Genomic DNA, 262,066 nt, shown 5'->3' on the forward strand with positions numbered 1-262,066 from the left:
TGTAGCAGTATTTTTAATTCGAGGAAATTTGAAAGTAGAAGACCACATGTCATACACACGTTTTTAAGCGTAAATCCATTTCCAATAATTTTATGATTTTTTAATGCAAAACCTATCAAGGCCTTGCCGATTGATTCGCAGTATTGCTAAATGAAGCAGAGAAAAATGAATAGAAAATAAATATTTGGGGCGGTGTTTTCAATTTGAGGAAATTTGAAAGTCAGCACAATAATCACGTTTTTAGGCGTAACTTCCTTTAAAATTGTATAATGATTTATGCAAAACTCAATGAGGCATTGCCGATACGCTGGTATGCTTCATAAAGCAGAACAAGAATAGTCTATAATAATTTTTCACACAAATTTACTTGAGAAAATATTACCATGCATTTTCTTTCTTTTTCTTTTGAGAACTTGTAACAAAAGCTCAGGTTGAACTCGGTCCATGCATGCATGACGTTACAGAAATCGAATCCCTACGAGATGTTGACCACTGTACCTTGTTCGCATTGGATTGTTGATGGGAATAGATCATTGACCTCGACTAGGTTGACCTCGGACTTGGACTTGTTTGGGGTTATGGCCGGGGTATCTCATAATGAATTGTTTTGTTATAACCATTATTGGTAAAACCACAATGGGCCATGGCGATCATGTAATGTATAGTCAGCGTCCCAGCGAGGATGCGCAGCAGCATGGCTTTATATATTCTAAAACACTTATGTTAGAAGAAGACACAACTATAAGAGATGTTAAATTTGCATCTGGTTTTTACCCATACACCGATGTGTGTTAACACTGTATACTCAGTACTTTCCCGAGTCCTGTGAACAAAATATATATCACAGGCATGTTACTCGGGTAGGATAAGAAAAAAACTTATGTTCTGAAACCCTGTTCCGAAACCTCTTCTTGGTTTACAAGCCAGTGGTTGGTTTAGGGTTACACTAGGCCTACCGGTAAGGATTGGGAAAATACTTGTGTCGGTACATAGGAGTTTCGGAACTTCCATGAATGTTGGAACATGTAAACCACCTTTAGTACCACTGGGATGAAAAGAGAGAGAAACTGAGAATGAATATTACAATATCGTCCAGCAGCATAATTTCAAGGGCGACGTGTGGGAATTTAAACCTGACTGTGTGATTCAGCAATAGGCCCTTGAGTAGGCTGCCCATTTAACCACAACCCGGACAACGCAATCGTTAACTCAAAAGCAACTTTGCGTCACAAAATTTATCAAGAAATCACAACAAAGATTCAGCATACCCGCCAATGTTCTTTTCCAGACCGTTGTTGTTAAGGGTTTTTTCTAGCCACAAGCTCAGAAGATTTTTGAATAGGTCCCGGATCTTGTAAAGCTGTTCAGCACGTAATGCACGGCCAACCAGAATTCCATCTATGCCATGTTTGTAACTGGGACCCACAGGTCAACTTAGCAATGTTATTCAAATTCAGTTGGGAAAACAAATCATTGGGGAAAATTCCACCAAAATTACCATAACGCTTTAAAACTTGGGTCGCACATGCACAGCATAACTTTAATTTAGTTTAATTGAATTGAAGAACAATGGAAAACGTACTTCTCCAGCCAGTTTCCTCATGCAACAAGTTGAAAATTAGTGGAACGGAGGGAGGGAGCTTAGAGATTTTCGCAAATACTCACTGCGCAAGGAACTGTTGATCGTTAGCTAGACCAGCATGCACCTCATTCCACGTGTAATGCACGCGCCGAGTGTTTGCGATAAGATCTATGCAGGATTCAACCCATCGGCATAATTGATCAGCCGCCTACCGCCCGATGGTGATATCCATGGAGGTTCGATTGCTACCTTCATGGTCTGGCATCATGGCACTGACAGTTGCCGTTCATTACCCCCCCCCCCCCCACCACGCCGAATGCCCTCCACATTGACCCATCAATTCAAAACAACACCAACTTCAACCCCCTTCTCACAGTCAGTCAATCCCCCGACCTCTCTTATAGACCTTTAGGCCTTACACGGTGCAGCCATCTTGAATTTCTCCCATTTATATCATTATTACCAAACCGAGACTGGAAGAACAAACTAGTCTGGTTCCTAATTGCAAGATGTTTATTTGCATGCATTATACTGTTATTCGATACGAGGAACATGACCAAGATGGAGGCAGTAATGATAAAGGTCTATATCACCCTAATGAAACTATGCAGTGAGCACTGGACGGTGAGTCGGCAAAAACAACGATACCCATCGCAGTGTAGAACAGTCAACCTTAGCCACTACAGGCCACATTGCTATGGGATGATTCAGCACTCATTCAGATACTCAACAGCTATCAAGTACAAGGATACACCCTTGAGCTTGGTGCATGCTTGTCCCATTCACCGCACCATATTTGCTGGTCTCATAAGTGATTCTGTCCCCTGCAAAACTCCAGCCGAACAGAAAGTATTCAGTATTTCCTGCAAGGTACAATGTATGGGTACGTTTGAACATGGAGCAATTATAACCAGGGGTCGATTTCATAAAGAGTTAGGACCAGTCCCAACTTAGGACTAGTCCTAAGAGATATCAAAAACGCACAGCTAGTCCTAAGTTAGAACTAGGAACTCGTCCTAACTCAAGATAAGACTATAGTCCTAACTCTTTGTGAAATCCACCCTAGAGTACATATTATGTAATATTTTTTTTACAAGGTGCTGTGGCGCAATACGCAGCCAATCAAATCAGGAACACTGGGGCGAACCCCTTCTATTTCAAGCATTGGGTCTTTTACGTGCGTTACACAACACACGGGACCAACGGCTTTACGTCCCATCCGAAGGACAAAGCATCATGGTTAAGTGTCTTGCTTAATGACACAACGTGTCACAACTGGGACTTGAACCCACGGCATGCTGAGCAGCAACACCAATCGCTAAGACACGCCGTGCACCGGTAGAGTTTCAAAATGGTGGGCGAGTTTCGGGCTTGCCCTTCAGCTGACGGTAAATAAACCGAGGATTTTAAACCAGAGGTCCGGGTCAGAGGAGGAGTGAAGATTACTGGCGTATATAAAATAATGATATTACGTTACAAGTATAATTTTGGTTGCAGAATGGGGGACTTTTGTGACGATAGGTGGCAGCAGACTCTTGGTAATGTGCGCGTGCTCAGAAGAGCAAATGAAAGTTCACCGGGAATGCGATTTGGCGGTCCTAACCAATAACTGTTTCACTTGAGTTGCCCATTGTTTAAAGGCACCTGGAAATAGGATTTTTTTTCTTTTAAACATAAGAGTATATGTTTATTAACAATAAAACAATTTTTTGAGTAATTGTTTGTCACGATTTATATGTTAAAAAAATTAACTAAGTGCTTGGGGGGTTGACTCCGCCTACCCCTTTTGTGACGTAGGAAAAGGAAGACTTTGCCTCGATCAAACATAGACCCCCCTCGATGCGTAGATAAACACACGTGCAAAAGGTACATGTAATTCTAAGACGTGAGTTTGTACGCTGCGAAAAAAGTTTTTTTTCTGGCATTTTTCCGGCAATGCCGACCAGGTGTATTGCTGCTGGATGCAGCAAAACAACTAAAGATGGGGTCAGTCTTCATCTGTTTCCTGCAGATCCCAAGTATAGGCGGTTGTGGGCTGCGAAAGTCAGATTAACTAGAGCAAAGTGGTCCGGTCCGACGTCTTTTTCAGCGCTGCAGCGAACACTTAGAGCCGTCGTGCTTCGAATACTGGATACACAACTCATTTGACATGACTAGAAGAGCCATTCTTAAACACGACGCCGTCCCAACAATTTTTCTAGCTAGTGGGAAGTCGAAGAAGGTATCTGAAAGACGTGACGAACTCAGAGGAGCATTTGCTAAACGTGAAAAAATTCGGGTAAGTTTGAACTTTGAGGGTATGTTTTTAGCTTTTGCCAAGTGACACGATTTTTTGTTGGTACCGCATGCGATTCACCGTGCGTGCAGGTCCTATGTGACCGTCCGCCCATTACACAGCAGCCATAGTGCGTGCGTGCAGTCTGCTCCGTGGCCGTATTTCTATATAATACGTAGGCGGACACACATCTTACAACCCATTTGGTCACTAAAAAGTCGCATAGCTAAATGAAAATAGCAGCAATAGCTTTTGTAAAAACCACTAGGCGTTCAACATGTTCAAGTTTCAATGTACGTATGTGTGTAAAATCGTGTCTAAATTTGTTTTGATGTGCCATGTTCCCAGACGTAATGTACGGGGGCCCGACTACAAATTTTCTCTCCAAATATCGCGCCTTGAAATACGTCACGAACAGCGCCCTCTCGGGTCGGGGCCTACTCGTAAATTTGTAAATACAATCAAAACTAAGATTTTTAAACCTTAGTTAATTTTGTATTCACATTCCTCTCATAAAAACACATATTTTAGTGACAAAAGCTTTATTTAAAAAAAATACCACTTCCAGGTGACTTTAATCACTGTCCAACGACCGAAACCGTTGTTGGATACGACCGCCAAAACGTACCCAGGTCTGTCTGGCGCCACCCATTTTTTAACCCCATAAACCATACATTGCGACCTTCAAATAGCAAGCTTGCGTCCACGCGACGCCTAACAAACAAAATATACACCAAACAGCGCCATTGTGAAGGTATTAAAAGTTTTCCCGTTATTCAGTCAATAATAATACACAAAAATTGCACGGTGTGTGATTACGCAAACCAACAATGAATAAATGAAAAAAGCTGTGAATTCCAGTCCATCCAAAAATATATTGAATCTAATTTTTCCTTCCTTTTTTTGCACAATATCTGTGTGCGTTCATGCCTATATACTCTAGTTTATCAAGTTCACATGACATGGCAGTATTTCAAATGAATAAATTCATTATTTTTCTAAAGCTAGACGCTGTCAGGTGAAAATAATTCACTAATGAGATTTCGTAACCAAATTATAACCAAATGGCCGTGGTTCAAATGACAATGCATGCACTCTGGGAAAAAAAGGGTTTTGAGAGCAACTTCGAAAACACTAAAGGACATAATGGTCACGTATTATAGGGCAAGGGTCATTGGGCCAGCATGAGAGAATAATTTATCCCGGGAACTCAATGCGTATCAGATGGTGAGAAGGGGGGCGGGGGTACTAAGAGTGAAGAATCAGATGAACGAAGACGTCTACTGCATAGGCTTATTTTAGAATCTGACCCGTTTTATCCCGCTATGGGGACAGGGCATTCAGTAACATTTCACCCCGCCTCTGGAACTCTCTGCCTCAACATCTCAAGGACACACATGACATCTCTCAATTCCAACATTCTCTCAAAACCCATCTCTTCAGATTAGCCTATGCAGATATAGAGTGAAATTTTCTTCTTGTTCTTTGACCAGCGCCTTTGAATGTTCCACAGATTTAGTGCGCTTTAAAAATGCTGTATTATTATTATTTATATAGGGATTAAGAAGGGAATTACAACGTATAGTTATACATCAGCCTGTGATTGATAGACAACGTTCCAATATGAAGTCCTCTGTTCGACCATGGAGCAAAATACCGCACCCACTTTATTCAATTAGCTAGCTCCATTATTATATATCCTAATAGCTGATACCGGAAGGCTACAAGGAAATGTACTGAGCTACAAATAGACCAGTTTCGAAACAAAACGGCTACGCACGACGACTGTTTGAAGCCCCATACCGAAAGTAGACGTTGTGATGATGCATAACATATCCCATGCAACGGCCGTTTACGTTGATAAATCGTGCACGCGTGAGAGGCTATTGGCTGAGAGTTGTACGCAGCGGGATGTCACTTTTCCATTGTGTTTCATCAAGGATGCACGGTCAATGACGTCATGTGAAATATATATATTAAAAGCCGATTTTCTATGTAGAATTGTCTGTTCCATGTGAAGTAACGTAGATTTTTTTTTAAAGAGGTAATTTCCCAATAAAACATGATTTAAATCGGAGAAAGACTTCATGCCTGAAGCCTTAGGCATCTGCAACAACGGTGTTTTTCATGCATAGTTTTTTTTGCAACTTCGTTATTGAGCCCAAACTTCCACAGATTTTTTATTTTATGCATATGTTGAGATACACCAAGTGAGCAGACTGGTCTTTGACAATTACTAATAGTGTTCCAGTGTCTTTAACTTGACCCGAAACCATAACACACGAGGAAAGTATACCCCAAAACAAACACAGACAAAAAACATCCACATCAAAACAAACACCTTGGTCGACCCTGAGATGAACACAAAGGGTTTAATATTATGAAATGGAAATAACTTGGAATGGATTGTTCACATTGATTATTATAGGATACCGTTTCGTACTATATTAAAGGCAGTGTGTCCTTTTGGTAATTACTCCAAATATTAATGATCATGACAACTTGTTTTGGTCATCAAAGAGCACAGGAGATAACATTGTTAGAAAACGGCATGCACTGAACCTACGTATATAGGCAGCATGAATGTTCACGTATTTTATGATTGCAGCGAATACCCAACGGCCGAACATTTCCCATGTCATTCATGACATGCACTAAGCTTGTAAAAATAATGGCGGACGTGTTCCGTCGACGACCCAAGGGCGTTTAATTTACTGCAGGGACGGTTTTGCACGGGGCGGCACAACTGTATATGCAAATGTGTCCGGGCGGACACAATTGCATTATGTAGCAGCGTCCGAGCGGACACGATTGCATATACAAAACCGTGTGCAATAATGTCCTCCGGATCGTATTGCATAGAGGACACTATTGCATGCGACACTGGCCGATCTCCGGCCTTTCGCCCAGGTAGTGGTTAATAAGCAAAACAGTTCTTTTCGAAAGTAAAGTAGTCTCCAGAAATCCGAAATCTACTCCGCGGAAGGAGGAGAAAGCAAGACAGGACAACATATATACAAGGATTTATTCAGGACAAGCTAAACACAGCAAAGTAGATATACACAGTGCTACCGCAAACTGAGTTGGAGGACTGGTCTCTTACAGTTAATACCAAAAGTATACCTTCCCTTTAAATATCGGTATATATGTTCACTGAAACTACGTGGATTGTGGAACCTTTGTATTCAGAAGGTTAAATTGATTCCAATCAATTTGTTTTATTTCACTACGTCATGACAAATGCAATCAAAATACCACGACTATAAACAATTACAAAAAGAGCACACTCATTAATGTTGTTCAATGTTCATTTTTTATTACAAAGCTTGACCCAAATTAAAACACCGCACACTTTCCAGGAAGGAAATCAATTTTCAAGAAAATCGAACCTTATGAATGCTATTTTTGTAAAGTGTAAATTATTCATGAAAGTTTTGTACTTGTATTTAAGAAGGATAAAGAAGGTTCATCTGTAAAAATTTTTAGAGACTTGACAATCTTGTACAAAATGCGAATATTTTCACCAGAGGTGGAGCAGATTAAACAAAGTTCCACATGGGTTGTGTTGTTTTAAATAAACAAAAATTAAAATATATACACAATGAACGTATTATAGTAGAAAAACAATGGCTGCACAACTCCCAATAAATAGGTGATACCAACACCAAAATAAATATCAGTTATTCAAATCATTTTGTGCTGATATTTCCATGTATGGAATTCATGCAACTTAAAATTTAAAAAGGCACATACGACGTTAAACTTTATTGTTAAAATTTTGTTTAGTATTTCTATTAAACCAAAAATATAAAATTAATATGCTGCTCATACTCTAACACCTCAATACAATTTAAAAAGTTACAAATTTTTCTTATTACGAAATAAATCTAAAATTACAATTTAACTTATGCATTGATTATCTCCTTTTTATTACCTGATCTACAATCTAGGCATTTTAGCTACAATATTTACAGAGTTATACTTGCACCTTTCTTTTGTACATAAATATTTCATAAGGATCAGTCCCTATGTTTTTAACAATTTCATAACTGAAAACACAGCTATACCTTAGGTCTACTTGCATACTTCTAAAGAAGTAAAATCAACATTCCCAAAAGCTTCTTATCAATCATCGAATGGACACGACTATTGGAAGCTCATTTTTACAGTCAAGTTAAGAAAAATAAAACTAATTCATATCAAATTGTTAGCTGATGAAAAAAAAACATCACAAAAACCCAAGTCCTACATTGCTGGTGCGTCTATACAGGATCTTCGTCTCGTTCCCTATTCGAAATGATAACACGTCTAACTGAATACAAAAGGGCCATACCAATCCCCTCAACCTCGGTTTGGTTGGGATCGCCTAACGTCACAAGGCCATATGGCCCATTTAAAGTGAGGGCTACACTCAGCAGATTTTATTTGGACTGTCAACTCAGATCAACTGCCACCAGGGGTAAGTTGCCACCTACTCTTGGGGCTGGATCAGGGTTACCCCTTCACAGTCCATAAAGGATGTAGGCTTGGGTATCATCCACTGGGAGCCTGGCTGGTGTAGAGCAGAATACAATACCTTCTAAACCTTCCACAAAGCACGGGCACTTAATTAATGTCATGACCGGGTACCGAACCCACACTCTGCCGCCGACAACACCTCATCTCACTAGACCGCTCGGCCACGACAAACTATAAACGCGTGGACCATAAATATGTTACCAGACAACATTGAAGTAAGACTTTTCAAGTTTGAATGGTGGGATTCTGTGGTTTCCTCCGGGGAAATAATGTCTTAAAGTTGATTTGTTGGACAGGCCAACCACCAACTCCAACCACCAACTTCCACCGCCACCGCAACGTTTAGTAAAACTTTCTTTCCAAAACCACAGACCCACAAAAATGTTCACATTGTCAGCACTTTTTGTCATGGAAAGTTTATGTACTTTTTTTGAGAAGATAATCCCTAAAAGTTCTTGACCCCCCCCCCCAAAAAAAAAAAATAAAATAATAATAATAATAATAATTCAATGTTGGATCAATAGGGAATGAATATTTGGCGAGACATTTCTGGCAAGATAGTCGAGCAGATATAGGGGAAGTATGTTGGGGGTGGGGGAGGGGTGTCGTGCCTTTTGACGAAGTCATGATATTTTGGGTTGTATATAGGAAAAAAGTTTTGTCGATTTGTTTTATAACAGCAAACAATCGGAAATCAGATTAAATTAGGAATCGTTTACAATTCTACATCTGCTTTTCTACAATCTACTATTCTGCGATCTACGTCCATGAGATCTTTCAGACCATTGCATTGCTGGAGAACACAAACAATTTGTTGAATCATAACATTAACATAATATATACATGTACATAGTAAAACAGTCCTGGTTAGAGTTTAGAATCAGGTAAGAAAATATAATAGTCAATGCCACTTTTCCCTGCAAAACAATTCAGCCATAATTGGATTCGAGACAAAATGGAAAATATACATGAAAAAGGAAGTTATATGGCAGTATAATATATAGTAAAACAGTCCTTGTTAGAGTTTAGAATTTTATAAGAAAAGATATATACATCAATACCACTTTTCCCTGCAAAACAATTACGCCATATTGAGTTGAGACAAAAAGGAAAGCATACATGGAAAAGGAAGGTAACATATAGCAAACATTCCTTGTTGGGGGTTTAGAATTAGACAAGAAATTATCATCCTTGTTGGGGGTTTAGAATTGGATAAGAATGTACGTCAATGCCACTTCTTCAACTGCAGACATTAAAGAAAGCAAACCATGGAGGTAATAGCAAATAACGCCACACCTGAATAACAAACTTGAGTCAAAACTATTAATTGTCTACTCGGGCATATTTTTTTTGGTCCATGAAAAGAGTAGGAACAATCTGTTGGAGTACTTTAAAATTACACTATTGCAGGGCAAATGGGTTTCGTGGACAGCCACAACCACAGGTGCACATTATTGTTCCTATTTATGAAACAGTTTGAAAACCACTGATGTAGCAGTTATTTCAATGTTATTTATATATCAATTAACAATCACTGTGTCAACGAAGAATCAAAGCATTTGAGTTTGTCGAACACAAGATCTGCAAAGTGTTACTCAATATTTATCTGTTTTTCACTTGGTGTCTTTGTAACAAAATGTGTACCCATGCAGGCCTGTAGTTTCATCTTTAAGAGGGCAAGGCTGTTTTCATTTTGAAAAAGGGCACTTCCATTAGAAAATCTTTAAGTCAATGGGAAACTTTTGAAGCGGCACCATGGCCAATACCAGGGCCCAATTTCATAGAGCTGCTAAGCAAACAAATTTGCTTAGCATGAAATTTCTTCCTTGATAAAAACAGGATTACCAACCAAATTTCCATTTATGGCATATTGCTTGTTACTGGTATTCAGGTGTTGTTTTTTTATTCTTATCCTGAAAATCAAGTGGAAATTTGGTTGGTAATCCTGTTTTTATCAAGGAAGAAAATGTCATGCTAAGCAAATTTTTGTGCTTAGCAGCTCTATGAATGTGGGCCCAGAGCATTGGAGGCATTGGCCTCCATGAAATTCCAAACCTGCTCATGACCGTTACTGTGTACCTACGGGTAAACCTTGTCCCTACTTTTTATTGGAATGAGAAATAAAGAACTTAAAAACAATTTATGCAAACAATTATACATATTAATCAACAGACAAGAAAACACTATGCAGCCTTTTTGTTTGAGGCTTACTCCAAGCAGAAGTTTTAATACCGAAAGCTCTGCGTACTTGCTAAGCTGGGCGAGGGAGGTGGGCGGGGCTTAATACCTTTCTTCTTCATGAAGGATGTGAACTGCTCCGGAACTTCTGCTAGGACCTCCTTGGCGAGGCGGGCCTGACTCAAGACTCTGTTGTCTTCTGAACTTTCAAAATCTCTGAATGGGACAAACTGAAAACAGAAAACGAAAAGAGAAATAAGAATGACAAAAAATGATTAGTTTACTTTTTATGAAGGAGTTAGGGAGACATATCTCCTAAACAAGATCAGGTTTTGTAGAATAAACAAAAGGGCTCTAAATAGAAATTAATTCTAGACTGAAAACAGAAAACGAAGGCAGAAAGAAAGTTGACAAAATTTACTTCCTAAACCTAAACCAGGTTTTGTATTATAAAAAAGGCTCCTCTAAATACGTAAACAGATGCATTCTAAACTGCAAACAAGAAAACAAATAAGAATGACAAAAATTGCTTCATATAAAGGATGGAGGGTGAAATATCTTCTAAACTAAACCAGGCTTTGTATAATAAACAAAAAGGATCTAAATACGTAAACAAATGCACTCTGAACTGCAAACAAAAAAGAAGGGAGAAATAAAGTTGACAAAATTTGCTTCTTTTGATTTTTGCAGGGTGAAATATCTCCTAAACAAGCTCAAGGTTTTGTAGTAAACAACAAGTAAACAGACACTTTCTAAAAGCATTTAAAAGCCGATAAACACCAAGGTACTATCTATTAAAGTAAGTAAACCTCTACTGCTAAATAAATAGCATTCCTACACGATAACAAATTAACCCAGAGCACAAAAGTCACAGTCTGCCAAGCTTTTAAACAAAATGGCCTTCCATTGGTATTTAGTAAATAGAAATTGCTCAATCCATCAAAATTTGTTTTCCAAACAGCACCTGTACATTCTCCGAACTTGGCAACAATCAAACATTTTGGTGTGAAACCTTTTCTCCTGACAAATTGTTTTGTGTAACTCGAAACTCAAGAAAAGAAAATTTGAATTCACAGGAGGGTGATTTGTTATTATATTTAGTATGCCCTACTAAAAACTTCTTAAGTTTAGGACAAACTCAATACCTTTGAACTTCAAACAGTACAATATTACAATGACAACAAAACAGCTTTTCCTAAGTTAAAACCCCCCAAAATGTGAACTTATCTTGAACTTGTCGACTATTGAGACTTGTCAGAGGGGTATAGAGGTATCAATTAAAGTCAGATTCAGAAAAGCTGGGTGGTTGAGTTATGGCATTCGGGGAATTTAGGAGGAATATGTGAGCTAGTGTGGTAACTAAAAGCTCAAGGATATGGGGGTTCATTTAAAGGGTTTAGAGGCACCATGGGATGGGGGGGGGGGGGGGCGGGGGGGGGGGGTGTAAAGAGAACATATGAGGTTTGTTAGGATTTAAAGGCTGGGGAAGGGAGGTGTCCACAGTTTCTGAGATGCAAAGATATCTTTTACCTCAACCGATAAGAATAGGGGCTCTGCAATAGTTCCACAGAGTTACTTTTATTGTACACGTCAACATTATATAGGATTTAAACAATCGAACAGTCCCAAAAACCAAAGGTATACTTTGCCTTCAACGAGTTCTCACTAACATGAAAAGAATGTTGTTTGGGAAATAGAGAGAGCAGTAATCTAAGCAGGACTTATTGCTCGATACCAAAAATAGATATTATGATCAAAGTATAGAGAGACTGGAATGTGTGTCCAAGGCAGTTTGTGAAATCTTAGGAGAGGCAACTGTTTCAATTAGCTGGATGTAGGAAGGGCAGAATCATGAACTGCTTTGTAGGTGACTATATGTATCTTTTTCTAGTTCTTTATAGTGTAAAGTTTCAGAAAAAATGTCAGGCGATGCGGTTAAAAAGCAAAGTATACGCTTTATTTTTAACCATTCGATTGTTTTAATCCTGTATAAATGTAAATAATATACACAATAAAATATCCGATAATTTCATTTCAAAAAGTTGTAATTTTTTTCAGATATCGCCAAAAATCTGGAGCGAATATGTCCACATAGAAATAACTATCCCTATTATAGGAATATACACAAGCTAGGAAGGAAAATACACAATCTGAGAAGAGTTACAGGTCTCAAATTCGACTTTGGGGCAGAGATTGCCCTTCCCTTTCAATAACGAAGCATACAGGCCTGCAGCATTATCAGCATTGGATATGTTTTTAACCAGATCAAATTCCAGCTACGGCCATGCTCTAGTTCAGATGGGAAATAAACCATGTAGGTGGTCTTTGATCTAGCTTATTACTGGGTTAGACAAATAGAGCTAACGAACAAATCTCGCTTTATGCAAGAATGGTTTGACAGACAATACAAACGATCATAACAATGGCATTAGTTTCACTTGAAAAAATTGCCGCCTGGAGGGTGTGCTTGACTCAATAAAACCAGTTTCTAATTCACATGACAAAGGATTAAATTGCATGGTTCTTTCCCAATGAGGCGTAACCTGTGTGGGTACCTCCATGGTACAATAATTAGCTGTTATGCAGAAAATCTTGCCCTTACACATTCGTCACTGTTAAATACAATCCCTGCCATATCTCTTTGTGCCCCCCCGCCCCACCCACCATGGCCCCGTGCCCCCTTTCATATTGTTGGCTTTCACTGTGTGGTCTGCGGCACAGGGAATATTTATTGTTATGTTGCGAATGGGTGGCCAAAGCATTTCGGCCGTGATTGTTTCACTTGAACGTCATAGTTTTTACAGAGATTCATGTCCGGGACTGTAAGACCGTGTCCGATTTGGAGGGCTACAGCTACGGCTACGGCTAGATGTCGCGTCATCATGCATTGAAGTATAGGACGCCCTTAGCAACAGTCAGAGCCGTATCCGTAGCCGCCAATATGGATACGGTCTAAGCTAGTAAGCAGATAGTACACGCTTATTATAATGAAATCCAAGCTTGGCTTCTGAACCATGAGCTAGCTTTGCCACACTTCCAAGAGTGCGTTTTAGTGAGACAAACCAAGCCCAACTGAGTCAACAAGTCAGTTACTGTTTGGTCTGAACATCACCGAAAACTCAACCAATGACCAAAGCTCAAACATGTTTCTGGTTTGTGGTTGCCAAAGCGCACTTCAGGGTTTATGATTGAGCAAGGCATTCTGGGAAAACCAAAAATGGCGCGGTGAGATGGAACACCACTAGGAAGGAGGTTGAATCTAACCTACCTGAACGATGTCTCTCTCTGCAAGCTGGCCCCTGGATGATACCCTGACTTCATCACCATCAAGTTCTTCCATTTCTAGGGGGGAAAACCAAAACAATTAATGTGCACTTGTAAGTTTGTTAGGGGCCTTTCACAATTATCATAATTTTCACAAGTGTACAAACCGTACGCTGGTTTTATTACCAGAAATATATAATTAAATAATAACAGTAACATAATTTACTCTTCAAAATGTTCAGTAAATGCAGGATGACAGTATATCTGTATCTAGATGTTAATAACTATTGAACTGAATTTAAATAGTGATGGCTAAAACATGGTTGGAAAACAAACTATAATTATCTATTTATTTTTAAATTGACAGACACTAATTGGGATACACTCGATTAAAGTGACCTATGTTCGTCTTTGGCTAGTTCTATTTTTTTGTTAAAACATCTTTTCAAGGAAATTAAGGCAAATGTACAGTTTCATTAATTGGTCATTAAAGGCGGCTTTAAGGACTAAGAGTGATCATACTCAGACCTTTTACTGTTTTCCTTTTTGTTCAGACACCAAAGATTGAAACCAAATAACGATTTATTTTCGGTTTTAAGAGGTTACATACAGCAACAAGACCTACTCACTGACATCCAGTTTACTCACAAAAACACGTGTACGCCGCTTAAAATGTTGTAAACATTTTAATCAAACAGCTTTCTTTTAAATAAACTCAAGTAAAATATCCCCTTAAATCTATTCCCCTCGATTGAAATTACTGTGATAAAAAGTCAGTTCTGGTTTTGATACACAAGAATCACATAATATGATAGGGGGTCCATGTTTGACCAGCTGTTTTTATGCCCCCCCCCCCCACATCCATTTTCATCAAATCTTTATATATAATTCCTTTGCCTATAATTGTTTAATATTGATATGCTTATATTGTATTGTTTATTTTGTGTATGGATTGGAAACAAAGTGAACTTAATTGAAATTACCACCCCTCCCCCTAAAACCCCCACCCCCCTAAAAAAAAAAACCTCAAAACCAAGCACTGCAATGAATGTAATCTTCCGCCAAACCACAATAAGATTCATTTAAATATAGCTTGAACATGTCCTACATGTAAACAGACTGCGTGGTATGTCCGCATTTGTCATAAGTTGATGTTAATAATAAATACATCAAACATGAATCAAGAAGGGCAGAGGATGATGACAGAAGTCCTCAAGACGGTTGCTGGAATTCAAGCTGTGAACGATGGAATTACCTGCCAGTGAACCTTGCAAGTGAAAGGGGCTCGCAAGGTTTTACAGTACAAGTTTATCAATCTGTGATATATACAGGTGCAGCTACGTATAGTTTTTGAAAGGGCAAGGGCACCAAGGCATTTTCTCCTTCAAGGGAAGGGCACCCTATGAAATTGTACAGGAGAATTTCAACGGCTCCCTCTGAAGTGCCATAGTTTTTGAGAAACAAGTAATTTTCCACGAATTTGATTTCGCGACCTCAGATTTAGAACTTGAGGTCTCGAAAACAACTATCCAAACGCACACAACTTCGTGTGACAAGGGTGTTTTCTTCTTTCATTATTATCTCGCAACTTTGATGACTGATTTAGCTCAAATTTTCACAGGTTTTTAATTTTATGCATATGTTGAGATACAGCAAGTGAGAAGACTGTTCTTTGACAATTACCAATAGTGTACCTGTCTTTAAGAATGGTTTGAATCTTTGCATTGGGAGGTATAGTAAGATAAAGTTACATGTATGCATGTATGGTGCAGGGAAGAAGTCATGGTTAATACATGTACTGTCTTATCTCAAATGCAACAACCATTATCTGTGGAGTATATTTCACTATAAGACCACACAGCCAACCGACTTTAAGATTATTCACATCCATCAAATCCTTCTCACACATTGCTGGCATTTCGTTGGCGCCTGTTCAACTATTCCTTCTTAGCGCGGGATGCGTGATGATACCCCTAGGGAGAAGCACTCCGGTGCCCTCCATGACTCGACCAGATGCATGCTAGCTGGCTGTCACAGTTATAATATTGGTGTCGGTTTGTGCCCATCCCATCGGGAACCGGGGAAATACATGCCCCAAAGTCATTGCCTTAGTGCCCTTTTGAGGTGCCCTACTATGGGATAAATGTTTTCTCTTTTACAAGAATGAAGTAGCAGGTCAACAATTACATACAAGCTACAACTACTAAGCAAATAACAGGGCTTTACTGTGGCAGAAAAATGTCAGCAAATGTATAGTAAATATCATTCATAAAATCCAACTGTAAGTTTTGTTTGATTCTGTTGGACTGCTAACTGCTTTATTACAGGCTTACCGTCATAAGTAAGAGTAACTATAAGGTGTTGGGCTGCCATAATAAGGTGTTGCATTTTGTTACAGTGGGGAAGGATTCAGAACATCTGGAAGTGTTTTTAAAGCTGATTTTTTACATTTATACCACATAATGCCAGAGTGAAATGTTTCACAAAATGTTTAGACTAATGTTCGCAGTCACCCAATTTTTGTCAATATCTTTGTTGGGGGGGGGGGGGGGGGTGCCAGTCAGGTGCCATTCAATGAAGCTTACATTCAACCAGCCATAAAGTTTATGATACAGCCTGGGGACTGGCTGTATTATTTCATCAGGCTGCAGTAACTGGTGAAAGTGGGCTGATAAATTTGGCTTCTTTTTTATCACGATAGGAAGCATCTGTTCCACAACAACCCAAAAATACTTCCAGATATAAACAAGAAATAGTCACGACCAATTGATGATCTCGATGACAAACGATGGGCAAAAAATAAAATATCACAACAAGAAACTCAACACAAGCTTTTAACGAAACAATTCTCGAACATGCTTTTCTCCAATTTGACACCAAGTCGTTTCAACACAGGTCAAACGTGCTTACAAATAAAGCTTGGCTGACAATGGAAGTATAGTGGGGAGATCAGGAGAAACCAGCCCCCCCCCCCCCCCCCACCACCATTCGAACTCCAGGAGAAAGATACATGTATATTTTTCTGAGGTGAAAAAACATCGCAAACTTTCTATCAAGTACACTTTCTTCAGAATCTAACTTTTTTCAAAATGTTTTGACAAAATGTTTCCCACTCCAGTTTCACTGTTTTCCAAACATCAGTTTCAGGCTTACAATGCTAGTGGTTCAGTGACAGAGTCAGAAATCAGGATCCCTGTGTGTCCCCCCCCCCCCCCCCCCCCCTTCCCACAACACCACCCCCTGCACCCTAACTGGGCCTATTTTGAATTCCAGATTCCTGTAATATTTGGTAACTTGGAAAACATTTTCTTGTTTGTATCTGATAAAAGAAAATGCCTTGAATTGTCAGAATTCCAAAAGGCTGTAGTTTCAATTTGTTGATGATTCGTTGCCTTTCGCAATCCAAAACATCTGGTTGGCATTTTGCGTAAACAAACTTTCAAGCAATAAACAAAGACAACTTTTTTGCTGGAACAATTCAGAGCAAGGAAAACCAAATCGTGGGAATGGGTATGGGAGAACCAATTCTTTACTATGATACAGGAATGTGGTTCTAACAGGTAAGATTTCCAATACCACTCCTTAAAACACTGGAGGTTTTTGCTTATTTTGCAGTTCTTTGACTGTCCATGAGGCAAGTTTTGTTTTCACTCTGTGTGATTTGTATCATTGCTTTGGAAGCAAACTCCATATTTGTTTTCCCAACACACATCCATCTAAAAAGAGCTCAAGGCGCTTTACAGATATAAAGATGTGAAACAAGAAGCCAATAAACATGCTGTTAAATATAAAATAGCTGTAAATAGAAACAGGAACTTCATGATGAACCCCTCAAAACATGAAACTAATAAATATCATGTTTTAGAAGGTTTTTTTTTTTCAAAAGAATTGTTACCTGAGTTCCTGTGTCTTTTGTGTGTAAATTTTTTAATATTTTGAAATGACAATGGTCTATTTGTGATTTATATCTGTATAAATAAAACAACTATTACAAGCAGCTCATTTATGCACTTTTGCAGAATTGTCTCACTAGGTGAAATCTGGTTTTTCTATTTAATCATCTCTGCCTCAGGAAATGGAATAGTCCAGATATCTGCTATTATTTTTTCTACATGCATGAGATGCATTCAATATTTGAATAATAGAATACCTGTATAAGCCATTCTGTTGTTGATAAACACGTTGTTGATAAACAAACTGCGCTGGTTGCATGGACAGCCAAATGGTTGCAAACTATAAATCAGGCTAATCATGTTGTGAACGAATATACCATTTTCTGCATGCTACCAATTTAATAAAACACATCCCATGATTGGTTGCTTTGTTTTCAACAAATTCAATTTTTGTTTTTAATAGTTGTGTGACATTGTTACAGACTGTGGTTTTGCTGTTTTTATTTTGCATTAATGGCTTTCCATATTTTCCAACTTCAGTTAGCAAATACTTGGGCTGTAACTATGCAAAGGAAAGGTCTATACGGAACTTTTAAGAAACAGAGAAATTCCTACTCACTTGAGAAATCTTCTTTGCCTACACCGACGATGATGATTGACATTGGAAGCTTTGCTGCCTACAAAGGAAAGAACAAATTATCATGACCAAAAAAGTTTTCTAAGATTTGTATAATTTTTAATGTAAAAATTGAAATGAGTAGAAAAAAAGTCAATGAAATTATTGCTGAAATAACTAAAGGAATTTCAATTTGTATAGCTACTTGGTCAACAAACTGTTAGCTGCAGACCGGATACTTCACGTAGGCAATAAAGTGATTGCCTCTGTGCCCCCTTGTCACTGCCTTGGTGCCCTTGAAATGATCCAGTTGAAATTTACGATTTCCTCATAGGGGGCCCTTTACCAAGGAGAAAATGCCCTAGTGCCCTTGCCCTTTCAACAACGAAACACACAGGCATTTATCTCTGATTGACTACTTGTAGAAGCAATCCTAAACTTACAAACATCTCAAAATCCAAAGAAAATTTACTTACTTGAACTATAGCTTCTTTAGTACTGTCCATATCACAGATACAACCATCAGTAATAATAAGCAGAATGAAGTACTCCGAACCATCCTGCTTAGCATGAGCAAACCTGTCAAAAACAAAAACAAAAATTTGCTTAATGCTCAACAATCAATTGATCAACTCATCATTCGGCTTAGACTTGCGTCCGTGGCTCCCTCTCATCTTCAAATTGAATGGGGGTGCACTCCTGGAAGCTCCTCTATCACCTGTTCTCTTTCAGTCGCCGCTATTCTCAGCTTGTTTGTTGGGTATTTAATAAATAAATAAAAAAAATTTAGTATTGAAGTAAACTTAATACAATCCGACAAAATTAATAAGATGTTTTTATTTGCTTGTCCACTTAAAAACAGTTAACAATTAATTTAAATGAGCATGTACATTTAAACCTTTGTAGAAAGTTCTTTCTCACAACTTTCTGGTCTTGCATAATAATGCTGGTCCAGTAAATATAGCCTCAACTACAAGCCCAGTGGATTTAAATTCGAGCCAGGGGCAGTCTACTATTGCAGAGTTGTCCCCCCTCAAACCGACAGCAATGATACTTCATACAATAATCTAAATAACTTCAAATAGATTGCTGTCCAATTGATGATTTCCGATACTTGGTGAAGGGAGTTTAAATTTAAGTAACTGCTACTTGAGAAGTAACCATGCATCAATGCCTTGGGCCCCACACCTGCATTCCATAACATGCTATCTAAGTGCCACACTTCAACCTGATGAGACCAGATAGCTCAGCAATCTTGAAGAAAACGGATTAAAGGGAGAGCACTTCACGCGCAATTTTCAAGACGATACGCGCACATTTCAGCCACTGCACAATTTTTGTTTCTTTTTTCACAAAAAAAAAACATTTTAAAAAAACACACCTCGATACCAACATCTCCCATCTTTGTTTTCAGACCTTTTGTTAAAGGGAACATGAAAAGTTATTGAAGCTAATAGCTCTTAAATTTGAACCTATTTAAAGATGATTTTGAACTTTTTATATTTTAAACAAGAGCCCCTTGCCCCTTCACACCTTTTTGGGTGGTGGTTGCTTTTGGGTAGTGGGTATCTTTCCTTGCCTTCCACCAATGTGGACCCTGGTTCGAATCCCACCGGGGCACTATGTGGATTGGGTTTTCAGTCCCTACTTGACTGCGTGGGTTTTCCCTTGAATAATTCTCTGGGGTTTTCCTCCCACATCTGAAATGAAAACTTCCTTCCTTGTCTGGATGAGCGGACGTAATATACATCGTCCAAGTTCACTATTTCAAATGTGTGGAAGGAGCTATACATGTCTGGAATTTCCTTTTACTTTCCATACCCAAGGTCTCATTAAAACAAAATTCTGCTTTTAAAATCAGGAAGTTAATGGGTTTTATGAAATTGAAAGTTATAATGAAATTATGTGTTTCCTCTTTGATAACATGAGTAAGAAATGTATATCCTGCTGAGTGGTGCTTATGGTTCTTAGTAGATTGTTTTTCACAAACGTGAACAATGTCTGGAAGTAGAACAAATAAATAAATGATGACTACTGACACCTACTGGTAATGTATACCTTTGGTTTTTAGGAACCGAATATGTCCAGGCAGGCAGAATAATCCCAAATAGGAATACATAATCTTAGAAGCTTTAAACGGTAGCACTCCAGATTCAAAATTTGGTGGCATATGAACTCATCTTGTTACATAACTTGCATAATTTTTACATAACTTACATAATATTTCTCACAATGCTGTATACTACCAAACGCTGATGTAGGCTTCTAACCCAAAAATGCCATTAATTTTAAGGGTGATTACTAAACAAAAACCTTCAGATTTCTTTTATTTTTAAACCTCCCTTTAAAAACAGGTCTACTTTCAATTCAGTTCAGTTGTGCATATTACTGCCATACCAAATTACTGCCATACCAAATCCACAAAGCTCTGCGTTACATGTAATCAATACTAAGCAATAATAAGGTGCGAAGAAAATAACATGGAGGGAGGGTCCAGGATAAGTCAAGGTTTGTAGCGAAGGCCTTTAAATTAAATTGGCCTTAGTCTCTAGAACAGTCTTCTACTTGCTCTTCATCCAACCTTGTCCGTCAGTTCTTTAAAGACACTGGACACCTTCGGTAATTGTCAAAGACCGGTATTCTCACTTGGTGTATCTCAACATATGCATAAAATAACAAATCTGTGAAATGTTGACTCAATTGGTAATCGAAGTTGCGAGATAGTAATGGAAGAAAAAAAACCCACATTGCACAAATGTATGTGCTTACAGATGCATACATTAATGAACGGCTTCTGGCCGGTATTTTAATATCTTATTAAGAAAGTACTTTTTTTCTCCAAACTACATCACTTCAGAGGGAGCCGTTTCTCACAATGTTGTTTACTATCAACAGCTCTCTATTGCTTGTTACCAAGTAAGTTTTTATGTTAAAAATTATTTTGAGTAATTACCAATAGTGTCCAGTATATTTAAGCAGGCACTTCCATTGCCTTTGCAAAAGTGCAAGTAAATTCTTGGGTGGTTAGGGGTGGCGCTCCTGCCCGAGGGTTCCAAATAATTCAGTTCACTCTAATTTCTCTTCCCTAGACAAGATCCAGAGTAATGCATATAAGAAGCCATTCATCCTGAACCAGATGTGCATGGCTTATTAAACATACTGGACATGTCCAGCATATAGGCCTAGGCTACGAAGATGAGAAATGCACCGAAAGTAAAAACGACACGCCACCTGGGCACAATTTCAAAGAGCTGCTTTAATAAGCAGAAAATAATGCTTGACACATTTCTTCTAAGCAGAAATGAGCAGGATACCAGTCACAACTTGTGCATGTGACATGGTAGTTTAGCTGGTAGCCTTAATCTGGTAAGCATAATTTGTTTGTGCTTAGCAGCTTGTTGTGCTTCAGAAGCTCTATGATATTGGCTCCTGGCTTCATTACTCCAAACTCATTAATTTGTTGGGAGGGTAGAAACCATCCAGGGTCCCCTCCTTCAAGACGGGTCACACATGAACAGTCTCATGATCATCGCAACAACCTTATCCCAGTTCTGTTATTAAAGGGTTTGGGTACTTTTTATTGGACACAAAACACAAAGTCCACAGATGTACATTAAACTTACACAGTTTGAAGACAATGTCGATAGAAAGCTTCCCTTAAAGTATAACTTGCTGAGGTGCTGTAGTTTTTAAGAAATTGGTGTCCCCCCCCAAAAAAAAAAAAAAATCTAAAGACAAAAATATTTTCAGCATGTAAAACCATGACAACCGCTCAATTGATGTAATCCACTCCTATATAAATGTTGATAAAGATATACAAATAATTGAAAATTTCATTTCAAAAAGCAGTATTTTTCCGCTTAACAGAGCTTTGTGAAATTAGGCCCTGATCTTAAATTTTGTGGGTAGAACGCCACTTTACAAATTCTCATAATGTGTTGCAAAAGGCTGTCATGCATGCATACAATGTAGCTATGATTCATCAACTGAATTTCTGACTGTCATTCTGATGATCATTCCACACATTCACACAAAGTCTTTCTCAATACTTCATTTCATGGTTCATGGGAGAGGGGTACGGCTCACAGTCACACCAACAATCCACGTCAATTATTGTAGGAGTAACTCAACCCAGCTCCATTTCCCACCCGTGCATCACCAAGCTAATCCACATCAACAGTGCTGCATGCAGCATCAGCGTTCAGATTTCTCCAGAGCATTCTGATCGAAACGTTGAGTTGAAACCAACGGTTCTGTTTAGAACAACCTCAAAACATTTAGAGATTATCATAACATGGGGTTACCGCAAACCTTTAAAGGCAGTGGACACTATTGGTAATTACTCAAAATATTTATTAGCATAAAACCTGTCTTGGTGACGAGTAATTGGGAGAGGTTGATGGTATAAAACATTGTGAGAAACGGCTCCCTCTGAAGTGACATAGTTTTCGAGAAAGAAGTAATTTTCCACGAATTTGATTTTGAGACCTCAGGTTTAGAACTTGAGGTCTCGAAATCAACCATCTAAACGCACACAACTTCGCGTGACAAGGGTGGTTTTTTCTTTCATTATCATCTCGCAAGTTCGATGACCGATTGAACTCAAATTTTCACAGGTTTGTTATTTTATGCATATGTTGAGATACACCTACTGTGAAGGCTAGTCTTTGACAATTACCAATAGTGTCCACTGCCTTTAATATTATAATTCAAATGTGCGGTCGGGTTGCATTTGGATGTACATGTGCACACAAACGGGGTCCGTTTGTAGCAAGTTCATCCTGTTTACAGACCTACCCAACTCATTACCAGAATTTAAGTAACTAGGTTCACACTATAGACATTTCCGGACAAAGCCATACGTTCCAACCAACCAAACTGTTTTTTTTTTTTCTTTTCTTAGGACACGTTCCAACGTTTTGAGAACTAGTTTGGTGTTACCCATTCTAAAGTGATTGAGTCTTGACAACAAATAATATATTGGTATTTTGAATACGCCCCTTTGATTGTCACACAGATAAAGTGCGCTTTACAAATGCTGTGTTATTATTTTTCAAAGAGTTCACCTCTTAGAAAATCCAGGAGTCAAAAAAGTGTCCTCACACTATTAATTCTCACCAGTGATTTCAGGTACACAGGTGTTAACAAAGTTTGTCCTGAAAGATGTCAAGGTTTTTAGAACCTGAAGAAATTTATTGCAGACTTGTTGAAAATAATAACAGAAACTGTTGACAAATTACCAAGTCATTGGTGCCAGACACTTGAATGGAAGACATTTATGGTCTCTGAAATAAATATTCATGGTCCCTGAGAAAAGTGAGTTATGAGTAAAACAGGGGCGAGAGTCATTGGTGTTGAGAATGTCTTCAACTAGGATTACCTGGGGCTTACACTTAACAGAGGTTTTTTAGACACAGCATCCAAAGGCAATGTCGCCATCGCTGTTACCCTATTTCATAAAAAAAATACATCCTATGATTTGTTGGCTAGTTTCCAACCAATCCATCACCAGTTTATAATATTTGTGAAACATTGTAACAAACTGAAGCTACCTGTTTTTGCTTGGTATTTACAGTTTCCATCGTTTCCCAACCTAGGTTGGCAAGAACTTGCAACAGAAATGTCTAATTGACCTAATTTCAGAAGAGTTCTGTTATACCTAGCCAGGCCTGTATGCTTTGTTTTTGAAAAGGCAAGGGCACCAATGCATTTTCTGCTTGGTAAAGGACACCCTATGAGAAAATTTCTACACAGGCATTTCAAGGGCACCAAGGCAATAACCAGGGGTGGATTTCACAAAGAGTTAAGACTAGTCTTATCTCGAGTTAGGACCAGTTACTCGTCCTAACTTAGGACTATCCATGCAATTTGTATATCTCCTAGGACTAGTTCTAAGTTAGGAATAGTCCTAACTCTTTGTGAAATCGACCCCATGGGGCATAGAGGGAATTACCATCAGGCCTGCCTATCAATATAAACACAACCAGCCTGTACAAATCTGGCTGGATGCCAAGCCTCTGTACTGTCGGTCATCAATGATTCTTTAAAGACACTGGACACTATTGGTAATTGTCAAAGACCAGTCTTCTCACTTGCTGTATCTCAACATATGCATAAAATAACAAACCTGTGAAAATTTGAGCTCAATTCGTAGTCAAAGTTGTGAGATAATAATGATATGAAAAACACCTTGTGTGCTTTCAGATGCTTGATTTTGAGACCTCAAATTCTAAATCTGAGGTCTCAAAATCAAGTTCGTGGAAAATTAGTTCCTTCTCGAAAACTTCAGAGGGAGCCGTCTCGCACAATGTTTTATACTATCAACCTCCCCCCATTACTCATTACCAAGTAAGGTTTTATGCTAGAAATTATTTTGAGTAACTACCAATAGTGTCCACTGCCTTAAAGACATAATACCTTCAACTTACAAACTTTAAGTGTCATATTGTTTATTTCTTTTTTATAATCTTTTATTTCTTTTTTATGTTTGTTGTGTTGTCATTTAGCCTTCGAGAAAGACTCTGCTAGGGTCGAAACGTCAGGCCATTAACTATTTTTTGCCTTTCTTTTTTATAACCGTACATTTATTCATAAATCAATATGGATACTAATCCCACTGTTATCGCCTGCAATGGTCGTATCTTAGCAACAGTCACAGCATTTTTAATAAATCTGTCAACAAACTCCCTAAGAACTACACAAGAGGACTTTGGGGAGTCTATTTCACAGAAATACAATGATTAATTGGAACAAGTGGTTGGAAACCTACCTCCACATGATGGAAACATTTTGTTAAAAAAAACCAAAACAAGAGATTTTTTTAACATCGTAAGTGATAACATTTCATTTAGCATTTGAGATCACCATTTTGAAAAACACAGGCCTGGAAAACTTTGAACCAACATGTTATGCAAAGAAATTTAATCTGTGGAGTGTTCAGATTGTGTGTACCAATTCTGGAATATTCAACCTGCTGGGACATTAACTGTTCTCGATTTTCAGCGATATATTAAAAACTGCAACTTTACCCCCTTTTTGTAATTTTCCTATTAGTTTTATTGTATACTTCTATATTAATACAGGGAAAAAACAATCGTACCATTACATATATTTTGCCTTCAGGAGTTTTTTTAAGTGAACCATAAGACAATTGCCATTTATTGTTTTTTAAATACGACCTTGGTTTTCACAGTTCACAGGAAAAGCAAGTCAATAACTGTAGAGTGTGCTGTTAGATAATGGCTAGTTGAAGTTGAAGTGGGCAACAGTGAAACTAAGTCACCCCAAGCCTGACAGGAAAAGCTACAGAGCGACTGATAAGCACTGACAACTTTGAATGATCTCATTATCCGAACCTTGAAATTTTTGTTGTTGTCAGAAACGCTGGCATCTCTCCAGGAATAGTGTCATTGACATCAAGCTACAAACATCTTTTATGAGAATCCTGGTATGTTTTTGTATACTGAACAATCAAGAACATGTTCAATGAAACTTTTTTGCAGATAGATAATAAGCCCAATACAAAAGGCAAGTCTTGTACAATCTTAATAACTTCATTTGATCAGGAAATATTGTCACAAATAAAAAAAAATAATAAAAAACTGTCAGAAATGCAGTACTCAAATACAGCACCAATACAATGTACATGTAGCAATCATCATCAGTATGAAAATATATGCAGTAATAATGGACTTCTAAAGGTAGACTGGGCCCGGTCTCTGGCGTTATTCACGAACCTCGAAGAGTGACGTCAGATGTTCAGGCTGTTCTAAAAGTAACTACCCCAAATGAACTACATGTGTTAAGTTTTTGCCAATAGAGGGCTCACTCTAGGTTCCTTAATAGACAACCAAGTCAGATAGTTTGTCATTTGTATAGAAAGATTGGTGAGTAATATGAACGAGTATGGTTATTAAGATATAAAGAGAGACATTATGCAAATAAATACAAACAAGCAAAACAAAAATAGACTGGTTTCGATGGACTGTGCACAAAATTTCAAAACAAAATATCCTGCTTAAACAGCTCTATGAAATTGGGCCCTAATGTCAAACTTTGAGGCTAATGAATAACTTTTTGGGGTTGAACAAAGAATTGACTAGAGTGGGATTCGAACCAACAACCTCCAGATTAACGTGCCGGCGCTCTACCGACTGCTCCATTTAGCCCTACATTGCAGATCTCCCTATTTTGTCAATGTCTTTGTTCGGGGGTGCCAGTCAGAAGCCATACAACCGTTAACTGCCGAATAGCTGGGGATCACACACAAATTATGATACAACCTACGAAGCGGCAGCCAGATGCAACTTTTTGTTTCAGATATCAATATAACCCACAAGGGAAACTCACTGGGTAAAATTTTATATGATTTTTGGGATTGAACAAAGAATTGACTAGAGTGGGATTCGAACCAACAACTTTCGGATTAACGTGCTGGCGCTCTACCAACTGAGCTATCTAGCACTATATTGCTAATGAATAACGTCAGATAACAGCCTTTAGAACCCAGGGGATTCCTGCCAGATTTACCTTTGACCTTGCTTGCCATACACACACCAAACGTGTGTGTAACTCTCAGTCTTGTTGTTATGCATTACGTCTATCCATTAGGTTTGTAAGACCAGTAAGCTGTTTTTCAACAAGTAGACAATTGCTCAACTGAAACTTTCACGGGTGACTTTTATATTATATTCCTCGATAGTAAATCAGCAAAACGTTGACAAAAATCAAATGATCTTTTGCCTTTAACATCATTTGAAATTAAGCCTAGAAGTGCAACCTGCTTAGCAAATTGCTTGGCTAAGCAGAAAATTACAGGGGGCACCGAACGCAACAGTTAAAACTAAAAGGCATTTTGAGTGGTAACCTCTTTCCGCTAAGATTTGTGAGCTAATCTGCTTATTTCATTTCATTCATTCTGCTTACAACTAAGCAAGATTCTGTTGCAAGAGATTCTGTCTCTGTGATTTTATTTCAGAATATTTTTCAAACTCACCTTGCCACATGATTGATGATAGGAGCGAAGAGGGTCGGTCCGTAGAGTTGAACTGTAGCCAACGCCTTCTGGTATGCTGCTACCACCCCCTCTATGCCCACGCAGAACGGGTCCGTCGGGTGACCGTTCTGGAAATTTACATCAACCAAAATACTATGAAAAATCTACAAAGGTTTGTCTACCCCCGGTTCAACACAGACTAGAGCCTTGAATGTGGATTTGGTTTTTTAGTCCCTACCTGACTGCGTGGGTTTTTCCCTATGGGTTTTCCTCCCACGTCTAAAACTGAAAAATTCTTCCTTGTCTTCTTAACAAAATGTTGTTGTGATGTTTCCATTTAGGATGCTTTGCGGACTAAATTCAATTCAATTGAAATCAATCAACATTTGTTACCATATTTGTCAAAAAAGGAGAATAATAAACCAAGTCAAAGACATTCAAGGACAGATCAAGAAAATAAATTAATGAAAATGAAATGAAAAAAATGTTTATAATATAATGGAAATGGAGCAAACCAATATGGAGGCATTTACAGAAGCCATAAAGGCTTGTTTTTGAAATGCCTGACAAAAACAAAACAAAAACAACCTAAAACAGACATTAACAATTTAACTCAAAGAGGACGAAAATAAATATGATATACATAATAATAATAATGTTAAACACAACTAAAATAAAGGTGGTAAAATAGCAAAAATGAAGACGGAATGAGGACGGAAATACGACTAATGATGCCTCAAACAAAACACTTACCATGAAGAATTCATGACTTACTCCCATATTTGGAGGAATTCTAGCACCAAAGCCCAGAGCAGGAAAGAGCTTATCGGTGTCGTAGTCTTGGATCACCTCTCCAACTGCCCAGATAGCCCTCAGGTAGGAGTTGGGTTGATATGGGTTCATGAAATGCAAGGACGATGTCTGCCTCGGATCACCTAGTGGGTAATAAATGAGAGTAGGCTGAGTTGGGTTGATATGGGTTCATGAAATGCAAGGACGATGTCTGCCTCGGATCACCTAGTGGGTAATAAATGAGAGTAGGCTGAGTTGGGTTGATATGGGTTCATGAAATGAAGTGATGATGTCTGCCATGGATCACCTATTGAGTAATTAAGGAGAGTAGGCTGAGTTGGGTTGATATGGGTTCATGAAATGAAGTGATGATGGCTGCCTCGAATCACCTATTGAGTAATTACAGAGTATTCAGTCAGGTTGTGTCAAAACTTCTAGGAGAAAGTTTTGAAATTTTCCTTGATGAGGTTAACAACTTCACATAGGAAGGGTGGCTGATTTGGAAATGGAGGGTTAAAGATACATGAGCCTGTATTTGAAAATGGGGGTTGAACTTTACATGGGCCTGTAATTTGAAAACGGGGGTTAACATTACATTCGCTGGTGGCTGTTTTTAAAATGGGAGATTTTTTTTGGACATCACATTGGCCTGTAATCTGAAAGTTGGGCTGTAACATGACATGGGCGTATAAGCTGATTTCAAAATGGGGGCTTAACATGACATGGGCGTATAAGCTGATTTCAAAATGGGGGCTTAACATTACATGGGCCTGTAATTTGAAAATGGGGGCTTAACATTACATGGGCCTGTAATTTGAAAATGGGGGCTTAACATTACATGGGCCTGTAATTTGAAAATGGGGGCTTAACATTACATGGGCCTATAATTTGAAAATGGGGGTTAACATTACATGGGCCTGTAATTTGAAAATGGGGGTCTGACAGTACTTGAACATGTAATTTTTAAAAGGGAGTTTAACAATACTTGGGCAAGTAAGTGGACAATTTGAGTTTATCAATGTATGGGCCTGGGCCCTGGCTGATACAAAACAAGAAGGGGGGGGGGGGTCTGGGGGGCAGAGAGGGGATGAACCTGAAACTGATCCCAAAGGAATCTAAATTGTATATTATTGAAGTTTCTTACCGTTTGAGGCAGTGAAGTCAACGGCAACAGTAAAGCTCAACTCACTACCACCTCTGATGTAGTCCAGGAAAGAATACTGCGGTTCAACTTTACAGGCAACGACAGAAACAAGACCAGAGTTGGCGTATTTCTTCTTCTTCTTTTGCTTTTCCTTATGGATCACCTATTAACCGGAAATAATATATAATTACAAATTTGTTAGGTGCATTACAAATATGACCAAGTGTAACAACTTGCCTGCCAGAAAGGCCCTGGAATGTACAATGTCACTCAGTTTGTAAACAGCAGTTACATGATCAATGGTTCTGGTAACTTAACAAAAAATAAAGAACAAGACTTATTCATTTTGAGGATCAAGTTTTAAAGACAAAATATTCCTTTAGTCTGTGAACCGTTCAGTTTTTTTAAATAACATATAAAGATAGATATACAATAAAATTAAGGGTGGAAGTGTTTTTGAGATTTCACCAAAGACTTCTCAATAATTGGAAGACACAATCTGAGAGAATTTTCATGCACACAATTTTCTCAGATCGCGATGTTTTTGAATCTCTCTCTCTAAAAGCCACATTCAATTAAAGTCACCTTGAAATAGGATTTTTTTTCTTTCAAACATAAGAGTATATGCTTACGAACAATAAAACTATTTTTTTAGTAATTGTTGGTCACGATTTATATGTTAAAAAAAAATATAAAGTTGTTTGGGGGGCTGACTCCGCCTACCCCTTTTGTGACGTCAATCGAGGCAGACTTTGCCTGCAATGCGTATAGTGTTACACGTGCAAAGTACATGTACGTCCAAGTCGTGAGTTGGTACATTTCAAAAAGTGTTTTTCTGCATTCAGCAGCAATACACCTGGTCGGCATTGCCGGAAAAAAAACAATTTTTTTTTTTTTGAAACGTACAAACTCACGACTTGGTCCGTACATGTACTTTGCAATTGTGTTTACTCTACGCATTACAGGCAAAGTCTGCCTCGATTGACGTCACGAACAGCGCCCTCTCGGGTCAGGGTCTACTCTCAAATTTGTAAATAACATAAGAACTGATTTTTTAAAACCTTAGTTAACTGTTTATTCACATTCCACTCATCAAAACACACATATTAGTGACAAAAGCTTTATTTTGAAAGATACCACTTCCAGGTGACTTTAAAGGGAATCATTTCTCAAAATGTTAAACATTATCAACAGCTGCAGTTCTTCTTACCAAGACACTTGTTATGGCCATTCACTTTTGGAGTAATGTCCAAAGGTAAATGAGAAATAATTTGATAGGAAGCGTGTGATTTTGAAGTAACTTACTGGATAAACGTTGGTGTTGCAAGGTCCCCTAGTCAACTCTCTTGTTTGGGTTTGAAACTCACCAATCAAATCATGCCTGAAAATTAAATTAAGAACGCAATAAATTCATTTGAATGTAGATCACAAAACTAAACTTTCTGTCTGTTATTATATTTGGCCATTTCATAAAGTTCAGAAACAATACTTGCAAACAAAGCTACAGGAAAAAAAGAAAGAAAAAAAAGGAAAACAAAATGTTTTACATAACTACCTGTAGGCCTACAGCCTAAATAGCAATTAAAGCACTGCCGCCGATTTCACAAAGAGTTAGGACTCGTCTAATCTCGAGTTAGAACTAGGAACTCGTCCTAACTTAGGATTAATCTTAAGGTCTGCATGCTACAGTGCAGGGTTGGGACTCATCCTAAGTCCGATGATTAGTCTTGAGTTAGGAAGAGTTTTGTGAAATCGACGGCTGGTCCTGACAGCAAGGTTTGGATTAGGGAACATGTGAAGAATAGATGAGAGATGAGGGTAGATTGGGTTAGGACAGGAAATAGGGTGGGAGAGGGGACAGCAGGGAACTAGAAACAGAGACAACCCAGTTTAAGCTGATAAGGCTTAACAAAAGTGGATTTTAATACTGTGACCTGAAAGTCTGTCAATCAAAACTTGAGATGAGAACATATAAAGAAACAATGCACTTTAAATGACACAGATAAATATGAATATCATAGAAATAATTAATGTATGTAAATAATAATAACACTTAAATATGGTACATATAAAACAGTTTGATGTTATTTCTGTTGGAAGTTTTACAGAAAAATTTGATTAAAGAAATGAACAATATTAGCAATGTCTGGGCATTTTCTGGTGATTATACAGAAGGGTGAGGTGGAACTTAAAATCTTCAAAAGGTTTAACTGACCCTCCATCTCTGTTCCAGTCATAGCATTCCACTTTGATCGTCCTGTCATAGTCTGCATTGCACAGCGCTCGTACCATGATGTTAAAAGGCTTCCATCTTGGATTCAATGTGTTCTTTATCACCTCCGTCTTGTGACAGATTGTGAAACTGGAAGGAAGAAAGATCAACAAGAGATATTTGTAATTCATAGATAGAAATTTGCATCGGGATAAATAATATTCGCTTTGGTTTACCCATATACATCGGTGTGTTTTAGCACTGTATACTCAGTACAAATCACAGGCATATTCAAACCAACGACCTTTGCAAGAGATAGTTGATCAGGTAGGATTTGAAATTTTGCCTGGTGGAAGTATAATAAGGCGAGTTTGCGGCAACACCATGTATAAATCTCTTTTTAGTAGTGTTGTCTCTAAAAAGAATCTCTTTTTAGTAGTGTTGTTTCTAAAAAGAACTGGTGGTTGATAACTGAATGTTTTGATCAGTATGCTCTGACCGTCATCAAGAAAGGATTATTTCAAGACCTACCTCCCATCTTCGTTACACCGGTAGAAGACGAGGAAAGGGTCTGACTTTCCAAAGAAATCCTTCTTGTCCAAATTTTCTCCTTTCAGTTCAATCATCAGAAGATCCTAAACAAAGCAGATAAAGATAAACTTAATATGACTTGGGGGTTGAATAAAAATTGCAGAGAGCGTGATTTAAACCTACAACCTCCAGCCAGATTATCATATGTCAGGTGCTCTACCAACTGAGCTATCTTAAGCAAATCACTATACCATATTGCTGAGATGGTTTAAGGAATGAATTAAGGCCCAGTGACCAGGGGAAATAATGTGAAGGCGCTTTGAGACGCCCTTCGGTTGTATAAAGCGCTATACAAAAACCAACTGTTATTATTATTATTATCATTAATATTATTACCAAACGATCAGTATAATCTGTTAGTTGGTCAGGCCGTGGGTTTGAATCTCACCAAAGTAATATTCCTGTGATTTTTTTTTCCACAGAGCTCAGGAAAATACTGAGTTTACAGTGCTAGAACACATCAATGTTTATGGGTAAAAGCAAAAGCATCAAACAAATACATCAATACCCTAACGGACCACCGAGATTGCCCAGTAGCTAAAGGCAGTTCAAACCCTAATTTAATAGAGGGGAATTTGTTGTGAATTACCTGGAACAAATTATACTGAAATTATTTCATTCCCGAAAAAGGCTGAAACAAATTCATTTCAGAAATTCAAAAAGAAAACCTCACCTTGCATGCACTCATTTCTTCTCCTTTGATTATAATCGTTCCGCTGTTCTTTTTGGGCCCTCTGAAAGAAATAGTACAAAATATTAACATATCACACACACAGTGAAAGTCAATGTTACCCTTGCTGGGCCATCGTCTTAGTGGAGTGAATGTCAATGTTACCCTTGCTGGGCCATCGTCTTAGTGGAGTGAATGTCAATGTTACCCTTGCTGGGCCATCGTCTTAGTGGAGTGAATGTCAATGTTACCCTTGCTGGGCCATCGTCTTGGTGGAGTGAAAGTCAATGTTACCCTTGCTGGGCCATCGTCTTGGTGGAGCAAAGTCAATGTTACCCTTGCTGGGCCATCGTCTTGGTGGAGTGAAAGTGAATGTTACCCTTGCCGGGCCATCGTCTTGGTGGAGTGAAAGTGAATGTTACCCTTGCCGGGACATCGTCTAGGCGGAATGCTCATGTGGCTTCACATTTTCACAAGCTCAAAATATTAAGCACATCCATAAAAGGCTTTAATACATATCATAGCTTATACAAATTAATTGACTTATAATGATTTACTTTATTGCCTTAATGTCAAACGTCAACTTGCCAAATTCTGTCTTTCTTCTGATAAACACCGCCACTTATTTCAACAAAACAGACAAACAGCATCAGGTTGTCAGTAAGAAATTGTCAATACAATGCGCTGGTAATACAGCTACGAAAAAGTAAATAAGTAACTTAATATTCCAAAAATCAGATCTTCCAGATATTAAGTCATCCATTCCTTGTAATTGTATGATTAGCCTTTTAAATGCTGCCCACTAGTTGAGCATAATTCTTTGCTAGCTCATTCATTTAGCCCTGCCCCCTATAGTAGCACCGACATCTTATGGATTGGGAGCACCCGCTTACCTCTCACTAGCCAGCGGACTATTGGCCAAAAAAGGGTCTCTCGGTTCAGCCACGAAAGCCCTCGTGGACTTGTCTACCATTTTTGATGTCACTCTTTGTAAACTTAATATTTTTAGTCTTCTTGTTTGCAGTACTGATTATTTGGTATTAAAAAAAATAAAAATAAATAAATGAATGAATGAATTATGGATGAACCCCCTTCCTTACTTGAGCGGCTTCTTGAGTTTGCAGCCGGACGAACCCATTATCTCACCCATTGTACACTCGGCACTGCCCAAAAAATCCTACAAAGCAAAACAAAATACGGTGAGAGTTATTTCTGACAGAAAAGTCTTAAATTGGGATCCAGTATCATCGGCACCAGAGATGTGGATCAAAGAGCCTGACTTATTTTATTTTGAGAAAAATACAGCTTTTTTTTTATAGAGCAGACATTAAAAAGTTCCATTTCAGACTAAAGTCTATATTTTCTCATCCCTGGCCAAAAGACACAAACACAAATGATAATCAACAAATTTTGATTTCTAAAAACATGCATTAAAAATTCCTGAAAACAGGCATTTGAAATTCCTGAGGAGAAATTAGAAGTATGCTCCACAAAAACACAAAGTATTGTAGCAATTCATGAGTTTTAGAACCATTCTTGCAGGTTTGATACAGGGAGGCAATTGCCTCAATGCCCCTGGTCGTTGCCTTGGTGCCCTTTCAAATGTTCAAGTAGAAGTTGACAGTTTTTACTGAGGAAAAGCTGCCTTGCCACGAAGTATCAAGTCTTTGCTTAGGAAATTATTTTCCTTTTTGAGAAAGACTAAGCCTTTATGATAACTGATGCATTCAACAAGATTTAAACTTACATGTTTCTTTAGGTCATGACTTTTGCAGTCAACGTCATATCTGTAAGGATTAACCAATAAAAAGGGAAAGTTACAAACATGGATCACAATATGAAAATCCTCAAATATTCAACACCTGGTTTTGGTAAATCAGTGCTTCAATTTGCCAAACAGACGTAAAAATCATTTTAATACGCAGTGCTTAAACAGCTCTTTATCACACTCGAGGGCACTTCAACAGGCTTGGTGCTTTTTTCTCCATGTATCTGGAGCTATGTTTGCATTATATGAGACATTTAGCATGTTAGATACATAAGAATACATGTATGTAATGGTTTAGAAGGTGCTGTGGTGCGATCTGCAACATCCATGCCAGACAACACCAGGGGAAACCCCTTCTCTTTTCGATAGTGTACAGGGTTTTTTTTCGTGCAAAAACACATTTGACCTGCTGCTTTACTACGTCCCATCAAAAAAGATGAAGCAATCATGGTTAAACGCCAAGCTCAAGGACACAAAAGTCCCGACCAGGACTCAAACCCACACTCCCCATAACATACATCAAAACAGTTTGCCTTTACTTACAACTCAAACTTCAGCCCCTGCCTCTCCTCAAAGAAGTAATCAACGACAAACTTCTTGACAAAGTTTGGGTTGAGGTTGTTCATGATGACTTCTGACCTCCCGAACTATTGACAACAACAACAACAACAAAAGTCCATGTTATCAACAATATTTTGAGTTCATCAGTTGGACAAATTTGTGTAGACATTTTCATAAATAGATTGCTGAACATTCTGTTTCTATGAACTTTTACAGAACTTCTGCTTTTAAAGGCACTGGACACTATTGGTAATTTCTCAAAATAATTGTTAGCACACAAAGTTTACTTGGTAGTGAGCAATGAAGAGCTGTTGATAGTATAAAACATTTTGAGAAACAGTTTGTAATTTGGGGGTACACATTTAGTTGGGAGGTCCTAGGTGTACGGTTTGTAATTGTGGCAATGTTGATAATTGTGAATGGCCCCAAAACCAAATTAATATTTACGTATGACAATATTATATCTATTTTTTACTCTGAACATATCTACCTCTTTGTATGCAGTACTTCCCATAGCTTGAGTATACATGACACATACTGAAAAAAAGAGGCAATGAAAGAAACAAATTAAAACACAGCAAAATTTACCACATAAAATTTAACCTCAAGGTAAACGCTTAAAAGACCAAAAAAGAAAATAATAATCTCAATACTGGAGGAAGTTGTTTGACTTTGTCAGGTGCTAGAAGTGCATTCTAAAGTTTTTTTTTTTTTTTTTAATTATTATATTTTATTACACCTCCACAACAGCACAATTAGTGCCGATAACAGGATGAATAGCAAACGAGTAGAAATCTTACGATTTAGATTTGGGAGGAAAAACCCAAATAGGGATTTAAATGAGATCCCCCTAATCTCAGAAGGCTGGACGGCTAATTCAAGGTGAGGGCTACACTTAACTGATTTGGACTTACAGGGCTATATTCCCCTTCATAGTTCGTATTTCGTAAGGATGTATGCATGGGTATCATCCACTAGGAGCATGGTTTATAGAGCAGAATGCACTACCTTCCAAACTCTTCTGGTTAAGTGCCTTACTCGAGGCTGGTCAAGTGTCACGACCGGGTATCGAACCCACACTCTGCTGCTGACAACACCAGAGCTTGGGTCCAGTGAACTAAACTGCTTGTCCACGACACACCACTTTATGCTTTGAAGAATTGCTTGATAAAATCATTCCCTGCTTATCTTTGGAACAGGCATACAAATCTTATCAAAACCTTATGATGACCAAGTCTCCTCAAGATGTTGAGTTAAAAACTACAGAAAATTTGGGAGAGTCTTACTCTCTACTAGCCAAATACACTAGGGGGTTAGGGTTAATATGTGCAAACATAAAGCTCAACAAAGTTTCAAGGCCAACAAAATACAGAATGAAAAGGAAAGTAAAAGGAAATATGGACGAAGGCATGATACATTAAGTGTGGAATGAAACTGTGTAGGCATTAGCAACATGCTGTATCTCATAATGCAGCAATTATGATATTATGCATTGCTTTGAAGCGCTATCACGATTAAAATAGTAAGTCTGGATGTATGTGTACAGTACACAAAACTAGTTTGCTGCAAAACACAATACATGTACTTCAGCATGGAGCATTTTTGTACAAGATACAACTCTGTTGCAAAATCAAGATACAATGTTTTTGCACTGCAAGATGATAAAAACTAGATTAAGGGACAATTTCTTTAATTGTGACATCATACTCAGCTACTCTCTACCCAGGTCTGACATTTTGGACGTCAAAATGCATGCTAAAAAATTGTGCATACTAACTGTCCCCAAAGGTCTCCCATTGGGTCAATGCAAGTAGATGTGACAAAAAGACAACTTGTTAATAAGTGAATGTTAGATGGGCAACACGCAATGGAACAAGTTAGACGTTACAAAATGTATCTAAGTCTACTTTGCTCACTGAAAATCTCCCAACTTGACCAAACATTTTAAACCAATCATGCACTAGGGGTGGACTTCACGATAGAGTTAAAACTACTCTTGCAGAGATAGGACTAGCCTTAGGTTTGTAATAAATCCTAAAGAGTCATAGAACTAGTTCTAAGACAGGACTATCTTTGTGATATTGACCTCAGTACAACTAATATGAGTAAGTGTGACTAAATGTGATTCACCAAATTTATCCCAAGTTCTTCTTTCCTTCAACACTATGAGGATGATACCGCATACCAAAATAAACGGACGCTTCATACAAGAGGGAGATGTTACTGTAAAAACTCCTGAAAAGTCTTGACTGTCTACCATGCTAAATAATAAATGACAAGTGCCTTTTGCATTCACGTTTACAGAGCATTTCAATTAAAACACACTATGCAACTTACTTGGATCAGACTTGGAAAATGTATCCATGTCCAGTATGTTTCTGCGACAAGAAAAATCAAGCAAAGACATTAATTTTTTTTAAACTAAACTTGCTTTGCAATCACGCAGTTTTGATTTCAGTGCCACTTTTCAAGAGTGTTTACACCAGTTTATAAGAGAAAAATGCAAACGACACAAAAATTAAAGAGCGATAAAAAAGTGATTACAAAATACAACAAGTGAGGTGAAAATTCTTACCAGGGTCCGACTCTGAAAGTGTATCCTTATTCAAAAGGCCCCTGTGCAGTCAAAATATAACATCTTGGTATCTTTACTATTGTAAGACAATTATCAGTTTCCGAATCAAGTAAAAAGTAAAGTCAATAATGGTTCATCAGGCCAGTGTTTATATCTGGTTTCATTGGCATTAAATGACTGAGAATAATCTATTCCGGACCTGGACACGATGCCAGTCCATCGCAGGTTACTCCCCAGCTCTCGCTGGTACCCACTTGTACTCCTGGGTGGAGAGAAGTAATAATGATAAAGTGTCTGGCTCAAGGACACCAGTACCACATACTGGCCCACCGCTAAAATCACTGGCCTGCGGTCAAGTGTTAAATTCCAGACCTGAATAGTAAGGGGTCAATTTCACAAAAAGTTAGGAGTCGATTTCTCTTAGGAAAAGTTTATGAGAAAAACATGTGGCTAGTCCTAAGTTAGGATGAGTTACTTGGTGTGCTCGTCCTCAGTCAAAATAAGACTAGTCTTAACTCTTTGTGAAATCCACCCCTGGTCTTATCACAAGACATAGTTTAATTATAGAGCTGTTGAGACAATTTAATTCTATCTCGTTTATTTATAATGTTTTGGTAATTTACCATTATTGTGATTTTAACTTGAGCTAAATTAAGTGTTCACACATTTGGTTGTGCGTATTGGGCTGTGCGTTCGAGGGGAATTATGCGCACACTTACAAACTGTAAGCGCGCACGCTACCAAAGGTGTTTACATTGTGTTCTTAACACTTATAAATAAACCAATCAGTTCTCTGGCTTCGGCAAGCTGCGTGCAGCACGTACTTCTGCTAGGCTTCTAAAGGGGACGAAAACTAGAGCTCGAGGCTCAGTCGTTCCAGACTCCAGATCGCCACTCAAGACCTCAAGACCATTCAAGACCTCAAGAACACAAGACCATTCAAGATAACACACACACGCAAATGATGCTACTCACTTTATTCATTGGCGAATCTCATTAGATAATTACTACAACAACGAGCAGCCACGCTACCATGTACTGCTGCGTGCGAATGAACCAGCGGACTGATTTAAAACAGAGATTACCTTAAGTTAAAACCGTTTAAATCAAGAGAGGACGCTATGTACATTTTGTGATTGAACATGATTGAATAAAATACACACTGTGTAGTTCCATGCTGTTCATGTCAACCCTCTGTTTGAAACAGTTGATTTATTTCAATGTGCCTCATCAGCGGTCTCATTAGTGGAGTGTAAGGACAATCCCCCATATGTTTCATCTTTCCCCTGTGGCTTCAGATTCCAGAGTGGCGGCTTGGTTAAATTAATAAGAACATACCCCCAACCCAAGGTTTAAGGAAACAATACCAACCTGCATGATACAGTGAGTTCCACCTTTGTAGCAGGCACTGGGTCCATGCTAAATGGTTGCATTGGTGGCGATGCCATGATTTACACCTAAAAAAACAGAGAACAAAATGATTATATATTTGACCCAAGGTTACAAAGGTGGTTCTACACCAGTATGTTGCAAATAATTATGGTAACCCACCATGCAACACCCTCATGTCCCAGGCCTGATACTACAACAAAGCTGATTGCCTCAATGCCCCCTGGTCATAGCCTTGGTGCCCTTGAAACATCTTCAGGGGGAGAAGATATTTACAATATCTTCATAAGCCCTATATGAAGAAATTGTAAATGCCTACTGAAGTATATAGCTGTGCCCTTTACCAAGGAGAAAATGCCTTGGTGCCCTTGCCCTTTTCAAAAACGAAGCATACAGGCCTGATGTCCATCCTCCATGACTGTCCAGAGGATGAAGGGAAATGATTATCACAGCTACTACCCCTAATACTATAATTAGTAGAACTATGGTGGACTTTCCGCTTTCGTTTCAGAGACAATCAATAGCAGAACAAACCCATAGTTATACTAGTAGGAGGATTACTATACCACCAGTGAGTAAGTTGTAAGATACAAAGTGTTTAAATTGTTAAATTAAATAACATTTTAATTTTATACAAAACTTATGACGGTCATGTGTGTTGGCGGTCAAGACTATGAAATCCCAAGACTCAAGGTGCACCAGACTGGTGTTTCTGATCAGCAGAGTCTGGGTTTGAGTCTAGCCTTGGTAGGACGTCAGTCAGTGCCACGTCTGTTTCCGTCGCGTTGCATGCAACGGAGGAGTCCAACCTGGGCTAGGTTCGAGTCCTGCTCTTGTGACTATTGACACTTCTTGTGAAGTTGTGATTTATGTGTCGTTTTTATTATTTTTGTTTTTATTAACACTATCAGTCTACACCGTCCACAGTACTCGTTGTACAGTTTTATTTTAAAGTTTACTTCTATTTACATATTAACATTAATAATAATATTAATATAAAAAAGAACACTTATAAACATAGAGCGCCGGTATCCGCCTATAGAAGGCGCTCATGGCGCTTGAGGAGAAAGACAAATTAGGACTGAGGATAAGTGTACTAAAACTAACTACCCTAATAAAAAGGCTTCATATATTATAAATATTAAATTAATTTTGTATATTATGAAACATGTTTAATTTAAATATTTGTTTACAGTCTGACAGTTTAGTCAGATGAGATAGCATGGAGGACGAAATATGACTGAGTAAAGCCGTATAGGAGTGCAGGTTTCCCCCGTGGCACGTCCTACTAACAGGCACAGCTATATTGTGTAAGGGGGTACATACCTGTACAATATTATGCGGGCGGTGTGAACGGTAGGTGCTTCCCCGACTTCTCCCCCACACGCCGGGCTGACGACGCGCCCGACGGCCTGCAGCAGGCCTACTCTACAGTACACGTCGATCCGATATCCGATGATGATCCGATCACCTTCCAGTCAGTGATGACAGCTTTATACTCTGCCACAAAGTCAGCTCAAACAGGATCAGTAGTTTAGTAAGAAGAGTACTCTGGAAAGAAATGCCTAGTACCGATTCCTAAAAATGTAACCTGTTTGGTTTCAAAACTTCCGCAAAAGTTACGCCCGTTCTGATCGATGTACGTGTAAAAGTCTGTTTTGCGTCGTACAGCAGTCAGTGCGTTGTGTGCCGGCCCCATGCGATTGCAAACAAACCATCATGGGTCTGGGTATAGTACATTTTATAGTCTTTATACAAGCTTCTTATTATTTTACTATCTTTGAAAACATACGTTAGTGCCTTTTATTAACAGTAATTTACCTATCATTTAACAAGAATTTTGCTGTAAGTTTTCTAAACTGGTTAGTGTTCTAATTTGTTTCAATCAGAAAACAACAAAGTGAGAACAAGTAGTGAAAATTTACTCTTGATTTAGTGTTAACTAATAATTACGACTTGATGTAAGACTATTCAAGGACTTCAGAAAAGGGCACTGTCTAAATTATCTGGGTCAGCACAACATGATGAGGGTCAGGTTTTCCAGGGGTTTCTGAGTCACGCGCAATGTCATAAAACTTGCCATGGAAATATTTATCTCTGTCATAAATCCCATGGTAGCCGAGTAAGGAACGTACAAAATTTAAAATAGGCATTTAAGACTTGGATGTTATTCAGTTATGACGTGAAACAACCTTTCCGGCAAGAAGTCAACTGGTCCATGTTTAACTTTCTGCGTTGGACCTGTCGAATTTGACTTGAGACACGTCTAAGCAAATAACTGAAGCAGCCCAGTTCTGGTCCTCTGTCATTAAAGATGGTTTGTATTACTTTACTTTCGGTTGTTGCAGCTTTCAAGGTAACTAATTATGTCTAATGTTACCATAAATGTTCGCTGATTCAACATAATGGCTGTATGAAATAAAGGCTGGGTTGATGGGTTAGTCTTTTTTTCAAGAATAAAACCACTGATGAGCTCTAGAGAATTACAGGAAAACGCAACGTTGAGTACTTCCCCAATAGAGGGCGCGTATGTTATAGCCATAAGCCATCAGAAAATGGTGTTCTGCTTAAAATTATGTAATTTTTACCTCCATGCATCGATCGAGCAGAAAAGACATTTTCTGCGATTTAATAATTGAGATACAATCATCTGAGACAGCGGTCCTGTTAATTTCATAGACTGAGGTAAATTATGGAAATTTAAGTAAAGGTGTTCAAATTGTTGTGATAATGTTTTGCAATTTTGAGAATGTTCAGTCAGCAGAGTCAGACAGATTCCTGTAGTGTAGGAACGACCACCAGGCAGGGTTGATCATGATGGCTATATTATGACTGCTTGGTGGAGTGCTACACTGCTAAGTATAATATTATGTATAATTATAACTAAAACTGGACAGACATGGTCTGTTACACTGATCTGATCGTTACTGGTAGTGGTAGTACGTAGGTCATAATCATGCATGGTGTACTCTCTAGCATGTCTAGCCGGCTAGCCCAGCAGGCAGGGTAGGACGTCTATACAACACTACAGCAGAGGATCAAGTCCAACCTGGCCTGGGCTAGGTGTACTCCTCTAACCTAGAACTATTTCGGTTTTGTTCCACTATCGTCTCCGCGAACGGAGACGTCCGCGAACGGAGACGATAGTGGAACGAAATCAAAATAGTTCTAGGAGTAGGCTAGGTGTTCTCCTTTTTTAATTTTAAAACAAATTGACGTCTGCAGACTGCGTTTTTTTAGTTAGTCAGTCATGTGTGACTGTGGTACGAAATACAGACCAGATGTTGTAAACATTTTTAATGAGTAGCCTACAGCGCCTACACCCACTGGGTCTAACGAATCACGGTTTATGATTGAATACGACACATACATTGGAGACAGAACTTCAAGGGGATAGATTTTCTTAGGACACTGGCAGTGTGAGTAAAAGCTGTTTTACAGTATAGCGCCCTCTTTGTTTGTAATGACAAGAAACCACAATTATATACATGTATATGAGTAAGTTTTTATTTTGTCATTAATTTTAAGAGTCATTACCAAACATTATACTCGGACCTTTTAACATTGATAGAGGGCAATAATTGAGAATGAGAATTCATTCAGTACACATTGACTATTATTCAATAGTTTATGTTTTCCTTTACAGAGCGCTGAAAAAGGATGGCCGAAATTGGGTCACTTTCCTCCGCCATCAAGGAGATGCCCAAAGATGAGGTGATCAGACGATTACATCAAAGCGATGCATTAGAACTGCTATCAAGAATCCCACCACTTCAAGGAAGGAAAGCTGCCGTCTTGGTGCCCTTATTCTACAAGGACGATGAACTCCATATCCTGTTGACCGTTCGATCTAAACATTTGCGAGCCCATGGTGGTGAGGTCGCATTACCAGGTGGAAAGCAAGATGAAACTGACGCAGATTTCAAAGAAACTGCCCTGAGGGAATCTGAAGAGGAAGTTGGTCTTCCTCAAGATGAGGTTGAGGTGATATCACATCTTGGTCCAGTGTTTGCGAAAGCAGGGACAATGGTTGTTCCAGTTGTTGGTTTCATCTCAAAAGATTTCAGTCCCGTAGCGAACCCTGATGAAGTTCAGGATATCTTTTGCGCTCCTTTGTCCCTTTTCTTAAAATGTGACGATCACTTAGGAAAGAACTATGGAAAACATCTCGTACATTTTTTCAATTTCTCTGACGGTGAGAAAGACTACACAATATTTGGGATGACTGCCTTTGTGTGTATTATTGTTGCAACCATTTGCTTCGCTAGAGGTCCTGATTTTGAGATGAGTCAAGAGTTCGACCCTGCAAATCCAATTAAAATGACTGAACTGTCATATATGAGGCGGGTTGCAATTGCAGATAAAGAAATAAATAAAGGCAAACTTTGACATAAGTAATTTGGACTGAGGCATATTACCCGGTTGGGATTCGAACCCATGACCTTTGCCATCCTAGAGCAGAGTGTCTGTCTTACTAACTAGACCACCAAGATTGCCAGGTAGCTAGAGGCAGTTCAAACCCTTTGTTTAAGCAGCAGGTACTGCAAAGATTTAACATGTTAAATTTGCCTTGTGTATTACAGAATGTTATTTGGTTTTACCCTTACTAAAAAGTTACTACACCAAAATGTGTTACCCATACACCCTTAAAGGCAGTGAATACTATTGGTAATTACTCAAAGTAATTATTGGCATAAAACCTTTCTTGGTGACAGTAATGGGGAGAGGTTGATAGTATAAAACATTGTGAGAAACAGCTCCCTCTGTAGTGCCATAGTTTTTGAGAAAGAAGTAATTTTCCACGAATTTGTTTTCTAGACCTCCAATTTAGAACTTTAGGTCTCGAAATCAACCATCTAAACGCACACAACTTCGTGTGACAATGGTTATTTTTCCTTCATTATTATCTCGCAACTTCGATGACCCGTGAGCTCAAATTTTCACAGTTTCGTTATTTTATGTACCGGTATATGTTGAGATACACCAACTGTGAAGGCTAGTCTTTGACAATTACAAATAGTGTCAACTGCCTTTAAAAGCTCTGTTTACTCGGTACTTTCCTGAGTTCTGTGAAAGATTCACACGTTTATTACTCGGGTGGGATTCAAACCCACAAACCATGCCATTCTAGAGCAGATGTCTTACCAACTAGACCACACAACTCTGGAAAGTATCGAGTACAGTATACAAGGCTTACTTACACACATCGTTGTGAGGGTAAAACCAACTTTGATATCCCGATGCAAATTTATTATCTATAAATTCTACTGTAGTACATGTGAACAAACTGTATGACCATATTTGTACGTAGAATAATTTGACTGTCCTTTTGTACAGACCATCTTTGTACACAAAACATTGGACCTACAGCATAATGTTGTTCCATCCGAATGACGTAACATTAATGGTTAAGTGTCTTGCTTTTAAAAGGAAACAAGTGTCAAGACCGGGGCTCAAACCCCCAAACTCCGCTGTTTGGAACACCAGAGTCCAGTGTTTTTAACCACTCAACCACGAAATGGAATAATCTTTGTACATGTACACTAACAAAACAAAAAATTCCGCCGACTATTCTGTTATACAGCCTAACTAGCAACCAACACTGTGTTCCTAAGTAAAAGAACACACAATTTTAATGGACTTTTTTTATAAAGCACGTTTTTTATTACTCGTGTATGAGAGGAAACCAGCAGTTGTTATGATTACTGTCTGAGAATTCAATTCCTAAACAATATGAAATACAAACATTCACTTTTTGTAAGCAAACAGGCTGAAGCAAATACAAAACATTTTTATTGCAATAAAATGGCTATAAAATGGCTATGTTTTAAATTGGTTTTAAACTGGTTGTTTGTTAGGTTGGCTCGTAATTATTTTGGCAATTAATGTTTTAATATATCAAATTAAATAAAATCTTCCTAACAGTTAATTTTGTGAATTAATATATTTGCAATTTCTTGTTAGCTTTGTTTCTCTTGTATTTGTTTGATACTAAATAGTAATCAACAAGTTAAATGAATCTAGCAGAAGTAAAGACCCTCGGGGATTAAACATTCATGCTTGAGAAATGTAGGTAATCACAATATTTTAAAATATCAATAATTTAGTTGGCTTGTGGTAACGGTGTCATTTCATGTGTAGATTGTTCTGATTTTAACTTGACTGTACTGCTATTGGTAGAGCTGGTTTTGCTCTATGGTTCTTCCACCATGGAGTAGATTTGGGAACTCGGGCACTTCCTAGTTCTAAAAAGAACTGCCATGTTTAACTCATACAATTGTATCACCTCTAAACGCATGTACAATTTTAATATTTATACATGTTTGTCCCACTTACAGATCCTTTTCGTTTGATAGGTGAACATGCACCACGTGTTGTGTTCAGACACTACCCATAGGAGTCCTATATTATACAAATCATGCAAAATCACAAGATGAAATCTAACCTTCGCGCGTACTGTACATGATATCATTCTTACTGATTCTTAAAAAAAAAAATTGTACTGAACCTTGCACTCGAACTCGATACAAAAATAACGTTTATAAAGACCAATCATTCACGACTGTAAGATTTTACACCGAGTAATGTATTGACTGCCTCCCTTCGCGCGTTTTTGCGTGCGTGCGATTTGGGGAACAGCGGAAATTCCTTTCACGGAACTTTACTCCTGTATCCAATATGTATATAGAGGAATTTTTACCCCAACCCTTTTGATTTGGGTCTGTGGTCATCCATGCGTAAAACCAATAGTTATCACGAGACTACCCGAAAGAATTGATTGAATAGAAAGTGTTTTTGCTTTATACAGCGCATTGATTGTACATGTACATATTATGGTATACCCATAGCAACTTTTCTCTATTCACCAAAGCTAAAGACATGGGAATTTCCCGCTGGCGGCCCTAGTCGACGGAAAATTCCATGAGCGAATGATCACGGAGAAAAAAATATTTAACATAGGCCTTGTCCGTGTGAAAATTTTTAATGCAGTCCATACACAAACAAAATAAATGTGCAAAAGGCACACAATCCAAGTCAATGCAGGAATCGGCCCTCCAAAAAATACCGAACCCCATCAAGCCATGACAACCGCTGCTTGTTATTCTCAATAATACTGGGATGATCACAATTAAACAACTCTTTATTGTGAAGGCGACCGAAGGCTTGAAGGCCAAAATTACCTTTCCAGTGGTTTTTGGAAACGCTCTAAAGATTCAATCCTGTATAATCATATTATAGGTTACATTCAAACTAATCTATATGAAATGTTCAGAGTTTTTCATTTACAGAACCATTAAAGGGGGGGGGGGGGGGTGATGGGCCAAAGTGGGGGAGGAGGAGCGAACCCATTATTTTATCTCATGAAAATCTTACTGCAAGTATGGGTTCAATTCCTGGATCTTTCTGTTCTTCGTTGTGTTAATTTTGTTGCCATCGGTGTTGATGATTTTTAATTGCAGATCCCTCCAAAAAGAAAGGGGGATATGGTGTGCCAAGGGCATTCATTCAAAATTCCACTCCGCGGTTACCCGGGGTTAGTAGTTTTTATTTGTGGGTTGTTATGTGAGAAAAAAAGGGCCCAAGGATTTCCCATGCGGGGACAATAAAATTTTAGTGTATTGTATTGTGTCATCATTACCCCCCCCCAAAAAAAAAAAAAAAAATAATAATAATAATAAATACTCTTTCTTGTAGCTATATTTTTTAGTTTATGCGCATCTGAACACATTTTTATGAAACTTTTCCGCACAATAAATGAATAAGTAGAAATGTTTTAATTTTTAATACCCTATACACTATTGGTAAGATCGAACAACCGAATTGTTCATATATTCACTCATAACTTTAGTTATAGGGTTCTTTTATCTGTGTCTGCCTTAAATGCCAACGTTTCTGAAATGAGTAAAACATCGAGTTTTTATCACACAATAAACTCAGTGTTTGAAAAAAAAAAAATGTCTCTTTTGTTCACTATGAAAAACTGTGACCTCGATGATCAATAGAATGGACTAAGGTTAAACTTTCGCAGGTTTGATCTAATTTTTTTTGTCAGCTCTGTATCAAATCTGTATAATACCTCGTAAATAATTTAAAATACAAATGCCTGATGAAAACCTGGCCCATTATATGTCCTCCCTCCAATTCTTTGCACATTTACTTGTTCTTATACTTAGCTAAAAATAAATTAAATTTCATCGGCTATAATTAATTGCCTTATTGAGTTACTTACTGCATTTAGTAAGGCCATTGCTAGAAAAAGTTTTAGCAGGGTGGCATTGATGGTGTTAGTTTATACTTGTGAACTGGTGTATGCAAGACTGAATTGTTTACAAAATTAATTCGTAGGCCCTCGTTGCTGTTCCATGTAAAAAATAAAAAAGGGGGTAGGCTAGGATATCGGTTATTTGTTTCCCCAGGGTCGAAAATGGAATAGATTTTACAACAACAAATTAAAACTGCTGAAGTTTTTCCACTCACGAAGAGCCGACTGGGTTACCTATCCAACAAATAATTTAGTCTGCTAATGGGTTCTGTTTTCCCTTTTGAGAAAAACACCTACAAAAGTCTTTACGGCATTATGTCATTTTCTATTTATATACCGCTACCCTGGCAGCAATGTAAAAATGCAGCCCATAAATATAATACACATTAGCACGTACGTACATTGACGTAGACATCACATGGAACTGACGTATATGCAAATTATATCCCATTGTCCAATGACGTTAGTTCAAAATGTCGTAATGGTACGCCCTTAACATACCTCGATATCCTAAGCCAATAAGAATACAGTGTTCACATAAGATGGGTTTAGTATCAGTTGCCGCGTCGACCGAGTAAGGTGTGCCAGGAAGAGAGCCAACAAACTACAGATTTTGTCAGGAGATTTGCTGATTTTGTTTTTAAATAAAATAAATCCAAGAAGGAGAAGAATCACCTATACTATGCAGGTGCAGTCCTTGGAACCTTTGGGACTGGATGTCTTGCGTTTACCGGGAGCATTAGTAGATAATTGTCCGAAAGGTGCGTGGATGTTTCATTTTTTTTGTCTAAAATTTGCTTCGCCGTAACACACAACACATGACAAGGACGTATTTACTGAATCTGCGAAAAAAATGTCTAGCTTTTGTACCATAAATGTTTTGCTAAAAGCCGCTAATAATATTGTTGTTGGGGGAAGAAATTCTTTCTTTACTGTTTATCAGTTTAAATAATATTTTACAAGCAAAATGCACCGTATTGTGTCGAGAAACAATTTAATATTCGTTTTTTGGTTTGCTGGAAATGAGGAAATTGGCAGCACCCAGCAATGGCGCCGGAAAAAGCCGAGTAGGCGTGGCCTAGGACTAGCAACCGCCATGCAAATTAGTATGGTTGATGGCTTAGCCAATCACCGGCCAGGATTGGCAAGAAGGGGCCCCATGCTGTGGATTGTTTTTGCATATAGCGGGTGTTCATTGCGCAATGGGATAAAGCATTGTAAATGATAATGTTCTTATGAACATAAATTTTGACAGCTATAATAATAATTATGGTAATGATGATGGACTTGAAAATATATTGCCTTAAATTCAGAAATGCAACATTTGATTTGAATTGATAAATTGAGTGGATGTTTGATTTATTTTTCAATTTTTGGTGAGTTTTTACATTTTTATTCCAAGAATTTTGGTTTTTTGTTTCAATTTTTTTAGCTAGCTATGTGTTCATATTCAAACTAAAACATTTGTGATTTATAAGCAATGAAAAACAAAGTGCACTCAAAATTGTAGTTATGTTTTAGGTTTGTAATTAATTGAAACACTAAAAGTAAAATCAAGCGGTTATTTGTGTTTTATTTGAGAACTTTTTTGTGTTCCTTCTTTACAGATTTCTCTTTTGCCTGGGATAACAGCAGTAATATTCCCGTAAATTTTGCTACCATTAAAGCCGATGGTAAGTTGTCAGATTTAAACATTTGTATATCAATACTCTAATTTCAATTCTTGGTGACGGTTAGTTGTTAAATTGTGTGTGTGTTTTGTTTTAAAGGGTTTAAGGTATCCAATTAAACTTGAAGTGTACAAAATAACAGTTGCCTAGCTACTAACTGTTTGTGACTTTTATATTTATATGTTGTTTATGTGCAAGTTTTGACGATTATTTAATTTATACATGGTATTAACTGCACAATCTGAAAAAGATTTCAAGTCCTTTTAGTTTGACACCAAAAAGTGTCGGTTAGGCTGGCTGCCCTCGTATGGGGAGTGAGGAACATCATAAATTGCTTTCAAACATAGAATTTCAATTGCGCTTAAGAAATGGTTGTTTTTCCAAAGCCCCTGCCCTCACTTTCTTTCAGATGACTGAATCTAAAAATTGCTAAAAAACTAACAACTCCAGATTTGTATTATTTTTGAAAAAGTGTAATCTATATATCTGTATTAAGTTGGTAGCTAGTACTTTGCATGCAAACGCATGAAAGTTGGTTTTAACCTATTAAATACTTCATTAAAGTAAAAAAAGCATTGGTATTAATTAACATATTTGACAGAAATTTTTCTTAAGTTTATCTTGAGCAATAATTAGTGGGCAAACAAAGTTAACACTGGGCTCTGTGTATTGACATTACAACTAAGTTACAACAAAGGAGAAAGAACATGTTTACTGACCTACAAGGTGTTTTTCAAGAAACAAATTTGAGCGGTTTCTGGTCATTGATGTAGTCTTCAAAAAAATGAATTCCCAAAGCAATGATGCCCTATCATTTTATCTGGTAAAACGAGTGACAGCTCAAAATAAGTTTCACTCTGTTCACTAAAATGTGTGCAAATATCTTTCAGTCATTTTGATTTGTCTGATTAATAAACAAAAAATGGGACTACATGTACCCGACATGGTATGGAGGATTATTATAAATATTAAATTTGTTTACTTTGGCATGTATTAATTTTTAAATGTTGATTATGTTAATAAAAACTTACGAATCTTAACTTGATAAATTAACTGTGAGTTATTGAGTGTTGAGAGTGAACTTGAAGATGCGTCGGTGTTTATTTCAGTGATCATTGTGTGGAATTCTTTGTACTTCAAAATTTGAATGTACATCAAAGCTGTTCTGTTGCTTGTTTTCAAATTGTATCGGCTAAAAGTAGCTGAAGATTTTTTGAGTTACTGAAATTAACACCGATGACCTTCCCACCACAAGTGTTGTGTGAGGTGGTCTCACCCGTAAGGTAGCCCTCAGGAAATGCTGTAGTTTTTTAAGGACCCAACCTGATAGTCTCTGCCTTTGTGTCTGCATTTTATGAAATATCCAGATCTTACTATGAACGTGGCCGCTTCAGACCAAACCTCAGTGAAGCCAGACACAGAATTTAACCCATTCTTGTCAAATGACAAGGTAAGTTACACAAGCTTGGCCCTTCTCATGGCCAGCCAAAATGACACTGACATCATCGATGGGACAGAGGTTAGCTCCTGTTCATCCTTCTCCTCGCCAATGTCTACTACATACTCGAGTGAACCTCCAAGTCCATTTAGCATGGACAGTTCCAGTATCGCATCATCTCCAATGACTGATGACACAAGCCATCTGTGTTTTGACGAGGACACACTTGCATCACTGTTGGAGGAAGACGCTAACAACAACGACCCAGGCTTTTTTGAAGAGGAGTCTAAAACAAAAGTACAAAGGACTTCCTTTGCACACTTATCTCCAAGCTCTGTGTCCAATGTATCAGGCAGTCCAGTGGACGGGTTCGACTTTGGACTTGCGGTGTCTAGCCCCAGTTTCATGTGTACGAACTTTGTGGCTTCAACTGTAAAGAGCAACTCTCCCGTAACGAGTGAAAGACCAGACACAAGCAGGTACAGTTGCGATGTCCATCCTCGGGCCCATTCAATCTTTAAAAGATTCACATGTGAAAAGTTCGAAATAATTCACATGTGGATCTTTTGTTTGGTTTGCTCTTTTTTAATACTGATCTCTCCACAGGTACAGTATAAACTGCTTCTTGCTATGTATATTGACTTTTTAAGATCACTTTTGTCAACAGCTCAAAACAATCATCACAACGTAAATCTTCAAAAGCAGCCACAAGAAAACCGCCCAGCTTAAACCTTAACTTTGCAAGTTGTGATGACAGTGTGGAAGTGTCCATATTGGTTCAGCCAGAGAAACATCATAGAGCGAGATATCTTACAGAGGGTAGCAGAGGGAGTGTCAAAGATGAGACACAACAGTCGTTTCCCACCGTAAAGGTAAATTGCTCAGTCATAAAATGCAACTTGCTTAATTTGTATCCAAAATTGTTTTAAGTATTCAAAATCCCAATCAACAAACACTTCCCAAATTTTGTAAGTGTTCAAAAACCCAATCTTTAATAAAATTGTGTTGCTGTAATACAATTGTAATGCTTCTGGACGGGCAGGTTAAAATATTTTTAAATGCGTTTTGTTTCTTTTACCAAAGCTGAGTGGTTTGGCTGACAAAAAGGACAATGTGACGTTACATGTGTACGTAGCATCTGACCAAGGAAAGATCAAACCCCATGGCTACTACCAGGCATGCAAAGTAACTGGCAGAAATACAACACCATGTAAAGAGATCGATGTTGATGGAACCACCGTCATTGAGATACCGTGGGAAACGGCCGACAAAATGGAAATGAGGTAAATAAAATGTTACTTATTGTCCTGCATCATGAAAGTGAACAAGAATGTGACATTGAAATCACAATAGGGCAAGCTTCTTTTAAACCACTTAATGTTGTCTCTTTTGTTGCTCTTTAGCATTGACTGCGTGGGAATTCTCAAGCTTAGGAATGCTGATGTTGAACAGAGAATTGGACTTGCAAGATCTAAGAGGAAGAGTACTACTGTACGTCTTGTATTCAGAGTCTTCATCGAGAAACAAGATGGCTCCATGCTCACATTGCAACAAATTTCATCACCGATCTGTTGCAGTAAGTACAATACATGCTTCTAGAAAACTCAACTTTCAATTGGCAATGCTTTCCCTTTTTACATGATATATCAATTGGAGTCTAATTTCTAAACCCTTCTATTTTATTCAGCCCAACCACTCGGTCATCCAGAGATAGTCAAAAAGAGCCTGACCTCATGCTCAGTCAAGGGCGAGGAGGAACTTTTCATCATCGGTAAGAACTTCATTGCCAAGCACACGAAAGTGAAGTTACAAGAACTCTGCCCACTTGGGAAGGTCCTTTGGGAAGGCAACTGTGAGATTGACAGAGCCCTCTTCCACAATGTAAGTTTTTACTGCGACGTGGATGTTAACATCTTCTAATTCATTATTGTCTTTCTGATAAGTTGTTACCATGATTTAAGCTTCTGTGAAATGCTAACCTTGGGTATTTGTTGTCTTTATTTTCTTTAGACACACATTGTGTGTAGAATACCACCGTATAAGTCGCAGGACATTGACCGACCGAAGGAAGTGTATCTGGTTGTTAGTAGTGGGCCTAACAAAGCCAGTGAGCTATACGCTCATCCAATCAACTATATGCCATCAAGTGGTAAGTACAACAATTTCGCCATGCCTGGCTGCAGTGAATTCTGATGGTCGTATTAAAAGTTTCACTTGTGTCAATCATCTTGATGAGATTCCTGCCATGTGTCTTAAAGTTTCTGAAGAAAAATAAATTATAAATTGATCAAAGAATTACAAACTGCAAAATCAATAAACAGCACAATCAATTTCAGGACTTGAGCTTAGCTCTTAAAATGAAGTTAGTCGAATTAATATGCTACTAAACAAATTTTGCCGACTTGGGAAAGCAAAAAAAAACTGATAAATTGAAAGCAAACTTGAAGCTTATTCCAGAATAAATTGTTGTTACCTATTTAAATGGCTTCAATTAAAATTGTCATTCTAATGAAGAGAGACACAAGGGACACAGAGTGAAATTTTTACTGGATTTGCAAGATGCATGAAGTAAAAATCATTGCGATTACAGCATTTAGATTTGGAAAGGAAACTGTTGCATTGAATTATTCGTACATTTGCTGTTCACAGAAGTGACTATTAAACCCAATACAAAAATATAGTTGGGTCCAAAATCATAAATCAAACATTTTGACACTAAAAAAAAAAAATAATAATAATTTGGATTGAGACGAAGTGTCATTCAAGTTGCACTTTTTAAAGTTAACATGAGCAATTGAATGATAAATAAAGCTGTAAACGGAATGCATGCATTTTTTGTTCAAAATAACCCATAGCAAAATAAACTAAGCAGGATTTGATACAGATTTTCACCAAAAATGCAACCTAAACTTTAAGTTTTTGTCATTTTTGGTTTGCATTTTATAGAGTTGATGATAAATAATAAAAAAAATATGGTGAAGATCATTTTGGCAACTATTCCTTGTATGCCTGAAGCATAGAGGGCAGCCTTTCCAGTTAAATTCAAATTGAGTACGTATCATTTGTGGAATTGACTCCCAAATCAAACACTGTACATTACTTCACAAAATTCTGCTTTGTTTATATTGCAATGTTGTTGAAACTTGTAAATCCAATACGATCTTGTTTCTATTGAAAATGTTGGTTTTTATTGCATTAACTATTCACCCCCAAAATCCATTTTGTGATATGCAAGTATTTATAAAAGAACTTGATCTCATTTTACCAAAAATTTCAGGATTTTTTCTTTTTATGAGACATCAATTGAGGAATCTTAAAAAATTATACATTTGGCAACTGAATATTTAATGCAAGAAAAACAAATCTGTGAAATTTATACTTTGTATGAAATGACCAGTGTTAATCCTGTTCCAAACCGTTTTTAAAACACTTACCAAAATTGGATCAGAAATGGAAAAAATTAAGTCATCAATCATTTTTATTGAAATTCAAGAATTGGAATAAAAGTTAAACTTCAATTGAGAGATTTTCGATCTGAGGAAGTAGCTGTTTTTGTTACGACTACTCTTTTGTACCAAAGAGGTTCTTGAAATTTTTATAAAACAGGATTAACACTGACCATTGGGGAAAAATCAATCAAATAAAAAATGCTTCACAGACCAACTCTGTTGGAATTTAATTGACTTTAAATTAAATTGAAGTACGTCTGAAACTCTGCACTTACTGTATCAATAACGAGCGTAACGTCAACTAGTTGATGGTGAAGAGTTTGTTTGTATTCAAGTACAAGTTCTTCATACTGGTGAGCTGTCAATACATGTTTTCTTGCTTAAGACACATTGGGAGGAGGCTTAGCGATTGGCTGGCACCCCATAAACAGACATGCTGAATTTGGCTTTAAAATATTCTGTAAAGCATTCTTTATTTGCATGTTATCATTGTCCAAACATAATTCCCATGTAGTTGCCCCAGGGTTGGATAGTTAATGAACTTGGGGTTGGGTTTTTATTCATCAAGTGAACTCTGCTCTTCCCTTCAGATTTGTTTGCCCTCGCGGCATAAAGCACACATTGTGCTGTGCTTCCCATAGCACTTGGCTGCGGCGTTAACTTGCCGTTAACGTTCATCTAGACCCGCAGTTGGATCACGGCTCAACAGTACAGTACAGTCAAATATCTTTGGTTATTGTTACTGAAATCTATGCTTGGTGTGGCTGAGAAAGGCATAAGGAAAACATTAGTGCTGATGCTAGTTGCTGAACCACTGTTAAACCTTTTGTTAACAATCATTTTACTTTTGTGAAGCTATTTAGCAATGAGTCTGTTTCAGCCATCTTAAGAAGATGACTCTTTGTCAAAGTCTCCATCAGCATTATAGTTTTGTTTTGCTTTGCTACCCAAACAAAGGTTGATGTACTGAAATACTATTCAAACTACTTTTGAAAATTGCTTAAAGTAGTTTCAAATTGAATCAAATTCAACCAAGATTGACAAATAGTTTCAAATTGAATCAAATTCAACCAAGATTGACAAATCGGGCATTTAATTTAGTTACTAAAGTGAATCTGTGAATTTATGTGACAAAGTTTCAAAGAGACATTCATTGAAATTCCTACCACAAACTGAGCTGTTCTGCTAGGGAGAAATAATGCTTTTAAGTGATACATTTTGATGTGTTTTGCGGAACATTAACATTTGGGATTAGTAGTAGCAGAGACAAGCCTAATAAGGCTTATTGATGCAAACTTTGATTTGTTTGCAGACTGGAGGAAGCCAGGACCTGACGTAACATAATGTTTCCCCAACAGGTTCTATACGCCCAGTTGCTGATGAAAGTCGTCTATGCTATCATTTTCCTCTTGACCATGACTGAACCTACTAGAACAGAATCAAAATAAAATTTCAAAAAAACTATCGGACAAAATTGATGGAGAATGACATGAAATGTGCATAATTTGGTCACTCCAATAACAGTGATCTCGAAAAACTCATGAGTTGTGAACCACTGGAGTCGTAAATCTTGAGGCAACTATTCACTTTACATTTTAAGGTGAAGGTAATTTTAAGAGTAGACAATTAGTTCAGGTTGCTAAATAGACCCTGCCTCAAGATTTGACTGGTTGCATGACGTGCATTCCCACAGGCTTTTTTTGTGTGTGAAATTTGTGCAAGCTGCAATCTGAATTAGAATCAAACGGAAGTTTAGTTGAGAAATTTTACATTTTGATTGTTTCATCATACCAAGAACATTTAGCCTGAAAGACGCACAAGAGAAACATTTTGTCCGCTGATATTGTGTGAGATTTATTTTGTTTGAATTGATTGTATCATCTGCTTTGTGGTTCTTTAGAGTTATCTTCAGTGTTTAACGTGTTGGAAGGACACACTGTTCTGGGGGGGGGGGGGGAGGGGAGGGGAATAAAGGAACACACAAAAAGCATTGATGATAGAATTTTTTCTGACTTGGACAATCTGTTTCAACTTGCGTGTCATGAGCCTGTGGGATATGCTAGTTTTTCACTGTCATAGTGAATACGTTTGTTCAAAAATTGAATCTTATACAGTTTTTACTCAAAATCTTCACGGTATATTTTGATTTTGTTTTAGAGATTCGACATGACATTGAACCCCTACCTCTTTATTTCCTTCTTCGTTCAAAACGAGCATTATTTCTGTGCTAATGTATTTTATTCCCACCTTTTTACAGAAACTGAGAGGAAGCCAGATAGTATATCTGCACATTCACTCTTGAGCAATACAAATGGTGAGATATTAACTGTTCTTTGAGATCTTTGTTTATACTTCAAAAATAATAAAGTTGCTCTTTTTAAGCTTCATGATTTCCAAACTACTGCAATTCGAAATGCATTTTTGTGTTAAACTTTAATAGATGATGTTAGCAGGTTAATATATAATCACTAAATTGTTTTTTTGTTCTGCTCTGATCAGTTCCCAGTATCCTTGAATCTCGTGAGGCTGTCTTGTCTACCATGGAGAAAATTCCCTCTAAACCACAGGAAGTAACGCCACCTTGCAAGATGGAAAGACAGCAGACGAGTTTTGCTGACACGTTAAGGGCAGCTGCTCAACTTGAGCTGAATCACCCGGGTCTTCTTGCCAAGCTAGCTCTCCATGAACCCAATGCATCCACTGTACTTGGTAGGTTAAAAACAAACAGTTTTCCCTTCAGGGTAGAGCACAGGTTTTCTGGTGACATGTCCTCGTCTTCATGAGACACTAATTATATTTTAACCACACTTTTCTAGGTTTTTTATCTGAACTGACCAAGACTGGAGCTTCAATTGCTGATCTAAGTGTATTGCAAGAGCGAGACGAGTCGGCCATAGATGGCGTTGTACAGACAAATAATGATGTGGTAACTGGTAACATTGAGGAAAGTGTGTTTGTTGTAGAGGAAGATGCATTCCAGGATCTACCCATTGAAGATGTTAACTTCCTTCTTAACTATTGGTGTGATGCGTCCAAACTGCCTCAACCAAGTGATAATGCCAATGACATGACATTGAATGATGGTATGATAACATATATATAACCAAAAGAAAGCTACAAAACCCCCGTGTGTGGCATCTTTAACTGTATTCTTTGTCTTAACCACTTTATTTTATTGGTGTACATATTTATACTTATCAGGGCTATGTAGTAAACATTGGTGTCAGAAATTAACATTTTGAAATGACCAAAAGGTACCTGTGACAAAGTTGTGTAAAAGAACAGCTGTGCATGTAAAAAAAACAGTTGTTTTGACTCACAAGACAGCACAAGCACAGTTTATACACTAGTATGTATTAAAATCAACGTCTTTTGTTTTGAGTATTGGTTGTGAGCAGTTATACACAACACACATCAAGTTATAGGTTTGCAGTTTTGTTTTAAAAAGAAAGAAACCTATCATGTGTAGGGGACTTTGTGTCCCTTGAATTATGTCGACTTCAGAACATTGCTGAAATTGATAAGTTGTGTGTAATTGCCTTTACCCAGACTCTAGCTACCCAATGTTTACTCGCCCTGTAATCCATCGTAGTATAGTAACAATGCTGCCCATATATTATCATTTTCACATTGTACAAATCTAGCTGTAGACGTAAGAAGAGAATGTTGTCTAGGATCCAGTAATGCCAAACTAGGCAAGCTTCTAACTTGAAACTTAAATTTCTTTACGAAGTCGTTCTTTTCCTGGAAAAAACCAAAGACTAAATTTCTTATCTTGAGATCACATCAAGTTTACAGGCCGATATTTTGTGTCCAGATTTGAGTTTCTCTGCGACACTGTACATTTTCCAAGTAGAGAAAACATTGTGGTCACTTCCAAGTAGAGAAAACAATGTGGTGTCACTGGTAGGCCAATACACAAGGGCCTACCGCACTAAAATCTTTTCTCTTTTTAGACAGCTGAACAAAGACTTTAAAATTGTTTATTTTCTTTTCAGTATGTTTAGAATTAAAGGAGTGACGTTTCTCTTGCACATTTGTGTAATTGGACAAGTACAATGGCATGACGTTTATTGTTGTCTAATGCTGATAATTCATGACTCATGATTATGTACTGTTACAAAGACCTGTGTAAAATGTGTTGTATTTAAACCCCAAAACTAATTTTCTAGTTTTTCTAGTTTTTATGTTTATGAGAAGTACTTTGGCTCTTGGTAACAGTGTGCCGATCACTTTTCAATCTTAATCTTTGTTTCTTTTCAATAGGAAAGATGTTGCTCTTAACTAGTATTTTAAAAGCTGTCAGAGGTTGCTGTCCTGCCTTATTGTTAATACATCTCATATTATTCATTAATCCTGAATGAACTTGTCCCTTAGGTCTTGTAGCTTCTTCTCACCTCTTGGGTTATCTCATTTTTCATTTCAGAAAACTAATTTGTATTCTCCTTTTATTTTCTTATCCAGTATCGAGCTTGTTATCACTGTAGTGTACATGGTGGAGACAATGAACAGCTGGATGCTACTACTGGTCTGGAGCTATTCTGAAGGAAAAGAAGAGCACTGTACATAATGTATATCATACACATGTAAATACAAGTGTATATTTTTCTTGTATAATAGAAGATTTTGTACATAGTAAAATTAACCTTGAACATCACAACTAATGTCATTTTGAAATCATTTCTAACTTGCAGTCACATGACATCACTACAACTCCGTGCACAAAACTTAAAAGCTTGGCTTGACAGTGTCAGAATATTTCGTTCTCGAGTTCAAATTTTTGATGTATTTTCTGGCACAAAATGCTTTTGTAATTAACACGCTATATTGAAAGTAAACCACGTGAATCCAAAGGCGCTGTATAAAATAAATGCAACAGAGACATAATTTTTTTTGAAACCGTTTTCATTTTTTTTAGACAAATAAATAACTTATTTATTTAACCAAGACAAGCTTTTGTATTGAATGGATTTTTGTACTGCTAGTGTTTACTAAACGTAAAACTAAACTTGTTTTGAGAAGCGTGTAGCAGAGATAACCCTTTGTGTTGCATGGGTAAAGAAGGACAATTTCCATGTTGTCATATTCAGAGGAAGACACTTGAAAGTACTCAAATGTTTACTTAAAATTTGTGAGTTTTTTGTGTGACTAAACATTGAAAATGTGATAAATTTCCTTTCAAAATGTACTATCAAAAGGCATTTGTTTTTAGATTGTAAGAATCCATCAAGTTAAATGGTTGAACTGCTGTACTTGCTTTGTTCCACTAAACAAGTTTGGTTTAACCATGACATCCAATGTCTCTTGCCACTGTTGTTAATAACAGCATCTTGTGTTCATGCTTTTTGTTTCCAGTGCAGAAACCCTTTACTTTGCTTTGTGTTCTCTTCCATTCATTCATCGTTATATTTTAAGTTTGTTGTGATTGTTTACCCATTCTGTTTGTATGGTTTATCCAACGATTTAAAATCATTGTCCGTCCCTCAAGCTCTATCAAACTAAAGCAATTATATCAGTTTTCCATTTCATTTAGTTAATCATTCATGCCATACTTTTCATGTAAATGACATTGTTAAAACCCAGAGCCAAGTAAAATACTGAATAATATTATATTGTTATACCCAAAATCAACATCGCTTTTTGTTTATATAGTGATTTATTAATCGCAAGCTAAAGTAAGCTTGCTCATCTTCAAATCATTAGCTGAATGTACTTACAGAGATAATTGAGAATCATATTTTCAGAGGCTTGGAGTTTGATTCATCCAGATTTGGGGACAACAATGTGAACAAGTATTTTGTTCAATGCCGTTTACTTTGCTCTCATTTCTGAGCTCAATATAATTTACAACAGGGTATTGTAAAACCTAATATTTTGAAATCTGATTAAAAATTTAAACAAAAAATGCTCAGTATAATTTTGAGGCTGTATACAAGGTCTTCAAATTGCCAACCCTCCGATCTCTACCTATGATATCAAGTTGATACCTTACCCGTTGGCGAGAAAACATAAGGAAGTTATTGACTGGAAAAACTAGCTACAAAAAGTTCACAAAAAATAACCATGATTATTATAATCCCAAATAGTTCTGTATAATCTTGTTTCAAAACCTAACAAAAATCTACTCGCCCAAAATTATTATCTGTGTGCTTGTTTGTATCGAGCTAGCTGTAATAACTGCGTTGATATCAGTTGAATAAATGGAGTATTGAACCAAATAAACTTGGCTGTATTATGGTGTTATAAATTTCTTGTTTCAGAATTGATAAATATTGTGGTAGCTTTAAAATATTATTGGTAGAAGTTAAGAAAACTTTTAAGTTGAAGTGCTTTTCCATAAAGGCACTGGGGTGGATTTCACAAAGAGTTAGGACTAGTCTTATCTTGAGTTGGGACGAGTTACTAGTCCTAACTTAGGACTAGCTGTATGTTTTTGATATCTCTTAGGACTAGTCCTAACTCTTTGTGAAATCGACCCCGGAAATGTTTGGTAATTGTCAAAAAGCCAGTATTCTCACTTGGTGTATCTCAACATGAAAAAAACAAATCTAAGAAGGTTTTGGCTCAACTGTTGGTCATTGAAGATGCACGAAAACAATGAAAGAAAAAAAAACCGCTTGTTGCACAAGTATGTGCGCTTCAGATGCCTGATGAGAAAGGCTTCAGTTTGAGTTCTTTTTCAGATTAATATATTGAAGTGAGAAATGACCTCTTTCTCAAAAACTACGTTCACAATGTTCATGCACGGTTCATGTAATCGGCTCTCCCGTAAGGACATTTGACTCGCTGAAGTGCAAGGATATTTGACTCGCTGAAGTGCGGGAATATTTTTTGTGGAAGTTCTATGTGGGCCAGAGGTTCTACCCCCCCCCCCCCCACCCCCCCATTCATCCCATGTCCACAATACTTCAGTTGACACCGTTTTCCTCTTGTACAGAAGTATATAAATACAAGTGACGCTTTCGAATCCGCAATCCATTCCCATGTCCAGACAATCCCCCATAAAGTTGCCGCCCTCAACAATGTACCCCTGTAAATTATGATGAGTGAGGGCGCAATTGCAGTGTTTTGTACCCTGACTTCTTTTAATAAAAGGGAGTGCATTAGCACTGGCATTGTATGTGCATGATTTGCACAGATGTTTGTGTACAATAGTGCAGTGCACACTCAAGTGTGCGACACCTGACAATCAGTCAGTCTGTGATGTTTGTGATATAATCACAGATTATTCCTTCCGATCCTCCATGATTTAATCGAGACCATTTTGATCCAAAAATGTCGGATACATGGAGCGACATTCAGGCCGTCAAGCGACGCCAGGAGAATTTGAGGGAACGATTACAGAGAAGGAAGAAAGAACGGATGGGGCTGATACCGCCGACGAGCGGCGCAAATGACGGGAGCAGTGCTGCAGTTGGGTCGGCTGCAACAACTTCAGGTAGGCCGTGTGTGGCGCGCGTAACTTGCCTCTCTGTGGCGATTATTCGGAGCATAGATATAGGGCATAGAAGATAGAGCAAGTTGGTCTTGGTGTTGGGATAGGATGGGATGGGTTTCAAAAGGCAGGAAAATTTCCCTATCCTGCCTAGAGTAGATCCAGAACTGGGGCGCTGTACTCCTTTTTTCGAAATTTTGACATTGTACAGCGCCCCAAATACTGGGTCTATATCCTGCCACTACTTCTAGAAACTATAAGGCTCCCCGTGAGTCTCATACAAAGTTATAGTTTCTAGAAGTATCCTTCCACCACTTTTCTTGATGAAATAAATTAGTATCTATTCTAAAAGCTAATTCTAATTTACTCAATTCAAATGAGAATATTCATTTTTCTTTTGGTAAATACAGTTTAAAATATAGGCTAGGTAAAATAGAAGTGGTGGCAGGAAAGGGAAATCTTTTCCCCTAACTAAAAATGTCCACATCATCAGGACGTGTATTGATTTTTTAATAGAAACTTAATTGGGGAGGGGGGGGGCTGAAATCCCCCCCCCCCTGCCCAACAAAAATAAAAGCAAACAAAAACCAACCCTCTCTGGACAAATAAACTATATAAAAATTAAAATATTGTTTACATACACTATACTATTACTAGGCACAACAATTGAGTCGATAAAAGTACTTTTCGTGATCGTGCTCATCAGTAAACATCAGTCATTCATGCCATGGCAATTTAATCATTCAGTGTTGGATTATTTGCTGGTTGGACTGTTTTAAAATTCATTTTTTTCTACAAACAGACATGTTGTATAATTTCAAACATTTCTTTTTCTCAGAATCTTCTCCAAATCCAGCGACTTCTTTTCAGTCAGCAAGTTCAACATCAAGAAGTGATACCAACAGTCCACTGACGGTTAATCCAACAGCGGTTGAGCACAAATTGGATCCACGCACTGAGAAGAAACTCCTTGAAAGGCTGTGTGATCACTCACTGTCACTCCCTGTGGACTCTGACAGCTTGCGTTCGACCCTCACCAAGGTGCTAATTATTTTTATTCTAAATCACTGGAATTCTTAGTTCATCAATAATAATACTAATTAAGTCATTTATAAAGTGCAAAAACACATTCACCCAAGGGGTGCGCAAGGCACTAACATGAGAAACAATTATTAAAAATGGCGTTTCATAGGGTGTGTTTTTAATTAGGTCTTGAAATGATCAACAGTCCCATATTTAACCACTAACTAGATTGAATATCCCTGTGCAAGCTTTTCTAACCTGAATATCTCAAGTACTTAATAACTCGCTTGAATATGAAAAATGAAGATTAGAAGACCATTCAGTTTAAAACTTCTAAAGTTCCACAATTATCAAGAATTTTTTGAAGAAAGATAACATCAGGGCATTGTTAAATATTTGTTTTCAATTTTGTTTTCTTTCCTATTCAGATTTTAGACTTTGATGTTTCCCAGGCCAGTGTTGAAAGTTTACTACAGAAATTCATTGCCCAAGAGCTTATTGCGTAAGTGCCAGAAACGGCATTCAAGAGTAAAACTTTGTTCTGTTGTTGTGTTTGATTTGTCTTTATCACAATTATAATAGCACTGCTTGGTTGTTTCTTGTGTAAGTTGATTGTTTATATCATAAATCTAAGTTGATATTATAGAATAATACTAGCCTGTGAAAGTTTCTTTTCACGGTCACGCTTTTGAGATATCGCCAAAAATCCAGAGCGGTAACTTATGTCCATGCAGGAAGAATAATCCGTAATTTGAATACAATCTCATAATTTTTTTGGGATAAAAGCTTACATTTTTTTTCTAAATAACCACACTGCACCCTTCGAGGTGAGATGTTTCTCCAAATACTTTATACTATCTTTAAGCTACTGTACTATTATTTCCAATTTCCAAGTGATTACCATACCTTAAGGGGGATTAGACTGGTGCTAAATGGCAAAAATTCTCTCAAAGGGGCACTCTTGGACACAACCAAGTAGTCTGGTTGATTTTCTAACTGTCAATTAAGGTTTTATTGCGTTAATTTTAATAGTGATTACCAATGACCAAATGTATACCTTTCCTTTAAGTGGGAAAGTTAAAAGCTTTATGTTTTTCCACTTCCAGTGTGAGAGAGGGCAGCACAGCAGATGGCCAGACATGCTTAGTGGTTGTGTCCGTAGAATATGGCAAGGTAAGGGGAACTACCTGTAGTCGGGGCCCAATTTCATAAAGCTGCTGAGCAGAAAATTGTAGATCATTTAGATTTGTTGTTTGTTTGATTCAGTCAGGGTTGTCTTGGAAACGTTAATGGCACTTTGGCTAACGCAACCCATAGACAGAGTGTTTGCAAGAAAAACCCAACAGAAACACTACATTGTTTATGTTTCCATGGTGACAAGTCAAAGGTGTGACTTATCACTCTCATAATAAACAAACAGATTTATGAATTAGATGCTCTTAACCATCTGGCCATGACACCCTACCTTTAATATAATAAGAATAATAATATCAAAGTCTCATACTGCACACGTATCTACCAACAAGGTACTCAAGGCTCTGAGTATAATATACAGACTTTCAGAAAGGTAGGTTATTGCAGTGATGGATTCTGAGACCCAATTATGTAGCACCTTATAAGGGTTTACAAGGTACATTTAACACCTTCTCCTGTTTAGGAGATGTTCAAAGTAACTTTAAATAACTTGTCCATTGTTGCAGCAACTCACTGTGCGAATCTCAGTTATCCTAATGATTGTTTTCCATCATGTTAGATTTCAGCCATGACGGGTGAGTTGAGTGAGAGAGATCGAGGGATCAGTCCAGCTTTACCACTCAACAGAAAGAGGAAGAGGGAAAGGTAAGGCCGTGTCCGAATTGGCGACTTCGGCTATAGCTACGGCTAGGGCGCGCGCGTCTGCCATTCTTCAACACTGACAGACGCGCTGATTTAGCCGTAGCTGTAGCCAAAGTCGCCAATTCGGACACGGCCTAAGACATTCTACTCTACTTGCCAGGCCTCTGATGGATGATACCCAAGCCTACATCCATATAGACAGTAAAACCCTGTTTCAGCCCCAGGAGTAGGTGGCAACGGCCCCTGGAAACAAAAAAAATTGTAGGCCTGTTGCATAAAAAAAAAACATGGGGAGTTTTTTTCTTGTTAAAACCCTCCTACTATCAGGGTTTTTCTCAAGACAATCGTGGCGTATTGTGGCTGAGCTGTCTAGTTCATCAGACCCAACCTCTGGTGTTGTCATCAGCAGAGTGGGTTTGATACCTGGTCATGACACTTGTGCCACTTAACCATAATTGCTTTGTAAAAAGTAAGTGCATTCTGCTATACCAGCAAGGCTTCTAGTGGATGATACCCAAGTCTACATCCTTATGGACTGTGAAGGGGGTGTTACCCTGTTTCAGCCCCAGGAGTAGGTGGCCCCTTGTCATCTGCAGGTATTGTTCATCAAACATAACAGTGATCAATTAAGCTTGTGTACCATATACATAGAAATTGCTTGATGATCACTGAGCCAGTGCAGCACACCACCACGCAAATTGCAAAGTTCAAAATTAAGTGATTTCAATTTCATGACTGACCAATGCATCAATGGAAAAATAGTAGATCAGTCATTCGTGGAATTTTATGGGGATATGTCCACAACATCAGATATAATTTTTAGTATTCAAAATTGTTGTTACGAATGCCCCTTTAAAAGCAGCGTCTTCCATTACAGGTCTCCAGGACCTAAGAAGCAGGAGGATGTTCCAGTCACGACCAAGACGCCAGCCTCGAAGGAGAAACAGCTTCAGAAGCAAGACGAGCAAGAAGCCCCAAAGCCAGAGGAAGATAACTTGCAAAGTTTGCTTTCAGCGACGTCCTTCAAAGAACAGGAGGTGGGTTCGCATGAAAACCTACTTGGGTTTTAAAGTTTTAAGATACTGCCTTGGTACTTATTGCTCGTCAGTCAGTCAGTTATGACTCTCCTCACTGTGTGATGATTTGTTTCGGTACCATGCATGATATGTGACAGAGGGCGTGACCCCCCCCCCAAAAAAAAAAATAAATAAAAATACTTTAAACGTGCCTCTGAAAAATAAAAAACGTTTTTCTCTCTGGCTTTGATCCATGGGGATATAAATGCTGATGTGTCTGGCTGCCAAAGGCTGCCAAAGGCTGCCAAAGGCTGCCAAAGGCTGCCAAAGGCTACCAAAGGCTGCCAAAGGCCCCTTTGCATCTCATGGTTTAAACAGGTTGTAGCCGCGTCCTGCGCAATTCAGCTTCTCAGCTGTGAGTAAGACCGGGGCCTTTGAACGGTTTACAGGAAAGTGTGCCTTATAAATGTTGTACTATTATTATTAAGGATTAACTACAACCTGGACAGAAGGTAGGAATTCGAACAGGACTACTCTCAGTTTGAGTTGTTTATTATTTTTTTATTATATTTTCACAATGTAGAATAAAGAGATGGGGCAGGAGTTATTTGAGCTTCTGAGTATACCGACAGCCAAGGAACAATCACTGGTTGAGAAATTCAAGTCGCAAGGAGGTAAACAAATCTGTTCTTAGGGGCCATTCAAATTTGTAAAAGTTTAAACAATTGGTATGAAACTGCTCTAGAACTCCAAAGGTCTCGGGTCCAAATCCCGCCCGAGTAATATGCTTGTGTGGTTTGTTCATAGAACTTGGGTAAGAACTGAGTAAACAGTGCTTACACACATCAGTCTATACGGGTAAAAACCAAAATGAATATTCTTTATCCCCAATGCAAATTTAACAGCCTTTATACAGTTTAATTACAGCTTAAAAAGTTTTCAAAACTAAATAGCTTCTTAATAACTTCTAGATAAATTCCAGATTAGTGGGCACGCCAGTCACAAGAAAGTTGTTATTTTATTCCTCAGGTACTGTGCAAGAATTCTGCGCCCACGGCACAAGAGCAGAATGCATTAAAGAAATGGGCCCAATGCATACATGCTACAAGGTAATCAATACAATTCATTACAGTTCAACATCTAAGTTTATCATAAACTTGAATTCCAAAGTCGGAGTAGAAAATAGATTTCTGTCTCAACAACATATACCTTTTAATTGTTGATTTAAACAAACCGCTCTGTGACGTTGCAATAGAATGGTATATTATTTTCTAATGCTGTCTTTTCTGTCTTTCGTAGCTACATTTCAGGCGGCTCATACACAAGCATACAGATGGTAAGTTGACGACATGGGTATACAATATTTTGGGGAAATATTTCACACAAATTGAGCAGCAATGTCAGAAAAATAGAATAAATAATTTCTTTTAGGCTTTTCTTAGATCATTTAATTCCCTGAAGAAATTTTTTGATGAGCATTTTAGTTTTACATCATGTTTGAGCACTGTATTTCCCAAACTTTGAATAAACCCTATTCTGAACTTATGTAGTAATTGAACTGCTTCTAGCTACCCTACTAGCAATCTCGGTGATCTAGTTGGTGAGACGACATGTGCTCTAGATTGGCAAAGGTTTTAGGGTCGAACCCCATGCAAGTAAAATGTCTGTGATTTCTTTCAAAGACTTTGGGAAAGTACTGTAAATACACATATCGGTGTAAGGGTAAAACCAAATAATATTCTTTATCCCCATAAGTAAATGCAACATCAATTAATGAAGTGTTGTTGCTTTTTTTCTTCTTTTTTCCAGAATCTCTTGGTGATTGCTCTTTCCTCAACACATGTTTCCACATGGACACCTGCAAGGTAGGTTGGCTGGGCTGGGATCTGAGCTAGATATAGATCCGAAGAGATTAAAAGGACAGGGAAAGACTTTTTTCTGTCGTCCTTGTTCCTAAAGTTAGCATTGTGAAGGCAAAAAAAGATGACAAATTATTGAAATAAATTATTATGTCAAACACACATCATTTGTTTTGAAGTACAAGCTCCCCCAAATAATTTTACACTGTATTGCAGGTCCGAGGCCAGTCAACTTATGATTGGATAAGTCTGACAGTCTTTGGTTTTTAAATAATAATACCCCCACCTCATTTCAGTCCTGTTGAGTATGAAAGTATCCCCACAAAATTAAGCAAAAACGGTTTATTTGTGTAGAAAGTTTGTTCACATAATGATTCTGGTCTTACAACAAATATGGTCTAGTACACAATTTTTAATACTAGCCCTGAAGTTTTGTGAATAATTTCACAAATTCGGGCCCTCGCTTGGCCTAGAAATGGCTTTTGTTAGGCATGAGTGCTACCTGAACCCGCTTTAATACAGTGCGTGGCATAAAATTCTGCAGTGTGGTGGATAGGGCTATATAACAGCTCTCTGGTAGGCATTATGAAATTAATATATAATTTGATAACTGTTTTTCTTGTGTTAATTTCAGTATGTCCACTATGAAATCGAGTATCCATCTAAGCCAGATGATGGTGGCCAGATTCTGGGAGCGAGAAGGGGTGTCCGCAGTGATAGCAACGTCACTATGCTTCCTGCTCAGGTATGGCATAACGAAAACTTCTATAGATTTTTTACTTTATCATTTGTTTTCCTGTTCAATTTCAGCAAATTTTAAATCTAATTTCATTAAAATGCTTTCAAATTATTATTATAACAATAATAGTATAATAATAAACGTATCTACAAATAAGGTATCTAAGGAGCTTGAATAGAAGGAAACATTTTAATAGGTTTTTGAATTTTTGGGGGAATTATGAGACCCATTTATGTAGCCCCTTATAACGGTTTACAAGGTGCTACAGTGCATTCAGCAGCCACTGCCATGAACACTGGGGCAAACCCCTTCTCTTGGCGATAAGTTTGACCTTAACGTGCATTACACAACACATTAGATCTACGGCTTTACGTCCCAATCCATGACTGAACTAGTCCGGCGGTCTTGTGTTTTTCAATTACAAAACAATACCAGAGTGTGTTATGTTATTATTTATCTGATAATCAGCCAACCTGGTTTAGGTGGAATTTGACTTAAATTCGGTTTGAGATGTAAAGTGTGATTTGTCTATGTTTTCAGTGGATACAGTGCGACATACGCAACCTAGACAAGACCATCTTGGGAAAGTTTGCGGTAATCATGGCCGACCCGCCTTGGGACATCCACATGGAGTTACCGTACGGCACCATGCAGGATGATGAGATGAGACACCTTGATGTTCCTGGCATGCAAGATGAGGGCTACATCTTCCTATGGGTCACTGGAAGGTAGGGAACCAGACCTTTATAATGGTCTAGCATGGTGTTCATCTCCTAAAATGCGCTTAGCAAAAAGAATTTAAGCAATATTTGCGGCTTCAGTAGCTAAATTGGCACCAGGTGTCCTTTCTTTTTCTAGTCTGCTTGCATTTTATTTTCATTTCTTTTTTTTTTAAGTACATAATTTGTCTATACATGAAAAGTAAGCAGGTTTTTTTCTACTTCATATCTCATGTTGTACAACTGTACATACTTCATTTTCACCGGTGTAGATTTGCTACTAAACTAGTATTAACCAATTCAAACAAGATTATTTAACAGTTTTAAAAAGTTACCTTTGATGTGTAGAATTTTGAGTCTTGAATATTTACAAAGTGAAAAAAAGTGTGTGTTACAGCGAACAATTTCCTTAGTGTAGCAGAGCCAAATGCAATACATAATGGTTCAGTGGCCTCTCAATATTGACATCCAGTGTGCAAAATAAGTTCAGTCTAAATGTTTTGCTATGCAAAGATGATGAATGAAATCGATCACTGTGATGAATCAAAATTGACTCCTGAAAAAATGGTTTCCCCTTTGTAGGGCGATGGAGCTCGGTCGTGAGTGTTTGAGTCTTTGGGGTTATGAGAGAACAGAGGAACTGATCTGGGTCAAGACGAATCAGCTGCAACGATTGATACGCACTGGACGGACAGGTCATTGGCTCAACCATGGAAAGGAACACTGTCTGGTGAGTCAATCAAAGAAACTCAGACTAAAGTTTAAAAAAATCATTGAATTGTGACTAAACTTGACTTGGGGATGACTTGTGACTTGAATTTAGGGGAAAACGACTCATGACTTGACTTGACTTGAGCAAAGTTTACTTGTGACTTGACTTGCGCAACAGAAAGTTTGTATTATCGCAAACCTTACAAGAAAACTGTAAGTGTAGGGAGATCGCCAACATACCGCTAGACGGTGGTAGAGTCCAGCACATAAATCCGGGGGTTAAAGAGTCTGCAAATCCTGTTCTAGTCAACTTTTCTTTGTTCACCCCTAAACTGTTAATTTATTTGGTTGTTTGTCTCAGGTTGGTAGGAAAGGTGACCCAAAGGGTTTCAACAAAGGTCTGGATTGTGATGTCATCGTAGCAGAGGTCAGACAAACCAGTCACAAACCTGACGAGATTTATGGGTTGATCGAGAGGTTGTCGCCCGGAACCCGTAAGATTGAACTCTTTGGACGCGCTCATAATGTCCAACCAAATTGGTAAGAAAATGTGTTTAAGGCACTGGACACATATGGTTATTACTCAAATGAGCATAAAAACTTACTTTGTAACAAGCAAAAAAAAGCTGTTGATAAAAAACAGCAATTTCTCAGCAATTTACCTTTGGTAAGGGGCAATACTATGGGGTAAAATATAAGTTTGTATTTGAACCTTGAAGAGGGCACTACAGGAAAAGCATAGGGCACTACGGCAATTTTGAGGCCTGCCCCTGGTAAGGAACTTTAAACTAAACAGTTCATTTCTGCTTTGTCAATTACACCATTATTCTCGATGCTCTATGTGAACTTATTTTAAGGACATGTTCCTTAATGCTGAAGCAAAGTCGTGATGTGATAATCAATGTTTTATCATCTGTTCTTTTCAGGATGACGTTGGGCAACCAGTTGGATGGGGTTCATCTAGTAGAGCCAGATCTAATCACACGCTTCAAAGAAGTCTACCCAGACATGAACGCTATGAAACCGCCACAAAAAAAAACGCCCTCTGGAACTTAGTTTGAATCTCTCTCTCTGACGTTGGGCAACCGGTTGGATGGGAGTTTAAAGAAGTCTACCCAGACATGAACTTTATGAAACCGCCACAAAAACAGCCGTCCTCTAGAACTTAGATTCTTAGATTTCCCTTGAATACTTTAAACCTAGACTCTATGGTACTTTTTATAAGTAGGTGTTCTTAACAGACAAGAAGACCACTGTTAATGGAGAATTTTGAAGTGCAGGAATGCCTTCTATCAAGAGAAAAAGATAATACATGTGAGGCCTGAACCTTCACATGGGCAATGGCTGTGATGTCAACAGCTAAAATCAAAAAATAATAATAATAATGGTGGCTTCTAAACTAAGCGCGTATCTGTCACTCAGTGACGCTCAAGGTGCTTTTCCTGCAAGGTATGCAGGACTACATTTGAATTATGAGACCTACTCCTTTTAACATAGCACCATGTAATGGTTTACAAGGTGCTGTGGCGCAATATGTTGCCAATCAAACCAGGAACACCCGGGCGAACCCCTTCGCTTTTCGATAAAGTGCGCTGGGTTCTTTTAAGTGCATTACACAACACACAGGACCAACGGGACCAAAGGATGAAGCACCGTGGTTAAGTGATTGCTTAAGGACACAGGGGTGTATTTCACAAAGAGTAAACACAAGTCTTATCTCGAGTTGGGACGAGTTTATACTCTACCTAGCTTGGGACCAGCCTTTAGTTTTTAATATCTCCTAGGACTAGTCCTAAGTTCCTAACTCTTTGTGAAATTGACCCCAGGTGTCAGGACTGGGAATCGAACCCACACTTTGCTGATCAGCCGTCGATTTCACCAAACTCTTCCTAACTTCGGATTAATCTTAGGACTAAGGACGAGTCCCAACCCTGCACTGTAGCATGCAGACCTTAAGATTAATCCTAAGTTAGGATGAGTTACTCGTCCTAACTCGAGATAGGATTAATCCTAGCGTTTCGTGAAATCGGCTGCAGAAACACTAGAGTTTGAGTTCGGTGCTCTTAACCACTCGGACATGACATGCTCTCATAAGAGAAGCCCTCACCTTGAAGTGACCTTCCGGCCTTGTTATGTTAGGCGATATTTTGAAAAAGTATTTAAAAACTGCCAGACCGGATACTTTGTCCTTTTCGTTCATGTAAGGCTATGGACATTTTTCTTGAACCGTAACATTTCTAAGGGAACCAGTGCGATAGTGAGAGGAAGGGGGGGGGGGCAGAAGTTTTAGAACTGCTTTACTCCATCACACGTTATGTGGATAAGTAATCAATAGGAACAGAGGTGCTTCGGTCAGTTGCTTTTACGATCACTGTAATTAATCTTTTGTAAAAAAAAATTATTCACAAGTGAATAAAGCAAGTAGTAAGCTAATTGTTGAGTTGTCTGTGTATTATTTTATTTGCATATAATTATTCAATTGCATATTCTGAGGAACTACCCCTTCAAGCTTTTCGCCCTTCCCCCAAATAGTCCGGTTGACAGATCTGCTATGCACTTCCCATCCCAACCCCCACCCCCCCTCCCCACCCCTACCAGACACAAGATGTCTGACTACCAGTCGGACTATATTGAAGTGTCCAGTCTGGCAGTGTGCTTGGTTAAAAACAGTATTTTGGAATTAAATAAATGTCAATACACAAAAATATAAACTTTAAATAGTACACGTTGCATGGTATTAATTTAAATGAAGGTAATTATTTTTCTCAAGTAGAGATATTAAAGTTGAATTCTAAAACAAAGTTAGGGGAAGACAACATTAAGTAACAAAACTTGGAATAAAACAAAATTAAAAGTCTCTACATCAATTTTACAACCTTTTTCATAAACTACTGCCTGGTACCAAATATTTTCTCATGTAATTTTTTAATGGAAATTCTTTGAAGTATCAATAAAGCTTCTCAATATTGTTCAAGCAAAAAAAGTTCATAAAAACAGAATCGCTGAAAAGATCTGACTATAGAGGGCGCCAATAGCGCACGTTTTTTAGAGAATAGTCTGGTGCTCATATCGAAAAACTTGTTAGTGGGAACACTTTCACTGATTTGTTTGGTTTCTGGGGACAATACCTGATGGGAATGGGTGCTTTCTGAGCGCAAATCTGAGGTAAGTTTGTTGTGTTTTTGTTCGATTTTTACTTAATTAAATGATTTTAATTTGTCTGTGGACCACTCAGTATTTTTGAGGGGTATAGTTGTTAATTTGTAAATCTTGGATTTGTTTTTAACGGGATGAATTTTGTGTATGGCTTAATTAATCGAACAAACATTCAGATATCATTGAGTTGAGATCAAGACTTTGATTTGAATCGCATTGATTGATTGGTAATCAGGAATAAAAAAGGGACGTTGGTAAAACGCGGAACGATTGCGGAACGACGGAATGGCGGAACGCTTTTATATACGATGTAACAGATTGTATTGCACGTATGTACATATGTACATACATACGTACGTGTATCCATGAAGCATGGAGGTAGAAATATGGAGGTAGCTAGATGGCAAGACGACTGTAGAATTTGCTGCATATATTCCAGTGTATAGAAAGCCTTTGGAATGATACTTTGTACTTACCAGTGCGTTCTTTCATTGGACAACTTGGCATTTCAAGATTATTTTTTAGAAAGGTTCTTCGTGCATGATGACATTATGCATTAACATGGAGCACTGCTGAAGTCCATGGCTGAACTACAACGAGTGTACAACTGTGTGTAATTTGTATGCATGACCCACACGCGCATACTGTGTATGTACATAGGCTTCATCCCCCTATTATGGCTGATGATGGTGCATTGCGCGAACGAAATATAAAGGGGGGGGGGGCATGATAAATGAGCAAAAACACCATCAAGGACGGGGTGCTCCACCAATTGCAATATACCAAAATATTCTTTAAGGACTCCTCTTTCATACTAGCTATCCAAAATAGTGGAGTACCCCGTCAATGAGGTCGAAAAAATTAGTTCTTTTGGCGGAACGTTTTTAATACACCATTAACACGTACAGTGCATAGCGCGAACTGAAACAAAATAAGGGGGGTACATCGACGGACAAAAACACCATCAAGGACGGGGTGCTCCACCAATTCCAATATACCAAAATATTCTTTAAGGACTCCTCTTTCATACTAGCTATCCAAAATAGTGGAGCACCCCGTCAATGAGGTCGAAAAAATTAGTTCTTTTGGCGGAACGTTTTTAATACACCATTAACACGTACAGTGCATAGCGCGAACTGAAACAAAATAAGGGGGGCACATGGATGAGCAAAAACACCATCAAGGACGGGGTGCTCCACCAATTCCAATATACCAAAATATTCTTTGAGGACTCCTCTTTCATACTAGCTAACCAAAATAGTGGAGCACCCCGTCAATGAGGTCGAAAAAATTAGTTCTTTTGGCGGAACGTTTTTAATACACCATTAACACGTACAGTGCATAGCGCGAACTGAAACAAAATAAGGGGGGTACATCGACGGACAAAAACACCATCAAGGACGGGGTGCTCCACCAATTCCAATATACCAAAATATTCTTTAAGGACTCCTCTTTCATACTAGCTATCCAAAATAGTGGAGCACCCCGTCAATGAGGTCGAAAAAATTAGTTCTTTTGGCGGAACGTTTTTAATACACCATTAACACGTACAGTGCATAGCGCGAACTGAAACAAAATAAGGGGGGCACATGGATGAGCAAAAACACCATCAAGGACGGGGTGCTCCACCAATTCCAATATACCAAAATATTTTTTAAGGACTCCTCTTTCATACAAGCTATCCAAAATAGTGGAGCACCCCGTCAATGAGGTCGAAAAAATTAGTTCTTTTGGCGGAACGTTTTAATGCCACCATTAACACGTACAGTGCATAGCGCGAACTAAAAATAAGGGGGGTACATCGACGGGCAAAAACACCATCAAGGACGGGGTGCTCCACCAATTCCAATATACCAAAATATTCTTTAAGGACTCCTCTTTCATACTAGCTATCCAAAATAGTGGAGCACCCCGTCAATGAGGTCGAAAAAATTAGTTCTTTTGGCGGAACGTTTTAATGCCACCATTAACACGTACAGTGCATAGCGCGAACTAAAAATAAGGGGGGTACATCGACGGGCAAAAACACCATCAAGGACGGGGTGCTCCACCAATTCCAATATACCAAAATATTCTTTAAGGACTCCTCTTTCATACTAGCTATCCAAAATAGTGGAGCACCCCGTCAATGAGGTCGAAAAAATTAGTTCTTTTGGCGGACATTTTTAATGCCACCATTAACACGTACAGTGCATAGCGCGAACTGAAACAAAATAAGGGGGGCACATGGATGAGCAAAAACACCATCAAGGACGGGGTGCTCCACCAATTCCAATATACCAAAATATTCTTTGAGGACTCCTCTTTCATACTAGCTAACCAAAATAGTGGAGCACCCCGTCAATGAGGTCGAAAAAATTAGTTGTTTTGGCGGAACGTTTTTAATACACCATTAACACGTACAGTGCATAGCGCGAACTGAAACAAAATAAGGGGGGTACATCGACGGACAAAAACACCATCAAGGACGGGGTGCTCCACCAATTCCAATATACCAAAATATTCTTTAAGGACTCCTCTTTCATACTAGCTATCCAAAATAGTGGAGCACCCCGTCAATGAGGTCGAAAAAATGAGTTCTTTTGGCGGAACGTTTTTAATACACCATTAACACGTACAGTGCATAGCGCGAACTGAAACAAAATAAGGGGGGCACATGGATGAGCAAAAACACCATCAAGGACGGGGTGCTCCACCAATTCCAATATACCAAAATATTTTTTAAGGACTCCTCTTTCATACAAGCTATCCAAAATAGTGGAGCACCCCGTCAATGAGGTCGAAAAAATTAGTTCTTTTGGCGGAACGTTTTAATGCCACCATTAACACGTACAGTGCATAGCGCGAACTAAAAATAAGGGGGGTACATCGACGGGCAAAAACACCATCAAGGACGGGGTGCTCCACCAATTCCAATATACCAACATATTCTTTAAGGACTCCTCTTTCATACTAGCTATCCAAAATAGTGGAGCACCCCGTCAATGAGGTCGAAAAAATGAGTTCTTTTGGCGGAACGTTTTAATGCCACCATTAACACGTACAGTGCATAGCGCGAACTGAAACAAAATAAGGGGGTACATGGATGAGCAAAAACACCATCAAGGACGGGGTGCTCCACCAATTCCAATATACCAAAATATTCTTTAAGGACTCCTCTTTCATACTAGCTATCCAAAATAGTGGAGCAAAATAGTGGAGCAACCCGTCAATGGGGTCGAAAGAAGTTTTTTTTGAACCCGTTAGTTGGGTAAAAATCACTCCCTGAGTTCGATCTATAAATCAAACTCTTTATCCGCAGTGCTATAGTATAGCCGTTGTTGCAACAAAGGAATGCTTACACCAGCGAGAAACATGTGCGTCTCCCGCATCCAGTAGGCGTTTTTTCTATTAAAATAAAAGTATAACATTGTATATAATTCTTTTCGTGCCTTTCAATCTATAATTATTAAAAGATACACCATTGGCGAGCAACATTGGTGTAGCTAGCTTTCGTTGAGACCGCAGTGTTTAGTCGTTCAACACTCTTGCGTTGAGTTGGCTCTGTATTGCTGACGCCGGGTGGCAGTTAACCCACTTTATGTAGATCCAAAGGTTTTTGTGAGTAAATATTTATTTATTTTCGGTGAAGGTGCCAGCGCAGGATATCGGGATTCTAAGTCATTATGGGGCAAATTAGTAGAATCTCTTGATCTTAAGAACAACCTACAAAATCGCAGGAGGGCATACTTCTCAATGAAGAAAAATTATTTTGGTGTCAAAGACAGTTTCGATGCAATAACTAATGACAGGTAAGTTTTTTTTTCATCAATTTTTGTGTTGATAATTTTTTATGTTATACAATTTTTACTATCGCTGGGTCGAGGTATTTCAAATCATAAAAAGTAGGCTTATCAATTTAACGGTTCCAGACACAAACAAACATATGTTGACGCAACAGTCCAGAACAAGTCGTCGCATTTGTCTCATAGTGACGGATCGGGAAAAGTGCATTCTGGGTAAATCCACCTTGAAGTTTTGGCGTGTATTCATCCATTGCTTTCATATCTTTCTATCATAGGCCTACATTATCACTTTCAAAATTGATGGTATGTTTCTAAGAATGTTTAAAAGGTATTTGTTTCGTTGATTCAAAATGAAACGATATCAAATAAACCAACCTATTTGTCAATTATGTAATAAACACTGTTCTCGTTTATACGCGCTTATTCGTCACTTTTTGTGCCCGATTTGTCGGTATGTAAAACAAACAAATAATGAAAATCTACGTGCCTGGGCTTATTCGTGAGCAATATCAGCATTAATGCAATTGCACGTTCCTTAACGTGTCGTTATTTTGGTTAAACATGATATTTATAATGTAAAATCCTGAGTAACTGGTCCATAACTTTTATTTTATTATTTATTTTATTTTTCATTTTATTTAATTTATTTATTCATTTGGCGGTGTGGCGGCCTCAGTGCTCTGGCGGTCTCAGAGCTCCGGGTGACGTCACCGGGGATTTCGGCACGCAGTAATCACAGTGTCAGATCTCTGGCGGCGTGCCCAGCTCTCCGGGATGACGTAGCATGCTGTTGTTGTGGGCGTGAGTCTCCGGTGCATGCTCTGCATGCATGCTGCGCTGACCTCCCCCATCCCCCTACCGCCACGAATAAATCTTCGAGACCTGTTTTGTTATCGTACGAGTGCTTTTTCGAGGGGCAACCCTAAAACCCTTTTTTGGCTTTCAGAAGAACCTTCTTTGTAATTCCCACTCCTCAAATACTTATTACGTGATTCTTCACAATACTGTCGCATACGCTCGATACCACACGACATGGGCGACGCCATGACAGCTTAGTCTGGCCCCCTGACCAAAGATTCCTTGACGTCTCTTGTTAAAAATCTTAGGTCAGGTATCACCCACGGTTAAAAATAGAGCATGACGCAACTTGTCAGGGTCCGGGGTCATTTCCAGGGAAACCATGTCTGCACTGTATCGTACTAGTTGCGATAACGTACCCTCCTCCCGACGGCCGCCAGGCCGGAGGGTTACGATATTATTTTGATCGGCAATTAATGACAATCTTGTTCAACACGTATTATTTCGACAGCTAGTCACCAGATTTGCCTCAATTTTACCACTTCAAAAATCATGAAACTTAATCCTCAGTCAATGTCTAATGAACACTCAAGTCAAAACACCTTTGAAAAATATTTTTGAAAAAAGGACAACTTACAAAACGCTTATTGCGCACAAGTTTTTCCCGATTCGTTTAGCAAATTCGTTAAATGCTACTAGCGAAGACACAACAGGCAGAAGAAGTGAGCAGAGGATTTTGGACATCATTTTTAGTAGATTTGTTTTAGTTTGGAAGGAAATAATGTGACACAATCGTACCTCCACATTAACTATCAACATCTCCTGTGTACCTCATTTGAGTTTTAGTTATTCTGAAGAGGTTTTTGATGCATTTTGAAACACTCATCTGTCCACAATTAAATGTCTGATTTTTTGTTGATTTTATAAAAAAAAAGAAAAAGAAGTTGGGCGGCGATTTCGAAAGGCCTTCTAAAACTGGCAATTTATTTTAATTTTTTTTTCCGGGGGAGGGGGTGGGGGTTGAGCTTTGAAAAATCTCACGCATAGCTGGCCACTGGACTTGGCATCTCTGACTTGTGGACAAGTCGTTTATTATCCCACGCGGTGAGATAGTCGAGTTGCAGCGAACTGCTGGTTGCGCGACTACACTACGACGAGCTGCCTGGAGTAGGGCAGCGCAGTAGTTGCGCAACCAGCAGTTCGCGCGCGGAGAGCACCGCTAGAGGTCCACGTTCCTTACGTCATCCCACGACGTGCATGTTATGTTACAATCAACAGTGGCGTTCAATCAGTACATCTACATTCTTTCCATGTTTACGTTCACCTCCAACTACCAGATCATCAATTTTTTGTGGTTTGGTTCTAAAGGCTGCACCATGGTTCAGCATCATTTTTCTGGCTGGCAATATTGAAACCAATCCAGGCCCCGATCACCACGTTTCCCACGCAGAGTGTGCTCTAAAGCTTGTACTTAATACCGAGGCACCAACGTCACTATTCTGTGTGAATTATAGTGATCCCTGTGTCAAAGAAACCTCCAGAATCTGCTCAAATGTTTCATGATGGCATTAAGCTATAACGAGAAGTCACTTTTGACATTGAGCCAGCAGACGGAGATAAAGAAGAGGACGAGTTCCCGAACAAGTCTAACTTGAGGGGAGGTTGATGATGGAGTGAGGAAACAAGATAGAGTAATAGCGCCAAGTATATTGATCCTGTGCCTTATATTGCATCCTACTTCAAAGTCTAATGATACAGATGGCAAGCATTCGAGTGACAGCAGAGGAGGCTCGTTGTAAAAGTCAACAAGGATCACATCAACGTGCGTCTTCATCGATACGTCTAGGAGCAACGTGCCAATCTATTGACTATAACCCAGTAGCAGTTTCAGCCAGAAGACTTCTCGTGAGAGAACCAAGTCCACACTGCTCTACGATAGAGTTTGAACTCAGTCGCGGGTGACATCATACTTCCTTCTGGGTTAGATGTATCCTTAGGTTCAATTGGGGACAGTGACCTTGAACCTCGATATGACAGTGGTGTTGATGCTGTTGCGAATGATGTGACAAAGATAGTGTAATCGTTTGTTCCAGAATCTGCTGTTTTTTTATGGCATCAAGCTAAAACGAGAAATCAGTTTTGACATTGAGCCAGCAGACGTGGACAAAAAAAAAAAGAGGACGAGTTCCCGAACTTGATCAGAGGGGAGGTTGATGATGGAGTGAGGAAACAAGATAGAGTAACAGCGCAAAGTATGTGACTATTGATCCTGTGCCTATTAATACGACGTACTATTCCTAAACGTATGGCAGTGTTGATATCAACAAAACAGCCAAGACTAAAAAGGTCGAGCCTCAGAACTAGCAGCCTAGTAAGCATAATTTCAGTCAGAAGTGTTTGAGTTGAACACTCATGTGTATGCACGAGTTTGGAAATGTTAAAACGTTGTCTCTCGAACAAAATGCATAGTCATGGTTGGACACGACAAACAACGTGTATTATTGCTTGAAACAATTTTTGCGAGATTCAACATGGCGTGCACTGACGCAATCATTGGCTTTTGTTGTATACCACTATAGCATGACAGCAATAACAATCGTGTCTCAAGATAGGATTAACATACTTGTGTAAATGAGTACATGTCTGTCGCAGGTTTTTACCTAGGTTGTTGTAAACAAGTTTGCTATAAAATAAAACGCAATGGACAGCAATTAATTTTGAAACGCTTCTCTCAGTGATGGTTACTATTATTATAATATTTCAATATCACAACAGTTGGAATGAATTTAGGTACAAGGTTATCAAATATACACGTCAATGGGTTACTGTGAAAGAACAAGTGCAACAACTCACAAGAAGAGCAAAGTCACAAATCAGGTTTGTTCTGACTTTCTCCTTCAAAGAATAAAATCATACAGTACACTTTAAACCACTTATAAAGACACTGGACACTATTGGTTATTGTCAAAGACCAGTCTTCTCACTTGGTGTATCTCAGCATATCCATAAAATAATAAACCTGTGAAAATTTGAGCTCGATTGATCGTCGGAATTGCGAGATACTATGAAAGAGAAAAAACACCCTTGTCACACGAAGTTGTGTCCTTTCAGATGCTAACTTGATTTCGGGAGATTTTAAAAATTCTAAACTTGAGGTCCCGAAATCAAATTCGTGGAAAATTACTTCTTTCTCGAAAACTACTTCACTTCAGAGGGAGCCGTTTCTCCCAATGTTTGAAACTATCAACCTCTCCCCATTACTCGTTACCAAGTGAGGTTTCATGCTGATAATTATTTTGAGTAATTACTAATAGTGTCCACCCTTTAAATTTCAATAAACTGAAGTTGTACAGTACATTCAATTTAGCAAAATCAATAAAGGCAATAGTAAAATTCGTTCTAGCTACTTCAACAGTAATTACAACTCTGCAAAATGACACCTGGTCAACGGCAATTAACCACTGGAACAAAAAGTTCGTAGTGGAGCAACGGCCACGATAGTGTTTTTACAAGTGTTTTTTTTTTGCTCATCCATACCCCCTTATTTTGTTTAATTTCGCGCAATGCATTCCGTGCTAATAATGGTGGCTGAAAAACGTTCCACCAAAAAAACTTATTTTTTCAACCTCATTGACGGGGTGCTCCACTATTTTAGATAGCTAGTATGAGAAAGGAGTCCTCAAAGAATATTTTGGTATATTGGAATTGGTGGAGCACCCCGTCCTTGATGGTGTTTTTGCTCATCCATGTACCCCCCTTATTTTGTTTCAGTTCGCGCAATGCACTGTACGTGTTAATGGTGGCTTAAAAACGTTCCGCCAAAAGAACTAATTTTTTCGACCTCATTGACGGGGTGCTCCACTATTTTGGATAGCTAGTATGAAAGAGGAGTCCTTAAAGAATATTTTGGTATATTGGAATTGGTGGAGCACCCCGTCCTTGATGGTGTTTTTGCTCATCCGTATACCCCCCTTATTTTGTTTCAGTTCGCGCTATGCACTGTACGTGTTAATGGTGTATTAAAAACGTTCCGCCAAAAGAACTAATTTTTTCGACCTCATTGACGGGGTGCTCCACTATTTTGGTTAGCTAGTATGAAAGAGGAGTCCTCAAAGAATATTTTGGTATATTGGAATTGGTGGAGCACCCCGTCCTTGATGGTGTTTTTGCCCGTCGATGTACCCCCCTTATTTTGTTTCAGTTCGCGCTATGCACTGTATGTATTAATGGCGGCTTAAAAACGTTCCGCCAAAAGAACTAATTTTTTCGACCTCATTGACGGGGTGCTCCACTATTTTGGATAGCTAGTATGAAAGAGGAGTCCTCAAAGAATATTTTGGTATATTGGAATTGGTGGAGCACCCCGTCCTTGATGGTGTTTTTGCTCATCCATGTACCCCCCTTATTTTGTTTCAGTTCGCGCAATGCACTGTACGTGTTAATGGTGTATTAAAAACGTTCCGCCAAAAGAACTCATTTTTTCGACCTCATTGACGGGGTGCTCCACTATTTTGGATAGCTAGTATGAAAGAGGAGTCCTCAAAGAATATTTTGGTATATTGGAATTGGTGGAGCACCCCGTCCTTGATGGTGTGTTTGCTCATCCATGTACCCCCCTTATTTTGTTTCAGTTCGCGCTATGCACTGTACGTGTTAATGGTGTATTAAAAACGTTCCGCCAAAAGAACTAATTTTTTCGACCTCATTGACGGGGTGCTCCACTATTTTGGTTAGCTAGTATGAAAGAGGAGTCCTCAAAGAATATTTTGGTATATTGGAATTGGTGGAGCACCCCGTCCTTGATGGTGTTTTTGCTCATCCGTGTACCCCCTTATTTTGTTTCAGTTCGCGCTATGCACTGTACGTGTTAATGGTGGCATTAAAACGTTCCGCCAAAAGAACTAATTTTTTCGACCTCATTGACGGGGTGCTCCACTATTTTGGATAGCTAGTATGAAAGAGGAGTCCTTAAAGAATATTTTGGTATATTGCAATTGGTGGAGCACCCCGTCCTTGATGGTGTTTTTGTCCGTCGATGTACCCCCTTATTTTGTTTCAGTTCGCGCAATGCACTGTACGTGTTAATGGTGGCTTAAAAACGTTCCGCCAAAAGAACTAATTTTTTCGACCTCATTGACGGGGTGCTCCACTATTTTGGATAGCTAGTATGAAAGAGGAGTCCTTAAAGAATATTTTTGTATATTGCAATTGGTGGAGCACCCCGTCCTTGATGGTGTTTTTGCTCATTTATCATGCCCCCCCCCCTTTATATTTCGTTCGCGCAATGCACCATCATCAGCCATAATAGGGGGATGAAGCCTATGTACATACACAGTATGCGCGTGTGGGTCATGCATACAAATTACACACAGTTGTACACTCGTTGTAGTTCAGCCATGGACTTCAGCAGTGCTCCATGTTAATGCATAATGTCATCATGCACGGAGAACCTTTCTAAAAAATAATCTTGAAATGCCAAGTTGTCCAATGAAAGAACGCACTGGTAAGTACAAAGTATCATTCCAAAGACTTTCTATACACAGGAATATATGCAGCAAATTCTACAGTCGTCTTGCAATCTAGCTACCTCCATATTTCTACCTCCATGCTTCATGGATACACGTACGTATGTATGTACGTATGTACATACGTGCAATACAATCTGTTACATCGTATATAAAAGCGTTCCGCCATTCCGTCGTTCCGCAATCGTTCCGCGTTTTACCAACGTCCATAAAAAAGTGTGGATTCTGATTTATATCGGATATTAATCGGTAATCATCACTCAATCACAATATTCATAACATAATCATACTTGGCATGGTCATGTGTGCTTGTTGTGCATTCCCCCCTGTTTTTCTGTGTCTTTTTATTTATAACGCTATTTTATTTATCTGTTTTTTTATCATTGCATTGGTTGAGTGGTTAGTATTTAAGGTAGTAAACTGTATAAAGTTAAAAATCTCCATCCGCCGTCAGGCGACTGGACAGTCTGCCGGACAACTGGACGGATTGTCTATTTGACCATCAGACAACTCAACCGATGCGATGGCCGCAATGTTCGGTAGATAGCGTGACAGGCCTGCAGTAGCTGAAAGTGTACACGGGGGCCAGATTTCCATTTTGTAAATCATCATGTCTATAGCACCAGTTGAGTTCCAGTTGTCTTGTCGTCATCACCTTTTTCAGTTTCTTCAGGGTTTTTTTTCTCTTAGCATTTTTGTGTCCGATCTGCACTGCATCAACAATCAAGCACTCTTGGCCTAACGTAAAGGTAAACGAACCTCAAATATAAAGTTTTGTGCGATTCCAATAAACTGGCAGACATGTGTATAAATTTAAATTAAAATGCGCGACAAGCCAGTACAGATGGTCCCCGCCCCTTGCTGGAGGCTCCTGTCTACACTAATTTATAAATTTATTACTTTTATAACCCTGTATTTTTCTTTTGAAGGCAGTGGACGTGGACACTATTGGTAATTACTCAAATAACTGTTAGCATAAGACCTTACTTGGTAACGAGTAATGGGGAGAGGTTAATAGTATAAAACATTGTGAGAAGCGGCTCCCTCTGAAGTAACGTAGTTTTCGAGAAAGAAGTAAATTTCCACGAATTTAATTTCGAGACCTCAGATTTAGAATTTGAGGTCTCGAAATCAAGCATCACAAAGCACACAAATTCGTGTGACAAGGGTGTTTTTTCTTTCATTATTATTTTGCAACTTCGATGACCGATAGAGCTCGAACTTTCACAAGTTTGTTATTTTGTGCCACGTTGAGATACACAGACCCACCAAGTCTCACGCATTAGGCATGAGACTCACGCATTTGGGCTCTGTCTCACGCTCACACGCACAGCAAACATTTTTTCACGCATTGGGGCCAGACTGGGAAAAAATAACGACAATGCATTGCCAAATCGCGCCCGTGTGTACAAAAAAACGCAACCTACAATGTTTGCAAAATCTTCAGATTGTACGCAGTTTATCAGAACTTGAGCTGCCGTACAAACAGAGCGCAAATTTGCAGATTGCGCATGCTTTTGCTCTCCCAGCAGGTTCAGCTAAAATTTGGCAAATTCGTTCAATGCGCTCCAAGAGCGAAGACTCTTCAACAACAGAGGCAGAAGTCGTGATTGGAGGATTTTAGGCATCATTTTTAGCAAAAAAAATATCTTTTTGGGGGAAACAATCTGACACAATCGTACCTCCACATTAAAGCCATTGGACCCTTTTGGTTCAGAAAAAAAAAAAAATTCACAGATTTACAAATAACTTACAGGGTTTACAGAAGATAATGGTGAAAGACTTCTCTTGAAATATTATTCCATGAAATGCTTTACTTTTTGAGAAAACAGCAAAACAATATAAATTCTCGTTAACGAGAATTACGGATTTATTTTAAACACATGTCATGACACGGCGAAACGCGCGTAAACAAGGGTGGGTTTTTCCGTTGTTTTCTCCCGACTCCGATGACCGATTGAGCCTAAATTTTCACAGGTTTGTTATTTGATATAGAAGTTGTGGTACACAAAGTGTGGGCCTTGGACAACACTGTTTACCAAAAGGGTCCAATGGCTTTAACCAGCAACATTTCCTGTGTACCTCATGTGAGTTTGTAGTATACTATGTATACTGAAGAAGTTTCTGATGCGCTTTGAAACACTTTTTTTGTCCATAAATAAATTTCAGGATTTTTTTTGTTTTGTTCGGGCGGCGATTCCGGTCTCCGAGAGATAAAAAGGCCTTCCAAAATGATTTTTTTTTTTAGGTGGGGGGGGGGGTTGGCTTTGACAAATCTCACGCATAGCTGGCCTCTGAACTTGGCATCTCTGGATACACCAAGTGAGAAGTATGGTCTTTGACAATTACCAATAGTGTCCTGTGTCTTTAAGTTTTTGTAAAGGTGTATGCCAATAATTAAGAAAACTCAATTGTCTCAACGGTCGAGTTGTCCAACATTGTGTTGTCCAAACGGTAGAGTTGTCCAAACGGTTGAGTTGTCCAAACGGTCGAGCTGTCTGAAAACCTTAAAGAACACCGTCAAGCTTAAGTTTGTCAGACTCATAATTACAATTTATTTTTTTCACAAAGATATTGTACCAAGAGGGAGCCTCATATTTGTTCAATTGAAAAACACAAGACCGCCAGACCTGTCACGAGTTTACTGGCCCAACACTAAAACTACTGGCCCGACACTAAAACTACTGGCCTGACACTAAAACTACTGGCCCAACACTAAAACTACTGGCCCGACACTAAAACTACTGGCCCGACACTAAAACTACTGGCCCGACACTAAAACTACTGGTCCGACACTAAAACTACTGGCCCAACACTAAAACTACTGGCCCGACACTAAAACTACTGGCCCAACACTAAAGCTACTGGGCCGACACTAAAACTACTGGCCCAACACTAAAACTACTGGCCCAACACTAAAACTACTGGCCCGACACTAAAACTACTGGCCCAACACTAAAGCTACTGGCCCGACACTAAAACTACTGGCCCAACACTAAAACTACTGGCCCGACACTAAAACTAATGGCCCAACTCTAAAGCTACTGGCCCGACACTAAAACTACTGGCCCAACACTAAAACTACTGGCCGCCCGACACTAAAACTACTGGCCAGTATTAAGTTTGAGCCATGCAATAAAGTGCTTGCTTATTACCTGTAACAGTTGAGTTCACTTCCAAGACTTTTTATGAATCCCTTTAGGTTGCTAAGAAAACACAAAAGTAAAAGAAAATGGCATGGAACAAAGAGAAGTCTTTGATTTACCAGGATGACAAATGAGTGCACGTGTGTTCATTTGTGGTGCACATTTATTATGTGAAACTCTACCTCCGGTAAAACTGTCAACGTTTACGTTGGCGTAAATTTTGATAGTGTGATAAATGTTGTTTATTTGCTGATTAACTGCACGGCTCACACTGCATAATAGTCTCAGTTCAGTTAGTTATCTGCAAAGAAATAATTTAATCCAAGAAAGCCTTTCTCGGGCAACTGAAAGCACTTATGCAACAAGGGTGTTGTTTTTTTCTTATGTTATTTTCTTGCAACTTCGATGACCAATGTATGTATCTGAGACAGATTGCCTGTTGCCAGATTGGTTTTTAACCCCTAGTGTGAGATTTATCTAGTTCCCTTTTTGGGAAGTTCATCTAAAAAAAAGTTTTAATGGAGCATTTGCCTTGTGGAAAAGATCAAAGCTCTGTAAACTGAGCAAACCAATGGAACATACATACATTTAATACAAATAAGTTTTAATAGATTAATAGATTTCTTGAAAATTGGCAAAGGGTTACAATTTCTAACGGATACTGGGAGGTTGTTCCACATTTGGGGAGCATTATAGGAGAAAGTCCGGTTGTGAGCACTTGAGAGTGGTCTGATTATTGTATTGCCACTCGCTTTTTAGGATTTTCTGGTAGATTTTTGTTTGTACAACCCACTAACTGTAAAACCATCGAGGAAGGAACAGTGTTTCTTCCTGTTGAGAATATCTGTGGGTTCTTTGAAGAGCGCCCTCAGTTGGTGTGGCTGTGAAAGCTATTGGATCAAGTAGAGATGCACACAAAGAGCTTTTGAGATGATCAGAGCTCCGTACCTTTAAGACAAAGTCCGAATGAATCGCTTTAGGCTGGGGCTTAAGACAATGGCCGATTACTCTCATAGCCGAGATTGTCAGATTTTGTGGACAAATTGTGAGCTAAATATTTTCAAGAAGATAGCTTGAAATCTTCGATAACAAACAAATACGGTTCACAATGAAATGATCAACATTTTGATGATGACTGTAGTCTTTATTTTGGTTCTGGTGTTCAAGCAAGCTGTAATAAATTTAATGTTTTTGTTGATTTTTACACGATCAATTTTTTCACAAATGGAGGAATAAAATATACATTTGATGTAGGCTCTTTTAGTCCTAAAAGATACATTTTAAAAATGTGTTCCTCAATGATATCGAACAGACTTTTAATATACAGCAATCCATGGATAGAATAAAGTGACTCTCTCTTACACGCAGATGCTTTTGTTTATATTCTTCAATCTTCCTATAAATTTTGGAAACATAAGGCACTGTAAGAAATTGAGGTTAAATAAAGCAAAACAAAAAATCCCCACAGACTTTCTAATGGAAAATGCTATTTAGCTATCATAAACAGTAATCAATCAAACAAATTGAACATGTGACTGTCTCCTAATAACGGTTTCCCATTATCAATTTTGACAGAGCAAATAATTTATAACAAGCCAAATATCTGTAATGTTTGTCCGCATCAATCAAAAGGACTTTATTAGTCACGTATTAAACCTCTGTTTTTAATTATTTTATCGTCAACAAAGACCGAGCTCCATCCCCCCCAAGTCTTAAATCAACAATCGCTAGCTTTTTGGACTAGTTTAAAGGATAAAAGTATCAAATGATGAATCTAAATTGGTCTTGTGGACACGAGGCCCCTAGCAACCAAGGAATTTCATCGTTGGGTAGGATGCTTGGTCGTCGTGGTTGGAGAGGAGGGCCACGGCCGTATAGTGATTTTCCGCCGCTCGGTTGGACTTAATTGGTAGAGAAGATGAGTAATACCTATTAGCTGATGGTAATTGATTAGCAATTGGATTCAGTGATGCGAGGTGAATAAACAGGGTTGTATCAGTCACTGTGGATGGGCCAAGAACATTGCCTGGTGAATCACTCATCCCAGGCCCTCGCTCGTTCCTCGGTTTTTTTCTTTCATTTTTTCCCTTCTTTTTTCCCTCTGATTTTTTTCTCTGTTCTTCTTCGTCTTCTCCCATCTCCCGTAGTGCTCCAGGATGAATTAACAGTGCTCCACTACCTTGAGGGCTTAATGCTCTCTCGGAAAACACAGCGTTGTGTTGTGTGTCCGTTGATGTCTATGATAACATAACGTAACGAGGTATCAATACAACCAAACCTGGAAATCCAAATATCAGGATGGGATTTCCGTGAGGTACTCAGACTCCATTTCCTCTCAAAAAACATGAGTGCATCTTTAGAAGTAAAAAAAAGCTTTTAAAAATTTGACATCATAGGATTGAATAGAAATGGCTGAATTACATATTCTGAGTTTTTACTCCTACAAGTAGTTTTTTTCTGTTGGAGTGGGATTTGTTTGCGTTTTGCATTAGTGGGTGTTAAAGGAACACGTTGCCTTGGATCGGTCGAGTTGGTCTTTGAAAAGCGCTTGAAACCATTTGTTACAAAATGCATGGTTAGAAAGATAACTTAAAAGTAGAATATAATGATCCACACAAACATGCCTCAGAATTTCACGGTTTTCTTTTTACGTCGCGAAGAAACACGGTCGGCCATTTATGGGAGTCAACAATTTGACTCCCATAAATGGCTGACCGTGTTAGTCGACGAGGTAAAAGAAAAACCATGCAATTTCGAGGCATATTTGTGTAGATCATTGTATTCTACTTTAACAACATCTTTCTAACCATATGCATTTCATAACAAACGGTTTCAAACGCTTTTGATAAGACAACTCGTCCGATCAAAGGCAACGTGTTCCTTTAACTTGTGACTTCATATATAAAACGTTGAGAGGTCTCTTGAAAAAAATCAGATGGAGTTTGAAAAAGAAAACCCATGTTTTCATTTCGAATCAATTTGTTTTCTTGGGTAAGATCATTTTGGGCAATTCTAAGTCATAAATTTAAGAGTATTTTTATTGTCAATAATCTGTTGTTTATTTTGGCTTCAATTTCAAGCGGATTTTCCTTTTCAAATCCGAACTGTTAATGAAATTACAGCAGAATTCCCAGATGAGACAGAAACACACTGAACCCTTACGGATCTAGTTTGTGGGGCAGGCCTGGAATGCTAGTTTGTGGGGCAGGCCTGGAATGCTAGTTTGTGGGGCAGGCCTGGAATGCTAGTTTGTGGGGCAGGCCTGGAATGCTAGTTTGTGGGGCAGGCCTGGAATGCTAGTTTGTGGGGCAGGCCTGGAATTACACGCGGGCAATGGATGCCTTGGCATCATATGCCCCTGGTCTTGGTCTTTGTGCCCCTTCAAAAGTTTCCCCATTGGCGAATTTCCAATTGAAGTGCCCCTTGCACAATGAAAATGACCTTGCCCTTTTGAAGATGAAATTCCCTGCCTGGTAGGGTCTTGCTATTGTTGTTCTATTTCTCCCTTTTCTTAAAATATCCCTTATGGGGTTCAGGACGAACAAAGAATGGGGTCCATTGTTGTATTGCATAAAATACCCCACAAGGGTACGCCCAGAATCCCACAGTACCAAGGGGGATTAAATTTTTGCATAGTGTTTATCTTCATCATGGAAATTATTTATGCGACGTTGCGACGTTCCCAGGATGTGTATATAACCTTGATACATAATTAAGATGTGAATTTGTCATGCTAGAGCCGAGGGTTGTTCTACGCTTACTCTAGGGACTGATTGTTGATTTGGTTGACTAAACCAAAATACAGGCAGGACAGTGTAAAGCCAATGTTCAGAACGAACGTAAGAATTCTGCATCATTTTACTGAATGATTAAAATTATAGACATCATTCCTAATAAAACAAAATCTAAGAGTTAGATTTCTAATTTCAGTAAACACATCACACACGAATTTGTGAAAATTTAATCAAATAAGGTTGTCATCTTTTCTGACATACATGTAGAACATAAAATGTTCTTCGTTTTGGTTGGGATGAATGCTGCAATTAAGCCTTGATCGAAATGGCTACTCTCTAGACAGTAAAATTCTTGCGAAGTGAGATGTCTGAAGAGACCCCATTAATTAGAAATCACGAAAGTATAAAAAGACAAATTTGGATCCCCAAACATTGCCTGCAGTCGACTTTTGGAAATGTTCATGGTGTCCGTTTTTAATGCTGTCTTCTAAAATATCTGCATTATATTCACGGTCCGTAACCACTTCTAACCAATTAATTACATGTGTTTATAAGTTTTCTTTAATCAATGGTGTTTGCATGGCTTGTAATTTTGTAACTTCATATCACAGTGTAGGGAACTAGAAGTGCAATCTTTGTAGTGTAAATTCAAACTATTCTCCATGGGTAATTTCCGTATCATCACCAAGCGTTACAAGAATCTGTATAAATATCCTCAGAACAGTGGCTTTGTCCCTTGTGCGGGACACGGCGTAGGACTAATTACAAATTAACTTTCAATCGACTGCATTTGTCAGCAACGTGTACAAAATGGAGTAATTGGTCTTACGCCTGATGGATTGGAAACATGGGCTGTTTGAACAGTTCTTAAGTCGTGTGTGCTTTCATGTTTGCAACATTCGCCGATAGACTAACGCTTCACAACTTTGAGTTATCGTCACGCAGTGTGGTTCCAGGCATTAATGTGCTGTACTTTTTTAACTTCAAATTAAATTTGTATGACTACCTGACTAAAATAAAAATGGCACACTATGTAATTATTAAACATTGAACAGTAAACACAGAGATCACTCAAAATTGCTGTAAAAGTCTTGTGAATTTATTACTTTGTGTACCTTTGTCTGGTGAAGATTATGAAATATTTAGTAGGTTAAAAGATTCCCATTTCATTTTTGTAACCTGTTTTTTTCTTCTTCTAACTTAAAAAAAGTAACCGACAGTAACTCAACTCTAATTTTTCTAGAACTAATTAATTTCAACTTAATTGTCCGTCGCCAAAACTAGTATCCTCTTGATTCTTACGCTTTTTGTTCAATAATTTTTGCCCTTATTATTTTATTCAGCTAACCTAAAACACTTTTATTTAAATGCAAATTTAATATAAGTCATCTGAAATAATCAGTAGTTGAATCAACGGTGGAGGCTTTTTGTTTGCCTGCAAACTGACCCAGGCTATTCTGGGAAAACCTTTTTCCTATTTTCATTGGGTCCTAAAATTGAATCAATTTATTCTGGCATCAAATTGACCTTATGTCTATTTGCAGAAAGCTAGCCTAGTGTTCAATGACGCACTGAGTGATTGTGTTTGGACATCCAGTCGTCCTCAGTGTTTTAATTCTGTTTGCAGTATGCTGCCCTCTTGTGGCGAGACTCAACACAAAGGAAAAATTGGTCAGGGTGAGAACGAGCTGTAGGCTTCATGTTGTCAGACATATATGTGGCTCTTCAAATTGATCTAACGCATACAAACTGAATATCCTGACATGCTTGTTGCTCAGAATTGTTGCTCGATCAGAAATAATGCAACAAGACTCATGAAAACCTTTCACCTGATTTTGTCACACGGCGGCAGACAATTTTGAAGAAGTAGGTTTAGTCTGGGAAGCAAATAACATTAAATCTCCTAATTAAGTATAAAAACATGCCAAGAACTCAGAAATTAAATTATAGTACAAGAATAAAAAATGAAATGATTAGTGTGTTTGGAAATGTAGCTCCCAGACTTTCATATATTCTTCTTTTCAGTGTGACACGTTTTCCCTCGTCATTAACTTTTGTTATTACATTCCAAGAGCAATAATAAAACTCTACCCTATATTCAAACAAACAATATATATTGCTCGGTTTTAATAAAAAATAGCGCAAATAAAATTAAATCATATCCATCCGTCTTGCGGCTGATATAAATTATGTATCTTTAAGTGTTAAATTGAGATTAAAACGCGATCTTACAATAACATCGCTAGAGAGGAAATTGAGTTTGTTATATAAATAAACAAAGGTTTCAGATGAATTGTTAAATGGACATCTTCTCTCAAGTGCTCTCGCTCTGTTGACGTTGCCCGTCTGCGCGCTTTCTCTCGTTTGAATGTCAGGTGTTGGGTCCATCAATAAGTACCTTATGTAAATACGCTGTCACTTTATGCAAGGATTGGGCAGAAATAATGTTACCAAAAATAGTAATGAAATTGGTCGGCATGTGTTGATTCTGTTTTCTGAGCTTGGCAGTGTTCTAGTTTTTAAGACGGAAATTTGATCATGTAGGAAGACTTTTTATTTACTTTTTTTATTTTATTTCTTATAAAGATTGCCATTTCTAAATGTGCCTGCAAATAAAACTTATTTTGTTTTGTATTTATTTGTTTATCAGTTGTTTTCAATTGTTTTTTATAAAACATTTTTAAGGTGTGTTGGAAGAGTTCATCAGTAGTTTTTGTGGAAAATTACTTCTTTCTCAAAAACTATGTCACTTTAGAGGGAGCTGTTTCTCACAATGTTTTATACTATCAAACTCTCCCCATTACTCGTCAGAGGTTTTTTAATTTTGGTTTTTACCCATACACCGATGTGTGTTAGCACTGTATACTCAGTAATTTCAAGAGTCCTGTAAAAAAAGCAGGTTTTTTTTTGCCTGTCTCTCCAATCATTGTTGAATTGTAAAGTTAATCAGAAACGACAGATGACAGTATCGCTAATAATTTTGGTTATTCCGAAATTCCTCTCCAGATACAAGTCTGAATTAAATTAATTAAAAACAATTACTTTCAAGTTGCATTGGGGAAACTGAACGACCCTGACATTTTAAATGTATATATTTAAATGGAGACTCAATTTAATTACATTGGAAACCAATTACAAGAAGTCGTTGAACAGGACATAATTGGTCCAAACTTAGAATTTCTTTTCCAGCCCTGACCCCCCCGTTAATTGATAATTTGTGAAACCCCTTTCTAACAGTTACTTAATGATAATAACTAACAGAGTTTACAATTGACCACAAACATGTAGAAACCCCAGAAAGGTTTGCTTTTTTCCCCTGTTTTTATATAAGGATTTTGAAACTAAATAAATGTCCTTTAGTGATTGATTGGCAGGTAGGGTTATTGAAGTGGTATCTTTCCTTGCCTTCCACATGTAGGACCCTGGTTTGAATCCCTCCAGGGCACTATGTGGATTTGGTTTTCAGTCCCTACCTGACTGCGTGAGTTTTTACTAGGAATAATTCTCTGGGTTTTCCTTCCACATCTAAGGCTGAAATGTTTCAACACTTTTTACTGGTCATAAACAAAGGTTTATACTGTACACACCCACGAGACACGCTTTCCACCAATAGGAATAGCGAAACTGTCCGAGGTATTAATGAATTAATATTTATTTGTTGTTAGCTTGACCAAACATGGGAATTGTAATAAAGGAGAGAAAAAAACGAAGTAGTCGCATAGAAATGTTTAAATAAACATTGTTTCTGCATTAATTATGTATCTCTTCTATAAATATCACAATTGCAACAATTCATCGGGGACATTTCAGCAATGCAATCAAACTGTTTTCATTTTGTTTGGTACACTGTGATGAAGACATTGCTCCCATTATTAATTTAATACAGTAATTGCATTTATCTACGGCAGTGCGTTGCCAGGCAACTGAGCAATAGTACAAGGCCACTTGTCCAAACCAATAGTTGGCATCAAGTGTTGAAACAAATCAGTGATGTGCAACCACGGAGTAGTATATATAGAACAAGTAGTTGGTGTAACTTTTTTGAAATACTGAGAGGGACTTGCTTGATAGTTGCTCCCACGCAAGGAGAAATCTGTCGTGGAATTCACAGTCTGGCATGTCAGGACGTTCATGATATTTGCGAAGACATTTTAGAGGAATGTTGTGATACAACTGCTGGTCACGTTAAATTGCAGATCTAATTTTGATTGCCACATATAATAGATGATTATGCGCATTGGGGTAGGGCACCCTCAACAGTGAGGTCAAAATGAGGTTACTCATTTGCCCGTTGTGTGTAAGGTCCGTCTGCCTATATCAAATAATTTATATTACTCAAATACTCAATACTATTTTGATATCGATATCACTGATTGATGGGCCTATCACTTTTTTTTAATCATATTGAAATATCAAAAATTTTGATTTAGACCATAGAACAATGATATAACAATTTATTATTGTTTGTTAAATTTTGTTGTAAGATTAATTTCATAGACCAATGTCTTGTGATCACAACGTACAAACAGAGCATGCCGATACAAAGAGGTCCCAACATTTGTAGAACCAAATTTGTATTAAATGATAATCAGTTCCGGCCGATTTTCCACCTTCTGCCCAGGTAGTATTTATAAGAAAGTTATTTTTTAGAACTGAGTATAAGTCTCCCAAATTCCGAAATCTACTCCGTGACAGTATAATAAAAAGCAACCATACATACGTCATCATGATATGCCACACAAACTATAATATAAAAGTTCTTTCAGCTTTTGTAAAAAAACTTTAAAAATACAACCTTCTTCTCCACTCCTTTAAATTTAGTGTGGTTCCTTTTTGGATCAATCCGTTTAATAAAGGCATCAATTGAACCGTTTTCTGTCGCCTCTTTGGCTTGCAGATACTTTTGAAGGAATGGGTTCTCATTAACTACCGGTTCAGTTTTCTTTTGTACAAGTGGAGTCCTTTGCTTGGTAAGTCTTTAAATAAATTTTCTTATTTTGTATTTTTTATTAAATAGAATTAGCTGTTGCCTCTATTAAACCTTTAAGAATAGGACCACAAAATGGATGCATCTTTGTCACAACATCCAGTCGTCATGTGGGAGCTGGGAGTGATATTTGTTTGTCTAACCCTGTGTCTAATAATAACTTTGCTAGTCCTAAACACAATAACAGAATGTGGACAAGTCTATTTTAAAATGTCTTCTGTGATTGAGTAAACATCTTTAACATTTTGCTCTGAATGTCGCGTACCCCTTACAGGCATGATCCCTAACCACACCCCCTCCCTCCCCCCAACCGATTACAAGGAGACACTTTCATGGTGACATTTGCCCGATCAAAAATACATGCATATCCCACTATCAAGAACGTCTCAAATAATATCATCTTCAAACAAACACTGACACTCTGCCTCTTATTGTGTTAAAAATAGATGTCTTGTGCCTAGACAGTATGCAATTGCCTTTATGTCATAACAGTGATAAATATGTATAGATGTGTGTCTAGATAGAGGGGCCCTGACTATTTTACCCTTCAGCCTCCATTTGGGCCCATTGATTGACACTGTGTTTAAAGGTCTGTATGCTGTGACCATCTTTGTCTGGTATTTGCTGTACATTTGTTAATATTGTAACAGTTTTGTACTTCAAATGCAAGTTTCTGAGAAGTATTCTGACAGTTATGTCTGTCAGATTGTGTATTCCTGTGTGGACATAATCCTTCTGGGTTTTCGGGAAATATCTTAAAAACGCGACCACCTTTTGAAATGAAATTCACAGGTTAGTTTTATCTGATTAAAACAATCAAACGGTTACAAAAACCAACAGTATACCTTCCCTTTAAATTGGTTTGAACAGAGATGAGAAACAAGATGGCCACCTCCTGAAGATAAAGGTGTCTGCATTATACGTGACCTTGATGTAGGTCCTCATTCAACATGACCAGCTGTCATTTCTATAAGCAGCTACAGCCTTACATAAACAGTGTATTCTGTCAATCACATTCATCATAAGAAAACAGACTTTAGAAGGAGTTGGCATTGGCAATGTGAAGGCGGGGAAAAGGGGGGTTATAATAGTTCCTGTGGTCTGAACATTGAGAAAATAGAGTACAAAAACACAATATTAGTGAACATACGCATGATATTCTTCCTACTTTAGTCTGATTTTCATGTTTTTTGTTTTTTTTGCTGTTGGATACATCAGTAAAAGTGTGATGAGAAAGTCCTAATAACATTGCTTGAAGGCACTATTGGTAATTACTCAAAATAATTATTAGCATAAAACTTTACTTGGTAACGAGTAATGGAGAGAGGCTGATAGTATAAAACATTGTGAGAAACAGCTCCCTCTGAAGTAACATAGTTTTCGAGAAAAAAAAAGGAATTTTTCACAAATTTGATTTTGAGACCTCAGATTTTGAGGGCTAAAAATTAAGCATCTAAAAGCACACAAGTTCGTGTGACAAGGGTGTTTTTTCGTTCATTGTTATCTCGCATTTTCGATGACCAAGTTTTCCCAGGTTTGTTATTTTATGCATAGTGTTGAGATACACCAAGTGAGAAGACTGGTCATTGACAATTACCAATAGTGTCCAGTGTCTTTAAACACTTTAGACCTTTACCTGTAGGCTTTACATGTAATCTTAAGGACAAAGCAATTATGGTTAAGTGTCTTGCATAAAGACACAAGTGCATTGTGACCAGGATATGAACCCACACATCCATCACAAAAACAGATATTTATCAAGTCAATATTTGTTTTGTTATGAAAGATAATATACAGTAAATTAAAAACGCAAGAACTCCAGACTTGTCCAGTCATGAGGTTTATTGGCCTTATCACTGGATTTCACTTAAAGGCAGTGGACACTATTGGTACATATGTAAATACTCAAAATAATTATTAGCATAAAACCTTTCTTACTGACGAGTAATGGGGAGAGGTTGATGGTATAAAACATTGTGGGAAACAGCTCCCTCTGAAGTGCTATAGTTTTCGAGAAAGAAGTAATTTTCCACGAATTTGATTTTGAGACCTCAGATTTAGAACTTGAGGTCTCGAAATCAACCATCTAAACGCACACAACTTCGCGTGACAAGGGTGTTTTTTTCTTTCATATTATCTCGCAAGTTCGATGACCGATTGAGCTCAAATTTTCACAGGTTTGTTATTTTATGCATATGTTGAGATACACCAACTGTGAAGGCTAGTCTTTGACTATTACCAATAGTGTCCACTGCCTTTAAGACTAGTCTTATCTCGACTTAGGACGAGTTACTCATCCTAACGCGAGCTAGCCTTAAGTTTTTAATAATTATGTCTTAAGTTAGGATTCGAACCCACACTCTGCTGGCCATGACACCCCCACATTTTTGGCTATGTGTTGGAGTGGACGGATTTGTAGAGTTTTGGTTTAATGAAGACTGTTTGTTAGCTGCCTTAGGCTGGTACTCGGCAGTCTTTGTTTCATCTGTTGATTCTACGAGGGGGGGGGGGGCAAGTGTCCTTGTGAGTCACATAAATCTAGCCGTGACATTTCTAAGATTAATATTGATGGACGAGACTCTACGCTGAAAAAATAATCATTTACTGTGTGGGAAAACACTTATTGTCTTTAGAGAATGCCGGCACGATTGTTTGTCCAGGGAGCAAGACCAAACATTTCGTCCGCCGTCATATAAAAAATAGATATCTTTTGTCTTCACACAAATGTAAACCAACAAGGTAGGGGTAAATTGCAATTCTTAAGCGTAGCTGAAGAACATGATTTTTGTTTCCACGAAGTGGGAGTGGATTTAGTTTATTCTGACATGTATTTACATTTGCAGAAAATGTTGTGGCATGTTTTTATGACAAGAAAATATTATTTGTGTCTTTGAGAGGGCAAAGCCATTTTCATTTAGTTTATGGGAAACTTATAAAGCAGCACCAAGGCCAAATGGCCAGGGCAACATGCCATGGCCTCTCTCTGGGCCTAAGGAGATTTCACCAATAACAGCTGATAAAGTTGTCAAGAAAATAACAAATATAAGTTTTTTCTTCTTTAATTACTCAACATTATAAATATAATGAAACAAAATTCTGAGTTTGTGACCAGAAAATGATCGGAGACTTATTGGTCCAAAATTGAGTTGTTTCACAATCACAATCTTTGAAAACTATTTCCTAAATGGTACGGCAGACCTCAAAGCCAAACAATTGTCATGAATACAAATGAGGCAGTTACAGTACACACATGAGTCCTAGTCACAGTCTGGTCACTGATCCCATGCCCTGGTCTGGTCACCGATATTCTATTAGGCTGAAGCATGGAGCTCCATGGTCAAATACAGTGGCCTGGCTGCAGCCTGGCCTGGTAAGGTTAACCCAACAGGGCAGACCCCCAGGGGCGCTGTTTGATTTTATTGCTGAAATTACTGTTAATACCTGAGCCATTAATTCATGGAATGTTATTGTCAGTTGTCAGTGCTGGCCATATCATGGACTTTCTCTCTTTTCCTGTATGCTGAACAGTTGTCATTAATGAAAGGGGTAAAAAGGGCTACATCTGTTGTCAATGTTTGTTTAGGGTTTGCATTCTTTTTGTGACTAGCCAGCAGGGCCACTTAGCTTGTCATTTCACTTTTTTTATCAGTTTTTTCTTTTTCCAGTTGTCCATACCTCAAATGAAACAAGAAAAGCCAGCCAGGACCTCTTGCAGTGAATTCTGACTGGTACTCTGTTTTTTCAACTGGCATTTGGTCAGCAGACCACTGTTAGTTTGAATTCAAATTTTCAGGTCAAATCAGCCAAAAACCATCATATAAGTGTCTTTTAATTAACTAAGACCATAAAAGGCGAGGAACAAAAGCTTGAACGCTTATAAAAACTCAACAAAACCAATAATGTTCCTTCTATTCTCAAAAACGTTAGCACTCAATATGCTGGAGTTATTTTGTATTTTGTTCAAAATGTTTTTGTGTATAACTGTTTGTTTCAAAACTTCAATTTTTCCCCAAGAATCCTTTTTTGTGTATAACTGTTTGTTTCAAAACTTGAATTTTCCCGAGGAATGCTTTACGGTCTTGAAACATGCAGGAAAAACACTTTGCTAACAGATGTTTTAACAAACATGGGTTACATTTATACTTAAAAATAACTTAAACATTATTTTAAAATTAATATACAGCATTTTATACAATGCTTTAAAGCACACAACATTTAAATTGTAAACAAAAGTTGGATTAACACTGTCTGGCAAGTTAATTTATACCACCTATAAAAAAAAACTTACACAAGTTCAACACAGCTGGCTTAGGAAATAAATCAAAATATGTGAAAACAAAACAATAACAAGAATGAAATTGTGATGAAATCTCTTGTTAAAATCTGCAAGAGAAAAATATTGAACTAAATTTAGATATCTTAATTGAGTCAGAAGCCATCATGCTTTCAAAAAGTATTTTTGCATTCTTAATAAAACCTTGACAGTAATGAACACAAAAGAATTGCTAAAAGAAACTAATTCCTGCATTCCTAAAAGCCACAAATAAATAACTAAAAATAAACATTCATCTTTAGAATTATCCCCCTCCTTTGATTTTTTTAGTTTTTTTATTTTGTTTGTCCGTGAATAAGCTTTGTATTCAAGATTCCCGGCCACCTTGGCCAAATGTCACAGGTCCACCATGGAGACCTTCTGATATTAAATAACCTTTTCTAAAAATCTACCGATTAATTTATCGAGTCTTTCACTGACAAATACTGACATTAAAAGCTTATTTTAATCAATGTGTCTGAACGCGGGAACACTGTTATTCTGTCTTGTTTTAAGACACCAAGTTATTGAAAACACAAATTAACAACGGGTCAGATACGTGCATCCAATTTTGAATGAGTGTTTAATATCTTAAAGATTTTCTGCAGCTATAACAAATATTGGAAAATAAATTAATGTTTTTTTTTAACCCCTTGTGTTCTGAATGTACATTGTATCACAGTTTCCTTGACAAACATACCCATCAAATATATTATAAATTTAGAGAAAAATGCCTTCAGAATTTCAGTTCTTTTTGGGGTTTTGCTGAAGTTAAATAGAAAACTATAACTTGAAACCTGCCCTAAATAGCCAATAAAGCACACTCCTTCCTTTCTAAAAATACACTTAAAATCCAGCTTAAAACCAGCCACATAATCATTTTATTTAATAACCAGACGAAAGACATTTTTCATAGTTTGTTTTATTAAGCTACCCCCCCCCCCCCCTTTACAATCAGTGACATTACAACTTTGTTGTTATACTACGGGACCACAAAACTAACAACAAAAATGCCTCAAGACCATTGGCTAAGGGCCCTGCACCACTGTTTGACTTCTTTTAGGTGACATTTGGTCTCTGCTTCTTCATGAAAAATATAAAATAATAAAACTAAAAAAACTAAGGAAGAACGGCTGTAGAGAAAGAGAGGAAAAAAAAAAAGCAATAGAGTGATTATGCTTTGACAAGTAAACAAAACCTCATTAATTTCTATTTGCACAGGATTACTTGTTATTCTCTGTGTGCCATTTATTAGCATGTCAAAGCATAGAGACAGGTGGTGCAACTTTGGCAGAGATGACAAAGCTCTTCCGGTAGTTGGGCTTACTCCTACTGGACCCTGGACTCTACAAGTGGGTGATGGTTGTTTGGGGGGGGGGGGGTGGTATTGTGTCATGGGTGGATGAGCCTTTGTGAGGGGACCTATGTTTCGTTGTGCGTAGATGCATTGATTGATAGTGTTTTTTTATTCATTCAGGACGGAATTGTTAAGGATAATTATGTTGTGGGTTTAACACCTGCTAGGATACGGGTATACGGGTACACACCTTAGTGTGAACGGGGAACACAAGGCGTAAAGTAGGGTAATAACATGAAGAGGTTAACTGTCGGAAGATGGACTGAGGCCCTTGTCATGGAATAATTCAGACTTTTAATCTGAATTCTGAAGTTATGCCTGGTGAAAAAAAGTGACTTTCATTTAAAGAAATCCTGCTCTTTGATGTTATTCTCTCTTGATCAGGCCTGATACTTCACAAAGGGAACAAAGGCAATTTCCTCCATGCCCCCTGGTCATTGCCTCGGTGCCCTTGAAATGTTCAATTTGAAATTTACAATTATGGTGCTGGCCCTTTATCAAGGAGAAAATTCCATTCCTACCCTTGCCCTTTCATAAACAAAGCAGACAGCCTCGGTTCCCTGGCTCCTTCAAATCCAAAACTTTAGAAGTTACAAAAAAAGTAGAACTATAAGCATTTCAACTTAAAGCCATTGGACACTTTCGGTAAACAGTATTGTCCAAAGGCCCACACTTCGTGTATCAAAACAAATTTGGGCTCAATCGGTCATTGGAGTCGGGAGAAAATAATGGGAAAACCCACCTTTGTTTCCGCACGTTTGGCCGTGTCATGACATGTGTTTGCTATAATCCGTAATCCTGTTGTCGAGAATTGATAATTGTTTTAATGTTTTCTGAAAAAGTAAAGCATTTCATGGAATAATATTTCAAGAGAAGTCTTTTACCATTACCCATGTAAACTCTGTAAGTTATTTGTAAATCTGTAAACTTTTATATTTTTTTCTGTTCCAAAAGTGTATTTATAATGGCTTTAAGGGTCATTTAAAATAGTCAATGTTAAACAATCTTTTATGGCGTCATAATCTAATCTTTTTACTGAAGAACAAAGTAATGCCTTAAATAACCAGATATTTCTGATCAAAGGTCACTAATATTAGTTGCTTTCAATGGCTTTCCTTGCTTTAAACAAATGACTTTAGAGTTCAGTCAGGAATGATGCCAATCTTGCCAGCTTGGCCAGCTGCCTATTTTGCCTTCTTCCTTTTTGTTCATTAATAAAATATATAATTTGTATTATTTTTTAAATTAACACTGAATTTTGATTTTCAGTTATTTCTTTTGACACAGCCACCCATAATTTTAAGAATGTCTTTTTAATTTTAAAACAGTGGTTGTTCTGAATGGTGGGTCCTCTACTGGGTTCCCTTACAAGTGTTTTATGGATTGTCCGTGGCACATACGATTATACAATAGTTTTTGTAGATTTTTCTTTTCAAAAACACCATCATCTATAAGCCATAATTAATCATCTGTCCAAGTTTTTCAGAGAGAAAAAATTTTCTTAAAAGAAATTCTTACTTGGTCTACTGTCCCCTTTGAGATGTGTGTCTAAAATGCAGTTTTCCTTAAAAAAATCTGCTTTTAATGGAATTTTAATTCCTCTCCCCACCCAACCAGGAAAGCTTGTCTTCTTAAACACACCCCAAGCATTATGTTAAATATTACCGCTCCCCTCCTCAATTTCCATTGGAATTCATTCGGTTAAATTCAATTGTTTGATTTTAAAAATCAATGACCCGTCAATAGAATTACTTAACCATCGCAGCTAATGATTTATGCATGATGGTTGCCCCAGTCCTATAAATATTCATAACCTAACTTACATACAGAAGTAGCTTACATCAGTTGTGAACAATGAAGGTACAATATTTATTTTGTGCGCACAGACCAGTTTTCAGAAGAAAATAAACCGGGAGTGGGAATAAACAAATCCGAACAATGGCTTTAATAATCATGTTGTCACGGTACTATGCCGTTTTTTAATCCAATGCTAAATTACCATGTAAGTGCGATGGTGTTAGTCTCTTTATCTAAAATACGGCTATGGAAATTCTACACCGCTCAATTTCATGAAATCGTCAACATTTGGATTCCTTCAATGTAGTTGACGTTCATCCAAGCCGCCTAGATTTCATCCCAGATTCATTGATACATAAGTTAAGGGTTTTGCAATCATATCTTGCAACAAAGAAACATGTATCGTTCTCCCCCCCCCCCCCCCCCCCTCCTTAAGTTTGCCTTGTTATCATTAATCACAAAGGCACATTTCGGACTACATTGTGTCTAGGCTCCATACAGCACACCAACGAAGTCGATGAGTGAAACTTAATATCAGGACTTGATATAAAATTTTATATCAATGGCCTCCGCTAGCAGATGGCTCATAGATTGACCTCAGCCCAGCGGGGTTCTTAGGTGATCGACATCTAATAGTAGTTTATTACACTTGTTAGATTTCTTCTATTTTTTTGTTGCCTAGAAATGTTTAAAATTTAAATAAGTTAAAATCTGTGAAAATTTATTGATTAAGAAAACAAATTCATTTTTTTTTACTCATTCAGTAAAGAAAATTTACAGGAAATTTACACATACTTAATTCAAAGGGCCTTGGAAATTAATGGGGTTTTTAATCCGCATAATAATCTAGAGGCGTCTGTTGTAAGACAGTTAATTCTAATGACAAAAAGTTATTAAGTGAGTTCTGAAGGCTTTAAAACTATTATTACAGTAGAGTTATTAGGGCAACTTAAACGTTATCTTTGTGTTGAACAATGAGCAGAAACGTTTGAATGGGCAGAATTAAGCTTAATGCACAGATGGTCTGAGTTGTTAACTTTCTTTTTGGTTGTGGGGAGGGGGGGGGTCTTTCTTAATAAATTTTTGCCCCATCGAGCAACCCTCCCCAATCACCTGCTCTGTGATTTAACAATAAAAGTTATCAGAAAACAACAATAAAATGTTCTTAGGATTTTAAGCTTTGCATGATGGAGTATGATTAGGGGAGGTTTGCGGTAACACCATTTTTGTTTGTGTAAATCTCATCTTCAGTAGAAATAAAATCTGTGTGTGTCTATTTGTTTTGCCGCAGCAGGGCCTAATTTCATAGAGCTGCTTAAAGACACAAGTTTACTAAGCACCAATAAATTTTGCTTACTGGAAATGGGTCATCAGCCCTACATGTACCTTGTAAATCTGCTAAAAGTGTCAATTAAGGAACTGCATTTATTTTCATTCTTTTGAATTTTTTAACTTTACAGCCTCCCAGAGCTTTGAAATTCTTGTGACATTAAGACAATACAAATAATTTTGCAAACATTTGTTAATAATTTTCAGCCATTTCTCTCTTTATTATTTTTTTTGATTTTGATCACCGACTTCAAACGTCCTTTTCATTTCATTTTGGGCCTGAAAGCTCCCTGCGCACCTCAGTACACACTTCATTTCCCCGGCTCTTTCTCCAAAAACATCCAATCTGTTGACTTAGGGTACTCTTAATAAAGTATATTTCCCATTTCAAGTAAAACTGGCTAATTGTTAACGGTGCTGGGCAATTTAGCCCCGAAGAAATAGTCAAGTTAAAAAATAATAAAGCAACCATCACAGAACGAAAGAAGCTTTTGTTATGAAGGAAAACAACAAGCGAAAAAATTTCATTAGAAAGAGACTGGCTCTTAGGGAAAAGCAGAGCCCCGCGGGCACGGAGCTTAAATTCATTCTAATTTTAATAAACCATAATTTATTTCAGTTTGATTTGCAGTCAGGGGGGGGGGGGGCATGCCTCAAGCTCGACTAAACCTGTCAATATGATGGTGCGTAGAATAAACTACACACTGTCCCATTGAGCACAGCTGTTATGGTATATCATTTAGGGAAAAGACCTTACAAATCCATTACTTGTAACTAAATCTCGTAGTGGAGAGTGCTTTCTTAATAATAGTTATAATGGGGCATCATCCCAGCATCATCTAAGCTGGAGGCGCTGAGCTTTTCCTACAGGTAGACTTACGGAATAACTCTTTGGAGATGATAATTGCAAATCGGGGTTCTCGTCCTGTTCCTAGTGAGGGTAGAGTAATTTGATTTTCCCTGATGTAGCTCTGTGGCTCCCCAGAGTGCTGTAATATTGGTATTATGTTAAGCATTATTGTTAGCGCTTTGAGGGGTTTGTAGTTAAATACAACCGATCGACAGCTTCTACTTGTATGATAATTGTTTATGTACACAGTGTTTGACACGAACGTTGGGTGTTGTGTCTTGTATCAATTAGCTAAACTCAATCAAATTGTACACAAATATTAAAATAATAATTTCAAGATGAGTTTTTAAAACGGTGTCAACATTGTATGAGCACAAAAATTTAAAAACAATTTGCAGGGAAAATGAGCATTTTATTGTAATTGGCATCGCTTTCAGGCAGAAAAAAATGAATGTTCGGATTTTCAGTTTGGATTTGGTTAATTGGTGTGCAAATCTGATGGGAGTCAGTGCAGTTCACTAACTTAAACATTTTAATGTTTCAAATTGTTAATTAAACTAACTGAAATTGTTTTGTATAGTTTGAGTGATTCTGCCTCCCTCCTCCCTCCCTCTTCCGAGCATGCCTCATCCTCTAAGCAGGCTTCATAGCCACTGTGTTCACGGAGAATGACCCTAGTGTTATCTACCATTGATTGCCAACGCATCGATCAGGAGTAGCCACTGCTATTAAGCCAGAAAAACAAAATCATGTTTTGTGTACGCGTCCCCGCCCAATTCCTTTTACGAGGCAGCCTCCAGTTGTTTTGTTTTTACAGGGGAAAAAAAGATACATCTTAACAATCTTAGACGAAAATTAAAAAGTAAAGAAAAAAAAGGAGAAAATAAATTTAGAAATAATTACCAACAGGGTCTAATTTCACTGCTCTGCGTACCATAAGCAAAGAATCGGCGCCGCTTACAGAAGCAGGGTATTCCGGGGCTTACCTCAGGCATATCACAAGCTAGGTTAGCAGGGAATTTTGGCGCTTGCAAAGTAAGCTCAGTTGGAAACCGAAAGCTGTAGTAAGCAGAGCCTTATAATTGATGTAAGATTGGCTTGCATTTTTCAAATAATGTAACTTTCATTTAGCGGACATATATTTACATTATTTATGTCAAAGAAATTCCATGTGACGTATAAATATTTAAGGGCATTAAATAAACAAGAATGATAATGATCAAGTGGGACATTCACCATCTGTCCTAACGACCAAATAAAAATGAAAAATTATGAGAGTAATAAATCATTTCTGTTGAGATTGTGTAAACACTTTCAAACAATGGATGAGTTCATTTTCACCCCTTCTCTTCATCTGCTAGACTGAAATGTGAACAGTTTTGTTCTGAAAGTTTGAATGAAAGTTTTTAAAAGGTGTTTTTAATCGTATAAGGTTATACTTTTTTTGCGGGGGTTGGTGTTCCTTCTGATTTTCACAGTAGATTTTCAATGTTTTTTTGTATCCCTTGCAGTCCTCAAAATATCCAGAGGCCGTGACGGTTATGGCCTTTGTCAACCCTGGGTTTGGCCTTGGTGCCCTTTCAATACTTAAGAGTGTAAAATTTTCCAATAAAAGTGCCCTTTGCAAAATGAAAATGGCCTTGCCCTCTCAAAGATGAAATTCCAGTGGTGGATTTCACAAAGAGTTAAGACTAGTCTTATCTCGACTTAGGATGAGTTACTCGTCCTAACTTAAGACAACCCATACGTTTTTAATATCTCCTAGGACTAGTCCTAACTCTTTGTGAAATCGACCCCTGGCCTGCCCTTTAGAGATCTTAGCAGCCACAAAGTGGCTTGTACAAAGATGCTCAAAGTGGCCAGCCGCAAGGTTTGACCTATTTCTATTCACATAAAGAGGTCAAACTGAAGGTCATATCTTGATATTAAGTTTTCCAATGTAGTATATTAAAGGAACACGTTGCCTTGGATCGGTCGAGTTGGTCTTTGAAAAGCGTTTTGTGACCGTTTGTTATAAAATGCATATGGTTAGAAAGATGATGTAAAAGTAGAATACAATGATCTACACAAATATGCCTCGAAATTGCGTGGTTTTCTTGTTACCTCGTCCAATAACACGGTCGGCCATTTATGGGAGTCAAAGTTTTGACTCCCATAAATGGCGGACCGTGATAGTTCGCGACGTAAAAAGAAAACCGTGCGATTTTGAGTGATACTTGTGTGGATCATTATATTCTACTTTTAAAACATCTTCCTAACCATATACATTTCATAACAAACGGTTTCAAACGCTTTTTATAGACCAAATCGTCCGATCCAAGGCAACGTGTTCCTTTAACATACTATCCCAAAAACGCCAAACTAAATTTTTTGTTTTGTGTTATTTCTGTTGAAATTTTTACTGACAAAATTGTATAATGGAAAAATACATTTTGTAACATTTGTAGTGATAATTAAAGTAATTGATTATATAATTGATTAAACAAATTCTAGTGTTTTGCTTTACGTATTTTGCACGGAAGGATTGTTTTTGTATGATTTTTTTTGACAAATTTGTAAAGGCAGGAGTCAGTTTTTATATGAGATAAATTCAAATGAGTTGTTGATATCAAACTCTTCTGATTGAGTCATTGTCTTCACAGACTATAAATAAACAACGACCGACCAGCCTGTTCAGTTTTCCCTTTGAAACCTGAAGAAAATAGAAAGTTATTTTTGCGGCAGACTGTATTCAGAAATCAGTGACAGTTCTACGAGACAAAGTTCATCATAAAACAGACTCGACCAAAGAATGAGAACAAAAGATGATCATTTGGTTGGTAAATCATTGCCTTCACACATAAATAAATAAATATGCACAAGCGACGTTTATTGTTCTATTTCCAACTGCTCAGTTGAACTGCCCCGTCGCCATCTGTTCCGTAAATTTGTGGGAGTCGTACTGAGGAGATATTTTATTGTGAACCTCACGATACTAAAAGCACATTGTCAGCTTCATGATTGCCTTATCTCAACACTCAACCAGTCTTTCCATGAAGCTACGACATTGACTACACTGCTATATTTTCTTTGATTTATGAGTCCGCGCTGGGCAAGAGTTGTTTGCTAAGTGCATGGTAAAGGTCAAGCTGTAAGAGGCCCCGCTGAAAATTTCAAATTAAACAAACTTTGTTGGAGAAACGATGACCTAAGACCACTTTGGGGAGAGGGGGGAGTTGTTGACATTTGTTGGTTTTTCTTCCCGTAGGTAGGATGGATTGGTTATTGAGTCAGGTTGTTGATCAGTTCTTGTTATCGTCCTTAAGTTTAATTGTGTAAATAATGTGCAGTGCCACTTATATGCAAATTTCTGAAACCTTTTTTGAGCGTCGCAAATCAAATTTAAGAAGAAGAAAAAATATTCCAAATAGAAATGCGTATTGTATAACTTGCAAATTGAGTATAGAGGCAAATTTGAGCTTTTGCAAATATATCGCGAATTATTGGAAGCCTTAATTCAATTGACAGCAAAATGCATTATGTGAGGGAATTTTAAGCTTTACTTAATACATTTCTTGTCACCTTGCCATTTTGTAACCTACTTCACCAGTTAGCAATCTAAGTCTGTAATGAACTGCATTGTTCTTGAACTGCACCTATTTTATCGGAAGTTCTGAATAAGAAATATGGCTCAACCTATCATTCGGGTAAGAGAACCAGTGAGAGACAATTAACACTGGCAATTTGGCTGATACAGATTGTTTTATGGTTAAGCAATGAGATTCTTTTGCTCAGCGAGTTTGGTTGTTGGCAGATCACAAACACGCCTCGTCAGAGCCAGCACACCTCATTAATTTCTTGAGTTTTTCCTGCAGTGCTTGAGTGCAAAACTTCTTGGATGTTTTCACAAGGCAACACATTTAAGTTGGCCATATGAATATTTAGCAATGTTTGCAAAAGCTTTCAAGAACTTTTTTAACTGTTTGATGATCAAATGATTCAAAATAGTGTTGTACATGTACTTTTTGTATCCTGCAGATTTTGGGTAAAGTTTAGTGGTTGATAAATGCGGCCAACATGGTGGTGACTGACCAATGACGAGATTTGCACTGTCATGGTCAGATCCCTTAAAGTCAAAAGGAGGTCATCATTGGTCTGTTCATTCATAAATCAGATTGAAAAGGAGACCCTGCAGACCTTAAAAGATATCTCAACAAAATCAGAGATAGTTGTAAATCTTTTTCTAGGTTAGCTTCAGGTCCCAGTGTGATCTACCAGGGAAAAGAGGTACCTGTTGCTCTTGTCACATGTACGTGTGTATCAAAGTGCTTTGAGGTGATGAGGTATTCTCAAAAGCCCGGAAGAAAAAAACCCACCATTATATGATTACAGCGTATGGATTGGGGGAAGCTATTGTCTAGGGGGAGTGTTTCCAGTTGCCAGAATAGCCAACTTTAGGTCAATTACTACCGGCCATAGATGGCTGTTGCTATTGAGATCGCGTGGGCAAACAATTATCCCAACTGGCCCATTGTTGGTGGCACGTGTGCGGTGGCCGAGGCTCGTGCCAGTCCTACTTGCTTATGCAAAGCTGACTGGGAGCAAAGCTTTTTTTGTTGCATAGGTAATAAGGCCTGACCACTTTTTGGGGGTGCCTGACTGTGGTTATTATAACATTCAAGGCAGTGGGGAGACCCCTGTAGGCCTGTGGTAGATTGAGTGACTGGCTGGGGTTGGCTAGCTATACACACTGAATCGGTGACTGAAACCCAACGGGGCTTTGTTTGGGTTTAGTACAAACCTATAGTGCATGGTTGACAGGTAGTACATGTGCGTCATTATCATCCACATCATCGTCACACTGGAGTCGTCGAGCTCCCCCAATACCCCTGGACTTTATAGTCAGTACTATAGTAGCAACCGGTTGGCCAGTAACAAGTGGTTTTTTCCCCCCTCCTCTGAGGTTTTCCACTCGGCCAATCTATCATTTATCATTATTTTATCAACTGACTTCCAAGAGATCGTGAGGAAATTTGTTTCAAGCACCCTTCCCATAGCCCCTGTAGGTACTTGGTGCGATAGACTGCCCAATTCCCGGGACCTCTTCTTTGTTCGGAGTGTGTGTTTGCTGTTTAAAGAGTGAGGAGAAGTGCTGGGGGCTTTAAATTATTTTTAAAGGGACTGTGATCGTTGCTGTCGGAGGTCCAGCTTGCTCTGACGCTAAGGGAGCATGGACGGTGTCTTCTGCTTGGAGAGTGACTTTGAGCCAGGAGCTTTTGATCAGTACTTGTACAAGGTAAGATGCGGGAATTGTTGATGGGGATGGGGGTTGCTACCAAATCAGAATCATTATTTATAATGGGTTCGCTGCGTTAGATGAGGGGGGAAGTATCTCGTTTGTAATTAATTTATGTCACTCTGAAAGAGGCTAACAATGTTTAGGAAATATCTCTGTCATGTTGATGTGTATTGAGACGGGAAGTAATGTAGCGGTGGGAATTAATGAGAGCGACGCTGCTGTTGTTTTAAATACTACCATGTGTGGATCAATTCATTAACATTTAAAACATAACCTACTTAAGGTTTTTTCTAGTATTGAGTTACACAATCTCTTTGTTATTGTTGTCTTTATGCTTAGCTGGGTTGTTGTAGTCATAGATATATCATAGATGTTGCTGTTTTAAATATTTCCATCTATGGATCAATTCATTTACATTTAAAATACAGGTTTTTTTCTAGTATTGGGTTACACAGGAGACTTCTTTGTTTTTGTTGTCTTTATGCTTGGCTGGTTTTTGTAGTCATCATAGATGATGTACTTTAGCACAGACAAAAACATTTAATCACAACACGTGGCATGAATTTGGCGTGAAATGGACCGTAGAGTCTAAATCTTGATGAGGGAAGGTATAGGTAACATAAGCTGTGGTACTTTGTTGAGAGTGAGGGGGATACATTCATCACCGATTCGACGCGTGTTAATGGAAGACATCTGTTCTGATGTGATATGTATTCGATTAACATGATTATCAACTGATTTATTGGTTTCAATATTCATGTTCCATATTGATGCTCGTCTGTATAGAAGCTTGCAAGTGGTCTTTGTGATTGGGTTTTTGGGGGAACGGGTTTTTATCTCAATTGTGAGGATTAGGTGACTTAATTAGTATTCAAAATCACAAATGCTTTTAATTTGTTAGCTTTTGTGTTTAAGGTTGCAACATTATAATAGAATACACTCAAAAATTGAGGTTTAATCTTTGCAACATAATAATTTCAAATTTGTCTCATCAAGTATTGAGACAATTTTTGTTTTTGTTTGAAATTTTCATTAGGCACTTTTGAGTTGTGATTATTAATTGGATACATTTGGAACATGGAGTTTTAAGATTTATAATATCGAAAAAAGTACCTACAGATGATCAGAATACTTAAAATTGCCTCTTTTCAAATTTAATAAAATAAATTGAAAGTTCTTTTTGTCTGGTCAGAATCAGAACAGTTTAAATCAAATAAAAAATATTCCTCTTCCCCCGATATTTAACGATGGATCAAAACATCATATCATTTATGATCACTGCAACAAAACCTTCCGCTACTTTTTTAACACAAATTAATATCGATTGAAAGTGATGATTAAATTAGTACCGATTAGGTGTTCAGTAAATTAATATCAAAATTAAAAACCTCACATATTCAGACTAAAGTTCCGGAGAACAAACATTTCTTGCTAGGGATTTGAGTAACAGTATAACTTTGTGGATAAAAATAACCAAAAAAACACAACCATTGATTACAAATTTATTCAAATCATTTGGGGCCCTCGCATTATATAAAATTATTTTCAAAGATGAAATAATACTTTGGCAAAAAGTTAATTAAAAAATGTGACTAAAATGGACAGAAAGCTACACACCAGACCAATAAAACTGGGTCTGTAACCTGCCAGCATTGAGGGGTATAGTTTACAGTGCTTTATTGACTGAGTGCTGGTTGAATCTGCAGCCCGTACTGATGATCAACCAGTTATGAAATTTGATGTTGCTTTGTTCATTTGTTTTTTCTTTCATTAAACTGTTCATAGTTCATACAGCGTCGTGCACTTGAGCATAGAATCATGAGCAGTGCTGGTTGCTGAATAATTCTTACCCTGTAAATTAAGTTATTGTGTTCATTATTATTAATTTGCTCATTTGTGGTCCGTTCAAAATACATAAAATGTTGCATAGCTATTAATTTACATTAACCGTAGCAACTGGATGAATGTAATTAAAATAGAACAATGAAAATAAGGCTCAAGAAGCAGGTGCGGAAAAGAAGTAATTGGCAGAACTTTTACCAGCCCCCGACCCCCACTTAAGAAAAGAAAGAAATTAATTAATTACTAACTGGTAAAAATGTTCAGCTCTCCAGGGCAATTTATCTCATTTTGCAAAAGCTCATTGTGTGTCATGTGACATGTTTGACTTGCTCTGATTGGCTGTTGATCAACCAGCTGTATCTGGACAAACATTTACATGTGGTAGAAGTTTCTTTGGCTTCAGGTCAGAGTCAGGTGCCTAAGAAAGTATACATACGTACAGTAGTGAGTTTCAAAAGCAGAGTCTGGACCTAGAATTGTATTTGTATTGACAAACCTGTGAATGCAACTCTTGTTAAATGAAATACCAGAAAAAATCTTTTTTTTTTATATCTTTTTTTAGATTTTTGACTGAAAGAGTTGCATAATAATTGTTCAAATGATGCTGGACTGGAAGCTGTTGTGACAACTTAGTTTTTTAGAACTCACTTTTGTCAGGAAATAAATCAGCATACAAAGTGTTTTGCAGAAAACTAACTTTTGAAGCGGTTTTCTGCTAAACAAAGTAAAAAGTTCTTTTTCACCAAATCAAAATTTCTTCTTTATTTTATATTTCAAAATACTTCAAAAAACGGTTCACAAGTTGAACATTTTGAACACCTTGTCCTGTCTTAGCCAATATATTTATATCTTCTGATTTCACAGATTTTTTTCACATATCCCTCTTTTGTCATTGTCAGAACCATCTGTTGTTAAAATCATGTCATGTGTCATTAATATTTATGGTAGTTTACCATAAAAAGGGAGAGTCTGACACAGTTTACTGTTTATTATTTCCCATCTGGCTGTCTGTCAAAACCTGACCATCATGATAACAAAACTGCATTTTTAAAAATAAAACAAACCGAATAATTAAAGTTAAGTTATATGGGATTTGTGGCATTGCATGGTGTGGTATCAATCTATGTTTTGTTTGCAGAAAAACCATGTGTGTATCTACTGTACTTGCTGGGTAGCTTATGATCATTTGAGAATTTGTCTATCGCGGAGTAGATTTTCGGAAAAAGAAGAACAAAGTATACAAGAAGTTCTCGACTATCTGGCATGGGGAAGTAGTTCGGGGATTTTTAAAAGAGCAGGTTTTGACAATTTTTCACTTTTAATCTATTTTACCAAACAACGGTTAATATTCTTACTCAAATTTACCTGCTAAAACCCCTTTAGAAATACATAAAGTACATATAAGAGGGGAAGTTCAAATTAAGGTCTGAATGCGTTGTATGTATAAAACCTTTAAAAAATTCAACTAAAGAGCGGGGAAACAAATGTAAGCAAAACTGTAAATCGGAAAAATGATTAGTTCTGGCATCCATGTAGCACGTTCCATTGCTGACAAGGAAATTTCATCTTTGCGCCGTGAGGGACTCAAGGTTAAATTAATCGCAAGGAATTTTATTTCTTTCCCGGTGCGTGTAGTACCCACGTCGGCAAATTAGTTTGAGCTGTTGCTCAATGACTTGCGTCAAGGGGCCTTGATTTTCAAAACGATCATTTTGTCGGGAGCAATCTGATTGGTTAATGAGCACTATGCTTATCGTTATGCACTTCATTACAGCCGACTCGTACGTAATGGTTGACCGTTTGACCATGGCATTGAAGTAGCGTCTTCTGACAGATTCTCCGCTCTTTGGACCCATTATCGGGATATCAAACGGCCGTTAATCGATACATAAAACATTTGAAACTTGCCATGGTGGGAGTAGAATTAGGTGAGGATTATGTGTAAATCTCTTTTGAGTTGTGGTGGTTTTGAAAAGGACCAGTGGTTGACAACTCAACATTTCGATCAGTATGCTCTGATTGTCTTCTATTTATAAGTTGTTTCAGCTGACCGCACAAATTCACTGAGCACAAAGGAAGATTTACCAACCATGCAAAGTGTTTTGTTTTGTTGTTTGACAATGTTTGTTGCTGATTGTTTTATTTACAAAATATGTTTAGCATGGATTTTTGCTCTGCTTTGTGGTTCTTTGAATGTTCAGAAGCAGAAGGCTTTGTTCTGCTTACAAGAAAGAAACATGTTTACATACAAACATGCACAAGTACTTATCATAATATCCGCTAATGGGATTGGGGTGATATGCATCATGTGTAATTGTCAAATCCTTCACCCTGCAGAATACACACACACAATAGAAAACCTTTTTGGCACAATTTTTAAAACAAGCCTTCATAAATTTTATTAAACCATCAATTAATACCACCAAAAAGAATACATCAAAAAAAAACTATAGAAGAGTGTTACCGCAAACTCTTCTATATCTTATCTCCACCATGCAAAGTTTCAAATCCTACTTAAAAAAAAACTAAGAATCTTTTGTTTTGGAAATTTGTTTTGTTATATATTTTTATATGTCAATATAAACCACAATGGAAACTGACTGGGTAAATTTTTAAATGATATTTTTTATGTTCAACTTCCCTTAACCAGTATCCATCAGTAATTAGTAGGCCCACCTGTGGTAAAACATGGTTTGTTTTGTTTTCCCTTCTCTATCTTGTTTTTGTTCCTGTTCTTTTTTTTACCGACTTCTATCAAGTCGATGTCTTTATTGGTTCCCAAATCTGCCTTGTACATTTTAGTCTTCGCAGCCGGGCTAAGTGACTAATGTATACCCAAGGTCATACAGGCATGGTGCAGGATGATAGAATCCAGAAAACCCTTGTTGTTGAATGGCTTTGTGAGCTCTGTGTCCACCGAGCGTGGATGCTGCGTGCTGCAAGCCCGTAATAAAAGGGAGAACAACAAAAGATTGTCCAACTGGGAACAGATCCTGTTTTTCTTTCTTTTGTCCAAGAAAGTCAATTAAAAACAACAATTACTTGATTTAATTGGTTTACATTGGGTTTATTACTGAATGCAATAATTTGATGGAGATATTTCTTTTATTTCTGCATCATGTTGAAAAATATTATTGGAAGGGGGATTGTGTTCCAATTAAGATGAACAATCAAAAGAGTGAATAGAAACATACAACTATGAATGCATTATACAGTTTGGACTTTACATTTGCAAAAAAAAAAATAAAAAAATTACCAATTCATTTTCTTAGTTATCTATTTTTTTATTTATTACTATTTTAAATCTACATAATGTAAAAAAAAAAAATATATATATTTTTAACAAATTAATATTTTAAATCTACAGAACCCTTTTCCTTTCAGTGACGTGGTTTGAATGATGTAATTGGGTTGTGAGATTTCTCCTCTTTGAGACGAGTCAATCGTTTTCCACAAAATTCGTCAACTATTTATTCTTCGTTTGTTTTCTTACTACAATATTTTTTTTTATGAGATAAGATAATCCTCTTTCCCCATGGTCACTCCGACCTAATTGATTCCACAAAGAGCAGGTGTTGCTGAGTGTTTTGTGATTATTCTTTGGTGGGTTTTGAGTCTCCTCGTTGACCGTAGTAGCCATTAAGATGACCAAACTACAAAGAGTGTCCTTCATTTTTGAGGCTTTTTAGAAGCATGGAGGAAGCAAGGTTTTATGAGAAATTGTGGGAAGTGGGGAGAAACTTTAATTTATTATTAAGAGTGTGAAAACCTCTTAATAATATCAATGGCTTGTGTTGAGTGGTGAGGTTTTGAAATGTTTTTTGTGTTTTTTGGTCATACCATTGACCATGTAGCATTTAAAATGGATTTCTTCTGTCATTTGCTGTCATTCACAAATAGTGAATGAACAAACAAAATAACAAAATTGACTGCAGCTTTCTTTCTCTTTTCATATGTTAATATTTTTTTATTAAAGATTCTAAGGTTCATATTTATATTTAGTCTTGCAATTTAAATAAATGTAAATCTCCCTCCTAGTGTACATACAAAAGTGATATAAATATTTACCTTTAAAACTGCCCTTTCTTAAAACTGTTCACTTAATGCATGAAATTTTCTTAATCTTTTGTCATTTTTTACTGTTATGCGCCCTCAAACAGACTTGTCCTAGATAGAGGGCAATATAAAACCAATTAACTATTATTATTATTATTCCTTATGTATCTGTCAGATACAAACTAATTTTTGGACATGAGAGGCATACTTATAAAACATTAACATTTACAGAAATATAATTTAATTTGAAAATTCTTTGACAATATTTGGCCATTCATGCCTAATTCGCTGGCTGACACGTGGGTAGAACCCAGGGACGCAATCGTCCTCTGTAAAATCATAAACACTGCCCTCGCAGTCATTGTGCGCATCCCGTAAGGACGCGCTATAACTACATCCGTTAAGAAATGTTGTATCCCTTCCAAACCTCCCTCGTGCCAACATCGCGGGACCCAACAACAAATGATTTATCCATTAACCGAACAATATAAGCCTTTAGAGGCGTGCTAAGACAATATTCCTTAAAAGGAATTGCCAGACTGACTTTTGGCAGTTTGTTTATTCTGATCACATCGGATGATGATTTATCCATTAGGAGCAGAAAGGCCCCTGCCACATTATATTCACCATTTTAATTACGGAGCTAGAGTTTGGGATATTATTGTTGGGGCCATTAGCAGGATCAAGAAAAAAACTCATGAATTTATTGGAATCAATAGTTCGTTGGAAGCTGTGGGGCGTTTGGGGGGGAAGTTAGAGAAAGTACGTTTACTTGTGAAAATACCCCTAGTCGTTTCATGTGATTATTATTTTTATATCTTACAATGACATGAATGAGTTCAAAGTTGCTTGTTAAAAAAATAAAAATTTGCCTGCGACAAAATTTGCTTCAAATTTGTTTGTAATTTGTATGGCTTCTGTGCTCACAAAATTGTGACAATTCCAGCTGTTTCTGGCAAACCATTTGTTGTAGTTCAGTTGCAAAACACAAATTTCTGCATTTTTTAAAACCATTTTACAAAGGTAGGTTACCAATGATGTTGGTATCTGTGCTCTTACAAAAAAATCTGCCGCCAGACATGAAAACTTTTTCCAGTCCGTTAAGAAATCACAAAAGACACTTTATTATGGACGATTTACAACCCTTTAAATATTCAGATCACTGATCTCATCAAGTTACACCCGCTGCATTAAATTTTACATCTTCTTCAAGCCAATTAACAGATGTCCATATACTGATTTTTTATTTATTTATTGTATTATTATTATTATTTTTTGTGGCGGAGGGAGGGGGGTTGGTGATAAGAAGAGATGAGAGTTAATTCTCTTGGGACATAGGGAAGTGTCATTATCTCTAGGACCCATTCACACCATTAGCTCAGTGAAAAACTAAAATGTAGTGGCTGGAAAACCACATGTTTTTTATCCACATGCATGGATGTATAAAGCTTTCAGCAGAAGAGAGAGAGAGTAGGAGCTGTTAATAAGAAGGGATTATTAAAATAGAGGAATATTAGACAATAAATACTCCGCGCTTTGTCTGAGAAGTGTGGTGGGAGAATCTCTGGATGACTAAAACATGATCCTGTGTCAGGTGTGGAAATACTCGCTGATACACCGTCTTGGGACAGTAACATCACAGCCAGTGCCTTTCATATAGCTGCTTAAGCACAAACAGTAGCTTAGCACAACATTATGATGCTAAGCGGTATAAGGACACTAGCCAAGCTACCATGTCACAATTTTTAACTGGTATCCTCCTTACTTCTGCTCAGCTGGGGAAAAAAATCTGTTTCAGCAGCATTATGAAGTTGAGCTCTGATAAATCATGCAATATAAAGGGTATTACAAAACACACCATTTTCTAATATGTAGAGTTCCAAATGTTCTCAATATTTGCAAAAAAATTAAAAAGAAAGAAATGATTTAGTCTTACACCAAGGTCCAGTTATAGAAAGTTAAACAAAGGCCCATAAAATCTCTGGTCGTTCTCGCTGCACAAAAGAAATTGGGAACACCTGAAATTGTTTAATAAAATACACAATTCTTTGTGACTGTTACCCGACTGGTTTTGTGTGTGTGCTGTGCTAACATTTGGCATTGGGCATTTTCAATATGCCTGGCAGTAAAGATATTGTAATTTTTGTGGTAGTTGTGGCATTGTAGGAAATGGGTTAACAAGACCATGATAGGACTATTATGTTTGACAAGAGTATAACATGACACTCTGGGGACCCCGCTGCTCAGCTGTTTCCCCAGTTGTTTACAGCATATTTACAGTTAACCCTTAAAGTTTTATTGTTTACTATCAATGCCCAGTGGGAGTTGACCCTAAAGGTCAGACCACCGAGGTCACAAACCTAAAGACCTCCTGTTTTAGACAGGTTCTGTAGTATCTTTACCAATGGTATTGAACTGCAGAGTGGTTTGGTGTCAGACTTTTAAGGAGTAGTTTCCAAGGTTTAGTAGTTTGTGGTGGGGATATGTTTATAACAATTTATTGGGGTTTGCAGATATACATATTTTGTAAAATTTAATATTGGTTTGAGTTCACAGCATTAACTCTGTAATAAGGCAGTTAGCAGGTTTTGTGTTATGAAAGAGCAATTTCTCATGTCCTCCCAGAGTTCATAGTTGATAAACAGTGGACACATTGGCCAGTAAAATTTTATGAACCGTTAAGAAAACCTACTCGGTGAAAATGTAAACATGTCAGAAACTTCCCATGTCTAAATCTGTAAATGTCAGGTAGCTAATGCAATTGTATTTTTTTTTCTTTTCTTTTCTTTTGTGGGAGATGTTTTTTATGCATTCACAGTGCATTTAGAATTCTGCATGTCTTTGTTAGGTAGGTCTAGCGTTGTCCTAAGGGGCAGTAAATTACAAACGTTGACAGTGATAAATGTACATCTTACTCAGACAACCTTTTAGTGTCTAAATAAACTTGAAATGGGTAATGGGTTTTCCAGTGTACGCTTCTTGAGTGTTTTGGAAAGGACTGTCCACTGTAATTTGTTTCTTTCCAACTCATTCTTCATTGATGAACAACACTGTTGAAAATAACATCAAATAGTCAGGAATCACTATTGCTTATTAAACAAACATATATGCGGCACCAGACCAAAGTGGCGTTAAATATGCATGGTTTGCTAAGTACATGCAAATGAGCCTTCCTTTCTGAAGATTAATTTAGCATGTACATGGGGGAATAATGGGTTTAAGTATATCAACTCGCAAATTGGTTTGTATACAATACGTACGCATATATGTAAATCAATAATCATGGTATTCTTGTACATGTATCATTACATCAATAGTTGCCACGGTAACACCGTTTCCAACTCTGCATGTAATGTGATAGTTTACATGTTGGTTTGATCACCGCCCGGAGCGACCCAATTTTCCGATTCTTGTAAGGAACACAGCGGGGATACTTGTCCATGGTTTGAGGGCAAAGCAGGTTAACAATTAGGTCAGGTTTTTTGAAAATATCAATATTTATACCGGTCATAACATCGGATTAAATAAAACAGCGAATAAATGGAGCAGATCAAAGTTTCATTGTCGTTGGAAAACAATGAATAGAAAACAATATGAGTTGTGCAACAAATGAAGAAAAAAGTTTGTTTGAGCTGAGTGCTGATTTTTGTAGGAAAAGTCAGTAGTCATACATGCCTCTTGTGAAAGTAGAACAAAATAGTTGTTTCTGCTGATGGCTTTGATAGAAGGTTCTTGTAACATTTTATCACGGCAAACCTCATTGAAACTTGTTTCTTTTGTAAATAGAACTGTTTTCATATTTCATATCCTGTCCTTGGCAGATTTGATGTAATAATGGGTGTTTTTTATTCTTCTTTTTTTTGCATTCCCCCCCCCCCTCACTTATTTTTTGCTTGTTTGCATTTATTTCCAATGTCATATGAAAAACCACAAATTGGCAAGACTTTAATTGCTGATAAAGTAATATAGAATGAAGATTGTTGCCATAGTAACACGTCGTCTAATCATCTCATTATGTGAAATGATAGACTGCCGAAGTCCACTCCACAAGCTAGGGAATTATTAACTCATAGTTGCACATGAATACTTTTCTTTTCTTTTCTTTCTTTTTTCTTGTTGTTGGTTTAAGAAGTGTTTTATCAAGAAAGTGTATATAATCAGTTTAGCATCGGTCTCTTTTGTGTAATTTGCAATGCTGATAACGCTATACAATCCGAAACCAGACTCGCTTCCTGTGGTTTCCATAGTGATGCCATTTTGAATTGGTTAGGGTATGTTAACAAAACACTCAAGTGGGGAGGGTACAGAATCAATTATTAATACAGCGATATGAATAGACATATGTCTTACAATTATGACAGATGTTTAGTATACCCTGACATATTTTGTAACCGAAACACGCTTTTAGCGAGATTGAGAACAAATACACCTATGTCAATTTCAAGCTCTTGTAGTGATGGGAGACCCGAGGTATAAAGCGTAATCACATATCGACATTGCCTTAAGGCCGTAAGGCCAAGTAATTGTCAAATGGCTTTGAAATGCAAGACCAACTTAACTATCATTCACCGAATTGAGGGCATTTTAATGGGCCGTGCATACATTGTTGACGATGGACTGCCAAGCAAACAAAAAAAAAGAAGCATAAACGATGACGTAAAGTTGATGAAGATGCTTATAACGATCATGGTGCGTGTATATCAAGTCGTTTTCACGCGCGGTTGAGCGCCCTCGTCACTTAATCCCCTGCAGATAATAAATTTGCGCACAAATTTCATTTACGATATGTTAATTCAGATGACTAATCGCAATTGGATATTTGTTCCGGGGCCTTTGTTGTGCCAACTGCAATGATTAAATTTGAACCGCTCTGAAGTAACTCAAGGAAAAAAAATTCCACAGGCAATTTGTTTGGGGCAAAAAAGTGGCTAGTGACATGTATGTAATTGCTTATAAATACTGTATGGTTTATTTAGTGGTGAAATTACATATTCAAGCACACAATTCGCTGTATTTGTTAATCAAATTGTTGTAAATCTTCCGCCAGAATAAAACTGAAGATGGCCTTAAAACTGTGGCTGTATTATTCTATTAGCACAGATTGCAAATTCTTTGTTTGTTTTGCGATGATGTGCACTCGGATACGAAACCAAAAATCAACATTCTGCGAGAACCAGCGATCAATTATGTCATAATTGCTTCTACATATGCAAATAATTAGGTTGAAGTTGTGGTGCTTGGGATCAGTTGTTTTGTCTATTTTTTTCTCTCTTTTTAATGGTGAAAACTTAGACTTCTTAGGGTTTAAAACTAGAATTTCAAAACATGAGTACCAGGATTTTGTTTTTATAGATAGTGAGTAATTATAGCTTAAGGACATAAAAGAGACATAATAACCATCATGCCAATTAAATTTTCAATTAAATTTTTAAAATTTGTTTCACCCTAAAATAATAAAAAAATATTTTGTTTCAAAACCAAATTGAAACCTGGATATGGCAATTGTTTCTAATCTTCAGTTTGCATGATGATCTGAATTATATATGTTTTTTTATTTCTTTGTTACGTTGTGTGTTTCTCTGTCTCGTTCATTTCATCCTGCTTTGTCTGCATCATGTAACAGACATACATTTATGACGCGGGTCAGAAGCACACCTTTCTAGTGGCAGCGTGATTATTGTGAACAAAAGATTGAAACTCATTAATGGAAAAGTCATCTTACATTTATTTGTAACTCAATCAGAGCTCGGTGTGGAACAAAGGAAAAAACACTTTATCATTTAGGTTTTTTTTCCTTAATGTAATTATTACATCAGTCAAAAGTGTCATTTTGTGAAATAAAATTTGTGATAGGAGATGTTATTTCTCTTAAAATTGTTCTTCATGGGTCCCACTCAATTTTTGCTTAGCAAAGAAATTTGTTAAGCAGTATTTTATTTTATTTTTTGGAAATCAGGCCATGCAATATTGTAGGTATAACAAGTTTTACTACTGTACAAGTATGCAGGCCTGATACTTCACGTAGGTAACAAAGGACGATTGCCTTCATGCCCCATGGTCATTGCCTTGGTGCCCTTGAAAAGAAATTTGCAATTTCCTCATATTGGGCGTCCTTTACCAAGGAGAAAATACCTTGGTGCCCCTGCCCTTTCAAAAACAGCATACAGGCCCGAGTGAGTGTGCATAAACCTGTAAATACGTGTTTTAATGACAGCTGAATTGTCGGCCCTCGGTTGTTACGAGAAGCGATCGATTTTTGGAATGATGTTTGTCTGTGACACAAAACAGAGATTGTAAGCATTTCAACTTTCGTCAGGTCGTATCCGTTCTTGTTCAAACAGTTGATCTGAAGCTATAATGCTTGTTGCGCTGAGTGCCGAGTTGTATGTAGCTCAGATAGTTGACAAAAGAGATCCGTCAGCGCTGTCAATGTTGGAAGATATATGTCGGCTGCTCGACTCATTGAATATGTTCAATCATCACATGGCTAATGTCTTTGATTACGCAAAGATATGAAATGTGAAATTACTGATAGGGTTGGTCGTTAAAGACACAGTGTAGAAAAGTAATAAATGTTGATTTTGTTGTGGTTGGAAAGATGACTTAAATGTTGGCTGAGGTTCAGCATGTTGTGGGTGATGTTATGTTTTCATAATTTGAGAAAATTAATTTTTTTTATCTAAGGGGTGTCTGGGTGTCTGTTTGGACACTCTGTGTAATTTTGGTACCACACTTTATCTTTTATTTACATATGCCAGCACATCACCAGTCAAACCATTGTACATAAGTTAGCAGCTAGGGTTATAACTTGTTTAGAGGGATGTACTCAACAACTCCTGTTAAACTTCACCCTTAATTCTGTGGAAGCACCATGAAATGACTATCTCTAATGAGTTGGGGTGGTTCTGAAAAGAACTGTTGGTTTCAACTCGACGTTTCGATCAGTATGCTCTGATCATCTTCTGGAGAAAGCTGCATTTCCACCAGTTTCAAATCTTACAGATTCAATGTCAAATGATATTGCAGAATGCTGTAATTTTGTAAACAGATGAAGCGTTTGAAAACCAATACAAAAATCAGTTTGGGTCACACCTTGTTTGGCAATTCCTAACCGTCTTGAATTGTACATGATCCAAACAAATAATTATTTCTGCATCGACTCCAACTACAATGTACGCATTAATATTCAAAACATCTATTGTTAATTAACATACAGATAACGCAATTGCCCGTTCAGGAAATTAAGTTAAGAAGTAATTACTTTTCTAAATTAATGGCTTTGTTTCCTGCGGGTTGTCAATTTTCCAGTGATTGGGGGAGAAGGCTTCATTCCAGAATTCTTGTTTATCCAGCCAGCCCCCTTTTCTTCAGGTTTTTCTTTTTTCTCCGTTCTCAAGGACACCGTCTAATTTTCTAACATCCTTGAACTTCTCCTTCTGATGGTTTTCTCTAACAATTATAGAACAATTTAATTTGCTTGCTGTGCAATTTCAGTTTTTGGGCAGTCGCGGAATCGGTTAGAGTCAGACTTTTATAAAAGAGATTTGTTTGTACGCAGCAGTGACATGGTGTGTCTTCTCTTAAACCGTTTATAAACATAATGTAGATTTCTCTTACAAGTGTTTATCTTTAGGGTAAATTTTTATGATGGTTTCATGTCTTCATTTGATTGGCTTCCTAAATATTCTTGGGGGAAGAACATCTTACTACACATTTAAAAAAAAATTGTTTTATTTGTTTCAACGTGTTGACTGTTTCTGACTCTCTTTCTCAAATAGTAGATACGACATGTAAGAAGAAAGGTTTTAGTCAAGACATGTTATTTTTTTCTGTAACTTATAACAAAATATGAAAAGCACTGAAAAACAACAGATCTAAAACAATTCAGTTTCTTACCCACTTAAAAAACAAAAGAAACTAAACTACATGTATAAACACACTTAGAATTACAATGTCTGACTGCCACACATTTAAATCGATACTACGATTCATACAACCCTAGAAATTGACCCACAAACATTGTTTTCAACCGAGCAGGCCCGTTGTCCGAGCTCTGCAGTGATGTAATACAGGTAGGGTTTACGGCAGAATCCCCCCCACCCCCCCCCCCCTTTGATACAATCCCAGGATAACGAGGGAAGGTCTCTGTTTTGTCAGCGACGGAGAAGCATTGATTGTGTGATCTAACGCCTGTCCTTACGATCCATCGGGGAATCTACGCCAACACGCTTTTTTACCCCTTCTCTCTTCGACCCTTTTTTTATATTTTGCCCAACAGGTCTTGGCGAAATGTTCGTGGCCGCGATGTGATATGGCTCTAAACCCCAGAAGGAGTTATCGGAGTGTGTAGCTCAGTCACTCTAGCTAAATGCCGTGCTCACTTTACAAACCCCGAGGCCTCTTGTCTCTTCCTTGATAACTTGCCTAATCAACTTGTTATAAGCTAATTGGGGAAAACTTTGTCAAGATCGTTGTCCATTTTGCGCTAAATTGTGGAGCGTAAAATGAAGCTATATGCTGTTTTATTATTATTGATCATTAAAGGATGGAAGTGTTCATGTATTCATAATGCTCTCGGGTTGAGGTAATTGAGAAATATAAAAAGTTGTTCTATGATGTAGAATGTAGTTTTGATGTATGATTAAAAACAGTTTTTTCAAATTTTCTATACAGACTTCTTACAAACTCCTGTAATATCCCATTAAATTCAGTGCTTCATCTAGCAGAAAGATTTTTTTTTCTGAATAATTCAATCTCTTACTTTATTGAAGACTATTTAAAAGTTTAGGATAATGGAATTGTTTTCCTTATACAATTTGTTAAAATTTACTGATTCGTCACTTCTAATAAATCAGATTTTTTGTCTTGAGTGAGTATTTTGCAATCAGTCACGATTTTGATGTGGTGCAAATATATGCACCAATAGTAACTTGTATTGATACGTCTTCTACCGAGCCCCCCCCCCCCCCTCTTTATTCAGACCACTTGCTCTTATTTAAACATAATTTCCCACATCACCTGGACCTCAAAAAAGACAGATGAGAAAGTGAAATACGAGTAAGATTAATTTCTGCGTTACAAATTGACATTCTACTCGCCAACAATGGGTCCATTAAATTGGTACGTGAGGAAGAAGAAACAAACCCTGGTGGCTGTTACATGTGTATGTATAGTGGTTGTACATGTCCACATGCACACACAGGTTAATGATGACTCAACCAGGATAGAATGAGGCATAAAATTTGTACGATGCGTTGCCATTGGCTAGATCCCCCCCAAGGTCAGAGCTGAGTCGGGATCACGTCTCTTCGTTCTTCCTCTCTCTCTCTCGTCGACTCTATCACCGCCGTTGTCGTCGTACCAATCCTCTGATTGATTGTTATACACATCGTGTTGTGGCAAGTGGTCTGTATGAACACACTGTACGCTCTTGATTCTGTACCGTCAGCATCATCAGCGTCGTGGTTGGTGATCGGTCGCTCTCTACCTGTGGAGCTAGCTACAGCTCTCCTCGTCTCGTCTCCCCCTATTCAATAACCGTCGGCCACTCGTCACTGAACGCATCGCAACTGGTGGACTCTGTAGTGGTGGGCCCCTTGATGCGTTGAACCAAGGTAGGGACACTGTTAATTTGCAAAGGACTCCCAAGGAACTGATCTTTAGAATAAAAACAAAATAATAATTGATACTGGAGAAACTGGAGTTGGCTCTGAAAGATGAAATGTCAAACTGAGGACCCTACTGCTTGGATGCACAGTGTTGGACCCCCAGTAGGTCGGCATAGGAAAATGTCTTCTGGATATTGGCCAGCAATGGTAAGAGAAAACCAGTGCAATTTATTTTAATTTTATTGGATTGCTGAGGGGTTTGGAACACTTCCATGTGGGCATCTGTTTGTTTTCTGTTAAGTGATGGTGTTTCTTTTGTTGAAGCATAATCTTTGGCATAATTGTAGAACAGTTTCTTGGTGGCTGTTTCTTCACACCGGGCGATAACAATTTAACATGGTTATGGTTTTTGTCCATCAGCAGATAGTAAACAAACTGTGGATAAAAAGTGGTCGGACTGTATCCATCAATTTTAAATGCTCTTTGCAAGACTCTAAGTAAATACATTTACTTGGTGTAAATATTGCAGTAATTTCTTAAGTGAAATGAAATCACTCGGTTTAAGAATTTTTTCAAGTTTCTATTTTTTCCCCAAAACGTGATTTATTTCTTTAACTTGTCACCTTTTGTTTACATTTATGAATTTATTTTGCTTAAGCATATTGAGGCTGAGACCAAGTTTCTCTCAATAACATAATAAATAAATTGTTTAAGAGGGAGCATTTTCTTAGGTGTTTTGTTCACTCCGTTTGCCGTAACGTACGAAGTACACAAATCAAATTTATAAAAACAACAAAAATCTCCAAGCAGAATTAGGACGGCAGGTCCGCCAGCCATCGTACCATGTAAGCTACATCATTTTATGACTGGTCCTCGTCTGTATTGGTCACCATTTAGTCATACTTACAATGATCTCTATGACAGAAACTTAATCATTCTGACTCATTAGCAAACTGCATTCTTATAACAAAACCACTATAATTTCCAGAAGTATTTTTTTGTTTCCTTTTTAAAACTTTTGTTTTTTTAATAAATAGAGGATTTTGCATCGGGATAAAGAATATATAATAGATGTTAAATTTGCATCAGGGATAAAGAATATTAATTTTGGTTGTACTCATTTACATTGATTTGTTTAGCACTGTATACTCGGTGTTTTTTTAATTTACCTCGAAAAATTGTTGCCTCTGAACAATTTCTTGAGCCACAACTACAATGATGGGGTACACTATACTGTCAAACTGAACGGAGCCCAAGCAAGCGACCCTAGCAGCAATTCAATTTATCTTTATCGGCCCTCTGGCTTTAAATTCTAAGATTATAACTTACCATCGTCGTTGTATCAAATATGTATAAAACTATGACGAATGTTTTGGGATTTTTTTTACCACAAGATTATGTGGAGCATTGAGAAGAGGGTCTCCAATAATTTGATTATTGTGTGCGGACAAGCTAGCCAGTAGTATTTTCAATTATTCAAGAAACATATATTTGAATAACATGAAGGAATGAAACAGTATTCGAATGTGAATGTGTTAAATATAATTTTGTTATGATGGAGAGAAATGTAAATGTTGTTCTTCGCCTCCCCCCTCAAAAAAAAAAATAGATAAATAAAAAATTCACTGTGAATATTTGACACAGAAAAACAGGGTGACCAAATTTAAAACCGGGTGTCCAAAAGACACCCAGACATCCCTCTAGCTAACACATGCTCATCTTAATACATCCTTTGTTTTGCAATGCCATCAATGAAAGCTTGTATTTGAAATTTAAATGAAAACAATTTGACCCACCAACTTCATTAATTTTATGAAATAGGTGTGGTGATTTTCTCCTTTTTGTAAAGTTCATTAACCAAAGCAAGTTGGACTATTTCCTCGCTTAGAATAGCAGAGTCATATTTCTAACAAGTCGGCTGTAATTTTAAATCTGTAAATAAAAAGACGGCGTAATTAGTTTGTCATCTCGAACCTAAAACAGGTTGAACATTCTGCAAATTGGTTGTGTAATGAATAACTCTAATTGAATGAGGATTTGATAACTCGTTAAACAAGTTTACAGAGGTCCCTGCCATTGTCTCCTGTCCCATATTAATTAAAGTTTTTGAGTAAATAGATTTAAAGAAGTAGAACTAAAGTTGGTCTGTCGGGATGTTTGTGGGCACATTGGGTTATTTGTTGTTTTTTGTTTTTTTACGGCGCACAAATTAATTCCCTACGTCCTTTTGAGTCTCTAAAAACTAAACGTCAAGGAGCAAGTCTCTCTGCTTGGATGTACTTGTTGGCATACTTGAGCCCCCGGAATGTATTCACCGGCGAAAATTTGAAAAATAAGGCCAGCTTCTTGACTTCCAGAGAAGGGACAATGGGTGCCAAGATTGCGGGCTTGTTTTCGTAATGATGGCAACTTTCAAAGTCTGAATTATGCATGGAGGATGGAAAAGGGTATCCGTTTCAGTCTTGAAGCCGGATGGCAATCAGACCCCCCCCCCCACCCTGAAGAGACACGGTGACAGAACGGTGGACACACACTCACTCAAGTATCACCAGTGTCAGACATTTCCATGTGTGTTAAGCACGCTGCGTCGTTGGTCGGGGCAAGTTGATAGAAGTGGATGAGATTCTCTAAGACTGTTGTGATTTCTCTTTTAACGGGAGCTAAAAGCCCTCCGCAATGCTGTATGATAAGTGGGTTTTCCATCACTTGATCTTTGCGTGAAAGCTTTGAAAATCATCATAGGAGAATTCCCTGAGAGCTTTCTGAGAGTCATGTTCCTCAAGGGAAGATTCCACCGTTTTTCTTAGATCCGTTCTTTTTTTCCTCTTCTCCTCTTGCTCTCCTTGATTCAGTTTTTTATGATTTTTTTGTTTGTTGCTTTGGTTAGTGTCTTGAGGAGAAGAGCAGCACTCTAAGCCCGAGTTTCATATGGTTTTACAGATTGGTCATTCTCTCTAATTGATCACTGGATTATTTAGTTGCGTCCGAGCTCTGCCTCCAAGCAAAGGTCTCGCCGGCAGAGAAGGGGGGGGGGGGAAGTCTCATATCTTTATTTTTGCCGAGCGCAACGCGATATCTTCGTCATCTACCTCTTGAGGGGATAGAGTGATGCATTGAAACTAGGAATCACAGGCCATGTATTTATTTAGTGACATCAGCGGCATTGATCTTCCTTTACATCAAGCGAAGCTTCGCCGAGTCCGTCAGGCCGTGCTGAATTTTTTGACACATGTAAATCTTTTGGGGGTGCTATTCAAGGTTATCTTGATCAGGACCAAATACACGTAATGCAAGTAGTTATCGATAAAAGGAGAGAATAGAGGTCAGGCAGTTATTATGGTTTAAAACTGAGAATGTGATTCTAAAACTCTGAGATATGGCCAGGATTTTTTCTTATCCTCAGAATGTTTCTCCAGCGAATGTTTTTTTTTAAAGACTGTTTGAGAGAACGACCTTTCAGTTCTATTGATTCAATGTGCGTCTGAGCATTCATCAGGCCATTTAAGAGTTTCTCATTTCCTAAAAAGGAATAAATATAATATATTTATTTTCCCTGTTTGGTAAAAGCCTCAAGATTAGGCCACTATCCTCTCTTTCAGTGTCATCCCTTAAAAGATTGTTCAAAATACTTAACAGGTTCTCTACGTTTAATTTTGTGTGAATTGTAAACACGATCCTTGTCAGTAATCAAGCAAGGACAAATTGATTACATTTCGGTGTAACAAAAGAGGAATACTTCAGATAGTTATTTTTCCATTATTTTTTGAGATAATTTGAGACAAGTTGGTACGGCTCGGAGAGAGAAAGCTCTTAAAATAATCACTTCATATTTAAAGTAGTCGCAATGATCAGCACTCGGTCTTCAATTTAGCTAATGGTACGGTAGAGGATTTCCGGAGTAGTTCTTTGCGAGCTCTGCAGACCTGCTGCAAATATTCTCTTTCAATTTCTCTTCCTTTCTTTTGAGAGAGGGGGGGGGGGATTGTTGAAGACAGAGTTTCTTCAAATTGGACGTAGATTATGTGAGCCGATTTACATAGATTTCAAATTTACTTCTTGTGTTTTTATGGTTCAGAAGTAGAAAGCAAAATTGATTTTTTTGAAATTAATCTTTGTGACCTTTTTGGGATAAGCCGATGTATTAAAAAGCAATTTGTTTGTGGAAAGGATATGTTTTCTTTCATCCAACCAACTAAAATAAGATTTTGATTTACTTGTTTTGATTTTTAAATACATCACTTGTAAAAACATGATAAATATTCCAAGTCAGTGACAGAAAATATGTTTTAGGAGGATTGTTCTGTTGATATACTTAAAAAAACCCACATCATTTCACCACGATCCCTTTAATTGTCATGAGACGTTAATGATAACTAATGCAAAAACTCAACCAGCGTGACTTATACAAACTTAATTCTTGAAAATCGGGCAACTGCTAACAACAAGTAGCTCATCCTGATACCGGAGACGGCAACCAGTTGTCGGTTCACTGGTTTCCCGTAACATAAATGTTTCGTGTTTACTTCACGCACGTTGCGCTACACGGACGTGCATTAACAATGGTCTTACTCATTCAGTCATCTGTACATGTAGTACTTAAGTTTTCCCCTGGGCAAGCATTGATGGCCAATTGCTGAAGAACGTAGTTGTGGAACTAAACGAGTCTTTTTTCTCTAAATTAACGAGATAACCTTGAGGGACTTTACATCTTAATGAAGGAAACCAATCATTGGATGCACTTGTGTCTCCCGTCCCTCACCGCGTCTCTCCCACCGTCCGTCACCATATCTGGCTCCCTCTCACTACCTCTCGACAAACTGCTCCAAATTTGCAAACCACTTTCGAGCTAATGGATTTTTTTTTCTTCTTCTGAAGAGATTTAATATTTGTGTGTTAGAGTTTTGCTATTTTGGGCTTTTTGTAGAGTGAATTAAGTGTATTGATTGTGGAGTTATGCATTTTTTCGGGTGAAGTGGACAATTCTATATTTATTATCCACGTCGGCCGAGTGTTTCTGTGGTAATGCATGCATGCACACATCCTTTCTTTAAGGCTCAACTCAACTTGCTTGTTTTTTTAAAAGCCCTATGAAATGTTTTAGATTGTTTGTCGAGAGATTGTACATTGTGAATTCTGTTTGCCAAGCTATTTAATTTTAGCTACTAATAAAATTTAAAAACTTAGTTTATTTATTTATTTATAATTTGTTAACTTTATTAAACTGACACATTCGGCGTGAGGAAAAGAAAAATAAGTACTGCAATTTGTTTTTGTTACATTCATTCCAATTCTCGACTCTCCAATAAACACAGTATTGTATGTGTTTGAAAAAAAAACTAACTTTGAAAATGCTAATTAAACAATTTCTTGTCTGTTTTCATTCTCAAGGTACAAATAGATAAGACTAAATAAAAAGCCTTTTAGGTTTGAAAATTAAAACAAGAGAACCACTACAACTACGTTTAAATTCATGAATCTAGATTCTCAAAAAAATATATACATATTTTGGCCCCAAATTTTTTTATTTTATTGGTTTGCATTTAAACCATCTGTCTTTGCAACAGCTGATTTAATATCTCAAATATATTTTTTTAGCATCTTTTTTATTTCATTTTGTTTTAAAAGGTACTCCACTTGTGAGTGTTTAGCATATAAAAAAAACCATAACGCTGCATTATTTAAAACATTTCCAAACCAGTCATTAAAAAAAGCGACTCCAATTCATCAACGATCATCCCATCTTTATTCAAAAGCGTTAAAGAAAAGAGAGTGGAGATAAAAAAAAATCAGCGTAATCTCTGGCTCTGTTTGCCATTTCCATTAGTAAGCACGAGCCTCGTCAAGTAATTGCCAACACAGCAATTATTTAGTCCTCTAAAGGCGCAGATAGTATAGCGATAAAGACATGGATATTGTTCCTTGTATGGTAGCCTCAGGCTAAATCTGTTGAAATTATTAGAAGAATTCTTACTCAAAGTACATTGACATGTTCCCTGAACTCAACCAGCCTCTCATAGCTTTAGTTCACACACGTGCCGTTTTATGAATGATTATTTTATTTTATGGTGGTTTTTTTCTTTCTTCCCAATTTCGTACTGGTCATAAACGATTTTTCTCCCGACTGCATGGTTAATTAATCATTTATGACTGGTACTTTGCCAGTTATTTATTACAATATTAATTTTTGGTAATCATTTCTGTTTTCACGGAGGATTATTAACAGGGCCGGGGTTTGTGAAGTCGGCGGCATGAATTCGTTATTTTACGCTTAATTATTTTTGACATTGGATTTGGTTTTATGTTTGCATTTTAATTTTGCTTCCATTAAAAAGTTGGATTGGATTAAGTTCTTACATCATGTTTCGTAGATTGTATTTCCACATGATATAAATGTAAGCCACCATTACATGTACATGCATCAGATCTTAATTGCCAATCAGAATTAATGTTTTTGATATAATAAATTTGAGTTCTGCTTGTGGTAACCAGAACAAAGACTCTTTCTTTTCACTTTTTTTTTCTACTTTCAAAAATATCCTCTTTTCCAAGAACGGCCATTAGCATATTATGAATTCAAAGTCATAAATCAGAATTAAGTACTCAAATTTAAATTGAAACTTTCAAGCAAAATTTGTATAAATCCTCTATTAATATGTATAGCTCCTCGTTCAGTTTGGTTAAAATTTAAGAGATATGTGTGAGTGCATTTTCCTACTACTGCGTTTAAACCAACAGTCAATTTTTGATAATATAAACAGATGAGGTAATCATTATCCTTTATGAACGCTACACAAAGAACAGCTGAACTTCATTGTTTCTCATTAAGACTGAAAAGTAAACAGTCGTTACCACGTCAGCCAATGCATTCAGCCATCGAGGGTTCCCGGTGTATGTACATAACGCCGTGTGCGCTATGTGTTTGATTGTGTTTGTGTAATTGTCAATCATCCGTTGCGGAATTATGTCGATGCACTTTCCTCGATCTCAGTTCCTCTCCTTGTTCGTCCGTAGCAACCCAGCTGCCGAAAGAACATTTACCCATAGGCGTTGCTCCACTGGGTGCGATGTCGTCATCAGCAACGAGGGTCTAATTTACTTGATTCCCCCCCCCCCACCTCAGCTCCCCTTCTTTATATCTTTGTGCCATCTTCGTATTTTACTCAATAAAAAATATTGAAGCCTGCCTCAAGGTAATGTTTAGCTTAGAACCGAACGGAGAACTCGGGAGAGAGCCGGAAAAACAGTCAAACCTGTCTCAAACAAATAATGTCAGAAAGTGTTTGAGGAATAAAACAACGGCTAGTGGGGTAAGAGTGGATCCAACATCCCAAGGACCCCTTAGCTTTGTTATTCTTAATTAATTCCGCAGAGAAAAGTGGATAATAATTTAACAACCCAAGGTTTTTTATTTAATCCGTCTTCATTCTCACACAAAGGCAACTGAAGAATTCCTACTTGAGTTGTGAGATTGACAAAGTTGAAAATATAGTAACGCAACAGAATGATCCCACAAACTTGTCTGAACCGTTCTGCCCATTTCTTGTATGTCCCAATTTATTTACATCCAACTTCACACGAGGAAGAGGTGAATTTTAAAAGCAACTTAGGTAGGATGTTTGCCCTATATATTCCTGAAGCCTCGGCTGTTCATGTCGACTACTCGATTTCAAGTACAGTTTGGAGTAAATTAGTCTCTTCTTTGAGACTATTTGTGACCGGAATCAGTAACTAATGTTCTGTCAGAGTTCTAGACGGAGTGCATGATGTGTTCAGTCAGCCATTACGCCCAGCAGGTGCGGAGCCAAGCACACTCAATTTCCAATGTTAACATAAAAGGGAAAATTGTAACTGATTATCGAACACAAAATGAAGTCCCATGCTTATCAATCAAGGATGGGGAGAGAAAGGCACGCTATTTTGCACGGTCCAGTATTCTTTTTCTTTTATTTTCGGGAGGCTGGGAAATCACAAAACAGGTGGGCTGGACAATGGAAGTTAATTAACGTGATGATTGCATTATGTATGCATGTGTTTTCAGGAGGGGGAAATCAAAACTGTTAAGAAGACATCAATCACATGGGAGCTGTCCGCAGAAAGACAAAGTTGTTTCTCGTTATGTAAACCACTCAGGAGAAACCTTCATTAGGAATATTTTTGATATATTTTTGTTCTTCTTTTTTGTTTTCTTCTTTTCTCAAAGACCTATGGGTGATTATTAAGTCGGCTTATAAATCATGATGTGATTCATTGTGGTCTTGTGTTTACACAGATCATGGTGATGATGAGTTGTGTTTACATTTACTGTCCTTAATTTGGTTTTGAAACCATCTGTTGTGTTTTTATTGTCTTTAACTAGAATAAGCACCACTAATTAACCTATTTGCATAGTTTAACCGTTAAAATTATTCTTAAAATACGGAGAAATGAAATTATAGAAAATCTTTTTTGTGTCATTCCCAAGAAATCTTAAATTTCTAAGGAGTAACAATAATTTTGTTCTTGAAATACAATTTTTGTTCTTCATTTTCAGTTGTTTTCTCAAAATTTGTGTACTGTGTTTTTTATTGATATTGTTTCTTTGTTTATTCATTTAGATTTGTTACTTTTTTTCTCTCTTTTTTGGGGGTGCATGAAAAGAATTACATGGTAAAACCAATCTATTGTAATATGATTGCCTTCTATCCAATTAAATAATACATTACAACTCTGCATATAAAACTCTCCAATTTATTAAATCAATATTTACTTTTAATTTATTCCTCACCAAACCACCCAGCATTTTTTCTTCTTCTTGGAATCGAATGAACACACACATCAAAAGTGATTCACAAACAGTTATTTTACTACGTTATTTTATTACGTTATTTTATTACAAGTAGTCTAATCCAATCTAAGATAAATTATAATTTCTGGTCTTTATTTCTTGATGTTATTTCATGGAGGATTATATCGTCGGTCGATTATCGTGTCCCAAACCCCCGGGAAGATTTATGAATCAATAACATTCGCCGGCTTAGACAAACAAGCAGAATTTGTGCGATGTCAATCACTCTGTTATTTTAAGCGTTTAATAAAGTCATGTTATGATGATAGGAGTAGGGTTTTTTATAATTAAGTTTTATTATCTCTGTTAATTTTGAAAGAAATATTTAGCATTGACTCATATTCTGGATTGTGGTGGTTTGCATTTTTAATGTTATTTTCAACTTTTAACTTTCGACCAAATAAGAGAAGGAAAAGTAAGGAGGGAGTGAACTACAATTTAACTGGAAGCCGTGACTAAATTTTTGGAGAAATGAATACATTGGTAAGCATTGAAGAAACCTTGCTTAGCAAACCAGAAATCCCATGGAATTTACACTGGTGACCTTATTGCTTAGCATATTTGTTAAGCAGCTTAATATTGAGGCTAATATTCATCTAGGTTAGATCTGTGCCGACTCGCGTCCTTTGTTGACGTCACCCGTGAAGGAAACCGACTCCATGTTATGATAAAGATCTATAATGACTTTGTACAAGTGCGTGAACGTTGGTATTTTTCAGGCTTAAAAGGAGAATGGTATTTGTACACGACCAAATAGAAGTAATCCAAGAATGAATTTTTGAAACCCGCAATTAGCGTCTTGATTTAGAATTAAGCCACCGGACCAACCGATTTGTAAGACATCATGTGTGACAAAGACCAACATAAAATAATTATATTCGGGGTGAAGGGGGGGGGTGGATGCTTTAGCAGGTGCTTATATTGTACACATTGAAATATTTTTTCTTCTTCTGAATTCAAGAGAAGATATTGTTGGGGGGGGGGTGTATAGTTCTAATCACAAGTGACACATCACAACATATTGATTTTGTGGCAGTCCGGGCCAAATTGGCCCAATGCAAACACAGGTGTGAAATTTAATCAGCATTCTTCCCATTTAATATCTTATAGTGGGGGCCTTCTGCCTGTGTGTTTTCTGCTCCTACATTTCAAAGTCCTGTGATATTCTACTGATTCAATAGCATTAATGAATTTCTTCCACGCGAATTCCCTCCACGGCAGTATTTGCATGTTTTGTTAGATTGGCTGTGCATGTTGATGATAGCCTTCCAATCACAGTTTGTTTCAGGAAATTAAATTTTAAGCTGTCCTTAGAAGAAATGCCCTCACCATCACATGTGGACACACGGACATCTTTTACACAAAATAGCAGAAGTTTCCCCTTCTATTTCATACTAGTGAGAAACATATTATGTATTTTTAATTGTAGGTATTATTTTTTTAAGTTGAATTTTTCGCCCATAGGCCTATGACTTGAAATTTCCAACAACAGAAAATCAGCAAAAATAGTTAATGTAAAAAAAAAAAAAAAATAGAACAGCTTTGTTTTGTTTTGGTGGTTTTGGTTTTATTAATCAGAGTAAAAAGGTCAGAATTTGACCTTTAGAAAACAATTCCTCTTTTGGATGTTTCAAATTTCACTTAGAAAGAGTTAAAAAAAAAAAAAAATTTTACATCATTTTAACAAAGGTTAGACTAGAGACTTGTATTTTCCCCACTTTTATAATGTCTCAAAACTGAATTGCAAAACAACAATTTCACATGTTTCCTGCTGTTTCAAAACAAAAGACAGTCTTTGTAAGAAACCACAACAGCTCTTTAAAAACTTATCATCACTTAGCTGTGTATTTCTCCAAACTCGTTACTAATCAATAAGTATGATTTGAAAAATTTGAATCCTACGGAACACTCGGGAAAACATTGCTCCATTTTGATTGACTTGTTAATCGATAAAAATATGATTGGAAAACGATTCAGAATCCTGACAATTGCGTACAGAGTTTTTTGTGTATTGGAGATAACAAGTAAACTCCATACTTGTATGTGGCAGCTGCATACTTAGGCTTTCTCTAAACGGACGTGGCTCTTCATTTCGACAACACCTCTACAACTATTTGTGGGGGCTCGAGAGTGTTCAATTTTGTGAATTAGGTCACTGTCCCTGTTTTTTTTGTATTAATTTTAAAAGCGTTTTTTTTTTAAAACTTGGTTCCGAAGCAAAACAAAATGCATAGGAAGAAACTATAAATAAATAGTAAAATTGCGGGTACAACCATGTGGAATGTCTCTTTTGTGGGGGGGGGGGGGGTGGCTCTGAAAAGAGCCAGTGTGGTCCCGACGTTTCGAACAGTATACTCTGCTTGTTGTCAAGCAATACTTTAAAAAGATGCGTTGCTACATGAGCTATGTTTGTTTGATGGCATGAATTATTGGCAATGAATCATCACTTTGTGGTCGGTTTTTCTTCGAAATTCTCAGTGTAATTAGTGCCCCGGTTCTTTGTGCTGAAATGAAAGAGTAATGAAGCCATATTATTTGAATCATGGCAAAGTGGTCTGGTCTCGTAGAGTGTCGCTGAACCTGATTTAATCAAACGATTATTAAGTCAAGTCAAAATGTAAAATATTTTGTGAAAGTGATTTTAATTTGATCAGTATTTCAAAACATTGTCGTCAATGTGTTTCATCTTTGATTAGTATTAATAATGTTTTAAGCACACATCAATTTTAGATCCCCACTTGCTATTTTATTTTGGATATTAAGCAAGTTTTTTCTTCCCAGCAACATTCTAAAACCATAACCCGATCATTCTTATTCATCTGTGAGAAATTCGAAACACAGTATGTTGTTGTTGAAAGTTGAAATTGTGTCAAATTTGTTACCTATGGAGATTCGATTACGATCTTAAAAGACCAAGGGTTGTTGAAACTAACTCATTCATCATCTCATACCTGATGTACTCATATTCAAGAAGAAGATGAAGAGGGGATAAAAACAAAACGCCTGCAGGGGATCTCCGATGTAACAACACCACAGCCACACCCCTACGCATCACTACATCATTACAACTCCCTCACTTAATCTATCGTCACACGCACGCGATAACGGTTTATTTTATTTTATTGCCTCGTGCAGTCCCCTCTGTTCCCCGCAGAGTGTTAAAAGCTGAATGACGAGGTTGTCGTTCCCCCTAGCCAATTTCTTCTCATCCAATCATCCAAACTCACCTGTGTAATTTCTAAGAGCTATGAAGGGTATTAATTACTTTGGGAAAATGGCCACCTGATGTCTCTCTTGACACCCCCCCCCCCCCCTTCTCCCGAGTGCCGCAAAATGTGTCTAAAACTGCTCTGTGTACATGAGGAGACATCTGTAACAGTTAGAGAGGTTGTTACATTGCATGCATAACTCATAAGGCGACTGTTGAGTGTATGTGTGCATCAAACTTCAATTCAATCGAGCAAGAGCTGTGGGAATACATTTTTTTTTTCGATGACAGATTTGAATAATTGTGATGAGTTACTTAGAAATTTGAGAGACTGACGTCTTTGTTGTGATTCGGGGAAATGGGAAGTGGTGGGTAGTTATGCGCAGTTTAATTGAAATTGGTTTCCGGTCGGCAATCTTTTAACCATGGAACGATATGTCAAAAATTTAGCGATCTTGTGGTTTTTTTATTTATTTTTTATTTTTATATTATGATGAAATGGTTTCTGTTTTGCTCCATCTCTTATTTCTTATAGTAAAAGATGTTGTTCTGGCTTTCACTTAATTAAAGATACATAATGTATCTTTGCCCAAAGTGTAGGTTTAAGTGCTCACAGTTGAGAAGTATTTATATATATTTGCCACCAAAACCTGTGCAGGTTTGATTTGTAGTATAACTTCAAATTGTGGTTTTCATCCATCATTTTAGATGTCATGAAGTGTAATTCCAGATGTTGGTCTGTCCAGTTTGGTGTTTTGATGACTGTACTGAATTGAAATAACAATTATTGACTCCTTTTATTTAGCGTGGTTCATTAAGAAGATGTAGATACATTATGAGTCAAGATTTGTGGTCTGCACTCTAGCCGGGTCGATTGTTGATGAGGAGGACACGTATCTTGTGGTCACTTTGTCATCAGCCTCTTGAAGTGGTAACTTGCTCACTTTCTCCAAGACAAAGGAATCATATTTTGTTACAAATTTGTTCTGTCTTTTTTAGCAATAGTGAAAAGGCCCCCCAAAAACTGTTGGCTTTTGTGGATATATTGTTTTCAGAGATAATGTCAAACGCTGGGCAAATTGCCAAAAACCAACAATGATTTTAACTTATTAATTATTCACAAGTGATAGTATTGTTGTATTCTATGTTTGTTTTGAGGAAAGTTATAAAGCAATAACTTATGGTTGAATGGAATAAGATATCCAGAATTATCAAAAGAGTCTTAAAGCAAAACAGGAGACTGCTAACAAAAACCATCCTGATATTGTTAAATATTCACACATAGCCTCTGTAAGCAGAATCTGTAAGCACGTTGGCATTTGGCACTATCTGTGTTTCAACAGTATGACCACAGCAGCACTTTTGTTGCTCGCGAAACTCAAAATCTCACTTTATCGTTGACATTTATGTTCCAAGACACAAGATTAGTCCGCCACAGTTGAGAGAAAACCAATTCACCACTTTCTTAATGTTCATTGTCACTCTGAATCAAGTAAAAAAGGTCAATTTTTTTTTTTCATTTCTTGTTTGTCCCAAAAGTATTGTAAAAATCTGTAAATACTTGTTTAATTTTGATCTGGCGTCCCACACAACACAAGCCGCGACCTCTGTTTTCCTTGGTCATACTCTTAGTGCCCTTTGCAGAATGGCTCCATAATTATTTGTAATGTAAGTGCCCTTTGCAAAATGAAGAGGGATTTTCCCCTCCAGAGAATTGTCATCGAGCCTGAGTTCATTTACGCATAAATGTGTACGCATCAATCAATAGACACCAGAAAACAAAATGGCATCAGAAACAAATAAGCACAGTTTGAAAACGTCAAGACAGCTCTGACCTTTCCCTAGCATTTCTGGTAGCCATCCTCGTCCTTTTATTTTCGGTAGAAAAGTTCAAAACCGATAACAAAGTGTAAGAGAACCATTAGCGTCTTAAATTTACAAACAAGATTGCCCTAATAAGTTAAGTGTTAATCCTTCACGCGACTGCACTGTTACAAGATGGATGGAGCCGGGTAAAAGAGGAGAGAGTCTCTCTTTCTTATTCTGTCTCTCCTTGTCTCTCTGAGTCTCTCGATGATGAGGGAAAGTGCAACGTCGCAGTTCAGTCGGGTCCGCTAATGTAGTTTGTGTCAGTGATGGATCACCATCAGTCGGTCAATAACAAACAGGGTTGTCAGGGTTATGAGCTAGCTCAGATACGCTTGTGAGGCTCATCACGTATCGTCAAACAAGGCCTGCCATTTCAACGATTGCCGTCTTTGGTGCGGGTAGTTGTTGCTCTCAAAGACAGAAACATTGAGCTTGTTAGATTTTACAAATGCAAATTTGCAGTGTTGATAATCAGTTGGGGATTTCTTTTGTTGGAGTTGAGGGAAAGAATTCATATTGTGCTTAAGCATGTTTTGGACACCGGAATTGCAAATTAATTGGAACATTTTAAGGATCCCGTTGGGAGGGATGGGGTTATATCGGCTGCTGTTATAACCCAGGCACCAACATAACATGTCAATCATTTCTACTAAGGACAATTGTTTTTAAAAAACAAAGCAGTTTTTGTCTCCAAAATGTCTCGAGTCTGTCCATCTTTTCAAATTGTTTCATCAATTGATAAAAATGGATAAATTCCTTGGGCTCATCGTTTGTTTAGGGAATAGTTCTCCTGAAAACAGTTGCTCTGTGTCTTCTTCTACCTCCATGCTCTGTGATACGCGAGTGTGAATGTCTGTGTGCACTACACATATCAGTAGACTTAAGATAATGGACTGTCTCTAGCTATTCAGACACTAGAGGGCAGTAGACTATCAAACCTCCAAATGATATATTAAAAAGGAGAGGCTGTATTAATGCATGGTTAGTTCGATTCTCACTAGCTGAAAGAAATTGCTTATTAAGGTGTGCTAAAGTTGAATATTAATTAATGTTTAACTAGTATCAGGTGTTCCTTGCAGATGAACAACTCTCACACAAAAAAGGCTGTCAATATTTTGTCAGGAAATTAATTTCAGTAATTTTTATTATTATTTGTGAACTTCAAATTTGATACCAGGCCTTCAAGGAGGCAACCAATGCAACATTGCCTTGGTGCCCTTGAAATGCTCCAGAAGAAACTGACAATTTCCTCATAGGGTGCCCTTTACCAATAGACCTTATGCATTGACGTCATCCAGCGGCCATCTTAGGGGAAAAACGGTGACGAAACAATCGAAATGCACAGATTTGTACGCGCGGCGCACAGGATTGGCCAATGAACAACCTCCTTTTGACCTCTAGGTGAGGGCGCCCTACTGAAATGACGTCATGTGCATAAGGTCTATGAGAAAATGCCTTGGTGTCCTTGCCCTTTCAAAAACAAAGCATACAGGCCTGTGATACGATCTTTGACATCACACTTTGTTACTCTATGATTTTGTCAAACCACTACCCAAGCCTAAATATATGAGTTTGAAATTTTAAATGGAATTTCTTCTTTTTCCTTTTTTGCAGGGCCAAACGCCAGCAGTCAGTTTCGTGAACGGATTTAACTTTGGTAATCACACCGCCGGAGTACACCACAACAACAACTTTGTGGCTGCCAGCACCAACATGTCCTCACAGGTATTGTACAAAAATACTTAAATTAAAAAAAAAAAATTCATATGAAAAAGGTTGAGCGGTTTGATCCAAAATGTGAATACCCAGCCTGAGCAACTTATCTGACAGTTACGCTTCTCAGATTCAAATTTTGGGATATAAAAACAGAAATCTTTTTACATAACCACATTACTTTTAAGTGAAATGTTTCTCAAAATACTTTATACTATCGAAAGCTGCTGTACTTCTAGCGTTCACAAATCTCCTATTAGAAAGGATGCACTTTAAACAGTAAAATCATTCGGGCGAAGATGATTTTTAATTTCTCAACCTCTAAACAGATGGAAATAATTATCTTGAAAATTGGTACTGATAATAATTTTTTAATCAGTGAGCTTTCAGGTTGAAACCACTCATTTTTTTCTTTTGGATGATCACCAATAAAGCTGTAGTTTGTCTTTAAACATCAGTTGCAATGTATCTAATCACATCTAATGAATCACGCCATTAAACTAAGAAAGTAATTTTATATACAGTGACAGAGAGTCGAGAGAGTCGAGAGCTCTTATCCTGCGCAAAAATAATAATCAAACTACATGTAAAAGGGCTGACTGTAGGAACGGAAAAACATAACAAATGATATACATGAAGAGGCACATGTGAAATCCAATAGTCCCAGGATACATTTAAAATGTTCTTGTGATTGCCTGAAAAACAGCCGATGGCAAGATCGTCTCTGGCGCATCCGTCGTCACTTGATTGCCGAACATGTTTGTTTTCTTAAGACATTCAGTGTACATGAGCAGATCCTTGCCAATGCTAAAACCCTCAGGGCTTGATTTAAAAAGTTAATTGCGGTATCATTCTTGTTAAAGTGCAGGATGAACGTTAAAACCCACCGTTTGTCTGAAGGATTTCCTCCCCCTGAAGACTCAATAAATTATTTTTTCCCCTTCCTCTACTTAGACGTTTCACACTCCAAGTTTTGGTGATGAGGAATTTGACATCCCACCTATGGCACAGTCAATGGGTGAGGGAAACATCACGACAATGACCGACCATGCCTTCACCGCCCAGCCCGTCAATGAGCCAGTCGGCAACCAGGCTATGCCTAATTATCATACAGACTCTTTACATGACCGAAGAGTCATGTCCAGCCCCTCCGCTCCTAACAATCAAACTCCGCCCCCAATGCAGCATCAACAGATGATGACATCACCTGTCAATCACTCCAATCCCCCGATGTCACACTCCCCATCAATGTCACAGTCATTGTCACAGTCCATGACTCTGCCGTCACCGACGCACAGTCACACAATGACCGATCCCGCAAATCACTTCCCGAATTCCATGTCTGGTGCCGCCTTCACAGAGCCGTTGAGTCACATGACGGAGAGCCTGCCCAATCCGCTGACGACGTCCAACATGCTTGTGAATCCACAGTTTCCCCCTCATAACTTGGACATTCCTCCCATCACGGAGCCGACTAGTAGTCTTGGTACAATGAGTGGCATGATGCCTCACACACAGGCTGTATCTTTCAGTCACTCAGCCCCGACAACAACGCATATTTACAGTCAATCGTACCACATGCCTCATATGTCACAGAACATGGACATGTTTCCCATGGACTCGCATTCCAATCAGCATATGGGACAGTTGTCCACAATCAACCAATCAGCAATCAGTTCACAGCTTGGTCTTCACGCTGGTCTGCAGCCAGGGCAGGGCATTGTGGGTAGACATCAAACGTTAGGTAAAAACTTGGGGCCTGGTAATACGAGGTCTCCGCACCAGGAGAGCAGTGAAGACAGTGATGACAACACACCACTAGCACAGGTATGTCCTGCACAAAAATATATGTTTAGATTGTACTTTGTTACTCCTGTTACTCAGTTTCTCATGTTACTTGGTTATTAATGTTACTAGGTCACTTATGCTACAGGGGTGGATTCCACAAAGAGTTAAGACTAGTCTTATCTCAAGTTACTTATCTCAAGTTAGGATGAGTTACTCGTCCTAGCTTAGGACTAGCCTTAAGTTTTTAATAACTTTTAGGACTAGTCCTAAGTTGTGAAATCGACCCCTGGGCTACTTATTTGTTACTTGTCTACTCATGTTACTCAGTAAGTTTTGTTACTCGGTCACTAATGTTACTTGGTCACTTATGTTTTATGCTTTGTACTTAGACCAAATTTCATATAGCTGTTTAGCAGAAAATACTGTTCAGCAAATTTCTCTGCTTAGCGAAAAGTGAATGGGGTATCAGTCACAACAATGTAATCTCTATTGAATGTTGGCTTGTAACATGTTACTGCTAAGCAAGGTTTTTCTGTGCTTAGCAAGTTTTTCTGCTTACAGGTTTTATGCAATTTTAAATGAAGTGTCAGCAGTTAACTGACTGCTTTATTCCATTCAGGAACATGAATAAATATTTCTTAAAAACCTTAATAATAAATCACTCTCTCTCTCCTTCAGTTTGCAGCAAAAAGGCCCGAAGTCAAAGAAACCAAGAAGAAGCCGCCCAAGAGAAAGCGCAAGAAGGATCCCAATGAGCCTCAGAAACCCGTCTCTGCCTACGCACTCTTCTTCAGAGACACCCAGGCAGCCATCAAGGGGCAGAACCCCAACGCTAGCTTTGGTGAAGTCTCAAAGATTGTAGCTTCCATGTGGGACAGTCTAGGAACAGAACAAAAACAGGTGAGAAAGTAACTATGAGTAGTAAACCTTTTTTCATTTATTTTTATTTTGTGTTTATTAATTCTGGTTGTGAAGCCAAGGACTCACAGAAAGGGGAAAATTAATCACTGTACTAGCCAAGAACCCAATGGAGAGAAGATAAGGAAGGAAGTTTCAGTTTTTGATGTGGGAAGAAAACCCTGGGGAATTATTCCAGGGAGAACCCACGCAGTCTGGCAGGGACTGAAAACCCTATCCACATAGTGCCCCCACATAGTGCAACCATGTATAAAATCTCTGAAAAGAGCTGGTGAGCCCACCTTTGGCTGTAAGGATCTCACAACGGCTCCAAGATATTAATTCCAACCTCTCCTTAGAAATCCTAGCCTTCTCAAGATTATCTGGGTTCTACCACCCCCCCTTCACAGGCTTGTCCAGTTCAAGTTTTACAATCAAATTAACTTAAACTCAAACCAATTTGACCTTTCTTTTTATCTAGGCGTATAAGCAACGGACTGAAACAGCAAAGAAGGAGTACCTTAAGAAACTAGCGGCATACAGAGCAAGTTTAGTATCAAAGGTAAGTCTCTTCTTTATCTGTCTCTCCAATATTTTACTTTTTGTTACTCATCCAACGTTATCGCCAACAGCGCGAGCGCAACACCAGGATGAAGTTTAGTTTTAAATGTGGGAGAAATAACCCAAAATACGTGCACTCTATAAGACTTTGTTATTATTATTATTATATTTTGTATTTGATCTCAGGCGGCAGTAGACACAGCACAAATTGAAGAACAATCCCCTAGCAAGCAGAAGAAAACGGCAGCAGTCATCACGGCTGCCCCGGCCACGGTCGGTCACACACACATTGCGCCCCGTATCATCGCGCCAAAGCCGATCGTCACCGGCGTGCCTATCACGGTAACCATGACGGCAGCTACTAAGCCCATGATGCAACCCGGCATGAACCAGATGCACAATGTACAGAGGGTCGTCAAAGCGCAGTCTATGGTGAGTATGCAACAGCGCCCTCTATTGTTAGAGCTAAAGCCTAGTTGCAAACACTTAGCCGTAATAATCATCTCCTGTTCACTATTTTTTATTTATTTACTTCAAAGCTAAGTTCAATTCTAAAGTTTAACTTTAAAGGCGGTCATCTAAAGTCGTAGTACTCCAGTTTTAAATCACACTTATTTATTGCTCTAAAAACAAAAGTAGACTTGAATTCTGACACCACTCTCCCCCCGGGCCGCTCCCCCATTTCTCTAACGTTGCAATTGACGTCTTTCACAGTACCTATTGAAGTTGGTTTCTTTATGTCGAATAGTCGGGTCCTCCAATAGTCCCCCCAAAAAAAACTGAAAAATAATTCCTCCAAATTGACACCAAAAAATTACAAATGAGCACTGGTTTCGAAGGTTTGTTTCATAAAGTCCCGCTCCAGTCAATTTGTCTTTGTTCACATCCAAACTATTGAAAACTTATCCAGCAGGTTTCCTTTATGGTTTATTTATTGAGTGCTCTATTACTGCAACTTATTCATTTACACGTTTTACACTCAACAAATTTAACAAAGAAAATCTAAGAATAAATTGACGATTTTGATTATTTATTTTTCTCTAGATGGGTGTTGACGGTATGATGCCACACAATCACCAAATCTGCACACGTAACGGCTGCAATAAGCCCAGCATTGAGAGCCCAGAGTGGGATAATGAGTATTGTAGCAACGAATGCGTCGTTGATCATTGCAGGTAAGAGTCATATATATCCCAAGTATCTGACAGAAAACGTAGTAAATGGTACCCATGCCTCGAAAAACCCTTGGTGCCCAGGAAGCCCAGTAAATGGTACCCAGGCCACGAGATAACCCACGGCACCCAGAAAACCCAGTTAATGGTACCAAGGCCTCAAAATAATCACGACACCCAGAAAACAAAGTAAACGGTACCCAGGCCTTGAAATAACCCACGTCACCCAGGAAGCCCAGTAAACGATACCCGGCCTAGAAATAACCCACGGTGCCCACAGCAATTGCCGTGGTACCCTGTGCTTTTGCTGTGGTGCCCTCTGCAAGGTCAAATACAAACTCACATTTTCTGCATAGAGTACCCCCTTACCAGAGGAAAATTGCTGTGCACCTTCAAGAGCCAGGTTCAAGGCCTGAACTTACATATCATCACATAAGCCATTTTTGTTCAATTGTTGAAACTTTTTTGGGGTGAATAGACATGTAGTTGTAACTAGACATTTCCATAGGGGGTGTGGATAAAGTAGGGGCAAAGACAATTTGTAGGTGAACCATTCATTTCCTTTTTTCGACAGTTCTACCCCCCCAATAAAAAAAAAAAAAAAATAAAAATAAAAAAAAAAAAAAATAAATAAATAAATAAATAAAATAAAATTAGTTTCTCTCTAGACCAAAAGGTTTCAGAATCTGGTTTTTATTGATCAGATTTGAATAGGCTAAAATGCCTAATGACGGGTACTAGAATTTGCAAACTTTTACTCTTCCAGTCTATAGTCTAGAAGGTTTCATTCTTCTAAAATCACGCCCTTGTGAAACGTGTCATGAAATACCAGGGCTTTCATTTTGGAATCTGAATATTGATATCATTTTGAACTTTATAATTAATTGAGGAGTCCAAAGTATCTTTCTGTTATGGAGAACACAAGACAGTGAGAAGGCAGCGTGTGTGGGCATACTGTCAGGCAGAACACAAAAGCTAAAATGTCAACAAACACAAACAGCAAAGTTTAAATTGAATACTGGTCTGAAATGGGTTACAACCTCATGCAAGTGTAATAGTTTACATTTCTATCGCCCATCAAGAGGCATTTTCAGTCAATTCAAATCTGATCAATAAAAACCAGATTCTGAAACCTGATCCGGGGCTGTTTTTCTTTTGATCGGGGAATGGTGTCGGATGACAGTGTTGACCTAAATGCGTCCAATGTGTGGGTTTTGTGGCCTTTGTGACACTCACTTAGTCCACGGATATCCAATTGCCAACAAGTCACCTGCTTTTAGTTTTTTTTTGAGGGTCGTAAATTTTTAAAGGGAAGGTTTATGTTTGGTAACCACTCTTCAAATTAATGGCACTACAAACTTACTTGGTGTGAAGTACAGCAGCTTTCGATAAAATAAACCATTTTGAGTTTTTATCCCCCAAATTTGAATTCTTTTTGATTTTTTATCTAATCTTATAGAGTAACACTTGTCTAATAATGTCACTTTTTTTAAGTACAAACTGAAATTGAGAGCTCATTTTTTAGTTTATGTGATTATAGTAACTTTGTACTCCCGGGTGAAGGGAAGCATTTATTGCTAAGTATCTTACTGAAGGATACAAACTTCACGACCGGGATTTGAACCCACTGTCTGATGATTCAGATATTGGTGTCATTGCTTTCTTTATTTTGGCGGTGGAATGTGCAAGACTTATACAGTCGAATTAAGATTGTGTCTTTTCTCTTCCATTCTTCCTTTCTTTCTATTCAGAGATGTTTTCACTGCTTGGGTGGCTTCCAGTAGTGCTAACGGTGGAATGCTGCCATCCGTCAAATGAGGGCGCTCTCTGACGTCAAGAATCCCAATGTGAAATAATCCCCCCCAACGATGCGTCTGGGCATCAACTCTTATTTATTATCAACAAACTACTCTTTGCTAAGTTTCTGGAGGGGATGCAGCTGTGAAGAGGTGAGGCAGTGATTGGATGGCGTGTAAGATTGAAAACGGTGGACGAGCAAGGATGGGATATTGTACGGCCCAGGTTGCTCTTTGTGTATGATAATTAGAAAAGTGGGCGGATCCAGAGCAAGGAAAAAGGGGAGGAACCACAGAGAGGGATCAGTGTCCATGAATTGGAGATTTAAAAAAACACAAAATTAAAAAAAGGTAATCCCTTTTTAAGTATCTCTGGATCCATCCAAGATTAGAAAGGATTAAGTATGTAATCGTCAGCTAGGTATGTTGAGATCTACTTCTTGCTCATTTTATAAATTATTTATTACTCACAATTCATTTAGAATCATGGCTATATTTTATCATACTGTATTTTAGTTTATTCTGTGCAACTAAAGGTCTTATTTTCAAGGCCTTTGAATTTTGACACTTGGGGACCTTTGATTTCTTGAACAGCGCCCTCTTGTGATTAGATACATTCTTCCTTCTGTTGGGACTTTGTTTGGTTCTCAGACTGCCTGTCATTCTTAACAGTACAGATTCATGAAAGGTGCCAGATTAATTTCCAATTTCACCCATAGTTTGGCTGCAAATATATGGCCTTTTCAAAACCACGGCCTTGGATTCGGCTGCAGGCTCCGTTTACTCGTCTGAAACCCTGAGCGCGTATATGTAGAGCATGCGCAATTGTCAAAACAACCCCAGGGCCAAGCTAGACTTAGCCGAATCCAAAGCTGATGCCATCGTTTCGAAAAGGGCGTATGTATGGAAGAAAAGCAACATGGCTGCCGTCCCTTCACCATTACTAGTTCACTAATGACAGCCACTCTTTTCAACTTCAGCCTAAATGCAATCATGAAATAGTTATTAACATGAACTTGAGCAAACAAATTGGATGCAAGTGGTAAGCTTTTGAGATCAGAAAGGCAAACCTTCTTCTCTGTATTAGGAAAGGGCCAATAGAACATCTTTGATCATGGCTGTTGGCCGAAGAATGCAAAGATTGCATGTAGTGTAGTCAATTTATGGTCAGACATATCCAGTAATCCGGCGTCGTGAATAATAAAGAGCCAGCAAAGGCACATTCCAGCAGGAATATAGGGCTAGATTAAGACATCTTAATCTGCTTTTTATCGATCGATGAGAGCAGGATACAAGTGCTTCCAAAAAGTCAAACTATGTTCAATATGGCTGCTATGTTCCTGAAAGACAGAATTGTCATGACGGGGATTAGAACCCACAGCCTCATGAATAAACCAACTGATAGAGTGGGATAACATCTATGGTTTACCACAAACTGAGATTTATTTCTGACTGCCTGGCCAATATCTAAATATCATATACCAAGAAAGATAACGAATGTGCAAGTTGGGAACTTCCTATTAACAGAATAGCGCGTTTAACGTGCATGAGACTTACACTTTCAATTCTAAAAAGTCACAGAACATTTTTGTTAACTTTTATTTTATTATCATTAAAGTGGTAATAATTATTTTTGTAGTGACCTGTTTGTGGTTATTCGTAATTATCTTAATTTATCCTTTTAAAAATTATTAATATATTGCCTTGAATTTTGGAAGTATTTTTCTGGTAAAGAATAGACAAAAATGGAAAAGTGTTTATTAATTTATTTGCGTTGATACTACACTGTATCAGTGTGGGATTTGCTTCCCTATTTTGTAGAATGTTTTCCTTTTTTATGAAGAAATAAAAACTAAGATTAAACATGCCATCCGTCTTGGCGTGGTCTCACTAAAAATTAAGTGCGTTAATTTCTTGACCATTCTGTTCAAAATGTAGAACATGGTATTGTACAGTTTTATGTGTATTTTTTCACACCAGGGCTCAATTTCATAAAGCTGTTAAGCAGAAAATACTGCTTGACAACTTTCTTTGCTAAGCAAAATTTGAGTGGGGCGTCAGTCATGGAAACGTAATGTTACTTTGGCTGATAAACTGGTAAATCCAAATCAATACCTTAAAACCATACAATACTTCATTAGTGGATTCTGGAATACCAACTAAATTTCCAGAGCATGTACTTTGCGACTCAAGGATGTGGGTTCGAATCTCCTAAGCTCACGCTGATTTCACAATGACTAGAATAAGTATTGTCGTCTAGTTACTGAATCACAAATTCTTGAATTGTGCAACTCATAATCATAGACATGAAACAATATCTGTATGAGAGAGATTGGCTGTTGCCAGCTTGGTGTCTACTCCTAGAACTTTCGAGTAGACTTTCCTAGAGGTTTCGTTCTGCTATCGTCTCCGTTATGGGAGGGGATAGCGTAACGAAACCTCATAGTTCTAGGAGTACTTGGCGTCTATATCCCCTTGTGGGACTTTGCTGAGTTCCCTTGATAGGAAGATCATCTAAAAAAAAAACTATAAAAAAACATATATCAAACTCATGCAGTAGAAAGTTTTTCTTTTTTAAAGGCAATATTTTCTGCTTCATAGCTCTGTGCGAGTGTTAGCCAATTAAACCCCCTGCTTTCTAGAAAGATTTTTTTCCAGATATTTCTACCGGAGTATAAATTCCATCTCCTTTACTTCTGCTAGTGCTGCCTATAAATTGCTCAATTCCTTAACTTTCAGGCCTGTATTTACTGTACATACTTATTTCTTGGTACTGTTATAATAAGACTGTACTGTCCCCCCTCCAGAAACTCAAATGAGAAACCATAAATTGCTGTTCTCTAAATGTATTTTTTGTAGCAAGTTGATATTTAACAATAAGAAAAATAAAACCTTGTGTTGTTTTGTTCTGACCATTGCTGTGGTTGCCTGTAACTTTAGGGGCAACCATTTGTGTACAGACAAGGGCGAATGGAATAATATTTTATGTATTTTTTATTGACTTTCCAAAGTTAAATTAATTAAGTGCACTTTGTCTGTGACCACAATTTAAATTAATAAAGTTCCGTATACAGTACAATGCCAACAGTCAGTTTAGTTGGGAAGTGTTCTCTTTAATTGTTTGAATATAATGTTGGTGTTTGTTTGTTGGTCTGTCTGTTGGTCTGTCTGTCTGTCTGTCTGTCCTTACAAGATACAATATGGCCCTTTTCGAAACCACGGCTTCGGCTTTGGATTCGGCTTCAGGCTCCGTCCTCTCGCCTGCAGCCCTGGGCGCGTACGCAAAGCACGCACAATTGCCAAAACAATCGCGGGGCCAAGCTAGCCTAAGCCAAATCTGGACCCGAAGCCGTGGTTTCGAAAAAGGGCCATTGTGGGTGATTTTTTTGGTAGGAACTGCACTTGTGGGGTATTTTGACCTTGGAAATTAACATGGGTTAGAGGAGGATTCAAAAGATGGCGCTATAATCAGAAGAAGTTTATACACAGTTCATCGTATGGGTTGGGGTGGGGGGAGGGCATACATCGGTATCAGGTTTAGATAAAAACAAGCTCCTGCAGATGAAAAAATAAATCGATCGTTTAATATTTTGTTTATGTGATGAGACTCGATGACGAAATTCTCATATTTAGTTGCATTGGGTTATCTTGTTAACTTTGGTAACTTCTTACTTATTCGGGTTGTGGTGTGTCTCCACCTCCCCCCCCCCCCCCCCCCCGCCATCCCTTTTCACCTCGCTCCAAACACGCAAAGACTGTATCAATTTTTACTATTTGTTGTCTACTGCCCTCTTGTGTTTTGTAAATCTGTTATTCATACCGCCCCTTATACATCTACTAAACATGAGTAAACACGGTCTCTAGTGCCGGTGTGGCCGGAGATTTGGTCCCGGGAGACTCTGTCCTCAAATATTATGGCAAACTGTGTACAAACTTCTTGTGATAGCGCCCTCTTTTGAAGCATCCTCTTTCAGCCCATGTTAATTTTCCATAAAGGGGACAGAATCTACGGCAGGCAGAAATCCCCGGGACACCTGCTTTCCAACACTCAGTATGATATGCAGGTTTTCAAGCCAGCCTACCTTCCCCAACATTTCCCTTCGTGTTTGTTTGTTAGTCGTACCTGCTCTCAGCGTGCCTACTCAAACAAAAAATGGTGGCCTCTCCAGGTTAACAATACGCCTCCTCCTTTATAAGTCACAACAAAAAGTAAGAATAATAAGTCACAGAAATAGATGTCGATGCTCTTCATCAATAATTCATACGTACCTGATATGTTTCATAAACATTATTGAAATAATATTTGTGTGGATGTAAAGTGATCCACACTACGGGATTTGTCCTACATAAACATCGCATTTTCGGCCGTCACTCTGTAAACATTGATTGTACGTCGCTGATGACATTACCCTCTTATGCAGTACCTGGGAAATAATAATGTTTTACAGATGAGGGACTCTAGAACTCCCCCCCCCCTGCACGTTTGACTGTTAAAGGCAATGGACTCCTTTGGTAATTATTGTCAAAGACCAGTTCAATATGAACACTATCCCCCTGATACCGAAGTTGCAAGAAAATAATGAAAGAATTGAAACTCCTTGTTGCACACATTGCTTGCTTTTACTTTATGCCTGAGTAAAAGGCTTCACTTAAGTATTTTCATATTTTTGAGTGAGAATTTACCTCTTTCTCAAAAACTACGTTTTTCAGGGGGAGATAGTTTCTCACCTAATTATATACTTTATCAACAGCTCCAAGTTGCTCGTTACCAAGTGAGTTTTTATGCTAACAATTATTTGTAGTATTTGACAATAGTGTCCTACCATGGTCCTACAGTGCCTTTAAATTGACAAAGGAGAGTGGCCATCCAGCCACAGATTCTGCGAGTAAATTCCTCGATGGTTTTTAGCGGACGTGATTGTAGCCCTTAGGGATATGCGGGCGTGATAGCAGATCATTCACCTTCGATGGTTATAAATAAAATTCAACCAAGACATCGTGAATTTAAAATCACACGGTGTCAGAACTGAGCTCAAGTTGGCTACAGTTTGACAGAATGTATATCAATAACACGGCTTGAAGACAGTCCATTGGAAATGTTGTATTTGGATTAAAGGCAGTGGACACTATTGGTAATTACTCAGAATAATTATAAGCATAAAATCTTTCTTGGTGACGAGTAATTGGGAGAGGTTGTTAGTATAAAACATTGTGCGAAACGGCTCCCTCTGAAGTGCCATAGTTTTCGAGAAAGAAGTAATTTTCCACGGATTTGATTTCGAGACCTCAGATTTAGAACTTGAGGTCTCGAAATCAACCATCTAAACGCACACAACTTTGTGTGACAAGGGTGTTTTTTTCTTTCATTATTATCTCGCAAGTTCGATGACCGATTGAGCTCAAATTTTCATAGGTTTGTTATTTTATGCATATGTTGAGATACACCAACTGTGAAGGCTAGTCTTTGACGATTACCAATAGTGTCCACTGCCTTTAAGTTGTCGGTTTTATAGGTAGCTCCCGACACAACTTCGTCTTGTGAAGTGTCCCTGAGATAAAACATACAAAACCAAAAGAAAAACAAATTAATTCCTGCTACCATTAACAAGTTGCCCCATTTCTTAACGCTGGCAGATCTTGACGAGTTTACGCGTCATAAGGGGTTTGTAAAATGTGTAGTCCAGACATGCCTTTATTCAAACTCATGCGATATCGATGATTGGTGGCGGTTCCTACGACCAAGCACGCCTGAGTGCCTTCAGCACGTGTGGCGTTCTAAACCATGCGTGCTGTTTGTAAAGTCGTCCATTTTGTCTTTGATTACCAAGATGCATGCATCAAATTGGAAAGCAATGGCAACTTACAGGCTGGTAAGTGTTTTCTTCTTCTCTCACTATGTTCAGCTGTTTCCCAACCCTTTGTGCAGGTCTATGGCAGCGTTTTTCGTTTGACAGGGTGTTCACTCTGTTTTTTAGTTCAACAATTCCAACAACAGCGTTACCTCATTACAGAATAATGCGCGCACTATGCCTTTAAAGGCAGTGGACACTATTGGTAATTACTCAAAATAATTATTAGCATGAAACCTCAATTGGTAACGAGTAATGGGGGGCTGTTGATATTGCAAAACATTGTGAGAAACGGCTCCCTCTGAAGTGACTTAGTTTTGGAGAAAGAAGAAATTTTCCACGAATTTGATTTCGAGACCTCAGACTTAGAATTTTGAGGTCTCGAAATCAAGAATCTGAAAGCACGCAACTTCGTGTGACAAGGGTGTTATTTCTTTCATAGTTATCTCGCAACTTCGACGACCAATTGAGCTCAAATTTTTCACAGGTTTGTTATTTTATGCATATGTTAAGATACACCGAGTGAGAACACTGGTCTTTGACAATTACCAATAGTGTCTAGTGTCTTTAAAGGAACACGTTGCCAGTGGATCGGTCGAGTTGGTCTCTGAAAAGCGTTTGTAACAGTTTGTTATAAAATGCATATGGGTAGAAAGGTGCAGTAAAAGTAGATTACAATGATCCACACAAACATGCCTCGAAATTGCACGGTTTTCCTTTTACCTCGTCGAATAACACGGTCGGCCATTTATGGGAGTCAATGTTTGACTCCCGTAAATGACCGGTTAGTTCGCAAAGTAAAAGGAAAACCACGCAATTTCGAGGCAAACTTGTGTGGATCAGTATATTCTACTTTTAAAACATCTTTCCAAAAATATGCATTTTATAACAAACGGTTACAAACGCTTTTTATAGACCAACTCGACCGATCCAGTGTTCCTTTAACTTAAAGGTTCCAAGAGAGAGATGCATTCCTGCGTTTATTTTAAATGTTTTTAGATCTATTAACTTTTTTTTTTTTTTTTTTTCCGAATAACATCATTGGTTTTTAGAGGTTAATTACCAGTAATAATTTTGTATTCAATGAAAGTAACAAACAATCACCATGTGTAGATTATTATTTGTCAAATTAACTCCAGAAAAAGGGTTAATGTTTAATGTGACGGTTAATGCGCGTTCTTTAGACTTGATTTATTTCCCGTTTAGAGTAATTTTTTTCTTCGAAAGATGGTGTTTCAGACATAAAGATTTATCGGACAATATTTGTGATGGTTTCAGCTAATGAAGAAAGAAGCTTCTGCTATTTGTTTTTCAATCGCAATGTGCACCCCCACCCCCCCCCCCCCCCTGTCCCCGGATTGAACCTTTTAGTTTGATTTAATAATTGCAGCTTCTTCGAATTGTCGTGTAGGCATTTTTATAAAACTGACTCCGCGTGGTGTATAGAGTGGACAAAATTAATTATAATACGATCCTGTATAAAACCTAAGGCAAGACAGGTGCATCGAAAGACAAAACTGACGGAACTGGGCGGGCTCTCCTATCGAGCAACGTCTCTCTTGCCATCACCTGCTGATAATTAATGTGACGCAGTATGTCAACAGAGGGCGCACTCTTAAACATATTTAAGTTATCGCTGTGGTTGGTTGGGAGTCCCGCCCCCACAGTGCTGTGTCAAGCGGGGACCATGATAAATCGGTCGATTATGCGATGCGTGTACGTACGTACGTACATTGTACATGTAGGGCCTACATCCCCCTCAACTAACGGGTGTGCAATTCAAACTACGATTAAACCGAGAACTGCTGCAAAGCAACGGCTGTCAATCACACCCTGGGGACGAGGGTATAACCGCTTGGGACATGCGCATCACGTGCTGGGGAACGGATATGACATGTGGTCACATGACCTGGCCGTCGATCAATGACAACCTCGTCAAGAGATGTGTGTTCAGTACAGGAAAACAAATCGCTCTCGTTTTTGGAGAATAGAGTGAGGAGTGCACCGAAAAAAATGCTGGGAGGATTAAAAGCTGTGGCTTGATGGTACTAGGAATGTCGTCGTGCACAAATAAATGGTCATCTCGTCCTTTCACGTGGAAGCTCGTGAGGTCGTTTCACGTCATTTCACGTTGCAGAATTTGACTAACCGATCTTTCCCGATAATGTAAGGCCCTACACACCGTGTGTTGAAGTCCGCCTGCAATATCTATAGGGCCCCTCGCACAATCCATCTACGCATCACTAACTGGGTGTTCTAAACCACGCTGGATAAAATATTAATCACAGTGAAATGAGATGCACTTTTTTCCTTCTCTACACTCTCCCCTTCATATTCATCGTGAAATGATTATTGTCTTATGCCACCAACCGAGCATGTGTATGTGAGCTCGTCGGTTTTTTCCGTCTCTCTCTTCAATTCCGTTGGAGCCGCAGATGTGAGAAGGATGCGATTGTCGTTATCTTGAACAATCTCTCGATTGCGACTGGGTGTAATTATTTATATAATGTCATCTTTGAGAGAGACCATAAAGTGGAATTAAATTGTCCCTTTGCGCCACTCTGGAGTGAACAGAAGGATGTAGAGGACGGGAGGGATACATGTCTACATTGGAATTCGTTTATATGTTGACGAGTGCTCTCCTGTGTGGGATTATTTTTTACGAAAATAACCTTTCGTTTCGACTCGACTGGTTGAAAAAAAAGGAAGCATCCAAAGTGATTTGTGACGCGATTCTGGATGATGGAATACTCCGTGTGCGTTTCCTAATTAATGTTCTCAACATTGGAGGGTATTAATGTTCAACGGTTATTACAGCATTAAGGGGTTTCAGTCAGGAACCAGCCAACATTGACATTACTGAAGGGTGATTGGGAATGCATCGCGCGAATGGGGGTGAAGCTCGCCCGGATTTTGTCAGCACAGCCAGCCATCGATGTCCCTAAAACCACTGAATCAACACAAATTGTCTTTGATGGATTTCTGGACCTTTGACAGATTGTTTGCCGAGAGAATGGACAACGTGAACTAACAAAGTGCGGGAGATAAAGCTTGTCGTACTTCAACCTGCTTAAAGGTTGCTAGCCACTATATTCAGTAGAATTAAAGTGATATTCTGGTTACACTTTGCGATGGCCTTTTAGTTGACAGTGAGATCTTACACGGGGAATCTTCAATCACAAGATAAGAAACAGTGCACTGTTTGTGTGATTGGCATGTTATGTTGATAGGCTGTGAGTTTACGGGTACTAACTTTCGTCTAAAATGCAAGACCAGACAAGAGCTTGTTCGTTATCCCTGGATGACATCAACGTTGGACTTAACTCACGCCAGAAGGAGAAGACATCTTCTGATATCAAGAGACAGAGAAAAGATGGGGAGGGGAAGGGCATGGCCTTAGAGACCACGCCCGAACTGGAATCACCAGTTATTGAGAACTTGCATAATCGGTTGCTCTTGACTCCGATAAGGTGGCAATCGAGATCGGATTCCGCTGCTGCTGCTGCTGCTGCTGCTGCTTCCTACCGTAGAGACAGCGCACCAGCAACACTTCTCATGAAGGAAGATGCGATTTCAAGACGCTGCTCCAACCCTGCACTCCTGGAGACTATTGAAGAAGGTCAGGTAAGCTGTCGGAGGAAAAGCACTCCGGCCGTCATGATACAGGGCTCCTTCGCCGGTCAGAGACTGAGAGGAGGGTTGCTTCTCAGCCCCCGAAGGACCCTCAACACCATCCACAGTTCCACACCCATGGCCCCTGTCAGACGGAGATCAATGCCGGAGATTACCACCACACACAAAGGCACGGTCACACTAGAGACTTTCTACCCTCCACCTCGGAGGAATAGTCTGGTGACCTGCTCCTTAGCTGAGGTGGCCACCCGATTTGAGCTGCTCAACACTCGTTCGCAAGTCCCGGAGGAAAGCGAAATGTTGGAGAGGTCCCGCGGTGGATTCGACCGTAACAACGGCTCTGGTGTTCCCCCATCGTCGCACAGTCTACCACCTATAACCCTGTGACAATGTCCGGTTTCTGGATATGTCTGGTTACTGGCTCCAGTGTCTACCTGCCGGTGAAGGCATATCATTTTCTTTTACACCGCAGCGAGGGGTTTTGTACTTTAAACTCCTGGCTAGGAGACTACGATTCAATGCTTTTTGAAATAATCATCAAATGGGGAGCATGTGCCTAGTGACATTATTAGAAACGTAGTCTCATCTCAAGACAGGAAGTGGCAATGTTACAGTACAAAAAAACGTCGCTGCGGTTTCAAAACAAAAATGCCTAACGGTGACATCATGAGTTAGATTTTGTATTTAACAAAAGTGCATTGTGATGTTAACAAAAATGGCGCTCTCTTGGTTATATTGATGTATGAATTCCACATGAATAATGTAGCAATAAGATTTAAGTTGAGATTTTCTTTCAGTGGCGTTATTTACTAGTTGGAGATTGAATGATACTTCATTCTTATTACGTTTGCTTGACATCAGATACATTGTGATACCCACCCACCAGATACAATGTCATCGTGATGGGTAAAATTATCCGCCATTTATTTTTTTGCGAAAGAGATCAAAATGAGATATCTCCGTTGGCCACAGAACGTCTGCGTCACTTCCGATGCATAGGCTTCCCGTTTAAAGGACAGAAAGTTGCCGCTCTGATGGGACCATACCTTCCGGTACAGGATCTTAATTGAACAAAGTGTTGGCTAAAACAAAAACAAGGGGAAAAGGACACCCTTCCATGCTTAACATCAGCCTCGAAACCCACCAGGGGTTTTGTCCAATTTGTGCTAATAATGTCATTGGATTGGTATACCACTTGACGTAGTGTAGCCACACATCAGCAGGGAGGATAGATGTCTCCAGTGCTCGCCACGAGACAAAATTACGTCACAATTATCCTTGTCCTAATTTTGGTTAAGGCCGCCATCTTGGATTATACGGTTTGCAGTTCTACATTACACGCAATGTCAATGCAACTTGTATGAGATGCACATGGGACTCACTTCCGCATGGTTGGTTAGACTAGCTGTAATTGAATATGGTTGTTATTGCAATCGCTCTTTAATAACCTTTTTTCATTTCTGAAAATACCCGTAGCCAAGCGGACGTCTGCTCCTTGTACACAAACCTCTATACGAACTATATTAATGTAATTGTTGTGTACATCTATATAACAAATCCATGCATAATAATTGGACTTTGATAATGTTGATTTTTGGAGTTATTCAGGAGTAGGGTCATGCCTTTCCGATGTAAATTATTTGTATATTTGTTTATTGCCAAAGTGTTTTTATAATCTATTTATTGATGATATTTATTCAGAGAACCATTTGCGCTGTCAATGCCTCCCCTCCCTCTCTCTCGCTCTCCATCGGTCCAGACGACCTATACTTCCCGACCACCACGTAGTTCAGTCTCTGCTCGTCTGCATGCCTCGGCAATTCATTAATTTACCTGCTAAACTCGTGTCAACGATGTGATTGTGAATATATTCTCTTCCCGTCGTTTCCTTCCTCCCCAACAAAGAGAGAACAAAATCATCGCCTTGCCGCAAATATGCCATCATCCATTCATCATTTTCTTTCACCGAGATTGCGAGAGCGCGTGTAGAACCCTTAAAGGCAGACGGTATAAGAAACATACGTTTTTCATGATGTTTGTGAAATAACGTTGAAAACCGCCCCTAGTTGAATCTTGTGTAGTAGAACAAAATGGCATCTGATATAAAAACGTGTGTCGAAAACAGGCGCAGGATCAATAATGTATTACCATCTTAAAGGCAACGGACACTATTGGTAATTATTCAAAATAATTTGTAGCATAAAAACAAGCTATGGAGAGCTGTTGATAATACAAAACACTGTGAGTAAAATTTGTGTATTAAGAGGGCAATTTCTCATCAAATATACCTTATTAGGTATCTGGAAGCATACAATATTGTGCAACATAATTAGGGTGGTTTTTCTTTCGTTCTCCTGCAACTTCAATGACCAATTGAGTAAGATCGTTCACAGTTTGTTATTATGCATATGTTGGGATACACCAAGAGAGAATACTGGTCTTTGACAGCTATCAAAGGTGTCCAGTGTATTTAAGCGAAAAGTTTATTTTTATTAAGCAGGGCCTGTAGCGGGCCCTCAGCAGCCACTAAATCTCATTTGATAAGATAACCTCGATTAGCTAAGCAGGATAATGAGCTTAGACCAATTTATGTACTTGTCTTTAAAGATATTAAGTCATGCGTGTAGATAGACTGGCCCTTTTTATATCTGGCTTTTCAGCACAATATATATGACTAGGTAGACAGGGAACCATGATAAAAAATAACAATCCAAGTAAATTTATGCCATATTTTGTCATGAAAGAAAAACAATTAATAACAAATAAATATAAATTGTGGAGATTATCGTCCTAATAATAAATCGATATTTTAGATGTATTATGAATATCATTTTTGGCAAACAATAATTGAAAGATTGCGATCAGATGTTTACCAAAGCAAACTAAACATTGTATTAGATAAGTAGCAATAAATATGACGAGCATAATTAGATGACAAAATTTTTCCTAGGCTTTTTGAAGATCAAAATTCATTTCATCTTTGTTTCTTTTTTTTTCTTCAAGACACATTATTCATCCCATATAAATTGATTTGAAACGTAGGCGACCGTAACGAGCTTGGCAGCATGTACCATGTACATGTGATTGTTTCTGAATGTGGATTTCACATCACTGACAATCTCTCCTCAATTAAAAAATTAACTTTATATTTATGAGATCAATTGTTTCAATGTTGTTCGTCAGAGTCCTTTCAGACGAATATATTCCATAAACTAATCTTTCAAAATAAAATTCTTTAGTCCAGGGGTGGATTCCTCAAAGAGTTAAGACTAGTCTTATCTCGAGTTAGGACGAGTTATACTCATCCTAACTTAGGACTAGCCTTCAGTTTTGTACATCGCCTAGGACTAGTCTTAAGTTAGGACTAGTCCTAATTTTTTGTGCAATCGACCCCATGTCCCTGATATTATAAACAAAACTTGCAATATCCTTTATTATTAAACTCGACACTTTACCACAAGAAGGGGAAAATAAATGACAAAGAAAAATAAATTCTCGTAGAACTCTGTAAAGAGACTCTCGAGTTTTTGTCGACTCCCTTGAAGGTGTTTATGTACGGGTTGAACGGAGAGGCGAACTGCCATTTCTAGGCTACATCATTCCACGGTAGACGGCCCTTTCTCGTTTGCATCTTGCCATTCCTTAATCAATGAAGTATGTTCTTTGTTAAAGGCACTGGCAACATTTGGTAATTGTCAAAGACCGTTTGAGGAACCTTTTCTCACAATGTTTTGTACCATCAACCTCTCCCCATTACTCCTCACCAAGTAAGGTTTAATGCTAATAATTATTTTGAGTAATTACAAATAGTGTCCACTGCTTTTAACATCCCTCTGTTATCATATCTTGAAAATGAGAATTTTAAATGGATGTGCTCTTCCAAAAACTATGGAAAACCCCTGTATGGTGTGTGTCTTGAAAACATGAGTATTGGAATGAATGTGCCCTTTCAAACAATACAACCTGCTATGATAATGTTTCGCGTGAACTAATATGATTGGAATGCCTGCACTGCAAAAACCGGGGTTTTAAAATTGACACTGAAAAATTGGAGATTATCAAAATTTACATCATAAGGTGTTAAAGTAACAACTATTAATTTTTTGGAGTAGAAATTTGTATTATTTTAACAAACTATGGTGTAAGTCACAGTTATGATGTCATTTATAGCACCGCAGCTTGTGCTGTTTGTGCTCTTACAAAAGACAATAGCAGTCCTGTATGATAAGATGTGTCTTGAAAACGTATTAGTTCGATGGAATTACTGTATACTCTTCCACACAAAAAAAGACATACCATCAGTTAAAATTGTTTCTCAGAAAAAAACTAGAGGAGTTGAATGAAGCTTTTCTTTGTGAACTTGACGATTTGATGTAAGACTAGTCTTTGAAACCCCATCCATTTGTAACTGACTGTTATATCCTAGTGTCCCTTTAACGTAGTCTCATTTCGTATCCTGAATGTTAAAACCTGTCTACACCTGAAGTTTAATTTGTTCCGGCGATGATATTGTAGTCACGATCTGAATCGGGTATAACATTAAAGGGCTATAGCATCAAAAGGAAATGAAGTTTGTTAAAGTCGTACGTATATTTTGTTTGGGCGTTATCAAGTGTGCTGTTTTTGACTCCCGTGACATAGGGCCTACTCACTGAATATATTTACACAAATTGTAGGCATAAAACCTTACTTGTTAGAATAAAAACTTACTTGAAAACGAGTAATGGGAAGAGGTTGATAGTATAAAACATTGTGAGAAACAGCTCCCTCTGAAGTGACGTAGTTTTCGAGAAAGAAGTAATTTTCCACGAATTTGATTTCGAGACCTTAAGTTTAGAATTTGAGTTCTCGAAATCAAGCATCTGAAAACACACAACTTCGTGTGACAAGGGTGTTTTTCTTTCATTATTATCTCGCAACTTCGACGACCAATTGAGCTCAAATTTTCACAGGTTTGTTATTTTATGCATAGGCCTATGTGAAATACATCAAATGAGAAGACTGGTCTTTGACAATTACCAATAGTGTCCAGTGTCTTTAAAGTCGTACGTATATTTTGTTTGGGCGTTATCAAGTATAGGCTGTGTTGACTCCCCTGACATCTCATTGAATATGTTAACACATTTTTTTAAAAGGCAAAGTATACCTTGGTTTTTCTTTAACCTTTCGATTGTTTAATCCAAAATAATTTAGATGTAGACGTACAACATAAAACTAACCTGTGATCATTTAATTTCAGAAGGTTGTCCCGTTTCGTTTCCGAAAATCCAGAGTGGTTATGTCCATGCATGCAGGAAGAATCATTCCCATTCCCACGCTCTCAAACTCAAATTTTATAGACCAACTCGACCGAATCAAGGCAACGTGTTCCTTTAAAGGGTCTATGTAACTTTTGTAGGACAAAAAACACAATGTCCACAGATTTACATTTAACTTACACAGTTTGAAGATTATGATAGTAGAAAGCTTCCCTTGAAATGTTACTTATACTGAGGTGCTGTAGTTTTTGAGAAATGAGTAAAAGTCATTATTTTCGTCTCAGTTTTAGCATGTAAAATTGTATTAACCAGTTATGCTATGGTTTTGGTATAATATCATAACTCGTAATTGGGATTTTACATGCTAAAATCATTTTGGTTTCATGAGACGAAAATTATTTTGTGACCTGCTTTTATTCATTTCTCAAAAACTACACAACCTTAGTTAGTAATGTTTGAAGGGAAGCTTTCCACTATCATTCTCTTCAAACCATGTAAGTTTAATGTAAATCTGTGGACATTTTGAAAAAGTACCCGAATCCTTTAAACACAAATAGTCCAATATTCACTCGTTGACTTACTTTATTCTTCAAATTTATACGCAATTGTCACACGACCTTTTAATCATTAGGGATATGTAACTGGAAATAATGAACTGACAGTTTTAAGCAGATAATGTCAGGAAAATAAATGCAAAAAACTACAACAATGGTGTCGCGCTATTTAATAGCCTCGACAGCTTTCCAGAAACTGCAAGCATATAGATATACAGATGTCGTAACAACTGTCATTAGAATAATCAATACGGCATTTTAATATTCCATATCCAATCGAATAATTAAAGATAAAATCGCCTCCATCTATAGTCGGGAGAAGGAATGTTGTATGTTTTGTCTCTTTCATGAAATATGACGATTTGCAATTGGTACACGGTAGGCTACCAAAAATAGATTCATGTTATCATTACAACTTTAATCCGTTAACTCAATGAGTCGATGAGCTGATGTTTTTAAAACTATATTGTTTAATGTTTCATTTTGTTTAAAGGCACAGTACGCTATTGGTAATTACTCAAAATAATTGTTAGCATAAAGACTTACTTGGTAATGAGCAATGCATGGAGAGCTGTTGATAGTATAAAACATTGTGAGAAACGGCTCCCTCTGAAGAAAGGTAGTAATAGAATACCTCAGGTCTTTTGTAGGGCATCCGAAAGCACAAACATGTTTGCAGCAAGAGTGTTTTTTGGTGTATACTATTCTCTTGCAACTTCGGTTAACAATTGAGTCAAAATTTTCACAGATTTGTTATTTTATGTTGGGATACACCAAGTAAGTGAGAATATTACCAATTTTCCGGCGCCTTTGAAGGCATCCTTTTGATACTTCTTCATTATATTGAAGTTGAATTTATAACATGGTAATCTTAATACAAAGTACCAGGTCAAACTTGTGTGTGATTCAGTTCAAAGAGAGATCATATTACATAACCGTACCTTATCTTGACTCAAAGAAGGTAAACTAAATCGAAGCTAGGCCTCGTCTTACAGAAGCTGCTCTTACTCCAATAGAGTACCTTGTGATGCAGACATGAGGGATTATAAAAGCAGGCGTCTTGTAATGTCAAACTCGGCAAGTGCTCAGATTAACTTCAATATAATTACATGCAATCAATATCGTCGACAAGTAGTCGTAAATGTTGATGGATAGAACTGTAAGGGACATGTGTTTTGACCAAGTGCATAACTCATAGTCACAATATTATAATATAATATAATATGGACATTGTATGGGACGCAGCTGCGCTATATATTTCCGTATTCCACTCGCGCTTGTGTGATACTTTATAATATTGTACATTATTAGTATTTTAATTTGTTGAAGACGATCAGAGCATACTGGTCGAAACGTCGAGTTGTCAAACCGCAGGTTCTTTTCAGAACCAACACACAACTCGTAGAGGGAGATTTTTGAATATGTTGGTTACAACAATATTCACAGAGCTACACTCTAAAAACTCACGGGTCAGAATATTCCCGGTTTTGGGTCCCAGGGGGCCAAACCCATCTCTGGGTCTGTTTGACCCGGAATCCGTGTCATTGTGACCAGGTATTTTGATAAAAACGGGGACTTTGACTTGGACTCCGGGACACATTGACACAGATTCCAGGTTAAAGGATTCGGATACTTTTTCAAAATGTCCACAGATTTACATTAAACTTACAGGGTTTGAAGATAATGATAGTGGAAAACTATAAGGTTGTGTAGTTTTTGAGAAATGAGTAAAACAAGTCACAAAATAGTTTTGGTCTCATGACACCAAAACTATTTTAGCATATAAAATCCCCTTAACCAGTTATGATACTATACCAAAACCATAGCATAACTGGTTAATACGTTTCTACATGCTAAAACTAAGACGAAAATTATTACCTTTACTCATTTCTCAAATACTACAGCACCTCGGTAAGTAAAATTTCAAGGGAAGCTTTCTACTATCATAATCTTCAAACGGTGTAAGTTTAATGTAAACCTGTTCACATTGTGGTTTTTGTTAGGAAAAAGTACATATACCCTTTAAACTGAGTATACTAACACTTGCTTGACTTTGAACAACAACCAGGGAGATATTTAGAATTACATTCAACACGGGAAACGGTTTCCATAACGAGAGAGAATTTCAAATGTGTTTATCAGAACATGGAAAGATTGTTTTATTGTCAGTGAACTTTCTGTAGAATCAGGGAGACTTGGCAGCTCTGAGCTCTGTATTCCCATTCACAGTTTCAAGTCTTACTTAATTTGTTATATTGGTACAACTTACCATTGTTCGTTGACCGGTATCTTCAAATCTAACATGCAAAATACTGTGTGCTGTTTTCGGTTTCATATCACTTTTGGCATATTTTATTTAAATGCAATCTGCTTCATCCTGTTACATTATTTTGTTTTGACGGCATCCTTGAAAAAAACAAATTCTTGACCTTTGTTTCAATGTGGCTCTCTATGTGTGTCAGATCTCCTGTATACACAAAGGGGAAAGTGGTGATAATTCATGATGGGTACCACACTATTTCTTTGCAAACACTAATTAGCAAGAATAATGTTGGACTACCAAATACGTTGCCTTAAATACACTCCATTCTTCAAATATTATTACAAAACTTAATTATTTATGTGACCAAACTGATGTTACCATAACGAGAACCTAATTTGCGATGGATATTTCCAAATGAACTTGTGCGCCATTTCTCTTCCCTCAATTGTTTTGCCAAATGCCGTTAAGAAATATTGGATAACTGCCAAACACGTCGCTTTAAATACATCGTCACAGTTCTACTCTCCATACATTACTACAAAACATATTATGATCATGACCAGACTGATGTTATCAAAACCAGAACTTGATTTGCGATGGATGTTAATTTCTAAGGAATGAATGAAATTGTGCGCAATTTCTCTTCCCTCGAACTATATGGCAAATACTTGTATGAATTGGACAACTGCCAAAACCAGAACTTGATTTGCGATTGATGTTAATTTCCAAGGAATAAATGAAATTGTGTGCAATTTCTCTTTTGGTTAACTGCCAACTACGTTTATAGGTCATTCGCTTTAAACCCATCTTCTCTTTTCCATATTATTCATATTTTCACAAATATAATGATGTCTGTTTGCTATTTACACGTAGTCAAGCTTACGTGCGCACGAACAAGCAGAATTTCATTTCATTTTTTGCCATGTGTTTAATTCCGGAACAAAAACCCATGCAACAAAAAAAAAATCGATCCAATATTAAATTAAAATTCAGCCCCTGGGGAGTAGGGTCCTTGAACCTTTTTTTCTCTTTCTTGAGTGCAGCCTTGAAAATATATCGCATCATGATAATGCTGAGTGTTGAAAATAATAATGAAGTGGATTAAAGGGTCGTATACCAGGTCTAATATTTACCAGCAACATGCTCCTTGTTCCCCGGTCTCGTTTAGCCAACTACGGGGACAGGTTTTTTTTCCATGACAACACCCAGGCTCTGGAGTTCAGTTTCTAAAAACCTCAGGGAAATACACAGCATCTCCCTCTTTCAGCAGCAACTGAAGACACGCCTGTTCACACTTGCTTTCCCTACCATTTTGAGAATTCCCTCCTTTCCATCATGACCGTCACCTTCGAATGGTTTTGTATAAGACTTAGTGCGCCTTTACAAATGCTGTGGTATTATTATTATGATTACCTCCATTGTTCTTATATTTACCATTCAATTTCTGCTGACCATTGGCCATTATCCTTTGTGGGGTACTCAACAGAGATGTACCTTCACTGCCGTTGTGTAAGTACCCCGTACGGAACTAAGTCACATGCGTAGAGTCAAACACCTGTTTTCATGCATCTATTAGTTTTAAATTATATACCAATTAAATAACAGATTCCCAAACAATGAGATGCAATTCGTTTAGGATTATTGAGCTCTTGAGCTTGCAGGTTATCCTCATAAAATACGTCGGCATTTTAAGCGGAAATTATTCTTAGGACGACCAAATCACCAGCTTGAAAAGTCAACATGTTTTTCTATCGCAGTCAAATTTTGTCAAAAATACTATTGTTTTGTTTCGCAATTAAACGAGCATGACATTTCCACAGACGAAACAGAACCATTACAACACACTTGAAGCACATCGGAGTTTTACTGCAAACAGAAACCACCCTCGTTAGGTTTATGTAAACTACACACGGTAATTTATATTCAGAACAGGTTTCAAAAGGACAAAAGGGCCGCAGTCAATTGCAATTTTGAAGAGTACACAATTATAATTAAACTATGGTTTAGCTACAGGCGGACACAAACAAACAAAAGGTTGTTTAAAGGGAATGCATACGTTTGGTAATCACTAATGGCAATACAAAGATACTTGGTCAGAAGTACAGCAGCTTTTAATAGCGTTTTGAGAATCATTTCACCTCGAGGTAATGTGGTTATGTAAACAAATATTTATATATATAAAATTTTATCCCCAAAACTTGAAACTGGGAAACGTTTCTGTCAGATTGTGTATTCCTTCTACGGATAATTCATTTTCGACGATATCTAAAAAAAAAACAAAAAAAAAAACAGCATTATATGTTTTTTTATATATTTTTTTATTATTATATTCTTTTATACCTTTTGAAATGAAACTTTCACATGGTAGTTTTATTGCATGTAGGCCTAACTACATGTACATATGATTAAACAATCAAACGGTTCCACAAACCAAATGAACATGTTCCCTTTAAATAAGCATCATTACTGCAATTGTTTGCATGCCTTAGCAGAAGGGCTTTCGAAACAAAATGATGACCGTGCATTTGGAAATACAGTCGGCAAATTTTACAACCTTGCGAAACTAAAACTTGAAATTTAGCTTCGGTTGGCTGTTGAAAAAATAACAACGTGTGTGAATGAATAACAAAGATTGCATATCATTTCATAAATTTGGAGGGATCTACAACGGCTACAAGATATCTATAAAAAAAAAAATCCCCCCGAAATAATTGACTCCCACTCCTTTGATCGTTCTCAAATATTTTCTAGGGCATCCTCGGTGCTTTAACAAATAAAACAGTGTAACACAGTTTTCTTTTTAAAAATTTGCTTGTGCTGTAAGTCAGAAATATTCCATATCAACCTACGCTATCTCAAAAAAAAAAATCATCAATAGAAAAATTATCCAGCCGCTAAAAATTCACACCCTCTGTCACTTCAAAAAACCATGTTACGTTTGAGCTCAACAAGGAGATACATAGCGACATATATTGCCTTTCACAAGGACAAGGTTGTAGCGAGCAAGGGTACAAGCTAAGATGCTCGCAGTGGCAAAACGTCTCAAGGAGACAGGGGAAGATGGAAAGCCAGCTCTGTAATAAAGAGAACTACACTTTAGATACCCTTGGATTCTAATTAGATTCAGGCACCGCACTGAGTTACTGAAAGGTGTTAGCTTCTGTTAAAGGATTACTACTGTTGAAAATTTTCTAAATGTATATGCAAAGTGTCTGGTTTTCTGTGTACGCATTGATAACCATAGCTGTCATTCTCATTTCATATCAGGGGATCTGACCACTTTCTAGAAAACCAACATGGCCGTTGATCCATGTCAAACGTTTATCTACAAACATTTGTCTTCTTTTTAAAAAATCTAAATTTCAGACGGAGTATTACTTCGACATTCTTTATTCAGGAGTTATAAGTGGTTGCGTTCGGACCACTGCGGTTATACCATCTTGCACACCACTGCACCACACTCAACATTTCCCTCTCCGTTTAAGTTTTAGACGGACTATTTATGATACTCAGACAATTTATATTCAGAGGTTGTGCGTTAAACGCGCAACCACTGCCCCATGCCCGTAATTTTCTTCTCTACTTAAAGTCAATTAAAGCCCCCCGCTGTACCAAGAAGGCCCATGGGAACCACGTTATAAACAGATCCCCTCCTCTATTACCACTCTCGCTCATAGACATCGTCTTGGGAATTTATGGAAGTAAGAAAACCCTAGCACCTTAAATATTAGCAATCAAAAAGCCCCTTTCAAATACTCTTAAATTTAAAAGCTGATTTTGTTTGCATCTCTTTGAAGCCCCTGGTGTGTTTTTAGCAGTCGGTTTTAATACCATAGGTTTATGCACGCACTAATCCGATTTTGGAGTTTGCCGTCTTACAACGTTGGCTCAATAACCCATGATTGGTTTGGAAGCAAAAACAAAACTGATAGAAATATAGGGGCTACTTCTATGGTTAAATATATAGTCATTGGTCAGTGTTAATTACTTCAATTTGAGCAAATGTTCTGTCCATAAATTAACCGAATTGGTTTTAAATTTGAACTTGTCTTGCGCGGAGAGAATTAAAAAATTGTTTAAGGTTGCAATATTTAAGTTGTTCCAACAATCCTTCATTGGTTTAACGGCATTCTGAAATTGAGTTATGTGACTGGTTGGATGTACCAAGCGTTGTATTGATTGCCATAGTAACGAGTCCCAGTAGTTATCATATATTAACTGATGGTGTTTGGTTTGTATTGATTCTATCTTTTAAAGATACAACTACTACTATTGATGATTACGTTGTTAAGGTCTTTGAGTCAAGATAAGGTACGGTTCGGTGTAGTGTATGGAAAATGGCGCCACGGACTATAGGAATCGAGATGGTATACAGTGATATTGCAGGGGAAATATTTTGTATGTTTACTGTCTTAGCGAATCAATAAGGCACGTGAGTTAAAAGAAAAAGGAAAGAAAGGGAAGACATCTCAGCGATGAACACGTGAAATATTGACAAGACTCAGCAAAAACAATGGCGCCCGCACTTTATCTCTTGTGATATTTATAGAGCAATTATAGTTGGGTGAATCATTGATGTCGTTAAAGGACACCTGTGTCCAAATTGATAGAGCTGCTTAAGCAGACAATGGTGCTTAAGTTTCTGCTTAGAAAATATGTACAGGATACCAGTCACAAATATGGAACATGGGACATGGTGTTTTGGCTGGTAACCTTGTTCTAGTAAACGTGTTTTTGTGCCAAGATTGTGCATGAGCAGCTCTATGTGATTTGTCGTAGATTCCTCGACAGTTCCTTGCGTGACGTCATGTTCAGGTCAAAGGTTACGTGATATTTTACTCAGCAAAACAAAAGTGTTGTTAAGCGATTTATACACAGCTAATGGGCCCGGGTATAACCAACTTAAAAAAAGGTATATAGTAATATTGTATTCTCAAAAAGATGTATTGTATATAAATAGCATAATTCTAAAAAAAAAAACTCACAAAAAGTTCGCTATTCTTAACATTGCCATGATGCATCGTAATTCTTACCCGCGATTCTATATTAACCAATTGTAGAAAAATGTAATTAATATTTTGAAAGGCTGGTGAAATGAAGTGTATTATATGAATCCTATTTATACATATTATGTAACAGGTGTTTTAGAGTGGCTGTGGAGCGGATCTAGAGAAAAAGGCAATAAAACGGCATCAGGGAAAGATGAAGGTTTGAATGTGTTCAATGTTTTATTTCGATGTCGCGATTCACCTCAAACATTTTATAATTATGAGCTAATTTGTTCAAAATTTGAGCACAGTTGGGCCACAGTGGCACCCCGATCCCTCCTCCACATTTCTTGCTTCGCTGTTTGCTTGAAATATGATCAGGTTGGCTGCCAGGTTGGTGTAGTTTTTTTTTTTCTTGCCTCAATTATATTTGAGTGTTGCGTCTAAATTGACATTAGTGGTTTGGATAATGCTTTAATGTATTAATCAATATTTACAATTAACCTAATTGGCAGGCATTGTATTATTTTATTGAGATTTTGTCAAAATACCTACGAAGTGTATCAGAATATAGCATCAGACTATAGATAGTTTCGATGAATCGAAGGTGCGTAGCCATCTGTAGCTATTGTCAAGAGTATAAATAGTAACCATTGATGAATCACTACAATAGGTTGTAAAAACAAGCATTTTCTCTATAGTGGCATTATGTATTGCATTATCTTAATGGTAGCTTTGTGGTTTCGTCAAAGTACCAATGAGTATCAGAACAGTGCAGACTTGAATGTATATCCTTCAATTGTCGAGAGTATAATAGTAACAATGAATCGCTATAATGTACTATCTTTGTCTTGACTAGTGCTGCATTATGCCTCAAGAAGCTGTAGGTAGCCGGCTGCGGTTGAAGCCCCATGCACCTATATACAAGAACTCTCAGATGACGATAATAGGTCATTCAGGTACATGTATACGTGCTCGCAATGTTCGGTAGCAGCCATTGCAGTCCTGGCACTGTACGTAGCAGCCATTGGAGACTTGGTTCATGTTTGTGTGTAATGAAGAGAGACTGAATTTAAAGAGAGAGATGTTTCCTGGGCAACCGAAGAAGGTAAAAACCACCCTGTGGGAATAATTGTTCCCAGATCACTTGGTGCTTGTATGATTTCTGGATCATGTTTGTTGGGCTGAGTGTGGGATAAGGTGAGGAGAAGCGGATGTTAAACGAAAAAAATAATTTAAATGAAGCTGTTGATTTCTATGTAGATAGCCTACTAGGTGTTGCATATAATGGGTTTTAATTTTGGTTTTTACCCATACACCGATGTATGTTAGCACTGTATACTCAGTACTTTCCCGAGTTCTGTGAAAAAATATAACAGGCATATTACTCGGGTGGGATTCGAACCCACGACCCTTGCAATTCTAGAGTAGCAGCGCCTTATCAACTAGACTACCAAGATTGCCCGGTAGCTAGTCGAATCCTATGTTTTTGCAGCGGGTACCGCAACGATATATAATGGGTGTTTTAAAAAAAATGTTAAAACATGTACATCAGATAGCACGCAAAACATCGGTATTTAACCAATGAACAAAATTAACAAGTATGAAGACCAAAATAGTATAGTAGACGTATACAAAACACGACATCGCCTTGAATTTCTGACACTTTATTATCAATTATTCATAATTTTAACCCGGCCTCCATAAGTAATGAAGTCACCACCAACAGGATCGTATCGGTTTAGAATCCGACAGAAAGTGCTAGCTTCACCCAGCCGTGAAAAAACACCTACCTCGGATGAGACACCTCTTTGAAATATTTATTCAACTCCAACCCTTGTGATTCATTATGGCTGTTGGGAGCTTTTGACGTGTGTGTGTGAACACGTAGGCAGGTCCTAATTTCATAGAGCATAGAAAGTAGCTAAGCACACTAAAGTGATACTACCCGGAAAAGGTTACCAGACAAACTGCCATGTCACATGTACAATTTTTTACCATGGTATCCTGCTCATTTCGGCTGACCAGAAAAATAAGAAGTAAAATTTTCTGATTAAGCAGCTAACACACACTGATTCTCATCTAACCCCAAAGGACCAGACTATGATCATAACCTCCCAGCCTCGAAATGACAGCACGTATTCGAACCATGGTGTAAAATGGCCGTTCCATAATAATAATAGAGCTATGTTGTTCACTCCCGGCCGCAACTTTTGTTGTTCTGTACATCAAAATTGCCACTGTCGTAGGGCTTTTCAATTTTGGAATTTGTTTTTTCTAAATCGATTCCAAAAAGGGAATTCTTCAAAAAAAAATCAGGTAAATTTTTAAGGTTGGCAATTTTGATGTAGGCCTTCAGAAAAAAATCGCACCGGCCCTTGTCCCTGTCCCGCATTTGGGAGGTGGATGACTCAGTTATTACTACCCACCACGCAGACTGCCATGATATTAGTGGGGGTCCGTACGATCTCCCAGTTCCATCCCTCTTAATTAATAAATTAATTGGAGGATCAATGTCTGAGAGAACAGGGTAGTATTTGCTGGCAAGCTTTAAATGAGTTTGTATTTTCCAATTGTAGTTTAATTAAATTTACAGCCCCCCCCCCCCCACCTCCGGCGCCATATGACTTCTGATCTAGAGTGAGGATCAGAATGCACTGCATTCAAATAGTACAGTTGTCATTATTTTTTGATATTAACATACTTGACTTCAACACAAAGCAATAAAAAAGCACAGAGCAAATTAAAACAGAAGGAAATTCCGTAGGAAAACGCATCAGAAAAAAAGATACACAACATCAGAAAAAACGTCAGCCATAAATTCATTCCTTCGTCCATTCATTCATCGATGGTTTATTATACAAATTTACGGATCGTGGCATCAGCCGAATTGCAAGTACATTAACAATAATTAATTAATTTTTTGTTTAGAGAAAGCACAATCATAATGGAAAAACATCAATTATGAGTGAGTTAAAAGTAAACAATCAAAACCAAATATATTTGAAAATTTGCCAAGGGAAACATCACGTAGTAAGCATACTTAAAATGCACTGTACACGTTTGGTAATTGTTAAAGACCAGTGTTCTCACTTAGTGTATCACATCATAAGCATAAAATAACAAGCCTGTAAATATTTGGGCTCAATTGGTCATCGAAGTTACGAGAAAATGTTGAAAGAAAAAACATCCTTGTTTCTTTAAGTTGACTGCGCTTTTTCAATTAAAGTCTCAATTCCAATTTTGAGATTACGAAAGTAATTAATTGGCGGCTTCTTACCGTAGTCTTTCACCAAGACGCCCACATACACCTGACGATTATTGTTATGCATTGATTGCATCTTGTTCTTGAAATTCCTTCCCTAATTAGTGAAACACACCTGATTGTTTTTTAAATCAGTCGGTAATTAAACATTTAAACATGAGACTGTTGAAGGATACGAAATGCGCCTTGTCTGCAGAGACTAGACTTTCGAATAGTTGAATATTAAAGTGGAAAGGTATTATGTTTGGTTATCACTCAATATAATCTTACTTGGATACAGCATCTTTCGATAGTATAAAGTATTTATGGGAATCTTTTCACTTCGAAGTAATGTGGTTATGGAGGGATTATTTTTATCACCCAAAATGTGAATCATAGAAACGTTACTCAGATTGTTCTACGATTCTTCCCGCGTTGATATAACCGCTCCGGATTGTCGGCGGTATCTCCAAAACGCGAACACCTTCTGAAATGAAATTTCCACAGAAATTACTTTTATTGTATATATCTACATTTTAAATACACAAAAAAAAACGAAATAAGGTAAACTTCCCCTTTAATTAGACAATAACTTAAATTTGCCTTTTTGGGTTCCCATCACTTTTCGCTGGTAAACCCCAGGGTTATTTGTGTTGAAACCATGGCTTAACTCACAACTCCCCCACTCGTATAGGATCACTTTAATTACGCCAACACAAATGATGGAGGGATCAACGCTAAGCCAATCATAATATTGTGGCTAATCTGGGAGAGGCTTACTCTAGTCGGTCGAGTCGCCCCAAAACAACTCGCTCCACTTCACTGATGACGTACTTTCCATTTTAATCGTTAAAAAAGGCGCCAAATGATGGCGTTGGGACCGTCACCTGCACTAGGTGCACACATCAGCTTGGTCTGCGGCAGAGCACTGTGATGTTATTTGTGTGCTGCTGCGTTACAGTTAAATAGACCATGATATAATTTGTTTACACCAAGTGTTATCATCCACAGTAGCCATTTTGTGACTTGCTGAGGCCTCTGGTCAATATAGGCCGATACAAGTGAGCAATAGGGCTGGGGAAAATAGTGTCCACTGCCTTTACTACTGTCAACGTTCTACGACAGATATTGTACCACAAGTCAGTTTCATAATAATGGCTTTTTGTTGTGGTGTTTGTTGGAAAACGTGTGCTGGTAAATTCTGTTGGGGCTCATTATCTGATGAATTACTACAAGGCCGATGTGTTGACTCTTCTTTCTAATTCCATTCAATGTAACTGGTTATTGTGTGGTCGTTAAAAGAGACACATACCTTGAAACGGCGACCAGACGGTTCATCAAGGTCCGTTATTAAGCTAATTAGGCGGTTATGCAAATAGCAGGACTATTAATAGTCGTGCTGGCACGTAATTTAAAATTAAAATATGCAAAGTATTATGAATATGTTAATTATATACACATTGTTGTGTCTTGTAAAAATCTTGAGTAAGGTTTTCAAGAAATGAAAGTGTAAATTTTGCTTAAGCGCAGAGAATTGTTTTCAGTTATTAATGTGAGGCAGGTTACCAGACGTTAAGTAATGCAAAATGATAGCGTCTGGCCCCTGCTGCATTCAGCTTACAGCAAGGACAAGAAGATGAAAACAGAAGAAGAAAAAAACGGGAGCAAAACTTAGAATTATTTTTTAATAAATACTGAGTACACAGTGCTTACACATATCAGTGTAAGGGTAACACAAAATTTAATATTATTTATCCTCGATGCAAATTTAACATCTATAATGTTAAACAAAAAATACGTAAGTAAGCCCTATAGCAAAATGATTAATAACAAGTGTGAACAAAATAATAAACAATTAAGTAAACACATAAGTAAACAAAAAGAGCAATGAGAAAAGAAAACTAGGGACCAAAAAAGATCTAGCGAGTGAGGGTGGGGCATGAAGTTAATGATCGTCCACAAAGGATCTTTAGTGAACCATGATATTCAACTTTTCAGACCCGGCCATCGAAAATGAATTAATTGCTCTGCCACCTGCAACTTGCGCCTAACGGGCACATTCAGCAAGGCAGTGCCCTTTATATACACGCAGTATACCGCTGGAGGCAGGCATAGCATTATCAAAAAACACATCCTTTTTACAAAGCTGTTTTGAACATAGACTTGCTGTTACTCCAATGACCCCATTTTCTTAGACACCCAACCCCCGCGAGGTTGTAAAGCACTAAACATGTTTACATGACATCTGCAATTGTTTTTCTAAGCGGTGCAACGAGGAGAGCACATACAAACATGAAGGGTTTCTCAGCGTTGGATGTCAGAAACATTTCCCGAATGTCATGGAAAGAACAGCATTGTCAAATTAAAGGCACCGGGCACGCTTGGTAGTTGTCAAAGACCAGTATTCTCACTTAGTGTATCTCATCCAACATTGTGCATAAAACAACAAATCTGTGAATTTTTGGGACCCAATTTGTTATCAAGGTTTCAAGACAATAATGAAAGAAAAAATCTCCTTGAAAAAAACACCCCTGTTGCACAAAATTAATGTGTGTGCTTTCATTGCCTAAAAAAGCCTTCAGGCCTGAAGTATTTTAATATTTGAGTGAGAAATTACCTCTTTCTAAAGAAAAAGGCGCACCAAAAGAAACACTGAAAATATAATGATTATCTGTTTTTTGTTTATATATAATACAAACCAAGTTGGCTTTTTTGGGTTGTACGAGGGTGATAAGAGGATGGTAAGAGGGAATAAGGGTGATTTAGGGAAACAAACCATGAAATAAGAAATATATTCTCTGAATTGTAAAATAGCCTTGTTTGGTGGTTACTCCTTTATACATTATTGTTTGTACCGTTTTCACGAAGTATGGAAATAAATGTATAGTTTGAATTGATTTGAAAACATTTGAAGTTATCTCATTTGAGACAAACACAAGATTGCTGATTGAACAGCGCCCTCAAAACGACCATCCATAATTTTTTTATTTTTTTATTTTTTTTTTTTTGGGGGGGAGGGGGGGGGCGGTGTTCTCCTTTCACCTGTGCTCCTTGGCTCCAATCTGAGAAGCCTAGTTGCACCTGTCTTGATATGACCTCAGGCCAAGCGACAGGATGCAACAAATACAGAGCACAGAATCCCGCCAAAACACACTCCTCGCTCTAAATTTAGAAGTTGAATTTCCTCACTACATTGATTTGCCACTCGCGTCTAGATCGGTGTCCTTTTGTGTTACTTGGTTTTCACATCACCGTCTCTAGTCTTTCTCAGACACTTACTTCTTCTTCTATACCTTTAGGATTTAATTCCCTGCTGGGGATGTGTGTAACATTGAATTAATACAATCCTTGTGAACGGGGTCAACATGCAAGAAGATCTATGATTGTTGTGCTATGCCTATCCATCCCCCCACCCCTCAATCACCACACCCTACCATCAACATCACCATCCCACAATCACCACTAACACAATCCCCCAACTACCAGCACTGCAACCATCAACAAAACAACATCAATACTAAGAAAGGGGAGGGTGTTAACCACCTACCCTTTCCCAGTATAAGCCCCTCCCAGTCCCCATCCCCGTCCAGTGTGACGCGAAGAGCAGGGGTCGATTTCACCAAAGAACTTAGGACTGTAGTTCTAACTTAGAACTAGTCCTAGGAGACTACATGATAGTCGTAAGTTAGAACGAGTAACTCGTTCTAACTCGAGATAAGACTAGTCTGAACTCTTCGTGAAATCCACCCATGGGAGAGGGAAAAATAGTCTGGCCCCGTTTTAATGAAACCACTCCCAGTTAATAATGCAACTAAGGGAACACGATTGTGTGACGAGCAGCTATTTTGCCTTTTCCCTAAACGTGAAAATGCACGCGTTAGGGTAGCTGAATAAATGATTAACCAAATCTTGACTTATAACGAGTTTTGCACTTATGTGTGGTTGGCAAACTGAAATCGGGGAGGGAGTACAAATACTCGAAGAACACATGAAATATTGAATTGTCAATTATCTTTCTTTTTTTTACCAGTAACTCCCATATTTTATTTATTTACTTTTCTACCCACGGTGTTTTGTTTCCAAGTTTTGTCACCGTTTCGTTTAGGATTTTGATATTCATGAATACAGCCTCGGGAGTTGAACGGAAAACTCTCCCGTCGCCAACGATTGAAGTGTTTCTAAAAATGGTGACGACTTGTAAAAGACAAATCGCAGTTTTGTTATGTGTATATATAGTCGAATATAAATCAATGAACACACTATTTGTGCAACATGCTCCAATTCGTGATATCACGTCAACTTCGCGATATAATGTCAATATTAGGATAGTACAGCGCTTTTTAACAAGTGCCTGTATTGCAACCACTTGTTAAAAAGGACGCATATATCAATACTTCTGGCAAACGTCATGAAGTGGAAAAGAAATGAACAAAACTTGATGTTGGTATAAAAGTATAGGCTATGAGAATTGGTTTATGAATTTCATCGTAGATACAAAAACAATTTAAACAAATAAAAAGAAAATTGATTTAATTTTCTCTTTCCAAGTCTTGCGGAGACAGTGTGTAGACTCGATTTTCTCCTGAAGAAAAGCAGAATACCCTGTTCGGAACTTTAAAACGACACCGGCTCTTTTCAGAGGCAAAACTCCAACAAAAGAGATTTTATACATGGTTGTACTAATCCCGCAAGTTTAGTATTACTTAGTTAATGCTAGTTTAGGTGTAAACAGCCTCAAACTATTTCACACTGGTCTAGATTCATGCAAAACCTCATTTAGTGGCCTGATGTTTCTCGAAATAAAATAAAATAAGTCTAGACTTGGTAAACATTTTAGAAACACGAATTATTACATAAGGATACATCGAAGACAAATAGGATGCATCAAAGACAGGAATGGCGAGTTGGTCATCATCATCATAATGAATGATGGTAATGATCGAGATGCTGCCCCCAGCCCCGCCCCCAATGCAAAGCCACCCGTACCCGCATCCGTACTAATATCCGCTAGGTTTCCTCATTTTACTGTCTCCACCTCCTGCCCCTCTCAGGTTGTGGATCCGCCGGATCCCTTTACGTTCCTCGGGGGGGTTGAGCGAATCCAGCAGACAGTGTGGATCGAAGATAGAGGCCGAGGACACGGAACACGGCATGAAGCGCGGAGAGGAGCAATGAGATGGGGTAGATGGTTATCTACTATACGAACATCTTGAAGGACCTACATCCTGTGTCCTCAATTCGTCTTATTTCCTGCCTGCCGTATATCAGTTACAATTATAGAGAAGGGGGAAAGAAATCTCGTTATAATACCAATGGATAGAGGATTTTTTAAGGGTGTATTATTAGCGTAGCGTATAATGAAGGAATTTTACATTAAACATTAGGGTGAAACGGGTTGCAGAATAAGTCAAAAAAATACCTATTTCTCAAAAACTGCGATACTTCAGAGGGAGCCGTTTTTCGCAATGTTATAAACTATACCAACATCTCCCATGTTGTTTGTTATACAAAGGAGGTTTTATGCTAGAAATAATTTTAAGTAATTTCCAAAGGTGTCCAGTGCCTTTAAAGGATGACCGGGAAAAGATGCTGCGGAAAGTTGAGGATGAAGAGGGGGGAATAGACGCTCCCCGTGTGATATTGTGTGTCCATGGAATTTAATCTTCAACTACAAAAAGAAATTCACTGCAGCAACAAAATAGTAATTTACGACGAAAACTACACCAGTACAATGGGCGCTGCTGCAGTGCCGCTGGCCACGAGATCTACATGGCTGGGGGGAAACAGGAGCAAAAATCTTCGATTTTTTTTTCTCTCGTCCATGTTGCATGTTTATTATAAACCAAAAGCTAAATTTACCCATCGCTATTTTCACATTTAGGGCTGTGGGATTATTCACGACGGAATAATTTAATTAGCAACAGGCCCGGGCCGTATAATTTGACTGCAGTGTACAAATCATTCTGGATGATCTCATTTCGATATAAGCGGGCGGTGTATGACAGTCCAGTCTACGTGCAGCTGATAATTTGACGGAACATTTAGCTAGCCCAGTAGTGTGGCAGGCACACTCACTCGCAATCAGGACTCGTCACGTAGCGGAGGGTAAAAATGCATCATTAATTTAATGTTTTCCCAGTCAATAGATGAATGTTACGGAGACCCTATATAAAGGGTATAGCAATATTGAAAAGGAAAACAAAACGTCTACCTTTTTTTTCTCCTCGAAATAATATTTCGCCCCCTCGAAGTGTTATTTCGTAAAATTATTTCAAGGGTTGTCAATAATATATTGAGGAAACGAAATGATTTCAGTATTTTTCTTACATTTTCAAGTGTATCTGTCTACGTCACTGACATGCAAAGCTAGTCATAAATTGTACAAGGAATAAGACTGCAAATTATTTGCAGGTTTTTAATATAAATAACCTAAACTGAATGTGGTGTGTAATATAACATCAATATGTATCAATAACTGCTTCATACGTAATTTGATTAATACTTTTTACTTTAAGGCTTTCCCGTTATATCTGCAGATAATTTATTTTTAGAGAATCTACAGAGAGTGTTTTTTCCAGCCTCATCTTATTTTGGCTAAATGGACAAGTCAGAATATGACAATTTAATGAGCCATTTTAAACCTTTCTTAATTTTTTCGAGTTTTAAAGCACCTGGGAATACAAACCAATGCAATAGTCTTTATAAAAAAGCAAAAAATAAAAATAAAAAACATGACTTGAATGGTTTAAGTTTTCCCTTTTTTTTCTCTGGATGCCTTCAACAATCCTTTACTCCTCTTTTTGATATAAACGGATAACCTTTCTGACGAAGGTCTGGTTTGGATCGAGAGCTAAAGCCATCTCCCCTACTAATTTTATATTGTACTTACTGGAGATTTCGGAAAACAATAGAGGGCGCCCGAATGCATAAACCATCCGTGTGCATAATTTGTATTGATAATTTAGATCTAATTACTTATTCACGTCGCAGCTGAGTACCGCACCAACAAAGAAAACAAAAACTCTACAGTTGTGTGATGTGGTCTCGATATACACTTGCATTGCTCAATTCTATAATGCAGTATTCATTTGCCAGGCGTGGTTAGTCATGTCTAACTCGACGCATTAAATGCTTTCAGCACAAGCCATTTTCCAGTACTGGTGCCCCTGTTGCATAAATACAACATGAGCCCCCCTTCCTTTCAGTGTTTCGGTTTAAAGAGACATCAATAAGTTTTTAGGGTCATTTTACATTCGTCAAAAATCCTTTCTTAATCCACGCCCTTGCAGCTTTCGAGAATGGCATTTGTAACACGCGCTCGACTCCTTCATAAAGAAAACAGCATTTGCTAAAATATATTTCCAAAGTTTGCTGAGCTCTCGTTTTAAGCAATAATAAAAGGTTTCCATGGAGATGTTCACAGACGCTTAAACTACGTGGTTTGTGTTTACAACCGAGCTGAGGGTACAATATGTTTTGTCAATAAGGCATGAGAAGCTTTTAGGCTCTACACACTCAAAACAACAAACAATATCACACTGGACGTTTATCCCCCAAACATCCTACCTTAAAAAACCCATGCAGCTGTGCACAAATTAACAATAACGCAGAGTGTTTTAAAAAAAATGGAAAAGCACTCATTTTTGATCGCCGTTATTTTTCTTTGGACGACATGCCAGGACGTTTGTGGTCGCACTCAGACAGGTAAAATAATTCCACGGTAGCTAGAACACTAGACTAGTTGACAAGTCGGTAAAATGTCTGTCGTGATAGCAAAACCACCTTGCTGTTTCTCCCCAGACTGCTTCTCTGAGCGACAGACATTCAACGACTTGTCCACAAGTCTACAGGATGCATGAAACAAAATCTGTGGACATTTCATCACTTTTGCGAAGGTACTGATGTTGTGAAAACAGTGCACAGCGCCAACTTGTTTGTGAAACGTTCAGGGGATGTTTTTATTACTATGTTCGTTTCTATTGCCTTTAGTCTAGAAAAAAATAAAGGGTTTGGGTAATTTATGTATGATCAAAACACAATGTCCACAATTTTACATTAAACTTACATGATTTGAAGATAATATAGAAAGCTTCCGTTAAAAAAAATTGATGGATGTGCTGCAGTTTTTTGAGAAATGAGTTAACAAATGTCACGAAAATAATTTTCGTTTCCGGAGGAGAAAATTAATTAAGCATGTGCAACGTTACCCGTACGTGCGCGCGCGACCCCCTGAAAACATTGCGCTGTCATTTTCAGATTTTAAGATTCAATTTGAAAATATAAATCATGTCCTTTAAACTGTTTTTTTTTATCATTAAAGGCACCAGACACTATTGGTAATCTCAAAATAGTGGTTAGCATAAAAATGTACTTGGTAACGAGCAATGAAGAGCTGCAGTATAAAGCATTGTGATGGGACATATTTTTTGAGAAAGTGGTAACTTCTCACTCAATTTAAACAATAAAAGACTTCAGCTGGACCCTTTTAGTATGCACCTGAAAATACAAAGGTTCGCAACAAGGGTGTTTTTGCTTTCATTATTTTTTTTGCAATTTTGATGATCAATTGAGCCCAATTGTTCACAGGTTTTTTATTTATCCATAAATGTTGGGATACATCAAGTGAGAATACTGGTCTTAGAAAATTACCAAAGATGTCCAGTGTCTTTAAAGTCGAAGCGTTTGACTCTGACCTCATAATTGTCTTTCTTCTACACAGTCACCATACAAGATCTTTGCGGCACCACTGTCGACAAGGCAGACGCCCTGAGACTACGTTCACACGACAGTGTTGAAGCATTCAATGGAGATCAACTCATGCCAAGGTGTACGTTTGTTCTCCAGGCTCTAAAGACCAACCAAGGCTTCCTTATTCAGTTTGATGAATATTTTATTCTTGAAGGTAGAACAAAATTTGACAATTTGATGGTTTTTTTTAATTATTAACGCACAACAACGGCAAAACTGAAATTGGATCAGTTAAAATAAAGGAAAGGAAAATACATTTCTTATGGGTACTACAATTTTAATGTATTAGTCATGACAACTTAAAACGACGAAGAACCTGCTGAAACGAGTCATAATTAACATTCTGACCGCACACAAAATTGTACAGAATTCGTAAAACACAGAAGTTTGTTTTCAACCCCGAAAGTTCATCAGTTCATGTTAAGTTTATATTTAGAAGCAATTTTCCGGGGGACGATCGACCTTTGATTTATACGTGTCACCCTCGAGATCAACCTCCTCCCCCGCCTCCATTATCGACCACTGTCATATTCTATACTCATTTCTTTCTGTCGGGAGGGGGCGTTTAAAAAGCTACTTTGATTCAATAAACTATATCTATAAGAATGGTGTATTTTTTTATTATTATGGAACACCACTATGCACCAATCTCCCGTTTCGTAACAACATAGCCCCCACCCACATGTTAAAAGTACTTGTTGTCTCCTCTACAGAAATCCCGCCTCAGTCAGGTTCTCTCATAGACGAGACCCGTATCTGACGTCACCAACCCCCCACCACCCCCGCCCCTCCCCTACGGCTCTATTTCCTTGTCGAGAAGGAATTCCCTCTTGAGTCTAGTGCCCAGACGTCTTGTGTGACTGATATGTTTCAGAGCATGGCGGTTTCTTGCTCGTGGAGTTAAACCTGGTCCCCGATGCTATAGGTTCTCTTCGCCTACGCGTTTCCCGCCTCATTTTGTTTTAAAGGCACTGGACACCTTTGGTAATTGTCACAGACCAGTTTTCTAACTTGGTGTTTTCAGCATATGCATAAAATAACAAACCTGTGAAAGTTTTGGCGCATTTGGTCAACGAGTTTGCAAAAGAAAAACACCCTTGTTGCATTATACTTTGTGTGCTTTCAGATAAATAAAAGACTTCAGCTGAAGCCTTGAACATTTTTTTGAGTGAGAAATTGCCTCTTTTTCAAAAACTACGTTTAAATACTTCAGAGGGAGCCGTTTCTCACAATGTTTTATACTATCGACAGCTCTCCATGACTCGTCTTTTATGCTAACCATAATTTTTGAGTAATTACCAATAGTGTCCACTGCCTTTAAGTTTGCCTCAGACGGTCGCGGTATTATTCTTGCGCACAGTTTGACAACCTATAATGCGATTGTAGAGTGCTGGTATCAATGGCTTTTTCGGGAGTACACTCCTCGTGTATTATTCTTAAAAACCTTCATGAAAATTAATCTGCTAGGATCTTATTTCACGAAGTCTTGTTATTATTATTTTATTTGCCATAACCGTACAAAACAAAATACAAGACAATATACCCCGAGATGGGCAAGGGTCAACTAAAGTAAATACATACTATGATCCGTAGATATGTTGCCCCACATCTGGGGTACACAATAAAATTAATATAGATTTAACATAATATAGTACACAAAGCAGTAATACAAGCAGATAATTATACAACCAATAGTAAATATAAATAAGAATAAGTAATAAATACGTAAAAATAACAGATAACGTAAGGATAAACACTTAAGGAAAGCAGGGGAATCGTGTTTACTAAGACACGGAATAAAAAGACTCAGTATCTGAGTGTCGGTGCAATGGGTGCTGAGCTGTGTATTGAGAGAGTTGCGACATGGAGGGAACAGATTTTCTTTGGTCACGTGGTTGCTGGACGCCATTTTGTCTCCAAATGCAGCACAACACAATGGGCAGACTAGTCTGGCACCCTGTGTTCGCCCTTGTGTTTCTTCGAGAACAAAATGGCTTCTAATCGCAAATTGTCGTAACTCTCCCCATGTGCGGCTCTGTGTGGGTGTAGCACCCTATTAAACAAAATACCATTAAAGAGAGGGTTATGTCTTTGGTATTTACTCCAAAATTGATAACCATACAATCGTATACTTTGTAATGTTGGTAAGAAGCACTGCAGCTGTTGATACTGATAGCGTTTTAAGAAACGGTCTCCTTCTAAAGAATGTGGTTTTAACGAAAGGAATTCAACAATGTTCAATCTTAGAAAACCATTACGCGGAAAATTTTAAGATTAGAAATATTGCGTGAGTAAGAACAACCACATACTTTTTAAATAGAAGTTTCACAGGTTTATTATTATGTACATATCTTCATTCAAAAAGGATTGTAATACAACAACCGAATAGCTCCAAACAGAGACTTTGCCTTTCAATATTTTATTCATCTATTAACTTGGTATTTTCACTCTATGCAAAACGGTCAACCTTCCAGGCAGAGTGGAGGCGAAAACACAATTTAAAAGTTATGGGTCACGTCTACATACAAAAACGACCCTCGTTACAAGAGTGTATTTTTAGGTAACCTTTATCTGACATCAATCAGAGATAAAAATACAAGTTAATTATTTCAGTGTCAATAAATTAATAAAACTGGTAGCTGTACACAGTCCTATTAAATTGAAGCGGCGGTACGCGACGTGGAGAATGATTTGAGTGAGTTGGGTTTTATGTTTTACCATTTTTTTTAGGGAACATATTGCGATTGATTTGAGATTTGATTCCTTGCGATTGAAAGAAACAACATTGCCTGTAACTCAAATCAGTATTAAGTTTTTGTTTATCGGCAAATGCAATCTGAATTTGACAGCTGCCTTGTCACCCCCCCCCCCCGCCTTTTCCAAAAGAAAATGTCCGGTTAAGTATACATCAGCAACATAAAATAAGTAATATTAGCACTTAAGTGCCGCTGGGTATCTCAACTCATTTCTGGCTTTCGTTTTCTTGTTTTTTTCCATCCTTTCTCATAGATGCCACAGGCCCACAGCGAGCAGCTAACACCGCGGACAACATCACTGAAATCATTCCCAGCTACTGTAATAGTTCCTTCCTCCAAATATGGGAGGGTGATGACGTCACGGATGACGTAGAGCCCATAATGACCGCATGCGGTACGGTGGTGCCGGATGTTGTGGTCGAGTCCCGGACCCAGTTCGTCACATTGCGGTTGACAGTGCACCCGACGGCTAGGGTGAACATCACGGTGTTGGCAACGTCCTTTGATACAGGTGATTGTCCGTAGGTTTTTAACCACAGGGGGAAAAAGGCGGGAAACACTCTCTTTTCTTCAGGGAAACTCAATTTTTGACCAAGTGTTTTCAAACTATTTATAATTTTAGCGCCAGAATGTGTGACAAACACTACTTGTTGTGAACACACAGATTTGTAATGCAGTTTTTTGTCATAATTATGAATTTCATATTGTTATTGTAACGTAGATATGATGGGTTTTCAACTGATGGGGGAAATAATATACGAGCGGTCGTAATAAACACTTGGGGTGGAAAGCTTTTGGTCAACACATGTCAGTCAAACATCGATAGGCAAATTATAGGACTCTTCTACGCGGTCTTTAAAGGTTTGATAATCACTTTTAAATTAATTGACGGCAACAACAACTTTGGGTTAGAGGCCTGCACCAGATTTGTTCATAAGGGTGTTTTGTCTTTCATTATTCTCTTACAACTTCGATGACCAGTTGAGTCCAAATTTACACAGATTTTTCTTGTTATGCATAATGTTGGGATGCACCAAGTGAGACTACTGCAGTCTTTGACAATCACCAAAGGCACACTGTTCTCTAGGGGATTGGCTACGTATCATGATTACGGAGACCCTAATGAACCATGTAAAAATAGAATCGTTATCATGAGCAGAGGAGATCAAAGTGAATTTTCAATGTCCCTTCGGGGCCTCCGTGATCACGATATGTCCTGCTACAATTTGTTTGAAATGCAAATTACTGAAAACACAATTTTGATATGAGAAGTCCATTGCATCTTAAAGGCACTGGACACTTTTGTTAATTTTCAAAAACAAGTACATTGTATTCTCACTTTGTGTATAGGCATAATATGCATAAAATAACAAGCCTGTGAAAATTTGGGCTCAATTGGTCATCGAAGTTGCGAGAGAATAATGAAAAACACCCTTCCACTTCTTTGTGTGCTTTCATTTGAATAATAAAAGGCCTCAGCTTAAGTCTTTTATTATTTGAGTGAGAAATTACTTCTTACTTCTCAAAAACTACGTTGCAAAGAAAGCCGTTCCTCACATTGTTTTATACCATCAACAGCTCTCCGTTGCTTGTTATAAAGTAAGTCTTTATGACAACAATTACTTTGAGTAGTAATTATCAAAAGTGTTCAGTGCCTTTTATAAACATACCGCCTACAACTAATATTACAAAATCCCAGGGTGGAGATTTATGCAGTAATTGCCAGATACACCGTAATTGATACCACCAACGCATGTTAATGGCATATTATTCCTTATGATTGTTTTTATCAAATTACTACAACTTCGAACAATGTATAATCTGTTTGCCATAATATGATCGTTTTTTATTTGTGGCCCAAGAAACTCCATTAATTTTCAACTGAAGATGGCCCATCGGTGCGTAATATGGTGTTCTCCATCCCCGGGGTGGTCCTGCGAGGCAATATTATACAACACATGAATAGAAAAAAAACATTTAAACAATCTGAATGTAGAATTCATAGAAAGGATTGTGGCCTAAAAAATTGAATTAAAAAAAATACTTCCTACCACAAAAACACTGGAGAGATTGGAGAATTAAAACAACAAGAATTCATGCTGCAAGAGAAAAATAATCTCAACTCACTGGCGTGACGTTGTCAGCACACACTTGCAGGGTTTGATCATATATGATCACCCCCCCCCAACAAACACAACAAACAAACAAACAAACAAACAAACAAACAAACAAACAAACAAACAAACAAACAAACAAACAAACAAACAAACAAACAAACAAACAAACAAACAAACAAACAAACAAACAAACAAACAAACAAACAAACAAACAAATAAACAAACAAACAAACAAACAAACAAACAAACACCCCGTTAAAATAAATCAAAAACAAACCAACAAACAAACAATCAAACAACCAACCATCAAACAAACTAAACCAACGAAACAACAAACAAACAAACAAACAAACAAACAAACAAACAAACAAACAAACAAACAAACAAACAAACAAACAAACAAACAAACAAACAAACAAACAAACAAACAAACAAACAAACAAACAAACAAACAAGCAAGCAAGCAAGCAAGCAAGCAAGCAAGCAAGCAAGCAAGCAAGCAAGCAAGCAAGCAAGCAAGCAAGCAAGCAAGCAAGCAAGCAAGCAAGCAAGCAAGCAAGCAAGCAAGCAAGCAAGCAAGCAAGCAAGCAAGCAAGCAAGCAAGCAAGCAAGCAAGCAAGCAAGCAAGCAAGCAAGCAAGCAAGCAAGCAAGCAAGCAAGCAAGCAAGCAAGCAAGCAAGCAAGCAAGCAAGCAAGCAAGCAAGCAAGCAAGCAAGCAAGCAAGCAAGCAAGCAAGCAAGCAAGCAAGCAAGCAAGCAAGCAAGCAAGCAAGCAAGCAAGCAAGCAAGCAAGCAAGCAAGCAAGCAAGCAAGCAAGCAAGCAAGCAAGCAAGCAAGCAAGCAAGCAAGCAAGCAAGCAAGCAAGCAAGCAAGCAAGCAAGCAAGCAAGCAAGCAAGCAAGCAAGCAAGCAAGCAAGCAAGCAAGCAAGCAAGCAAGCAAGCAAGCAAGCAAGCAAGCAAGCAAGCAAGCAAGCAAGCAAGCAAGCAAGCAAGCAAGCAAGCAAGCAAGCAAGCAAGCAAGCAAGCAAGCAAGCAAGCAAGCAAGCAAACAAACAAACAAACAAACAAACAAACAAACAAACAAACAAAACATCTAGTAACACAATAATAAGTTACTCCATGCCATGCACTTGTGGCAATTACTCAAAATATATGTTAGCATAAAAACTTAATATAACAAGCAATGGAGAGCTGTTGATAGTAAAAAACATTGTGTGAAACGGCTCCCTTAAGGAACTTAGTTTGTAATCAAGAGAACACACCGCCCGAACTCAGCCTACGTCTTCTGGTTTTCGTTCTTATAGGACCTTGCACCGACGAAGTGACCGAGTTAAGATGTCGTAATGGCCGGTGCGTCCCGAGGACTTTGAGGTGTGACAATGCCGATAATTGCGGCGACAATACCGACCAACTCGTCTCAGCACCGGCCAACTGTACCCGTGAGTCCAAAATAAAATTGTTTGATGTTGATATAACATCATGTCAGTCAGAAGACTAGACAATAGCATGCGTGGAATTTCAACTTTGAAATGGCAAGACCATTTTCATTTTGCAAAGGGCACTTCTATTGAAAATCTTAAATTCAATGGGTAACTTTTGAAGGGGCACCAAGGCCATGACCTCCGTAGCCTGCTTGTAATGTCCATGCCGGCGTTTAAACACCTCTTGCCGGTATACATGTACACGTTCAAACCGAGGACCTATAACAAAATATTGTGATACACCAAATGAGAAGACTATGGTCTTTGACAATTACCAATAGTGTACAGTGTCTTTAAAGCATTCTTCTCGTCGGCAGCAAGAATGTTTGCTTGAAACAAGAAGTAAGCTATTGCCCTATAATTATGCTTAAAACATTTTACCTCAATGGCACGTTTCTTATCGACTAATTAGCCCCTTTTTATATGTCCAAGCATTTCAGTCAGAACTACTTCGCGTCTTAATTGGCACTTGCGCATTATATAAACAGCTTTCCAAAATTGATTTACCGTCAATTTAGGTTGACGAAAACTTTTCAAGCTTATAATTCAATTTTCTTTAAGCTTTGACCCAATTAAGTCGTGCAGAACCCCCCCCCCCCCCCTTAACAAAATAACTTTTTGAAATTGACAAATAAAGATTTTCAAAATTTTCTGTTTCCTTATGCAGTCGCGACAATAAAGGGCACCGTTGACTTTCCGTCGGAAATTCTACTGGGCAGCTTGGCAGCCATTCTCGTTGCCTTTGGTCTGTACTGGCTGTTCTGGCGTCCAGGCTATGTGATATGGCGACTAGCTTGCTGTCGAAACCTAGCCCGCTGTTGTTGCCACCGCTGCAGCTGCAGAAAGACCACGTTCTGCTGTCATCCAATCAGGTGTTTTGGCGGGAGTTGTCATGGTAACGGTGAGAATGAGAAGAAGAGTCAGCAAAGTAGTAAGTCATTGGCAGACGACAGTTCGAAAGAATCCGGACCACTTACGAGGTCTGACGGTAAGAGGGGCGGGATAGAGAATGTTTCAACCCGGGGTGAGCGAAAGGGTTGTATCTTCTGTCTGTGTGGACGTGGGGGAGGGAGACAGGATCTCAAGGATTCGGGAGAACATGACAGACGGGAGGGTGGTGGATGGAAAGGCCAAGAGGTTAACGAAAATATGTATGACAACGGTAGGGATGGAGGCCATGCAAGGGAGTGCAGATAAAACAATTATTTTGAATTCAAAACGTAAACAATTTTGAGAGTTATTTTCTTTTTTTATCATACTGTTCGTTGGTATTGCTGTTTAAGTTTAGCTTTTTCTAAAACGTGAGCAGAACAAGCTCTTTTGATTACTGTTTTGAAATTCTGATCTTGTAATCTTTCTGAACCAATGTTCTCTACGAAAACCAGTGCTGTAGGCCTACAATACTTCGGGCATGTAGGGTGTCGTAGCCAAGTGGTTTAGAGCATTCAGTTCCAAGTTGTGGAGGCATCAGATTGTGGGTTCGAATCCCGGTCATGACACTTGTGTCCTTGAGCAAGGACTTTCCTATAAGAATTGCTTCTCTTCACCAAGGGTTAATGGGTACCTGCCAGGGAAGAGGATGATGTTCGTTTGAAAAAAAGCCTTTGGAGCACTACGGCAGCTTGAGGTGGTTGTGTACTCCCCGAGGAGCTGAGAAACATTCATTGACAAAATGTTGTGCCCAATGACCAGGGGTGGATTTCACGAAGAGTTAAGACTAGTCTTATCTCGAGTAGGACGAGTTACTCGTCCTAACTTAGGACTACCCATACGTTTGTTATATCTCTTAGGACTTGTCTTAAAGGAACACGTTGCCTTGGATCGGTCGAGTTGGTCTTTGAAAAGCGTTTGTAACCGTTTGTTACAAAATGCATATGGGTAGAAAGATGTTGTAAAAGTAGAATACAATTATCCACACAAACATGCCTCGAAATTGCACGGTTTTCCTCCAGCCTCGTCGACAAACACGGTCGGCCATTTATGGGAGTCAATATTTTGACTCCCATAAATGGCCGACCGTGTTAGTTCGCAAAGTAAAAGGAAAACCACGCAATTTCGAGGCAAATTTGTGTGGATCATTGTATTCTACTTTTAAAACTTCGTTCCAACCATATGTATTTTATAAAAAAAAACGGTTACAAGAGCTTTTTTATAGACCAACTCGTCCGATCCAAGGCAACGTGTTCCTTTAAGTTACGACTAGTCCTAACTCTTTGTGAAATCGTCCCTTGGGCACTTTATAATGTAAAGCGCATTGATACGGTTATTGTCAAATGCGCTACATAAGAAGTAAAGTTATGATATGATCAATTATGATTATTACACTCCGCCACATCTGTTAGTGTAGGTCTACCATCCTTCAGTGTGTTTCTTGACAAACTTGAATGAATTGTGTGCTTTTCCAAAAGCAATAGTGTACCCTCCCTTTGTGAGATAATTATGTTTCTTGATTTAAACTAAAGAATTAGAATGCAGTTTGTAAAGACTTTGACTGGATTTTGTATGAAATGCATCTTCTAAAATGTTGGAGAACCTTCGAGTCCGGTGTCCAATTTGTACAAATGAAAACACTAATTCTCTAAAAAGCAAACACATGGCTTTATCCTTGCGGGTACAGACAGGGGACCAGTCTAGGGCTGAATGATGTTGACAGAGTCAAAAGAGGACGCTATATAGAGTCAGTAGATGTTGTATAGACCGACTCGCCAGACAGACTCTCATGCCATAAAATAAGTGCAGAGGGAGCGGGGGCCGTGCGTCCCCAACCCCCCCCCCTCCCCTCAGTGGATGACCCACCCCCGTTGGAACATTTTGAGGATGAATTACAATTGCAACCCGTAGGATGGTCCCCGCAAAGCCTCAAACTGGGAGAGTGCATATACAGGCAGACAGACAGCAAGGAGGTCAATTAGAAGAAGAAAAAATTCTGCCAAAAATAATAAACGAAGTTTAGTGGTCTGAAAATATATTTCATAGATTTTAAAGAGGCTGAGAGAGATTAGAAAATATTTTTCTAGTATTAATTTTTTGAATATTTCGCATCGGTTGCTACGTGAGTTAGTAAGGTGGGATGGTGCACCCAACAGGCTAAAAGAGGCTCAGTTTGTCGCCCTCTTGCGATAAACACTTTAATGTTTGTTACTCTTCAATTATTTTCATAAGCTTTTTTCCTTTTATTTTTTTAAGGTTTTTTTTAATTTAGATATTAAGTAATATTTTTAGAGACTTAAACATCTGGTTCTCAATGGATGGATTGCAAGGTGATTGCATTATACATCAATGGCCGCCATCTTTGGTGTTTTGTGCACTCTTGAAGAGCTACCATTGGCTGATAGTCGTGCGTATAACGCGTACATGCGTGCACTTTTGAACCAGTTTTACGTCATCAAAGATTGCGGTCAATAACGTGTGTATAGACCATAGAAATACAACCCGATATGGACCTTTCTTTTGCAACGTCACAGCCCGAGTTTTTGCAAACACAGGTTTGAAAACTATGGAAAGCTCAATTCAAATCAAAAACAGATCGCTACTGTTTGTAACAATGTACAAAAATATACAAACATTGTGTTGATTTTGTTAAAAACAAAATCAACTAATTATGGGAGGTATTTTTTTTAATTTTATTTTTTAGGAAATGTTGAATTTGGTTAAAACATCTGTTAATACCATTGAGTGTTTTACAAACATTCGGCCGCCCATGCCAACCAAGGCGGTTTGTTTATCAACAAAAGAAAGGTCTATTACGATCCATCTATAACGACTTATAGTTCAACAAAATTTAACTTTCTAAATAATTATTTGTACAAGTTCATCAGACACGAAGATGTCAACAGTTTGTTAAAGGAACATTACAGAATTTGTTTTTGCTAAGAAAACAGTTGCTAGCAGAGTGAGCACTTTATGCAATCCACCATAATACATAAACTGACAAACCTGTAGAGGTTTTAGATCGATCGGCCATTTGGGTCACGAGAAAATAGTAAAGAAATAACCGTTTTCACATTTAGCGTATGAGCTCGATTTAAAAAAAAAATCAAAAAAATAGAACGCTGCCTGAGTGATAAACTCCAAACGGGAAACTGTTTTTATTTATTTCAGACAGAAATCTTTCAAGGGATGTTTTCAACTATCATCATCATTCGACCGTTTAAGTTTTATGTAAGTCTGATTTGTTCTTACCAATTCTGTAATGTTCCTTTCCACAGGTTTGTTATTTTATCCATATGTTGGGATACACCAAGTAAGAATATACTGGTCTTTGCAATTACTGAAATGTGTCCAGTGCCTTCAAAAGATTTGGGTACTTTTTGTAACACAAAACACATTGTCCACAAATTTACATCAAACTTACACCATTTGAAGACAATGATAGTAGAAAGCCTACCTTAAACTATTTATTTCTGTGGTGCTGTAGTTTTTGAGAAATTAGTAAAACAATGTCATGAAAATATGTTTTTACATGCTTAAATAATTTTCGTCTCGTGATCAGTGAGACGATAAATTATTGTCATGTATTTGCTTTACTCATTTCTCAAAAACTACAGCACCTCAGCAAGTAATTGTTTCTGAGAAGCTTTCTACCATCATTATCGTCAAACTGTGTAAGTTTAGTGTAAATCTGTGGACATTGTGTTTTTTGTCCTACAAAAAGTACCCAGACCCTTTAAACACAGTTTACCTCAACCAGAAACTGATACGGTAATATTTTCCCCCTTACTTCACTAAAATCAAACAAACAAAATTTACACAAAATTATCAGTGACCGACCACCCAAAGAAAGTTGCAGAAATTGAGGCAAAATGGTAAACTGCCAAAGAAGCAAATGAGTTGAGTATACTCGAGTGGTTGGAGTGGGTGGTCTGCGAGCGGTTATATACACCAGAAACTTTACAAACATCTCCACTGACTTGTTAATACTTTGTAAAATGACTTATACCTTGGGTAGGACAAAAAACACAATGTCCACAGATTTACATTAAAACTTACACAGTTTGAAGATAATGGTAATAGAAAGCTTCCTTGGAAATATTGCTGAGGTTTTTGAGAAATGAGTAAAACAATGTCATGAAATTAATTTTCGTCCCAGTGATCATGAGACGAAAATTATTTAAGCATTTAAAACGTATTTTCATGACATTGTTTTACTTGTTTCTCAAAAACTACAGCACCTCAGTGACTAATATTTTAAGGTATGCTTTCTTGCCATTATCTTCAAACGGTGTAAGTTTAATGTAAATGTGTGGACAATGTGTTTTGTGTTACAAAAGTACCCAAATCTTTTAATGGGCAATATTGTGCGAATCTAATTATTTATAAAAGGATGAAATATTGGATAAGCCAGGGTTTAATATTGTCCACTCCGTTTTGTATTTCAGCCGAATACTAAACCCTGACTTATCCAATATTTCATCCTTTTATAAATAATTTAAGATTCGCACAATATTGCACATTAAAGGAAATGCGTTTATTTACAGACATTAAAATGATTAAGCTACTCAAAAAGACAATCTAAAAATACCTAAAATGCTACAAACATCAAATTGTTTACAGAAATGGATGAACAATAACAATTAAAAAGCTCGCTTGCTTTTTTGCTTGCTTGATTGCTTGTTTGCTTGCTTGCTTGCTTGCTTGTTTGCTTGCTTGTTTGCTTGTTTGCTTGCTTGCTTGCTTGCTTGCTTGCTTGCTTGCTTTCTTGCTTGATTGCTTGCTTGCTTGCTTGCTTGCTTGCTTGCTTGCTTGCTTGCTTGCTTGCTTGCTTGCTTGCTTGCTTGTTTGTTTGCTTGCTTGCTTGCTTGCTTGCTTGCTCGCTTGCTTGCTTGCTTGCTTGCTTGCTTGCTTGTTTGCTTGTTTGCTTGCTTGCTCGCTTGCTTGCTTGTTTGCTTTTTGCTTGCTTAATTGCTTGTTTGCTTGCTTGCTTGTTTGTTTGTTCGCTTGTTTGCATGATTGCTTGCTTGCTTGCTTGCTTGCTTGCTTGCTTGCTTGCTTGCTTGCTTGCTTGCTTGCTTGCTTGCTTGCTTGCTTGCTTGCTTGCTTGCTTGCTTGCTTGCTTGCTTGCTTGCTTGCTTGGTTCTGGTTCAAAATGGCGGACCGTAGTTCACGAAGTAAAAGGAAAACCGCACAATTTCGAGTATTTGTGTGAATTGTTTATTCTACTTCCATAACATCTTTCCAACCATATTAACTTCATAACAAAATCTTGTTATGGCCGAAAGCAAAACCGGTCAGTAGTTGCACAAATCAACATTTTGTAAAAGATTTACATTGTTATGGTGTACCGAAAATCTCACCTGATTGTGTGATTCAGTCAATAGTCGACCATTATTCAGTCAATAGTCGACAATTATTCTAGTCATTGAGAAAAAAGCGTTGAGCGTGGTCGGTTTCGAACCTGCGGTCCTGTGATTGAACGTCATGCAGTCTCAGCTTGACAAAAAAAAAACACTTCCGATCGACTCCGTTTTTAAAAAGAAACGACATTCGTGACTTGTTCGTTTCTCGCGATCTCACTGCTCGGTGATGTGTACGTCAGTGCGGGGTCGGCCCCTAATCCTCGTGATCCAGTTCGGGGTCGGCCCCTAGTCCTCGTGATACAGTTCGGGGTCGGCCCCTAGTCCTCGTGATCCAGTTCGGGGTCGGCCCCTAGTCCTCGTGATACAGTTCGGGGTCGGCCCCTAGTCCTCGTGATAAAGTTCGGGGTCGGCCCCTAGTCCTCGTGATACAGTTCGGGGTCGGCCCCTAGTCCTCGTGGTCCAGTTCGGGGTCGGCCCCTAGTCCTCGTGATACAGTTCGGGGTCGGCCCCTAGTCCTCGTGATACAGTTCGGATAAAGACGTAGTTTGAGACAGCCAGGCATTCAACCATGGAAGGGAGAATTGTATCCTCTAACTTTGATTTTTTGGTTTGTCTTCACATCTTTAAGTTTGACTCCGTTGATGCTTTTAGAAGAACGCCAAACTTTGTAGACTTTTATAAGCTTGAAGAATTGTCTGATAACATACTGTCCTATGGCGTGCATGGCTCGTCTGCATTTTAAGTTAACTGCTCTATCACAATTTAAGAGCCAATTCAATCGAGGCAATATTCAAGGAAAATTTGCAATATCTCATTCATGTTTTGTTTTTCACACACAATAATTGTGATACCAAAGTATAACTTTTGCGTGCGATTTTGTCCCAAAGTTGCTTTGTTGTTGTGCTAGATTTCGATTGTTGATATACGCTTCAGTGTTCGGGGTCTACATTTCTGTATCAATGCTCTGAAATTGTTTGACACCATTTTATGTAGAACTTGTCGGAACGATTTGTTTGTTAGGTAATAAACCAAACCATTCGCCCAGTTACTGCAATAAAATATCATTTCGACGGCAATCTGGAGGTTTCCATAGAATATGGAAGTAATATTGTAGTATAGAAAACCATTCCTTAAAAGAAACAATGAAATGGAAAAGGGGATCCAGCAAATAAAGATGAAAATTACCGTGATGAATACATTGACAAAGGACTTAAAGTGGGCTCGTAGAGCACGCCGAGTGTTTCTGTTTTCAGCCTTAAACTGGTTTTCCCGCTTGATTCTCTGTGTCACGTGGCGTCTAGCGATGATCAGGACGTGTACGTTAAGTACCACGATGAAGACCAGTCCGAGCAAAATGATGATGACGTACAAAAAGAGGATAATTGTATAAAATAAATAAAAGTATGCATCATCTACACCAACTATAAGGACTGCAAAGAGTGATGAGGCTACACCAAGCCAACCACAACACACAGCGACTTTAGCTCGACGTGTAGTAACCAGTCGTGGGTAGTGCAGACACCGGGCGATAGCTAGGTATCGGTCGATAGTCAATAGTACAAGTGAGAAGAAACACTCCATCATTAAGATTATCTGCAAGGAACTCAGAATAAATTCGAGCGAGTAAAACACCCGAATACATAACGAAAATATCATTCTGAAAATGTTGGGGAGCATAACAAATAGCCCTATACTGAAGTCTGAAACGGCTAAAGATGCAAGAAAAATCTTTGATGATGTTGGAATGTTCCTCACTCGACGAATTACAATCAGGTACAGCGGGTTTAAAGTCAATGTCAGAAGACAGTTGATTGTTAAAACGCTATGTTCTGACCGAAAAGAGTAAAAAGAAACAAATTTATCACAATCATTCACAAAATCAGATGACGAGCTCGAGTAGTCTATGTTCGAGTGGTTTTCCATGGTGTTTTCCCAAACTGTTTATATGAAGTGGTAGGTGATGGTCTCAGCTAAAGCTGTCCTCTTAAAACAACTGTTCCTGTTATATACTTTTGTTCAGTTGATCTGTTGTACTTAAACCGCCCAATGTCAGAAAACCAGAGAAGTTGTCGGCTTATTAAAAACCAGTTTCCAATTCAACATATACAAGAGTGAGCTGTTGGAGCAGCATGTCATGTAAAAACAGTTGTTGAGGGTATGCAGTGATCGAAGCAAGTCGAAATCGTCAGAGAAACTGAGCATGAACTGATGAAACTCATGGCTTTATAGGATCAGAGTGCTGACATCAAATGCAAAGTCAAGTATCATGGCATGGATGATTTGCGAAAAGTGACTTCATAAAAGTCATGTTTTTGATTGTTTTTTAGGTTTTTTTTAGTATAAATCCAAAACTGTCATCAACCTGAAACAAAGTCACGCGATATGAATTACATTTTATTAATTATCAAAGATGCATTTAGAGAAACTCAATGAAACCCAATGATCTCCTCTGTACTTTGAAAGTTTTCTTTCGGGGAAGGGTTTTATAACTTTTTACCGCTTGATCGCTCTTGATTGATTTATTTGTAAACTTTAATCCCACTAGTTGACAGTTCATTAAATATAATTTAATACTAATTGCTTGAAAATGTGTTTTTTTTCTTCTAAAGATTCCATTCAATTCAAATCAAGAATACATTTGACAATTTGTAATACCTACTAGGCAGGCATGTAGTCAGCTCAGTTCTGGCCTGTCCCAGCTATCAGTTGGGTCTGTCACAACTACAGTTGGGCCTGTCACAGTTGAGCCTGTCACAGCTATCAGTTGGGCCTGTCACAGCTACATGTGGGCCTATCACAGCTACAGTCGGGCCTGTCACAGTTGGGCCTGTCACAGCTATCAGTTGGGCCTGTAACGGCTACAGTTGGGCCTGTCACAGCTACAGTTGGGCCTATCACAGTTGGGCCTGTCACGCTATCAGTTGGGCCTGTCACAGCTACTGGACCTGTCACAGCTACAGTTGTGCCTGTCACAGTTGGGCCTGTCACAGCTATCAGTCGGGCTTGTCCCAGCTACAGTTGGGCCTGTCCAAGTTACAATTGGACCTGTCCCAGCTACAGTTGGGCCTGTCACAGCTACAAATGGGCCTGTCCAAGGTACAATTGGACCTGTCCCAGCTATCAGTTGGGCCTGTCACAGCTACTGGGCATGTCACAGCTACAGTTGGGCCTGTCACAGTTGGGCCTGTCACAGCTATCAGTTGGGCCTGTCCAGCTACAGTTGGGCCTGTCCAAGTTACAATTGGACCTGTCCCAGCTATCAGTTGGGCCTGTCACAGGTACAGTTGGGCCTGTCCCAGCTACAGTTGGGCCTGTCCAAGTTACAATTGGACCTGTCACAGCTATCAGTTTGGGCCTGTCACAGCTACTGGGCCTGTCACAGCTATCAGTTGGGCCTGTCACAGCTACTGGGCCTGTCACAGCTATCAGTTGGGCCTGTCCAGCTACAGTTAGGCCTGTCCAAGTTACAATTGGACCTGTCCCAGCTATCAGTGGGTGATCAGTTTGGCCTGCCACAGCTACAGTTGGGCCTGTCACAGCTACAGTTGGGCCTGTCACAGCTACAGTTGGGCCTGTCACAGCTACAGTTGGGCCTGTCTTAGTTGGGCCTGTCACAGCTATCAGTTGGGCCTGTCACAGCTACAGTTGGGCCTGTCACAGCTACAGTTGGACCTGTCACAATTGGGCCTGTCACAGCTACAGTTTGTCCTGTCACAGCTACAAATGGGCCTGTCCAAGCTATCAGTTGGGCTTGTCACAGCTACATTTGGGCCTGTCACAGCTACAAATGGGCCTGTCCAAGCTACATGTTGGGCCTGTCACAGCTATCAGTTGGACCTGTCCCAGCTACAGTGGGCCTGTCCCAGCTACAGTTGGACCTGTCCCAGCTACAGTTGGGCCTGTCACAGCTACAGTTGGGCCTGTCACAGCTACAGTTGGGCCTGTCACAAGTACAGTCGGGCATGTCCCAGCTACAGCTGGGCTTGTCCAAGCTAAGGCAGTTGGGCTGTCCCATCTATTGTTGGGCCTGTCCCAGCTACAGTTGAGTCTGTCCCAGCTACATTTTAATTACTGAGTGCTTTACACAACCAGTTAGAGTAAAACCAAATAATTTGTATTCTTTTATATCCTCGATGCAAATTAATTTTCCAATAACAAATGTCAATAAACGGTACTGGTTGTCAATTAATGTGTGATAAATCAACCAAGCAATCAAGAGTAGGAAACTTAAGACAGGTGTTTGTCTCCGACAAATTACTATTAAAAAAGGGAGGGTCGTTGAATTTCATAATTTCCGCGCGTACAACACTTGAGTGGGATTTGTTTGAGGCATTATTACCAATATCACAAAGTGTTTATGTTTTGATTTTGACAGCTTTGATATGCTACAGCGGTTTGTTCCAGGTAGGCCTACAACTAATTAACAAATTACTCAGAGCTATTAAAAGATTGTCTTTCCAATATATGTACAGTCAGTACATCTATGGAGCATCACACGCCCACGTGTCCATTGTACGCACTGAATATGAAGAGCTTCTATATTACAGTGTGTGATTTCACCCCCAGCAAAATCACCCATTACGTCTAACCCTAACACTACTTCTCGCCCAAGCCCTCGCTAAACAACCATATACCCTAACCCTACCTAAACCCCAACCCTAACCCGCACCAAACCCTAACCATAACCATCATTCTAACCCTAACCCAAACTCTAACCAACCCCAATCCCAACCCTAACCCCAACACAAAATATTAAGCCTAACTCTGACCCTAAGCCTAACCCGACCCTACCCTAACCCAAATCCTAACCCAACCCAAACCCTTACCATAATAAGGAATGAGTCTATTATAAGCCTATGTCACGGAGTTGTTGCATTCAAAACAGATTCAAAAATATTTGATCTCAAAACAGGTAATCTTAAAACTAAACAACATTGTTTTGAAAAAGAAGAACATTGACTTCCAAGTTACTCACCATAACCTACTTGACTGAAAGTACTTTATTCCACTGTATTCAGTGAAATCGTTTTGCCGTGTGTTATTTCATTTGAGAGAAAAATGTATTTTTTGTTATTATATCAATTTGAAGCGATGGTCGGCCAACAATCGTTTGAGAAGGTGAGTTTTAATGAAGCAAAGTCTGTCTGACAGCTTCGAATTGTCACCATTTGCTCTTGGTTTTTCTGGGCAGTCATAGACGCTCAAATGTAAACAGGTAGTCTTGGTGCAAGACGTTTCTCGTTTCCCTTTCACGCACACCGCGGCCAATTCACCGACAGCGCGCGCACCGACTCGGTGAATTGGCCGCGGTGTGCGTGAAAGGGAAACGAGAAACGTCTTGCACCAAGACTAGTAAACAGGTCGTAAGAACGATATTTCAATACATTCTGACCCACAAGAACCACATTATTTTTCGAAATAAACAACCAAATTACCAATTTCTCTCTTAGGGTAATCCTTTTATTTCATAATGTTTAGGCCCTTTTAAACATGTTTCTTAGCTGACATCATTTATAAGCATCAAATTAACTATAAATATGTTTTATTTTATTTTTAAGCTAGAAAGACAAATACTTTATACCAGGCAAATAACTTTATACTTTAACCCTGCTAAGATTCAAATACTCTCCCATGTTGAAAATTCAATCTACTTTAATGATATTACCAAACTTATAAGGAAAAAAAACAGAAAATAAATCAAATAGTGTTTGTAAACATTTAACTATAAACAAATATTGCCAAACTCTCTTTAAATCATATCGTAGATATCCACATAAAAATGTTTGAAAGTATAATAATAATACTTTCAAACAAAAGAATTTCAAATTATAATTATAAAAAGGAACTGCAAACTATTGTTGTACATCTTCCCTAGATTTGTTTTTATATTTTTATGAAACCCCCTTTCCATGGATGCAGCTGGTAAAATACCCTTGTGTTTTGTTACTTTCAAAGTTGACACATATATCTTGATTAAGCATGGCTTAAAGGCAGTGGACACTATTGGTAATTACTAAAAATAATTATTGTCATCAAACCTTTCTTGATTACGAGTAATGGGGAGAGGTTGATAGTATAAAACACTGTGAGAAACGGCTTCCTCTGAAGTGCCATAGTTTTTGAGAAAGAAGTAATTTTCCATGAATTTGATTTCGAGACCTCAAGTTTAGAACTTGAGGTCTCGAAATCAACCATCTAAACACACACACCTTCGTGTGACAAGGGTGTTTTTTTCTTTCATTATTATCTCGCAAGTTCGATGACCGATTGAGCTCAAATTTTCACAGGTTTAATATTTTATGCATATGTTGAGCTACACCAACAGTGAGCTACACCAACAGTGAAGGCTAGTCTTTGACAATTACCAATAGTGTCCACTGCCTTTAAAGGAAACGTATACATTTGGAACCATTTTAATCCTATAGTAATGTATAAATATATACAATCAAACTAACCTGTGAAAATTTCGTTCCAAAAGGTTGTAGCGTTTTTGAAATATCACTGGAAATCTAGAGCAGTTATGTCCACGCGAGAAGAATTTTCCAGAATTGGAATACATAATCTGAGAAACGTATCTGACAGTAACCTTTTTAAGGTTCAAATTTTGGAGGATAAAAGCCGATATCCTTTTTCATAACCACTTTTCTGAAAGGATTCTCAACATGCTTTGTAATATCAAAAGCTGTTGTACTTCTAACCAAGCAAGTTTTTATTGGCAATAGTTTTAAAAGTGATTACCAAACGTATACATTCCCTTTTAAACTGTTACCTATTTATCTACATATTTACATCAAATGATCAAAGATATTAAATGGTGTTTGAAGCTTTGCATGGTGTGGAGAATAAGAGTAATTATAAATATAAATATTAATAGTAAACTTGCAGGTACAACCAATGAGTAAGTTTACTATTCATATTTATAATTATAGTTACTCTTATCAAAAACATTACTGGATAATTGGTAGTTCTTAAAGCTAGGCTTTGAAAAATAAAACTGAAAATCGTATTATGTACAACTAATATGCACCGCTATTATTTGGTGTAATATTTACAGTACAAAGTCATTTATTGAATAACTATTTCCCAGGAACTTTGAGATACTGAAGACAAGCAACTGTCAACGGTTGGTGACATTTAGCTTAAGACAATGGACACTATTGTCAAAGACCAGTCTTCTCACTCAGTGTATCTCAACATATGCATAAAATAACAAGTCTGTGAAAATTTGAGAGTTGCGATAACACCCTTGTCACACGAAGTTGTGTGCTTTCAGATGCTTGATTTCGAGACCTCAAAATCTAATTCTGAGGTCTCAAAATCAAATACGTGGAAAGAGACTTCTTTCTTGAAAACTACTTCACTTCAGAGGGAGCCGTTTCTCACAATGATTTATACTATCAACCTCTACCCATTACTCGTTACCAAGCAAGGTTTTATGCTGATATTTATTTTGAGTATTTACCAATAGTGTCCAGTGTCTTTAAATGCGCAGTATTTATGACTGCGTGAGGGTGCTCTCAAACATAAGCCGCTGATTTAATTTTTCAAATTGTACAATCTTCAGCTTTTGGCTGCCATGTAATTTTTTTTATTTACCATGGTTGAAATTCAACTCTAAAAAGCTTGAGGTGAATTTCACTTGTCTTCAGTGTGATTCAAACTCAGACTAGAAAAAGATTCCAGTATGCAGGTTTTCTCACAATCCATAGATGGCGTTTCTTCGACAGAGTATTGCTTTCTTGGGCGCATTGGAGTGATCTTCACATAGACTAGATTATTACTCAACGGGAACCCTTCCTGCCACAGGGGAAAAAAGGCGGGAAACACTCTCTTTTCTTCAGGGAAACTCAATTTTTGACCAAGTGTTTTCAAACTATTTATAATTTTAGCGCCAGAATGTGTGACAAACACTACTTGTTGTGAACACACAGATTTGTTATGCAGTTTTATATCATAATTATAAATTTCATATTGTTATTGTAACGTAGATATGATGGGTTTTCAACTGATGGGGGAAATAATAATATAGGAGCTGTCGTAATGAACACTTGGGGTGGAAAGCTTTTGTCAACACATGTCAGTCAAACATCGATAGGCAAATTATAGGACTCTTCTATGCTTTAAAAGAAAGGTCTTTAAAGGTTTGATAATCACAGGCCTGCACCAAACTTGTGCATTAGAGTGTTTTGTCTTTCATTATTCTCTTGCAACTTCGATGACCAGTTGAGTCAAAATTTACACAGATTTTTCTTGTTATGCATAATGTTGGGATGCACCAAGTGAGACTACTGCAGTCTTTGACAATCACAAAAGGCACACTGTTCTCTAGGGGATTGGCTACGTATCATGATTACGGAGACCCTAATGAACCATGTAAAAATAGAATCGTTATCATGAGCAGAGGAGATCAAAGTGAATTTTCAATGTCCCTTCGGGGCCTCCGTGATCACGATCTGTCCTGCTACAATTATTTGTTTGAAATGCGAATTACTGGAAACATCAATTTGGTTATGAGAAGTCCATTGCATCTTAAAGGCACTGGACACATTTGGTAATTTTCAAAAACAAGTATTCTCACATGGTGTATTGACCTATGCATAAAATAACAAGCCTGTGAAACTGGACTCAATAATTTTGGTCATCGAAGTTGCGAGAGAATAATGGGCGGGCGGGCGGGCGGGCGGGCGGGCGGGCGGGCGGGCGGGCGGGCGGGCGGGCGGGCGGGCAGGCAGGCAGGCAGGCAGGCAGGCAGGCAGGCAGGCAGGCAGGCAGGCAGGCAAACAAACAAACAAACAAACAAACAAACAAACAAACAAACAAACAAACAAACAAACAAACAAACAAAAAAAAAAAAAAAAATCCATCCATCCATCCATCCATCTAGTAACACAATAATAAGTTACTCCATGCCATGCACTTGTGGCAATTACTCAAAATATATGTTAGCATAAAAACTTAATATAACAAGCAATGGAGAGCTGTTGATAGTAAAAAACATTGTGTGAAACGGCTCCCTGAAGGAACTTAGTTTGTAATCAAGAGAACACACCGCCCGAACTCAGCCTACGTCTTCTGGTTTTCGTTCTTATAGGACCTTGCACCGACGAAGTGACCGAGTTAAGATGTCGTAATGGCCGGTGCGTCCCGAGGACTTTGAGGTGTGACAATGCCGATATTTGCGGCGACAATACCGACCAACTCGTCTCAGCACCGGCCAACTGTACCCGTGAGTCCAAAATAAAATTGTTTGAAGATGATATAACATCAAGTCAGTTAGAAGACTAGACAATAGCATGCCTGGAATTTCAACTTTGAAATGGCAAGACCATTTTCATTTTGCAAAGGGCACTTCTATTGAAAATCTTAAATTCAATGGGTAACTTTTGAAGGGGCACCAAGGCCATGACCTCCGTAGCATTCTTGTAATGTCCATGCCGGCGTTTAAACATCTCTTGCCGGTATACATGTACACGTTCAAACCGAGGACCTGTAACAAAATTGTGATACACCAAGTGAGAAAACTGGTCGCTGACAATTACCAAACCTGCCAGTGCCTTTAAAGGCAGTGGACACTATTGGTAATATTACTCAAAATAATTATTAGCATAAAACCTTTCTTTATTACGAGTAATGGGGAGAGGTTGATAGTATAAAACAAAGTCAAGTAGTTTTCGAGAAAGAAGTAATTTTCCACGAATTTAATTTCGAGACCTCAGATTTAAAATTTTGAGGTCTTGAAATCAAGCAACTTCACAACCAATTGAGCTCAAATTTTCACAGGTTTGTTAGTGTTTGCATATGTTGAGATACACCAATTGAGAAGACTATAGTCTTTGACAATTACCAATAGTGTCCACTGTCTTAAAAGCATTCTTCTCGTCGGCAGCAAGAATGCTTGCTTGAAACAAGAAGTAGGCTATTGCCCTATAATTATGCCTAAAAAACATTTTACCTCAATGGCACGTTTCTTATCGACTAATTAGCCCCTTTTTGTATGTCCAAGCATTTCAGTCAGAACTACTTCGCGTCTTAATTGCCACTTGCGCATTATATAAACAGCTTTCCAAAATTGATTTACCGTGAATTTAGGTTGCCGAAAACTTTTGTGAGCATATAATTCAATTTTCTTTAAGCTTTGACCCAATTTAGTCGTGCAGAACCCCCCCCCCCTTAACAAAATAACTTTTTGAAATTGACAAACAAAGATTTTCACAATTTTCTGTTTCCTTATGCAGTCGCGACAATAAAGGGCACTGTTGACTTTCCGTCGGAAATTCTACTGGGTAGCTTGGCAGCCATTCTCGTTGCCTTTGGTCTGTACTGGCTGTTCTGGCGTCCGGGCTATGTGATATGGCGACTAGCTTGCTGTCGAAACCTAGCCCGATGTTGTTGCCACCGCTGCAGCTGCAGAAAGACCACGTTCTGCTGTCATCCAATCAGGTGTTTTGGCGGGAGTTGTCATGGTAACGGTGAGGATGAGAAGAAGAGTCAGCAAAGTAGTAAGTCATTGGCAGACGACAGTTCGAAAGAATCCGGACCACTTACGAGGTCTGACGGTAAGAGGGGCGGGATAGAGAATGTTTCAACCCGGGGTGAGCGAAAGGGTTGTATCTTCTGTCCGTGTGGACGTGGGGGAGGGAGACAGGATCTCAAGGATTCGGGAGAACATGACAGACGGGAGGGTGGTGGATGGAAAGGCCAAGAGGTTAACGAAAATATGTATGACAACGGTGGGGATGGAGGCCATGCAAGGGAGTGCAGATAAAACAATTATTTTGAATTCAAAACGTAAACAATTTTGAGAGTTATTTTCTTTTTTTATCATACTGTTCGTTGGTATTGCTGTTTAAGTTGAGCTTTTTCTAAAACGAGAGCAGAACAAGCTATTTTGATTACTGTTTGGAAATTCTGATCTTGTAATCTTTCTGAACCAATGTTCTCTACGAAAACCAGTGCTGTAGGCCTACAATACTTCGGGCATGTAGGGTGTCGTAGCCAAGTGGTTTAGAGCATTCAGTTCCAAGTTGTGGAGGCATCAGATTGTGGGTTCGAATCCCGGTCATGACACTTGTGTCCTCGAGCAAGGACTTTCCTATAAGACTTGCTTCTCTTCACCAAGGGTTAATGGGTACCTGCCAGGGAAGAGGATGATGTTCGTTTGAAAAAAAGCCTTTGGAGCGCTACGGCAGCTTGAGGTGGTTGTATACTCCCCGAGGAGCTGAGAAACATTGACAAAATGTTGTGCCCAATGACCAGGGGTGGATTTCACGAAGAGTTAAAACTAGTCTTATCTCGAGTAGGACGAGTTACTCGTCCTAACTTAGGACCAGCCATACGTTTGTTATATCTCCTAGGACTAGTCTTAAGTTACGACTAGTCCTAACTCTTTGTGAAATCGTCCCTTGGGCACTTTATAATGTAAAGCGCATTGATACGGTTATTGTCAAATGCGCTACATAAGAAGTAAAGTTATGATATGATCAATTATGATTATTACACTCCGCCACATCTGTTAGTGTAGGCCTACCATCCTTCAGTGTGTTTCTTGACAAACTTGAATGAATTGTGTGCTTTTCCAAAAGCAATAGTGTACCCTCCCTTTGTAAGATAATTATGTTTCTTGATTTAAAGCCAGTGGACCCTTTCGGTTCAGAAAAAAAAAAACAGTTCACAGATTTACAAACAACTTGCAGGGTTTACAGAAGGCAATGGTGAAAGACTTCTCTTGAAATATTATTCCATGAAATGCTTTACTTTTTGAGAAAACAGCAAAACAATATAAATTCTCGTTAACGAGAATTACAGATTTATTTTAAACACATGTCATGACACGGCGAAACGCGCGTAATCAAGGGTGGATTTTTCCGTTGTTTTCTCCCGACTCCGATGACCGATTGAGCCTAAATTTTCACAGGTTTGTTATTTGATATAGAAGTTGTGGTATACAAAGTGTGGGCCTTGGACAATACTGTTTACTGAAAGGGTCCAATGGCTTTAAACTAAAGAATTAGAATGCAGTTTGTAAAGACTTTGACTGGATTTTGTATGAAATGCATCTTCTAAAATGTTGGAAAACCTTGGAGTCCGGTGTCCAATTTGTCCAAATGAAAACACTAATTCTCTAAAAATCAAACACCTGGCTTTATCCTTGCGGATACAAACAGGGGACCAGTCTAGGGCTGAATGATGTTGACAGAGTCAAAAGAGGGCGCTATATAGAGTCAGTAGAGGTTGTTTAGACCGACTCGCCAGACAGACTCTCATGCCATAAAATAAGTGCAGAGGGAACGGGGGCCGTGCGTCCCCAACCCCCCCCCCTCCCCTCAGTGGATGACCCGCCCCCGTTAGAACATTTTGAGGATGAATTACAATTGCAACCCGGGAGACTAGTCAAACAAACCCGTAGGATGGTCCCCGCAGAGCCTCAAACTGGGAGAGTGCATCGTGAATACAGGCAGAGAGACAGCAAGGAGGTCAATTAGAAGAAAAAAAGTTCTGCCAAAAATAATAAACGAAATCTTAATTAAGTTTCAATTTTTTGAATATTTCGCATCGGTTGCTACGTGAATTAGTAAGGTGGTATGGTGCACCCAACAGGCTAAAAGAGGCTCAGTTTGGCGCCCTCTTGCGATAAACACTTTAATGTTTGTTACTCTTCAATTATTTTCATAAGCTTTTTTTCTTTTATTTTTTTAAGTTTTCTTTTAATAGATGTTAAGTAATATTTTTAGAGACTTAAACATCTGGTTCTCAATGGATGGATTGCAAGGTGATTGCAAGGTGATTGCATTATACATCAATGGCCGCCATCTTTGGTGTTTTGTGCACTCTTGAAGAGCTACCATTGGCTGATAGTCGTGCGTATAACGCGTACATGCGTGCACTTTTGAACCAGTTTTACGTCATCAAAGATTGCGGTCAATAACGTGTGTATAGACCATAGATATACAACCCGGTATAGACCTTTCTTTTGCAACGTCACAGCCCGAGTTTTTGCAAACACAGGTTTGAAAACTATGAAACGCTAAATTCAAATCAAAAAACAGATCGCTACTGTTTGTAACAATGTACAAAAATATACAAACATTGTGTTGATTTTGTTAAAAACAAAATCAACTAATTATGGGAGGTATTTTTGTTGTTATTTTTTTTAAAGGAAATGTTGAATTTGGTTAAAACATCTGTTAATACCATTGAGTGTTTTACAAACATTCGGCCGCCCATGTCAACCAAGGCGGTTTGTTTATCAACAAAAGAAAGGTCTATTACGATCCATCTATAACGACTTATAGTTCAACAAAATTTAACTTTCTAAATAATTATTTGTACAAGTTCATCAGACACGAAGATGTCAACAGTTTGTTAAAGGAACATTACAGAATTGGTTTTTGCTAAGAAAACAGTTGCTGGCAGAGTGAGCACTTTATGTAATCCACCATAATACATAAACTGACAAACCTGTAGCGGTTTGAGATCGATCGGCCATTTGGGTCACGAGAAAATAGTAAAGAAATAACCGTTTTCACATTTAGCGTATGAGCTCGATTTAAAAAAAAGAAAAATCAAAAAAATAGAATGCTGCCTGAGTGATAAACTCCAAACGGGAAACTATTTTTATTTATTTCAGACAGAAATATTTTAAAGGATGTTTTCAACTATCATCATCATTCGACCGTTTAAGTTTTATGTAAGTCTGATTTGTTCTTACCAATTCTGTAATGTTCCTTTCCACAGGCTTGTTATTTTATCCATATGTTGGGATAAACCAAGTAAGAATATACTGGTCTTTGCAATTACTGAAATGTGTCCAGTGCCTTCAAAAGATTTGGGTACTTTTTGTAACACAAAACACAATGTCCACAAATTTACATCAAACTTACACCATTTGAAGACAATGATAGTAGAAAGCGTACCTTAAAATATCTATTTCTGAGGTGCTGTAGTTTTTGAGAAATTAGTAAAACAATGTCATGAAAATATGTTTTTACATGCTTAACTAATTTTCGTCTCGTGATCAGTGAGACGATAAATTATTGTCATGTATTTGCTTTACTCATTTCTCAAAAACTACCGCACCTCAGCAAGTAATTGTTTCTGAGAAGCTTTCTACCATCATTATCGTCAAACTGTGTAAGTTTAGTGTAAATCTGTGGACATTGTGTTTTTTTGTCCTACAAAAAGTACCCAGACCCTTTAAACACAGTTTACCTCAACCAGAAACTGATACGGTAATATTTTCCCCCTTACTTCACTAAAATCAAACAAACAAAATTTACACAAAATTATCAGTGACCGACCACCCAAAGAAAGTTGCAGAAATTGAGGGAAAATGGTAAACTGCCAAAGAAGCAAATGAGTTGATTATACTCGAGTGGTTGGATGGGGTGGTCAGCTAGCGGCTATTATACACCAGAAACTTTACAAACATCTCCACTGACTTGTTAATACTTTGTAAATGACTTTTGTAGGACAAAAAACACAATATCCACAGATTTACATTAAAACGTACACAGTTTGAAGATAATGATAATAGAAAGCTTCCTTGAAAATATTGCTGAGGTTTTTGAGAAATGAGTAAAACAATGTAATGAAATTAATTTTCGTCCCAGTGATCATGAGACGAAAATTATTTAAGCATTTAAAACGTATTTTCATGACATTGTTTTACTTGTTTCTCAAAAACTACAGCACCTCAGTGACTAATATTTTAAGGTACGCTTTCTACTACCATTATCTTCTTGATGTAGATGTGTTGACAATGTGTTTTGTGTTACAAACAGTACCCAAATCTTTTAATGGGCAATATTGTGCGAATCTTTAATTATTTATAAAACGATGAAATATTGGATAAGCCAGGGTTTAATATTGTCCACTCCGTTTTGTAATTCAGCCGAATACTAAACCCTGACTTATCCAATATTTCATCCTTTTATAAATAATTTAAGATTCGCACAATATTGCACATTAAAGGAAATGCGTTTATTTACAGACATTAAATTGATTAAGCTACTCAAACAGACAATCTACAAATACCTAAAATGCTACACACATCAAAATGTTTACAGAAATGGAGGAACAATAACAATTTTTATTAAAAAGCTCGCTTGCTTTTTTGCTTGCTTGATTGCTTGTTTGCTTGCTTGCTTGTTTGCTTGCTTGTTTGCTTGCTTGCTTGCTTGCTTGTTTGTTTGCTTGTTTGTTTGCTTGCTTGCTTGTTTGCTTGCTTGCTTGCTTGCTTGTTTGCTTGTTTGCTTTTTTGCTTGCTTGCTTGCTTGCTTGCTTGCTTGCCTGCTTGCCTGCTTGCTTCCTTGCTTCCTTGCTTGCTTGCTCGCTTGCTCGCTTGCTCGCTTGCTCGCTTGCTCGCTTGCTCGCTTGCTCGCTTGCTCGCTTGCTCGCTTGCTCGCTTGCTCGCTTGCTCGCTTGCTCGCTTGCTCGCTTGCTCGCTTGCTCGCTTGCTTCTTGCTTGCTTGCTTGTTTGCTTGCTTCCAATTTTGTGGTTCTAATTTTTGGTTCTTCAAAATGAAAACCAAACAATTTCGAGTATTTGTGTGGATTATTTATTCTACTTCCAAAACATCTTAACTTCATAACAAAATCTTGTTATGGCAGAAAGCAAAACTGGTCCGTAGTTGCACAAATCTCACCTGATTGTGTGATTCAGTTATTCTAGTCATTGAGAAATCAGCGTTGAGCGTGGTCGGATTCGAACCTGCGGTCCTGTGATTGAACGTCATGCAGTCTCTGCTTGATAACAACACTTCCGATCGACTCCATTATGAAAATGATACGACATTCGTGACTTGTTCGTTTCTCGCGATTTCACCTCGGTGATGTGTGCATCAGTGCGGGGTCGGCCCCTAATCCTCGTGATCCAGTTCGGCGTCGGTCCCTAGTCCTCGTGGTCCAGTTCGGGGTCGGCCCCTAGTCCTCGTGGTCCAGTTCGGGGTCGGCCCCTAGTCCTCGTGATCCAGTTCGGGGTCGGCCCCTAGTCCACGTGGTCCAGTTCGGGGTCGGCCCCTAGTCCTCGTGATACAGTTCGGGGTCGGCCCCTAGTCCTCGTGATACAGTTCGGGGTCGGCCCCTAGTCCTCGTGGTCCAGTTCGGGGTCGGCCCCTGGTCCTCGTGGTCCAGTTCGGGGTCGGCCCCTAGTCCTTGTGGTCCAGTTCGGGGTCGGCCCCTAGTCCTCGTGGTCCAGTTCGGGGTCGGCCCCTAGTCCTCGTGATCCAGTTCGGGGTCGGCCCCTAGTCCTCGTGGTCCAGTTCGGGGTCGGCCCCTAGTCCTCGTGATACAGTTCGGATAAAGACGTAGTTTGAGACAGCCAGGCATTCAACCATGGAAGGGAGAATTGTATCCTCTAACTTTGATTTTTTGGTTTGTCTTCACATCTTTAAGTTTGACTCCGTTGATGCTTCTAGAAGAACGCCAAACTTTGTAGACTTTTATAAGCTTGAAGAATTGTCTGATAACATACTGTCCTATGGCGTGCATGGCTCTTCTGCATTTTAAGTTAACTGCTCTATCACAATTTAAGAGCCAATTCAATCGAGGCAATATTCAAGGAAAATTTGCAATATCTCATTCATGTTTTGTTTTTCACACACAATTAATTGTGATACCAAAGTATAACTTTTGCGTGCGATTTTGTCCCTAAGTTGCCTTGTTGTTGTGCTAGATTTCGATTGTTGCTATACGCTTCAGTGTTCGGGGTCTACATTTCTGTATCAATGCTCTGAAGTTGGTTGACACCATTTTATGTAGAACTTGTCGGAATGATTTGTTTCTTAGGTAATAAACCAAACCATTCGCCCAGTTACTGCAATAAAATATCATTTCGGCGGTAATCTGTAGGTTTACACTGGAGAGTGTGGCCGTAAACCACCATAATAGTAAATTATTCTTAAAAATCAACAATAAAATGGAATAGGGAATCCAGCAAATAAAGATGAAAATTACCGTGATGAATACATTGACAAAGGACTTAAAGTGGGCTCGTAGAGCACGCCGAGTGTTTCTGTTTTCAGCCTTAAACTGGTTTTCCCGCTTGATTCTCTGTGTCACGTGGCGTCTAGCGATGATCAGGACGTGTACGTTAAGTACCACGATGATGACCAGTCCGAGCAAAATGATGATGAAGTACAAATAGTAGAAAATTGTATTTAAAAAAATAAAATATGCATCATCTACACCAACTATAATGAATGCTAAGAATGATGAGGCTACACCAAGCCAACCACAACACACAACGACTTTAGCTCGACGTGTAGTAACCAGTCGTGGGTAGTGCAGACACCGGGCGATAGCTAGGTATCGGTCGATAGTCAATAGTACAAGTGAGAAGAAACACTCCATCATTAAGATTATCTGCAAGGATCTCAGAATAAATTCGAGCGAGTAAAACACCCGAATACATAACGAAAATATCATTCTGAAAATGTTGGGGAGCATAACAAATAGCCCCATACTGAAGTCTGAAACGGCTAAAGATGCAAGAAAAATCTTTGATGATGTTGGAATGTTCCTCACTCGACGAATTACAATCAGGTACAGCGGGTTTAAAGTCAATGTCAGAAGACAGTTGATTGTTAAAACGATATGTTCTGACCGAAAAGAGTAAAAAGAAACAAATTCATCACAATCATTCACAAAATCAGATGACGAGCTCGAGTAGTCTATGTTCGAGTGGTTTTCCATGGTGTTTTCCCAAACTGTTTATATGAAGTGGTAGGTGATGGTCTCAGCTAAAGCTGTCCTCTTAAAACAACTGTTCCTGTTATATACTTTTGTTCAGTTGATCTGTTGTACTTAAACCGCCCAATGTCAGAAAACCAGAGAAGTTGTCGGCTTATTAAAAACCAGTTTCCAATTCAACATATACAAGAGTGAGCTGTTGGAGCAGCATGTCATGTAAAAACAGTTGTTGAGGGTATGCAGTGATCGAAGCAAGTCGACATCGTCAGAGAAACTGAGCATGAACTGATGAAACTCATGGCTTTATAGGATCAGAGTGCTGACATCAAATGCAAAGTCAAGTATCATGGCATGGATGATTTGCGAAAAGTGACTTCATAAAAGTCATGTGTTTGATTGTTTTTGGGGTTTTTTTTAGTATAAATCCAAAACTGTCATAAACCTGAAACAAAGTCACGCGATATGAATTACATTTTATTAATTATCAAAGATGCATTTAGAGAAACCCAATGAAACCCAATGATCTCCTCTGTACTTTGAAAGTTTTCTTTCGGGGAAGGGTTCCATAACTTTTTACCGCTTGACCGCTCTTGATTGATTTATTTTGTAAAATTTAACCCCACTAGTTGACAGTTCATTAAATATAATTTAATACTAGTTGCTTGAAAATGTGTTGTTTTTCTAAAGATTCAATTTAATTCAAATCAAGAATACATTTGACAATTTGTAATGCCTACTAGGCAGGCATGTAGTCAGCTCAGTTCTGGCCTGTCCCAGCTATCAGTTGGGCCTGTCACAGCTACAGTTGGGCCTGTCACAGCTACATGTGGGCCTGTCACAGCTACAGTCGGGCCTGTCACAGTTGGGCCTGTCACAGCTATCAGTTGGGCCTGTAACAGCTACAGTTGGGCCTGTCCCAGCTGCAAATGGGCCTATCACAGTTGGGCCTGTCACGCTATCAGTTGGGCCTGTCACAGCTACATGTGGGCCTGTCACAGCTACAGTCGGGCCTGTCACAGTTGGGCCTGTCACAGCTATCAGTTGGGCCTGTAACAGCTACAGTTGGGCCTATCACAGTTGGGCCTGTCACGCTATCAGTTGGGCCTGTCACAGCTAATGGGCCTGTCACAGTTGGGCCTGTCACAGCTATCAGTCGGGCCTGTCCCAGCTACAGTTGGGCCTGTCCAAGTTACAATTGGACCTGTCCCAGCTACAGTTGGGCCTGTCACAGCTATCAGTTGGGCCTGTAACAGCTACAGTTGGGCCTATCACAGTTGGGCCTGTCACGCTATCAGTTGGGCCTGTCACAGCTACATGTGGGCCTGTCACAGCTACAGTCGGGCCTGTCACAGTTGGGCCTGTCACAGCTATCAGTTGGGCCTGTAACAGCTACAGTTGGGCCTATCACAGTTGGGCCTGTCACGCTATCAGTTGGGCCTGTCACAGCTAATGGGCCTGTCACAGCTACAGTTGGGCCTGTCACAGTTGGGCCTGTCACAGCTATCAGTCGGGCCTGTCCCAGCTACAGTTGGGCCTGTCCAAGTTACAATTGGACCTGTCCCAGCTACAGTTGGGCCTGTCACATCTACAAATGGGCCTGTCCGAGGTACAATTGGACCTGTCACAGCTATCAGTTGGGCCTGTAACAGCTACAGTTGGGCCTATCACAGTTGGGCCTGTCACGCTATCAGTTGGGCCTGTCACAGCTACATGTGGGCCTGTCACAGCTACAGTCGGGCCTGTCACAGTTGGGCCTGTCACAGCTATCAGTTGGGCCTGTCAAAGCTACAGTTGGGCCTATCACAGTTGGGCCTGTCACGCTATCAGTTGGGCCTGTCACAGCTACTGGGCATGTCACAGCTACAGTTGGGCCTGTCACAGTTGGGCCTGTCACAGCTATCAGTTGGGCCTGTCCAGCTACAGTTGGGCCTGTCCAAGTTACAATTGGACCTGTCCCAGCTATCAGTTGGGCCTGTCACAGCTACAGTTGGGCCTGTCACATCTATCAGTTGGGCCTGTCCCAGCTACAGTTGGGCTAGTCCAAGTTACAATTGGACCTGTCCCACCTACAGTTGGGCCTGTCACAGCTACAGTTGGGCCTGTCACCTACAAATGGGCCTGTCCAAGTTACAATTGGACCTGTCCCAGCTATAAGTTTGGGCCTGTCACAGCTACTGGGCCTGTCACAGCTATCAGTTGGGCCTGTCCAGCTACAATTGGGCCTGTCCAAGTTTCAATTGGACCTGTCCCAGCTATCAGTTGGGCCTGTCACAGCTACAGTTGGGCCTGTCACATCTATCAGTTGGGCCTGTCCCAGCTACAGTTGGGCCTGTCCAAGTTACAATTGGACCTGTCCCACCTACAGTTGGGCCTGTCACAGCTACAGTTGGGCCTGTCACCTACAAATGGGCCTGTCCAAGTTACAATTGGACCTGTCCCAGCTATAAGTTTGGGCCTGTCACAGCTACTGGGCCTGTCACAGCTATCAGTTGGGCCTATCCAGCTACAGTTGGGCCTGTCCAAGTTACAATTGGACCTGTCCCAGCTATCAGTGGGTAATCAGTTGGGCCTGCCACAGCTACAGTTGGGCCTGCCACAGCTACAGTTGGGCCTGTCTTAGTTGGGCCTGTCACAGCTATCAGTTGGGCCTGTCACAGCTACAGTTGGGCCTGTCACAGCTACAGTTGGGCCTGTCACAGTTGGGCCTGTCACGGCTACAGTTTGTCCTGTCACAGCTACAAATGGGCCTGTCCAAGCTATCAGTTGGGCTTGTCACAGCTACATTTGGGCCTGTCACAGCTACAAATGGACCTGTCCCAGCTATCAGTTGGGCCTGTCACAGCTACAGTTGGGCCTGTCACATCTATCAGTTGGGCCTGTCCCAGCTACAGTTGGGCCTGTCCAAGTTACAATTGGACCTGTCCCATCTACAGTTGGGCCTGTCACAGCTACAGTTGGGCCTGTCACCTACAAATGGGCATGTCCAAGTTACAATTGGACCTGTCCCAGCTATAAGTTTGGGCCTGTCACAGCTACTGGGCCTGTCACAGCTATCAGTTGGGCCTGTCCAGCTACAGTTGGGCCTGTCCAAGTTACAATTGGACCTGTCCCAGCTATCAGTGGGTGATCAGTTGGGCCTGCCACAGCTACAGTTGGGCCTGCCACAGCTACAGTTGGGCCTGTCTTAGTTGGGCCTGTCACAGCTATCAGTTGGGCCTGTCACAGCTACAGTTGGGCCTGTCACAGCTACAGTTGGGCCTGTCACAGTTGGGCCTGTCACGGCTACAGTTTGTCCTGTCACAGCTACAAATGGGCCTGTCCAAGCTATCAGTTGGGCTTGTCACAGCTACATTTGGGCCTGTCACAGCTACAAATGGGCCTGTCCAAGCTACATGTTGGGCCTGTCACAGCTATCAGTTGGACCTGTCACAGCTACAGTTGGCCTGTCCCAGCTACAGTTGGACCTGTCCCAGCTACAGTTGAGGCTGTCCCAGCTACAGTTTGGCCTGTCACAGCTACAGTTGGGCCTGTCACAGCTACAGTTGGGCCTGTCACAAGTACAGTCGGGCATGTCCCAGCTACAGTTGGGCTTGTCCAAGCTAAGGCAGTTGGGCTGTCCCATCTATAGTTGGGCCTGTCCCAGCTACAGTTGAGTCTGTCCCAGCTACATTTTAATTACTGAGTGCTTTACACAACCAGTTAGAGTAAAACCAAATAATTTGTATTCTTTATCCTCGATGCAAATTAATTTTCCAATAACAAATGTCAATAAACGGTACTGGTTGTCAATTAATGTGTGATAAATCAACCACCAAGCAATCAAGAGTAGGAAACAGGTGTTTGTCTCCGACAAATTACTATTAAAAAAAGGAGGGTCGTTGAATTTCATAATTTCCGCGCGTACAACACTTGAGTGGGATTTGTTTGAGGCATTATTACCAATATCACAAAGTGTTTATGTTTGAAATTTGACAGCTTTGATATGCTACAGCGGTTTGTTCCAGGTAGGCCTACAACTAATCAACAAATTACTCAGAGCTATTAAAAGATTGTCTTTCCAATATATGTAAAGTCAGTACATCCATGGAGCATCACACGCCCACGTGTCCATTGTACACACTGAATATGAAAAAGCTTCTATATTACAGTGTGTGATTTCACCCCCAGCAAAATCACCCATTTCGTCTAACCCTAACACTAACTCTCGCCCAAGCCCTCGCTAAACAACCATATACCCTAACCCTACCTTAACCTAACCCTAACCCGCACCAAACCCTAACCAAAACCATCATTCTAACCCTAACCTAAACTCTAATCAACCCCAATCCCAACCCTAACCCCAACACAAAATATTAAGCCCAACTCTAACCCTAAGCCTAACCCGACCCTTACCCTAACCCAAATCCTAACCCAACCCAAACCCTTACCCTAATAAGGAATGAGTCTATATAAGCCTATGTCACGGGGTTATTGCATTCAAAACAGATTCAAAAATATTTGATCTCAAAACAAGTAATCTTAAAACTAAAAAAAAAGAAGCACTTTGAAAAAGAAGAACATTGACTTCCAAGTTACCCACCATAACCTGCTTGACTGAAAGTACTTTATTCCACCGTATTCAGTGAAATCGTTTTGCCGTGTGTTATTTCATTTGAGAGAAAAATGTATTTTTTTGTATTATATCAATTTGAAGCGATGGTCGGCCAACAATCGTTTGAGAAGGTGAGTTTTAATGAAGCAAAGTCTGTCTGACAGCTTCGAATTGTCACTATTTGCTCTTGGTTTTTCTGGGCAGTCATAGACGCTCAAATGTAAACGGGTCGTAAGAACGATATTTCAACACATTCTGACCCACAAGAACCACATTATTTTTCGAAATAAAACAACCAAATTACCAATTTCTCTCTTAGGGTAATCCTTTTATTTCATAATGTTTAGGCCCTTTTAAACATGTTTCTTAGCTGACATGATTTATAAGCATCAAATTAACTATAAATATGTTTTATTTTATTTTTAAACTAGAAAGACAAATAATTTATACCAGGCAAAATAACTTTATACTTTAACCCTGTTAAGATTCAAATACTCTCCCATGTTGAAAATTCAATCTACTTTAATGATATTACCAAACTTATAAGGAAAAAAAACAGAAAATAAATCTAATAGTAATTGTAAACGTTGAACTATAAACAAATATTGCCAAACTCTCTTTAAATCATATCGTAGATATCCACATCAAAATGTTTGAAAGTATAATAATAATACTTTCAAACAAAAGAATTTCAAATTATAATTATAAAAAGGAACTGCAAACTATTGTCGTACATCTTCCCTAGATTTGTTTTTATATTTTGATGAAACCCCCTTTCCATGGATGCAGCTGGTAAAATTCCCTTGTGTTTTATTACTTTCAAAGTTGACACATATATCTTGATTAAGCATGGCTCAAAGGAAATGTATACATTTGGTTTATGGAACCATTTTAATCCTATAGTAATGTATAAATATATACAATCAAACTAACCTGTGAAAATTTCGTTCCAAAAGGTTGTAGCGTTTTTGAAATATCACTGGAAATCTAGAGCAGTTATGTCCACGCGAGAAGAATTTTCCAGAATTGGAATACATAATCTGAGAATTGTATCTGACAGTAAACTTTTTAAGGTTCAAATTTTGGGGGATAAAAGCCGATATTCTTTTTCATAACCACTTTTCTGAAAAGATTCTCAACATGCTTTGTAATATCAAAAGCTGTTGTACTTCTAACCAAGCAAGTTTTTATTAGCAATAGTTTTAAAAGTGATTACCAAACGTATACATTCCCTTTTAAACTGTTACCTATTTATCTACATATTTACATCAAATGATCAAAGATATTAAATGGTGTTTGAAGCTTTGCATGGTGTGGAGAATAAGAGTAATTATAAATATAAATATGAATAGTAAACTTGCAGGTACAACCAATGAGTAAGTTTACTATTCATATTTATAATTATAGTTACTCTTATCAAAAACATTACTGGATAATTGGTAGTTCTTAAAGCTAGGCTTTGAAAAATAAAACTGAAAATCGTATTATGTACAACTAATATGCACCGCTATTATTTGGTGTAATATTTACAGTACAAAGTCATTTATTGAATAACTATTTCCCAGGAACTTTGAGATACTGAAGACAAGCAACTGTCAACGGTTGGTGACATTTAGCTTAAGACAATGGACACTATTGTCAAAGACCAGTCTTCTCACTCAGTGTATCTCAACATATGCATAAAATAACAAGTCTGTGAAAATTTGAGAGTTGCGATAACACCCTTGTCACACGAAGTTGTGTGCTTTCAGATGCTTGATTTCGAGACCTCAAAATCTAATTCTGAGGTCTCAAAATCAAATACGTGGAAAGAGACTTCTTTCTTGAAAACTACTTCACTTCAGAGGGAGCCGTTTCTCACAATGATTTATACTATCAACCTCTACCCATTACTCGTTACCAAGCAAGGTTTTATGCTGATATTTATTTTGAGTATTTACCAATAGTGTCCAGTGTCTTTAAATGCGCAGTATTTATGACTGCGTGAGGGTGCTCTCAAACATAAGCCGCTGATTTAATTTTTCAAATTGTACAATCTTCAGCTTTTGGCTGCCATGTAATTTTTTTTATTTACCATGGTTGAAATTCAACTCTAAAAAGCTTGAGGTGAATTTCACTTGTCTTCAGTGTGATTCAAACTCAGACTAGAAAAAGATTCCAGTATGCAGGTTTTCTCACAATCCATAGATGGCGTTTCTTCGACAGAGTATTGCTTTCTTGGGCGCATTGGAGTGATCTTCACATAGACTAGATTATTACTCAACGGGAACCCTTCCTGCCACTGTTGACCAAAACTCAGGATAATGAAAGGTGGGGGAGACTTACATGGGATTTGAAAAAGCATCCTATCCATCACCTTTTGCATATAAACTTTGTTGTCAAAGACCTTGACTTTCTTTCCTTGCTCTAGGTTGATCTGGTGTAGGTGATCACAACGTTGAAGGGCGCCCTCAGTGATATCTTCTCCAATGTCTGTAGTGTAACATAAAACACGACTCCTGCAATAACGCTCGATGTGGATGTTGTGGAATTCATCATGGTAAACATGAACCCTGTGAGAAAAGTGTTGGAAATAGAAAACATTAGAGTCTTCTTACGCCTTCTTATTGTTGCCCTGGTTATGGCCTTGGTGCACTGTAAAGGATTCCCATAGACTTCAAGATTATCCAATGGAAGAGCCCTTTGCAACATTGAAAACAGTCTTGCCCTCTCATTGATGAAATTCCATGCCTGAAAAATTGACAAAGTTATTTAGGTTGTAGACTGCAGAGCTCTTCCAAGACACGTCGCTTCTTAAAATTAACCCAAACTGCTTAACCTCCAGCCATCTCCTGTCAACTTTCCAAAGCAACAGGTTTTTTTTGTACAAAACAGCCACAAATCTCATCTCATACTCATAATTTCATGGTGAAATTTGCATCAAGTTCTAACCCCCCCCTCCCACAATTAATCAAACCTATTGTGTTCTTCACAATACGTTTTTTGTCACAACATTATTGACATCATCAATAATTAAAATTGTTCATGCAAGCTCATCAATTAGGCAATAAGATATTCAAACAAAAAGGATTTAAATTCAACATAATACTTGACGAGGGGTATGTTTTGGCGGTCATAACCAATAACTGTTTCTGTCATTGGGCAGTGATTCAACCGAAACGGGTATAAGCTAGGACCGCCAAAACGTCTAATGAGTCGCATGATGCCAGTCACTGATTGGTGTCCATTTTAAATGGCTACCTACCCTTTAGTCATAGCATCTAAAAGCTGTTTAGTTGAGCTCTTCTGACTCTTTGTCATTTTTAACTTGGATGGATGCGCCTCCAGCTGCGGAAACTCAATGTTTGTAAGATCATGAACAGCACCAGAAGGGAATGTCCATGCTTTCTTGTGGTAGACCAAGACACCATCTTGACTTTTGATATTCTTGTCTTCCACGTTGTACTTCTGATAGAACAGTTGAATGCGAAGCTCATTGCCTGAAATTCAATAATGAAGAGGTTCATAAATGAACGATAAAAGAGAATTAAAGACAAAAATTAGCATCTTGTTCCCCAGACTGATGCCTGGGTACTTTTCAATGACAAAAAAAACCCCAATTTCCACAGATTTACATTGAACTTACACGAGTCAAAGATATTGATGGTGGAAAGTTTCCCTTAAAATATTACTTGCTGGGGTGCTGTAGTTTTTGAGAAAAATGAGTAAAACAATGTACCAAAAATGACCCCAAAAAAACTTGAGCAAGGGTCTCCTAGAAACATTGCTCTGCGATTGTCACTTGTTTTTCTCAAAAACTTGACAACTAATGAAGATGAAATATATACAGGTAAATTACCATCTTCATTCACAGTGAGAAGAGATTTATGTCATGGTCAAAAAATAGATTTACAAAAGGTATCAAACCCCTTTAAAGACAGTGGACACTATTGGTAATTATCAAAGACCAGTGTTCTCACTTGGTGTATCTCAACATATGCATAAAATAACAAACCTTTGAAAATTTAAACTCAATTGGATGTCAAGGTTGCGAGATAATAATGGAAGAAAAAACAACCTTGTCACACGAAGTTGTGTGCTTTAAGATGCTTGATTTCGGGACCCCAAAATCTAATTCTGAGGTCTTGAAATCAAATTCATGAAAAATTACTTTTTTCTTGAAAACTATGATCTTCAGAGGAAGCCGTTTCTCACGGTTTTATACAATCAACCTCTCCCCATTACTCGTTTATACCAAGTAAGGTTTTATGCTAATAATTATTTTGAGTAATTACCAACAGTGTCCACTGCTTTAAATGGGAGACAGACTCCATAGGGGATGACATAAATTCCCTTTACCTTGTGGGAGTCCATACTCCTCGTTGGCTTGTGGATTGACGGCAATCTTCAGTTTCTTCTTCTCCAGTACCAACGATGATGAGGGTGAGGATGTAGGTGTCTGCCTCTCTGCTCGTGGTCGTTTCTTCTTTGTCTTTGTCTTCTTGGACTTCGAACCAGTCTGAATTGCTGGGCGAGCTGAGGGTGCTTCTAAGGTAGGACTGATTTGATTGGCTGTTGGAACAGCTACCTGGGATTGGTAAATCACTGGTTCGCCAGTTGGGACCTCTACCTGCGATTGGTCAATCACTGGTTCGGCAGTTGGGACTTCTACCCGTGATTGGTCAATCACTGGTTCGATGAGCTGTGCTGGGATAGTCGAAGCGTGATTCTGGATAAAATGTGGGTTTTGATTGATCGTTGATATTGTAGTAGGCGGTGACCCAGCCATCGCACTGGTCAGTGGGTTGATGATCGCCTTTGGTTTGGCATTTTGTAATTCCATCGATGATGGGCCACATGGTAGCTGAACTGTAATTTAAAAAGACAACAAGACTAAGTAAATAATAATAACAATAATAATAACAATAATAAACCATTCTTGTATAGCGCCATGAGGTCCCTATGCGCTGTAATAGGAAATCAACAACTCAACTGTACAAAGAAAACAGATATGTTTTTAACCAGGTTTCCAATTGTTCTGATGTCTCAGCCTGTTTGACAACCTCTAGAAGACTGTTCCATAACTGAACTGCTGCATATTGAAGAGAGCGGGAACCAAACGATTTGGTTTTGATAACTGGGGGAGTCAGAAGGGATTAATTTGAAGATCGCAGATTTCTGGTTGCTTTGAAGATAAACAGGGGCAATACAATGTAAGTGTCCCGTTATCACCTAGGTGTTCTCAGGGCAGACTCAAACTCAAAGCTTATTCACTTCAGAGAACTATCCCTTTCCAGGTTGGCGGGCGGGATCTTACTTTGCGTTAGCGGGAAAAGCTCACTTAAGTTTGGCCGCCTTTCTGTGGGTCTTATGAAAATAACCATCCAATATTAAAACTTAGGCTGTATCCGAATCATATGGCAGCTACAGCTACGACTACGACTGTTGCTAAGTGTGTTTCTAAGGACGTCTTATCCTTTCATGCATGATGGCGCCGAACTCAAGCTCTGGTGTTTCTGTTCAGCAGAGTGTGGGTTCGAATCCCGGTCGTGACACTTGTGTCCCTGAGCAAGACACTTTACTATAATTGCTTCTCTCCACCCAGGGGTGGACAGTGATGGTTCTTGTGGTTGGTTTAGCTTAATGCGCTACATATTTGGCGGCACAGGCTGTATTTTCTCCAGGGAGCTGAGATGGTTTAAGGAATGAAATGGCCAAGTGATCAGGGCTTTGAGGCATGGTGTATAAAGCACTACATAAAAACCGAACATTATTCTTCTTGTTATCTAGCCATAGCCGTAGCTGTAGCCGCTTATTCGGACACGGCCCGAGTCGCTTTGAGATCCTACCTGCTGGTCTTATCAGCTGACGAATAGAAGGCTCGATATTATCAAGGTCTGTACAGTTGCTCTGATCGCCCTGATCTATAAGATTAACATAACAAAAACATGTTTTCATTGTCACGTCAAAGATTCAAGATTCACTTTTGTCATCTGTCTAACCCTGCAATGTAGCTGCACCAAAGAGCAAGGCAATGAATGCTATGCACTTATTGACATGAAGGTACATTGTTAGACAATTAAACTAACCCATCTTATAAGCTGCAGCCCTGAGGTAAATGAATGAAAAGGTGGGTTAGGAGCTTAGAGCCCTTGACATTACCCCAACCCTACATATCATAGCCCCAACCCAACCCCCACCCCCACCCTAATCAAACACACAAAAACATCCCCAAAAACACCAATGAAAATAAACACCCCAAAACCCCAACCCCCCCCCCCCCCCAAAAAAAAAACCCTGACATTTAACCATTCTTGCTTCTTACCTGAGATCACCCTTATGAAGGCATCCAGCGATTGGGTGAGTTCCCCAATCTCATTTGGGCTGAACTGGCAATTCAGATCTCCTGAAGCACAACAACAAAAGAAAAAAATGTAAACATTTAAGTTTTTTTTTTTAACAGACCTTTGAGGTTGCCCCTTTGTAGGGACACACAAGTTTGCGACTACTTTATGGAGAAGCTAAACTTAATCCAAACTTGCAAACAGCGCCCTCTATTGGCAGGTATAAACACAGAATTTATTCCAAAATGTCACAAAATCACTCATTTGACGGACCTCAATTTAGCGAGTTTGTTCCAACTGGAAAGGGGGGATGTGTAGTTTAAAAAAAAAAAATATTTGAATTAAAAAAATGCAGACACAGCACTGGAAATATACAGCCAATCAAACTAGGAAGACTGGTGCAAACCCGCACTCACACCTCAAACCAACACGCAGATGATCGAACATCGGAGCTTGAGTTTGGTGTTCTGCGGCGTATCGAGGCAGAGCGAATGAGAACAGTGACCAAACTGAAGCTCTTGTGTTTCTGAACAGCAGAGTCTGGGTTTGAGTCCCGGTTGTCGTGACACCTGTGACCTTATAAGCAAGATGCTTTAACAACTATTGCTTTGTCCTTTGGATGGGACGTTAAGCGGTTGGACCTGTTTGTTATGTAATACACGTAAGATAATCCAGTACACTAATCGACAGCATATTGCACCAGAGCACCTTGTAAACAATTACATGGTGCTATTAAGGAACAGGTCTCTACTTCAAAATGTAGCTCCACAATCATTGCAGGACAAAATACTGAGCCCTAAGGATGTGATAAAGCACTATGGGTGCGTTCATTTAGCTTCCCTGGTCAACACCGGTCTGCCCCCGGTACGTTTGAATAGCTTTGACGTCATTCTAGGGCTCACCCGGATCAGCCCCTAGTGCCACTGCTTGTGGAGTGGGTCACTTGGGGGTGACCTGAGATGCATGCCGTCACCACGAGAGGGCGATTGTGATCGTTCGATTAGCTCTTGTCAGGGGCTTACCAGAGTGAGCACCGCAGTGCCGACCCAGGGAAGCTAATCGAATGCACCCACTATAAGAACCTAGTATCGTTATAATTGACATGCCATATTACCTGATAATAAATCAGTTATAATTTCTTGCTGGTTTTGGACGTCTTCAGGTGGCAGGTTGAAATCTTGAAGGATGGTGTGAAAGTCTTCAAACCATCGGAGAAACGTCACTCTGGGGTCCTTGAGCAAAACTCTGTGATGTGGGATCCATCTGCAAAACGAAATATTTAAAAATCCATTTATTATCTATTATGGCATTAATAAGGTCAGGCCTTGAACTTTGCTCTTGAAGGAGCACAACAATTTTCCACGAGGATACAAATGTCAATTTATGCAGGAGCTTGCACAATCGTTCGATTAGCTCTTGTCAGGGGCTCACCCAAGAGAGCGTCGTGGGGTCGACACTAAGCTTGGGTGATACCACAATATTATCGAATATCTCGATACTAATTTGAAAACGATTTCCATATCTGATCGATTTGGTTTTAATCGAAATATCGATATATCGTGATATATCGCGATATGGATTTGTTGCAATATCAATTAAGTATCGCAATATTGCGATGTATTTCCTAGCTGAGACATCTTGCACCCCATAGGTTTTGAGTAAAACCAGAAGAATAGGTCATTAGAACACCTCTCTTATGCTATGACTGTCTCTTCTACAACTTGCACTGGGAGTTTGAAGACTGATGATGTCAAATTTAATTAATCGCGATTATATCGAATATCGCGATATATTTTTCGGCGATATATCGTGAATAAAATAAATCGATATCGCCCAAGCTTAGTCGACACAGGGTTCCAAGCCTTAATCAAACGCACCCAGAGAGGGTGTGCTAGCAGACACAGACGACAATAAGCTCAGCATTTAGAGAGCTCCAGTTGGAAATTCATTAATGGAGACTTATACCGTATATTTCAAGTCGACAATAAACAATAGACCGATCCATTAGGCTCTGAGCCTCTCCAATGCCATTCTGCACAACTCTGCTGCGCGTGCCAAGCATACGCGCACCATGTCAGATTTTATATTGTCGGACTTTTTGTTGCGCACTGGGTTGTGATTGGTCAATACGCAATGGGGCAGAGCTTAATGGATCGGTCTATTCATTCAACAGACTTTTTTAAGATCCATGATATTTTTGTGACTTGATTTACTAAAATGATGATAGGTACCTAGGGTGAATAATGAAGCAATCTCAAAATCAAAAGACTGGTAGCTAGAGATGGAATGGGGTCAACATTTTAGGTACAAAAAGGAAAACATTTAAGAACCTCACCAGTAGATCTGCAAAACTTGCACTTGGATCCATGGTGTCCTCTTATAAGTTCTTGCTTGAAACTGGCCGTCCTGTAAAGAAAACATCTCTTTAAAACAAACTTTTGATACAATTCAAAGGGATGTAAGTTGTTTTAGGGGCATGATGAAACTGTATTTTTCGTGGACTACTTATTAAGTTGCTTCATGCCCATAAAAACTTTTGAAACTGTATAGTGGACTACTTATAAAGGTGCATCATGCCCATGACAACTTAAGTGTAGCTCGTTTTAGAAACTTCTTGTACGTGTGACCTTCACACGAGCATTGAATCCATCCATGGTTGAAAGGTGACAGGCAGCAGGTACCGCATCAATGGCCGCAGATTAAACCCCATGCCTGGAATGACACAGAGGCAATGGAAGCCATGGCATAGCTGTTGCCCCTGGTCTTGGCCCTAGTGGCCTCTGTTGCCCCTGGTCTTTGGCCTTGGTGCCCCTTCAAAGTTTGCCATAGACTTTATGATTTCACATTGAAGTGCCCTTTACAAAATTGAAATGACCTTGCCCTCTCGAAGAGGAAATCTGAGGCCTCAACCCTCAGAAATCTAAGAAACGGTGCGTGCATGAATTGTTAAATTCACATTGACATGTTTTTATTGATTTGAAATAATTTTACACTTACAGGATGCTTGCTAATAATTACCAAGAATACCAACTTTATAATATTAATAAGTGACCTTTCATATAGAAATTACACAATTTGTTTACCAAACGATGACCCTACCCTGAAGTTTAGTGAAACTTATAATAATTGTTTTTGAAATATATGTTGATCCATTTCAACCCACAAATGTCAATGACCTCCAGCTGGTTGACCCAGCAAAGAGCAAGGAATGGACCAAGTAACTGGAGCTCTCTACAAATTTTAACCACATTTTTATAAAATATAAATAAAATGTCAAAATTTATTAAAATAAAAAATATTACTATTTAGTTCCAAAGCAAAGCTCCAGTTACTGCCTGGCCTGGGTGGGTCCAATCTCCCAATAAACATTAAGTTCCACCCCCCCCCCCCCCACGAAAAAACCCACAAAAACAACAACACAAACAACCCACAAATCACACACTTTTTCTTACCAAAAAGGGTGGTGAACCACACGTAGCTGCTGTACTGGTACGTAGAATAGCAATTCTTAGTATTCTTTGTAATGTACGACCCTTCCTCTATGGTTCGACATGTAACGTTTACGTTTTCACTTGTTTTTTCAGTTACATTTGCTCAACTTGAGTGAAGTGTGAAAGTGCTGTCTTCTCGCACGTCGTCGTTTATTTACAAAATCTGCACTCCAACTTACTCCTTATATACCACATTTTACACCATACGCATACGAAGAAATATGCCATAGAAACCTACACGAAAATCTATATTTCTCATCGGTGTACAATCCCCGAATGTTAACGAGACGTACGGAAATACCCATTCACTGCGCTCTCGTTGTGGTTTTACAACGTGTAGTTGGAACTCGTTGAGTTAGACAGCTACGTACTACACGTTTTGAATGCTACACGCGGGTGGGGATTCCCCTTTTCCTGTTAAAGCATGAGCAGTTATTTTTAGAACCATGACTAAAACTCTGGTTAGTCCTTGTTTTAAAAACAAAATCAAACAGATGTGAAAGAGAAAAATATTGAATAATAAAAGAAGAAAAGGATTTACAAGAAAAACATGGTCCACGAAAATCAAATTTAAAGGAAGGCAAAAGAAAATCGAGCAATGGAGAGATGTTGGTAGTGTACAACATGATGTTTGACTGAAACAACTACCTCAAGTAACGTTTTTGAGAAAGAGGTAATTTTCACAAAATATTTGAAGTGAGAAAGACTTCCAGCTCAAGCCTTTCTTCTCTACCCTCAGCAGGCATCGTGAACAGAACACACAATTTGTGCAACAAGGGTATGTCTTTCGTGCAACTTCGATGACCAATTGAGTTCAATTCATGTTATTTTATCAATTTATATTGGGATAACAAGTGAGAATGGTCTATACCAAGAGAACTCTCCTGTGCCTTTAAGAACTAGGCCTAAAGGCGTGTCTGGGATTATTTTTTAGCCGTTGCGAAATCCTGACGTCATGGGAAAGAACTATTTTTGAAGTTGTTTCGTTTTCAATAGTATCCTTTTTAAGTAGCCTATGTGTTTTCTGCTGGTTTATCTCCCCTAACTTATCATGTATGGCGGCGGAGGCGTACCCCCCCCCCGCCGTACTCGGCATGTGCATTCATTTTGTGACAGAGCAAAATAAACGGAGTGTAAAAACAGTATTTAATTTTGCTAGGGATGAAGGGACAAAGAAAATCAAAGAATATCGAAACAGTCAAACATGTACTATGGTTTGTCCATTGAGTGAAGAGACACACGACGCTACAGAACGTCCTCAAGACAGTTTGCTAAGAGTTAGTATTGTTTGAAGCTTTGCATGGTGTGGAGAAAGAAGAAGAAACTATAAAATAAAAAAATAATAGTAAACTTGCGGGTACAACCTTGTGTAAATCTCTTAGAGTGAGTGGGTGTACTCTGCTCGTCTTCAGGTAGGGAATGCTGGACTGCTGGCGGTGTAGAGAATGAGCATTTGGGCGGAAGATCGAGGCTGTTCTTGGGCGGTGATGCGTGATATGAAAGTTATTTTGTGGCCATTGAAACGATGACATCATATATAGTTTTCGTTTTCCATAATTTTCTACTCTACAGGGATGTGCTTTTCTTATGTATATTCACTCATGCTATTGAAGTATAAACTCGTAAGAATGTTTCTGCATGCACAGTATATAAGAATATGATGAATGCATCATGGGCGGATGGATAGAGCAGTTCGTGATTTTTAGCAGAGGAGTTTTGTTCTTCTTAAATGCATGCTTCAAGCAAATGAGGAGCACAAACACACAAGTTGTATTGTCTTAAAGACACTGGACACTATTGGTCATTGTCAAAGACCAGTCTTCTCACTTTGTGTATCTCAACATAAAATAACAAACCCGTGAAAATTTGAGCTCAATCGGTCGTCGAAGTTGCGAGATAATAATGAAAGAAATAAATTATGCTCTTGTCACAATAAGTTGTGTGCTTGTAGCTGCTTGATTTCGAGACCTCAAAACTCGAAATCAAATTCGTGGAAAATTACTTCAGAGGGAGCCGTTTCTCACAATGTTCTCGTTACCAAGTAAAGTTTTACGTTAAAGTAATTACAAAAAGTGTCACTGTCCTTTAAGTGGAAAGGTGGGGTGGGATGTGGGTCGGTTGTGTTGTTTGGAGGAGTGGGGGGGGGGGGGGGGGGTAAGGCATATCACAAGATACATGAATCGGACTTTTAACACTCTCATATTTTCCTGTATACATTTGTTTTACTTTATTAATGTCCAGCATTGTCCTCTTTATAAAATGCTCCATAAATAAAATAAAAATCACAAAAAGAAAAGAATTAGAAAAATACCACAATTTTGTGATGAAGATTATGAAAAAAGGCAAAAATATAGGCATAGCTTCTCGCGTTATGATTATAAAAAAAAACGCATGATAGAAACTCCCGATCGCTTTATAATAAGGCGATTATTTACAAACTTTAATTAATACAAGTATAAAATGGATAATTGGTGTCAACACAATTATATTATTTACAATATTTTAAGTCAACAAAATAATCTATTCGTTTGATTGATGGGTTCAAACAACATAGTTCGAACTCGAACATTCTAGGAAACGTATACCTTGGGTTTTTGTAATCGTACAAAATTATTCTTTCATATCCACAGTTGTAGATAATACAACAAAACTAATCTGTGAAAATTTCATTTCAAAAGGTGGTAGTGTTTAAGAGATATCGCAGAAACCCCTAGAGTGGTAATGTCCACGCAGGAAGAATATTCCGTAATTTTGGAATACACAATCTGGGAAACGTAACTGACAGTAACACTTCTCAGATTCAATATTGGGGGGGGGGGCGGATATCTTTTTCCATAACCATAATGATTCTTAAAAGATTTACTATCGAAAGCTGTTGTACTTCTAAACCCCAAGTAAGTTTCTGTTTGTAAGTAAATTTCGAGATTACCAAACATTATACCAAGTTCCCTTTATTAAGAACTTCACGACCAAGGCACTTTGTTCATAAACTGACCGAGTCAAATAGTACAACCCAAGAAATAAACCTCCAGATTTAAAAATCGTGAAGAGAGAAAGAAGAAAATGTAATTACATAACCTGTAATTCAAGTAATTATTTTAGGCACTTTGCTGGAAAGTAAATCTCAGGCATTGATATTTTGTTTTACCTTTCCATGATTAAAAAGAAATCAAGAAGGGTGCAGAGGTTTACGATTCTTTTTTAGGAAATACCAAATTATTTGCAGAACCGAAAGGGTAACAAGAAACGGATGGATGCATTTCCTAAATTGATAAAGACAAGTTTATTTTTTATTTTATTTATTTATTTATTTTTATTTATTTATTTATTTATTTATTTATTTTTTTTTTTTTTTTTTTGGGGGGGGGTTCCCTGATGCATGGATCGAACTACCTTCCCTAAGATTTGCCAACAGTGGTGGATCTCACACAGAGTTCAGACTGGTCACTCGTCCTAAGTTAGGTCGAGCCTTAGGTGTCTAATAACTCTTAGGACTAGTCCTAACTTAGGTCGAGCCTTATGTGTCAAATAACTCTTATGACTAGTCCTGAGTTAGGAATATCTTTGTTAAATCGACCCAGGTTTTCCTGAAGCTGCCAACAACAGGAATGAACAGGTTTTATAGTGTTGGTTCTCAGAAAAACCGGTGGTTGACAACTCAACACTTCTCAGAACCTGTGCCCAATTTAGAGCTGTTCAAGAAACAGAATATTGCTTAACAATTGTCTGCTGAGCAGAAATGAGCAGGATATCAGTCACAAATTGTACAAGTTACATGGTAGTTTGGCTGGTAACCGTATTCTGGTAAGCATAATTTTCTGTGTTTATCTGCTTTCTGTGCTTACGCATCTCTATGAAACTGGGCCCGGATTATACCCATGTTATGCAGTTTCAAATTCTACCAACAGTAATTGAATGTTAAGATTATTACCTTCTTGCCTCGGTTTGGTTATATTGAGTTGAATTGGAGGAAGGCCCAATGGCTGCACCTTGGTTAATCTCCATAGCGTCTATGTACATAAAACCATTCATCTCTTTACAATGCACTATGTTAGGTTTTAAGTAAGAAGCTTGGGTACTATACTTGTTGTATTTACATAGAATAATTTGTACACTTACAATAATGAACAAGATGTCATGCATAAGTCAGACTCCACAGACTCTTTGAGGAACCAACCACCGAGTCTTCAATCACCACCGAGACTTAGCGACGAATCTTTAGGCAAAAGTCTTAGCACACTTTTAGAGTCTGCTTGTTTAAAGTCAATCGTCTGTGCATCTTTGAAGCTAGCCTGAACATCACACTTCGAGGCTCGTGACTTTTTACGCCAGATCTGCCGTTCGGCCCACGTCCATAATCACCGTTGACCTCACATCATTTCACATGGCCTTCATGATTCTGGAGATTCGCACTTAAATCCGATGTACATGTGATAAACAAAGGGGACCAGTCTATTTTGAAGCCGGCTAGAGGGACTTTTGGGACGCTGGGTGGCAGCAGACTTACCAGGTATTAAAAATCCTATGTTCTCGGTAATGTGCGCATGCTCGGATTGACGCAAAATATGGAAATTTAGTTGTTAACCACTGGTTATTTTTACCTGGTAAGTATGCTGCCACCTAGCGTTCGAAAGTCTCCAATTAGCTCAATGTTTGTTTTATGCATGTGTCTGAAGGAAGTCTAAACCATTGCAGACATTGGTGCCATACGGCAGCTTGAAATGTCATTCCACGTGGTGACACCTCCGAGAGGGGATGAACAGTCTGCCGGTCCCGGTCCAGAGATTTGCAGCAGGCCGCTGTGGATACTCAGAGGCAGGGAATGCACCTCCGGACTGATGGTACGAAGCTCCTCAGACGCCCTCAACGGCGTGACGACGATAGAAATAAGACAAGCGTGAAGCGGCATGTCGGGTGAGCTCCATTTCTGTGCTACGGTGAAATAAACCTTGGGGAACATTGGGGGTGCGTCTTGCCCGAGGTAGTATCGCCGGAGCTGATCACGAAACTGATCCAGATCGAACACTTTGATTTCTTCGTCCCTCTCTAGTTTGGTTGGCTTTTCGTTGGCGTTGAGGGTGCACCAGAATACAACGCTACGACACCGTCTCGTGACGTAGATGTTGCCATTACGAGATTCGATGCTCATCCTGTATCCGAATGAAATAAGATTCTCATTAAGAAATGTCTTCAAAACAGAAATACACTATAAAACGCTTTCCCTAATACTAGTTTCCAATTTTGATTTCATTGAAGTGCCACAGGGCCCAACTCCATAGAGATACTTAAGCACCAAACTAGTTAAGCAAAACCAAATGCTAAGCAGAATGAGGTTACCAGCCAAACTACGATTTCACTTTAGCATTTGTGACTGGTATCTTGCTATTTATTTGTATTGTTTAAGCAGGAAATGTAAAGCAATATTTATGCTTACAAGCAGCTCTATTTTTGGCCACGGCACTTATAAGCAAGTCATGACGTGTTCAAATTGACTGTTTGATTGTGGGTGTGGCTTCGCTTTGCTTAGGCGTATAAAACATTGCTAAGCTAGCCACAACTTTAGGAAGAGCCAACTCAGAACGGTCATGAACCCCAAAGAACTCCCATGTGAATCAAACTCCATCACTTCAAGATTTGAGTCACACCAGGGCCCAAATTCATACAGTTGTTGCTTAGCAGAAAATGCTGCTTACAATTTGCTATTCAAAATTTGAGCGGGGCACCAGTCACACCACAGTAAACTCTGTAATTTTGGCGGGTAAACCTATTTCTGTAAAGCAATATTGTTCTTTGCTTAGCAAGTGTTTGTGCTTACTGAAACTGGGCTCAGGGATTGAGAAGTGCAACAATACTGTACAATACCTCAATCGTAAAACAATCATCAGAACTTACCCTCTCTCGAAACACCTCAGAACCTCAGCTGTGAGACTGATCTGTTTGTCGGTCATCCCTGGCTGTGCTGGGACTGCCCCAATGTCTGGTAGATGGATTGCCTCCATCCCACGCTGCATTCCCTCCTCCCATGGTTGGTTGAAGAACAACACGCAGCCGGCTGGGTTCTCCACACACTGGTACCCGGCATCCGTCGACTGGTAGGAGATTTGAATTGACATGACATGCTCTAAAAAAAAGGTGAGAGAACAAACTGCTATCAGATTTCTAGGTTTATACTCCGGTTTAGGCCAAGCATAACTGTCATAGTTGACTGGGTTTTTTACAGTAGGAACAAAGATGACGTTCGTTCTGACAGATTTCCGACAACCTGTGGCTTTAGGCTCTGGTTTAGGTCAAGCATAAACAGCATAGTGGGCTGTTGTTGTTTTTCTTTGAACTTCATATTGAGAAACAAAAGGTGATATTTGTTGTTCTGACCCAGGTTCAGCCTGGAGCTAGGTTCATGAGCAGAAAGGACACTGTTACCTTGTCACGTTTACATTTAAACTGTTATTTTGCAGACCCCACCCCCTGTCTCCTCATTCATTATTCACCCTTATTTTTCTGTGTGCTTTCTGCCGCTCTCTCTACACATATACCTATTCATGTGTTTAGTGTTCAGTGTGTTGTGTTGTCATTATAGCCATCAAGACAACTCCTGCTAGGGTCAAAACTATACTAAAAACTCATGACTATCTTTAGCCCAAGAGCGGCGTAGGCTTTGAAACACTCATGGACAGTGTTAACTTCTTGACATTTCGGTCAATGACCTGTCAGAGCTTGTTGAAACATCTCAACACTGCGGTAAATTGTTACTGACCCAGAACAGACATCGATTGTACTCAACAGATCTGAAAAGGTCTTATTAGTAAAACGACATGGCTCTGGCCTGTGAGGGCGTTTACCAAAGCCGTTTCCTAAACAGTCCCCGGATGTCCTTCTGAGATTAAAGCATGCCAAGTTGTTTCGTCACTTTATCAACGTCACAGGTGCATGGATTAGCTTTCCGCAGTTTGAAGCCCATTTAGCTACATCGGGGAGTTAATATTAGCCCAGGTAATCAGTTATATTGTCATGAAATTTGTCCCGAGTTTGTTGAACAAATTAAGTTGAAATGGCGTCCCTCGATCTTGGCCTCGGCCCGAGTTCATCTGGTGTTATTTATTGTCATCCTCAACGTAAGCATGATTTGAATGACGGCATTGCTACCCTTATGGAGGGTGCCGGTTTAGTAATGTACTTTTTTCATGCTAAAAGTCACGACGCGAGAATTGAATATGGAAGCGGTGTGGTTATCAACAAGGTGTATATAAAAAGATCACTACCTACAAAAGGAGATCGGCCCTGGGTATAAATAGAGCATCTTGCGGTCATGAGTCCTGGACAAAATAAATTGAATTTCAAAAGGAATATCGTCATCACGAAAAAGTTTGCTGAAATTTCCTTTTCAATACATACCAGCTGGTAGGGTCGGCTCAGGCGAACTGAGCATGCGCTTGGCGTTGGCTGGTGATGAATATTCATGATGCTGAGCCGGTTGCAGCTGGTGATTGGTGGTGTCATCCATGGAGACGGACTCCATTGCCATGGTGACCGCACAGGTGGTTGGGAAGGAATGTGACGAGTCGGACAGGGAACTCTCGTAGCTCGGCGGCGGATTGGACTTGCTCGTAGTGGCACACGTTGTGTAGCCCGATGACGTCACGGTTGGCATGGCAACCAGGTCATGGTAGTTGACGTGCCTCGGATCATTATTATTGACCAATGTATCTGTCACTATTTAGAGAATAGAGGAAGGATATAACACGTTGAGAAGTTGGTAACAGCTTGAGTGTAAATCGGGAAGGTCAGGAACTAAATATAGTCAAAAGATACGAAAATAAAGTCCCTTCAAAATGTCCATGGCTATGTGGTACCTGGCAGATACAATCAAACTTTTGAAATAGTCCAACACAAGGCAGGCAAATATTGTCTCAAGTTACAGTACAGCTCATCTTAGAATACATTTCTATATCAAAGAAAGTGTTCTGTGATAATGGTAACCGCCAGGCATGTCGAACGGTGTGTTTGTGTTTGTTTGTGTTTGTATTTTTAATATCAAATTTTAACCAAAGAAAAACAACATTAGAACTTCATCCCAGCCCAATAATGGGGTTTCATCTGTTTCCACTTCAATTTATTGACTATCTACCTAGCCATTGAAATCATAATAATATGAAATCCGAATATTCAATCTTTTTGCTTTTACACTCTACTCAATTTAGTTCCAACAAAATACAGCCATGAAAAAAAGGGGGGGAAATCCGTACTTCCGACATTGTCCAGTTTATTGACCCTTCCATGCTCCATGCCCCCAATGTTGCTGCCCTCCTGCCCATACAAGTGACCGCTCCCTGGGGGGTAGTGGGCGTGGCTTGGGGGATGGTGGCCGTGGTTGCCATCGATGTCACGTGTGATGACGTCATTGATCATGTCGAGGTCGGCTGCTGTGCTGTTTGGGTAACCTGTAATATGAAAAAGCATTGTTTGAACTAATGCTTCTCGTTGTGGACATTTTGCTCTTTTTAAGAAAATAAATATATTTTAAATTTTTTTTTTATCAAAACGGCCGCCGTATACATGTAGTTTGAAAATCTTCCCGTCAAGAAAACTCAGCAAACTCCCACAAGGGATATAAACACCAAGCTGGCAACATCCACTCTCTCTCATTTTAACCATTGGTGTACGAGTATTGGTTTATTATGAGTTGCACAAATTTCGACTAAGTAATCTAGTTGACAATACTTAATCTAGATGTCATCAGTAAGCTTGGTAGGATTCGAACCCACAACCTTGTGTTTGCAAGTCATTAATTACTGCACCACGGTTTATCCCTATTTTTGCAATGTTATAACAAAGTTAAAATGCACCCAGCAAGTTAAGTTAAATTAAAAAGGTCCTACATATATTATATCTGTACTAAGCCTGAGCACAAATATTTAATTAATAGGCCCCTATAATCATTGTATTAGGCCCGTTATACACTGCTTCTAGATTTGCTTTTCTCGTGTATCGCTCAAATAATTTCAGAAGAATACTATTAATTCCCAGACCGCCAGATCCAAATTAGACAATTATAATGACGAAGTCTTTTCTATAAATACACTTCAGATAAATCTAAAATATCTTTTTTCTTTCGTGTGGGTGACCTTTGGTAAAACGTTTCTGTGTAATTCCTGTATCAAATGAGTTTATTGACTTACAGTTGGTGTATGCTTGCTGGTACCCATAATCAACACCGGGACGGCTCTAGAAGAAAACGGAAGAAAATAATCATGTACTACACGCTTGTAAATATTTCCAGATTTCCTTTGTAACCTTTCTAACGTTGAACTCTGTTTTGCAGATGGTTTTACTATGAGACGTCCAAAGTGAAGTTTGACACGAGCTAAAGAGGTCAGTGTGTTTGGTGCTAAATGGGTAAAAGCTAGCAATGTCGGGGAATTGAGTTCGAAGTTATCGTTTAAAGAGCCTGTATGTAGACGTTTGGTCACGACTCTGTATATTAATTGAAATAAAAACTTTCTTGGTAAGCTCACCAGCTTTTGATAGTATAATGCACTTATGGAAAAGCGTTCACTTGTTCCCCCTCAATATTTTGAATCTGAGAAGGTTACCACCGTAATAGTAAAGTGTATTCCAAAGGCAGATTATACTTCCTGCGTGTACACAACCGCTCAAAGAGGCAAAATTACAGGGTTTTTTATTTCAATTTTCTTTGAATGAAGTTCTTAAATGATTGCTCAATATATTCAGGCGTGATATATTTTGGAAAACTGCTAATAAACGTTATTCCTATATAGGATTTCAGGCATTGCATGGTGAGATATCAATGTATATTTGGTTTGCGGTAACACCATGTGTGTATCTACTTGCCAGGTAGAGTTTGTTTCTAGAGAACTGTCTTGCGTTATTCCTGTTTATGTGTTTATTTGTTTTGTCAGTGACTTATCCGTGGATTGTACGTACGTTCTGCAATAAATTTTGAAAATAAATGTGTAGAAAAATTTGTGTAAACCTAATAATTATAGGATGAAAATATAATATGCGTGGTGGTGATGTAAAGCTACGAAGACAGCTCAATAAAACAACGGTCGCTGATTACATTAGAAGTGGTACTTACCGGATCATACCAATGATGACTCGGTTGTTGGTAACTCGAATGATTTTGCCGGTCGTATGCATCAGCTGAAATAAGTCATTGAAAATAATCGTTTAATTCCCTGTCACAGATGTCATTAATGGAATACATCTATCAATATCGGTCTACAGTTTTAGATGTCTTAATAGAAATTCACTTGTGTCGAGAAGTGCCTGATTTTGACGTGGGGCGTCAAACTATGGATTCCAACTTACTGTAATAAGTTCCAGGTCGCACGTCATATGGACTGTACCGCTCAGAGTAACTACTGATCGAATGTCCACTCTGAAAAGAAAATCAAGAAAATTGCTATTCAAAAAACAATTACCTAAATAATTGAAGAGTAAGGCCCACGTCACTCGAGGTCATTTACAGGCAACCAGTTCCAGGCAATCTCCAAGAAGCAAAGGAAGTTATATTTGAATGTTCACACATTTTTTCTTGGGGATCGTAAGACATTGTTTGAAAAATAACTCATGTGTCATCCAGCAAAGTGGTCCTGTAGCATGCACTGCAGTTGGTTGCCTCCAAGTTGCCTGCAAAAGTTGCCTCGTGTGACGAGGCCCTTAATGAATGATTTAACTCTCTGTCTTGGCCCATAGTCATCAATGATGTTAGGCAGAACTGGTGTCTCTCTATGCAGACACTACTTGGGTAAACTTTTCTAACATAGACCTTTTCGCAAATACCGGGGCGCGCGCGTAAAGCTTGGAATTAGGTGCATTGTGGTCTAGCTGGTAGCAAAATTTGATGCATATCTATCCCACAATGCACCTCATTCAACAGTGTGCGCTTGCGCATTGGTATTTGCGATAAGGTCTATAGAAACTATGAGGAATGATCTAAGATTACCACAAAAGCGATGACCGATGTTTCATCCAAACTAAGTGTTTGAAAAAGAGCCAGACTCTTAAGTGTTTTATAAAGAGAACTTTCCAATTCGAAGTCGTTATCTCCAGCTCATCACGCTGCCCAAACGCTGCCCATATGATTTGGAAAAGCCTTCATTGCTCAACAGTGAGGCCACCTAAAGTGGCCAGTGGCCAACCCATGTGGCCAGTAGCCAACCCATGTGGCCAGTAGCCAACCCATGTGGCCAATGGCCAAACCATGTGGCCATTGGCCAGCCCATGTCGCCACGGTAGCCCTATATATAGGACTCTTCCTCAGTGGCCTCGGATATTTCAAGCCAGCGAGGCCAGGCCGTCTGTACCCAAAAGTTAGCCTCCCACTCAAGACTTACCCTGTGGTGAGAGTCCTGCTGGCCATACGTTGGGCTGGTCGGAAGCCGGTTTTTCATTGCGCTGTTGGATGCTGAAAGAAAGCCCCAAAAAACAACGTAATGTATAGAAGACTAGCTATCAACGTAAACAGTTCAGCTTGTCAAAGAAAACACGCACAAAACTGCGTTCACATTAAATGTTGCTGAGCTATCTGTCACAATTACCTTCTTGCTAATGAGCGTTACTTAGCGCCAAGACACCGGGGGCAATTAATTCCCGCTGGAAGTCAATTATCCTTGTGCATTTTATTTTAACCTATAAATAGCGCTTTTTAGTGTTGATATTGCCGGTCTATATACAACTACTAGACATAGATCAATTAATTAATGTTTTATTCAACAGGAGTAAAATCATTAACTAATCTGACTGCAGCGTGGCTTAAAGACTTAACACCCCATGTCTGATTCAATTTCCCTGTGAATGGATATTCTTTTGCCCCCCCCCCCCCGTGACAACCACAGACTACCCCCTCGCCCTGTCACAACTTTAGTCATCAACAAGTGTGGTCGAAACGTCGAAGAAGGTTAAACAGCTGAGAACCTGTGGGTATTTTAGTGATATTTTACACCCATAGCACCACATTTGGTTGTTGTTGTTGTTGTTGTTTTCTTTTTCCAGACCGCATATATTAAACCAAACTGACAATCATACTCATAACTTTATTTGTATGAACAAAATTAAGACGAACTGTTGTGAATCATCAACTCCTTAACATGACGTCAGAGATAAACAACAGCAGGGGGCGCTCGGACTTTGACGTCACACTTTTGTGCGGTGAGTCTTTAGCACAGTATGAGATACCCGTTTCTTATACAAGTCGAGAGCCCCCCTGTGGCCGGCAAGTGTGATCAAACCGCAAACTCAGTCAGATATAAATCTGCCTAATTATTTCTGGAGGATCGGACTCGGACAACATTTGCGAAAGTAAGACTTTGTCTAGTTTTGTTCAAAACATCGCTCTGAGATTACCCCAAAAATAGCTGTCTGTAATATTATCCAATTTGATCCTATGTTCGTATTCACGACAGGATAGCAGTAATACTAAAGTATGGGACTACATTTAATACTGTTTCCGGAAACTTAACGTCAAATGAAAGATTCTAGAACATTCTAAAAGAAGTCAAGACAGATGACCACAGGTGATCTCGCTGTTAATCGAACTTTAAGCGAGATTTTTTTGAAAGTTTCTTCCTCTACTCGTTTTACAAGAAAAGTTTACACCTGCCAACAAATTTGTTGTTATTTTTACATTTTGTTGGTTTCGCAGTTCGCGGGTGTTTACGCTGCGGTATCTTCAGCGGTTGCCTCGAAAGCTCATGATGTTTATTTTTAATCAGTGAGTCTTTAAGTGCTGCCGTTTGTCAATGTTTTTAAAAAGTCTGTAAGAAGTGCTCACCATTGCCAAAGATTTTAAAATAAGTAACCAACCAGTCTTAATTTTTTTTCTGTTTGAATGTGTTGCTGATTTTTTTTTTTTTTTTTTGGGGGGGGGATGTTATTGCTTCTGCTGGTTCTGTTGTTTTTTGGATATTTTACTGTGATACTGATTTGTCATTTACTCTTCTTCGTCGTTTATTGTTGTTGTGTATTGGGGAATTTTTCGTCTATAAACCCTTGCAATGACCGCCAGCTCGTACACATGTACAATTGTTCATTGTTTTACATCAAAGATGGTGATCAGTGACATCATGCGCAAGCCATCTATGAATCCATCTTCGAGACCTTTCTATTGCAACGCCACAGCCCGGTTTGTTTTTCCAACCGAGCGTGGAAACTATGGAAAGCCAAAAATGCAAAACAAAAACAGATGGTCACAGTTCGTAACAATGTCACACAACTATTCAAAAATAGTGTTGAATTTGTTGGAATCAAAGCAACCAATCATGTGAGATATTTTACCTAAACTGAAAGTTTGCAAAACAAATTTGAAATGTTGAAATGCTCTGTTCTTACGTTTTTTAGGCAGCAGTCTGTAGACTCTATAGGGTTCAGGGATGTCTAGTTGCGTCTTCTCGTGGACCTCATCGATGTCAGGGAGTTTATTGAGAGCAGTACGCAGTCTCGTCTTCCATACGGCTGGCTCAGGTACATGCACACCTGGCTTGAATTTACCCGTATTGAGGGACCACAGCTGTGCATGTCAGAGGAGAGAGACAGGGAACAGTTACAAGATTAGCCGAGAGAAAATGTATTTCTGGATAAACCACAAGGGAAAAAGTGATAACACATCATTGAGGATATACATGTCAAACAGTTTTTTGCTATTTTGAATTCTGTAATTTAAATATCACAGTATTTGTAAAAGCTGGCAAAGCAGCTGTAATTGCTTTTTTAAATGTCGAACTCATAACTCGTGACATGACCGAAGGGGTGGCAAAAAGGTTCGCAAAAAAGCTATGACCCGATTGTGGTCAGTTTTTTTACGAGGGACCCGGGGCAAGGCGGCCGAACAACCCTGGAGATGGTTGCAACAGACACCCCAGACAGGGGGGCATGAACAGAGAGTTTAAACAGAAGGGGCGGTCATTGTAAAAGTCTGTCAGCCATCAAGATTTGGGGAGAGTATAAACTACGGCGTGTAAAACAATTATCTTGACATTAAGAATTGTCATGGGATATGTTTCGAAAATCAACTTTAAATTAGGCTGATGCTTTTATCATTTGCGAAAAAAACTTTTTTTCGGTTCGAGGTTGCATCTTCTTTAGGCAAAGTTGCTTCTCAGCGGCGTTTAAATTGCTATTTCGTGGGGGTTTCTTGAATGACCTGCGGGATAATTGGTAATGCGCGAATCTATCATAACCCAATGGCCCGTGGTACTTTATTAACCACACCTGTGAAATATCTTTGGTAATTGCTTCTGTCAATCTATTAAAGGCTTGGGTGACCGGTGTGTGGGTTTTGCGAGACGATCTTCAGGGTCTCACCTTAAAGATCTTAGAATCTTCTTCCTGGTTGTAGTCTTGCTTTCCAGCGTGTTTCCAGGGAATCTTGAAGAGCTTCTTCTCCTTGTCGATCCATTCTAGTCCCTTGACCGACCCCTCGTTGATGAGATTCTCCAGCCATGGCCGGAGTCTTTGCCGGCTCTGATGGGTGTGGACGACTTGAGCGACCGGTGAATCCTCACTGCTGTCCGTAGACGCCGGGGAGCTTTGAGTCTGCATTGGCTCGTTGGTCCTGGACGGCAACCAAATCAAAAGTTTTAAGTGTACTGGGTTGAAGAAATAGACTTGACAGTCAAATGTCCCAAACAAATCTACATCTTCATACTTTTTCAATGAGCTTCCGTACAAACCATGCGGGCTGTAGAAGTCAGTATTCAAATAGCTCCAAATTTATTTGCAGTTTAAGTTCTTAAATAAACCTAGGACTCAAAAACTTGCCCTTTAGTTTGAATTTTATGTACCCAACAAAATACTGAGAAGGGCGACAATGACGTATGACCATGATGTGTATTCTGTTCAAGAAGTATTTTCTGTTTTCTGCAGAAAGGGTTCGATCTCCCTCTAGCCATCTGGCTAGCTCGGTGTTCTTATATACATGTAGTGGCCCTAGCAGTGCAAGTCGTGGGTTCGAATCCCACCCAAGTAATTTGCCTGTGGATTTCTTTCTGAAAAGAACTTGAGAAAGTAGGCTACTGAGTATAAAATGCTTGATAATTATGTAGGGGTAAAAAAAAATTAACATATCAAAATGTAATTTGTTATTTTGTTTAGTATTAATTTGTTGTACCGAAAGGCGAAATCTGTTTCCGAGAAGATGGTGATTAAATGCAACTTCGTACCTAATATGAAATTTAGGATATGGTAATGTACCTTGTTAATGAAGTACGCCCACCTCCTACCCGGACTACATCGAACCCCAAGCTCATTAACAAAGTACTTTGATCCCCTATTTGCCGTTGGTCTTGAGTGGATATGACGGGCCTCCGCCTGCCGCCTTCTAAAGGTATTCGCCTTGCAGCTCAGGGTCGCGTTTTTTGTTTTAACCCAAACCACCAAGCCGAGGTTATTAATTCACCATTTGTCGGTGTACAGGTTTATCGCGGCTGGTCTTGTAATTAAAAGAAACTGTGTCTCCGCCGTGCCTGGGCAAATCGTGGCCGGGGGAAACGCGGCGTCCTCTCCCACTAGAATGGAGGGTGCTCGTGGCACGCAATGGGGAAGCCGGGGTTAAAACTTTGGACTTCTCGTGTGAAAATGATCAATTTTACCTCAGATAGAGACATGTCATGTTCATTAATAGAAAGGATATGTGGGTACAGGGTTAGTTTATCCTAAAGTAGGCCTACCCCAGAATTGTATTTATAAAAAAAAAAAAAAAAAAAAAAAAAACGCCCCAAGAAACTCTCCTCTTGAACAATTTTAACATTCGCAGAGAGCAAACAATGATACACAATGTCAAAAATAAGTCTCCAAACTTGTTGTTTTAATATTGAAATGTCTTCTGGGAGTGATGAAGTACTTTCGAGCAGAGAACTAAAGAGTAAAGTCAATGACGCGGCTAGGTATACGTCATCTTTACGCATACAGAAGATGAAAGTGAAGAAGAGGTAGGCCTACCTTAGAAACAAACGAGCAGGGCCCAATGTCCTTGCTCTGCTCCCGCAAGCAAAGAATCGGCGGTTACGTAAGCATGGAATTCCGCGCTTACGTCAAGCACGGGTTAGCAGGGAATTTTTGCATGCGCGTGTCTACATAACTTGCGTATAGGCAATCTTCGCTTTCACAGCTATCGCAGAATTTCGGCACTTCCACATTAAGTAGAGAGTGGTGAAGCGCAGAATTCGGCGGCAAGCACGGAGCCATTAATTTTTTTCCCAGGTAAACCTTCGTTGCATTATCTCTATTCATTCCGACACACCCTCGATTCTGGCACCGACTATCAAGCCAAATCTCGGCCGTCCAGATGCTCGTCTGGCCCTGGTCATTTACCCCCGCCATTGCAGGAAGGAACCAGCTAGCTCAAAGGAGGTGTTATTCCAATCAAAAGATAACGAGAATAAACACTTAATTAAAAAAAACTTGCTCAGTTTATCTTTTACACTGCAAAAACTGAGGTGTTAAAGTTGACACCATGGTGTTGTCATATAAAGGTACCTATCAAGAGAGAATCAGAACTAACACCACTAGGTGTTTAAATAACACCAACAATAGCAATATTATGGCCAGTAATTAGTGCTATTTCATCACAGTATGGTGTAAATGTGGTTTCTTTTTTTCGGTATCTATATGTTTGTACGTTTGTAGTATACTACGCCTATTATTTAGGTAGTTGTATTTTGCCAACATTTTGCATTATGTTTTTGAGAGTCCAAACATCGTCACATATTTTTTAATAACTTCCAAAATATTCTCAGCGACGCGGTATAAATTCCCCTCTTCTCCCCAAAATCCTTGTTGTCAACTTCTAAATTATTGAGCAAGTTATTTTTCTTCCTTTACAGGTGAAAAACGAGCGGGGGTTTTCTTTTCGGAAATACGCCACTGTCTATTTTTCGTTTGTTCCTTCCTTGATTTCTAAATACCACCGGTATAGGAAAGGATTCTTGCAGTCATAACGTCCTGACTGCAAAACAATAAGGAAAAATGAAGTACAAAATAAACCAACGGTGTGCAAATTCACCAGCAAAATGAAAGTCATTATGAGTTATCAGGAACAATAAAACAAGACGATTGGTTTATGAAATGAAAGGGGCTTACCAAAATGACTTGCGTTAATTTGTTCTACATGGATTAAGTGACATGATATTGCCCTTTTTCGCAACCTCGTGATGATACCCACAGTGTGCACGTGCTTCAATCATACATACAATGAACATGCACATTTTTTTCTAAACAAAAACAAACCCTTATAATTAATAGCTCTGTGAAACAAATAACAGGCATATTACTCGGGTGGGATTCGAATCCACGACCTTTGCACTTCTAGAGTAGCGCATTACCAACTTTAGACTACCGAGATTGCCCGGTAAAGAGGCAGTTCGAATCCTTTTCCGCAAAGATTTAATTCTTAAAAATAAACCCCTACTTCTTAAAATTGTTTATTTCATAAACAAATCTACTATGTCGACTGTGTGATCACTTCACTTATAATGATCAAATACCAAAAAATTCACAGTTTGCTCACGAACTAGCCCCCAAAAGAAGATCAGTAAAGATAAATTGAACTTTATTTTACCATGAAAGCTCTCTATCAAAGTCAGTTGAAATATCATAACAAAATTTAATCTGAAATAATACCCATTCCAATCTAATCTTTTATTCGCTCTCAAAAAAATCGTTAACGCGTGGGTCTGTGCGTTCGATTGCAAACGAAATTATCACGAATGCTGTTTATCTCGCTGCTTTTGGGGGCTTTTTTGTTGCACGACGTAAAAACAAATGAGCATTGTTGAAATGATTGACTGCCGAAGTAATGAATTCCCTTGACACTACTGTCTGATATAGGTCTTTTGTCTTGATATACTTTCCTTGGCTAGGGTTAGAACAAAGAGGATAAGTTTTCCTATTTTGTGTTGCCGCAGCTTGATGACATAAAGGTCTTATTTCTGGTCTATCCACAAAGAAAGTTCAGCTTACGCCCACCACCACGTAAGAACAACTTGGCCATGTATAGCCGGGGGCTGAAGCGCTTTGCACAGACACCGAGTCGTTAAGACCGCGGCGCGGCACCACAGATTGCCCGGTGACAGAGACGCGAGAAGCCCGGCCAGGCCCTCGGAGCAAATCACGCCTGCGAGCGCCGCACCACCCCGGCAGGGCTGCTTGAAAAAAGGTGCTACGTTTCATGGTAGATATTGGGTGACAAAAGCTTGTCACTTCATGTCATATATGAGTCCTTCCAGATTGTGTGAAGACAAAGACACCATTAAATAGTGTGATTTAATTATCAAGGCTTTATGGAAAGTGTCTTTGATGAATCGGTGGATCCAAAGACACTGCGAGCATATCTCGGATGAATTTTTTTATTTTTACGACTCAAACTTTCGAAAACTTAGAAAGTGTTTTCAGTCTAGAAACCTCTTCTAATTCAAAATCATTATTCTTCTCACACTCAAACAAACCTTGTACGGAGTCAGTTTGTGGATCCTGCTATATGAATGTTCTATTATTCCCTTTTCGAATGAATTCCCTTATGGGGCCCGGGTTGAATTAAGTATTCCCTTTTGGGTCTATTTTTCTGTAAGACCCCCACAAGGACACAAACACACCGAGTACAAACTACTCTGTGTGACTTTATTTAACAAAATGTAAGAAAAAACGGAATGATATTTTTAGTTTGTCACCGGCAACATTTGTTTTGTAAATTGCGATTTATCCACAACAGACTTTATATTCCATATTTCAATCTCAAGGGAAGGAATGGTGTAAGGAGGCAGCCCGGAGGTAGCCTGGAGGAAACCCAGGCTGGATTCGAACCCACACATTACTTTCCATTGATATCAGATCATTATCTTGCATTCATTTCAAATGATGAATGAACAACATGCAATAAGTTAAAAATATAAATATTAAAAAATCAGAAGAACTTCGATCGAGCCAGCCAAGGCCTAATTCCTTTTCGAATTGCCATTAAGAACTTCACCATTGTAAAATATAGTGCGTAGCATAAGACAAGCGGCACAAGTACACTCATACATTATGTGAAACGAATTTGCAAGCATTTGAGAACTTCAGCGAACAACAGGGCCATGTCACACAAGGCAGTTAACAGGCAACCAGTTCCAGGCAATCTCAAATAAGAGAATTGATTTACACTTGAATGTTCAGATAATGTACTTGTTGATCGTAAGACATTGTTTGAAAATTTATTCATGTGCTACCAACATTGTCCTGTAGCATGCACTGCAGTTGGTTGCCTCAAAGTTGCCTATAAAAGATGCCCAACGGACAAGGCCCTCAAGTGTCACAAACTTGGGGAACAAGTATACCAAGTTAGGGGAGAACGTTTCTGTGAGATGAGGTATAATTAGCTATAAACTTAGAACTTATAATTGATTGCGGTGTAATGTCATTTTGGAATAACACTGTATTGTCTAAAAGTGAAACAAATTCAACATAAAGTTGAAAAGAGAGTTATGTGACTTTTTGAAAACTCAATTAATAGAAAGTAATATTAAAATTACTGTTCGTTTACATTGTTGACAATAAACCATTTATCGCTCAGTTTAAGTACGAATTACATAAACAAAAATTGTTCGATGAAAATTGCAGAGCAACATAATACTCCCATCACGTAGATAATACAAATATCAATAATTGTGACAAAAAAGTCTTCTTGTCATTTCACAGGAATCATCCAGTAATATTAAACAAACTCACCTTAATTTACTGATCCTTGAACGAATTAAAATCAAGCTTGGTGGCAAACAAAAGTTCTAAGTGTAGGCCTACCGTAGACAATCAAATTGTTTTATTGGAGTTTTTACATTTTCCAAGAGAGGTGATATTGTTTGAATCATTAACAAAAAATTCACTTTTGAAAGTTCATATCTGAGCTTGTTTTTAGGCATCGTAAGACATTGTTTTGAAAAATACTCCTGCGCTACCAATGTGGTATACACTGCAGTTAGTTGCCTCCAAGTTGCTTGTAAAAATTAGCAATGCCATCAAAGTACAAGCGCCTTGATATAAAATGAAAAGTTTCTACTTACTTTGGATCCGACGGTCGACGTTGCGAATTGCTGGTAGCAGCAGACAGTACAGAAAGCATTTTTGGAGACGAGTGTACTTTTAACAAGTCCTATTAGAATCAGTCTGGGAATTGATACTCCACCACACACACTCCGTGCCCTAACAGCGTTATGGCTTGACCCGGGGATGCAACCAACTTCTATATTCTGCCACAATGATGACGTCAGAACGGTGACTGGAGATCCTGCGCACTGAGTACCGGTGTGTAAATCTAAACCTGTGTGGTAAAACAAGAGGTAGGTTTGTAGCGGATATTAATGTAGGTCGCTATTAAAAACAGTCAGTGACCATTTTTATTCGAATTTATTCGAGGGGTTGTTTGTAAGGATTATTTCGAATTAATATCTAAGTTATGATTTGGTGAGATTGCTACCTTTTTCATCGCAGCACTTTCTGGCTTAAATGTTATAATGAAACCAATGAATTCATTCTCTCATTTCGTCTAAAGCACGAGATGTTAATCCTTTAATCTGATTGATTAGTTTGCTTGTATAATTGATATCAAACGAGTGCTGATTGGATAGCTCAATAGTTATGCAACAGAGAAGCTGATTGGTTTGGAACGGTGTCGCCTGCGCGCGATGCTCTCTGTTCTGATTGGACGATTTCCACGTGCAACTTTGCAAGCGAGCGCAATTTAACCAATCAACAGGTTGTAGGCACAAACTGCATATGTGTTTTTACTTTGGATCAAAGCTGAGAGACAAATCAGTCTGTGTCTAACGATACATCATACGCAATGAAAATAGATTTTGTTTGCAATGGTTTTACCAACTCTAACACCTTTGTAGAGATTTTTTAAATTGTGATCACTCTTTATGGATAATAATTTGCCACGTGGAGTAGTTTACCGCGTTTGCAGTTATTTACACTGATTGAGGTTTTATTTTGCTTTACCCACTTTGAGTGATTTGAACCTCGGTGTTAAGGCATTTGATTTCCTACTCAATTTTGTGTACAGTGTTACCTTTTCCTTGTGTACTTAGTTTACACAAGTGAGGGGTTCAAGAACATGTGTCGCGTTACAAAATATTGACAAAAATATTACACAACATTTTACAAAATGTTACATTTCCTTTTTAGAGTGTATCTGTATCGAAAGAATACCGAGCTCAAATTAAGGTTTATATCATGTAAATGAGTCAATTAACTATCTTTCTTTAGAACTGTTTGCAATGTTAAGTTTTTCTTCAAACGAATTATAGGCTGTTCCGTTTTAAAAGTCGTCATGGTTCTTTTTGGCAACCAAATATCCCGAAAATCTACTGATATCAAAAGCCTTTATCATCAACTAACGCGACAGCCATTTTGGTCTTACTCCCTTTGTGTTAATTACACGAACACAAACGATGAGAAAAAGGTGCCAGACTTTTGTATCCAATTCTTTTGTGTAGCTAAAAGTATTGCCAATGAGTCGAGTAATAATTATTGACAATTTAGTTTTACTACGAAGACGTTCTCTGCATTTTTAAATCATTACTCTACAAGATCTTGAGTTGGAAAAATATTCTTTATTGTGTTCCTATAATGATTTTTAATAGGCTGGGCAATTAGGGCAGCAAAGGTCGCAGTAACTGAGTAGAGCCCTTTTTCTGAGTATTCCCAGGGTTATAGACATGCCCAAGACAGAACACAAGAAATCAACTTCCACGAAAATGTTTTCATTGAAGAAAACAAAATCCGCGGTTTTGGTGCAACTCATTTCTCTGAAGAAGAATAAGTAATTAGTATATGGCTACTGATATCGCGCGATACCCGCTCTATATATGCTGTTACAATACAATATCATAAAACGACTTCCGAAGTAAAACAACCGGTCCTAAAAAAGCTTGCAACTGCCCGTAAGCAAAACCTTTTAACATCCGGGGTTTCATTTTTGGGGTCTTCGCGGAAACCCGATTTTATTTTCGAGAAGTCTTTCCAGAAGATTGGGAGCTAATTAATACTAAAGGATCTCCTGTGATTTGAGGGTCCCTTGGTTTACGTGGAATAGCAGATTCTAAACTCAACACGTGGGAATGAAAATGTTTAAAGGATTTACGCTTTGGCGCACCCTTTTTTTATATAGTGCACAGCATTAATCATGGACACACATTTATTTTTTTTTTTGCTTCTCGTAATGAGGCCATATACTTGCATGGTTTATTGATACACTCATTTTCCTCATGAAAATTATCCTGCATGCTTGATGAGTTCCCCGGTGACCATCTTCTAGTTGTACTTTGCTATTCTGTAAACCGTATATTTATTGGGCTATATGAATATGTATCTTGCCTTGTTGTTTCTGTTTTGGTGTATAGATTTGTTTTATCTGTATTGCATTTTTGTATTTGGAATGTTGTGTTTGAATAAGGGAATCAATGTGTGGTGTGGAGAGGTTTTAAACTAGTGGTTTAAACTCGCCGAGGCCTGGTTTTAGGAAATTTTACCGAGACGAAGTCGAGGTGAAATTATCAATAGTCAAAACCCACTACCCCAAATTTCACAAAGCTTCAGATCCCTCAAACTGTCGGGGATAAATTTAACTTGTTTGATTATAATACAAAGTAATGAACAAGGCTATGACGTCAGAAATCCAAGATGTGTACTCCTTAAGCTGGTTCAGGGGCCACACAACGGGGCTTACTGTATTTAAACACTTCTCGCTGTGGTTACATCATCCGTTTAAACACCCTACATCAAAATGGAGAAACTGTGCCAGGTATTTATGAATGAAGAGTAAGAGTTTGCAGCCTGGATACAATAAACCACGCTTAATATTATCATATATTGAACTTCTTATAACAACTAATTTAAGCCTCTATAATCACCTCGTATTATTTTAGCTTAAAAAAATAATGTTCGTTGATGTGGTCGGGGAAAGCATTTCTGACGAAAAGGTTCCTCTTTATTGATACATTCGGACCCGGTATCAATAGTAACTTATTTATATTTATCGGATTTAATGATAAACTGTGCCGTCGTTCCGCCGCTCGGCAGGTGCTATTTGCTTCATTCGCGTGTATAGAACTGAGGCCCATGTAAGCTGACTGTTCATCGTTTACGGAAGGGCTTTGTTCTTAACAAATATATGAGACACGACTTTGTAAATATTTTGTTTACAGTGTCAACAAGAACAATTATTGTATATCATCATGGCATCATTATTATTTGGTTTGTTCGAATGCTGTGTTCGAAGTTATGTGTTCGAAGTTATGTGCTTTCAGATGCTTGATTTCGAGACCTCAAAATCTAATTCTGAGGTCTCGAAATCATATTCAAGTTTTTTTAGTGGAAAATTACTTCTTTCTCGTAAATTATACATTATACATTAGGGCCTTTTTCAGAGGGAGCTGTTTCTCACAATGTTTCGTACTATCAACAGCTCTCCATTGCTTGTTACCAAGTAATATGCTAACAATAGTTTTGAGTAATTACCAATAGTGTCTAGTCCCTTTAATTATTATAGCCTTTCATAGTTGAAGCCAATGCATCATGATTGAGGTCTTATATGTCTGTATGTTTTTAAAACGGAAGTAGAGGGGGAATACCCCTGCAGGTGGCACCCCCCTAACTAAATGTTGAACAAAAGTCATGCATTGACCAACCTCGACTCGCGTGCCCCCACGCGCATCTGCCCGTTTCTGCAACTAGACAAACGGCCGTCCGCAGTTGGTGTTTTCCACAAAAGGCATGTAATTTCAAACCTGTTTAAAGGCACTGGACACTATTGGTTAATACTCAAAATAACCTTTTGCATCAAAACTTGCCTGGTAACGAGCAACGGAGAGCTGTTGGTAGTAAAAACATTGTTAGAAACGGATCCCTCTGATTGTATAGTTTTTGAGAAAGAGGTAATTTCTCACTCAAATATTAAATAATTTCAGGCCTGGAGCCTTTTATTAGGCATACACATTATTGTGCAACAAGGGTGTTTTTACTTCGATGAACAATGGAGCCAAACTTTTCACAGGTTTGTTGTTTTACGCATTATGTTGGCATACACCTAGTGAGATTACACGGTCCTTTTCCCCTGACCAAAAGTATCATCTTGCCTTTAAAGAATTTCTTAAATGTATTGCGATCACCCCCAAAAAATGAATGTCTGATGGGAGTTTATTGAGCCGAGACGCAGTTGATATTATGTAACTACATATAATTCTCATGTCATTCTTTACTTATTTCTAGTGTAAATACAATGGGTGATCATCTTGTCACAAGTTAGGTACTGTACCGCATTGACATAATTCACATTTTGTTTGCATTGATTTACTGGTTTATAAAACATGGAAAGCAAGTTTTACTAGAGTTCTTAACCACTCAGAACACTACTCAAAAGAGATTTACACATGGTGCTACCGCAAGCCTCACTAAAGTTTAAAGTCCTACTTGGTTAATTGATAGTTCACGGTCTTGACTTACACCCCCAGAAGTCAAGGAAAACCTTTCAAATAAAAGACCTCTTCAGCACCCGGATATTGCATTGTCTTGAGCTGAATTATATAACAAAACAATTAATCTTTTTTGAGTACATGCTTTATCAAAATAGTTTTGTTTATAGACATCGATAACAGCACGGCTCGTGCGGGCACGCGAGGCGAGAGCCGCCGTGCGGGAGCCTTTGTTTACCGGGGCCCGTTGGCCTCTAACGTCCACCTGCAAGCGGGGAAACCGCCTGTTGGGCCCATGGGGGAAATCCCCTTGATTTAAAGAGCCAGGACTTTTCTATTGTTTGATTTGTATGTTTGGATATAGAGTAAAGTATTACCTATAACTTGCAGAGAAATGACTTTTTGGAAAGGAATCACATCGGGTTTTATGGCAGCCTCTTCAAAAGAGAAATGAGTTAATAAATAAGTAATAGATTGATCGACGTTAGGGGCGAATTCAAAATTAAACAATCGGTAACTCGGGGTAAATCTTCATTTCCCCCCGGGGTTTTACAAGGCAAAAGGAAGTCGGACCATAATGAGCTCATTATCTACAGGTCAATGAACATCGCTCTTGGGGCCACGGAGAGCCAAGTTTACTTCATTGATATCGCCGCCGGCCGCCCCGCAGTTTGGCAGAGGCTCGGTTAATCCGTAATTGATACTGTTCAACAATAGACCAGTGGAGTTTGCAGTCCATTGGTTTCTTTAGAACCATTGAGTACCTGAATGGATCAGAAGAACATTTATTGGAGCAGCCAGGCAGCTGTCACTAATCCGATAATCCCTTGCTGACGTAATCCCAAGCGCAAATCTTGCCTTTTGTTAAATTGCTCTTTGTATCCGTGGTCACCCAACCACGACCAAGTTGACCCAGCATGTGCAGACGGATATTCATAACTCTATTGTTCGTATGCAAGGCTGTAAATACCCTGTATTACCTCGGGGGATTCTGAAAAAGCCCCCGAACTAGCGCTTGTTTAATTTTGAATTCGTCCCTAATAGAAGTTGATGGCAGGCACAGAATCTTGTGTCAGCTGGTGACTTATAATTATTAGCAAGGCAAGAGCAAAACAAAAAGTCACAATTCGTCGTATTTCATCATATTCATACACTGTAGGCCTAAATTTTTGTTACGAGCTCACATAAACAGATCAATACTCGATAAAGCCCACGTGCATTGTAATGAACTATTTCTGAAATTGCTCCCCGCAAAACAGGAAATAAGAATTTTACCATTGAAATTAGCCACAGACAAAAAATGAGCTAAAACGCACGCACACAATTTCGTATAGAGAAGTGAGCACAACAGTTCAAATCTATACGTGTCGACTTCGAAACCAACAAAAATATGATGAGAGAATAAAACCTTGAACCATTGCTCCAAAAGTATTTGTGTGCACTAGTAACGGACAAACCCATCGCTTGACAACGAGAGAGTATTTATGGCAACATTTACAGTCAACATTGGTCAAGCAACGGAGATGCAACTGGGTTACTGCAGGATGTATTGCCTGGGATCGGGGCGTAAGCAGCGACCCACAATGAACCCAACGGAAGTCACACAAGGTTCCTACTTCTTCTTTTTGAAGTAAACAACAACTATTTATTTGAACGTTTAATATAAATTAAAATCAATTTCGAAATAGAGGGTTACTCCACCAACCCAGAAACAAACGCCCACTACTTGGGGAAAGACAAGCGTGTAATATATCAGGAACGAACTTTTATGGCCATATTTAGGTGTAAAACTCTCTGGTGATTAAGAGCAAGACTAACCTGCAGGATCCCGACTGTGGTAATTATGGGCGAAACTTTTCCCGCCCCAATATTGTGGAACATTCAAGAAAGCTCGTACCAAGCAATGAGTAATATTCAACAACGCCCCCAACTAAAGTTGGTATCGGGTACTACCATTGATATTGAGTTGCAAAGTGTGAGTTGTCAACCTTTGGTGTGGGGATGAGGTCGCGGAGTCAAAACCCATTTCTTTTGTGCCACGCCCTTGTAGAGAGAATCATTTTGTGAAAAAGATGTATTTTGCTTAGGGGTTGACTGACCCAATCAGACTGGACCTTAACTCCCAATGAACACTAAACAACTATGAATTTTTCACATTTCATTTAATTTGATTTGCCAGCAAACATGAAAAATCACATGATACAACCCAGGCAACGCAGGCGTTTGCATGTCCCCTGGTCCTTGTCTTGGTGCAGTAAAAATTTACAATAGGCTCATAGGGTAATCTTAACCAAGGAGAACATGCCTTGGTGCCCTTGCCCTTTCAACGAAGCATACAGGTCTATACCCCCACCCCTTCCGATATTCCTTGCACCCTGGAAGTTCCGAATTGGCGACGAACGGCTTAAGCTAGCTACGACTGTTGCTAACGGACGTCCTATACAACACGTGGTGACGTGGCGGCCCAGTCGTAGCCACGGCTGTAGCCGCTATTAAACACGTCCATAAGTGAGCTTTCATTTTCGTTCAATTTGAAACGCTGCAGCTAAACCAAAATACCATACAAAAATTTGTATATACCGCTATTCCGTCAATATCACAGCGCACTGCAGCGGTTTGTGATACACAGCAAAAAGAAACATGGTAACGATGATACGAAATTTTAATATAATAATATCACAAATAACAAAACCTACTAATGATTCAATTTTGATCAACAAGACTTGTCATTGTGCATCATATTCATAAACATTACCAATTGTGGCCCTACCTTTCTCTTAAATTAACTACCTGTTGTTTTCAACTTTGAGTCAATTACCCAAACCTAATTTGGTTGCGAGAAGCACGGTAAGCACCCACAACGGTGACTCGGGAATTTAGTAACAACCACTCATTAATGGCCCTTGGAAACTGGTGACAAACCTCCAAAGACTCACACAAAACAAATGATGATTTATTTGTAAAACGTCAAACAATAAAGTTTTTATTTGCACTGGGTGGTCATATGGCATCATACACGCCTTAGAACCTCATATTGTTATATTATAACATAGTCATACTGAGATAAGAAATTAGTTTCCAATTCAATTGTTTTTACTCTAAAATTCTACACTCCAAACAAAAACTTACCAATAATTACGACTCTGTGACAACAGACGATTTGTATTTTGATATTTCCCTTTGCGGACAAAACAACAACAACAGAATTGTTTGGAAAGTACCCTCAGCTATAAATAGCGAGTTATTCATAATACAGTGTATAAGCTTCCGTTTGTATGACTCAACCATTGGACCTCAGCCAATTGGAATCCCCCGTAGTGAATGATGTGATGATTCATTCATGCTTTTATTTTGGTCGATCACGGTGATTGGTCACTTTTCTGTGCGCGTCATGAATAATGCATGTCATAGATGTCGCCCCCCCCCCCCCCCGTAATAGAGCACCGTTGATAATAATTCTTACTTCTTAAAAAATCTTCTTTTTTTTAAGTAAAAAAGTTACATGTCCCAAAAGTGTTTTTAAACCTGAATAAATTGTTACTTTATATAATATTCAATAATCTGGGGAATTTCAAGAGTGTATCAGACCCTCATCCACAACAAGTTAATGTGACGACCCTTGAAAGGCTTCGCGCGCTTCTGTAAATTTCTCTGTATGCCTAGACCCCCCCCCCTACTGTTCTTCATTTCCTCCTTTTAAAAACTTGTATTTAAACTTTTATCAACGGAAGACCCAGTAAACACACAAGCAGCTAAAAATACAAAAACAAACTCAACAAGGTTCAGAATGCACGAGCGATCCAGCACCTTCATCTCCAACAATTTGTGTCGGGGCCCTTAAGCGGGCCCACACCTCACAGCACGGTAGGCCACACTCGCACGCACCTCCTATTTTCGCTGAATTATGATTTTCATGAAATCAGGGAGAACATACAAATAATGTTTGCAGAAAAATGATCAGGAAAGACTCAAAGTGCAACACAGTTTTAAAAGGAATCATACTCCTGGGCCCCTGAGCGGGCCCAAGTCTGATGCTGTTGCAGGTTGCTAGCTGTGCATTGTCATTTGAGTATACACCCGCCCTTTAGCCATACCCTGGATCCATTGCAGGTATTACGTAATAAAGTATAAGGCATCTTCTTTACTTTGCTTATTAAAAATCTTAACAACTTTTATGTTTTGCAAATGGAAATCAAATTGTTTTGTTTTTTTTCCTCAACAATAAGCTGCCAACAAGTTTCTTTCTCGTGAGTGACTGAGTTCTCAATAGGATGTGTGCATTTTAATGTTATTCAACATGATTTGTCTGATTATAAAACGGTTTTAATTGTTGACACACCAATAGGAAACCGCACACAATCATCAAAACGACCACTGGTTTATTTATTGATCATAAAAAGATACCATCATCAATGAACAGATTGGAAAGTAATCAATAGTCTCATCGAACCTTGGAGTTTTCCTGTGGCCAAAAGTTCGATTCCCAGGTCTCTCTTTTTGTTAAAGATCACGATGATAGAGTTCGTGACACATTCGAAAATCTGAATCATTGATTTCGAGCTGATAAAGCATGTGTCATGTGATGCGTCATGTGGTGCGCCATGTGGTGCGTCATGTGGTGCGTCACGTGACCAATGAGGGGCTATCCTGTAACCGCAATGACTTATTGTTTATGTTCCCATAAGAGGTTCTGATTTGGGTGAGGAGGAGGGGACAAGGCCTATTAACCAGTCCTGATTGGTCACTGAAGTTGTTCAATCATCATGATTGGTCAATCGATATCGGGCTGTCATATTGTTCTTATCTTGAGTCACGTTTTTGAAAGAAGTCCTGGGGAAAACGTGCTTTCGGGAAACAGGTTGACACAATATGAGTAAAAAAAAAACTTATGGTAATACTTCAAATTAAATTGATTTAAAGTACACACCTCACAAAAGAATACACTCAAAACCCCAAATTATTTATCTTCGTCTTTTATTGAACATACTTGTGGAACTTCTTTTGTGTTGTTGTTTTTACTCTAATATTAAAATTTAGCCTAAACTGCTACTAATCTTTTTATAAAACAAACTTTAAAATGTTCTTGTTGATTCTAATGTTTGTTTGTAGCTGTTGGGCACCTCTAAAACATATCAATAAATCTGATTGATTAATGCCACTGTCAGACATTGAATCCTCCATGTTTTTATTTTTGCGAAATGGAGTTTTCGGGTTGTTTGCAATGTTAATCTTTGTTTGCTTTTATTTAAAAAAAAATGACAACTTCTGAAGAGACAAAGCACTCGAGAAGCGTTAACAACCACGGCGGCCTGCCAGACAAAAAAAGAAAGCTTAATTTATCATTTTTAAGAACTTAAAGGACTGGCCGCAAGAAACTAAATACCCAAACTTGTAGCCGTCCGGCATTGCCGCTTCTTGATCCCATGGAGATCTAAGAGACCTCGGGGTGTAATAAGCCAATTTAACCCGCTATCATTCACAGAGTAAATCACGCCGTAAAATGACACTTTTATAACTGCCAATTTGTCTCTGGTGTGCGCCAGATCATCTCGCACTGTGTTTTCCCACCTTTTTGTCGCTCTGGCGTCCATCCATAATTCCCACGAATATGATATTCCGAATATGACCTGGGATTCGCCTATACGCAACTTTGATTACAGTCACGTGGTCTTACGTCACATGACCTTAATAAACGGACACTTTTCCCGGGGGTCAAATAGTTGCGAAAAGTTCTTTGTTTTTTGTTTATCCTAAGGAATATCCAGTCTGCGACCTATGCTCTCTTCGTAGTACAAATAGGCAAGATGATATTGAATCAATGCATTTTTTTAAAATAATTTATTTAAAAGATTAAAGTTCTGTCAACAACATTTTAATCATCCTATTAAAATGCAAAGCTTTGCCTACTGAGGGACGATTAGCTGTGCCTTTATAATTTTCTGAAAATAAAAGTACTTACAATTCTACACTGTTTACAATTCTTTAAGATTTCCAAAGATGATGTGTAAAGAACTCACCAGATATTTTAACTTTGTAAAAAAACGCGTTATTTATGTTTAAGATACATAGGCCCTATATCAAACAAAATGATTCAGTTATCAATTCACACTTTTGTTTCCCCATTTCCATGGTTTCCCAAATTATTCCTAACATAACTGGTCACTTCCAAACTTTTGTCCTGTGGAATTTGACGATGTTTATCTAGAGTGTACTTCATCGAACCCAGTGCACTATGTTTACAGCTGAAAACCTGGCCAACTTTATTAGCTGGTATCCATGACTATCCAATGTGGTTGCCAATGATACCGGATACCAGTACATTCTATGATTGGCTGATGACCTAACATGCCTATAGATGAGTCATCCGTCCCGAGGTCATTTGGGGTCAACTTGGAGCGCACCGCGTGGGCGCTCAAACCATACTGCGACTCCACCAAAACATCAGTTTAGAAAAGCTGATCTTTCGCACCTAGGATAATTGGGCGAGGAATGAAATAATGGCAAGGTGTCCCCACTGTAAACCCAACGTCAAGGTGACGATTACAACCAGTGATTAAACCAAAGAGTCATGGATATTAAGTACGTCTGAGTCGCTTCCTACAGTACAGTGAAGCAACTAAAACTTTTCTCAAATCCACAAGTCCCCGCGGGAATTTATCATCCTTAGATTCCGTATTTGATCATCTTGTGCAGAAACCGGATAATAATTTGAGAAAACTTCTCCCAGAAACCTGATAATATTTTATTTATTACACCGGAACTTTTAACAGTCTGTTTTCAGGTGTGTTTTTGTTTCTTTTTTGGGGGAAGTTGGCAATGGGTGAGATGGATAACAAAATAATGAAAAGGACCATTGTCTGAACTTGAAAACAAAATATAAAAAAAAAGAGGTTATTGGTGGACGCTGAGATGCGAGGATCAAGTTAAATATTTGAAACCAAATCAGCAAGATTTTGATGAAGAATACCGTGATTTTGTTATAATTTAAATTACACCCAAATATCCTTTTACCCCTGGACTTTGATAAACCTGCCCCAGATATGAACTTTAACCACAATGCAAAGAGTTAACAGTTTCTGATTTAGAATTCGAATTAGGTCAACCACGAAAGAGAATTTGCTGACATTACAAAATATGATGTTCTACTTAAACCCCTGATAATGCCAACAGAGCAAACAATGTTATAAGAGGTTTCCCTGACGGTCAACCGAAGGTGAGAGAGTTCTTGTTTGTTTGCTTGCTTTGTGTGTCTGTTTGTTTGTTTGTTTGTTTGTTTGTTTGTTTGTTTGCTTGCTTGTTTATGTGCTTGTTTGTTTTTGTTTTTGTTTTTGTTTTTTTGCTTGTTTGTTTGTCTGATTGGGGCGTTTAAGTGGGGTTTTGTTCTGTTTGAGGCTGGTTTGTTTACTTATTTGATCATGGTTTGATTCATTATTTCGTTTAAATTATTATTATATATTAACATGAACAAACTTTTAAGTTAATAATCACGATTGCTTTCGTTCGTCTAGTTTTGTTTTCTGTTTTTCTTTTGTTTGTTCTTTTGTTTGTTTATTTAATGTTTGTATAACACCTCAAATAAACGCGTCGACAAACTTTGAAGTTTGCCGAGCTATAATAAATTGCAAAATTTAAAATCAGAATTCATTTGGGGATAAATTACCTTGTATTTAGTTTGCTGTAACAACACCATATACTTGATGGTTAGAATTTTCTTTTGAGAACTTGTCTTTCTAACTGCTTGATATCGTACAGTTAAACTCTCTCGCTGAAAAATGTTGTCATAGATGCAGATTAGCTGATCTATAAAAAAAAACTTTTATCACTTATTTTGTAAAGCAGCAATAGTTGTAGCATAGAGGAAGGAACCTCGATGGTTGTAGGGAGCTGCGAAATAGGGTAAGCACTGCCTGCGATTCACATGCCCTTTGTGGGACACCCAAAAAAACATAACCTTGAAGATCTAACCATGATCTAACTATAGATACCCAAACAACAGTGAAGGATACAACGCGATGTAAAGAAACCCCCAAGGTACTGAGCAATAACCCAACTGCACTGTCTAAAAACCATGACAGCATGTTTCAGGAATGCGGCTTCGCCAGAGGAGCCAACTTTTTTTTTAAGAGTAGATCCCCCTGTATTGCTAACAGGTGTATTGTACACGAAGGATGCGTGCAATTCCATTACGGGTTTTTTGAGTAAAGAGCAATGTGGTTTGAGCTTTTGTTGTGTTAATTGTGTCCGCTGTTATTTATGCTTTTTGTATAATACTTCATAGTTCCGTATAAAATGTTCTCAGGCTTTACGTTTTCATTTTTATGAATCAACTTGTTGACGTCATTGTTCAGAGTCTCGGGGTATTTCCAACAACCATTCAGAGAAACACATCATGCACCGCTACGTATAAATGCACGGTTCTGAGCATTTGAAAAGTGTTTTCTCACTTAAAAGAATTCCCCATCGTGAGTTTTTTTATGAATCAAGTAAAAATTGTTATACAGGATTTGTAAGGATAAAAAACTTAGTCTGAAATCTGACTGATTACGTAGTTAATTATACTACACCCATTTTTCTGTGAAATATTTTTCTTTGGAAATGAAATCACAATATTCGAGAAATCTGTATCCGAAACCTAACAGGAAAAACCACAACAGTTGATTTCGGTTGCGACAACCAAAGTTAAGGAGGACGTGTTTATATGATTTGAGGCAATGCATGGTGAGGTATCAATGTATATTTGGTTTGCGGTAACACCATGTGTGTATCTACTTGCCAGGTAGAGTTTGTTCTTAGAGAACTGTCTTGCTTTATTCTGCTGCCGCGGAGTAGATAATCGGAGGTTCGGGAGACTTCTCAGTTCTGAAAAGAACTGTCCTGCTTTTTAACTATTACCAGGGCGGATGGTATAGAAATTAGACTGGACTACTACTTTAGCTTATAGGATCGTAATTAACTGTACTGCCGCGGAGTCAGTTCTGAAATTGGTCTCAACGTTTCGACTAGCTTGCTCTAGTCATCGTCAGGAGACAACGGATTACGGAACCCAGGACGTGTTTATTTTGCTACAAATATTGTTGGCCTAGTACATGGTTTTTCACTATTTTCTCTTGTCTCACACAACGGATTACGGAACCCATTTTCACATGTTTTTCATTTCATGTGGTTGATCACACAGAACATGAAAACTGTCTGTGACTATTTTGTCAGCTCTATACCAATCATAAGTATTCTCAAAATATGTCGAAAGTTTGTTATCAATATGTCTACGTGACGGTTCGTCTCATATAGTTCTTTTGATCACGTTCTTGAAGTTCTCTACAAAACTTTATCTCCCTTTCCCCTTCTCCTCTCGGCTCTATACACTTCTGCAAATATCCACCGGGACTAACGACTTAATTTGCACAATGGCATCCGACGGCCATTCCTAATTGGTCATAAATTCATAATTAGTCGGGGTAGTGAGACAGAGCAAGTGTTTCAGCCACCTGTGCCTTTGTAATACACGCGGGCAGGTAGATATGATTTATATGCCTGCCCAAGTGGGGATTAGTGGATAATTATTGTTGAACATGTTTACCGTTTGCGAAAATTTACACCATGTCTAAAGTGTGTTTAAATAAACTAGGGAGTTAGATCGGCTTTTAGATTCAAAGGTTTGCAGGCAATCTGCTCTCAAAGTAATAATTTTCACCCTAACCTTCAGAACCATCTAGGTCATGCTACTTTAAAGGTAAATCATGTTTTGGGAACCATTTGATTGCTTCAAAATGTACAGAGCCTCAGAGCGGACTTCCTGCAGGCACGATTTGTACACAGCCTATGGAAGAAAACATAAAATGTTATATTTTATGGAGATTGCACTGTCCAATTCGACATGATGAAAAGGGAACATCTAAAAACTTATCCCGCTTTTACTTTTATAACTCTTGGATTTATGTGGAAATTATTACACAAAATGTCAACTTTATCATATGACCAGTGTAGTATCTTGCCTGCCAGAAAACCCAAAGAATGCACAAGGTCACACTTATTGTAAACAAAGTTCACATGGTCTACAGAAATCACAATAAAAGTATACGCGTGAACATTTCATTTAAAAAGATGGCGTTTTTAAAATATCGTCAACGATCTGAAGCGGTTATTTACATCGCAGGAAGAATCCGTAATCCGTAATTGGAATACATAATCTGAGAAACGTTTCATGCAGAAACATTTCTCAGATTGAAGTGTTTTTGAATCCCCCCTCTCTCTCTCTCTCTAAAACCACATTCCTTTCAAGCGAAATGTTTCTCAAAATAGTATACACTAATATTTACACGAGCTGCAATGTCTCACCAAGTTTGTTTTTGCTTTTCATTAATTGTTGAAGTAATTACCAAAGGTCCCAACCTTTAAGTCCAAATGTGTAACAAAATAATCATAACCGCATAAATCTTTAAAAATTCTACCTTTTTAATGACTTAAAAAAGGCACACCAACAACATTGACTGGTGTTATTTACAAAGTACTATCAAATACATGTTTCATACAGTCTACAAACTCCCGAGTCAACACTGGGCCGAATTCCGGGTCCCGTAGGGCCTGATCCAGAATCTGTGTCAAGATGACCAAGACAGGGGTCAAACTGGCCTTTACCACCAGTTGTTGGGTCAGCCTGGTACTGCAATTGGTCAGACACCCCTGATGAGAACAGGAATCTGGATCAAGTCTGCTGGGGGCAATTTGTGGTGGTGTTTATTTTTGTCAGGGCTCGTTTGTGTTATTCGAAACAGTCACAAACGAATTGGGTTTAATCACGTGGGATTTGGGTTAAACCCCGTGAGATTTGGGTTGATACGGCAAGGACCTGGGTCCAATTTCATAGTGCTGTTGGCAGAAACTATTGCTTAAATTTTTCTGCTAAGCAAAGAAAAAAAAGAATACCAGTCTCAAGTTGCACATGTGACTGGTAATTTTGATATAACCATATTCAGCAACGCATGATTTTGTTGTGCTTAGCTATACTTGTAGTGCTAAATTTGGCTCTGGTCAAAATGCCTGGAGAGGACATGTGGATCAAATCATGCCGCGGCCATCTTTGTGCGGTTCCCTGTAAGCAAAGCGAGAAAGGAATGCCGAATCTCTTAATACCAAAGTGGTACCTGACCATTTGCTCGTCGAGCCTCATTTTTGGTTTTTTTTGGCTCGACGAGCAAATGGTCAGGTACCACTTTGGTATTAAGAGATTCGGCATTAGTAGGCACAAACAAGATGGCTGCGTGCGCATGTTATGATAATGACATGACAAAAGATACACAAACAATGTATTTCGGTTTCATTCGCAAGAATTAGGTCAACAAATTACACCTTCGGCTGAAACCAATGTTGTTAAACTAACATTTGAAAATGGAGGAGTGACGGGTGAGTGGTCACAAAAATGTCACAAGAAAAATTAATGTGAGCTAGCAAAACATACAAAAACAACACAACTAAAACAAAAAAATTATTTAACTTCCGAAATCATGATGACATGCTGTCTGTACAATGACGATGTGAAATATTATATCTCATTTTGTTTTGTCTTTACAACACTTTCGCAACTGTACAATACATTTTCTGATTTTGTCTGCTGTACTTCCGTTTTCACGGACAGAAATATAAATTGGCATTAATTTGGATGTCATGCTGCGACTAAGTTTTGAGTTATTATTACAAAAACAGCGGGTTCTAACTGTTGCAACAGGGCTGTTTTCAACTGGAATTGTTTATTCTGGAAAA

The 262,066-nt window shown here is 38.5% G+C and overlaps 8 protein-coding genes and 1 pseudogene across 17 annotated transcripts; 6 read left to right on the plus strand and 3 right to left on the minus strand.

The window, feature by feature from the left end:
* Positions 1–7,147: 7,147 nt before the first annotated feature.
* Positions 7,148–40,695, minus strand: LOC139934708 (copine-8-like). 2 transcript variants are annotated; one of them, XM_071929078.1, is made up of 18 exons: positions 40,350–40,695; positions 39,006–39,091; positions 37,397–37,437; positions 35,550–35,596; positions 35,042–35,145; positions 34,478–34,517; positions 33,831–33,907; positions 32,734–32,794; positions 32,001–32,104; positions 31,473–31,619; positions 30,563–30,638; positions 29,258–29,420; positions 28,075–28,256; positions 27,322–27,449; positions 18,803–18,905; positions 18,330–18,387; positions 13,822–13,895; positions 7,148–10,783 (listed from the first exon to the last, which is right to left on the minus strand). In XM_071929078.1, the coding sequence occupies exons 2-18, from the start codon at positions 39,080–39,082 to the stop codon at positions 10,601–10,603; spliced, it is 1,665 nt and encodes a 554-aa protein (XP_071785179.1). In that variant the 5' UTR covers positions 39,083–39,091; positions 40,350–40,695; the 3' UTR covers positions 7,148–10,600. The 2 variants fall into 2 exon arrangements, with proteins under 2 accessions (XP_071785179.1, XP_071785180.1); XM_071929079.1 differs by lacking the exon at positions 37,397–37,437 and adding an exon at positions 37,635–37,675.
* A 429-nt stretch (positions 40,696–41,124) lies between these two features.
* Positions 41,125–46,297, plus strand: LOC139935268 (uncharacterized). Of its 3 annotated transcripts, none has more exons than XM_071929782.1 (2): positions 41,125–41,340; positions 42,670–46,297. In XM_071929782.1, the coding sequence occupies exon 2, from the start codon at positions 42,684–42,686 to the stop codon at positions 43,410–43,412; it is 729 nt and encodes a 242-aa protein (XP_071785883.1). In that variant the 5' UTR covers positions 41,125–41,340; positions 42,670–42,683; the 3' UTR covers positions 43,413–46,297. The 3 variants fall into 3 exon arrangements, with proteins under 3 accessions (XP_071785883.1, XP_071785882.1, XP_071785881.1); XM_071929781.1 differs by having other exon boundaries at positions 41,327–41,379; XM_071929780.1 differs by lacking the exon at positions 41,125–41,340 and adding an exon at positions 41,483–41,708.
* Positions 46,298–47,842: 1,545 nt separating this feature from the next.
* On the plus strand, positions 47,843–60,065 carry LOC139934333 (uncharacterized). Of its 2 annotated transcripts, XM_071928509.1 has the most exons (12): positions 47,843–48,047; positions 48,894–48,959; positions 50,324–50,873; positions 51,062–51,266; positions 51,478–51,677; positions 51,798–51,970; positions 52,082–52,275; positions 52,405–52,543; positions 56,101–56,157; positions 56,343–56,552; positions 56,660–56,926; positions 58,308–60,065. In XM_071928509.1, exons 1-12 carry the CDS (start codon positions 47,969–47,971, stop codon positions 58,328–58,330), a joined length of 2,163 nt encoding a protein of 720 aa, XP_071784610.1. In that variant the 5' UTR covers positions 47,843–47,968; the 3' UTR covers positions 58,331–60,065. The 2 variants fall into 2 exon arrangements, with proteins under 2 accessions (XP_071784610.1, XP_071784611.1); XM_071928510.1 differs by lacking the exon at positions 56,660–56,926.
* A 943-nt stretch (positions 60,066–61,008) lies between these two features.
* On the plus strand, positions 61,009–71,614 carry LOC139935247 (N(6)-adenosine-methyltransferase subunit METTL3-like). Its single transcript, XM_071929758.1, has 15 exons — positions 61,009–61,281; positions 62,117–62,319; positions 62,730–62,803; positions 63,408–63,474; positions 64,055–64,140; positions 65,015–65,174; positions 65,737–65,827; positions 66,183–66,262; positions 66,453–66,489; positions 66,963–67,018; positions 67,647–67,757; positions 68,292–68,479; positions 69,053–69,200; positions 69,543–69,721; positions 70,108–71,614. Exons 1-15 carry the CDS (start codon positions 61,119–61,121, stop codon positions 70,235–70,237), a joined length of 1,773 nt encoding a protein of 590 aa, XP_071785859.1. The 5' UTR covers positions 61,009–61,118; the 3' UTR covers positions 70,238–71,614.
* Positions 71,615–72,289: 675 nt separating this feature from the next.
* LOC139935065 (TOX high mobility group box family member 4-like) lies at positions 72,290–149,654 on the plus strand. Of its 6 annotated transcripts, XM_071929518.1 has the most exons (10): positions 72,297–72,346; positions 94,223–94,295; positions 107,975–108,053; positions 140,257–140,367; positions 141,310–142,182; positions 142,822–143,043; positions 143,522–143,602; positions 143,788–144,033; positions 144,646–144,776; positions 146,525–149,654. In XM_071929518.1, the coding sequence occupies exons 3-10, from the start codon at positions 108,051–108,053 to the stop codon at positions 146,589–146,591; spliced, it is 1,734 nt and encodes a 577-aa protein (XP_071785619.1). In that variant the 5' UTR covers positions 72,297–72,346; positions 94,223–94,295; positions 107,975–108,050; the 3' UTR covers positions 146,592–149,654. The 6 variants fall into 6 exon arrangements, with proteins under 6 accessions (XP_071785620.1, XP_071785619.1, XP_071785621.1 ...); XM_071929519.1 differs by lacking the exon at positions 107,975–108,053 and having other exon boundaries at positions 72,290–72,346; XM_071929520.1 differs by lacking the exons at positions 72,297–72,346; positions 107,975–108,053 and adding an exon at positions 82,154–82,423.
* A 4,694-nt stretch (positions 149,655–154,348) lies between these two features.
* On the plus strand, positions 154,349–161,514 carry LOC139935293 (uncharacterized). The gene has a single exon (XM_071929813.1). It carries the CDS (start codon positions 155,683–155,685, stop codon positions 156,436–156,438), a length of 756 nt encoding a protein of 251 aa, XP_071785914.1. The 5' UTR covers positions 154,349–155,682; the 3' UTR covers positions 156,439–161,514.
* An 18,393-nt stretch (positions 161,515–179,907) lies between these two features.
* LOC139934971 (uncharacterized) lies at positions 179,908–206,013 on the plus strand. The gene is made up of 7 exons (XM_071929406.1): positions 179,908–180,062; positions 181,078–181,260; positions 184,116–184,373; positions 187,283–187,417; positions 188,127–188,447; positions 202,847–202,981; positions 203,991–206,013. The coding sequence occupies exons 1-7, from the start codon at positions 179,984–179,986 to the stop codon at positions 204,518–204,520; spliced, it is 1,641 nt and encodes a 546-aa protein (XP_071785507.1). The 5' UTR covers positions 179,908–179,983; the 3' UTR covers positions 204,521–206,013.
* Positions 206,014–216,366: 10,353 nt separating this feature from the next.
* Positions 216,367–224,725, minus strand: LOC139935309 (uncharacterized; annotated as a pseudogene).
* A 3,335-nt stretch (positions 224,726–228,060) lies between these two features.
* Positions 228,061–246,063, minus strand: LOC139935241 (interferon regulatory factor 5-like). Its single transcript, XM_071929750.1, has 11 exons — positions 245,900–246,063; positions 240,171–240,420; positions 239,199–239,376; positions 237,206–237,276; positions 236,178–236,247; positions 235,945–236,009; positions 235,025–235,070; positions 234,092–234,286; positions 233,241–233,558; positions 231,741–231,969; positions 228,061–230,998 (listed from the first exon to the last, which is right to left on the minus strand). Exons 1-11 carry the CDS (start codon positions 245,956–245,958, stop codon positions 230,530–230,532), a joined length of 1,950 nt encoding a protein of 649 aa, XP_071785851.1. The 5' UTR covers positions 245,959–246,063; the 3' UTR covers positions 228,061–230,529.
* Positions 246,064–262,066: the final 16,003 nt, after the last annotated feature.

The sequence above is a fragment of the Asterias amurensis genome, chromosome 3, assembly GCF_032118995.1.
Source record: "Asterias amurensis chromosome 3, ASM3211899v1".
In the NCBI taxonomy this organism is placed as follows: domain Eukaryota; kingdom Metazoa; phylum Echinodermata; class Asteroidea; order Forcipulatida; family Asteriidae; genus Asterias; species Asterias amurensis.

What these genes read in the sequence shown, in the direction of transcription:
- LOC139934708 (XM_071929078.1), bottom strand. Translation starts at nt 39,082, where the DNA reads ATGGCATCGCCACCAATGCAACCATTTAGCATGGACCCAGTGCCTGCT. An exon ending in GAAGTACTGCATACAAAGAG is followed by an intron (nt 35,146 to 35,549) that starts GTAGATATGTTC and finishes TGTTGTCAATAG; the next exon opens with TTCGGGAGGTCAGAAGTCAT. An exon ending in TAAGTCATGAATTCTTCATG is followed by an intron (nt 27,450 to 28,074) that starts GTAAGTGTTTTG and finishes GTAAATTTCCAG; the next exon opens with AACGGTCACCCGACGGACCC.
- LOC139935268 (XM_071929782.1), top strand. Translation starts at nt 42,684, where the DNA reads ATGGCCGAAATTGGGTCACTTTCCTCCGCCATCAAGGAGATGCCCAAA.
- LOC139934333 (XM_071928509.1), top strand. Translation starts at nt 47,969, where the DNA reads ATGCAGGTGCAGTCCTTGGAACCTTTGGGACTGGATGTCTTGCGTTTA. An exon ending in ACAGAGCCCTCTTCCACAAT is followed by an intron (nt 52,276 to 52,404) that starts GTAAGTTTTTAC and finishes TATTTTCTTTAG; the next exon opens with ACACACATTGTGTGTAGAAT. An exon ending in CAATGCATCCACTGTACTTG is followed by an intron (nt 56,553 to 56,659) that starts GTAGGTTAAAAA and finishes ACACTTTTCTAG; the next exon opens with GTTTTTTATCTGAACTGACC.
- LOC139935247 (XM_071929758.1), top strand. Translation starts at nt 61,119, where the DNA reads ATGTCGGATACATGGAGCGACATTCAGGCCGTCAAGCGACGCCAGGAG. An exon ending in TGCGTTCGACCCTCACCAAG is followed by an intron (nt 62,320 to 62,729) that starts GTGCTAATTATT and finishes TTTCCTATTCAG; the next exon opens with ATTTTAGACTTTGATGTTTC. An exon ending in TGTCCGTAGAATATGGCAAG is followed by an intron (nt 63,475 to 64,054) that starts GTAAGGGGAACT and finishes CCATCATGTTAG; the next exon opens with ATTTCAGCCATGACGGGTGA.
- LOC139935065 (XM_071929516.1), top strand. Translation starts at nt 124,850, where the DNA reads ATGAAATGTCAAACTGAGGACCCTACTGCTTGGATGCACAGTGTTGGA. An exon ending in GAGCAAGTTTAGTATCAAAG is followed by an intron (nt 143,603 to 143,787) that starts GTAAGTCTCTTC and finishes ATTTGATCTCAG; the next exon opens with GCGGCAGTAGACACAGCACA. An exon ending in TGCGTCGTTGATCATTGCAG is followed by an intron (nt 144,777 to 146,524) that starts GTAAGAGTCATA and finishes CTTTCTATTCAG; the next exon opens with AGATGTTTTCACTGCTTGGG.
- LOC139935293 (XM_071929813.1), top strand. Translation starts at nt 155,683, where the DNA reads ATGCAAGACCAGACAAGAGCTTGTTCGTTATCCCTGGATGACATCAAC.
- LOC139934971 (XM_071929406.1), top strand. Translation starts at nt 179,984, where the DNA reads ATGGAAAAGCACTCATTTTTGATCGCCGTTATTTTTCTTTGGACGACA. An exon ending in TTGTGGTCGCACTCAGACAG is followed by an intron (nt 180,063 to 181,077) that starts GTAAAATAATTC and finishes TCTTCTACACAG; the next exon opens with TCACCATACAAGATCTTTGC. An exon ending in AGCACCGGCCAACTGTACCC is followed by an intron (nt 202,982 to 203,990) that starts GTGAGTCCAAAA and finishes TTCCTTATGCAG; the next exon opens with TCGCGACAATAAAGGGCACT.
- LOC139935241 (XM_071929750.1), bottom strand. Translation starts at nt 245,958, where the DNA reads ATGCTTTCTGTACTGTCTGCTGCTACCAGCAATTCGCAACGTCGACCG. An exon ending in CAGACTGCTGCCTAAAAAAC is followed by an intron (nt 237,277 to 239,198) that starts GTAAGAACAGAG and finishes GCTTTCTTTCAG; the next exon opens with CATCCAACAGCGCAATGAAA. An exon ending in AGCAGGACTCTCACCACAGG is followed by an intron (nt 236,248 to 237,205) that starts GTAAGTCTTGAG and finishes TTTTCTTTTCAG; the next exon opens with AGTGGACATTCGATCAGTAG.